We start from the raw sequence: 288,358 nt of genomic DNA on the forward strand, positions 1-288,358 counted from the left end.
CCATTCCTATCTTTCAATTCTCTTCTACTAACAGAGGAGACTTTATGACCCATGTATTTTATAATAGCTAGTACCATTCTCTAATTGTGGGCCAGTCAATATTCAGGAACTGTTCAGAAAATGAAAACTTCTAACAGGTTGACTGCTTGCACAGAACAGTTCATAAGACCAGGACATCCCATGATAACCAAATGAATGCCTGCTTCTGTTTTTTAATCACCCTTTCCCTATGACTGCACAACTGGTTGAGCCATAATTATGCTTTAGTGAACTTTCTGATCAAAAACAACATTTTAAAAGGTTGAGGAATTTTTTCATTTGTTGCACAGTTTCAGTTGCTATGGGCATTTTTTCCCCTTAAAACCATAAAGTAATGCAGACACTAAGAACAAAGTATCCACCAATTGCACAAATATTCCTAAAGCTTAGGAAACATATGCCTCAGGGCCACCAAAAAAACAAACAAAAATCTTTCTATAGCCATTTTCCTCCGATAGACTCCGACCCATGAAAGCTTATGCAGCACAATGTTTAGGTACCACTAGATGCTTTATTTTAACTTTTTATGGCGCTTGTTATGTTAGAATAATAAATTGTGCTTCAGGGGTCTTCTATCAAAAACAAAGTAATGGGAGAAAGGAAAGGGGAGGGATTTCAAAGTATCATGAAATTCAAAAAACTGTAACATAGTTTCTGTTCCAATGCCATGTAATTTTGTGTTTGGTTTTGTTCCTGCTCCTGTAGCTGAAAGCAAGATCTAATTAACCTACAAATGGATGGTAAATATTTAGACAAGTCCTTTGACAATTAAAAAGGAGACTTCTATAAGCTTAAAGCAATGCCGAGGACAAGAGAACAGTGTGTCGTCTATAGTTAGTCCTTTTGGAGTCATTCACAACTAAGGTGTTCAAAAGCCAGCATAATCTGGTGCTTTACAACAAGGGCATGAGAAAATTGTTGGTTTCATTATTCTAATTATACCTCTGAATCCAAGAGCAGAAATGTAATTTCCAAACAGGCATTCACATTTGAGAAATAGGCCAATTTTTAAGCATCTGCACTCCTTTGCTTTCATGCAGACCTTGGTAATACCCTAATTATAGTTAAAAAAAACTGGCACCAAAGGAAAAGTACTGTACTTTTGACATTGGAAAGCCTTTCATAAATTCTAATTCTAGCTCTTCATTGGTCAGCAAACATCAAAACACTTCCTAAACATTTGCTTACTTTAAAGACATTGTTGTGCACCATTTTACTTTGAGCTATTTTCAAATATTTAAATTTAACAAACATATATCAAAGTTATGGGTTATGAGGTATAGCTGCTGCTGTGTGGTCCCTTAGAAAATTGAGAAATACCTAACACCTTTAACTGAGCAGACTTTGATTGATTTGCCGCTTAAAACAATGCACCTTCAAACAATCAGTCGAAAATGAACCAACAAAGCTTGAAGACAGACCATGGGGGCACATAGACACATAGAGGCACTTAGGCAGATGCATGGGAGCACTTCCCCACATCTCCGATGCTTCACAATTGTACATCTCTGATGCTTCACAATTGTACATCTCCCACTGCCCAGCGGCAAGGCATCTGGAGTTGTGCAACTGTGACGGAGAGGATAGTATTTTGGAGTGGCTTTCCTCATCCACTCTTCTTTCCATTTAAATCATAATCCCTCACACTGTCAAACTGCTGTATGATGGCCTGGAGGAGCATAACTGTGATGGTGAGACACACAGAGAAAATTATCCCTATGCACAGTCCTCCCCATTGGAAATGGCACACCTTTCCTCCCACATGCAGTAAGGCGTACAAGACTGTGTGTGAAGGACACATGCAGAAAACCATCTTCTGTTAAAAAGCTGAGTGTCAGGCATGCAGGTGGAATCTAGACATAAACACTTACAGTGTGTCATAACCAAGGTCTCCACAGCAGTTCTAGAACAGAGACATCAACATCATGCCACCACTTTGAACAGTAGGCAATTATGAAGGAAGCCCGACTCTCTGGGAGTCCAGCCAACATTTTAGCCAGATTTCGATTTCAAGTAAAAGAAAACTTGTTGACAAGGTTGCAAAATTGGGGAGACAGGAGGAAGACCACCTCAGCTACACCGTAGTTCTCTCATATATGGTTTTAAGGGAAAAAATATTGGGCATACTGGCTTGTAGAAAATGGACAAAAGAGTAAGTTCAAATTTGAAGTAAAGTTGGAGGCATATTTCCTAGTTCAATACTTTACACATACTTTGATAAACATAGTATCCTTACATGAAGACCCTTCCTTATTTATTTCATTGAGGAAATGAACTGCCCATTTAAGAGCTAAGTTAATACTTCAGAGCTCCAACCTTTATAATTCTTAGACTATATTAATTATGTGCAAAAATCTGAGTAAAACATTTGAAATGGAGGTTTCAGGACACTAATATCTCAAACCTGGAAGGGGCTTATGAATAGGAGAGGCAATATATATGTTCCTACATAGATCAGTACATTGTTGATATAGATTATTTACTTTTCCTTTATCTTCCATTTGCTTCAGTTTTGATCTTTAAACATTTAGGTATTATTTTGTACAGTTAATAAGAAACGAAAGACTACTTGCAACCAGTTCAGTCACATTACTGCAGCCTTTCAGACAGTGAATATTTTGTAGGTCTTTAAATAAAATGTCTTCCAAAACAAATATTTGACTAAGCCTAAGGTAAGAGCAGGTCCAGTTTCACAGTGGAAAGTGAGCAATGCACTATTTTTTCCTATAAGCTTGTCATTATAAAATATGCCAAAAGTAGAGGGGTAGAATACTTGTTTCAGTAAAGCTAAATAGCAATGCAACGGTTAACTGCAGAAGAAAATTACTGTAAGACTTATGATCATGCATGGGAAATATTTCTAACCAGTATAATTGTCACTCGGTTTGTTTTGGTTACCTAGCAAATGTAAACTATTTCTTCAGAAGACACAGAATACCATAAAGGGGCTTAATAACCAAAAGCTAACTTTAACAAATGAGCATTATGGAAGCTGTATATGGCAGCCCAGAATAGTAGCACTGATATCAGAGGCAGTAACTGAGAGCAGAAAGGCATTTTAAAGTTTAGACTTCATAATCCAGTATAAACATGCAATAAACCTAAATGGAACAAGTACGGACATGACTTTAGTTTAGAGTACTCAAATAATAAAGAGTTAAGGAAGACAGTATTACAATACAGTAGTAACAGTGGTAAAGTATATTCCATATGTACACACTTAGTACGTTTGACCTTGTGTTTGTGTCAAAGAAGGGGAGATAAGAACATAAGAAAAGCCATGCTGGATCAGACCATCTAGTCCAGTGCTTCGTACACATGTTGGCAAACCAGCTGCCCTCAGGATCCCTCAATCAGGATGGGTGCTAGACCTCCTCCTGCCCAGCTGGTGTATGCAGGCATACAACTCAGTAACTGGTGTACGCAGGCATCCCACCTCTGGTAAAGCAGGTAGCACATAGAGCGCAAGGCTAATAGCCAGTGCTAGCCGCCTCCCACATGAATGTGCTCCACTTCTTTTTTAAAGCCATCCAGATTACCATTTTGTGTGACAGGACATTCCACAGTTCAATTACATGCTGTGTGAAGAAGTACTTCCTTTTATCTGTCCTAAACCAATCAGCTTCATGAGATGACCCCGTGAAGTATATAAACATGCGTAAGCAGTTTTTAAGAGATTACTGTTGGTAGTGGAACCATACAAGTTTTCAGAATTACAGAGTATTCCTCATGAGGCAAAAAGGAAATGCTTACTCAGACCAAAAGTGCTTACTGAGGTCAGTCACTTAAAATACTTCACAGAATAAAGCAAGCAGCATTTGAGATGCAATCTGCTGCAGATGCACATTAATTAAAGCTTAAAATAGAATGTAACTTATTTAGCCCTTTGAATAATAGTGCCAAGGCACATGCTATAGCAAGTTTCCACTGGAAGTGGTAAAGGCAGGAGTAGAGCTTGTGTAGTGCTTCTAACAGAAAAATGCAGGAAAATGTTGAGCAGAATTTTATTGTGTTGCACATTTACTTTTAGAAGTTTTTAAATATAATGATAGCTTCCTGAGAAAGTCACATTATACATAATGCAACCTTAGGATTTATAAAGCTTGCTTTATGTTCCTAAAACAACTGGTGTCCTCCAGATGTTTTCAACTCCATTGCCCAGCTTTCCTGACCATTGGCCATGCTACCTGAGGCTTATGAGAGCTCAGTCCAAGATATCTGGACAGCACAAATTGAGGAGAGCTATCCAAAAGCAACAAAGTGACATACAAAGGTATTTTTCAATTTCTCAAATATTCTATTGTTTCCATATACTGCCCAAAAAAGAAGAAGAAAACATGTCTTTCAAGGTTTAATTATCTCTGGAAATCTTATATCTCTAGCAAACATGGCCTAGATATAGAAAGTGTTTGCTATTATGATTTACATTATATTTTTTATTCTGAGCTAGTGATGTGAACTTAGTTGCCTATGGAATCAAGGTGATGCTGTTTACATAGACAAAGGATGAATATGAGCCAGAGATATGGAGATTCTCTAGAGTGTAACATGTCCCTCCAACTGCACACCCACATTCAACGAAACACATTTGTGAGGAGCAGCATCCCTTCATTACACTGACTATAGAAAGCCTCATTCAGACCCGTACAGGAAACTTGAACTGCAAAAGCATTGAACACCATGTACTTACATTGATGGGCCTGCATATAGTGGGTAGTAATCCATCAGAGGAAATTCCATTCTATTAAGGTACTACAGAAAGGACTAACAGCCTATTTAACTGTCAGGCGCTCAGTATCACTGTCAGAATACTTTCTCTTAGGGAACTGGGTAATAAAAAATTGCATGCTCATAACCACTTGGCTTTTAAACCCTAGTTCCAAGATCAATGAAGCAAAAGCCTGAAAAGATCAAAATCTGATAAATAGAAGGACTTAAGCTACACATACTTTGTTCTGGAACATCAGATATAAATGTAAAACAACATTTATATTTGGAAACAGTGACGGATATATAAAAAAACTGACCTGTTCTAAGAATATTGTACAATCTTGATCCCCAAATTTCACTGTGCATCCCCTGCTCCTCCCTCCTAGGGCTGCTTTTACAGGTAAGGCTGTAATTTACAGAATTGCAGGTAATTCTTGATGCAGAATTAAGGCTGCAATCTATGCATGGCCTCCTGAAAGTCATACTGAACATGGGAGCATTGAGAATGTACGCTTGGGATTGTGCTGGAGGAGTCAAGATCCTCTTTGGAAAATAAGTACCAATGCACTAAACATGAACATTAGCATAAATATGGATGAATCTAGCCAGAATTATTTAATAAAAATAATTATTCATGACTTATATTTTCAACACTGGTGCTTGTTATTAACAACTATGTCAGATGAATATGCATGAATTGAATAACAACAAAGCCATGTATACACTTATTTAATGGAAATGCCGCACTTCTATCACCATCATTATTTTCAAAGAAATCAGGCTTCTAAAAATCCCAAGGAAAAGGAACCCAAAAACAAACAAGTCAGGTTTTGGTATGGGATAACCATCTTATAAAATACAATAAATATTGCTCATTAAGCCTTTGGTAATTATTACCAAATATTATTTCTTTAATGTTCTTGTCAGCCCCAATGCTTCAGATGCCAAATCTTCCTAATTGCCTTACAGAAAAATGTTAAATCACAATTTCCATCAAAAATATGAGACAATAACCAGACAAGCAGATAATACTTCCAGCTTAAAATAAATGTAAAAATTCCTGGACAAATAATACTGACTTGTGTATCCACCAGACACTATCTAAGATGAACTAATTCAGTGAGCCTCAAAGCATGTCTCTGTTTCATATACTGCTTCATTACTATAAAATGAGGCAATATATGGAAACAAAGGAGTGGTCAAAGCTAAAGTCAGCTCAGATAAACCAGGGATAAAGGACTGTGATAAATATATATGAGCTGAAACCATAACTAACTGTATGCTTTAAACAAGGTTATACACAAGTTATGGCATCTGGCCGTAGGCTAAAGACATGATGCCGTTTCTGTGAAACTTTAACACAATGCCTTCTGTGGCTTACTTTTCAAGATCTCAGCAGCTTGCAAAGTGCAATAAGTGATTGGTAGCACCTGAGTTGTTTAGGAATGTCCAAAGACCATAATACTGCTAATTCCACATGCTGTAAATCCTAAATCAATCATGAAATTGGTTTTAAATGTTTTGAAAACATCATAAATTCAAAGCTTAACGCTGAACATACTTTTCTAAATCAATCCAAATCTAATTCTAAGGTCTGGCACTGACATAGTATTGCCTGATTTCTAGACCATGGCTAAAAGATTAGGGATACAATCCTATGCAAGTTTAGATAGAAAAATGCCTGTAGGAGTTGTATTTTTTCTATATAAACTTGTGTAGCATTGCATCTTAAAAGTTACCTTAGTCTCCCATGCTCAGTTCCACAGTTTCTTCCATGTTTCCCACTTGAATCCCTCCCCACATTTTCTTCATTGTCCATGGTCAGAATTACATCTGAATGGTTAGCTTTAAACAAATTTTAAATTCTCTTCAAACTGATGTAAAGTTAGCTATAGCTCATGTGTTGACCACTGACTATGGTTAGGATTGAAAAGCATAAGGAAAAGGGCAATGCAAACAGAGAAGAAAAATGAACACATAGGCCAAGAAATAAGAACAAGACACATGTAAGAATGGAAGCTACTCTCAATCCTAAAATGGTTAAGAGATCTGGAAATGTTACACCAGCACCAGTTCTGGGTCTACTGTATGTATTTCAGGGTATCAGCCATTGGCAACAAAGAAATTTAATTCCAAATAAGTGGTTTAGCTGAGCAAATGTAAGAGTATTCTGACTAAGCTGACAGGTCAAATATAGTAAGAATACTACTATCCAACATAAAGCATATCTTAAACCTAAAGTGCACACACGTGCAGACACGTCTGTCTTCTTTCTCTCTCTCCTGGTCAGTTTTGGCATTATATATCCTTCTGCCTGATTTCCTTCCCAAGAATATATATTTTAGATCTCTGAGCAAAATCAACAAGATGTTTATGCTCCCACAGGTTCTGTGGCACATGTGGGGATCCTGCTGATTACACTGAGCAAGTGGGATGTATCACTTGCACAAGTAAGATTTAGCACTTGAAGATGACCCCAAATGAGTAGAAGTGTTCATTTCTTGATTAGGACAGGTTGCTGGAGCTCCCTTATGCAAGCTCCACTGACCTCACTGATTCCAGCAACTGGTGCTTTTGCTTATTTCCCTTCGTTCTACAAGAGATGGGTACCAGTTATGGAAAAGAATCTGGCACTTACCATTCTGACCCCTTACTTTTGGAGTGGAAACAGGTTCATTAGTTATTCAGTAAAGCACTGTTTTCTTAAAGGTTGCAGTAGTAAGATCTGATCTGCTGTGATTATTGAGACCTAAGGCATTCTACTCTTTATTCATAATCACCACTAATAATATGGACAAAAAGGGCATGCAGTGAACTGTACCTGGTCCTCGTTACATTCAAAAGGAGAGTCCTTATGTATGGCCATCTGATACTTGGCAAATAAAGAGGCAGACTGGGTGAAAGATGATTTAAACTGTGGATCCTCAAAAGACACTGGCACTAACCTCACCTTCACAGCAAAGGAAAACAAAGGAATTTTATTTGAATTTGTCCAAATGCTCCTGAAGGTAAGGCCAGAGTACTATCTCCTCAAATCCATTTCAAAGCCTCTGCCAAGGAGACACACAAGGAAGCCCAACAACCGCAGAAATATATCAATCTTTGAACCAACGGTGACAATCCAAGTGTTAGGATGGTTCTGTTCAACAGTTTTGTATACTAATTGAAACGATAATGCTCAGTGCCACATATCAGTTTAGTGACTCGATAATCAATGCCAATTACCTTTTCATGTAAAATATGTAAAGGATTTCCAGGTAAGGCAAGAAGGATTTGACCATCTCATGTTCTACAAGAATATGCTTAAGATTTTCAATGTGTGCTTTTAAGGATCCCCGAGGGTTTCTCAATGAGATCAATATTAGAAGACCAGCTTCCCTGAAAGACATCCTGCCCTCTGCTGACAATGTTCTGCTGCAATGTCCAGCTAGATGACAGTGTTAGATATATTCTCAGGTGCTGTCTCAGTTCATGCAAGGAAACAATGTCAATCATTGCCCTGTATTAAATGATCTACCGTCAAAGTCTACCCATAACTAGCCAGGTGGGAAGAGATCTAAATTACCAGACGTTCTCAGGTAGAATTGCTAAGCTTGCTTAACTCTCTTCCAGAGATTTTTTTTCTGGTTCAGAATTATCTATAGCAAATGACATGATATCCCTTAAAATATCGCTATATGATACAAACACACTTTAAGTTGAGATATGGCTTTCACTGGAGAAGTTTTTTGGGAAGGCTAGGGTACGAACCAGAAACATGCTTCCTGACCTGTGCAGTTATCACAACCAAGTTTTTAAGCTTTTAACAGTTGCTGGGCATTTAGTTGTGTTTGTCAGAGAGTTGAATTGGTTTAAGGCTGTTAACTTCAGACTGGTGCCTTCCAGCTGTTTGGGCCTGCAACTCTCAAAAGCCTGTCAGTACACCAATGGCCAAGAATAATGGGAACTGTAATCCAAAACACCTGGATTTGGTAAAGTATGGTTTAATGAAGACCATTTCAGACAAATATTCTTCCTGTATTGTATTTATCTTTGCTTTTTCTCCCTATTTCTAACCAGTGTGCAACATACTCTGTAGATAGGTCTTCCAGCACAAACTCAACACAAGGTTATTGCTTCCACTGTAAGAATTACTTATTGGTATTAATATTTATGAACCAAACAAATCCCATTAGAGTTTCCCATAGTATAAAGATGTACATAGATTCCTGAAGCTAGATGCCTTGTCTAGCTTCCTGTACAGGAACTGAACAGTGTCCTTCATTCGCTTTCCTATTCCACTTTCTGCAATTTCACTAATGTATAAGCCAAACCCATTCTTTTTTTCCTTATCTGCTTACATATTTGTGGCACCCATGAGATCTGCAAAACCTGCTTGTATTTCCAGGATGTCCATACCTTTTTTCAAGTATCTATCATAATTAAGTATTTTGAACCAGTTTTTGATTGTTTCAGAACAGACTAAAGCAACATGCTCTCTGACCTGACCGGCGGTTGGTTTATCAGGTGGGTCCTTGTGAACAACCATCTGGTAACGTTTATACACCTGGTAAGACTCCTGAAAAGTGGCTTTGAACTGGCAACTTGGTGGAGATGATCGCACCAGCCTCACCTTCCAAAGAATTAAAGATATTAATTACTGAAATAATAGTCATTAGATGACCAGAGCTGCAAGGATAAAAACTAGTTTTGTAGTAATATAGATCAATATTGAAACAATAATCCTCTCTTTCATGTTCTGTAGCTTAAAATTATGCAGATAATATAGCCTTCTAATCCAGTACTCTGATTTTTCAGAAATAGAATGCTTATTCCCAGTGTAATTATTCTGATTTGTAAATATTTCAATCCTTTGAAAAACTCTGTAATACTAAATTTGTAGTAATGAGGTTCATCACTGTGAATTCATGTATGATTGTGCATATATATACAAAAGAGACAGACAGATTGTAACACAAATAAAAACGTCAACAAAAAGTTCCAACCCAGGGAAATTTGGATTGTGTGGTAAAACAATCCGTCCTCAAAAAAATGTTGTTACTTCCTATGATACATGAATCTTTGTTCTTGGTAGTTTTTCAACATCTATGCACTATTTTGAGATGACAGAATAAAAATAATGCTGCAGATTCTTAAAATCCAATTGAATAGGTCAGAGTTCTGTCCAGTTCTACTGGCAAACTAATTTCATATTTGAATGTATTAAAACCAGAGAGGGCAATTCTAAGTATATTTAACTCTAGAGTCTCACCAGGCTCAGTGGGACCTGCTCCATGGTAAGTATGCTTAGGAAGTTTGCCCCAGCTATAACATGCCATAATACCCTATATAGGCTATCAACTGGAAAGCAAACTGCATAAGCGAAGGTGCAGCTCATGGTTTTGAGGACATGCTGCTAATGATTTCACCAAATTTTAATAAGTTGACTGTTTATGGATGGATGCTTCAATTTCATTACTGATTGCCTATGCTAAGACTAAGGTAACAGGAAAAAAGAACTATTTATTTTGAGCCAGGCTTTGGCTATAGATCACCTTCCAAGAGACAAGCAAATTGCTTTGGGGACACTCATGGAGCTTATTCCTGATTGTATCCCTGAGCTCCTGCTGTTCTTTCCTGGAACTTGGCACATGACGCATTCTTCTCTGAAACTGTGTTAGGTGCTGCCTTCTCTACTTCACCTACCCTTGCTCCTGTTTTAGTGTGTCTTTGACCCAGGGGAACATTTGACTTAAAGTCCTTCCTCGCTGCCTAGTATTAACATGACTTGTGACTCCCTTGCTGTATTGATTCCAATTGCCATGCCATTCTAATTCTAGCACTTGGCCAGAATAACATATTTGCTTGTTAGAGAGTAGCAAATCTAGGAGAAGACTCTTTCAAACTTTCTCTCTTCTCAACAAATACTGAAGGAGACTGGGGCAGGGGCAGGCAAGGAGCAGGCAGACCAATTCACAGCAGCAATGTCTTTTTCCTACTGGCCAAAGCCTGCTCTCTAGAAAGCTGCTCAAATAAGGAACTGATAATAAGGATGAGTAACTGTTAGTGAATTGCCTTGTAAATAAGTCTTGGCACAATATCCAAGATCAATTAAATGTATAAAAGTTTAAGAAACTTTAGATGCGATAGGCATCTTCCAGATGCACTTTCTTTCTTACTTTTTATAAGTAAGAAAAATATCCTAGAATATTTAGGATCATCTGAAGGAATGCATATGATTAAAAAATGAAGTCTTGTACAGGACTTCACCAAACTGTTAATAGTAATTTGTAGAAAACAGCTAAAATTCTCAACTTACCTAACATTAAGTGCTCAGTTCTATGCACTTTTAGACAGAAAGGGGGCCTACAGCTCCCACTCTACCAAGCTAGTGTTTGCTGGGAGTTGAAGGTCCCCTTTCCCCCAGTCTAAGAATGCACTGTGCCCTAAATTGCTCATTAACATTTTATCATCATCATTTTAGTTCTATAAACATAGAAGCCTATTCATTCAAATGGAACCACAGCACCCCCTTGTGTTTCTGCAAAGAACACCTTCACTTAAGCGTTTTGCTTTGCTTTGCTTTGCTTTTTGCTTTTTTAAACACACATGTGGGCCAGAGTTCTCTAAGGACAAACTGAAGGTACAACAAACGCCAATAATGGATATCATACTATTTTTATCACTACCAATGTCTACCATTTTCCCTGTTTTTATTCTTAAAGTACAACAATTTCCACAGGTAAACAACCTATTGCCCGGAAGGTTAATGGCAATGCAAGAACAGCATGAAGAGAGATAAACAACATAACTCAGTACCTCTAATCTGTGCAGAGCTTCTGGAAGTAAGGTGACAAAAATGAAGTCTTCAATCGATTTGGGTTGATTTGTTTTAGCATTCTGAGTGAGTAAAGTCTGAGCTGCTGCTTGAAGTGCAGGGTTCTGCGTCTGGTTCTTAAGACACCTCTGCAATTTGTGTTCCTTTCGTATTTCCTTGGCTTTACGGCAAGGTGGTTTACTCAGGTCTGCTCCTTTGCCTATAATGGCAATGGACACACACTTAATATGAGAAGCATTTATTGGACAAATAGTCACACTCATGCAGCTTTCTACTTTTAAGAAAGCTGACTAAAAGGAAAGGAAAAAAGCAAAACTAAAATGTTTTTGGATATTCTTCTGAATATATATGAATACGGGGCTTGCATTTACTGCTTAAAATGTTACACAGCATAAATATATTATTTGTGTTTAACAATACAGTATTGTACCTGTAAGTCATTCTGACCAAGTTTGTTGGAAAGGAGAGACGGGCTATAGCACTGTTACATCTTGGATCATAAGATAAATTAGCTTAAATAAGTTATCAGAAGGCAAGTTTCCTCCTCCTTCCCCCTCCAAGTGATCTGTAACCTGCCCATAAGTCTCTTAGGGAGCACTCCTGAACAATGTGGGTTATGGCAGGAAATAATCTTTCTGCAAACCTCCTCAAGCTAACTTGGCTTAGAAGTCAACCCTCTCACTCTCTTAAAAAAATGGGGTACAGGATCTCTGTTAGCTGGAAAATAATTAATGTGCCACAAGACTCTGTTTTTGCTGCATCCAGCTAATATGGCTACCACTGAAAAAGCTAAGAAATGTATTTCTTAACAAGAAATGGTTCTTCCTGTACATTAGTTTTTCCAACCTCTGTAGCCAAAAGCACTCCATCCATCATCCATGGAAGGCTTTGATTTAGTAGAACCACCTGCTGGCAAAAAAGGAAGCAACTTTTGTTTATTCCATCAGCTGCAAGCAGGTCTCTCCTCTCCCCATTTCCTTCTTCAGGGAAATTACATGAAACTTTAGAAGCACAGTTCTTTATTTGCACTCTACAAGTTACAAATTGTACAAATCAAAACAATGCTTTCTTTGAGATGTGAGAGTAGTGTCTGCTCCACATGAAGAGTTGAATCCAAACTGAAACATCCCCTTCTTCCCCCCATTTCAGAAAGATCCTTTCTGGGTGGCTCCTACTGTTGTGAGCTAGATGACAGAAACATCAGACAGTTCTTAACTAGTCTGATTGCTTTACATGCCATCTCTTTTCAAGCAAGGTACTCCCTCCTCAACTCCACTCTATCCTGCTTCTGAAAAGTCTTACTCCACTTCAAGGAATGGCTGGTTCACACACTATCTCTGGGTATCTTCACTGTGTAACCCTGAAACTGAAAGGCATCTGCCCAACTGTTCCCCATCTCCTCCACTGAATCTGAAGTATCCACTGGGGGAAACTGTAACTTAAAAGAGCTCAGCTCCTCCTTACACCTACATGCACCTCCTGATGCCACCTCCCACATTGTCCTAGGTGGGGAGCTCAAGCCTGTTGAGCAGATTTTTGGAGGCATCAAGGGACTTTCCCAGGGAAAAGAGAAATCTGCAACAGTCTCCTCCTCCTCTTTTAACAGCAGGTGCACCCTTTGAGCAAACGTCACACCAGACCAAAATCTGAATCCAAGTCAGTGTTATACTCATAATAAGAAGCACTGAGCTGCACACAAATACAACACATGCTACAACTGTTTCTACCCCCTTTTGCTTGAAACTGAACTAGTCAAATCTGAGATGAAAAGTCTTGTGAAACATACATTTGCAGGCACCTTTAGGGTTTGAAGGCCCTATTAACATGAATACAAGTCACATAATGACATGACTTACCATTCACCTCCCTGCGAGGCAATGTTGTTCCCAGAGAATTATGCAACTAGTACTTTTTAATGCATACCTATGATTGCTGAACTATGGGTGGTGGGGCTAGGTTCAATGCAACAAATCATTGCTAGTTAAGCACAAGTAATCACAGCTCACAGCCCAGCAACAAACCATGGGCTCTCTTCATGAGCAATTCATGGTTAAGGAGCCATGGCTTGTGGGCTCATACAACAAACCATGCGTCAGAAACAACCCACACTCATCCAGTATCTAACTTTGAATATGGGCTGTCATGTTATGCAACCCAGCCACTGTGTAACAATGATGTCAAATATTAATGTCAACCCAGTCTAAAGTCGATTTGTTAGAAAGTTCTTTGGATTGCTGATAGCTTGAAAATTCATAGCCTTGAATTAACCAACCATTAGGAAAAAACTGCACAAGATAAAATAAGAAACTAAGATAAAGTGATCGTTTGCCATTTTCTTATATCAAAAAGGAGCTACCTGGTTTGAGACTTGAATTACCAACTTTAGCTGACTGCAATGCTTTGCCAGGATTAGCACTGGCTTTCTCTTTACATGGTTCATCATGTGCAGAGTCCACTTTATTCACATTCTTCTGTCCTGTTTCTTCTTCACTCTCCACCTTCTCCATATGATCAGCACTGAGTAGTTCTAGTTCAGAATGGCTGACGTCCGGTTCACTTCTTAACAAAAAACTGCAGCCAGCAGCATCTTTGGTGTGGGAATCCATGGGCTCCACTATAAATAATAATAATGTGAAGTGTCAACACAAGAAAAAGCAAAAGTGAAGTACTATGATGGAAAGAAATGTTACATTAACTAGAATCAAAACCATCTCACAACAGCAACAAATAAGCATAGACAGCTTAATAACCATTACTATACTTTCAATATTAAAAAGTAATCTGTAAAATTCACTGATTGGCATGGTAATGTAATGTGGCTCTAAAAAAGTTAATATGCTTTATCAACTGTTCCTTTAAACAAACATTTAATTTAGTCATGACCATTCTGAAGGACTTCTCCTTATCCAGAGCGTCCCAAACTCTACCAATATATTTGTTTAATGTTTCTCCAAGAAACACACACTATGGGCCAGCTGATGAAGTTCCTTAATATGTAGGCTTTTCTGCAGGAAATGGGACAAGACATAGGATTCCATCAGCCGCATACAACGTAGCGCATACAATAATTTGATAGTGGACATATTAGCTAGGTACAGAAATGAACTGATGTCGCCAACAGAAACTGCTAGTTAACTGACCCAATCCTAACTAGTTCACACTCTCTTGGCTACACAGAAGAAGCTAGTATGAGTTTGCATATATGAATCTGCAGTTCCACACATGTAAGCCAATTGCTGGATTTAGGGAATTACTTCCCTAAAATATGCTGTTATTTTGCTAGTAGATTTACCCATCAGCAATTGAATTCATTGGGCCAGTCTGCATATCACAATATCATCTTATCTCCGAAGACATGAGGCAGAACTCAAAATCCTGTTAAAGGATGTTGGGTATGAACTCATATCCAGCATAAACTTATTGATGCATAAGATCAAGGTCCCCCTAGTCCAGCTTTCTTTACCAGAATCTACTAGAAGAGCCATCTGTAGACTATATCCTACTATCTGGTCATTTCAAATAATTAAATATGTACAGTATAAAATGAAGCAAGCAGATTCATACTCCAGACATAAAGAGACAGCACAAAATACATGCAGCAAAAAAAAAACCACTAATCCCCACAAAGCAGAACACAATTTCTTAAACTTGACTAATTTTACCACACCAATATGAACTGTACTATGAACAAAGACTCAAAACTCATTAAGAAATATAGCTACAGCTGAATCATTTATGTTCTCCTGACCCATTGCTTTCTATTTGGATTTTTTTCAAAATAATGCGGAATTCATTAGCAGTTTATTTTAAAGGTGATTTGTTACCATCATTATCTGTTTTGGAAAGTTCCCCTTTTGTTAAGAATTTCAGCATCTTCTTTAAAACCTTCTTATGAGATCTGGAAGGCTGGAAATGTAATGCCTGGCATCTAAGAAAAGAGACAAGAATACTGTAATGGTTTAAAGAGTTGTGTGTCTGTTCCTTCAAATATTGGTAAGTTTCAGAAGAGCAAGGGGGTAAAAGAGGGTGATGAATGAGGGAGGTGATTGGTTGGTGACCAGGAGTGTGAGGGCAGAGCTTGGAAATATGTGAGGAGAAGGAGAAAACAGTCAGTTGTGGTCTGTCAGCAGTTTGCAGACTCCGAAGAGGCAGCCTTCTCATTAGAAACCTACAGAGTGCTGTGAAAAGCATTTAAGATTCTAAAGTGGACTACTTGGAAGACATATAAATGACTAGGGAGAGTCAGAACCTAATACTGCCAAGTATTATAAGGGCACAAGAGATAGAAGCTAACAGAAACCTGAGTACAGAAGGGAAAGATTAAATTGAGATAAATAAAATAAGGACTGGTTTAAGAGCATTCAGGAGAGAAAGGAGGATCTGTGTGTGATGGGTATTTGTGAAGGGACAGAGAGAGATACCTCAGTCAGAAGTTGTTATTATACATTGTTTTATTCACTAAGGAATTAAGTTACTGAATATCTTGAAACCAATATGCTTATTGTAGAAATCAAGTTTTATTTTGTTTATTGTTTATTGTTAACCCAGTGCCATAGGCTGTTTGAATATCAGTGTCCTCAGGACCACATAGTCCAAAAAAGGAGCCTTACAGCATGGGCACAACACTGCGGGAGAGGTTAATTAAGACTTAATTAAATTCCTGGGTGCAGCATTAGATATCAAGGAGTTAAAGACACATCATATCCAAACACAATATAGGAGTGTACTCATGACAAATATGATCAAATTATCTGAGTTAATATAATATATTCAATGATTATTTGATTTGTACTGTATGGTCATCTACTCTAGTTCATACAAACCCATTAAGGGACTAATCTAAAATATGACATGATGAGTAGCTCATGATCTTTTAAGGTATCTGGTATGTCTGGGATTATGACAACTATCTAAATCACAGTTACATAGCTTTTGAACCCAGTGGAACATACATAGTGTCAGAGCTTTCAGTACTGTAAACTGCCTCGATAAATATTTCTGTAATACTCAAAATAGTATCCAATGGGCTGACTGGTTATCCTCCAACAATTTAGTTCCATAAGCATCCCTTCCCACCAATTCCATTACTCAAGCAGGCACTACCACTTGTGCAACAGAGTTTAACACATCCTAGAGACAGACTCCAAACAGGCAAAAATACCTGTTTCTGGTTTCTGTAAGGATGGTGACCCTTCCTTACATGAACTCCAGTCACCTGCCCCATTCCAGAAATTAGCATTTCTGCCAAAAGCTGCCAGAAGTGTTCAGTCTGCATTTGCGGAATGGAATCAGTAGGGTGCAGCAGAATTGGTGAGGATGTATGCTGTGCTGGAGATTTCCCACAGTGCTCCTGACATCATGAGGTAACTCAAGAAACTGTATGTGTAGAATAGCCTTGCATTTAAGAATTCACATGGCAGGCAAAGGTGGCACTGAATTGCATTCTGATAAGCAAGCAAGCTAGTAGAGCATGGACACAGAGCCTTGTCCCTCCCCTATGCCCAAGTTGACCACAACAGGTCTCTGTGCTGAACACAGAAATACACAGTCAATGGCCCTGCTGGACAGGAATTCTGGGAGTTGCAGTCCAAATGCTTCTGAAGGCCACCAGGATGGAGAAGGCTGCTGTAGATCATACTGATTATTTATCTTCACAGTAGTTTGCAAGATAGATTCAGTAACATAGCCAGCTATGAACTTCCTTCTATATTCACAGTACAGAGATTTTTGAGTCTGCCTGCTGCACAAGATCAAAACATGTTTGTATACAGAAGATATAGATGCATGCCACATAGTAAGTTCTTACCTTATTGTATACTGAGGACAGCATGTTTGGTCCATAGTGGGCTTGTAGACATATTTTCCACTCCTTTAAGTTAAAAATATTCTGTTAAAAAGTTTTATAGGTACTTAGAATGCGCTTCAAATATGTAACCTGAAAATTTTTATATGGGTTATTTCCTGCTTGGAATCTAAACTAACCTCAGACCCAAATCTGAACTGCAATGTTAACAGTGGACTAAAGTGCAGAACGGCTCCAAGTTATTATCTCTCAACACAGTCCTCCAAACTGCTACACAAATATGTCATCTCTGTTATTACACACATTCACTCAGCTCAATATGCATACTCAGCATAAACTACACTGCAGCTTGTTGGAAGACACTGCTCTCCAGCCAGGAAACCTTCCAACCAGCAGCATATTATTCATATTACTAATGATTCTGTTATATTTATATCCCCTTCATTTTTCCTCTTACAAGGAACCCAGGATGGCTTACATAGAGCTCTGTTCCACTTTATCCTGACAACAGCCCTGTGACATGAGTTAGGCTGAGAGTGAAAGAATGGCCCAAGTCACTCAGTGAGCTTCGTGGCCATGTGTGGACTAGAACTTAGATCTCCCAGGTCCCTGTTCAACACTCTAACCACTGTGCCACACTGGCTCTGCATTTACTTGCAACTTGCAATGGCAGGGCAACGAAAAAAATGTGTGATGAGGAAAGAGAATTAAGCATTTCATAGTAAATGATAAGAGTACAAAAGAGCTCCTCTCTTTAATGCTATCTTTTGTTTGGGGATGGACAAGCTGATGCCCAATCACAAGCTAGCTGTAGACGTCCTATGATCAGCTCAAGGGGAGCAGTTCCACCCTTGGCCATGGTTTCAGCCCCTAAAGTCTGCTCTGACAGGCACAGACTTTAAACCAGGGAATTCAACCTAGAAATTAACTAGGATTAAGAACACAGAAGAACTGAGAGATCATACACTTCCCCTTCCTGAAATTGGTGATCTCCAGATTTTTCGACCACAGTGCCCAGAATTCCTGACCATTGCCTATGATGGCTGGGGCTGATGGCTGCTGAAGTCTAAAACATCTGGAAGGTACTAGATCGGGGGGAAGCTCCTGTAACAGCAGGTCACTGACCTGTTGTGTATTTTCAAATGAGATGTCAGTTTTCAACATCTATTTGAGGTCTTAGAACCTTTAAGGGCACAATGAAATGCCTGTCTACAGAGAAGAACTGCCAGCATTTCCTAGCTAACATGACAGGATGGGGAATGCTGGTAGTTGTAGGATTTTGTTTCTGTCTAAACAGGACGGCACTCTAAGTTGTCATCTTGCTTCATTTTAGGATTTGGGTTCAAATCTCTCAGTGGCAGAGGCCAAATACGAAAGTCCAGATTCCATCAATCTAGATAACAAGGCTATCAGAAAGATCTCAGAAAGCAGTTACTAGTCAAAAGATGCAGTGCTAAGCTGCATGAACCAATGGCACAATATAAAGAAGCATCTTATAACCTAGAGAAATAAACCTGATTGCAGCCTCTCTACTATCACACCCATTATCTCCTTTGCTGATAATCAGAATTTTAAAAAGAACAAACTAAGAAGCCAAGACTGTAGTACAGAAGGTAGAAGGTATGTCACCAGAGATGTTATTCCTTTCTGTTTCTTCATAATCCCAGAAGTTTAAAAACACATTAAAATGCAGTGGTAAGTTACAGATACTTAAATGTCATAATATATGCTTCATATTTAAATACTGAAGTCAACAATACTAACACCATTTTACCTTCGCCATCCTCTGTCTATAAGATCTTGATAATCTTGAACAGTCAATGTATGAGCCCACATGCCTGGAAGAAATATCCATACAAGATGGTGAAAAACTGTTGCCTCAAGTAATGGGAACAACAATGGTCTTTGTGGAAAGCTGCTATCAGTTCACCTTTTTTTTTTAATTTTTAATTTAAAAAAAAAATTGGCAATATGAGCACTTCAGAAAAAAATGAAAACCTGTTGCTCAGGTTAAAATGTTTTGCGAGCTACATTAAAATCTTGCTGTCACAGCTGGCTTTGTTACATTCATCCAAGGTTTACCTAAAACCCTGCTGAACATCCTAATATGGAAATATAAATAGGGGTCAGGAAGAGGCTGGAAAAGCGAGAGAAAAGTGGGAATCAATCATTATAAGTGGACTTTAATCCACGTACACCATAATATATGCCAATTCCTTGTAAATTAGTCTCTTATTTTAAATCAATGTAATGCTGCAGCAAATTACAGAGTAGTGGCTGAATTACAGGTGGGTCAAACAACACTCCTCGCGCTTCAGTGACAGCTCCGTGGTTGTCTTTAGAAAGCTAGAGAGGACCGACATGGAGGGACAGGAGGTGGGGTCTGTGAAATCCAGTAAGCGCCCTCCTCCCTTAGCTGGCTCATTTGAGCAGTGTTGCAGAGCTGTGCTGCATGATCCACCCCAGTTACCAGCTGCTTTCCCGGGAAGCGACAGCAGGGGAGGAGGACGACTCAGTCAGGATGCGGACTCGGGGGCCTGCTAACCGGGACGACGAGGGCGTGAGGGGCGTCGCAGCTGGTCTTCGGGAACCATAAGGAATGGCTAAAGAGGCAAATCGACGCCGCTTTTCAGGAAGGGGGCGAATTTAGCGTGTACGGGCGCAGAATGCCCCCTCCCTCCGCCGTCCTTTACTGCTACCGAACCCTCTTGCGCCCCATTCGCTGTACGATGAAGGAACAGGTGCCCCCCAATCCGAACCCTCGCCGTCGAGCCCCATCCGGACCCGCACCGTGAGAATGGTTGCCACTATCACTCTTGCAGTAGCCGCAAGTGTAGCCGCCGTCTCCTCCACAGTATTCCACAATACTCAGCGAACTTCCTCCCACCACCGCCATCTTTGCCAACCGGTCGGCCTCAAATAACCTCTCGCCCGCTGCCCTGCCCCAGACTCTTAGTTTAGGTGCTCCACGAAGAAATAGGTCCAGCTGCCGCCATCTTAGCAAAGGGCAAGTCTGGGTGGAGCAACGAAAGGGCTACAGTCTCGGTAGGTTTTCAGAATGACTTCCGGTTGCGGATTCCCATTTCGAATCCTCCATGTGCGGGGCAAAAAGTAATAGGAATCAACGTTTAAAAGGGGGAAGCGTCACGGGTTCTCTTGCCCTACCATTCATTAAACTGTTCGAGCCTTTCATTTCCCAGAGCAAATTACTCGGACAAAGTACTTGCCACTCCTTTCTCTCTTTTTCTGGCAAGACTCCTCTGTCGGGTCTGACAGAGGTGCAGTGACGAGTCAGTGTGGCACCTGTTGAATTTCTACATACTATGTCTTAAAAGCACAGGTGTTGCAAGCCCCCTTTTTGCTGCGATGTTTTGGAAGCAACATGTTAATATATCCAGAAAATAAACATTCATAAGGTTGAGGGTTTACTGTTAGGTCAAGTGAGGCAGCTGCCCCAGGCAGCTGATTTGAGAATGTCAAAATAAAGGAGCAAAAATAATTATCTTGATGTTGCATTTTACAATTAAAGAGAAAAAGAGGCATGTGAGGGATGTTCTCCCTTAGCCAAAATTAGTTAACTATCCTAAGGTATTATGCACCTTCAATTATTAAGTACACACCATACAGCCGAATCCTGTGGGTGTTTATTCATACATAAATCCCATTATGTCAATTTGATCTTACCGCCAGGAAAGCAGCAATAGACTACAGTTCTATTCTTTCTTATTTCGTTTTTGCTAGTGAAAAATGACAAAGGGTTTAGCTAAATATGTAAGATCAATTCAATAGTTTCCTGTGCATTTTGTGACAAGTGTGCATTTCCATTCAGCTGCTTCCTCTAGCTGTTCCATTAAACTTTCTCTGACTTTCTCTCCCATATCTAACTGTTGTATACAAAGGAAACTTTTATTAAGTGGGGAGGCATTACTGAAACTGTACAATCCATCTATCGTCCTGGGAGAAGGTCCTACAGAACTCAATGGGACATATGGAATTGCCTTATAACAAGTCAGATCATTGGTCGATCTAGCCCAGTATCGTCCACACTGACTGGCAGCAGCTCTCCAAGGTACCAGATGCAAATTTTTCTAGGCCTGGGATTTGAATCTGGTACCTTCTGCACTACTGTGAAGACTGTCCTTTTCTAATCTTTTGTTTAAAAATAATATAAAAGCTTGCATTCAGAAGACTGTCAGTAGTCAGTTCCCAAAGTGTTATTTCTTTGCAATTATTTCCAAACAACTGAAGCACTTGACAGATTCATGAAAAGTATAATCCCACACCTCTGTCAGAATCGAGCCCTGCTAAGCTCTGTGTAACTTCATTCTCATGTACAACTTATCTGTGAACAAAGTCCAGTAGAACGGTCCTTCCCAACCTGGTGCCCTTCAGATGTTTGAAGACTACAACTCCCAGCATTCCCTCTACCTGCCATACTAGGTGGGAGTTGATGGGAAGTCGGAACACCTGGTCGGGGAAGCCTGCCGCAGGACTTATCTCCCGGTGGGCTTGAACCGGATTGGACTGTAAGCGTTGCACACTCTTGCATTCTTCTTCACCAAGAGCGCTTCTAGAAACCCGCCCCCCCCTTTTAGAACCGCCGCAATTTTAGCCCAGCAAACAATGAGAGCACAAACATGCAGTTCGCACGATTATTTTACAGCAATACTACGAAAAGAAAGCCCCGGTCTGAGCTTTCCTGGGAATCTTGCCTTTCAGGTAGAAATCCTACCTTACTATTTCGGGTCGCAGCGGAGAAAGACCTTCCTCCACCACATTTCTATTTCGCTACTTTTTTTTTTCACCTTCACAACTTTTTGCCTAAATGGTGACATGATACGCGCCTCTATTTAGAGGCATTTCCGACGGATGACAGCGGCAATAAGAAGAGGGCGGAGCTCGGAAAAACAAACGGGACCTGTGTGTTGCTTCCGCCATTTTTCTTTCGGGCTATTCGAGTTCTCGTAATAGCGAAGCAGCCCTGGAATGGGTGGGCTGGCGACCGGGAGGGATGCCCAGGCAGTGACGGGGGCTCTTTCTGCGCCTCCGGGCACCAGCCTTTCTCCCAGGGATGCGATGGAGCGACACGTGCAGCTACGGCTGTCAAAAGCGGCGGCCACACGATTGCGCTGCCCGTCGTGTTCTCCGCGCTTACCGCTAGACACTTTTCCCCGGGAGGAGCCGCAGTAACCGCACCGGTAACTCGCTCTTGTCCCTTCGTACACCACCGCGGACTTCATGGTGCGTGGCCCGGTACCCTCGCCTTCGCGCTCCCTCCGCTTCCTGCCCGCTCGACGTAAACAGAGCCGCCGGGCTGCACCGCAAACCCGCCCAGGGACACCGCCCCCGCGGCTGAACGGCTCTCCCTTACATGACCTCAAATCACGTTCGTTCCCCACTCGAGGCGTGCGTGCACCCTCCAGGCCTGTGTGCCATATTGTTCTGCAGGACAATGCCTTCGGCTCTCTAGACGTCAGCATAGACGGCCATGTGTCTTAACGTTGCTTTATTATAGTCACAAGCCATTTAAACTCAACGAAATGACAATGTTACAGTAAGCTGAATCGTCCTCTAGATAGGGATTTCCGTGCTTCCCTTGGAAATCTTGCTTATGTACATACATATGTATGTATTCTCCCAAGCAAAAGTGAAAATGACCCTTTAAAAGCAATGAAGGACACCCTCAATTTTAGCATACCTCAGACAGGGCAGTCCTGTGTCCCCTGCCAAGGCACTGGAGTTACTAGTCTTGTGTTCTCTCCGGTTTAGCTCATGCAAAATAAAAGGCTTTAAAAGAAACCTCAAAACACATTCGATTTGGCAAGCCTATTTTCTAGATCTGTGCAGCTCCACTGATGCACTTTCACTGGTTAAATCATGCAATCACCGACACATAACCAAACCTGAGAAAAACCCTCTTTTCTAGACATTACTGTGTGTGTCTTGAAATGTAGCTGACATTGGCCAGGCACCATTCCAGAGAAAGCTGGTTGGCACTTTAGAGATAAAGCTCCAACAAAGGGCAATTCACACCAGCCTACTCCATCCTCCCCTCTCCTTTAGAGCATCTTCTTTGGTATACAAGTGGGAAAGATCACTTCCATAACCTATTGAAAAGTGTTAACTGTGTTACCTGTAACCCTTTAATGATCAATGTATAAAAGGGCCAACTCAGGACTGCTCAGGTGTGCCATCTGGAAATATCTGCTGGTAGCCTATTATTCTCAAGAATACTTTAAAAGAAAACCTTCCCCTGTTGTGTATCTTGGGTATACAGTATGGGTGTTGTGCCTACACAGTACCTGTTGCTGGGAAGATTTAAGAGCTTTAATGGTTTTTGGCAGGAACTTCACACACCCCACCCCCACAGTATAATTGGAGTGTCTGCCCTTTCCCCAGTCAGCTGACTGTCCATTTGCCCCCAAGGTGGAGCTGGCTGTTACCAAACCTGGCTCATAAGGGAGAAAAAGTATAGAAACACAGACAGAGTATACCTAGTCACCGACACTGAGTGGGGCCAGTGGGCGAGTTTTGTGAATGCATGAATGACCACTCAAAGAACAACAGTTACAGGGAAGCAACCTGCCTTATACCAAGGTTTGACCACTCATCCACCTTTTCCACTAATCAAAAGGCAGTAATTCTAGATGCCAGGGATTGAATGTTAAGACCTTCCGCAGAAAAAGCCTATACCCCACCAATGCTTTTTTAAATTAATAACCAAAAGTTCTAGCTAGTTTGCTTATCAGGGTATGAGTTTGACTTTGTCAAAAGCTTTGCTAAAGTCCACAGCATTCCCATAAAAAGATGTAGAGCTCACTTAAGCTCTGGGTTCCAGAATCAATCCCATTCAAATTTTCAATCACGTTGCATCAATAATGTGATCAGACAGATGTAATACAATGTGATGACCAGACAAAGTATTACAAAATATCAGTGGTAAGATCTGTTCTTACTGATGAGTTCACAAGTCTCAGTGATAAAAGCACTTTACAGGCTAAATTACTAGCTCAAGGAACAGGATAGAAGCTCAAGATTGATAGGCAAATAGTCAATTCATTCCAATTGGGTTGAATGGGTTCAAATCTCGAGATCCCAATGAATTCCATTCTTGTGTCATAAAAGAGCTGGCCAAAGAAAAGCAGGTTGCTTACCTGTAACTGATGTTCTTCGAGTGGCCATCTGTGCAGTCACACATATGGGTACTGCGCCTGCGCAGTGCCTTTGGCCGGAAGATTAAAAGCTAACAGTTTTTGGCAGGAAGCTCCGCTCCCCTCCCCCATGGGCTATAAAGAGCGGAGCGTCCGCCATTTGTTCAGTCTTTGACGACCAAACGTGCGCCCCCTTGTGGAAAAGTTCTCAGTATGAGATAGGAAAAAGGGATCGGTACCAAGAAAAAATGGGAAACTTTCGGTACCGATGAATGAGTCCACTCACCGACACCGAGCGGGGCCGGCGGGTGGGTTGTGTGACTGCACAGATGGCCACTCGAAGAACATCAGTTACAGGTAAGCAACCTGCTTTTCTTCGTCGTGGCCTCTGTGCATCACACATATGGGTAGATTAACAAGCTTACCATCAAAGGAGGAGGGAAGGTGTCCTCATTGTAGGACGGAGGAGAGTACAGCTCTACCGAAAGAGCAGTCCCAACGAGCCCGAACATCAAGACGGTAGTGCCTGGCGAAGGTGCAAGGGTTCGCCCAAGTAGCGGCTCGGCAAACGTCATCGATCGGAACTCCAGATGCGAATGCAGAAGACGTAGCGACAGCTCTAGTGGAATGGCCTCGGGGAACTGTAGGCAGTTCGAGCTTAGCTAACTGATAGCACAAAGTAATAGTGTGGACTATCCACTTAGAGAGCCTTTGAGGAGTGACTGGGTCGCCCTGATCTCTAGCCGAATATTTAATGAACAGTTTATTGGATCGCCGAATAGACTCCGTTCGCGATCGATAAAAGGCTAAACAACGCCGAACGTCGAGGGAGTGCAAAGATCTTTCCAAGGGATTCGACGGCGATGGAAAAAAGGCAGGCAGTACAATGTCTTGTCCTGAATGGAAAGGTGTAGAGACTTTGGGCAAGAAAGATGGGTCAAGACGTAAAACGACCTTTTCTCTGTGGAGGTTTAGATAAGGAGGGTCGACGCGGAGGGCACAAAGCTCACTAGCTCTCCGGGCTGACGTAACAGCTACAAGGAACGTCTTCCACGACACTAATCGGAGATCCACAGTCGCCAAAGGTTCAAAGGGGGCCCTCATAAGGGCCTGTAGAACTACAGAAAGGCTCCACATGGGCATAACCGGTCTAATCGATGGATTAAGGTTATACAGTCCTTTCAAAAATCTCTTGAGAATAGGATGAGAAAACAGGGGTGATCCATCGACTAAGCCACGGTAGTAGGCTATTGCGGCCGTATACACTTTAATAGAAGACGGCTTCAGTCCGGAGTGATGCAACTCCAGAAGGAACTGAAGAATTTGTTCAATTGATGAGACAAGTGGGGAGAACGAATGAGACTCGGCGAAGGCAGAAAACTGCTTCCATTAAGCTGTATATGACTTTCTTGTGGACGGCTTTAGAGCAGCATCGATAATATGCTGAATCTCAGGGTGCAAGAGCATTGGATTCGAATTCGACGGGGTTTGTCTCGAACCGGATGGTACAGAGAGATTGTGGCAGTGAGAAGCACCCGCATGGTTTGATTCGAGAATCGGGGCCGAAGCGGTCAAAGTGATCGTTGAAACCGATGAATAGAAGCTGTAGAATTCGAGGCTCTCGAATCCGTCGCTGTCCCCAATGGAAGGTCAATCAACGAATCCGCCACGCTGTCAGATTCAATGAGAGCAAATCCGGGTGACGAAGTGTGCCGTCCATTTGCGTTATAAGATACAGAAGTGTCGGAAGATGAAGAAACTCCCCGCGGGAGATGTCGAGCAGTTTCGCAAACCACGCTTGGCGTGGCCACCAGAGGGCAACTAGTATCCCCGACGCACAGTCGCTCACTATCTTCGCTATGACCCTCATCAAAAGAGGGATCGGAGGGAAAGCATAAAAGTTGATGTTGTCCCAAGGGATCATGAATGCGTCCCCTAGGGATGCTTGTCCGATTCCCGCTCTCGAACAGTAAGTCTCGCACACCCTGTTCTGTTGGGTAGTGAATAGGTCCACATCGGGAAACCCCCAGCGCCTGAACAGGTGGTTGCGCGTGCAAGGATCCAGTTCCCACTCGTGCGAAGTGAAGATGTGTCTACTGAGAAGATCCGCATGTACGTTGTCTGTGCCGGCCAGATGAATGGCCATCAGAGTAATGTGTCTCGGAATGCACCAGTCCCAAATCGTCATAGAAAGCCTGGCTAAGGTCAGTGACTTCGTCCCTCCTTGCTTGTTCAGATAAAAAACGGTCACTATATTGTCCGAAGTTATCTGAACGATCCGATGACAAAGGAGGTCTTCGAAAGAACGAAGGGCTTTGAAGACTGCCAGCAGCTCTAGGAAGTTGATATGATTCGTGGATTCTAGACGAGTCCACGTTCCCTGGGTAGACAGGCCAGAGCAGATCGCCCCCCATCCTAGGAGAGACGCGTCGGTACCGAGAGTTATCGAAGGAGGTTGCGGCCTGAAGGGGACTCCCACCACGAGATTGGTCGGCTTCAGCCACCAGCACAGGGAGTGGAGCACGGAAGACGGGATCCGAATCCGTTTCGACTGTGGGTCTCTTTGTGGATGATACACCTTGTTGAAAAATAATTGTAGTGGGCGAAGCCGAAGACTGGCATGTGGAACTACAGCAACTGTGGAGGCCATATGCCCCAGGACCCTCTGGATGGATCTCGCCGTAACCGTTCCCTCTCGTCGAATTCGATGGATATGGCGAGCGAGAGTCTGCTGTCTGTCCTGAGGGAGGAAGGCTTTCTCCAACATCGAATCCAAGCGAGCTCCAATGAAGGTGAGCGTCTGTGTTGGAAGAAGAGAAGATTTCTCTGTATTAATACGTAGACCCAGACTATCTAGTAAGGCACGGGTTGTATGGATGGTGTCTAGTAGTCCTTCTCTGGATTGCGAGACTAACAGCCAGTCATTGAGGTACGGGTAAATTTGTATGCCCTGAAGGCGTAGGAAGGCACAGACAGGAGCCGCACATTTGGTAAAAATTCTCGGAGCTGAAGCCAGTCCGAAGGGTAAAACTTTGAACTCATAAAGTTGGTTTGCAACAACAAAACGAAGGAAACGCCTGTAATTTGGATGAATTGAAATATGAAAGTAGGCGTCCTTCAGGTCCAGTGAGGCGAACCAATCCCCTTTCCTTAACAACGGCAAAATGTTTTGAAGGGTGGTCGTACGGAACTTTCTCGGTGTAATAAACTTATTCAAGTCCCGTAAATCCAAAATCGGACGTAGACCGCCGTCCCGCTTGGGGACCATAAAGTATCTGGAATAGAATCCGTGGAGTCCGTCAGATGGGAATACTTGACGAATCGCTCCTTTAAGGAGAAGTTAATGTATTTCATCGAGAAGTACCGACGAACATGAAGTAGACCGGATCGGACTCGATGGAGGAACGATGTCAAATTCTATTCGATAGCCTTATTGAACGATGGACAATACCCACAGGTCAGATGTGATGGACTCCCCGGATGAGAGGGGGGTGGGTATTAAAGGAGCGTGAGGAGTGGTTCGCCAGTCCCGTCAGTGCTGCCTCCGATCGTCGAAGCGACGGCGGCCCTGTTGGAAGCGCTGCTGGGGCTGAGGACGGCGACGCTGCTGCTGTTGTTGCTGGCGAGGTTGCGGCAGCTGTTTCTGTTGGTATGGCTGCCTGTAGGATGGCCGATTCCAGGAACACTTACGTCTGCTATGTGACTGGATCTCCATCCTGCGCGCCGTCATTCTTGACTCGTGTAGTTTCTTGAGTTTATGGTCGGTGTGTGAATGGAAGAGTCCCGAGCCGTCAAAAGGCATCTCTTCTATTCGCCGCTTCGTTTCCTCCGGGAAATTACAACTCCGAAGCCATGCGTGTCTCCGGAGGGAAACGGCACCGACCAAGGCCCGGGAGTCAGTGTCCACGTGGTGACGTGCCGTGGACAACTGCTGCACCGCGACCTGCATGGCTTCTTTGATCAGGACCTTCGCAAGGTCACCCTGGTGGTTTGGGAGGGTGGAGGCGACGTTGTGGAGCTGCTGCATAATAAAGTATTGATAGCGCGCCAACATCGCCTCATAGTTAGAAATGCGAAGTCCTAAGCCCGAGGCAGCATAGACCCGCCTGGCCAGGGAATCTATTTTCCGGCCCTCCTTATCCCTCGGCGCCGTATGTCCCCTCGCCTCCCTGCCTTGCGAGGATTCGACGACCGCCAAGTTTGGTTTCGGGTGCTTTAACAGGAAGGGAATGTCTTCTTCCCTGACCCTGTACATAGATTCATATCTCCTGGACGTCGGTTGAGGATGTGAAGGTAGGTCCCAGGGCTGCGTCATCGCCTGCCACAGGGTAGTTATAAGTGGCAGAATGATAGAGGTCGATTGCTGCCCACGGACGACGTCGTAAAACTTATCCGTCGACAGTCCCGGGCGCTGGGCAGCATCGATGTCCAGGGACTGGACAAGCCTCGACATCAGCTCTGCGAAGGAGACGTGTGACTCATCGGGTGACGCAGGATCCTGGGATGTCACCACAACGTCCGGGGAGGTTGAGTCTACGTCAGAGTCATCCGAATCAGCACCATAGTATGGCGGGGCAGAAGATGATGACTCCGCCGGTGATAAGGAGCGGCTGCGGTACCCTCCTCGAATCCACAGGCCGCGGTTGGTCACGGGGCGGAGGTGAGGATCGCGCTCTGGGAGCAGGGTAGTATCCCACAGAGAGCAGGTCTCCTCAAGGTTGGCAGTAGGGATGATGCCAACTCTCCGGGCGTTGCTCTACCGAGCGGCTCCTCTGATTCCCTGGTGGGGACAGGCCAGCTTCTGTCTCCAATGTCACCGCAGGCATCGGTGTCGGTGCCCTCGCTCTGGGAGGGGAGTCCTCAATTTCCCCGTCCGAGAAAGACCCCCGTAGAGTTGGAAGGGGTGCTGGCAGGAGGTCAACCGCACGTCGGGGAGACCCCTGAGGGGTGACCCGCATAGCCTCTTGAAGGATCAGTTCGGGCGGGGTCGGTATCGTAGCCGCCACCGGTACCGAAGGGCCCGTCGGCTCTGAGTCCCAATTTTGGGAACGATCCGTAGACTTAGCCTTCTTTAGAGGCTTAGAGGCCTTTTCCTTTCTGGCCTTCTTATGGCCTGCCGGCTTGTCTTCGGCATGTTTGCGCTTCTCATGCCTCTTTTTTGGTGAGGCAGAGGGGGCCAGTGAAGCAGACGCGCCTTCATCCGAAGGACGTGAGGGTGGAGCCAGAGAAGCGGAGCCCGGTTTTGGAGTAGAGATGAGCGGGTCTGATTGCATCAGAGCCCTATCTCAAAGGAGCCTCCGAAGCCGGTTTTCGCGGTTCTTCCTAGCCTGCTTAGAGAAGGCTAGGCAATGAACACACTTATCCGTCCTATGCCCCTCCCCAAGGCAGAGGAGGCATAGGTCATGCGGATCAGTAGGTGCCATTTTTGACCCGCAGTCAGCACATTTGCGGAAAGCCGCCCGCTGCGCCATCGCAGAAAAGGGAAGAAAAGAAAGATAGTGCAGAGGGTAAGTATATATTTTTGGGGTTTTGTTTTTTTTTTTTTGGATCGAAGAAGAAATGAGAGAAAACTACACAGAACGGGAAGCGAGGTAAGGGGAAAGTAGTTTAAGGGCAATATATAAGGAGAGGACCAAGAATAGCCAAAGCGAAGGTCGAAAGCGGCGCGAGGCACAGCAAACGGCGGTCGCAAAGACTGAACAAATGGCGGACGCTCCGCTCTTTATAGCCCATAGGGGAGGGGAGCGGAGCTTCCCGCCAAAAACCATTAGCTTTCAATCTTCCGGCCAAAGGCACTGCGCAGGCGCAATACCCATATGTGTGATGCACAGAGGCCACGACGAAGAACTTTCAGAACTACTGTCTGTTAGCTTTGAGAAATCATAGAGAAGGACTAATTTCTCTAGAAATGAAACTTTGCTTCTATAATTGAAACTTAACTATTCCCTTGCAAAATATAAATTTGAACTCTGAGACCTTGAAGCAGTTCTCTGCCTATTCAGTCCTTTACAACTGAGTGTAGGCATAAAAAACTGAAATTTGGCAGGTCAGGGGGGGTGGGAGGTTGTTTTTGGAGCAGCAAAGGCAAACTAATCAGATGTTGCCGAGGATCAGAGGCTGAGAAAGTGCTACAGAAAACACATGGACATGTCTGTCAGGCCTCTCCAAATAGGTAGTTCCCAGGAACTGTTGAAAAAACACTGTTCTTAACCCATTAAATCCAGGACTCCAACACAGAGCAGAAATACAAAAGAATGAAACCTTTAATTTCAAATTGGCTTGCTGCTACAGCACATAAACCATATCATATGTCGTATAATACAACAACATCAGCTTGGAAATAAACTCTAAAACATCTCTTATTCAAGTAAATATGCAATAAACAGGACACTTTTATTAATTTCTACTCCACCATTGTCCTGGGCAAACATCAGGAAATGGGTCAACAAGCCTCGTATACAAATTTGAAATCCCTGCATAAAAAAAAGAAAAGATTAAGAATTGCTGTAGACAGCTAAAATAGAACTCACCACAAAAGAAGCTTATTAAGTTTGAAAAGTACAAAAGTGTCTTCACAAACTAATTTTTCAGTTACATACTGTACATTCAGATTGACTCCATCTCATTGTCTGGTTTGGCAGGTGGAATCATGGGTTCTGAAATTCCAAATGTCTCCACAGTCTTCTAGCAGGGGAGAAGAAGAATTGGTTTCTATTATATCCATTAATTTGTTATCTCCATATGCATTAATAAGCATTTTACTAATCCACTTCCTAAATTTTAACAATTCACTGCAATATTTTGCAATGCAAAAAGTGAAAGATACATCTTTATTAATACAATATGAAAAACTGTCCTGTGCAAGTAACTGTTATCAACAAGATCATAATTCTGTCTGGCATTTAAGCATGACATAGTTACATATGCCTAAAATGGGACAGCATGCAGGTCCTTAGGAAAAATGAAGAAAATGGGTATCAGATATTATTCCAACGATACAGGAAGGAAGGAGCAAAGGAAAAAAGTAGGGAGATTGGCTTTATCAACTTTTTGCGCTACAACCCAGCTATTTTATATTCGTGACAGAAACATGGTTACATAACGTAAGTTGCAGGTCTCTTTAGGACAGTAGCATCATCATACCTGCCATTCTTGATAGCTTATTGATATAACTGCTTGTTTCCGCACTTGAGTATCCTGATCATTTTCTCCTTCTTCTGGATGTAAAGGCTCTATCAAAATATCACATTTTAAAACTTTTAAATAGAAAAAGCCAATATTCTAAATGCAACATACATACATGCAAGCTTAGTTTAATTTACAGCAATAACATGTTTCTAACAATTTACCTATTATAGGAAGCTTGTCCTGATCTAACATTATTCTTGCATGTCCATCCTAGAAGAAACACAGCTCAGTTTATCAACAAGGCTGAAAGAACTGCTGTGAGACAGCTACAGCAACAGGTTGTAAGACAGCTACAGCTGTAGGGGGTATAGAAATGATAACGACAATGACAACAACAACAACAACAACAACAACAAAATGTGGCAGGTTCAGACATATACAGGAAATTTTGCATGACAAAATTAGGCTACTCTTTACATGAAAAGCTTTCAATACCAATTTTAAGCCAAACCACAATTATAATGCTCAGAACTTGAGAACTTGGATTCTTTGCTCTACAGTTAAATAAAAAAAAACAGGATAATCCATATTTAAAATACATTTAAGAATTAGGCCATGTTTCCTATAATTTTCAAGTCCTGATTTCAAAATTCATTTGACAATTTAAAGAAAACAGACTGAGATACGGTTCAGACTTAAAAATAAAAACAGGGTTTCAAGATCAGAAATGTAGGCAGCAAATGAGCAAATTATACACCTTTAGGTAGCTGTCACCAAGCCAACTTAAATTTAATTTGGTTAAATTATTAAGTTTACATCAACAACAAATTTAAATCTGTTATAACGTTCTTTTTTGATTTGTGCTAGCAATGTCAGTCTAAAGTCACTGTGTTGAATAAAAAAAATTCTAAAGTATGTGGAAGGGGACAATCCAACTAAGGTCTACTTGTTAATCTTAGATTTACAAACCAGGTCACTGGTGTTTGCACAATTGGAAAAGGCAATGGAGCTCCATTAATACAGCAATTTCTACTGATGTTATATTGGATGTAGGCCTTAGGAAGCATGCCCACTTTCACTTAAGGGAATTGGTAACATCTAACACAGAAAATGCATTCACACAAGTATAGAGTGGATGAAATTTGGCCCATTTTAGTACTTAAGTGGGCAACAGTTATAAAGTGTACTTTATTCAGAGTTATCAGTCACTAAACACAATAATCAAAGTCAATTAACAACTTATGGTCATACAAATTATTTGTTAATTATATGTAGCTAAGTGAGATTTGACTTTCTAGTAGCCATCCAATTTTTTTTAAAGCAAATCCTGTGCTTATTTATAGATCTTCCTTAAAGAAAATTAAGAACAATGGCAATATGCTGGAGTAACAAGATGGTATGAAAATATATTTTGACTTATAACTGACAAACATTAAGGCTTCAAAGTATTTCTCTTTACCTTTACTAAGAATGACACATGAAACATATTTTCCACAGTTCTTGCGAAAGAATCTGGATCAGTTACAAACTCAAGGAAGGATATTGGAGTATGTGCTGCAGAAATAACAAAATGGTGCTACTGTTATGATTTCTCTGCCTCCTTCCTCTTTTGTTCTACTTTCCCTATCATCACATGCCAATGGATATGCCTCTAAAATTCAGGATATTTTTATTTAATCCTTTATTTCCTTTGTATGGTCCATCTTTCATTTAGAGGGCAGAAGGGCGTGAGATCTGCCTAGGAGAAGGAACTGCAAACAGTTCCTGATAAAAATATCCAGATAGATATATGCAATCTGAACCATGCTGCCCATAGACAGGTATTCTAATGGGAGAGGAGTGTATGAGGAAGGAACCAGAGCGACCTACTGGGGGAAAAGGATTTTCCCGCAGAAGTAGCATCTGGAAAATTAAGCAACTTATAAAGAGTGAATGAGAAAGCCTTCTTTAAGCAGTTCCAGAAAAGTTAGAGGGACTGTTGGTAAGGAAAGTATCTACTCCAGATACAGGCCTGCAAATCAAGTGTGAGAGTTCTCTTGGATGACACTGAATATTCTTAATTAACAATGGATCCCAGTGCTGACTAGGGATACTCAAGTAGTGGTAGTGGCCAGGAACGGAACCTACAAGGTTATGCTGGCATAGCAACAGTGACCCAAGCGGGACAGAATAGCCCTTATTGAAAAATCAGTGTGGCATAGTGGTTAGAAAGTTGTACTGGGGACCTCAGAGGTCCAGGCTCTAATTCCCACTCAGCCATGAAGCTCACTTTGGACCAGTCACTCACTCTCAGCCTAACTGACCTCACAGGGTTGTTGTTGCAAGGGTAACATGGAGCTATGTAAGCCATGCTGGGTTCTCCCCAAGAGGGAAAAAGGCCATATATAAATTAATTGCTGTTGTCATTGCCCTCCATCTCTAGGGCAAGGATGATGAATCCCTAGTCCATGGCATGGTGGACAAGGAGGTACATCTAGCCTCAGAGCTTCTCCTCAGATGATGCCCTTTTCATCCAGACCCTATCAATGTCTGAAATACTTATTTTTAATCAACAGTTGATCAACAAGACTTCTCCTGCCCCATCCCCACGCCTGTGATGCATTAGATTTTTTTTTAACAGTCAAAGCAGCAGAGTACTATCATTTTAGGGGAGGACTCACTGCTGAGAAAGGGAAGGGGAATCCTAGCCAATGTTTCAACCCTCTTCAAGAATTCAACCCTCCCCACTGCAATTGTCCCTAAACAGAAGCCCTAAATCATTTAAATAAATAGTCACTCTCTTATGCTCAGATATTTGAGTTTCTATATTTGAATTTAATATTTGAATTGTTCTTTCATGGTGAAAGAAGGAATATTAAAATTTTCCTTTCCTAATTATCAGAGCTAGTCTTAAAAGAGCAAGCAAAAATTTAACTGGACCCACAAGATGTCACAAGTATGCTTACGATCTTCAGCATAATAGGCCTGTAAATATCCCAAGATCCTCTCTACTTCTTTTTCTGTAGCTTCTTGATGAGATTCTTCCATTTTCTTCAACTAAAAAATTCCAACAAATTAACAAGCTCTTAATAATATGAATAATGCCAACATTCTTCCTTCTCCTGTAATATAATGTATAATAGAGTATGCTAAGGAAAGAACAGTTTTGTATTCATCACTAGAATAAGCTTTATTGTGTTAAAATGCAAGAGTTCTATCATGAAACTCAAGTTTACATTTTAAATACAATTTAGAAAACAAACAAACATTTAAAATTCAGTGTGTGAAGACACATGATCTGAATGCGTCACTAATATGAAGAGCAGCTACCAGAGTGCTCTTAAACATGGGACATACCAGTCTGAAGAGAACATTTTCAGTGTTATCTTATGGGTTTTATGATATGTTGTGGAGTATGTACTTTATCTCAATCATCATTTAAAAAGGAGATTGCAGCCAAGAAATTCAAAGAAAAGACTTGAAAGGACAAAGATAAGCAAACTAGAAAGCACAGTGTAAGGATCTGTCATTGGAGACCAAGACTAAGATCATCCACACTATTGTATTCTTTATCACTCTGCATGGGTGTGAAAGCTGACAGTTAAGAAAATTGATGTATTCCAGACATAGGTTGGGGAGAGCTCTGCGACAGACAAGTGCGTCCTAGATTAAATCAAGCCAGAACTTGCCCTAGAAGCAAAAATGAGAAAACTGTTGTATTTTGGACACATCACAAGCATATAAGACTCAAAAGGGAAAACAGTAGCATTAAAGAAAGTCAAAGGCAGAAGAGTAAGACCAAATATGGGATGGATCAATTCCATAAATGAAGCTGCAGGCTGCAGCTTACAGGAGCCGAAAAAGGTTGCCCAAAATAGGACATTCTGGAGGACATTTATTCATATGAATTAGGGTTGACTTCACAGCACATAACAACAAAGTACAACATTGCAAACTCTGTCACATCAATACATGGTATTTTCTACAAGCATATAAAAATGTTGTAAGAAGAGTAAATTATACCCTACTGCAGTAAGATCTGAGTTCTACATGAATCATTCACCTGCATTGTATGACCACTGTGTCCTGAACATGTGTTTATGCTTGCTTTCTATTATGCTACTACACTATGAATTTCAATGGGAAATATTTACAACTTCGAAAGTTCAGCCTCAAGCTTCCTGTATCACATACATACAGACCTGTGCAGGCATTGCTCTTCTTTCATCTGATCCTGCCTTCTTTTGTTGCTTCTCAATTCGTGGTCTCTCAGCAGGAGGATCTGCAGTAAAAGTTCCCAACCTAAACCAATTAAAAATTAACACTTATGAAACATTCTAATTCGTTGCAAGACATCATACGACTTTCAATTAAAAGGAAGGGCATGAAAGATTAACTGTATCTGTAAATGAACTTCCAAAAATGCTACTGGATCCTGAGAAATTATTTTTTCCAGTTTTTATGAGGGTGAAACCTTTGCAATCAAGCTTATAATTCATTTTTGCTTGCTTAGGTTAAAATTGCATCCAGGTGTGTAAAAATGGGCCCAATTCAGCTGTACTCATTTTTGTTCTTCCTCCATGTTTTAGAACACTACTGGATACAACTTCATATAAGGGCTGCATAGCACAGTAGTATATAAACAAAAAGGGTGATAGTAGGGTGCAAACCTAAGTATGAGAATAGGGATCTCTTCCCTTCCATCAGCTCAGCCTGGATGGAATGTCTTTTCCCCATTGTGGAAGGAAACAGGGAGACAATCCACTACTCTAGTTTAGCCTAAATGGGATTCAGCGACTTTGATCCCGCTCAGCTGTTAATTTCACATCTGGACTTGGCATATATTCTTGAAGAAGCATGACAGGAAAGGTAGAACAGAGAAGTTTATAGCTCCTTCCTCTCCCCATCTTGAGAGGGTTAGTGGCTCACTGAAACTTGAAAGAAAAAAAATGCTGTATTCATTTGCCAGTGTTTCCAAGCACCACTCCTAGGGCATCTGAACTTGAAATAAGAGATTCCAGGCAGATTTGCATTATATAAAGATTTCAGTACAGTACATGTAGAACTGTGGACAGTAGCACAAAGAGTACAGCGGATAGTGGGCAAACACCAAGAACTGCTTGCAAGACTGCCTTAAGCACGTAATGAATTTAAAAAAAATTAGACCTGCCTGCAAGACATATTCCACTTCTCAAATCCCAGAGTTAAGACTTCTACAGAATGGCACTAGTGAAACATGTCACACCAGACTAATTTGAAGGAAGCATCGAACTTACATGAAATGAAAAACTGGTGCTCTTCTGAAGTATTTTTTGGCTTCTCCACCAAGTTTATGCCAAGCATTACTTGGTAAAAATCCACCAGCATCCTCTTCCTCTTCACTATCACTTCCTTTCCTTTCCAGGCGGTTTAAGCCCATAAACAATAACTGTGGAGAAAATGTATTATATTATTTTCCACAAACAGCAAAAAAATGAGTCCCCATGAAATAAGAATCTCCATTCTAGGAAAAAAAAGAAATTAACATGGGGAAGTTAGATGTTCCAGTCAAATGAGGAAGACACTCTCTCACTCTTTGCTCTTTTCCCTATCATCAGCTTCTAATTGTCAGTGACTCTAACTGAAAACCTAAAATAAGCCTGAAATGAGCTGTATAGTGATGACAAAGGAGACCTTGTTCACTTTCCAAACCTTACAATACAATACGGTACATACACACTTGGATTACTTTGTTGGGTAACAAGAGACACCAGGAAACAACTCCTATTACAGCAGAAGTAAATGCCAGCATGTTAACACTAGAACAGCAAAGGTTTACAACTGTACTAGATGCCTGCCTGATGTACCAAAGTAATTCTTGTCTCATTGAAATCACTACACCACTTTTGAGGCAGTCACACATGGACTTTCCTGACAGTGAAAGATTTCTACAATCCAATACAAAGGACAGGAAGACTGGACAGAAAAACTGATTGCTTTAAATGTAAACAGTGAACTTGGTCAACCAGGAAATTTCTTGCTTTTGTATTCATACAGACTGGCTATAAATATGTGAGCAATGCATGGGAACCCACTCCCACCACTTTGCGGATTATTTATTTATTTAAAACATTTTTATGCCGCCCCCATCGCAACAAAGCCTCGGGGCGGCTTACAACAAAAACAAAAATATACAAAATTATACAAAAACAAAGTTATACACTAAAAATATTAAAACCCGGTGCAACTCGGCTTAAAAATTTTAAAATCCTACATAATAAATTAACACTTAAGTTTTAAATAAAAAGGTCTTAGCCTGGTGCCGAAAAACAAATAACGACGGCACCAGGCGGACCTCTCTGGGGAGCGCACTCCATAGGTGGGGCGCCACCGCAGAGAAGGCCCTCCTCCGGGTACTCACCCTCCTAATATCATTCACAGAGGGTTCCCAGAGAAGGGCATCTGTTGCTGATCTCAAGAGGCGGGAGGGCATATATAGACGCAAGCGTTCCTTTAGATACCCAGGACCCAAGCTGTTGAGGGCTTTATAGGTCATAACCAACACCTTGAATTGGGCCCGGACTTCAATCGGGAGCCAGTGGAGCTGACGGAGAACTGGGGTTATATGAGAACAACGCCCAGTCCCCATCAGCAGCCTGGCAGCTCTGTTCTGCACCAACTGAAGTATCCAGACCATCTTCAAGGGTAGCCCCACGTAGAGCATGTTGCAGAAATCTAATCGGGAAGTTACCAACACGTGTGTCACTGTCGCCAGGCAGTCGTTCTCCAGGAAGGGACACAGCTGATGGATCAGCCGAAGCTGAAGGAAAGCGCTCCTCGCCACCGCCGTCACCTGAGCTTCTAAAGACGGCTCAGAGTCGAGGAGCACTCTTAAGCTGCGAACCCTGTCCCTCAGAGGGAGTGCATCCCCGTTTAGGACAAGACCCAAGTCCCCCATCCCGAGGCCCAAACCACCCACCAACAGGACCTCCGTCTTGTCTGGATTGAGCTTCAGTTTATTGGCCCTTATCTAGCCCATTACCTCGGCCAGGCACTGGTTCAGCACAGCCACTGCCTCACCTGGGTTGGTGGAAAACGAGAGGTAGAGCTGGGTATCATCAGCGTACTGATGATTCTGCAGCCCACACCTCCTGATGACCTCTCCCAGTGGTTTCATGTAGATGTTGAATAGCAAGGGGGACAAAATGGACCCCTGCGGAACTCCATGGCATAACTGCCATGGCACAGAGCCATAGTCCCCCAGCACCACCTTCTGAAATCAGCCACTGAGATAGGAGCGGAACCACCGCCACGCAGTGCCTCCAACTCCCAATCCCGCCAGCCTATTCAGGATACCATGGTCGATGGTATGGAAAGCCGCTGAGAGGTCCAGGAGAACTAACAGGGACGCACTCCCCCTGTCTCTCTCCCTGCACAGGTCATCGTACAGGGCGACCAAGGCAGATTCAGCGCCGTACCCGGGTCTGAAGCCGGACTGAAATGGGTCCAGATAATCAGTTTCATCCAAGAATGCTTGGAGTTGTCCCGCCACCACCCGCTCCAGCACCTTGCCCAGGAACGGGATGTTGGCCACTGGTCTATAATTGGCGGCTACCTCTGGATCCAGGGATGCCTTCTTTAGGACTGGCCGGACTACTGCCTCTTTTAGAGAGGACAATACCCGACCATCTCTTAAAGAGGCGTTGACCACCTCCAGAATCCAGGTGCCAATCCCGTCCTTGGCTTTCTTAAGTAGCCAGGATGGGCATGGGTCTAGTAAGCAGGTGGTAGGGCGTACTTGTCCAAGCACCTTGTCCACATCATCAGGCCACAACAACTGAAATTCATCCATTAATTGTGGACTCGACGGCGTCGTTGGCATCTCCTCAGTAGAATCTGGTTCAATAGTAGAGTCAAGCTCGTGACGAATCTGAGCGATTTTCTCCCTGAAATGCCTGGCAAAGTTGTCACAGCGGGCCTTCGAGGGTGGCACAAGATCTTTCTTTGGGCCTGGATGTATCAGCCCTTGCACCACCCGAAAGAGCTCCACTGGACGGCATTGTGAGGAGGCAATGGAAGCAGAGAAGAATTTTTTCTTTGCCATCCTCACCACCACAGCATAGGCCCGATAATGGGCTCTTAAGTGTGTTTGGTCAGATTCACCCCGTGATCTCCTCCACCTGTGCTCTAGACGTCTCCCAACCTGCTTCATCGCCCGTAATTCAGGTGTATACCAAGGAGATGAACGGGCTCTGCCAGGTGGGAGAGGACGCTTGGGAGCGATCGTGCCAATAGCCCTGATTACACAACTCAGTAATTGGCTCTAACCTATAAACAGTTTCATTACATTCTACCCGGGAAACTAAATCTGATACTTCAGGCTACAGTTTATGGCCTTAAGTACACTTTTAAATATGCTGCAATGATAAGGATATTTGGCTTCACATTTTAAAACATGATCATGTGATCTATAGTAGAAATAATTATACCAGTAAGCTCTAGGTCACAGGAAATAAAGTGAAAAAACTCCCAAGGAATAGCCTTAATATCATAAAATTCTTATATTACAATAAAGCTAATCACTGCAAACTTACTAAATCTTCAGCAAATGCAGATGAATCAAACACTGTCATATCTGATTGCAATTGGTTTGCTTTTTCCTTTCCTAGATTTGAAGCCAAAACTAGGAACTGGGCATCCAAAGCAGCCTCCCTTGCCCGGGACACTGTTATGAAAGAAGAAAAATATTTGCTACTATCAGAGCAAATTAATGACTCCTCTTTTGATAGGATACAGCATTGGTCATCTCATCAAAATCTGCTGTACAAGTCTAGAATTTTTACTGTAGATTATAAAATGCAATCTACCGTGGTGACGCATTGGTTTATTATACTTCAGACTATTCATTTTATTTTCCTGATGCATGTTCTTGAATTATTGTGCTGGTATTGTGACAGCCTGACAGTACAAAAGAATTTGACTTAATATTACAAGAATCTGTATCTTATGGCATGTGTAGAAGATACCCCTCTGTAAAAGACTAGGATGGCTTTGACTGACACATCTGGATCCTTTCTGAATCCTCAGATGGTAAGGGGACCATTTTTACCTTCCCTGAGTTTACCAGCCAGGTATCCTACTTTGGGGTTGCTATTTTAATAGCACAAAGCACATCTTCTCTAGGAAAAAAAATGCAACTAATCCAAAAAGGGTACAAGATAGAATCTATGAAGTCTCAATTTTTGAGACTATACTTAAACTGGCAGCTCCACACCAAATCCACCAAACCCAAGTAGTTTTGTCTTTGATGTGTAGAATAGGGGAAAACATCACTATCCAGAACAGCAGAGCTGGACACCCATTTGCAAATGCCACTGCAGCAGTAAAAGCAATTATACTGCTACCACCACCATCACACATTTTAAACATCATATATGCTGTAACTAGAAAGCTTTAGTCAGAGGTGAGAGCCATTTACATTCACCATCACGGGTATCTGTGTGATCATCAGCCTGCAAGACTTGGTTCCTTATTTTCTTTCTCATGCATTTCAGCCTGGCCAAGAGGACCCTGACTAACTCCAGCTGCAAAGGTTGCTGTTGAATAAACGAGACCTTAGGGCACAACTGTTATACACTAACGAATTTTCTATAGTTACATTCTGATTAATAATTTAATGGATCATTATTACTTAATACTTTGATATCTGCAAGATATCATGAACTGGTTTTCATGTTGACTTTTGAATATTACTATTATATTATGGCAATATTTACATAAAATGCTTTGGACAGTGAGTATACTAAATGCTTTGGACAAAAGTAATATGTGAAAAAACCACTCTGATATTTGTAAATCAAAAAGAGGTTTCTAAGAGATGGGAGCAGCCATGTCATGAGCCTTGTTAACTGCTGTTCTTAGGTCTGAAGCTCCAGTCCACTTACCCAATATCTGTGAAATCAGTTGATACAGATTCCAGAGACATTCATCCTACTAGCATTTTCAGTAAAAATTTTAATAATATTGTATTTTATATGACTGCTGTGCCTATGTTCCAGTTTAACTATGGCAGAAGTGGACTTGTAATTATATTGTTGTGTTAGTGATTGTAATATGTCTGTTTTTATTATTTCATTGTGATATTTAAGACTTTTATAGCCCACTGTACAGTTTAAAACAATGCATATAATATATCACAGGGTGAGTGGATGGCTACCAGCAATAACAATAAATATTAATATATAATACAAGACTAAAGCCAAATCACACCATGCTAATAAACAAATAGGATTTAAAAAACCAGTATAAAATTCAAGAATATTTTAAACAATTAAATGTCAGGAAAATTAAAAGGGTTTAACCTGATGACAAAATAAGTAAAGGGTTGGCACCAGGCGCACCTTCCTGGAGAGCCGATTCCATAATCAAGGCAGCACAATTAGGAAGGCCCTTTCCCTTCCTTACTTCCTTTAGAGGTGGCTCTTGGAGAAGGCACTCCATAGATTACCTTAGGGTCTGGATAGGTGTATACAGGAAGAAATGCTCCTTTAGATATCCAAGCCCTATACCATTTAGGGCATGAGATGTTTTTACATGTGTGTTTTTATACTTCCTTGATTTGTTAGCGGCCCACAGAGCCTTCTAAGCTATCGGACAGCATAAAAAGGAGGGAGATAGAGATATAAACAGACAGACAGCACAATTATTGCAGTTAGATTATAGAGTTCATAGGAACACTATCAACATGCAGAAAACCACAGCAAAAAGATATTTTTAAAAAAGACTGCATTTCCTAAGTCTCTTCATTAAAGACACAAAAGCCACAAAAAACATTCCCTTCCCCTTTTTTCTGGGCACTTACATGTCTACTTTTTGTTTTCTGAAGAATACAGGTAAAAATCTTTGAAGGAATATGAAAGGAGGTGAAAGTAGCCAATAATTTTCTCATTATACCTATTTCATTATATTCATGTTTGCTGATATGCATAACTTTCTTGTGCTTTTTCCCCCTTTTTTAATTTTCTTGGGTTTTTTTTTAAATTTCAAGCATAGTTTTCAGTTGTAAAAGCTAGAGAACTAGTGTGGTGGTGAGAATGTTGGATGAGAGAACCTAAGAGATCCAGGTTCTAGTCTCCACTGAGTCAAGAAGCTCATTGGGTGACTCTGGGTCAGTCATTCACTCTCTCGTAAAACCTAACCCACCTTAAAGGGTTGTTGTTTGATATTATGGAGCTATAAGCACCACACTGGATACCTCACAAGAGGAAAGAAACAGAATATTTCAATGCAATAATAATAATGGCATGGGTGAGGGAGAACGGCAGCAAAGACAATGGTAAATATTCTAAGGAATTCTTACCTCCAGTAAACAATTTATTAGCATCTTCCAGAGCTTCTGTCAGTTTATCATTTCCAGTACTCAACATCATCTCCCGATTCTCTTAAAGAAAATATATAATGCATATCTTTAAAGCAAAAAATAAAAATTGAAATATACAACCATGGAAAAACAAATGCAAGACAGTTAATAGCCCTAAATTGTGCATCTGGACTACAATTTGCTTAAATCCCTACAAGTTCTAATGATAGCAACACATCCGAAGATACCCATGTAATAGCACCTTCATTTAGAATAGGCAGTGCTACATAAATGCTAGTGTGTTCTTTACTCAAGGGCATTATGTCCTTTAAGTCATTGTGGTAATTACTATTAATGAAGGGACATAACAACTTGACATTGAAACTGTACTAATTTTTTATGTCAAGAGGAAGAACATCTGTTAGAATAAAGTGGAACAGAATTAACTCTATCAGGAAGATGCCACCTTATACAGGTAAAACAGCAGAAGATATGTGAAAGGATCTGTACTATTTTATATTTTTCCAAGAGTATATGAAAATATTACCACAAAATGGTGCTATTTAATTGGTATAATTTTACTCCAGAAAAATAATACAGTACATGCAATTAAATATCTTCTGACAAGAGAGAAAAGAAATGGGGAAAGAGTTCAGATATCAATGAATTTGATTATACATGTATAAACATGAACAAGAAGTAGCCCATAGCCACTGGACAAGTGCAAACCAAAATGATAGGTTGGGTTGAGGGGAGAACAAATAGGGAACACACACTCTGCAACAAGCTTCAGATGACTCAAGGATATTTGGTTGCTTTGCCACAGTCTCAACAACAGAACAGATTTTTGCATCCTTTCTTTGGCAAGAAAGTGACAACTATGCATGATGATGCACAAGGCACTAAAAAATTTATTCCTAATGACAATTACTCTAAAATAATAAAACCAAGTTTTATATATATAACACAAAACAAGGAAAAGACTTGTTAAGGTGTGCTTGAATGGTGTCTAAGGCCTTCCTTCCTCTATTATACCTCAGTAGGCACAAGGCCATTTGCCTCACTTTTACATATGAATAGAAAAACTTTCAGAACTCATCTACAAGGACTAAGGTCTCATAAGCCAGGAGACATGTTAAGAGTTATAGGCCTTTTCTCTGTCTAAACATGCATAAGAATGTGACCTTCGATGGTCAATCAGCTAACTTCAAAATCAGATGGCTGGTGTAGGCAAGTCTGCCCCTTACTAGGTTGCTTTCTTTACCTGACTACCTAACTACTACCTAACCCTAACTATTATTAGCATCGAATTGTTGTGAACCCAGTGATAACTTCTCTATTTAATGAAACAATTTGGCAGCAACTGCCCTTTTACACTGCAATATGCCTTGTTCTTTAGAAGGCTAGATAGTGAAGAAGAAATTCAAATACTTAGGCCACCTAATGAAAAGGACTCACTGGAGAAGAGCCTAATGCTGGGAACAACTGAGGGCAAAAGAAGAAGGGGACGGCAGAGGATGGGGTGGCCGGATGGAGTCATTGAAGCAGTGAGCTTAAGTGACTCCGGGGGATGGTGGAGGACAGGAAGGCCTGGAGGAATGTTGTCCATGGGGTCGCGATGGGTCGGACGCGACTTCGCGACGAGCAACAACAACCCCTTGCGACCAACAATAAACGCGTTCTAACTGCCTGACACTTCTACCCACTGGCCGCCACCGGTTTTTTGACTCTAGGAGAGGGCCGGGCCAAAAGGGGTTGGGAGAAGAACCCGCCCCTCAGAGATGTCCGCACTTCCTGCTCCTTCCATGTTCGGGGGAAGAAGGAACCTACGCAGCACGTTGGAGATCAGCTCCCGGTACTGCTGGCGGAGCAGCCGCCGCGTTGTCTCGTTAGCCTCCTCGGCGTTCTCGCTTGGGCCTGCCTCCTCGTCTCCTTCGCCGCCCCGGCCCCCATCACCATCCCCCGCCCGAGCCCGGCCTTCCTGAGAGGAAGGACGTCGGACCCCCCCGTGGGCTCCGTTGTGAGCGGAGGGCGCGACGAACGGCCGGCTTCGCGCGCCTCGAGAAGGGTTGTTGTCGTCGTCCCCGCTGCCGCTACCAGCCTCGGCCATGGCTCTGCCCCTCAAGGCCGTCCGCCCGTCTCCCAGCCTCTTTCTTCCCGCGCTTCGGAATCGCGAGAAAAGAGGGCGGGGAGCGAGGAGCTACCATGAATGACGCAAGCATCGGTCAGAGAAAACTTCCGGTTAAAAATGAAGGCGCCGTTCGACACATCTTCCTATAAGAACGTCGCTCTATTTTGTAGCTGCTCTATGATGACGACCATATAAAACGCCTTCCGCAAACTTGCACCTTGTAGACACGTTTGGACTGCATCAGCCAGAATTCCTAGTAAATGGCCATGCTGGATGAGAATTCTGGGACTTGCGGTCCGAATGCCTTCAAAGGCCACCAGGTTTGGGAAAGCGGCTTTAGAGGAAATATTTGGAAAACCAATTCAGGTTTTTAAAAAAGGATTACACCGGCATATATCATAGAAATAGAGGGTAGCATTCAGTTTTCTAGCTCTGCGATGTATACGTATATTTCTCATTAGCTTCAATTGTGCATTTTGATTAAAAATGAAATAAAATATTAATTTTAAAATATTACAATAATCCTAACCCTACTCCTACCTACATTTCATACATGACACGATGCATATAAGATTACTTTTCTTAGGCATTTTTTTTATTTTTTATTTAAAACTTATATGCCGTCCCCTCATGCTTCGGCATAATTATGCTTATTCTTTAAGAATCTCAGACCATATATTTCCATACATTTATCTATTTGTAAATCACTCCTAAAGACCACCCGTTTCGTTCTTGGAAGCATCATTAAATCCTCAAAACATTGTATTATAAGGTGGCTGTTTGTTCTTCCAGTATTGTCATATTAGTCTTTTAGGTGTCACAAAAGAGTGAAGAAACCATTCATACTGAATCTATTCATAGAAATAGCGAAAGTATATAAGTAAGCACTTCTACCCTTTCCTATCTCTACGGTCACGAGATTCCTGAGTGTTTTTGGAGACAGCTACAGCATCTTGCCAGGTTCAAAGCCGATCGCGAAGGAGCGCGAACGTCCATCTGGCCAATTGGAGTCTATGGTTCTTTCGCTTTGATGCCCCCCCCTTCATCTACGTCAGCGTTTGGCTCTTGAAATTAATGGGGTTGAGCGTTACATGCCTGTACTTGGGGGGTAAGACTTCTGCCTAGATTTCCTTTGCTCTCAAACAAATACTTAGCACTAGTTTATAGTTATATTTCTACAAGACCTCAAAACCGATGAACGCCCCCCAACTTTTAGCTCTCCCCCCTGAAATAAGGAGGAGCACCGTTGAATGGGTTAAAAGTAAGGCTAGAAAGTGCGCAGCTATTAGCGTCTGCATGTCTGTACTTCAAAGCGAACATCACCACTTCTACTTCAAAGGAGCAAGTATGCAATAAAATAATGCAATAGAAAGATCCGTGAGTGATCCACTAGAAGTAAGAGCGCACCCCTCGCCCAATAGTTGAGAGCGGTGAGCGCCGCTCCACGATCCCAAATACCGTTTGACGAGGACTGCAAAATACTGGAGTCGATTTAATACTGAATAAAAGAGCTCTGTGCATTTTGATTTCTTACTTGGAACAAGACGAAGGCAAAGGGTATACATCCAGCCCGGGGGGTTGAGGAGAGTAAGGCCATTAAAACACGGAGCTACTGGAATTCGAAAGAGACTGGTTTGATTAAGGATGATTTACATAAAATAATCGGACCAGAATGCAATTTGAAGAAAAAAAGTTTTTTTGAAAGATAACAGTTAACCACAGTAGTTAACTCTTTATTCCCCCCCCCCAGACTAAGATATAAACCTTCAGCCACAATATGAATTTAACAAGAAAACCAAATTAAAAACCTGCAAGGATGACTCCTTAATTAAGGATCACTGCAATATGCCCAGCACACATCCCTTCTCTTAGGGAGCATGTTTATTTTATTTAACACACACATTTAAATATAATCATATATGTTGTGTATTATATCTATTTTATTTAACATATGTAAACATTTTACATAAACCACGTTTTGTTTAAAACATCAGTAGCCTAATCCTAAATATTTACCAAGGCTTATTCCATAGTAAGAGAGAGAGAGAGAGAGAGAGTAAAGGATTGCAACCCTAAACTTTTGGGATGGGTGAGAATATCTAAAAATGTATAAAATAGTATTTTTAGTTATATGAAATTATACTTCATGCTTAAAAATAAAAATCACTGCAAATGCTTAATCTGTTCTTCACTGAACTCATTTTACAGGAACTTTCGTAACTGAGTTCTTGCTTTGGTTGCTTCGGCTGATGTGCTACTGTTCATCTCATTCTCACACACCCAGGCCTGAGCCCCAGCTTCAGCTGCTGAGTCATTTGACTTATTCTGCTGTTGTGAGTTGGGGGTCATGTGTCTGCTTTTTTCCCAAGAGGTGTTTATTTTAGAAAAGGGCAGGGAGAGAATGGTGAACTAAGCAGACTAAAAGGGAAGGCTGAGAAGAGTCCAGATAAATCACAGCAATCTGCAAATCCTAGCACCATGGACACAGAAGGACCTGTTCCAAGGCAGGGTGTGTGCCTTGTCTGTCTTCCTGCCACTGCTCCTGTGGGAAATGAGGGAAAGCAGTGCCATTCCACCAGCCTTGCTGCTGCAAACAATTTTGTCTCCCTCTTCCCTCCCCATTCCTTTTTCCTTGTGTGTTGTATCCTTTTAAACTTTAAGCCTACAGGCAGGAATGGTCTTGTTTAATTGATAACATGTAGACCATTTTGCAGAATGCTTTTTGGCTGAGGGATGGCATCAAAATACTTCAGTAATAAGAGCAAGGTAGTTCTTGTGCTGAAGGAGAAGATGAGACGGCCTGAGTCAAACCTCTGTACAGTTCAAGTTATCCCAGGAGTGAAAAGTGTTTGAACAAGATGGGCATCTCCACTGAAGAAGCATCTGAGGGCAGAGCTTTCCAAGGAAAAGGAAATGGAATGGAAGAATGGCAGGGAGGGACATTGAAGAATGTGACTAAGAGAATCAGGAGACATTCTGTAATACTGGAACTGCACAGCTGACACCAAACTCTTCTCATGCCATGGCATGCCCATGTTCTTAAACGTTTATCATTAAACATCTACATTTCAAATACAGCATCCAATATTGTTTTAGAAAAAGTAAGGTAGCGATTTTCCACAAACCTTCTCAGCAACCTCCAATAAAGCCAAGTCAGCTATTTCTTTAAAAATCAGGACACTGAGTGTGATCTGAAAGGTATCCCTGAGACTTGGTGGGATAGGAATAATGATTGGAATTTAAGAAGTGTGCACATACCTTTTGCCAAAGAAATTAATCCAGCTGAAATGGAGAGGGAATAGCATTCTGTGTGATGGATACACACAGGGATGGATTTATTGTTGTAAGCCGCCCCGAGGCTTCGGCGAATGGGGCGGCATAAAAATGTTTTAATAAATAAATTACACACACACAAAACTATATCTGAGAGTAGAAGCCCTCTGGAGAAATGAGAAGCAAGACTATTGTTGTAACATCATGCTACAGAAGGGCCAGCCCCCTGGAAGACCGGAATAATGCATTTCTGAAACAAATGACAACACTTTTACAGAGAAAAGCAGGTAAAAACTCCTCAGATGTGTTGCCATGCAAGATGTGAACTCACTATACAAGTGATAGAGAAATGAGAGGCATCCCAAACACATCATCTACCTTCCTTAAATAAAACTTTTCTGGCTGTATCTTAATAGTACATTTTCTAAGCCATGTCTGCAAAAGCACCCAATTCAAAAAGTGAATACTAACGTTCAAAGTCCTAAAATGGCTTGTGTCCAGGTTATTTGAAGGATCTTCTCACCCCATATGTACCCACCTAGACGCTGAGGTCATTTTGGGGAGTGGGGTCCTTCTCCAGGAGCCCTTACAGAAGGAAGTGAGGTGGGTGGCTATCGGGGAGGGCCTTTTCAGCTGTGGTGCCCCAGTTGCAGAATGAATGCCCCAAGAGGTACTTCTGGAGCCTATTTTGTATTCTTTCTGGCACCAGGTGAAGATCTTTTTATTTTCCCTGCATTTTAACAGTTTAGCTTTTTAACTTTGTTTTTATATATTTCATTTTATTCTGTACCGCTGTTATGCTTCTATGCTGATTCAATTTCAGTTTCTATATCTTCTTGTTGGTTGTGTGTGTGTAACTTTTGCTAACGGTCCAGACAGCCTCAGCTATTGGGTGGTATAAAAATGAAATAAAGGATAAAATAGATCTTAAGGAACATTTAATAACTAGTTCCCATGGAAACATAATCTGTAGCTCCCCATGTATGTAGTCATTTGGCCAGGACCATCTATGCAATCTGTTGAAATACTTCTGACTTGATTAACCCTCTTATATCCAAAAACTTCCAAATCCTATAATAGTATAGTAGCATAAACTATAACATAAAACTGTAATTATTATGGGTACTTAACTCTGAAACTCTACATGTGGCTGTTACATAATGTCTGTTTCTATTCTTCCCCCAAATAAATGATGAAACCACTTAAACCATGGACTTAAGTGTTTGTTACAGCACAGGATCAAACTCCTTGGGTGTTGTAGTAAGTAGCTGCAGGATAAGTCAAAATGTCTTTGCAGCAATTCTGCAAGAATAGGAAAGGTCACAAGTGAGGTATGTAGCTGCCAAAATAGGGTGATTGCTCAGAGACTCATAGAGGTAAATACCCACTGAATGGGGACAAATGCTTGTAAAGTGAGATAAGTAGCTGCAGGATCAAGCTGCATGCCAATCCTGCAATATAGTTAAGTGGTGGCATGATTATAATGAAGGTGAACAGTGCAGGTGAGTAGCTGAAGGACTTGGATAAATGGCCAAATAAACAGAAGAAGCTGCAGAATCAGTGATAATGTTTATGTAACAATGCCAGCTTTATATAAGGTGCTATAGAGGCAGGTTGGTCTATTCCTGGGGTTGCTATGGAAGAAAGCAAGTCTTCTCTTGTCCACTTGTTCTTTCATGTTCTGACTGCTGCTGACTACACTAGAAAGCATCTTCTTGCCTAGCAGCCACTCCTCTGTTTCAGCCCTTTAGCCTTTTAATGAGCCAGCTGTTCCTTTTATCCTCCTACCACCCTATTGTATATCTTCTGTTTGGTGTTTCTTTTCGGTTGCCCTTTTCATTCATGCATCCTGAATTTCTTTATCCCAGTTCTATCTTCTCCCTCTCTGCCCTAAGGTTCCAGCATTCAGACTGTTATCCTGTGCCTCTGCCTCACGTTTCCTTTTTCCCTCATTGTCCCAGAACCATATAAAGAGCTCTTGCCCTGATTCCCTTAGCTTCTGTTTAACCACCTCTAACTGTAGTTGGCTACAGTCATTCAGCAACTGGGGATGCCTGCAGGATTATATGGAACAGTGCCCCTGCCTTTGTTCCTCACAATGTCTAGCAACAACAGTTAGTGAACAGGTTCACATGGCAAGACAACCCATCATTGGCTGCTACCCAGTTATATCATGCAAACGTGGTTTTATTCCCACAGAGAGGCTTGGGGCAATAAGCCACCCTGACAACCCACAGTTCATTCCAGGGGTTCTTATGCACATGGTGGGTTGCCATGTTCTTCAAACCCAGGGAACCAATCCCACCATGGGTACTATACATCGGCTACCAAGCCTGTTTGCAAGAGCAGCAAAACCCCTTGGCATTTTTGCAAGTGCTCCCTTGCAACTCCCAGTGCCAACCAGCCCCAAAGTCTCCACAAAGTCTCCATAGCTTGCAAGCCTTCTATCCTTGTGTTGGCCAAGTCCTTGCTGGTGGCCCTCAAGCAGTGGGCCCTGTGGCATCATTGCATGCATTGAGATACTGAAAGATTCCATATGGCCCAGTCATGATTGGACAGCCAGTGAGGCATAGTGGCAAGAGTGTTGCACTGGGACTCAAGAAATCCAGATTCTAGTGCCCACCCAGCCATGAAGACCCCGGGTGACTTGGCCCAGCTACTGACTCTCAGTGTAACTGACCTCACAGGGTTGGTGTGGATAAAGTAGGGAGGAGAAGAATCACTGGCACCACCTCGGGTTCCTTGGAGAAAAACATTGTGAGGTACACGTTTTTAAAAATGGCTCTCATATTTGAAGGCACATGGGCAGGAAGCTAGCATGACTGCCATATCTGTATCCTTTGGAGCTTTCCTGGTTGTGTGTTTTTCTCAGCACAGGACTGCTCCATTACGGCTTTCCTACCAGCACATAGTTGCTTTCCCACCCCACCATTATATTTGTTTGGTTGTTGAACTATTCGTGCTGGATGGAGGTTCGCAACACAGGTAGCATTAGGGTAGATGCTGCTACCATTGTTCACAGCTGCTTTTCTGAAGATAGTCCCCTCTCCAAAAAGCTGAAAGAAAACAGTGGTTATATTTATTGATTACATTTATTTATATCCTGCCCATTCCCAGTTATAAAACATGGCAGATCACACGCAAAATAAATAAAAATCCTGAGCTCATATGCCACAGGAATGACAGCTCTACAGCAGCCTTCCAAGCCTATTGTTCACATGTTTTGGCCAGGGAATCCTAGGAGTTATAGTCTGGCACATCTGCAGAGCACCAGGCTTGGAAAGGCTGCTTTACCATATTTTCTCTCCGCAGAACTATCGTAACAATCTAAGTGTAATTTCTGTACAGCTTCTTCCCGGTATTTGTTTCTTTACTTTTGGAGTGATGTGTTTGTCCCTGGGAAAGGGGAGGAATGCTTCCACAGAGGTACTCTTAATTGCTGAGAAATTGCTCTTCCTCCAAAACAGATCATCTGAGGTTCAGGGGGCTTATATAATTTATTCAGCTGAATCCAAGACATGTACATTTTCAATACTCACTGTCTAATTGCCAGCTCACTACCTAATGCTATGTAGGGTGGAGGCAGAAACATATTACACATAGGCCTGTTTGGGTCAAACCCAAAAATGAGCAGAGTAAAAATTCTGTAAGTTTGTGATCATGCAGACACCAGGACTTAGGGTGTGAGTGGGGGCAGAGGGGTTGTAACATCTCCCCTGCTGCAGAGATCTGAAGACCTCTAAAGCTTGCATGTTTTTGATGGCTTTATGGATGGCCTAAGAAAAATATTACACCAAAACCAGACTTCGGATATTTTTTTTAATAACTGGCAGGGCTACCTTTGCTTTCCATAGGGCTATAATGGCTTAACAGATAAATACCACATGCCGTAAAAAAACAAACACACACACACACACTGGTTCACAGCACCTGGAAGGGTATGTTTATATGTATTACATTTCCTTTTATGCTATTTCCTCATCCAGTAACAGAATTCCAGTGGAGAAGTGACGTGTTGTAGCTTAGAGCCTGGGGTCAGATTCCTTACACTTCTAACCAGCATAGTGTTCTCAAACCCAAGCCAATTCTCATTAATAGAACACTTTCATGTGATCCAGAGGGAAGGGGATCCCTGCACAGAAAAGGAGTAAAAGGCAGTGAAGGAGATAAAATCAGGGAAGAAAAGGTTTCTTTTTTAAATTGGAGGTAAGTAAATGCTAAAGCAGCCTTTTCGAAATCTTCCTAATAACAGAAAGCTTAAAAGTGCTCTTCTAGCCAGACTTTGCAAAACGTTAATACCAGAAGACTTGAGTGTTTTGATTTCACACACACACACACACACACACACACACACACACACACACTTTACCTTCATCAGCAGAACATGTTAGAGCCTATGTAACTAGCAAATAATAAGACTTCTTTTTTTCTAGCAATTTAGGCTGGAGTTACATGTTTAGGAGAAGGATATTAACTTGAAATAAAAGAAAGCCTTGCAAATGGTGGGTGTAGCTGTAATATTGGTGTTTTTCATGCTTGTTCATTTTAGGCTGCCATAGTTTTCAAAATGCTGTTCATTAACTTTCAAGTGTCAGACAATTGTTGACTGCTTCACTTTATATTCTGTTACAGTTATTTATTTATTAAATTTTAAGTTGCCCAATAGCCAAAGCTTTCTGGATACTTCACAAAATGTTAAAACAATTTAAAAGGTAAAATACAGTATCAAAGTATAAAATGCACTTATAAACCTATTCTGCTAATGGGCTTGCCACATTATCACATGGGGACTACTTGCTCCTTACAATAATTCAAGGCTCATTCTGCACGGATATGCAAGCCCTTTCTCACCTTGAGTACTAGAAAAACTCTGATGGTTTACTGTAGCCTACACAGATACCTGTCTCAAAAATATATAGGGGCAGAATTGAACCCTGTAATCTGTCTCCAGTCCCCTACATGATAATGAAAGGGTTCTTTGTTATTATTACTAATGAAATACTAAATACAGCCATCCTTTGGAGTTTCTTAAAACCAACATGTGTGTGTGTGTGTGTGTGTGTGTGTGTGTGTGTGTGTGTGTGTGTGGAGAGGGAGAGGGAGAGGGAGAGGGAGAGAGAGAGATTTATAATACATTGTAGTGCAGATTTTAATCATTTTAATATACTGAGTTGTATACATTGCTAATCCTTAGAGACCCAGTGGAATGAATAGGAATTATCTTAGATTCACAGTAATATTGTAATATTACTCTGTATATTGTATATTGTTATGGTATGGACTGGGACCATGCACTGTACTTACACAGAAATTCATTATTGTGCTTGACCTAGTGGTGGCTAAAATATTCTGCTCAAGTAAGGGAAGACTTCCTCCTTCCTCCAGACATAAAGACTAAATTACAAAAGTTTGAGAGATTAAACTCTGGTTTATCATAACTCTTATCTTTAGACCATGGGCCTGTATGGGGGGTGCCATCTAAATGTCTTCTGCCCCCTATGTTGTAAAACAAGAAAAGGAAAGATTAGTGTGTGTGTTTTCCTTTAAAGGACCAACAAAGCAAATGAAGTCCCCCCACCCCCCACAAACCTTCAGGCTAACTATGGGCCCCTGATAAGCTTTATTATATTTTTCACTAGTGATGTATTTCTATGCTTGTATTAAAGTGATGTGAAGCTACAAATACACCCACTGGTGTATAGTTTATAATGAAGCCATGGAAGAATATAAACTCTTTCTTTCTGCTTGCTTTTTAAAAATCTGCATACTGTCTGTTGTTTTGAAACAAGTCTATTTGAAATCTTGGCACATTTTCAAGTGTACTGCTCAACAGGTCTGAAACATCATACAAGTACATTCTCAGACTAATTAAATTTTTCATAACGTGCAAGTTAGGACTAGGCAAGCAAATTTTCTTGCTCAGGTTTTAGATCAGGTACAACCAAGATAAAAGCTATTATTTTAGTTTTGGGTTCTCAGCGAGATTTACCAACCACAGTTTAGGATTCGGTAAAGGAAGCCACAGCTTGAGTTTACAAGAGCTAAGCAGGGCTGTCAAGGACAGGACAATGTGGAGAACATTAATGCCTTGGGTTGTCATAAGGTGGGGATTACTGGATGGCTGGTAACAACAACAACAATGACAACTTAGGAACAGGCTACTGCATAGGAAACCAAATGGAAAGATCCATGTTGTCCTTACAGGTTGTTATTCCCATGAATTCCTCTTTCAGGTGTAGCATATTCCTCAGTCAGTGTGTGAGAGCTGAGCTAGAACCTGCTTCTGACTTTATGTGCACAAAGCGATGTCACTTGATTGAATATGTCCAGAATTTTTCAGTGTTTATTTTCTTTGGAACATGTTAGTTTCATTCTTCATCAAAGTTGATTCCAGGATAATTACAATTTTAAAAAGGCAAAGCAACAACATATCACTTCAAATTAAAGATGAATCAGCATAAAAGTGGTCAACCCTTTTCAAAAATATATTAAAAGTCATTTAAAGGTCTGTGTTAATAGGAGGGCTTTGTCTGTTGCTCTTGCCTAAATTCTAGGTCAGGCCTTTCCAAATTGTGCTCTCCAGGTGTGTGGAACAACTCCCATACCATGCCAGTTGGGAATTATGAGTGTTTCTGTCGAATACATCTGGAACGCATCAGGTTGAGGAAGACGGTTTTAGGCACTAAAGCTGTGGAGGGTAACCTCTGTCCCCTAGAAATAATCTGGCCCATACTAGAGGCCAAGACAAGCCTAAAAGTAAGCAAAATTGTTGCCAGACAAACCTCCCTGGAGCTAGGCATTCCATAAACGGGGTATCATAGCCAAAAAGAGCCTTCTCCCATATTGTCACCTTCCTCATTTCAGAGAGGAAGGGAGATAGTTTAATTCTCCTCTGAAATAGATAGGCAATCAGTAGAACTCTTTTCAAATGAGAGAAAAAGAATTTGAATGAGCTGTCTCTTAAGTTTGAGCAGCTGAGTCCTGCTGTAAGGGTAGCTTCCAATCCATCTTCAAAGGCATAGCAAATACTGCAGTAGCCCTGTCTAGAGATCCAGTAGTAATCCAATGGGAGTAATTTTGTTAATTGGTTTCATAGATACTTGTAGGGGCCCCTGAAAGCACTCTTGAAATGATATTGCTGTGCTTTCTTGGATACTTGTGCTTTAAAAAATCTACATTCAAATCTAATCAATAGGCTTCCATAATCCAGATTGTGTTTTCCAAATCCATGCAGTCCTCTGCAAATTGGGCTCCAAATGTCTCATTATCTACAGTTCTCATGTTTTTGTCTTTAACCTGCTGAGAACCTATAGAGGTTGCCAATCATACAGTATTGTCTGTTCCTTATATCTAGCAGTTACATCACATTGAAGAAACTCTACATGTATTTATCCATCTCAACATAAATCCTGCTTGTCTGTCAATTTATCATATTAGTGACTATTATCTTTCTTTTTCTCCATAGTTCAAAATAACATAGAAAGTTGTGCAGGCAGGGGAGAATGGTAGAGGGTATTTCATGTAATAGAAGTAGGAAAATATAGTGACATCAGTTTTTATTAGAGGAAAAGGTTATGGACAAATCCAGAAGCCTAGCCTGTAAAAGTACTCTCTCTGACTTTTCCCACCCAACATTGACATCACAACAAGAACATAAATATAACTTCGCTGGGATAGCAGGACAACACACAATGATTGAGCAGCTCCTTTCAAATCCAGTTTTCCCTGCTGCATAATGTTGTCTTCAGAACAAGCCTACCATTACTAACCCTCTTTGTTTTCCCATCATTCCTGCTGTGTCTTTTTCTATTACAGGAAAATCATTAATGAAGTAATAGAAGAGCTACACAGTGCCTCTCAGCTAGTTGCATCAGGACAGCTTTCCCCAACCAGGTACACTCCAGAGGATTTGGATTGCAACTTCCAATATCCTTGACCATTGTCCATGATGGATGGGCTAATTGGAGTTGAAATCTAAAACCTTTGAAGGACAGCATGTTCGGGTAGGTGGCATTGAGGCCAGAAGGACTAATATATGTAGAATAAACTCCATTTCTGAGCAACTACAGAAGTTTAAGTGGTCCAAAAAGCATGAACACTGAGCTATAATGCTCTCTTGCATACATGTTATAAAGTAGGTATAAATACTGTAGTACCTTCCAGATATTTTGGACCACAGCTCTCATAAACCTGCACCACTCACTGTTATATTCAAATTCCAACACTCGCATATTTTTTTCACAGAACTTTGTTCTTTTTTCTTACCATTAAGAATCCATTATGGAGGAAAGTGTCAGGAGCTGAGTTAATCCCTTAATTCCTTTCTGTCATCAGATAGTCTTTCTGCTTAAGAGCAATTTCTTTCCAATATTCAGCCAGCAAACCATAGCCACCAGAAGATGAATCTCTGTGCATGAACAAAGTGATTTATTAAATCCAAACTAGAAGGTATTTCTGAGAACCGCCCTTCTTGGTGGCACACAGGGCTCCACCTCCTGTGTGTGTCCCTCCTAGATCATTGCATGCCCTCTGACTGGGTAGCCTCTCTCTCCCACCACCATGTCATGGGGAACGGGATGCAACAGGGCTCCTCCTGTTCTTCTCCCTTGTGCCCTCGCTGCACTTCCATCCTCTGTCTGTTCCCAAGATTTGCCTGGACACCTGAGGATGACAGCCTTGAGATAAGCAATTCCTCTTACCTCCACCATCTCCATGTCTGCACTCCTCATTTTGCAGCCCTCACCATCCCCATCTGAAGATTCAGTGCCACCCTGGCCCAGGAAGCGGGACAAGAACAACAGCCTTGTTCATTCCCAACAGAAAGGATAGAAGAGCCACGCAATATCCTTCGGTCAGTAATGCTAGGAGTCCGTCCTCTGGGAGCCCCCTCGGACTTGACGTTGGAAACAGCCTCTGTGGGAAGTGTACTGTTTGTGGCGATGTCTCTTGATGACAACCCCGTCAATGGCCTTGGCTGCCCGGGAACAGCCTTGCACGTGCGTCTGACACTGTGGTTGCCAAATGATGGGCATGCCTGCATTGTTGTGACATGGGATTGAGAGGGGAACTGTAGCCATTCGTGGCGGATGAAGCACACATTGGGAAGAACCAGGGGTAGATAAATATCTGTGGAAGTGAAGAAGTTGGAGCAGATGGTTTGTGTTATCTTATTATACAAGGCAAATATTAGAGAAAAGGGGAAATGTATTGGAAAAAACTGCCTGTGAAACATCCAAGCTCTTTTATTGCTCACTGTTTCCGAGTCTTACCAGACTCTAAGCTGACGACTACATTTAACCACTTTCTTTATGAGAACAATTACTGTGACCCACAAATCTGGAGCCAAGCTACACCATTAAGTTGCAGTTTATGAAATCCGTGGCCAACATTTGTTTTGCATTTTTGTCAGCAGCTGGCGTCATTTGACACAGGGCAAGAATCAGTTGTTTGTTAAAAGGAAAGGTAATCATGCAGATATTTCCAGTGTCAAGGATAGTTTATATTCTCTTCAGGCAGCCTTCAAAATTTGTTGAACCTACTTTACAGTGCCCTTGTTGGAAGAAGAGTTACTGTATATGCAGCAGCTCGGAGCCAGCGATGCTCAGCATTTCTGCTGATGTAACTATAACACCAGCAACTCCACAAAGTGGCTTTTGCTTTTTCAGAAAATTATGGGAGCAATATTAAGTGTCCTACCTATTTTCCTTGATAGCATATACCCTATCCTGATAAATGAGCGCACAACATGTGGTCTGTGGGTCACAGGTGGGACCCAAGCCTTGCTGTGCAGCCCCCTGAGTCCCACTGCCACAAAAGCCTTTCCACTTCCATTGGAGGTGGGTGTCACTGGGGGCAAGGAGAAGCAAATGTTTCTCTCAACGCCTCTGCAACCTCACCTGGGAGGGACTGGGGACTGGATGGGGACTGGGCCCAGCAAGTCCAAGTACTCACTGGGCAGCGAGGGATGCATGGTTAGTGTGCACTGAGGTGTGTATCCATGTGTTTCCTCATAAGTAAGTGCAGCACATGTGCAGCCCCAGTCTTGCATGTAGACCCTAGGAATTCGAGTGTGCACTGGATGTGTACATTCCCCTGTAAAACTACCACATATTTGTTACCTTAAGATCTCAAGACTGAAATGAGAAAACCTGGCATGCCCTTTCCTATTGTCGGCAGAAAGATGGCTGTAGTTTCTGTGTGGGTCATTTCTCCCTCTCTGTGTGCATACAAAGCTTTCTTGTTTATCGCTTGAGAGTCAATCTAGATGCTTGAAAGTGATTGTGTAAAGACTTTGGTATACACTAATATAGGAAGCAGGTGTAAGGTTTATGCAGGTGTAAGATTTTATCTTGGATGTACTGACCTGCTTCTGCCAGGTGTACAAGTGTAGTGTGAACTTGGGAAGACATATGGATTCCAGAGGTAAACTGTGAGAGCATATTTGCCACCTTTCAAGGCCCAATAAATCTTGGGGTGTTTCCCTGTATTAAAAAAAACTTAACCTAAATCCTTTCCACTAGTAGCAACCCTAAACTGAATCTCTGAGCTTTGTTCCAGGCCTACCACATATCAGCCTCTCTTCTGCAAACAGTTAAGTGCTCACTGTCCTATTTGCAAATAGGAGTTGCATGGATATTTTTAGGATCAGAGCCGATGAGTCTGGCCAACCTTTGGCTCTTCCTCAGCTCAAAATAGTAAGATTCAAAGATAGGGCTTCTATATTCTCAAAGTCCAGTTCCTCTACAGAAGACAATTTTCTATTGGGAGAAAATTTTCCTAGCCATCTTGGACATTGATGTGCAGGCAGAAGCACCAATAACTGCTGCCAAGACATTTTAAAAGATCTTTGAGGTTGCATTATTGGCTGTTCCTAATTTAGATACTTTTTTGACCAGGTTATTTCAGGTCACAGATGAGCATCAAGGGGGTAGGGAAACTGGTTGAGTCATGCACAGAATGTAGGAGGGAGAACAAAAATATCTTCTCCATCAACCTTCTGAACGAAATCAGCTCCTCGGATAGAGATACGAGACTGGCAGAATACAGCATCACTGCATAATAAACTTTTATACTCATCCCACTTTTCTGAGCAGCCATACCTTGTAGAGGTGGAACACCACTTGGAAAATGGTTCCTGGAAGCTTGTAACATTTTTGTAGCATCTAGTCTCTTTGCAAATAGGCTAGTCCTAAAGCAGAGTTTAAGCATACCAACAGAGAGTCAGAGTCCATGGTTTCCACATCAGGCAAACCACTGGAAAATGCTAGTAGCCTCTAGAGCCCCAAACACCTTTCTGTTTCATCGCCTCAAGCAGGAGTCTCTCTTCATGTCTCAATTGGAGTATGAGCAGAGTTTACCTTTTACTCCCCTTCACATAGTTCATAGATCTAGACTTCCAGTAAATTTAAGGAAAACAGTGTAACAATTAGCTTCCATGGGAGCATAACACTGGGTCACAGACACTTTCCCTTAATTTTAAGGATCTGGTTGGTCATTGCCTCAAGCAATCTGAATGCAAATCCACAGCAATTCTGCATACTGTGGATGAGTTGGTGAGGAAACTACATTAGCTATAAATGATGAAAGGACAATGGGACCTCTTCAGTGTCTGCAGAACTGGACAGCAGTCAGTGCATTAGATTCAGGAAGAAATCTCAGGCAAGAGGAAGGGCTCTGTTCATAGATGTTCTCCCACTCAATTGTGGTGACTTCCCTTCCCTCACACATGCCACAGTGCACCCCATTCAAGCAGCATCCTGCTTATCTCTGTAGCATTTTCAGGGGCCTGGAGAAACTGTCATGGGAAGGAAGGGTTCACAAAGTCTGCTTCCATCTTTGCTTCCATCTTTCCAAATATGCTTCCAATATTAAGACCAGTCAGTGCATTTCTGAAGATAAACAGTTCAATCCCTTTCATAACTATGAATTCTAATTTATTTCACATAACTTAATCCAATGCGTGTTTTTCACAGTTAAGTCTAACTGTGTTCCAGTGGAGCTTGATCTGGAGTTAGGGGTCATAGGAGAGCAGTCTTTGATCCATTATCTTTTTTACTGTATATGTTCTGAGTTATTATCTGGCTGTTGGTTCTTTCTCTATTTCTCCCTCCCTTCCTCTTCTGGAACAGGGGACTCTTATACTAAGCACAAAAGGCCCACTCATGTTCATATCATCAGGGGAAGAAGAGTCTGTCTCAGCTATTGCCTTGCAAAAATCCAGCCCAGTTTTTCTTTGTCATTCAACCACCTGACAAGGTGCAAGAGGACCCTTCAATTTTCTACAGAGGTCCTTCTCTGTGAGCCACCCCGGAAGGAAGTAAAGAGGGTGGCTATGGAGGGAAGGGGCTTCTCAGCGGTGGCACCCTGTCTATGGAATCAGCTCCCCAGGGAGATAGGCCTGGTGCTGATTTTATACATTATTCGGTGCTAGGTTAAAACTTTTTTTTCTCACCATTTTAATTGTTGACTATTTGGTTTTCTGTTGGCTTTTAAATTGTTTTGGTACATTTGGAATAGTTGTTATTATATATTGTATGGCATTGCTTGTTTGTTTGTTACATAGGCTTACCGAATTTTATTGTCACAGGGATGTTTTATGGCAGGTGACGCTGTTTTAAATCTGACTTTAAATTGATGTTATTTTAATTATATCCACCATTCTGAGAGTGTTGTGCTAATCGAACGAATAATTACTGCCTCTGTTTTCAAGTTTTAGAAAACACAATACCCTTATTACTAAGATGTCTGGATTGTCTTCACAAAATACATAGCTATATATATTTTTTCCCATAGTCTCCAAGCTCTCTCTAAGTATTTGCAATTCCCTGAAATCTAAATGGTGGCAGGGGTCTCCAAGTTCCCTGTATAACTCCACTGTTTATAAGTGTACTGTGGTTTCACTGGGGGCAGATGGGAAAACAAACAGCCATCTTCAAAAGTAAGTTCTCCTAGCTTCTGAAAGCAGATAGCTTGACACAGCTAGCAGTTTGTTCTTATGACTGGAAAATGATAACATAGGGTATTATAAATAGTGCCAGAGTCAGCCTAGGCAACCAAATTAGTTATGTAAGTTTAGCTCTGTCATGAAGAGAAATAGATTAGGTTTTGTGTTCGACTGAAGTATTGAGCTTTTGTGCCATCTGGGAGTGACAGAACCTGGCTTTGTTCATTTCCTTCCCTTCCCAAGAGCCAGACAGAAGGAGCTGGAACTGACCAGCCTTTACTACCTCCTGATCCAATTAGAAGGTGTGATAGTGTGGTTTACCACCTGCTGTGAAGCACTAAGTCACTAATGGTGAAGCTCCTTGGTTATTAAATGACTTCCTTTTCATTCTAGCTGAGGAGTATGACTTCTTACGTTAGCAGCAGTTGTGCCACCACCACCAAGTAAGAGTACAAGGTATTTAAGCTGCACCACTTTTGAAACAATTTCTGAAAATCCTCCATTCCCTTCAGCAACTGCAAAAGGGAAAACATGCAAAACTGTTGGGGGCGGGGGGAGGCCTTTGTGTACAAGCCATTCAAGCCTTGTTTTTCAACCAGGATAGCCAGGACAGGTGTCTGTCTTTGCACAGGCCTCTATTGGCAGGTGTTCTCTGCCTGTCCTTCTTGGCTCTGTCTGAAAATCAAACAACCATAAGGAAAGTCAGGGGCCTTGATACTACTTATCAGCAGTATCTGGACAGCAGAACGAAGAGGCAGGCAGATATTTTTTTACTGCTATGGTGACATGCATTGTATTTCTATTCACCCTGCAGCTTTTATTTCTAAATTTATTGGTATACATATAACTTAGCTTATGTAACTATTATGCAAATTAGCACCTTCTTTTTGTCTTTTTTGTGATGTGTAAATGGCTACTTTGTTCTAAAGTTCTACCAAGCCTTTGCTTGAGGTGTTCTTTGAATAGTCTCTCTACCACATGGAAGATGTTCATCCAAAGCCACTCCCATGGTGCTTGGAAAACATCTGAATGACTCAGCCACATATATATAGGTCCTTCCTATGGCAGAAAGAAGGTCCTTTGATGTTTTCTGGAATTGTTTTTTGCAGAACTGTTCCTATGTGGAGATTGTCCGGCCCAACCACATGGGTCTTCTGTAAACACCTGTAGAAGATTCCAAATCATGTGCAAAGTCCTGCTGATTGTATCTGAAAGGTCCACTTTAAACACTGCATGTCTACATGTACAGCACAATGAAGAAGTGGAGATGAGATGGGAAGTCCTATAATGGCAGACTGGACTGTATTCCATTGGACTACAGATTGGTTAAGTGGGAAAATGACTTTCTTTTCTTATTTTCAGTTTTGCCTGAGAATTTCAGGCAAAATATTCCCTACAAACAGGAAAAAATATTTCAGGACTAGATGGCAATCATTCTCCCTGATATGCTAGGGATTTCCTTATTGCAAGGAGTACTGTTTACATGTGGAATATTTTAAATCCTTTGTATATCATTGGAAGTGGTGCAATCAAGAATTCTACCGCCTAGACAGGTAACTTACTTGGAAACAACCTTTACATAGCTGGAAGAACACAGTCAGGGCAAGAAGACCAGACCATGTAGGAGTGCAACACTACCTTCCAAATATTCTGCAGCATAGAAAGACCTGAATCAGCCTTGCACTTAATAAATTTGTGTAGGATGTTCCCAAGGGCAGTACCACACATTACAGTGTTATGCAACAACACAGAGAACAGACACACATTATTAGACAGTTGTAGATTTGTCTTTCTCCAGTCATTCCTTGAATATCTGCCTGCTTTTAATATAGTCATAGTTATATACATATATTTATTTAATAGCTATACTGCCAAACAGCTGAAGCACTCTTTAACATTTTGCAAATGTTTCCCTTACAATATACCAGTAATACGGGCCTCCATTATTCCCACTTTTTAAGGGCAGAACTGAGTCTGGGTAACTTGCTTAGAACTGTCACCCTTTGTTGTATTTGTTTTGTGCCTTTTGCAGCAGCAACCGTCAATACCGGCTTTCAGTACCATGCAAAAACTTGTTTATTCTGTCAAGCCTTTTAAAATTTAAACTGCTGCATTTTAAAATGGTCTTTTTCCAGGTTTAGTTCCTTTGAACAGTTACTTCTTTTTAATTTTTTTTTAAATTATGGTTGGTGCTTTTAAAGCAAAGGTGCACTTCTGTGCTTGTAAGACACTTTATACATGCCCATAGGAGACCTTGATGTCCTAGCTCCAGCCTTTGAAACTCACCTCAAATTCAGAGCTGGGCTCCAAGATTGGAGCATCTTTTTTCCATCCTCACAGATGATACAAAATGAATTGTGACTCTGGGAATATGAGAGCAATAGAGATGAGCTTCTATTGGTCTTCAAGGGGCAAGGGGATGTCAGGCTCTGACGGCATACAGAGTATCCTGGCAGCACCTTAGCTTTCCCTTGTGCTCAGGGGCAAAATATTTAGATGGTTGCCTAGCTCTTTTGCAGGGTGGGAAGAATGCAGGATGGCACAAACTGAAACAATTCTATGAATGGATGATTAATGTGTTCTACTCCAGGTCTCTTCCCAGTCATCAATCTAGTCTTGTTTTCTAAGTTATACTATGATATTCTACACTTTCCCAATTAATTTCTGTGTATGCTCATGTTGTTGGTAAGAAATATTTGTACATGCAGAAAACATGCCTGTTTAATCATGTTAAGAATAATATTACTTCTGGTTTTTATTTTGGCAATTTTATAGCTTGCCTTTCCACTGTCAACACATCTCAGAAGACATCGAACAGAAACAAGTACTATTCAATAAAATAAATTGATTAAAAACTAGAACAACTGCAGCTGATAAAACCAGTCAAAAAGGAGCAGCTCAGTCATTAAAATCTTGACCAGGCCAGCATAAGATCTGCATAAATAGAAGAGTCTGCATAAATAGAAGATGAAAAATGTGGGTGTAACCACAGAAAAAGCTCTCTGATGTACCTGAATCAACAGTAGTTCAGGTATTGGGTGAGGCTTCTCTGCCACATCTTAGGTAATAGCCAAGGTGGTCCTTTCACTTATGTTGATTCCAAGATACTGAAGGCTTTAAAGGTAACCATGAGCTGTGCTGGGAAAGAAACAAACTGGTATCTACTTCAGGTATTGTAGAAAGGGTTTAATACACTCCCACAAGTGGAGGAATCTCTGCAATGTTCTCAGACATTAAACTTCAGTGGAAGCAAATATTTTTGTGATTAAAAACAAAAAAATCGTGGCATCAGCATTCCATGAACTATTTCTCAATAGAAAAGATTCTAATAAACCCTATCAGTCTATGTTTCACTTTCCCTCTAGTGTGACAACCAAATGCAAGCCATTCATGAAGGCTGAAATCCTAAGTGCACTTATCTCCATGTTGTGCCCAAACTCCCAGCCACACTTCTGTAGGACAACCGGTTAAACCTTGAAACCGCAGCTCTGCCTATGTTGCCTGTTTCTGCACACAGGCTTTATCATCAATTACTTGTACTCATTGATCCTGACAGAGTGCTAATAACAGCAATTAAGTCATGGGAGAAGCAGGTGCCATGCCTCTTGCATCACCACATTTTAAAGAGTTTCTGTCTCTGGGATCCACACCCACAGTGTGAATCACTGGGAAAGTATTCCTAGCAGGGAGGAAACACTATCAATGGCTACTGGTCCTGATGGCTACATGCTGCCTCTAGTATCAGAGGCACTTCACCAACATGCACTAGTTTCTGGGGGATGTGGGCAGGAGGGTGCTGCTGCACTCATGTCCTACTTGCGCCCCCCACCCCTGTGGTTGGCCACAGGGTGAACAGATGGACCCTCGGTCTGCTCCAGCGCTCTTGTTCCTATGGTTATGTAGGCATTAGGCACTGAACAATGTCTGAAGAGCACAGGGAAAACAGGCAAGCGTGGATACGAATGCTGCATTCATTAACACTCGAGTACAGATCCCTGCTTCCCTTGGAAGCACGGAGATGGTGGTCACATTAGTTCTTCTGCCTTTGCGTCTCTAGTGGTAGCCTGGCTTCACATAATTGAAGATTGACTTGATGCATCCCAAGGATGTGCTTTGCCTTCAACCTCACTTGCTGGAAGACAGCGGAGAGATCCCATTCTCTGCCTGGTTACGAACACCCTGGAAAACATGTGTGTTCCTAAATCCCTTGATGCAGCAGCACTGGGACAGTCACAGAGGCTTCTCCTGATTCTGCCGTCTACGCCTCTTACCCACCTACTGTAATGAGCAGGACCCCACCTGCATTTTGCATTGCAGTGTTTCTGATGCCTATTGTGTGTCGGGGTGCTGGAGAAGGAATAAAGATATAACCAAAGTGATGGCTGTTGTTAATGTTGTTTCCTCACAGTGCATCTTCACAATGACTGTTTGTGTACCATCAGCACAAATGGATTTCAGAGATAAGGTGGAGAGAATTTTGCCTTTTCATCTAAACAATGGAATTGACATGCATCTAATCATTCACGTCAATTTCATAGATGTGAGTTTATACCTGCATGATTAACATTTGATGACTGCAACATGAATTAATGACTTCTATGCCTCAGACAGCTACTACAGACCAATCATGAAAGAAGGAATATTCATACTACTAGACAATGACCTAGCAATATTACAATGAAATTATTTAAAACTTTTCTCAAAAGTCTCAGGATGGTTCAACAATACAAAATGTAAAAATAAAACACAGCATCCTAAAGTTTAAAGCTATGGTGGCTTGTTTCTCTGGTGTCTGCTAGATATCATGTCCCCAGTTACCCACCTGGGCATAACTCGTATATCTGAGCTCAGATGGCAAAGTTTACTTGAGAGGGAAACACAATCCCTAAATAATATATAGTAGAGTTACTTAAGCATTGTTTTCCCCACACCCAACAACCCATGGTGGCAGTGGGGTTATTTGAAGGCTGTTTTCTCTTTGAACAAGCCATGCCATCTGAGTTCACATGAGACAATAAACTGCATCCAGGAAGGTAATTACAGAAATGGCACCTGGTATGCAGTATAAACAAGCCATTTTAAACAAGCTTGTTTGTTGGTACAAACTCGCCCATCGTATAAAATACTGCTTCTTCATTGGAGGTAATTCACATATTCAATCTCATATTCCACATTGAATTAAAGGTGCTTAAATAAAGTGAATACATGTGTGAATGAGCTACAATTGATACTTTTGTGTTTCTCAAGGTTAACTAAAACCTTCTCAAACTAATATCAAATAATGTTATTCTAAAATATGTAAGGATTTAATTTCAAGCAAACAATAGCCTAACATTTCATGTGTAATGCTAACAGAAAAAGTTTTATTTGGTTTGTGTTTTCCATTCATGATCCTGCACACTCCGAGTATTATCACCAATATTCCATTGTGCCCATTTTTGTTTTGTATCAATTGTTACAGCTATTTTTAATGTAAGCATTGTCCATTTATGTTTCTGAAGTTTCTAAGAGTTTCCTTAGCTATTGCCTTGTTGAGGGAATATGGGTAACTTCTAAGGTTTACTTACTAAAATGTGAACAATTTATTCTATTGTAGAGGCCAGCAATCAATTGTTTTTCTGAGGAAAAAATGGGTAGATCTTTTGTTCCTTTATGTATTTTATTTATTATGTACTTGCAGTCTGTCACTCACAGAAGCTTGTAGGACTTTTCATTGTGTCACTTGAGAAACAACTTTCTCTTGTTTTTTGAGCCATTCTCACAGCATTTTTTTAAAGAGCAAAGTAAATATGATTTTTCTATATTATGCCTTTAGTCACTATTGACACCTAGTGTATTTCAGAATTCTTCACCACCTTGGACTGTGCAGTGGAACATATGGAAAGGCAAAGAGGAAAACCCCATAAGAAAAACCCTTGTATGAACCCCCCTGCCCCCTGCACAATGAAAGGCTTCTTGTGTTTGGGTGAAGATACAGAGAACCCCTGTAGATTATGAAGCTACTCTGGGGTGAACTTCTCAGCTTGGGGTAGCTTGCTCATCAATCATCTAAGCTGGGAGGATTTTTCAAAATGTCAGATGCAGAGCAGATAGTTCCCTCTATGCATCAATGGTGTTTTAAAAAGTATGATAAAAGTAGTTTATCTGCCATTCTTACTGTGTGTTTTAGAGGATTCATTGGAGGGTTGTGAGGCATAATTGTTGTTATTGTGAAATGGATGAAGGGTGCTAAATGACTGAATTAATGGCTTCAGCACCTCCCTTTAGCAACATTCTAAAATATCAGCCAAGAGTACTGAGATAATTAAAAGTATTTGTAACAAAATAAATTGTGTATGAGTGTGTGTGTGAATGTGCGTGTGCATGTGTGGGTGTGCATGCAGAAATGATCCTTATAAAGTTTATAGGTTGTATCTTGCATAACCCTATAAACAGAAGTCATAGGAAGGTGACAGAATGTTCATTCTGTGATATATACTTGCATATTTTTCTGCCACTCCAAACCTGGAGGATCATTCTCTCTTGGTTAGGTAACTGACTGGTTCTACTTGGTACCTGGGTGGAGTCAAAGTTATTTGTTCAACTGGTTATGTTAAATTTAAGGTAGGTCATTTAAATGATAGCTCAGTTCAGAGGAAAGGAAGGCAGAGAAAGAAAAGCAAGATAGAAACTAGTGAGGTAGTTAAAAGAGTAAACTGCCAAAAGGGGTCCAAAGCAGCCACGTTGTTCTCTGTCCTGGAATGTAAGTCTGTTAAGAATTTATTTCTATTACTATTTCATCAAAGGCATTTTGTTTCATGCAACAACAAGTTCTCCAATTACTTGATTATCTTAGCTTTACATGAGTACTATTTTCCAAAACACAGCCTTGTTTTAAAAGGCTTTAATGAGATAAAATCTGCATGCTTGAAAAGTCAGCTATCTAGAAATAAGAAGGGGAACTAAATGAACAATCACTGACATTTGAAAAAAATTAAAGCAATAACATTAATATGAAAATATCACAAAATGTTCACATTTGGGGGATGTAAGCCTAGTGGGGCTTTCAAAATCATGTAACCATTTCCCAGAGAGGGTTATGCTGTCCAATTTAATGCTGTGGGATTATGTTTTAAGCTTCAATAGTGTCTTAATAGAGAGATTTGTGTATTAATGAGACTTCTACAGGGACAATTTGCCCATATTTGAGCTGAGGAACCCGGGCAGCTTTAGATAGCAAAAGAAAGCATTATAGCATAGTGTAACTGAAGTTGTTTCTGCTCCAGTTTATGTGATTTACAGTGCAAACTGAACAATGCTTCTCAGAAAAAAAAAGTCTCCTTAATTTCAGTGAGATACATTCTCTAGACAGTGCATATATTAGTGTAGCTTTTATGTTTAAGAAGCACAGGACTGCAATAAAAGGCTTTTCCAGGTTGATGTGGCACTATCTCTTTTTGTAATTTTAAAAGAAAAAGGGAAGACTTTGCTCCAGTTCACAGATTTCATGTGCACTTAAACTTGAACATTATTTTATTTTGATGGAGGGGTTTATCCACAGATGCAAATGATTTAAACAGGGCGGGATAGTATGGAAGGCTCTAGGCATGCACTGGACTTCTTGGCTTTGAACAGATTGCTCATTTGGGAGATTCATATTTTACACTATCTAAGCATAGGAAAAAAATATATGCAGTTGTAAGAAAAGAATTGGTTAAAAAAAAGAATTAAACCATAACCTACTAAAGCAAGAACAAGCAATGGACCTGGAAGCTCCTCCCTGCAACCTTATCTCATGGGCCAAATAAAGTGCTTTTATTGTGGTTTGTTTAAGCAGCAAATTCGACATTCAGATTTCATTTGACTTTACTAGCCAGGATATGAAACAAAAATCATGTAAACTAAAACAAAATAATGTTGATGATGATCTGGAACAATAACTTGAAACTGGAAAATCCCTAGCCATGTACTTCAGTCCCATCTTGCTTATGACTGGAGAAGCCAATTGTTGTTCAAGTTCTTGAAAAGAGCCTCCCTTTCTACACACCCCCTTTCATAAACACCCTTTTAGTTCAGGCAGAAACATGGGTATAACAACCCATATTTCCTGTTTTCACAAGCAACTGGCCACGACTGAGTTGCACAACTGTAGCATGTGCAACAAGCCACAGTGGCTTGCTAACCTTGGTGCACTTGCTGGCGGTAATTCTTGCTGGTGTGCCTTGAATGGACTTGGACATCATGGCCTGCCTGAAGAATCCATGGGCTGTCTGGGGCTATTTGAGGGTTCCTGCCCTCCCCAACAAGACATGCTACATAGGTTTGGATGATATGGCAAGCTGTGCCAGCCAGGGTAATTCAGGAAACTTGGCCCACATATGGCAGCTTATTTCTCATTATGACCATGCAAACTGTCTAAATTAATCAAAGTAGCAACCTGAAGATTCTAATTCTACCTGTCCTAGGAGTAAGCTTACTGAATGTAGTTGAACCTCTTCTTGTTATTATTCAGTGACATGTATAGTATTGCACTGTAAGGCTCTACATTGCAGCCTACAGCAAAGGTGAAGTGTTTTTTAGAGTCCTACAGCACATGGATGCTGAATTTCACAGACCTAATATTGTTTGGTTGGAAATCTTTAGCAAATCATTTCACACACACAAATCACTGATTAAACAGGAAGTGTATATATACAAATTAGGCCTTAGTAGTGCATTATTCAGTTATTCCTTTTGTCAAAGACTAAAGTAATTTTGCTAAAACTAAAACTGAGATTAATGCAAAAAGTATAGAAATTAAGACATGTTTTGATGCCTGACTTTGGCCTTCTAGCTTTCCATGAATATTGAATATAATATAAATGCACATTTGAAGAGTAATTCAATTTTGTACATGTAGAATTTCACCAGTATGAGGAAGTATGACTGACCAATGTTTGTGCTGCTATTTCAGGGTTGGGAAACCCCTCGCATGGCATCATTCAAGAGGCCTCTAGACTGAAGTGCATTGTGGAAAAATCCCTTGTTTTGCTATAAATCTCATTTGCCTATAACTTCGTACAATAATTTGAAGGTAAAGTTGTATTGATGATACAGATATGTTTTATTATTTCAGTTAATAAAACTGTCTTTTTTCCTCTCAAGGCAGCTTACATAATGCTCTTCCTCTCCATTTTGTTTTCACAATAACCCTGTGAGTTAGGTTAGACAAGTATAAGTGATTGGCTTGGAGTCACCCACTGACCTTCATGGCTAAGTGGGACCCAGAAGTCAGATCTCTTGAGTCCCAGTCCAACAGTCTGACTGCATCTGACTACTGTCAAGTGCAGGAATGAGGAATGTGTAGCCCTCCAGATATTGATGGACTACATCATACCTTACCACTGCTAAAGCTGGGTAGAGATGCTAGGAGATGCAGTTTGCTTCGGTTGGCCATTTCCCTGCCTGGGTCTAATATTAAGAGCCTGTTGTTATGGTTTAGGACATATCTGTTAGTCCCTTAATGTCCTGGCATTATATATTGCAAAAACTTTCCCTGTACAGATCCTAGGTTGTAGGATGTCCCCCTGCTTCCCCCACCGCCCCACACACACATTCTTGTCTCACACAAAAGCTAAAGTGGTGGTGGAATCCGACTGCAAATGCATGAAAGGGGAACAAATATTTTGATAACAGAATAAGCAAATGTGTGTTCAGGAACAAATTCTGTTCTCCTCAGAAATTGTTTCACACATGTCTTGAGACATATTATCTTGGAGGGGCTGACATTCCTAAATGCACATCTTTCATCATTTCCTAGCAAACCTCTACTTGCCATTGCAACAGACTTTGTTAGCCCCAAATGCTTCCAGCTATTGGAGCTTCCTAGGAATAGTAATTGTGCATGTGATGACAGCTGGGAACCATGCCAGATCAAGGCATTTTGCTACAAATGACTTCTTCTCCCCTGTTTTGGTGAACACCATTGAGACACTCCTTTCTTCTCATGGGCTTAGGCATAGTACTGCTTAATGCGGGTTGCTTCTTCCAGAGCTTTGCACTTTTTGGTAGCCAAAAATTGCAAAAATGTTGCAGAATCGATTTTGCAAGCCTGTTCTACATCTGAGGCCAATTTTTAAAAATTAGCTTTATAGGCAACCAGTGAAAGAGCCTGCAGACTGAGCAAAAGACTGGAGATTGTAGAGAAGGGCTGTAAAAAAGATTTTAAATGGTGAGGGAGTTTCAGAAACTTAGTTCCTTTTGGTTTTCTATCACTGGGATTGTGCTTTCATTTGTTCTTTGGACAACAGATTTTGCTTCACACTAGTAGAAGGGAATAAACCCAGGCCACATTAAGGAGACAGGCTTCATGGGCTGTAGCTACTCACAATGGGGAAAGTACCTTTGACAATTCAGACTACTGTTCAAAAAAGGGGAAAAGCTAAAACAGATTCAGAGATTTCAGAGTGAAAAGTATCAGAAAAAGAAATTAACAAAGAGGTAACATTAGACTGGGGTGGAGTTACATACACATAATCCAGACTGTACTTGGGAGTTGAGTGTACATAGGAGATCTCTGCCCAATCAATTTTGCAGGAGCACTTGGTGCCAACAGAAAGGACAGCTTGACCCTCAGAGGACAATGGTCATTGGAGTGGGATATGAGATTGGCACTCTGTCAGCTTCCCTGAAATCCTAACAACTGTAAAAATAAAACCAGAGAATGGGAGAAATACCAGAAAAAAGAATTAAGAAAGCAGAGGGGTATGGTTCTTGGAGAAGTGATATGATTAGGAGGGCAAAAAAGATGGAATGGCTGGGCATGGCCATTTTTTTCCTTTGCTTAGGACATCCATCCTTCCAGTGGCTTGGGTTGGGTTCTTGGAACTGTGGCACTCTCGAACTTCGTTGCAGCTCTCCTGTTCCAGGCCTGTTTTGGGCCCTGTTCAATGAGGAAATTGAATGCCTGGACCTCCAAGTGGAGTTGAACATGCTGATACCTTTCGAGTTGAACTGCAGCTAAAGTATATTTTCAAAGGAAAATGGGCAGCCAATTTTGACCTTTGGACTGGGTGTGCTTTTGCCAGTTCTCTTGGTCAGGCTCACAGCGGGAGAGAGATATTTTTCTAATCTTTTAAGTCTTTCCCTGTTAGCCTTCTTTCTCAGCACAGCTTTCTTTTATCGGTTAGGAGAGTGGTTGAGTGTCAGAAAAACAGGGAGGTATACAGTAGTACAATCAGAAAAAGCAAGAAAAATCAAGTGTAAGAAGGAGCCAAAGATTCAGCAGAAAGAATTACAGTCCTTTTGTCTATTTCCACAGACTTTTTGTTAGGAGTCAAACTGATCCAAAGGAACCCGTAGGATGAGGATTAACCAGAAAAGCCCTTCAGGTAGTCTAATTTGTCTCAGCCAAAACTTCCAGACCTCAGCCACTGATGGTCTGATTGCTTTAACACAGAAAAACCAACCATTTAAGACACAGATGGGCAGCTGAACACCATTTTGCCCATAGTTCCTGATTATTTGATCTAACAGACCTGTGTGGGATTTTTGGAAGACTCAGATTCCTTTTTATGTTCAATTCCAACAAAACCACAAGCAACAACACTTTTTTAACAGGGTGTACTAATCATCACCTGATCAAACAGAACTGGACTACACAAGTCAAATGAAAGAATATTTTTGGAGGAAAAAACCTCTCTTACCTTATTTGTCCCAGCTTGACTTGGTTGGTTCAACTGAGTCCAGCTCACAGGAACCAGCTAATCCAAAGATGTTATCTTAAAATGACTTAACTCTTATCTAGGAATCTTTATCCTGTTTGTTACACCAGTTGTTATAGCTTAGCCAAACAGGTATGCTGAAAGTTAGAGAACAGCAATGATTTTATTGGAATGGCACTCCAGAAACACACATGTGTGTGTCAGTATGCAAGACAACAGGTTTCAAGACACTGTACCCATTTGACAGTTACCTGAAATGTATACATGTCACAATGCATAAGAGAAAAGCAATTTTCCAAGTTAGGTAAATCACAGAATCAAAAAGTTGGAATTGGCCTAGAAGGTCATTGGGTCCAACCCCTGCTCAGTGCAAGATACTTGTCTCCCCTAAGAATCTTACCAGGTTCGCTCTGCTTAGTTTCCAGGATTAGACCAGCTCAGGCATTTAAGGCTTTACAGAACATACAAGTCACTCTACACTGTAGCAAGGAAGCAAGCAAACTACAACATTTTATAGTAAGAGAGATGTCTAACTTAAGAGTTGAGACTGCAAGCATAAAGCCAGAAGCAAGCTTCCTACCACTGTTCTCTGCTTCTTCTACACTGTTACAAAGTTCATATCCTGACCTAAGGCCCTGCCTTATACTGTTCCTAACACTTCTACCTTGTTGCATGACAAGGCCAGCCCTGTGGGAGAATGAGCAAGCTAGAACTCCAAAGCTGGGATCTGGTGTGGTTCTTCCAATGTTTAATTAGCCTTGTATATATTTGAATTTTTGCAGAGTTCACCTCTAAACTTGGCAATAGTTTTTATTGGGAATGGCTCAGCTGGCCAAAGAGGCAATTTTCTTCCTCAAAACTATTTTCCCTGCAGTGTATACACAGAAGCCTGATGGTGGTTCATCTCTTTCAGCTGGCTTGTTTCATATAAACGGGTGATCTGGAAACCTACATGTCAAAATGGGCAATGAAAACAGCAACCCAGAAAATCAGGTGAGTGTGAGGAAACATTCATGGAAACAGCTGAAAATCTGCAGAGAGTTACATTTTCACAAGTTCTAGCTTTGGATTTGTTGGATTCATGTCAGAAGTTGGCTTGCTTCCAGTGCCCTTCATGTTTTCAGGATCCTCAATGCTGACAAGGGGGAATTTGTTTCTGCAGGAATTGGTCTCTGTCTGCTTTTTCCCAGAGGTTCAGCAAGCAGCCTGATCCAAGGAGGCCAGCTAGAGCTGCACAATCCATTAACCAACTCCTCAGTTAAAAGAGTTACACTGGCTGCTGGTCCGCCTCCAGCCACAGTTCAAAGTGCTGGTAATGTCTTACAAAATCCTTAAATCCTTTGAACTGGGTTACCTGAAGCACTGTCTTCTTGTGTATGAACCTGCTCAGGTGCTGGGATCTTCCACTGGGGCCTGCACATTTGGGGGACAATGTCTGAGTGTGTCATGCTCGGCCCCCACATATCTCCCATCAACAGGGGAAAAACTTTCTATTTTAACTAGCATTTGACCTGTGGAGCTGATTCATACTTGAACTGAGATCTGTGGCCACACAGAGGTGGAGCTGTTTACCTTCATCTTCCCAGCTCTGGGTTTGCCCGCTATTACAATCCACAGTGACATTTTACAACAAATATTATTATCTCTCTCCTTTAGGCAAAAAAAAGGGGGGGGGGAATGACTGCCTGTTAGCAGGGATGGGGGCGGGGACTGCAGCAGCTGCACATACTCCTGCTTCACATGAAGATCTCTGATACAAGTTGGGGTATCAAGCAGTCCAGATTTTACATGTGTTTTATTCTCTTTGTTAGTTACCTGAGATTACAAAGCCAAGATTAAATCCTGCAAAACAATTCCCGTGGTTTAGCATCAGTGCTTGCTCGGACAACTGAAAGCTTCCCTGATGGGAGAGCTGGTCCCCCTCTCTACATGCCACATTCTGCTCAGGGAGGTTCATTTGATTCAGAGGAGGAGGCAGAAGGGCAACATGACTGGGCAGTTTCAAGGTTACCTAGCAAAGTTTCTCAGGCAAATACTGGGAACCAGTCTGCCTTGGAAGAGGAGGAAGCCATCCCAGAGCTGGGGGTGAGCAGATTGGGAAGGAGCTCTTGACACCGTCAGGAGAGGACAGGGGACATGAGCACAGCAGTTCAAAGTGTCTGGTGTCCACACCATCAAGTCCTTGAGCAGCAGGAGCCACCCAGAGGGTGGAATCAGACTCTTTCTGGAAGGGAGGGCAGGAGCAGAAGTTTCAGTTTGGACCCCACACTTTACACTGGCTTCTCCCACATCTTGAGAATGCTACTTTGATTTATACTGTACTGCGACCCATTAAGTGCTAATAAAAAGATTGTGCTTCTACATGCTTGTCTTAAGTCTACTAGAGAAGAAAGGAGAGAGAGAGACCTCTCACAACACCAGAGTCTAATGCAGTTTTTGAGATGTTATAACCAGTTGCATATTTTTTCAACTGTGGGTCTATATTATTATTTACATATTATTTTAAATACAATTATAAACATATGATGTAGAAATACAAGGTAACAATGATACATCAACAAAACATTAACACATGCAAACTGTTTCACATGATAAATCACAGGTTCTATACATATTTTAGGAATGTTGTAGAACACACACCCAGCTCTGTTACAGAAACATAATGATTACTTTTCAATTATTAGCCCTGCTAATAATAGAACCTCACAGTCAATGGATGTGAGCCTATAGACCCTGTATTAATGTATGTAATCATGTTTCCATGCTTGATTAATCATCTGACCAATCCCCTATGTTATTGCATATTAGATGGTTAGTTTTTGAACATAAGCCATCTCCCAGATTTTCAGAAACCATCCATTCACAGTGTAACCTAATTTTATTTTCCTGTATTATGCTAGAACCATTCTTCCCACTGCTGGTAAGAGTAAAACTAGGCCTTTATATAACAGCTGTTTTGTGTGTCATTAAAATTAAAGAGAAGGACTAATAACAGGGTGCTGTGAACTGTTTGAATTGTTACTTGATAAATATAATTGAAAACACCTATTATCATCAATTTATATCTTCCTCACAAGGAGACTAGAGTAGTTTAGGGTTTAAAAATACTGGCAATGCTTTTGGACCTAGAATAATTCAACTGTGTTGTTTTTTTTCTCCTGGCCTTTTCATTTGGATGTTATATTTGTAAGCAGGCCACAGCAAAACCTGACAATTCATAAGTGCTCCATGTCCCATTTCACAAAGGAAACCGATGCTATAAAGTCTGCACAGAAATTGCATTATTTGGAAGCACACTGCACATGCTCTGAAGCTTATAATCAGTCCTGAATGTAATAGCAACCTCATAATACACTAAGCCAGGCTTCCTATAAAGGTGCACATTACAAATGGATGCATTTTGACAGGTGAGCTGAGCTGACTAATTCTGAAATTCAGCAGCATCACTATTTCTAACCCTCCTGTGGTTTTATATTCCTGCTTCTTTTTCTGACCTGAAAAAAATTAAAGTGGAAAAGACAGAATTGTTGCACAATGCCTTTTAGTGGATAGCATGAGGAGTCATCTATCAAGGAAACAGCCTGTGTAAAACAGGTTTCCTCTGCCAAAGGTTGGAGGATACAAAATAAACCTTCAGTGATTTAAGTTGCATTAGAGAAGCATTCTGCATGATTCTTTCCAAAAGAAAAAAGGTGGGATATAAATTCAGTATAATAAGAATTGCAATCTGTAGCTAAGAGAAATTCGTATTTCTCTTAACTAGATTTTTTGCCCCTTTATGTGATGTGTAATTTACATAATGTGTATTTATTTACATAAATAGGTGTGTGCAAGCATGGAAAGCAAAATAAATACCTTGCTACTGTAGTCTGTTGCTTTAGGTGGTTTTATTTCACCCTGTGATTCAAGAATAAACCAGAATTGGGAGAGTGCTTAAAGTACCCAGGGACCAAGAGGAGCAGTTTTGCTTCCCCCCCCCCCCTTGTAAAGCATAATGCTGCCTCCTACTTCTCCTACTTATACATAAATGGACAGCCAAGTTGTTTCTCCAATGCTGTATACATGAATTACATCCCACTAAACTCAAGGCAGCCTTATTGGAGCTGACATGCTTCAGATTTTAATGCACAAGCTTTAGTGTTGCTTTCTGTAGACAATACAGTCTTCAGGCAAAATCAGGTAAAAGAAGGAGAACAACAATGGGATCCTACACAAGTCTACTCAGAATCACCCCTCGCTGTGTTCAGTAGGAATTATGTCTGGGTTAAGTGTGTAGGGGATTGCAACCCCAAACAGCAAACAGGTCAGTCACCGTGCAGATCACCCCCTTTACTACAGGAGCCGTTTCAGGTTTAGCCTCGTCCTGGCTGCTGCAAACAGTGATTATTAGATCCGTGTGTGTTTTCCAGATGATTATGGACACAATTAGTTTGACTTAGCCTGCAGACTTGCACATGTACTGAGTATTTGGCCGAGAAGCGTGCTCTGGGCAGCCTTAGCAGCTCGCATACCTTCATCCCCCTTCGTTGGCTACTTGGCCGTCGAGGCTGAAATCTGATTCCTGACGCCATGGGGATGACCTTTGGTCCACTTCCCAGCATTCACCTGCAGCCGGAATGGATAGGGCCCTCCTAAGCTCCTTATGGAGGAGGAAGTGGCTGCCCTGGAATGAGTGCAGCCCTGATGAGTCTAGCAGGCCGAGAGTTAAGCCTGTGCCAGGCTGCGAGCTGTTCTCGGGGCGCGCACGCACCGCAGCCGCGCAGGGGAGAGGCGGTGGCAAGGAAAGGTAAGAAGAACGGCTTTGCTGCATGCCTTGGCTAAGATTTGTTCAGGCACTCCGTCTCCCTGTAAACAGAGTCATTAGGAATGGAAACTTCGTGTAACTCCTGGAAGCTGACTCTGAGCCAAGCTCAGAGCTCTGGCATGTTGCAGCGAGGGCCTTAAAAGGCTGTGCGTGTGAGTGATGAAAGTACCACAAGAAGAAGATGGGTCACTGGGGTGGGGGAAGGAGCTAGATGCGCTCCGAACAAGCAAGAACGATCGCTCTTGTTCCCGCCCTCCCTTCAGGCTTCTGAAGTACAACTCTTGCGTTCAAACCTCATTATGCTTACGTTTTTCAAGTAATGCTTAATGAAGTGCTCAGTGATTAAATGGGACACCAGACTGCTTGGAATGTTTGCTACCCAGCGCTGCACCAGCATCTTAGCACCGCTGCAAAGTCTTTAGGAACTAGCAGGTCAAACTAGTTTGGAGGAACTGCAAGCATAAAAATCTCCCTGGGATGAAGGAAGACTCAGTTGTGTCGGCATTTGCTGCAGTCCACAAAGCGGCTTTATTGGTATATTTACTTTTACATTTAGGTGATTGGAGAGCACAGCTCTTTTCATGCAGCCTTTTCATCTCAGATGAAAAGAGTTAAACAATACTTTGAGTATTTTGATTGGCTCATTCATGGTTACTTGGCTCTTGCATGCTAAAAGTAATTATTTTCAAACCAAGAGAAGAAAACTGCACACTGTGGTGATTTATTACTTTATTGGATGTTTCAAGATAACATATCATTAGTATGTAAATAGGATTTCCTAGTAACATAAAATTTTATAACTATTAAATCGCACTTATATCCCACCTTTTTCCTCTTGTGAAGAACCCAAGTGCTATTTTTTCCTCACTGCAGCCCTGTGAGGTAGGTTGGGTTGAGAGTCTGTGACCAGCTCAAAGTCACCCAATGAGCTTCCTGCTCACTATGTGGTCAATGTGATGCTTTTAGGAAGCATCTTTGCTTTTAGGTGTTGACATTGCAGACTGACTACTAGCAATTAAAAATAAAGTAGATTAATAGGCTTCATTGTTTCTTAACATCATCAGAACAATGACTGGCATTCTTTAAAACTGGCAGAACAATGACTAGCAGTCTCTTCACTATAATCCATAAATTCACAGCATTGCATGAGTCCTGAATTAAGATCTGAGCAGGGCCATATGAATGTTCTTGGCAGATAGTAAGGGCAAGGCTGGTTGGTGCAGTTCTGCTTCCCAGATTGATTCAACATGTGAACAGCTTCTGCAAAGAAAATTACTCTTCTTACCATTGTATTGGGAATGAAAATTATACTCTTCACAGGAGCTATGAATGCATGCTAATTTTAAGAACTAAGAGAAGCCGTGCTGGATCAGACCAATGGCCCCTCCCATGCAGTACTCCAGTCACATTCTGGCAAACCAGACACGCACAGGATCCCTCAAGCAGGGTGGTTACGAGAGTTCTGCCTGCCCAAGCTCCTCAGCAACTAGAATATGCAGTCATGCCACTTCTGATAAAGGAGAAGGCACATAGCCAACAAAGCTAATGGCCATTGATAGCCTTCTCCTCCATGATGTTGCCCTGCATTGTGGGTGGAAGAACATAAAGAAATTTGGCAATGCACTTGCTAAACACAAAGTCCGTCTCCAACCATTGATCTATCTGTTCCTCACATGTTCCTGAGGCAGCAGGAAAATGTGTCAGTCCTTAAATTAGCAAGGAAGGAGATGAATTTAAGGTGATGTACTAGGTAGAAAAGTTACCTGAGGTCAAACTAAGTTTTGCAATTTAATCTTGAATATATTAAACTTTTAGGACTGTAATCCTATACAAACTTGCTTGAGAGTATCTTCCATTGAACTTGAAGTGAATTATTTTTGAATGGATATCTCTAGGGCTGCAGACTTTTGGAAATCTCTTTCATTTTAGAAATTATATTGCTCCTTCAAAACAGGGAGAAGAGAAAAAACCCTATTTTTTGCAGAGAAACCATGGAGCTTTCAGTCTAGAGCCTTCAGGGAATTGTACAGGAGCCCAGATAACTACACTTTCTGCTTCTAACCTTACTGTGTTTTTTTTACTGCTCTTTCCATCTTTTTCTTTCTTGGAAGAAACAAGACATTTATTGTGCACTTGTGATTCCTTACAGTTGTTTGTGTTCTTTCAATGAAGGTGTGATCCTCCAGTTTTGCTACTATCTTTTTTCAGAGAACGTTGCCTTTTTTAAGAGCAGGGAAAATGAGGTATTTCTGAAAGCAGAAGAACTATATGTGTAGGTATGCTGCTTTGCTTTAGTAAGATGCTACCTACTGGTTAAGTAGTGGAAAAGTAGGAATTTAAAACTTATAAAGTAAATCTTGATTCTCTGTTCTTTGAAACTGGACATATATACAGTACAGTGTCTGGAAAGATGATCTCTTAGCTGATGGTTCTAAGCATCATCTGCCTAGAAGCACCTAAGTTGACATCAGCTAGTGGTGCTCTAGTTGCATGCATTGTCCTCAGTCACTCACATGACCTTTCTTGGAGGCCTGCCATCTTTCTTCTGGTAAGATACTGTTCACTCCAATTATTTCAATTCAGTCCTGAAAAGAAAACATGTGTCTGCAACAATTTCCAGACAGGTAACTATGTTACTCTGTTGCAGCTAAAGCAGTAGTCTTGTGGGACCTTGAAGACTAATTACTTTACGGTGCTTTTATATGTGAACTAACTCAGCTTTTAAGGTGCCACATGACTCTTTGTGTATGTTAGTGTTTAGCATTTGGTAACCCATGGTAACCCTTATTTTCGAGTGTGTAGAAAAAATGGTTTTCATTTAGGCATGCAGATTATTGCCCTTTCACTGTTTAGTTTTTTAAATTTCTCTGTATAAGTTTTCTTTCCCTCCCTCTTCAGAATAGTGATACAGTTGCTGACCAAATGAAAACATTCACTGGGCAGGAAAATGAGATAAGGATACCCTCTAGGGGCCACCTAAGAGTATCATATCTAGCATAAGAGTTGTTTTCTCCTTCCTCTGGGATTTATTTTGCCTAATGATTATTGTGGGTCAGTTGTTACCCCCCAGTCAGAACAAAGTGTGGGGAAATGCAGAAAAGAATGCTGAGAGTTCATTTATGGTTGCACTTTTGCACTTTGTGGTACAACTAAGTATTCAGTATAAAAACAAGGGTGGGTAACCACAGTGGAACCGAGCATATGTGTCAGCTCTTTGATTGAACCCATCCTTTAACCATTCTAGGAAGTTCCATCAGTTCCAGAGACAGTCCAGCTGCCCCCTGATGAGAAAGAAATAAAAAAGAAAAAGCAGAGGAAAAGGAACAGGGGCAGACCTGCTGAGCAAGATGACTTGGATAGTTCACCTTTAGATTCTGCTCCTCCATTACCATTGCCAGGTAATGGCTCCTTCTTAAGTGGAAGCGATACAAGGTAGGTACCGGATATGTCTTTACTTTGGTAATGAACGAATGTATCTTATGATGTAGGCTGTTGCCCAAGGGAACTTCTGCTACGGTAACCCAGTTAACACTGCAAACTGAAAGTCCCATAATACTCTACTAACCATCCTTCTGCATTCCCAACCAATGTAGTAAAAGGCAGATTTAGTTTACCTACCTTCATTATGAAATAAACCCAAAGCAAGGCAAATAATACAGCATTAACCAACTCCCCCGCACAAAAAAAAAAACCAAAAAAAAAAACAAAACCCTAAGAGAAGAGAACAGTTACAGGTCATTTAAATGATGCAAGAGGAAAAATGTAATCAAAATTCTGGGAAAGACCAGGTGCATCCTATAGGTGAGAAGGAATTCCACCATCAGGGTTGTCCCTTATCAAATGGGTGTCCCCATTTGATTTTCGTATCTAGGCTGGTACATTTCATTTCAAAGCATAATCCTCATGAAGTGAGAAGTCTAATGCACTTTAGTTATGGAGGGTATAAAATCAGGAGGTGGTTCTTTTGGATTGACACAGATGAAACTATGACCTTGTATGTGTAGGACCTCAACACTTTTTTTAGTAGTTGCAATGTACTTTCAGAGTTAATTACTTTTCCAGCTGCCCATCTGGTAGTCAAGCACACATATTTTGTAATGTGTGACTTAATTGCTTTCATTTCAGTGTTTGACTTATTTTCCTTTCTGTGAAGCATGGCATTCTTTCAGATGGAAGCATATTGAAGAAAGTGAATATTGTAATGGTAGTGATATTCTGAGGGATATCTCTTGTATGTCAGTTTCTCTGATTTTTAAGACTGCTTTTAGGACATGTATATGTTTCTCTTTTCACAAAACCTTTTCTGTCAGAGGCAACTGGCCATTAGTGCCTTATTGGAAGGAAGGGGAGCTCTACCAGTCACTTGCCCCAAAGAATCTTCTTTTTGCTGGGGTCGATGTAAATGAAGATTCAAGGTCCCAGACCTCAGGCATAAACAGGTATACTATACCAAGTGCAAGTAACAAGTAGCAAAGTAGCAAGTGTGAGCAGCTTGATGAAATGTGTTTGTTTTGCTGTCATGCAAGGCCTTGCATTAATGGTTTGCTTGTGATGTCTGAGAAAGTACATGGCTTTTAAAACACTACTTACATGATTTTAGGCTGTTTGTGGGATTTTTGTCCTTGGATGACAGCATGGTTTTGCAATTTTTTAACTGCTTACATTATTAATGGCTTGTTTTATATTGCTATATTGTCTGTCCTTAACTTGGGTTTAGTGAAAGCAAAAGGCAAATAAAAGACTTCAGCCTTCGTAAGATTCTAGTTCCCATTAAACCAAAAACAGTATACTCAGGTAGTCCATAGGAATATACCTTTTGCTATATATGCTAATCTTGAATTTTGACAAAGTTCCTGTGTTTATACAGATGTGCGCACATTGCAAAATGAGTGAACCTCAGGTTTTGATTTCTGGTCAGGCAGTGGAAGGAAAAAAAACTAATCCTGATGCTAGAATACATATCTTATGGAAAGATAGGGTATATATCATACTTAGATCTCACTTTACGTACACATTGGTGAGTGCCATATGAGTAGGTAAAACCTACTTTCCTTTCCCCTACTTGTTCAGTCCATATATGTTTACACAGTTTCATGGACACTTTTGAGTTGAAGATAATATTCCAACAAAGATGGAATACATATTATGCTTTATTCCAATAAATAAGTATTCATCACTGTAGTGCTATGATACATAAAGTTGGATATTCTCAATTTTGTGCAATTCTGAAAGATATAGGCATATTCTGAGACTCTAGACCCAGAAATACTAGATTTGACAGACATCCTAGTCATTACACATGTTAATTGCATGAAGGGGTCCACATACAGAATGAGGTGGTAGAACCTTACTAGGGGCTTTTGTTACTTTCCTGACACTTTGCTACATCCTTGCTCCACCTACCAACCACTACAGATTGAAGGTCAATATCTGAGAACAGGAAAGTATATATTTGCAGACCTATATAGATGTGGAAACCCTGCTGGTTCTCACATGCCAGTGTTTGATAAGTGGACACTGGGGTCAAGGGCACCAGTGCTTGTGCACCCCTTTATGTGATTAATGGGTGAAATGGGCTGAGCAGGATTATGATCTGTAATCACTGCCTGAGATGTCTGCAAACTGTAGGGTTTGGAAGCTGAAGAGTCTGATATCCAGCCATGGATGTAAATACAGGGATCACTTCTGTGCAAGCAAAAGCATGTGTCCTGTCACAATGCTTAAGTGATCCCCAACGACACACAGCTCTTGCTCATAACCATACGGTTGATCCCCACCAAACATGTAGAGATATCCCTTCTTCAGATACTCTTTTTTGTTGGACTGATAGAGGTTATGTTTTTTTGATAATGATTGATTGTATCAATTTGGTTTTCTGGATTCTTAACTTTCAAGTATGTCCCTATATATGTAAGGTGAGAACTGTGTTTCTAAGACAGATGTGCTTGGTTTTTCCTTCCATGAAGTAGTCTTTTATTTCATTGAAAATATCTGCCGTCACTGCACATTTTCATGGCCAGAAGTGTCAATCACTTCAGCCATGATACAACTGAGAATATTATTACATTTGTTCATTATTGCATTATATGGTGATGCCCTGGTTTTTGTGTAGCCTTTTCCCTTTCTCTGAAGGCATCTGGCTTCTGTACAAAGGTTTTTAATCTGCTTCATCTACTTCAGCTTCATCACAGCCTTAAATTACAGGCAGTGCATGAAGACTTCTTCCTGCTTTTCTGTTACACACTTCTAGATGGCCCTGTGGTATAGCAGAATAGTGCAAATGTACAAGTACAAAAAGCATGTTCACTAATACCATGTTTTCCCTGATTTAAAGAATGCAGAAAATGCTCTTTAAAAACAAAACTGGGGGGTTGTAATGTCATCTAAAGAACCCATAAACCACTATGAGTTTGAAATAATGAGCACACAATAAATGTCCCATGTAGAAAAGTTACTGCCAGTAAGAATTTTATGTTAAACTGAGCTCATGTAATACCTATGGCCTTGCCCTGTTGGCTTTGAGTGCTTCCCACCACTAAAATGTAGCCGCAAGAGCTTTTTTCTGAAAGAGGTTCAGACCCCAGTTTGAGACCAAACAACATGAGCGGAATTGTGTTTTCTCTCCGTCTGCTTTATTTCAAGAGAAGACTTAATGAGGTTTTCCTGCTAGAGATCATTTCCCATTTTTTCAAGACTATATTCGTACTTATGGTAGATAACTAGTTCTTCATTATTTTTATCTTAATTAGTTTACGTGGCTGACTAGTATAGCTGTTGGCATCATCCAACCAATTTTTTTGCCCTGTCTTTTAATTCTGCTAGTTTAATTTGTATGAGTTTGTTAAGCAAGAAAATGCAACTTAAATGTAGAGTAAAAGGGGAGTTGGGCATTATGAAGCATGCTGTATTTAATACATAGAGGTAAACCACTTAGCACATAGAATTCATCCACCCACTGAAAAATCTGCTTTGGTAAGTGAGTCTGCTAATCTAGTGCCACCAAATTGCTGTCAGCACTCTGGCAGACAGGTCATGAACTTGTAAATCCATATTCAAGAAAATGTTGTTGCTCCCAGGGTACTTGGAGCTGTTGTGCCTTCACCAAGGTATAATTAGGAGCAGAAATGCAGAGTTTGAGCCTATTTTTAAAGCCTTGTATCCAATTTGAAATTTATTTGGAAGCAAGACCCACTGATTAGGATCAGAGACTTAGGAGGATTTGCTGTTAACAACATGAACCTATTAGGACATGGGCTTTTGTCACTTTATGTTGTTTCTTGTTCATGTCTTAATTTTATTGTGTCAATTTCCAAAGCAAAATACAAACGGGGGGGGGGGTATCTTTAAAGGTAACATGTACATTTTAAAAACAAAACCTACCCCATTCTGTATTGACATTTTCCCATTATGGGGATTTTTCAACATGGTTTCTTTTTTAAAATATACCTTCCTAAGAAGCAGAATTGCAATCTAGTTGTGGTTTTTGTTACATTTATATCCTGTCTTTCCTCCAAGTTACCCAGGTGGTGGGCATTATTCTCCTCCATTTGTCATCACGAGAATGTTGTAATAACCAGAGCCTGTGACTGGCTCAAACTGAACCACTGAGCTTCATGAATGAGTGAAGACTAGAACCCAAATCTTTTGCATTCTAGTCCTAGCCCAGCACTCCAACCCTATTGGAATATACCCCTCAAATTTACTAGGCTAAGCTTCTCCAACCTATTATTATTATTATTATTATTATTATTATTATTATTATTATTATTATTATAACATTTCTATGCCGCCCCTTGCCGAAGCCTCGGGGCGGCTTACAACACAATAAAATACATTGAAATACAATAGAACGTAATAAATTACCAATAAATACAAAAATACAAAAAATACATTGAGATACAAACATCATAATATAAAATTAAAATTAACAGTATAAAATAAGTAGATATAGAATATAGGAGGAGAAAAGAGAAGGAAGAAGAAGTTGCCCTGGCCAGATCATATATTTTAACAATTAAAATGATGTTGAAATAAAAAGGTCTTTACCTGGCGCCGAAAAACCAGTAATGACGGTGCCAGGCAGACCTCTTTGGGGAGTGAATTCCATAGGCTGGGCGCCACCGCAGAGAAAGCCCTCCTCCGAGTACTTACTCTCCTAATTTCTTTCATGGAGGGTTCCCGGAGAAGGGACTCTCCCGCAGATCTCAAGGGGCGGTCGGGCATATACGGACGTAAGCGCTCGTTCAGGTAGCCAGGACCCAAGCCATTTAGGGCTTTATAGGTCATAACCAACACCTTGAATTGGGCCCGTGCTTCAATGGGAAGCCAGTGAAGCTGACGGAGGACTGGAGTCATGTGAGCATAACGCCCCGTCCCCGTCAGCAACCTGGCAGCTCTATTTTGCACCAATTGAAGTGTTCGGACTGTCTTCAGGGGAAGCCCCACGTAAAGCGCGTTACAGAAGTCTAGGCGGGAAGTCACCAGCGCGTGTGTCACCGTCGCCAGGCAGTCGTACTCCAGGTAGGGGCGCAGCTGATTAATCAGCCGAAGCTGAAGGAAGGCGCTCCTCGCCACCGCTGTCACCTGAGTTTCCAAAGAAAGCTCCGGGTCGAGGAATACTCCTAAGCTGCGGACCTTGTCCCTAAGAGGGAGTGTTGCACCATTCAGGACCAGGTCAAATCCACCCTCTCCGAAGCCCGATCCGCCAACCAACAGGACCGCCGTCTTGTCTGGATTTAGTTTCAGTTTATTGGCCCTCATCCATTCCATTACCTCGGCCAGGCACCGGTTCAGCACAGCCACTGCCTCACCTGGATTAGTGGAAAACGAGAGGTAGAGCTGGGTATCATAAGTGTACTGATGATTCCGCAGCCCACACCTCCTGATGACCTCTCCCAGCGGTTTCATATAGATGTTAAATAGCAGAGGGGATAGAATGGAGCCCTGTGGTACTCCATGGCATAGCTGCCATGGCGCAGAGACATAGTCCCCCAGCACTACCTTCTGGAATCGACCGTTGAGATAGGAGCGGAACCACTGCAAAGCAGTGCCTCCAACCCCCAATCCCGCAAGCCTGTCCAGAAGGATACCATGGTTGATGGTATCGAAAGCCGCCGAGAGGTCCAGGAGAACCAACAGGGATGCACTCCCCCTGTCCTTCTCCCTGCACAGGTCATCGTACAGGGCGACCAAGGCAGATTCAGTACCGTACCCAGGTCTGAAGCCGGACTGAAAAGGATCCAGATAATCAGTTTCATCCAAGAGTGCTTGGAGTTGTCCCGCCACCACTCGCTCCAACACCTTGCCCAGAAACGGGATGTTGGCCGCAGGTCTATAGTTAGTGGCCATCTCTGGATCCAGTGACGCTTTCATCAGGACCAGTCGTATTACTGCCTCCTTTAAAAGGGCAGGCACTCGACCCTCCCTCAGAAGCATTAACCACTTCCAAGATCCAGGTCCCAATCCCGTGCTTGGAGTTATCTATTAACCAAGACGGGCAAGGATCCAATAGGCAAGTGGTGGGACGTACTCGTCCAAGCACCTTGCCCACATCATCGGGCCGCAATAATTGAAATTCCTCCAATAATTTTGGACCAGACGGTAGCATTGGCGTCTCCCCAGAAACCTCTGATTCATTAGTGGAGTCCAGCTCGTGACGAATCTGAGCGATTTTCTCCCTGAAATGCCTGGCAAAGTCGTCACAGTGGGCCTTTGAGGGTGGCATCGGATCTTCCTTAGGACCCGGGCGAACCAGGCCTTGTACCACTCGAAAAAGCTCTGCCGGGCGGCATTGTGAGGAGGCAATGGAACCTAGTGCTCTCCAGATGTCTTAGACTAGTTCTTCTACCATACCCAGGCAACAGGAGCAATGGTATGTTACGAAGGGTGTTGTAATACAGAATAGCTGGATGATACTATGTTGGGAAAAGTGTACTAAGCCATCTGTCCATACATAACTTTGTTTAATTTGTGATAAGTGCCCTAAAAGGGGAGGAGGACTCTTAACTTCTAAAACCACTCATGCCATGGCTACTCTTGTTAGGAACATTTTGCTGCAGCTCGTCATTTGTTCAGTATAAACAAGCAATCACTTCCATTTCACAGGATGCATTGGCACAGCTGGACTGTATTAGGAGAAGAAAGAGGAGGCACTTCTTGTGTTTTTACCTTCCTCTTAGTGCTTAGTCCTGCTTTGGCTGACCCAGACTCCAAGATATGAGGGAATCCAAAGAGTAAAGGTGCCAAATGGCCAAACATCAAAGTTTCAGTTCAGTGAGGAAGAAGGCAGGCAGGAGTGGTCAAAATATGAGCAAAGCACAACAAAGCAGCCAAGTTCAGAAGAAGACTCAGACAGGACTCCAAAGGTCAGTAGCACAGAGCATCATGCCTCAGCTGCACCTTATTAAGTAGAGCTCTCTGGCAAGAGCCCTACTTCTGAGGATTCAGTTTCTCCTGAGGAGTCCCCCATGAAAGCAAGCACTCCTCCTCACAGGAGCCCTACTTGCCTGTCACTTGAGGCAATGATGCTCCTGGAGGGGTGGGGGTGGCAGTGGGTCAGCCTCTGCCTCAGAGGCACAGTCTTCTGCCTGCAGCAGAGATGAACTTGTGGCCATCTCCCCAAGAGCACAGGTTTTCCCTGGGTTCCTTGTTAGAGAAGGACCCCTCCAGCAAGTGTATTACAGGAACAGCAACATTATAACCTACAGGAAGTACAGTAAATGCGATCATCTTTTCCTCCAAGGCCCTAAGTCAGTTCCATAAAAGAATGTAGAGGGCTACGCATAATTACCTTTATGGTGCTGACAGTCTTGCTCTGCAAATAACTCTTTTTGTTGAGTTTCCAAAATGTTACTATATACTCGTAAATATATTCAGAATTAATTGTTGAAAGTATTCAGACAAATTGCTAAAGAAAGACAAAGTCCATTAAAAAAAGATTAATTCTTCTCTATTTGGACTGGGATTCTCTCTGTGTGATGAGAAGGTTACTCATGACAACTGTCACTTGTCACCACTAACTCTGCCCTTTGGATCAGTGTCAGCTATAAATGCTGAAGCATTATCTTATACTTACCAAAGTGTCCTGCTCTGCCATACATCATCAGTTAAAGATTTGGAACTGCTGGCTAAAGTGTGTTTCTGACAAACACAAAGAAGAGAGAGAGGTAAAACAAGACCTATGCTTCCTTGGGAGAAGTAAAGTAGTACATTAAGTAGAGTATAATGAGTAAACCTGGAGAGATGGGAGAACAACTAGTAAATGTAGCAGAACATTCACTAGTGCACTGATGTGTTTGTAGGGCATTTTAGTCCTCTTCTGGTATTCTGTACCTGAACAGGACCAACATCAACAAGAGGGAGTGCCCCAGCCTCACATCACATTCATAAGCCTTGACTTTAGAAGGTGACCATCTGAAGAGGACTGCCTCCTCTTTTCATGACAGCCAGAATACTGGAAAATCTTTGAGTAGCTCTACATGGCCATGCTTTATATATTTGAGAACTTCTTTTCTCCTTGCATTCCATGTGAAATCCTTCCATCTTCCATATGTACCTACTGCACTCTTCCATTTCCTCAAGTACCTAGAAGTTTGGGAGAGGGTGGAAAGGGTCTGAAAGCAAAGATCATCTTGCTGCTTTGTGCTTTGCAGCACTGCGGTTTCACAGCAGCCATGTGAAAAGCACAGTGATATAGCTGAAGGCTGGCTTTGTCAAGGACCATGGATAGTGCCCGTTTCAGCATCTGGTGCTTAGCAGGACATTGACCAGGCAAGGCTTAGCATTTCAGGTAGCTGGAATGGTGCACTTGCACACCTCAAATTCAAGCAGCAACAGCAAGCAACACAAATATTTGTGTTCCTTTCTAGCACAAGGAAAAAGTGATGAATCAGTGATGGCTGCTCCAGTGGGCTGTTTCATGTGGGTTCTCCCTTACTCTCTGGTCTTTCAGTCAGTAGGTGCTGGTAGCTAATGCCTGATGAACCTCTTGAGGCGGGTGTTTCGTTTTGCTTTGTTTCTCAGTGGGACTTGCCAAATATTTTGGGTTTATGTACGTACTGTTGACTGTTTTCCCTGCTGCTACAGCTATTATGCATCAAACCTTGTATACCAGCAAGTTTACAATATGTGAAGGAGGGAATGCATGGTTGCATGCCAGTTTAATATGCTGCACAATTTGTGCCAACTTTGTTCTCATGAGGCACCTCATTTGCCCTTATACACTTTTCTACATAGTTTGATAGAAAGGGCAGCAAGTGTATATATAGTGAAGTGCTCAGTCACTGCGATGGAAGTCCAGGTATCTGATGAAAGAGCAAGGATTCTGTTTGCAGAGAAGAGACTATTGATCCCCATAGGTGGTAGATTTAAAGCCTCTTTGATTGCAAGATGAACCTAGATTAGGCCTGCACGATATTGTGACAGTCCCCTCCCCCACCAGCCACCCTTTTGTAATCTCAGAGGTTTGGAGCTTCATGACCTGAACTAGATCTGAACAGTAACATATCATTTGCATCTGTGAACGGCAATGGTGGAAAGCTGTTGAGGGTAAAGCCAAGATGGAGGGGCTGAAGTTACAGGGAGCAGCGACATACCAACATGATGTGAGAAAGTATGTATTGCTGACCAGGCTGAATCTGTGGCTTGGGGTCCAGCAGAAGTGGCCACAGCTCAGTGGTGGAGCAGCTGCTTTGCATGCAGAAGGTTTCAGGTTCAATCCCCAGTGACTCCAGGTAGGGCTAGGAAAGAACCTGGAAGTGTTGGTAGTCAATACCAACAATCCCTGGGCTAGATGGACCAATGGTCTGACACAGTATAAAGCACCTTCTTCCTCTGAAGTAAGAGTGGAGACAGGCTATTTCATTATAGAACAGTGGAGCATTATAGAAAGGTGGCTCCACTGGGACTAAATAAATCATTGAGCCAACGCAGGAAAAGGTGGAAGCGGCAGTAGGCCCAAGAACTCCAGTACTGGTTGTAGAAAGAAGTTACCATCTCGGTGTTTTGCCTTGGGTGCCAAGAAAAACTACTAGACATATTTACAGAGAATTGAAGTTCTGTTCTAGTAACATGGATTAGGATTGCGACTTTAATTCAGACAACTCAGAAATCTGCAATAAAAAGTGTAACTCGAACCTCATGTCCTTTTAAGCCCAGGAATAATTCGGTCACTCCACAATTTTCCACCTGAAATTCAGTCTTGTGCTGATTAATTTTCCATGCTCCGCATTCCTTTTAGGATTTATTTTATGACTGTTATAGAGCAAAGGAGAGAAGCAGCATGCAACTCAATAAATTATTTAAAAAGATCTGTAAGGAAAGTAAATCCACATATCTAACATGATAGGCAGCAGAAAATGCTGAAGGCGTCTATTTCCATGTAATGATGCTCAGAACGCTTAAATCGCTTCGGTGCCTCTGGTCTCTTGCCTCATGAAAGCAGACAGCTTGCCAGTGCATGTGCCTGCATGGCTTTGAAATCTCTGTGGCCTGAATTTTTACTTTTTGTCTTCCGCTTTATTGCCGATTTGAAATGAATAAACGTTTCCATTGTTGGCAGCCTAAGAAATGAAGGCCTCTGTAGCAATGCTGCTGAAGAACCACCCAGCACAAACCCAGTTTTGGTGTCTCCACATGTGATGGCCCTGGAGAATGCCCTGTGTAACCTGGAAGACCAAGCCACATCTGACACCTTGGAGGGGGCGGCAAGAACACTTCTGCCAGTGCCCCTGGTGGAGTGTGCCAAGGAATATGCTCCAGCGAGTCTTGATGTCAGCCCCGGGGGGTTGCCTATCCTGTTGCCATACCCAATCTCCATGAAAGAGACAGGATCTGCCCCTGTGGCATCTCTGGACAGTGGCATAACTGTTGAGCAACAGTCTGCTACCCTGCTTGTAGCGAAGGATGAGCAAGATAATTCCAGTTCAGACCTGAGGTCATCATCAGGTGCTACTTGCAAGCTCGGAGCTGGACTTGCACAGACCGGTACAGATATATTGCACCCATTACAGCAGAGTGAACAGCTGAGTGATGAGAGGGAGGCATCTGTCATCCCATTACCCGAGAGAGAAGAACAGAAAGATTATTGTATCACTCAAGAGACCAGTCAGGAGACAGAGTGTTTGCAAGTGGATCACGAAGAGCAGGCTGCAGTAAAACTAGGTGGACAGAACACAGATGGTGTAGACAGCCTGGTGATGAAAGAGGAAACCTTAATCCCAAATTATCCCACCACAGGGGGTTCAGATATTGAAAACTGTGGAACAGTTGTTGATGGCCAGAGTCTTGTGGGGTTGAGTGTTGCCATCAGCCAGTGTAGCAATGATGCAGCAGGGAACAAAGGGGATGAATGCCATCCAGTTTTTCCAGAGAAGTTCAGGGAGCAGTCTGTGCCTGTTCCTACCACATCCGATATCACCTTGGATCTTTCAAACCTGACACTGGCAACTGCAATTGAAGGACAAAACAAGGGTTTTCTGTTGGAAAAGGCATGCCCAGATGAAGCTCCAGGTACACAACCAGGAATCCTCTTCACTACCGAAAGAGAAAATCACAGTGTAGCTTTACTCATTAGCTCCGAGCTTGCCAGTGTGCCCTTGTTGTCTGAGGAGAATGAAGAGCAAACACCAAGGACTGTGTCTGAAGGCAGAGCAGAGCAATTTGGCAGCAGGGAAATCACACAAGCTGAACATGTGAGTGGAGGAAGCATCACTGTAGCTGGCTCAGAAAATCTTGTGCATCTTGTGAAGGAAGATTCTGTTGTAGATGAAAGATTGTCACTGGGGGAAAGTGTAGGAGATGCTGCAAGTGAGAGTGAGCTCATTAAACAAGGAAATGTCACACCTGAAGAAAACAAAGACATTTCTTTGGGACAGCATAGAAGTCTTGAGAGGGCAGTTTTAACAAGTCCAACTGTGCACGAAGAAGTAAACTGTTCCCAAGGGACACTGCTAACCTTTGATAGTTGCACAAAGCAGGACAGCCCTGACATTAACTGGGATGATCATAGAAGCTCTCCGGTAGATGCTTCTAAAAATGTTACCAGTGGCAAGGCTTTGGGAAAGGATGCCAGTTCTGAATGGAGTCTGCATACGCTCAAAGCTCATTTACCTGATTTAAGTCTGGGATCAGAGACAGAGAAAACAGCCACAAATGAAAACATGCATACAAGCCCACAGTCTGTCAAAACACTATATTTACAAGGGGGGAAATGCTCACAGAGCTGTGATCTTTTAAATCTCAGTGCAGAAGATGCGCCACTTCACTTTCCAGAGTCTAGCATGGCAGACAAAGTTTGTTTAGCAGATGTACATGGTTCACTGCTGATGCACTCAGAGGACAATGCTGTTATGCAAAATAAGCAGAACAGATCTGGGGATCAAACATTTGCTCAGAGAACTGAAGGGGAGTTGGAAGGCCAAGTTGAGCATGAAATAACATCTGAAGGCAACCAAGCATCCCCAGAAAAAATACCAGTTCCTAAAGCAGAAACAGAGCATCAGGACTTAAAAGAATCAGCAAAAGAATCGGAATGTGTTTCAGTAGAAAAAGCAACACTCCAGGAGAATATATCCCCTTCTGAAAGCAAAAAGCATAGCCAGATAGATTGCCCTGATGCTGACTATGTACCTGTGACTGTTGCTGAACAAAGCGATACTGTGGATGAGAAAGTAAGTAATGAAACCAGACAGGGGGAATACAAAACAGAAATGAAAAGTCAAACAGCTGACACAACTTTGGCTCCAAAACCCAAAAGCAAATTGGACTCCCCGCAGCAAGTACGGCAGGAACAAGTGACTGAAGAAAATGAGCAAGGCATGAAAGAGGATGCTTGTGGCAGCCCGCCACCACAGCCCATGAGCAGGGTGGAGACTGGTTCTCAGCTGCTGGAGTCTGCAGACGTGAAGGATAGCAGTATAAGGGACCCTAAATATGCACTAGAGAGTAATGGTGCATCTTCGGAAGTTCTTCATGGAAAGACCATGGATGTACAACAGATTGTGGACACTTTGATACCATCTCCACAAGCAGAGCTGAAAGATAGTCCAAAGCCTCTTGCTTCAGCTGGCAGTAATCAACAGCACATTTCCAGCACAGAACTCAAAGGCCTGGATGACAATTATCTGACAGCAGTTACAAATCCCGATGAACAAGAGCCTAATGAAAAGCCCCCAGAAACCAAAAATTCACTGGTGGTAAACCAACCCAATGACCATCCGGGGCTTTATGAAAGTGAAAAGAATGTTACTGCAGATGTTCTACATCAACCCCAAACAGTTCTTTGTGGGTTAGAGATGAAACTGAATGATCCCACAACTGGCACGGATGAAAATGCACCCTTATCGAGTATTTCTGAATCTGTGGGAGGTTATATGCAAGATCACAACCTGCAAACCGTAGCACATTCACAGGCAGAAGGAAGTTGTTTCAACAAAGAAAACTTCAGCAAGTCTGCTCAAGAGACTTCTAATTCCCTGAGTTCGGACCATCCTCATGAAGAAATAGGTCTCAGGGAGGCACTGACTAAAGAAGCTGTCATAAATGAACAATCAGAGGGACTAACAGACGGCACAGAACGAAGCAATGGTAGTGTTACAGAGTGCATTCCATTCACACAGAATGCAGTCACTGCCAATGCTGAACAGTCATTGCTAGTGGATTTTAAAGTAACTTGTGCAGATGATTCTAAGAACAACAGGACTGACCTTAACCTGTCAAGTAAAATAGCAGAATTGGCAGAAAAAAGCTCAGACATAGAAATGAAGGAGAGGCCAAGTTTGACAGAAAAACTCAGACTGCAAGATGAACCTGGAAAAATAAGTTGTGAAAGGGCATCTCATTTCATGGCTGCTGAAAACACAGAAGCACAGGAATATCCTCCTGTGTTACCTGAAATCAAAGACATTTCTTCAAGTGGTGTATCATATAAAACAGACAGTATTGAACAGTCCGAGTTAATACCTGCTGGCTCTCAAACACCTCTGGCAGCCCTTTCTGATGATCAGCACTGCAGAATGATCCAGCAACTCATAAGCTCTGTGCACGATGGCAATGTGGGTGAATTACAAAAAGAGCTAGAAGTTACAGCATGCCAGAATCTCTTGGGTGCTGCTGCAGCAGCTGCTACACCTATACAGTTAGACAATACTTCGGCAGAGAAAAGCACAACAGATCAAAAGAGCCCTGATGTACTGCATTTCGACAATATTCCTGCAGATGCCATCCCAGGGAATGAATCTGTAATTCCTAATGAAAGCTTGCTTTCAGAAGAGGGTCTAACTATACGAAACTCTTCTCAGGCTGGACAGCTTGAACGAAATTTGTCACCATTTAATTTCATGAAGCTGCAGACTGAGATCTCAACAATTAAAACGAAAGGAGCAAAAAGTGATGTAAACTTCAAAGCCCAGCAATTTGACAGCTCGGTAGAAAATCTCTTCAGCTTTTCAAGCTTTGAAGAGAAGCTTTTGAACCTTTCATCTTTTGGTAAGCAAGCAGACTGTAATGAGGGCATTGCAACAAATATCACCTGTGCAGATGACAAGCACAGCAAGAGCTCAGATGACACGGGGAATAAGGAAAAGAGCAACTGTGTTTTGGAGGAAAATTTTAGCATCCCCAAGATGGAAACCCCCATGCAGTCTGCAGGGACCACTGAAAAAGATCCGGATGGTTCACATTCCAGGGGCTTCAGTATTGGCTTTTTGGATTTCAGGAAGCATATTAGCAAAATTTTTGAGAAGACAATTCCAAATACACCCATTGCAGAATTACCCAACCTTTCAGTTGAAAACAGTTCGGGTGATGGGGGCAGCCCAATGCCTAAGGAAATACTGGAGTGTAAGCAAGAATTAGAAGAGGCTGAAGAAAAGAATGAAAACGGAGAACCCAAGAGTGTCCAGAAAACAGAAGAACGTACATTGCCTTTAGAAGCTAGGAGCTGTGATGGCGTAACTGATAAAGGAATATTACAGGAGGAAAAATTATTCACAAATGCTCAGGATTCTTGTTTGCCAGGTGCCTTTTCAGAAAAGACCCTTTTTGGTGCATATTGTTTAAGTGAAGAAGCTTTGTCAAGTTTGCCAGAGTTAGATATTAAGGGAGACAATAGGAATGTGAAGACAAGGGAAAGTGAATGCTTCAGTGCCACAAGCAGTGACCATGATGAGAATGATGTGAGCCTGGAAAGAGGAGAGTTGCAACCTGCAAATTTTCTTAGCTCAGAAATAGGGAATCTACCTCCCACTTCTGGCGATGAACTGTCTTTAGTGATTGCTGCCTCTCAAGAAGTTCTGAAGAATGATTTTGACAGAACTGTTGCTGCAGAAGCAGAAGAAGGTAATTTAATTAGTGTGTGTAAAACAGAAGCAGCTTCATCTGAAGAAGAAAGACACCAAATCCAGTGCTGTGTTCCAGGGCCAATAGAAGACAAAGGGAATGGTAAGAATGCTGTTGACCTAGGCAACACATCCGTGCAGCCATCTCTTGAAGATGTTTTTCATGTATACATACCACAAATGGAACAGTCCAGGATATTGCCTGGGGAGAACAAGAGCAAATCCACTTGCAGTGAACTTTTGGATGAAAAAGCACTTCAAGAAAAAGTGTTTATGACACCAGATGCCTTTGGAAGTACAAAATGCTTGCAGACATCAACAGATGTTCAAGAGCAAGAGAAAGGGCAGGACACAGCACTTCATGGGCTAATAGAGGAATTTAAAAATAAGGTACACCCTGATGATTTTTCCGCAGATTGCTGCAAACCAGTATCTAGCAGTGGGAGTGAGGAATGTGTAGAAGAAGCAAATGACACTTTGTTGAACAAAGTGGAAACAGAAGCAAATATTTCTGTTGACATCCTTAGAACAGGTATTACGAGCACGTTATTAACTGATGACTGTGCCTCAGCTTTGCAATCCAGCATGTGCTGTCAAGGGACTGATGCAACTAAGCCCTCAGAAGACATTCAAGGGATGGAGCAAAACGTGTATACAGATGCTGAAGTCACTGCTGCAAATCAGTGTACAGAAGAGAATTTGGCATATGGGAAGTCCATTCAGGATGTCCAGGAGAAAGGATCAAGCCCCTCATTCCCAGAAACTGAGCAAAGCCTTCCTAGTGAACTGCAAACCCTGGCTGCAGAAGGATTACCTGATGAAAGGTACTTATTTAAATATAACTGTAAAAGGTACTTGCCATTCTGTTGATTTAGAGAGGGATGGAGCAGTCCATTTCTTGATTGCATAGTTACCCTTTTCTATCTTGTCCACATAAAACTGTAATTCTTTCTGTAGAATTTGGTCTTAGTTAAGTGAACTATTCATGAGTTGATGGAGGGATCTGTAAAAAGCTGAAGTTTCCACCATCTTTTCTTTTTCTATTTATTTTAGCTCTGATAGTTAAGCTTTCAAATGCTTTCCTCTCCGGAGTAGGAGCTACAGGCTCACACAGTTACAGTATTATGACTTACTTGCCAGTCATAATTCAGAAAATCCCAAATTGCTAAAATTCAGTCACCCCTGCATTACACTGAAGTGTGGGTTTGTTTTTATGTGTCTACTCTTATCTCTCTAAAAAAGTTGACCTGCAGAGTTTCACTTTGCTAATGATTGAAAAAGGAATGTGAATTATTCAGATCCTTCTTCCAAGGCATTCTGAAATGCCCAAATGATTTTCAGGATCAGATAAGACATTATCAGTGTTACCTATGTCATTCGACTAAGTTTATTATTTGTTTTTTCAGTGCAGATGTTCAATTAAATTTTGGATTTTTAATCTGGGCTTCGCTCATGTCCCTTTGGGATCTCCCACAGAGAAAGCACCTGAGTTATTAAGAGCTCTCAGTCATGAAGTTCCCCAAGTTGCTTCCTGCCTTCTTGGCTCTCTCATTCCATCCTCCCAAACTAGGAGGATGGGGAGAGAACTGGGAAAGCAGTTTTACATTTTATCTCCAATCCCAAAGCTATTTTTAACACATCTTATAACTCCACTTGGTAATCAAAATTGACCTTGAGCTAATGACTGATCTTAAAGTGTAGTAATCCCTTTCTTCACTACCACCCCAAAGTTATTGTGTGGGAACTTTTAATCATTATTCTAAATTCCAGGACAAGCTTTGTATGCATGATCTCAGCATGAATGTAGGCATCCTTCTCCAGTAACTAATCATATCCCTGCTTTTTCCATAACTTCAGCAATATTCCTGTGCTCTGTCATTCTCTCCTTGCTGTACCTGAGAAGGACGCTATAGCAGCCAAACGTACCTCTGGTGAGGCAAGAGATGACATCAGAGTAGAAAGGTACAGTGAAAAGTTTTAACTGTTTCAGAGGATGGAACTGCTCTTTTAAAACTTGTTCTTTCCAGGTGCATGAAAAAAGAACTGGAATAATGAAACTTCCATGTTTTTAGCACTAGAGATGCTAGAATAACAATGTGGAAGGAAACAGGCATTCCTCCAACTTGTAATTGGTGCTTCATTTGAGTCAGCATTTGAGTGTTTAGCCAAAGAACCTGTTTTCAGTGTTAGGGCTCACCCTTGGGTCATGCAAATAACAGAGTGTGCTTTTAAACACAGCATTTGTTCCTTCTCATAAGTAAGCACAGCAGCTCTTACAGATTGAGAATAAGGGCCAATGTGTTTCCCGGATGTATTTATTTTTCATTTATAGGCTGCCTTTTTTCTTGCCAGGACTCCAAGGCAGCTTACGTAATTCTCCCCCTGCTCTCCATTTCACCCCTGCAACAACCCTGTGAGGAAGGCCAGGGTGAGAGAGTGTGACTGGCCCAAAGTCACCCAGTGAACTTTGTGGCCAAACAGGGACGGGAACCTGGATTCCTGACTCCCCGTCCAGTACTTACATTTCTCCTTCCTTCCTTCCTTCCTTCCTTCCTTCCTTCCTTCCTTCCTTCCTTCCTTCCTTCTTCTTTCAAACATTTGTATGCTGCCCAATTGTGCACAGTGCCTCTGGGATTAGTTATTAAAATGTTTTTTAAAAAGCCATACTGGCTGTCATGGTGACTCCCCATGGAAGTCACATGCTGTGTATTCCAAGTGGGACACCAGTGTCTTCTATTTTGGGGGCACTGCTTTTTGGTCATTAAAAGCTGGATGCCATGCAGTTTCCTTGGTGAAATGATGGTGATGGGAAATGCCCTCCGGTATGTGTCCAGTGGCTGCTAGAAAGCAGAACAGCCTTCTCAGGAAAAGAAGGGGCAGTTCTTTTAGATAAGCAAGAGCCAGCACACTTGTCAAGAATGCGAGCCCAGCCCAGTACCCAACGTACTCCTGTTCACATCATATGAATGTGAGTGCATTTGGGCAGATATGAGGCAGAAAATGCAGCAACAGCCTTGGTAGCTGTCACATGTAAGGGAGGCTTTGGTTGGTTGGTGTCCATCCGTCCTTCCTCCTGAGCACACTTAATAAGGAGGTGTGGTGTAAGGCAGGAAGCTACATGACTAATTAAAAAACAAACCACCCTTTATGCTCTTTATTTGTTCTTTTGGAGGAGGAGATCTTACTTTCCATGAAGGGAAAAGGACTGATTTTTGACTATTTGGGATTCATTTAAAAATATGCATTCAGAAGCTTTAACGTGCCGCAGAAAAGCAGTGTTCACAGACCCCCTGCATTCCCTCTGCTCTTGCTTCCTTCACTCGTGGCATTATGGGAGGGGTGTTTCCTTTCCAAACTACACTGTGGATTGTATATCTGTCCAGAGGGCTTAGCGAGGGTCCATATGTTGCAAAATGACAGTAGGTGATACACTTTAATACCTGGGGCAAACAGGGTGGTGCCATGAGCAGCTGCTGCTAATTCATAAATCCACAGTTTCATACTTGCATATGCTTGAAGAATATTTTATCACCTGTTTTTCCTGTCTGAGCATTCGTCCCCAGTGGCAACAGCTGCTGCTTTATGCAGAACTTTTTTTTAGCTACATGGATTTATACCTCTTGTGTTCTGCATACACAGGAATATAGCAGAATGTGATGTACAGATTCAAGAACTTGCCACTTCCTAAGACAGGGAACACTGCCTTTGTTCAGACTTGTCTGTTACAGGAATGCATAATTATAGGAGGAAGAAAAGGCAAATCTGTTACCAGTTTGCTTATATTCTGCTTTATATAGCCTAGACTTATGGGTACTAAGCTGAGAAACTGTAGGTGTGCTAGTGTTGCAAAGCTGGTTATAACTAGATCATGGAATTTCCTTCCTCATCATTATGATTGTTTTCCTACAGCTTTTTATTTAGACCTAATGCTTGCTCCTTGCAATGGTGGCAGTGGTGTTCCAACATGGGGACTTTTAATAGTTTTTTTTTAATTTAAATTTAAATTAATAAATTAATTTAAATTTAAATTAATAGTTTTTTTTAATAGTGTGAGCAAAAGTTGTTGTTTTCTGAACTCTGGAAGTACAGGAATTCAGGGACTGCTCAAATACCAAATAGCTCTGTTTGTATAATGTGACAGCCCTCTTTGGGGCATGTGTGGCCAAGGCTTTGAATATTGAATCCCCACCTGTGGGTTGTTGTGCCATACAAAGGCAGTGAGTATGGATTATAGGATGGTTACACAACCATTGTATAACCCATGGTTTGTTTTAGGGTTATGCAAGGGTTGTTTAAACCCTCACATAATTCATGCTTGTGGGGGGCGGGGTCACATGGCAGGACAACCACAGAGAAGGATTGCACATGTCACCTGGTACCTTTGCATGCCATGGCTTGTCCTAGGTTAAAGAAATGTCTCATTTGTTTAATTATTATTTATATCCCACCTTTTTTCATTTTGAGGAATTCAAAGTGGCACAGAATTCTCCTCTCCCTCTCAATCATATCCTTACAACAACAATCCTGTGAAGTGGGTTGGGCTGAAAGTCTGTGGCTGGCCCAAAGTCACCCAGTTGGCTCCATGGTTGCATGGGGACTCAAACCCCGAGTCCCAGTCCCACACTCTTAACCGTTAGACCACACTGGCTCTGGGTTGTCTGAACCCAGTCACTGAGTGTTTGCTGCTATTGTACTGCAAAACCTGGGACTTGTCCAGAAGAAAAGAAACACCTGCAGGATACATAGGTCCCACCAATTTAAGCAAAAAGTCAGATCCAGAGGACACTTTCCTTTTTAATGCTCTAACTATATATGAATTGGAGTTCTGTGAGTTTGTCCTCAATGGTTTTTAGAACCCAAGTCTGTGTCCCAGGAGAAGTCAAGCAGACATGAAAGGCTGCTTAAATTCTTCACCAGTTCGGCTCCAGTTTATACTATCTAAGCTGTTTTTTCACTTGTAGAGATAAAAATACAGGAAAGCAATGGGAACTACATATGTTTTCTTCCAGAAGTGAAAAAGACCAGAGTATGCATACTCCATACTCCAGTTAGATGCAGCCTTTCCAGGGTTGTGCTTAGTTATCACATGTAGCTTGAATCTCACACCTGAGGTGGAAAAAAATAGTCCATTCAAAGACTATATCATTCAATGGAATTTTGCCACTGGTTTATTTATACATGTCTTGTCCTGGCTCTTCATCCCCAAACGATGCACAATGAAACAAGACCAGGATTAGAGCATTCAATATAAAAAGCAAAGACTAAGATCTGAAATGCTTGATGAAATGAAAAGGCATTCACTAGGTGCTCAGAAGAAACCGGATGATGCAAGGCAAATCTCTCTAGGCAGAGAAAGAATTCCAGATTGAGGCACTATAACTTAAAAGCCTTATCCCTGATCGTTACATGCCTCACCTCTCATTATGGGGGGGATTTCAGCAGAGATTGCCAAGGATGATTGTAATAGGATAGGTTTGGGTCATTTTTAATATCTGGATTGTGACATGGGTGCAGGCTTGAATAAGTTATTAAACAGGGATACTACGCATTTCACATTTCTTGGATTTCCGTATTTTACTCTGAAAATAAATGAGGTGCTGCTTGCTCAAGATGAAAAGTGATGAGATACTATGGTGAGCAGTGCAAGATGCCAGGAGTGGTAGATAATGTTCATGTGCATAGCCAAAATCTCCTAGACTATTCCAATTTGCTAGTCAGGGTGAGATCTACTTCATATATTCCTTTATGTCCCTGTAGATGAAGGAACAATGTCTTCCTATGTCATTTAAAGCATGTGAAAAGTGCTCTTAATTATTTTGATTTTCTGTGAGCTCTGTATTTATTTCCCTTATTGGGGGATATATCCACTTATGACATGGGACTTACTCAGAAGTGAGTATAGGATTGTGGATTAAGTATTGAGCAGTTCTCTTTTATACCAGTAGAATGCCACCCTTCTGATCCATACTGGCTGAGGTTGATGATAATTGTAGTCCAACACATTTAGAGGGCACTGCGTTGGAGAAGACTGCGCTATATTGTAATTTCTGCTGGAAACTATTGAGAACTGGTTTGTGTCAAGCTATGTCACTCGGAGGTCTAAACAATAAATCATAGCAGTTGGTTATTGAACGATGGCAGCTGAAGCCTTTGCATTTGCACTAGCCAGGTGGAGTTCTAGTTCAATATTCTGTTCTTCTGTTTTGTCAGTTGTCAAGGTAAGTAAGAAACATGAAACGAAGCCTGACCTTTCTCAAACAATGACTTCATTTTTAGCTTTGTTCTACATAGGTCTGTAAGAAGTGTTTTTAAAAATTGTTGAACAGATTTTGGTGGGAGAGGGTGAAGAATGGAAAACACCGTAGAATGTAGCTAAATGACTTACGCCTTAGTCATCTTGAAATGTTGCACTGGCAAAAAATGAGTGAAAATAGTTGTTTCTTTGAAAAACAGGTTGCCCACCCTCCTTTCAGGTTGTATGCCAGCATACCAGTTTTGAAGATCAAGCTGTATTCTGAGTGCCCATTTCATCTGGAAAACATTGAGATATATAGTTTTCTAGCTTTTGTAAATGTGCCAGGGCAAGCTCAGCCAATCTGATTCCTTTTTGAACATATCTGTGTGAGACTTTTGCCAAATTGACAGTGCTGTCCTAGGTATGTCTGTTGTGCGGTTCAGCATGGCATTACTACCAAGGAAGGCTATTTCCTCCAGTATATTGTCTCCCCACTTAACAAAAAAACCCCCCCACCATTTGTCTGACTTTGTAGTCTTAGGGTAGGCAGCAGGTTGATCAGGGTCTGCTTGATTTGCAGTATTGATTTGCCAATCAGCAATCCTTTCCAGCATTCTGCTGGTACACTTGAGAAGCCCATCAGAAGGTCATGAGTGCAAAGCACCCTCCTGCCCAAATTCTCCCACAAATGGTATAGAAGAGCCAGGGGCACTGCTCAGATCTGTTACTCAAAAACCAGCATAAGCTCGGGATTCCTTAATTATCCATGAATGTCTTTTGCACTAGGCCCCACTTGGATTCTAGTGGAAAAGCAAATAGATCTCTTAAGCCTGAGCGCACACTGCTGTTCTGCCTGCCTTCTCTAGCACCCTACATCATTATGTATAGAAATGCTTTCAAGTTCAGAGCAGTTAATATGCTTATAAGAAGTTCTTGAAATTCATTATAATCATAAGATCATTAGGCACTCCTTCCTCCTAGAATACCATGGCTAAGAATAGCTTCCACAGCACAAGAAGTATATTTAGCAGTAGAGAGTAGAGAATTTTCAAAGAATGGACTAGATCAAGGATAAGAACTGGTGATCTTCTGAATGATGCTGGACTGCCATCCCCTTCGGCCCTAGTCAGTATGGCTAACAGTTAGAGCTGATGGGAATTATAGTCAAACAACATTCCCTGTCTCTGGATTAGATAATTATATAGCATGAACTCAAGTCAAACACCAAAAATATGTATCAAGAGGCTGTCATCCCATACTCTGTTATAAGCATTTAAAGAGACATATCAGGAATTCTATTATTTTGAAATAGTAATATTTTAAGAAAATAAATGCTTAAATGGAATTCAAAAACCACTTGGATGTTGTCAATAAATCCAAGAAAAAGCAGATTGATTACTTAATATTTAGGACTGTTTCCTCCAGTTTTGGCTAACTTCCAAGTTATCTTGGGCCAACTTCTGTTTTCAGCTGGAAACTATGCAAAATGTTGAGATTTCATAGCATCCCAACCTAATCAGTCAAGCTTTGGTGGCTTCAGTGAACATTTCCATTGCATAATATTGCAGGGGTTTATATATCTTAGCAAGATTCTGAGGTTTTGAGCCCTGATAAAAACTGGGACTGAAATAAAAGTTCTTACCCTAAAAAGCAAGACTGCTAATATGTGCACAGCTTTAATTTTCAGTCACCACAAATAACTTCTATGCGTTTTAAATTCATGTGCAGGAAGTGGTTTTAAATATACAGTTCCACTTTAGTGAAAAGGCATATATTGGAAAATTGATAACTATTTATTGAGCTAAAGTGGAATTAAGGTCTTAGTAACTTAGCAGATAGGCAGACTGGATCAGTTTGTAGAATGACAAAAAGCCACTCAGAACAGGACTGCTAGTTGATGAATAAGTCTAACTACTAGAAGGAAGGAATAAGCATTTTATCTGGAACCCAGTAAAAGCTAAAGGGCTAGAAAAAAATCTGGCAGATATTAGTGATAACTGAGACTGGAGTTTTGTCAGTGGTTTTTGATGCAAGATTTATACCACGTCGAAATTCCAAGCTACATATATGGAATAACTTACATAGATACATACATTGCAGGCTGCCTCCTGCTACTGTCATGGCACTAGGCCCAACCATCATGGATAGCTTGATCATGGCTTCTAACCATGTCTAACCAGGCATCCCCTGGTTAATCCCATTCAGGTTAATGCATGTAGCAGTTCACTAAAGCAGATCATAAGCCATTTTAGCCTCATTTCACTCCTAAAACAAAGTTTTAGCTCCATATTCTATTTTACACTAGCACAAACAGACAAACTGTGCACACATGAACTTCCTTTAGTGCAGTGCAGGAAGCATTTACTGCATAAGGAAAACCCATTGGGCTACAGGTGGCTTATGTGAGCAGGATGCAATTTAGGTTACTGCTGGTCAGTTGTTCTTGAATGTATTCCTTGTGTGGCAGGGAATGCACACTATTCAAAGAAATATGGATGTCTAAAAATTAGGTAATGTTCTTGAAATGGTGGCAGGAGTAGATGGTTTTGCACTTTTTATATGCTTATTTTTGTTATAGCAAGCAACTTCAGAGTTTCCACTGCTGCTTTTTATAGGATAATGAAAGACAGGCCCATAGACCAAATTTAAAGTGTGATGGAGACAAAATGGATAAAGGGAAGCAGGAAAGGGCAACAAGTGATGGATATGCGTAAATGCAGTTGGAAACAGTAAGACTGACTTCCTGAAACTGGTTTTGGCTTCTCTCGAGTACCATGTGATTCCTTACGTGCTTCACGGGCCTATAAACAGGTTTGACTGGGGCCCACAGTAGGGCAAACAAATGGATGTGTGTATTACAGGCTCTGGTGGTTTTAACAGTGACTTTTCAAGTACCACAAGATGGTGATACTATTTGTGCACTCCTGTTGAATAAGAAAGCTAAAGCAGAACTGACAGTCATTTACTTCTAGTTCCTACAAAATAAAGCAGGATCTTCCCAGTGCTTGACATTTATTCCAGATTAGGCAGTATGCTGTAGGTAGCAATCAAGTGTCAGAAGCCCTAATGACCAAAAATGATAATACAAAGACTTCTTGGTACACATCTAGACTTTGGATATGTGAGAGCAGAAGTTCCTCAACAACACAAAAAGTTTGGTAAGGAGGAGGAAGGGTGAAGACCTTTTATGGATACGGGGAAAGGCCAGGGAAAAAGAGCCATCATAGACTATAGGCTCAACAGCATTATTTATTGATAATTGAGTGCAGCTTTCCTCAGTGCCCTCCTGATGGGTTGGACTTCCTCAGCCACGGAGAATGGTCAGGAACTTTGCCAAAAGGAATACTGCCTTCTGTTGTCCACAAGGGCCAAAGAGCCAAGGTTAGGGAAAACTAGTCACTTGCATTGTTTGACAAAGCTGTCTTTCTGAAGTGACTACAAAATTGGTTTGTTAGTTATGTAACTTTGCCTTATATAGTTCAGAATTAAAGATAATTGTTTCTATCATACCTCAGATTCAGCTTCACTGGCAGAAGAGTTGGCCCAGTAAACAGTCCCTTTCAAATCCTGGCTAGCTAGTTTGGGGATAGATGTGCAAGGAGGAACCTGGGCCGGGCCAGGCCTGGAGCCCAATCACGCCTCCCCATCTGGCTACTTTAAGATGTCTTGTTGCACCTTTCAGAGTTCCTGCCTTTCTCCATGGCCCTCTCACATGAGAGATGCCTGAGCACCCTGCTGCTCCCACAAGAGACTTGAGTATGGGTGAGTCTGTCACTCTGAACCCCTGTACTGTAGAGGAAGAATGTCTTGAAGTGCTAATGCCTAATCTGGCTGGGGATGGTAGGAGTTATCTAACATCTGGAGGGTGCCTGATTCAGGAAAGAATTGGGTTGCCTCCGCAGAAACAAGCTGGAATAAATGCTTTTGCTGTTTAGGAAAGTGAGAATCATATTTTCTACCAGCTCTTTTCAAGAGCTGTTTCTTTTCTTGTGAATGCCTATTTTCATGTAAGTGATGTATAGCTTTAGCATGGAATCTTTGCTGTGTTTAGATGTGCTGGAAAATACTAAAAAAAAAAAAAACAAACCCCATCAGGGACCAAAACAGCTGTAGCTGGGAAATCTGGGCTATTTTACTTTGTCTCACGTTTGTACACACCTCTCAGACCCTTTGGATAAGGAGCATGGTAGCAGCTACAACGATTGTCTCAATTTATCTTCACAGCAATTATAGGAAGTAGGATTGGCTGAGTCATGATGACTCATGGAAAGCTTTGGTTTGAGCTGGGTGAGGCTTTGAACCCAGAACACGTGTAGCTGTCTGCCCTTCCACCACAGTGAGCTTCAACAGTATATTTTTACTAGCCCTAGAAATGTTCAGGTACTAAAAAAACGCAGGTGCCTTCTACACTGGGGCACAAGAAATAACCTCCATTGCCCTGAACTGACATTAACATCAATAGGACTACATCCAGCCCAGACTTGCTTTCTCTTGGCATTTTCCCCATAGAAATACCAACCATGTTGCAATTGAGTGCCAGACTTCATAATAAAGTTAAATTCTGGAATGGTTCTTTCAGTCCTAAACCCAGTGAAATCAATGGGCTTCCCTTTGGAGTGGACATAGAGGTTAAGACTTTTTTGGTTTTGTTTTGAATGCTTGTTTTAAGAGAACACGCCCAGAGAGCTACCTTGGGCAATTAGCAGTGGCCCCGGCACGATGATGTAGTCTGTGGGCTGTTAAAATGCCAGTGTCTCAGTTGCAAGATTTGCAGGCGAATAGACCTGAAGGCGGGGCCTGGTTGGGCCCCCCGCAGCCTCCGCTCCGCAACCCTCTCTTTCAAGTTGTCCTTGTCTCTTAACAACAACAGCGCCGATCGAATATCACGCCGGGCGGGCGGGAAGTGCTAAAACGAAACGCTCGCGGATAAGGACGATCTGGCTGGAGTTTCCTTAGTTGTCTGAGGCCGGAGGAGGAGCACGTCGGGGAAGGGGGGCTACCATGTGTCACGTCGAGTGGAAAGTGTTTCCAGCGTTCAAACCAGCGAGCAGCCTGGCGTGACTCAAAAACTCCTGGAAAGCAACTCCGCTAGGCGCCGGGGGGGGGCGCGGGGGGTGGGACAGGGAGAGGAATAATACATCCAACGCGCCCACGTGTTGGTTGCTCCTGGCATCCCCGCGCGCGTCGGAGGGTGGAGGCGGGCGAGGGCGCCCGTGGGAACGCCAGCCCGCCGCGCATTCAGTCGCCCCGGGGGCTCGGGGCCGCTCCTGGGGCGCACCGCGAATGCGTGCGCGAGGGCTGGGGGCCGCGGCGCGCCGGCGTTCCCGTGACCGCCTCGGATGCCTTCGGAACATCTGCCTCTCTGCTGGAGCCGCGCTTCTCCTGCGGGAGACTCAAGGGAGGAGCCTCTTGAACTGGGCGCCTCCGGGTGTTTTTTTTAAATAGCCATCGGCCTTTTGTGTGGTTCAACTTTCCAGCAGCTTTCCGTTCAGAGCGGGCAGGCAACGCGAAACGGAGCGCGGGGATTCCTTCCTGGGGTGGCGAAGTCCCCCGACCCTCCGGCGCGGGGGAAAGTTTTGATTCCGCTACTGCGTTCCAGCGAGGAGACTTTGAGCTGTTGCTGCTTCTGGCTCCTGATGGAAAGGCTGGGCTTTTTGATTAGGATCATTTTATTTTAACCAAATGTGTTTCCGAGTGGAATCAGCTTCGCGTTGGAGGGTGATGTGTTCCTGTGTTTTGATTTTGTCTCAGCGCTGAGGAAGATTGGCTAGTGGAGCGATAAGGGTTTCTTTAACTTGGTAAGTGTGATTTGTTTTGCCGTACAGATCTTGCAAGTGGTTGGAATTGGTGGGATGAGGTGGGGTTAGAGCTTTTTAAATAGTCGTGTTCATCTTTTAAAAGTAGCTTGGATTTACTCCCCCCTCCCCACAGTCGCTTTATGCTGCATTCTCAATTGTATTCGCTGAAAAATTACTCTGCGTTCAGGTGCTCTTTAATTCTCTCCGGAAAATAAAATCCTTCCATGCTAGCAGCTGAAGATAGTTGTGCACATTGCTCTGAACTGTGCCTGTCTTTTCCTGACTCACAGGATGTGTTTACCAGTTCCATGGAGACGTAGTGGGAAGGCTGGTTGTGTTACGCAGAGAAACTTGTGTCTTCTGGTTTATAAACTGTAAATTGGAAACGTAAAAAGAAAACAAACAAACCCGCTAGACACAGCACAAGCAAGAGCAAGTGCTTAGACATTCATAAAGATGGTTGTTTATTGCAGTAACAATAGGCAAAAAGGTTAAGCTCAAACTTTTTTTGTAGCGGTCTGGCTCATTTTGAAACTTTTGAAATCAAACCATTCATTAAGAAATTAGGGACACGTTGAACCTTTAAAACTAATTCCAGGTTGTGATCTATGAACCTAAGTCAAAAATGACAGCATTTAAGCTGAATGGATGCAATTCAATTTATTGCATGTTTTCATTATTCATTCTCCTGCATAGTTCAGGAGAATGAATAATGAAACACACCCAGTGTGTGTGTTTGCAGAAGGTCATCTGTTTGTGACCTTCCTGTTTTTTGCTTACCACTTCTTGGACTCCTTAATGCACAGAAACATTTCAAGAGGAAAAGATGGAAAAGTTGCCCAGTGCCTTTTGACTGCCAGCAGTAGAAGCCCCCAGTGTGACTCCACCCCACATCCATAAGCACATTCTCACAGTGGGGGTATGTGTGGCTACTCTGAGGTATGTTCTCACTAAGTTTGCGTTCTGATAAGTGGGTGTAGGATTGTCGCTTTGGGATGCTCTCCTGCAAGTGCTTGAGAGTGCATTCCCCTAAGTTCATCAGAACTCACTTTCAAACATGCATGGGACTGGGCTGCTACTTGGCATTCTGCCATGCTTATTCCAGTGGTGCTTAAGAGGCTTCAGTTCTACTACCTGGAAATAAGTGATTCATGGATTCAGTTGCAGTAACTTCTGTGTAAATGGGCTTGAGTGGTGTTCTCATACATGACATTAAAATCTGCTTCCACGATCAGTGGAAAAGAAAAGTATAATTCCTATTCCTATCTACATTATAGAAATGAAGCCTCTGAGACTGAAAATCAACCACTGCCCCTGTTCTGTTGTTGGGGAGGACCCCCACTTTCCATGTGCCCCACAAGGGTCTGGTTTGTAATGGTCAGGGTTTCTTAAATGTCCTACCCCTGGGCTTCTCCTAAAGAGCCAAAAATGACCAAAGGCCCCTAGCCAACAAATGGTAGTGCTGAGGTGGGGCCAGTCACAAAACGGTGGCAGAGGGAGGCACAGGATGGTTTAATCAGCTGGTCATTTTATATTTCAATCTACTCCTGCTTTGGAAATGGCTAAATTCTTTGCCCCAGATATTTCCTTATAGCAGGGAGTTCCATGATTCAGCTTTCTTAAAGTGAAGCACAGGCATTGGCTCTGCAGGTATCATGGCTCTGCCTTCCAATTTTAGGCAGAATTGGTTGATCCAGAAGCAAAAAGTAAAACCTTTTTGTTTTGTGTTGTTTTCTGCTTCTTTACCACATGCCTCTTAAAACATTCTTATGCCCTGTTATTTCTCCCCTGTTCTCCTTTTTGTACCTAACTTGTAACCTACCCCTTTATTGTGCCAGTTTCTTCCATCTGTTCTTTCCACTGTGTTTCCTTGATTCTCTTCCTTGTATTGTCTCTTTTCTCTTTATTCATGTTTTAATACCATTTTTTCCCAGAACAAGTGTCTGTCTTCTCTTACCAGCTCTTGCTACTGCACCTGGCTGTACCCATGGACTGGGGTGGTCAGTCAAAGAAGCACTGGGCAAACGGCAGCACTGCGATATACCTGCAAGTAGACTAGTAGCCACTGGTGGGTCCTGACCCACAGTTTGAGAAATGTTCTCATGGGAGACCAGATCTGTCCTGGATTTTCACCGAAGCCCAAAGACAATTCTGGTATATGCTTGTGTTGCTCTGTCCTTAAGAATACTCAGATTTCTTGGGAAGAAACAAAGTCATATTGGTACAGGAATCTGCCATAGAGTATTAACATTGTTTTTATTACATTACCTTCTCTCTTTTCTGCATTCCTGCAAGGAACCCAGGGGGCAGCTTAGAAGGTTTTCCTCCTTTTCATTTTCCCTCAGAACAAGATGCGTGTGAGACAGGTTAGGCTAAGAGTCCCTAGAGGCCCTAAAGCATCCAGCAAGCTTCCTGACTATAGCCTGCATCTCCCAAGTCGCAGTAAAACCATATCTACTACACCGACCTTTGGTTGAACTGGCCCAGTGTTTTTGATGCCAACTGACAGTGACTTTCCAGGATTTCAGGCAGGCATCCTTCCAGCCCTGGAGACTGACTCTGAGATGTTCTGTATGCAGCAGGTGTTCTGCCACTGTGTTACTTCCTCAGTGCACTTTGGGGGACTGAACAGTGTTTGGAACAGAATCTCTTATGGGATCAAAATTTAGACTTCTGTATCTACTGTGCCCTGATGACATGACTGACAGTGTCATGGTGGACCTGTCAGAGAAGGCTTGCTCTTCTTTAAAGCCAAATCAGGCAGTGGCCTCAGGTGGCAAATGCTCAAGGTGACAGAAAACTGATGGGGAATATTGGGTGTCACCTGCCCTTATGCCCCCTCAGCTAGCTTGCCTCAGGTGTGGTGGAGGATGCTGTCCCATCCATCAATGTTAAAGAAAGTATTCAGTGCTGAAGAAAGGCTTTTCTACATGAAATGGGGGTGCTTCAGGTAGCAAAATATCCCAGGAGGAGCCTGCTAAAGGCTTCCCTTGGACAATTGTAGACTAGTTACAGCTTTAAGTTGTTGCCTGCACACAATAATTTTAGCCATCGGTTTTTCACTTGCCAGTTGCACAGGAAAACTGGCTTGAGAGGCTGTAAATTACAGTGCATGTGTGCCATTTGATAAACTAAACTCTTAATGATTCACTTGGAGTTTTTCATTGTGCTCCATTGCACTAAGCTGAAGTTGGACGAATAAACTCTGAACTATGTAAGGGGTATGCCAGAATAGGCGCCACAGGGTAGAACACTGTGGTTCTCCCAACTCCCTCATATCATGTACATGTGACTAATTTGATAACTTGGCAGAAATCTTCCTAGTTTGTTAAGATTCCAGAAGGTTGCCTTAATATCTCATTTTCCTCTGCCCATATAATTGTTACCTGATTTCTCTTGCTACTTCAATCACAACTGCATAGGTTACAGTTACTTAGTAGGGCATCTAGTACTTTGTTGTTTCCTTTAAGAATATCTTCAGGTTCTTTAGGGTAATTTTTTAGAGTCATGGTACTTTAGAATCATAGTTATGGGAAATATAGAAAACACCAGACCATATCAGATAGATAAATAGCAGGCTGTTTCCTGCCAAAACATACTTAGGATTGCACCTTAGATCTCCTGTTGGTTTACATGAGACGATGGACCGGATGGTTATTTGTTGAAACAATTTATTAACTACACTGCTATACATTGTTCGAGCTTAGATGTTTGGTTATCATGTGCTGTATAGTGTTTTGGAAAACTGGTGAAATTTCTGTAACAACTTCCTGTTAGCAGGCTGGGTCACCTTAAGGATCCAACGGCAGTTCTAACAGGCCTTGTTAACCACACCTGTGAGTACTACACCTGTGACAGCAATCAAAGTGGGATCCAGGCCTTCTCCATTTTTGTGGCTAGCTTATACTTCCTGGAGGGGAACCTTCTGAATGGTTCCAATAATTAATATTTTGGTTGACCTTCTGTTATAAGTAAGTTGGCAAGTTTTTATATATGGGAAATGGTGCCTTTTTAATTTGTTTAAAATGATAGTTTTTCTTTTCTGAACTTGTTTTCAGAACTCCTACAGTTTCTTGCATTTCTCAGAATTACATGGTTGCATAGAGCCTAAGGCTCTATTTCATTTTAAAGGTACTGAATAGGCATATGCATATGTATTCTATTTGTTTTTTTCAGAGGCTATGAATTTGTGCCTGAATTGGTGAGGGTTTTCCCCCTTAAAAACACACACTGTATAGATGTATCTTTCATCATATATTTGGGATACAGTGTATTGATGTATAATTTTGGGTGAAAATATTGCAATATTCTATATTGTCGATAGGTCTGAAAAGTTTGGCCTGAAATATTTCACACCTGTGAATCACTTTTTTATCATTTGCCTTTATGTACTGAAGGTACACCTGTGGTTGAAACACATTTGAGTATTTCTGGTACTTGAAAAATCCCATGCAACTTAATTTTACTGTCCTCTGTTGCTTAATGACTGTGTTTATACCCTGTATAGATGAAAGAACATCACCCAACCTTTTGTGTATTATTCATCTATACCTCGTTATCTCAATTGTTTGACTGCTTTTTGGTTTGGGATAGAGAGATATTTACTGTTTGGTCTGGCTTGCTTATTGGAAAGGTAAATGCTGTGTTGGAAACAAAATAGAACAGCTTTCATGCTTCCCTGGGTTGTAGGTAGAGCTTTCTTTTTTTGTGCTCCCCAGTTACTTCTCCTTGGCAGAAACATCTGTTTGAAAATTAAACCAATTACCTGGATAGGTGATGGTCTCTTCTTTGCTGGGAATTTTCTGTCTAGAATATTCTAGCTTTGAATTTCCCTGGTTGGGTTCTGTATCCTAAAAATTCTTCAGCTCTGTGATCCTTCAGGGTTACCCAGAGCGTAAGTTGAAAACACTACCAGTTCTGTAACAAAGTCTCAAGTGTTTATAGGAGATAAAATTGCATGGGTCAGTAGCCTCAAGGTGATGGTAAAACCAACATGGATATAGAGTGACTTTTACTGCTAATTTCTTTATTACATACCAGACATTAAAACAATCTTGCTTCAGCATTGTTAGCATAAGGCTTGAAAACATTACAAAGATACTTTGTATTTCAAACTAGGTCCTTGTTCTAAAACTTCTTAGTTATGAGCAATTCCACAGAAATCAAGTGAGCATTTTACATTAAATGATTTCAGAATTGGAGGAAAACAGCATTGTTTATGCTAAATAGCTTTGAAATGTAACCCATGTGGCATGGTCAGACTGGGACCTCAGAGAGAGAGTGGGGTTCTATTCCCCACTGGGCCATGAAGCTCACCGGGTGACTTTGGGCCAGTCACTCACTCTAAGGCAAACCTGTCTCACAAGTGTGAGGATAAAAAGGAGAAGAGAACTGTGTAAACTGCCTTAGGTTCCTTGCAAGAGGAAAAAAGATGGGATATAAAGGTAATGTATTTATAATAATAATGCATGCTGTTCTCCTAGGATTTCAAGAGGCCAGCTGGTTTTGGGAAGGCCCCCACCCCCAGGGCCAGAAAGCAAATTTTGACTGAAATTTTTGGAGGAGCCAGGCTCTCCATGGAAGTCTACTGTTATTCTTTCTGCCTCATATAGATTATTTGCCTACATATATAATCGATATGAAATTAGTGCAAATCGCAGGATGGTTCAGTTATGGATAGTGACCATCTGTTTTTAGCAGTGTTTGGTTGATTGGAATGCCCTCTTTTTATTTTTACAGAATGAGGATGAATGAATAAATGTGATAAGAAAGCTTTCAAATCTTTTTAATGATATTTTGGAAATTTATATGTGGCTGTACTCAACAGCTCCTTCAAATCCAAGGAAACCTGTTTTTTGTTTTATATTAAAAACACTAAGAAATGGGTCTACATAGGTACATTGGAAAAATTAGTGAGGTCTGCTCAATGCCAACTCAGGTTTTCTGGGAACCGGTTTTGTGGGCAGAGTACTGACAAGGTCCACATTTTCTTGTCAGTGTCACCACCTTCTCCACAATGATCGTCACCAGAAGAGGATGGTAGGGCAAACAGAGACATTTGCTCCATTTGCTTGCTTTTGTCATTTTACGTACTTGGAAAGGACAAATAAACAGGTAGAGAAATAGGGCCAGCAATCTGGGCCCCTTCCAGGCCTGTGGTCCTCAGTGGGTATCCAACTATGCCAGCCTTTGGCACCACCATTTCTGCTTACAAAAAGCTGATAGCATGGCACACTAATGATGTACTATACCCCTAGTTGGTTAGATATACTGACAATGTTTAGCAGATCCCTAAATATGTGGAGAGGTTAAATGAGATTGATCAGTTATCTATCTCAATCAATTTCTTTTGACTTGTTCTCTGGTTCAGGCCCTTTTTCATTCTTCTGAAGTGATGCACAGTTAAGCCTTTCATCTTTTTTGACTGTTGCATCAATAATGGGTATTGCTAGGATGTGTTACTAGCAGAATGGACTGCTGTGGAGTAATGCATCGGACCTCTGTCCTGTGGTCACTTGGGAACACAAACTAAAGCAAGGCTTGGCTGAATGGGCAACCTTTTGCTCATAAGCCACTACTATTTTATACAATGATCAGTGGTGGTCATCATTTCGAGTTCTAAATGCTGACTTATGACTCATTCAGAAACACACTGCCTGGCCATAATGTTGAATCTCTTGTCTATGTTTAATGTTGTTGCTTTTTCACTGCCTCCGATGCTAAAAATGTATCATCAGATTATACACATAATGCAGTTTGTGCAAGCTGAACAGAAATTGCAGTACCTGAAACTTAGCACATAAGAAAAGAGTGTATGGTTGTTGATCAAAGCATTAGCCCACCAGTGAATAGATTTGCAGGCAGGGTGCATTGATCTTTTTGGATGCATTTGCTGTGTTCTAGCTGCAGCTGTTGTAAAGCAGCTGGTAGTTTAAAGTGTGGAGCATTTTTTCCTGGCTGTTTTAGTCACAGTAGACACACAATCTTAAGCACGTTTTGGAAGCAGTTCTTCCCTCCAAGTGTTCCTCAAGAATTTATCTGGTAAATAAATCTCATCAAGAGTTTGCTTTGTTCTGAAAATTCTGCTTGCACAGTACATTCTGCATGTGCATGAGAATCTATTGAGCTGTTTGTTAAACATTTTGTAATTATTATTTTCTTCCAATGGAGCTGATCCAAATGTTTCAAACTACCAATTTGATGAATTTTTCAAATATGTTTAGTTTACATTCGACTCATGCAATTTCAGTAGTACCTGCAATTTCAGTAGTACCATAACTTTAAATGCATGGGCATTCTTGCCTCTGTGCTTTTGAGATTTTAATTGACTTCTTAGTATTTCCAATAAACTTGAGTAGGATCTGCAGATTCACATCCTATGCAAAGTAATTGATTTTTCTGGCCAGCCAGGTAACCTCATAGAGTTTGTGAAGATAAACAGCATGGGGGTACCCATGAGCTCCCTGGTGGAAGGACAGAATGCAAATCTGATACACTTCTTCTCATTTATAAACAGTTTAGGAGACAATTCTACACATGTTTAGACTTAAAAAGCCCCTACAACTTCCAGCATTCCTGGCTGGGGAATGTTGGGGGTTGTAGGACTTTTTTCTGCCAATACATGTGTAGGGTTGAGCCCTCAGTTTTCAGTGTTCTTTAAAGCATTATTGTGGTTACTCTCAAAATATTCTGAGGCAGATTAATTTTACTCTAACTGTACAGGTGGTAGTCAGAAACAGTTCACCACCAGCAGCAAACCTGGGGTTCTCTGTGTGGATTGCATGTAGATAAGAAACAATGGTTTGTTAGTGCAGCTAGGTTGATTCACTATAGCAGTGTGTTCATTGGTAGCCCATGGTTCAACAACAGCCCACACTCAACCCATGCTGAACTTTGAGTGTGGGCTATCATATTGTATGTAGCTTTCTCTCTTGCTTTTCTTTTAACCATGACTGTGAGACTGACGGTGGTAGAGATGGATGTTGAATCCTGGACTCGTAAATACAGATCAACTCTCTTGCCAGTCATGTGTTAGCTGTCCTGCCTATTCAGTTAGTGCACTATTTCAATCTTGTATGACATTCTCTTGGTAACTAGCAGTACAAAAATATCAAGCTGATATTTTAAGGCTTTCAGTTATTCCTAAGGTTCCTTACACCTGATCCTTCAAATGTGCTACTGTTCCATCTTGCTTGGTCCATCTGGACCTGCTGCCTTCTCTTCCATCAAACTCTACTAAAGATTGTGCACTGTGGTGATAATTTTTTTTTTAGTCAAAGCAAAATTTCAGATTGCTGCTTAATTTAGGAAAGCTCAGTGCAAGTACCCCAATGTTAGCACAGAATCGTTATTATTATGCTTGTTGGTATATCTGTTGGTATACCTTGACAGAGGTAAACTTTGGTACCAAAACAGCTTAGTGTCAGACTCAAGAACCAGTCTATGGATAGACTGTGAGAGTCAAGTGATATAGGAACCTGTGGAAAGAAACATGTGACTAGTGAAGTAAACTTGAATAAGTATCCTGTATTAGCTATTTTGAAGTCATTTATTTCATGTCTATACCACCCCACAGCTAAGTCCTCTGCGGGGTTTACATGGTCCATAAAAACAGATGATAAAAGTACAATAAAATAAATTCAAATGTTTAAAACAGCTAAAAACAGAAAGTAAATAAACAGACAAAGGGGAATAATGAAAAGAGACTCTGCAAAACATCTGGTGATACCCCTGAAGCCCCTGAGTGGCCAAGTAAGTCATTAAAGCCTCAAAGAAGGATTGTCTTAACCTAGTGCCAAAAATATGACAAATTTGGCACCAGCCTGGCCACAGTGAGCAGATTCTAGATGGGGGGCAACACTGAGAACCCCCTCCCCTTTGCCACCTTCTGCACCTCCCTTGGAGTTGGCATTCAGTGGAAGGCCCTAGAGGTTGAGTGTAGTCTCTGGGGAGATCACAGATGGAAGAAATGCTCCAATAGATATTGTGGTTGTAAGTCATGTAAAGCTTTATAGGTTAAAACCAGCACCTTGAATTGGGACCAGAAGCATACAGGCAGCCAGCACAGATGGGCCAGAACTGGTCTTATGAGTTTGGTCTTATGTGTTGCACTGTGAGTCCCAGTTATTGATCTGGCTCCTGCATTCTGTACCAGCTGCAGCTTAAGAACAGTCTTCAAGGGCAGCCCCATGTTGAGTGCAATGCAATAACTGAGTTAAGAGAGTACTAGATTACTGAAGCCAAGCTACCCTTGTCCAGATAGGACCATGGCTGGACCACCAACCAAGCTGGTAGAAGGTGCTCCAAGCAAATGATAGCACCCAAACCTAAGATGACAAAGAAGGATCAAAGAGCACTCCCAAGCTGTGTACCTGCTCCTTCAGGGGGAGTGCAGTCCCATCTAGAACAGGTTGAACACCCCCAATCCAGTCAAAATATCCATCCACTGACAGCCCCTCAATTTTGTCTGGATTGAGTTTCAGTTTGTTGGTCCTCGTCCATCCATTTTTCTAGCCAGGTGCTGTTAGCACATCCACAGCCTTACCTGCTGATGATGAAAAGGAGGACTAGAGCTGTGTGTTTTCAGCATACTGATAGTAACACACTCCAAAATTCTGGATGACTTCACTCAGTGGTTTCATGTAGATGTTGAATAGCATGGGGAACAGAACATGCCCCGAGGAACTCCATGCTGGAAAATCTATGGGGCTGAACAGTATTCCCCAAGCACCACCTCCAAGGTGACCAAGGCTGTTTCTTTGCCAAAAGCAGGCCTGAACCCCAGTTGAAATTGGTCCAGATATTCAGTCTCATTTAAGTGTGCCTGGAGTTGATTCGCAACCGCCCTCCCTAGAATCTTGCCCAAGAAAGAGACGTTTGCTGCTTGGCTAATGTTATTCAGGTCTTTGGGTCAAGGGAGGACTTTTTCAGAAGTGGCCTCACCACAACCTCTTTAAGGCAGCAAGGGACCCCTCCATCTCACAAGGAGGTCACTTCCCTGGCTCAGCTGGTGGTTCCTTCCTTGCTGGCGTTTATAAGCTAGGAGGGGCAAGGATTCAGTGCAGAGGTGGTTGCAGAAACCTATCAGAGCACCTTTTCCCCATCCTGAACCTATACCAGCTGAAACTCATCCAGTAAAAACAGATCAAGCTGTGCTCTGGATACCTCTACAGCTACCAACACTAATTGTCTAGCAGTACAGTTGCCTGTTTGTGATAGATACCACTTCCCCTGCTTTAAAAAAAAAACAAAAGTTTCAGAAGGATGTCTTAACATTGTCTTTTGATCTCGTTTTAAGCTCTTCCCCTGTTTCTGGTGATCTCATACAATCAGTGCCCGATGCAAAACTTTCTGAAGAGCCACTGACCACCTTTTTCTCAGCTGGGCATGATGCTGCTCTGGGTTCTGCTGCACTGACTGCAACAAGGTACAGTAAGAAATTAATTGTGATTATAAGGGCCATCACTCATCCCTGCTCGACCCATCCTAGTCATTCAGAGTTACAGGCCAGCAGTGGCCTTTTCACTCTGTACTACTGACTGACTGGAAATACCCAACAGTGATCTTTCTGGAAGCAGGGGACGTACTGAGTGTCCTGTTTCAAGTGCCTCTTGCTACTGGGATCTAGAGTAAAAGTAGCCATGAATGTAGGATGCAGTCTTGGGATCTGAGGGCACCATAGTACTTGGCAGTAGACAAGAAGAAGTGCTCTTTGTGTGCTCATGGGAGAACAGAGGCCAACTGGCTCTGTGTTTTTTTTAAAGGACTTTTGATGATTCTCAGCAGACCTTTAAAAATAAAAGAAGTAGATTCAAAACCACGGTATTTGTTGCATTGTGCAATTTAGTAATAAGAACTGATTACCCTTTGCTTTTTGATAGATATTTCTTACAGTTGACTTTTTAAGGAGCCAGACTGAGACCACATTTCTGTTTCTTTCAACTGGCCATGGCTCGGTTGTCTAGTGTTTTTTCCCCTTTTTATTTTATTTTATTTTATTTTATTTTGGCCCCACATTGATTCACAGCAGAGATAAGAGACTGAAAAGGAGCCAAACTGTTCCACAGATTTTTGAATATCCTCTAGAGGCAGTATTAGAAGAAATGCTTACTGTGAAAGAAATAAGAACAGAGAAGTTTCACTAGTGGCAAACATACTTTTCAAAGAACCTTACTACAAAATATTTGGTTAGCTTGTGGCAAAAGAGACTTACTTGCTCTTCAGAAAATCTCATAAAACACTATGCTCTTTCTTGGTCTGATGTAAATAAGGAGTTGGGAATTAAAGATGTACCTTCACTGGGCCAAACACATACACATTTTTTCTTCTGCACCTATCTTGTGTGGCATGCTTTTTCTGCTGGGCACAAGGCTACACTCTTTGCTATGTTTATGCCTGGCTATAGATTAGTACTAATCTTAGTACTTGTTTGCATGACTGGGAGCCTCATGGAAGTGGCTCAGAACTTTATTATGTACTACTTGAGAAATTCTGGGGCTAAAGGTTTCATTTTATTTCTCATCCCAAAATGGAAATATTAGGCAAAATTGGGGAAACACCTTCTGAGATGTTATTATCTTAGAAACACTTAGAAGCTGTATTTTAAAATAGCATTCTAAAAGCCAGTTCACAACTCTGAGAGCTGCTGTTCACAGTCAGTGCTGTTGAGGTGAATGGTATTGCTACTGTGTTTGATGGCACAATTTAACAAGCTGATGCTAGAAAGTACTTCAAATGCTGCAGAAAGCAAGAGGTCTTCAGCTTTGTGGCCCAACTGAGCTATCCAGGAGTTTGCCAAGCATATTGTTCCTGCAGTTTGGTAGCACAAGTGTCCTGCCTTCTTAAAGATGCATGCCATCTGCTCAGGAGTCTCAAGGCCCATAGTATTTTGTCATGTTTCCATGTAGGATGGAGCTGTGATTTTTAATCATATTGGAAAAATAGGTAGCTTCCCCATTGCCTTTGCAAGAGCTTGGGCATGTAGAGAGAATCAGTGCTCAGAAGCTGGCTTCTTTTTGCACCTGTGCAAGTCTCCAGCTTTTAGGTGAGAAAAGAAATTAGCAGGTAGGCAATAAGGGCATCACTGTTTCCATCTACCGAAGATGATCTCCATGTCTCAGTTGTGGATTGTGTCACCTTTTTGCATCATTATCAAAGAATGCTGATCCATTCATTCCTCTTTAGAGTATTGCAAATGAAAATGATATCTTATCTGCATACATATGGGTGAACTGTTTGTGGAGGCAACTCTGGACAAAAGTATTACTTATGCCACCAATCAGCAATAAACTACAGTAGTTTTAAAAAAAACAATCCCAGGTGAGTCTTGGAAGCACAGAGGCAATTTGGGATTGTTCAGTTCCCTGCTTACCATTAATGCATCAATTTCAAGTCTCAGCAATACTTCATTCCCAGATGGGTATTTTAAAAGCACCCTTACCAGATGGTGTGTATCTAAACCGTTACGTAATGCCCTTATTGGCCACTAAATATGTTTCTGCTAGAGTGATAAAGAATGGAACGGGTTGATGACCTGAGAACCATCTGCCTCACTCCAAACTTGAAAAATAAAAAGAATTCATTCAGAAGTATAAACCAACACTTGACTCTTCGTCATACAAGGCAAATTGTGTGAACAGGCAGTGAAAGGAGAAGAATTACAATTCCTTGCATGTTTCCTTAAGTGAAATTCATCTAGTAAAATCATGTGTGAAATGACTTTACATGAGTTAAATCAGAAGAAGCTACTGATTTGAGAGGTCAGGAAAAGGACAAGAAAGGGTATTGAGGTGGGTACTCACATTTGTCTGGGTTGCCTTTGCCTCCTTTTGTTTAATCCTTAAACAAGCTATGAGTTATTTGGGGGTTGTCTAACCCTGAGACAACTCCTCTGACCTGAGTTGGCAAGACAAGGCAATACATGGAAGGATGGGCCCTGCTCAAAGAAGGCATTTTTCAGAGTTAGTGGGTAAATTAACCTAGGGTGGGCTGTTGTAATCTGGCCTGAACCATATAATGTTGAACTACATCAGAAAGTTGTATTTTGCTGGAATGATGATCTTTCTTATTTCTAGTTACATGTTCTTGACATCCACTGTGCTTGTTTATGTGTCCACATTGCTTTGTTTATTTTTGTAGTTATGCAATCATCTAACAGTTCTGTGCTGCTGGTTAAAAACTGTGCTTTATATTTCTGCATTTAAATAATAAAACTGCTACTACAGATTATTTAGCAACTTTTGATTATTTTGTTATCTTAAAATTTGTTCTAAAGACTCATTCTGTCCCCCTATTAGCCAGCTTATTTTGCTGTTGAGCATGGTTGCTTGTCAATAAAAGACGGCCCGTGATTCTGGTAGACAATGTGCCTGTGTGTACATAAGTAAAAATTGGGTCATTTTGTGCTAAATGCCTTCCAGATGGCAGTATGTAATAGGAGCTCAGATCGTGTCCCTCCATCTGTCCAGTGAAGATATTATATCTTTGTTTTTGTCTCTCAAGGGCAACTGTCTTGGGCTTATTACTTCATCCTGCAATCCTAGTGATAACTTGCCGCTCAGCATATTAGCAAGAGTAGGATGAATCTTTTTCATCTTCTAAATGTTGTCAGGAATTAGCTAATGTATTCACACAGATATGTTTCTTTCACCAGAGCAGTCCAATCTGTGCTCCCAAATAAGTAATAAAAAATCTCAAAATCCTATATTCATAAATAAGTTAGTGCAACAAAAATATTGATCTTAAACTGGCAAAGGCACCAGAGCAGTGGCTTAAAACTGAGGTAAGGAGTCCTTTTTTCCTTGCCACGTGGAAGGTCACCTGAGTGATCAAGAATAGTTGTTTGATGTGTGAACAATTCCCTCCTTGTTGCATTTTTCTATGATAACCTGTATAACTTAAACCAGAGGCAGTACTCTGAAGTTCAGTTTCCCAGAACAAGTTAAATCTCCTGAGTTATGGATACTTTGTTCATTGCTAGGCAGCGTAATTTTGCAGTATCCTGGGATCAATGTGGTTGTGACTTTGGGCAATATTTGAATCCAGTGTTTCTGGAAACACTTCTGGACATTTTTCCAGATTATATTATTCTTTCTGCTTTTTTGAGTAAGTGCAGCTTCAGATCTTGCAGGATAGCTGTTCTATAGTTCCATGGTGAGAAGCAGACTTGATATTGATTTCATGTCTTTATGTGACTATCAGGAAATTTGAGTATTCCAATGCTGTAAAAATATACTTAATCTGTTAAAGAAAGGTTCCTCAAATTATGAGATCTTGGTCCAGCTGCAATTTGTAGTCTTGTTGGTGTTGGCACCCCTTTTTCTTGTTTGAAAGGCTAGATCAGCACTCCAACAGCATCATAGTTTTATGAAAAGTGCATATTTACCAGACTAGGGTCTAATGCAAACAAAAAGTTTTGTACCTTAATCCTTGTTAGATAGTGACTGGGTTTGCCTAACACATTAAGCCATAGTAGTTAGCATGGTGTCTGCAGCCAGCACTTTTCCCCTGACAAGCCATGTATCAGGGTAGAGTTTAATAAGCCCACTGTGGCATATTGTGTTGTCTAAACCCAGCCAGCGAAATCATCCATGGTAAAGTTGCGTGAGAGAGCCCCTTGGTGAGGGTGTCAGGAAGGTTTACTACTCTAGCCAAGGGGTCAGTGGATGTTACTTTCCCAGCAGCACTTGGGGACAGCTAAGAAAAGCTTCCTTCCCTACCTGCTAGCATGATGCTTCCAAACTTGGAGAAACCCCATATGAGATGGTGGTCTGTCCCTTTAAATCACAAGCGTCTCACATTTCTCCCCCTGCCCGAGTTTTCCCTCAGGTTCTGCTGCTTCTTCATGGGTTATCTCTGCTTAAGGTAAATTGCACAGCTAAGGGAACAGTTGGGGCTTCCAAGCACCCCAGAAAAACTCTGGGTACCCTGCTTGGAACACTGTGGGAGAATTGTGGGAGTATCTCCCAAACCTCTGTTTTTCATGATCTCGGGTGGTTGAGGTGGTGTTATGCCTCTGTGTTGGGAAAGAGACATGGCTAGAAGAGCTCTCTGTGAGGGACGCGCTTTCTCTTTGCAGTGAGGTTTTGGTTGTTTCTTTGTTTAACATGAAGCATTTCAAAAGCACTTACCTTGTGCCCTCCAAGTGCAAATAGCCTGTTTATGATCTCAGAATGTTACGACAGCTCGTTCTGATACATATATAAACATCATCATCATCATTGGGGGACATCAGTATCAATGTCTGTTAGGTATGTAAGACTTTATTGGTTCAAACCAGTCTGAGAAGTTTACACATCCATCTGTTCCATCAAAATTAATGGGTGCTTAAGCCTGAGTCCAGGCACACCTGTTCCCAAATAAGCTATATATTCCCTATTGTAAGCATGCATAGTATTGTGCTTTAATGGTCCAATGCTATGCATGTCTACTCACAATTAAGTATCATTTAGTTCAGTACCAAATATAGCATTGAGTGGGAGTTTAAACTAGAGGTCAATTTAGTAAAAATGCTTGCGGTGGGAAGGGCAGTTGTGCTGAAACTTGAGTCAAACTCTTGTGGATGAAAAAATACAGAAGTTGAGACCTTGCAAAACCATGGCTGGGCTGTGACTGAGCTGGATTTGTGTCAAGTTTTCATAAAATATTGGGCCTGTGTTCTCTGGAGCAGTGGTGTCCTTGAATAAAGGACAGGCATGTATGACAGGGCATTTCTGTAGACTCAGTATTGATTTGGCATTGTGAAGATGCATGGAAAGGCATTGCTAGTGATGCTAAATATAAGCCCCTATATTGTGTTTTCTCGCATATGAAGGCAGGGCTGCAGTCAGCAAAATTTCACCCCATATAACAAAGCAGATGAGGGATGGTTTTTTTCTGGAGTGTGTATTAGCTGGCCTATTCCCAAAGTCCTAGATGACCTGGGCCTGCCATTTCTTGGGGAGCAGAGATAAATAGTATGAAGAACAGGGACTTAGAAAATTTTGGGAGGGGGCAAGCTCTGACGGACAGACTTTGTGCTCTTCCTGCCCACATGAGGGACTCCCTGTCTACCCTGCAGGACACACACTCCTCCCTCTGTTAATTTCTCTCTCTGTTAGGCAGTACTTTAGAAATATGAAGTAAGACTGGAGTTCTGTAGGAATATCCACTATCTGGACAGCACCAGGTCAAAAGCTTGTGCCTGCTGCTGAATAAACTTTCCTTTATAAGTGTTGTGTGTGTTTGTGTGAATCCAATACCAGGACTTGTTCTCTCGAGGAGTGTGTGAGAAACCCCAGCAAAAGTCCCCAGTTCTTTCAAGGGGATCTGGTAGGCAAGAGATGTATTGCTTCCCAAGATTACCTGGTGTAACCGCTCCTGCTGTCCATTTAAGATCTGCAGATGCTTTCTTGCCTAGGTTCCTTGTGAGGACAGATTCTCTCTCCTTGTCACCCCTTCTTGAAATTGTCTTGAACGCCACTCACTTTCCTGCCTATTTTGGGAGGAAGCAAGAAGAGGGACCAACAGGACAAGGCGTGACACTGCCCACCCATCTAGAATGGCTGGGGCACATGTGACCTCCTCTCCTTAGCTGGCCTGCTCTTTGGGAAGCTATGCCTGAAACCAGCTTTCAGCCCAATCCTGTCCACGCCTGCTAGGACAGACGTCCCACTGACCCCACTAGGCATATTCAAAATGTACGTGAGAGGTGAGATGGCTAAGCACTTAGTGCAGGTTTGTCTTGGTGGCCACTTGGTGCTCTGGAACCCAGAATCAAGCGGTCCTGCCTATGCTCAGGTTTGCAGTTTTCTCTATCCTATTGCAGGCTTGTTTGTTAATTCTCCCCAAGCTGCAACTGTTTTTTAAAGACTTTTTGTTTTCCAACTTTATTTATCTTGGTTTTAGGAGTGGTGAAATGTAACAATCTTGAAGGCAGAGGTCCAGGCATTTCCATAGTAATTGCTGCAGTTGTTGCAACTGTTAGCAGGAGGAAACCTGCAGAGCGGAGCTGGGAGAAGCTGCTGTTTCTCTCTCCAGGCGCCCAGCGACCCTGCCTCTGACGTCAGCAGGGAGGCTTTTGCAGCAGCAGCTCTTGGGGAGGCTGGACTGGGGAGTTCTGTGCAGCCCATGGGAAGTGGGCTGCTCCCTCCTGGTTGAAGATTGCTTTGAATGCATGCCACCTGGTGTTCTGGCAAATAGGCAGCTGTGGAAGAGAAGTTTAGAAGTGGTGCATATCTGCCTCTATTTATGACTGATCCTTTTATACCACCCTTCAATCAAAGTCTGAGGTGATTAGAAAAAGAGTGAAAGAGTAGATAAAATATAAATGCAAAAAAGTAAATGTAAACATGAAAATGAAAATAAATAAAATGTATATACAAAGAAATAGTGTAATAATAGTGTAAATAGTCAAAGTCGCAGAATTGTCAAACCAGCATCAAAACAATCAAAGGATTAAAATTGTATCTAAGGACATACTCCTCTGGCAATGAAGGCATGATAAGGTGGGTGCTGGGTGAAGCACTCTGGCGAATGTCCCGCAACTGGGGAACTGCCATTGAGAATGTCCATACAGGAGTAGGAAGTCCTCTGCTGAAGACAATGCACATATGAGCACAAGCAGTTCTTCAGGTGTTTATTTCAAAGCATTATTCATGTAATAATCAAAGTGTCTTTAGCTGCTTTTCAGGGCTACATTCTGTTTAACTAGCTGGGTGTAATTTGATGATTCATAAATCTAAATCTGAATGGCTGTCCTTGCAAGATCATCTCTGCTTCCTACATATGATGTGTGATGCTATGTTAGGTCATAGTTCTGTTATGACTCTGAAATATAGCAGAGCTGTAGAGCAGGTTCCTCCCAGCTGTTGCTGTCCTGCTGTTGTGGCCTTCAACTCCAATCAGCCTCAGCTAGCATTACTTTATGCTGTGATAATTGCATTTATATTCTGCCTTTCTTCTGAGGAGCCAAAGGCAGCCTGTATGAAGTATGCTAGACCACGAATGAGTGACTGGCTCCAAATCTCCCAGTGTGCTTCACGTCCGAATGAGGAATAGAGCCTGGATCTCCTTATCCCAGTCCAGCATGTTCACCACGGTGCCACACTGGTACAGCTCGAGAATTGTCAGGCTGCAGGAATCCTGAGAGTTGGAGGGCACAGGTTTGGGGAGGCAGCTGCAGAGGAGGCCCAAACATCGAATTAGGCAGTTGCATGCATTTTTCATCCACAAATTTTGTAAACTTCAGCATCCAGTGAAAGGAATTTCTTTACCCGCCCTCTGTTAGAGCATGAGAGCAACTGTTGTGAAGTGGCTAGCATGCCTCTTTGGCCACATGCAGCATTCCTTTTCCTACCCACGCTCCATTCCACACCAGACTTGCCTGTTTAAGGGCATTTAGATGACATTCGCGAGCTGTGCCAGGACTCAAATTTAACATGAGTGTGACCAGCACTTATTCAGTATGCTCCTAAAGTGGACCCTTCGTTCTTTTGAATACAGTCCAGAGATACTTCCCTGTAACAGAGGATAACTATGAGATATGGTACATTTTAGGGCTGTCTGAAGAAATGAGCATTTCTGAAATGTAGTAGTTTGTATTTGTTCGTTAACAGTATAATACTTAAGTTGCAGTTAATGGAGTCTCTGCTTGATACTTTCTGACGATGTTTAGTGAGGCTAAAGTCAGAATTATATATCCTGAGCCTGGTTGTAACCATTGTTTGAGTAGACATGACTGAGATAACCTCTTAAAGTTGCAATCCTCTTGGGAGTACCCTTCAACCCAGGTATTTTGAGTGAATACCTTTGATGGGCCTGCATTGGTGTTCAAAAGATTGGCCAACTCAGGTAATGATAACCAAGGGAACAGCTTCTCAGATGTAAGGGCAGTACTAATCTGTGATCTGACATAGTGACTGCCCTACTTCCTTCTCTGGGCATAGAGGGTCAGTGAGTAGGACTTTAGTTAGGAGACACTGTGGGGGTGAAAGGAAAGAAGAAAAAGAAACGTTGCTTTTATTTTTTATCATCCATTTACCTCAATCCTAACACCGTGTTCTTGTGTGCACATGCACAGGAACCCACCTACCAAGCCAAATAATTGGCATTTTGTTGGGCACCAAAAGTCAGACACAAAAAGGAATGCTCTATATTAAAACTGTTTGAGAATTAATAGGGCGAAAAACAAAAGCATGAAGTGTTTCAATGTCTTACCTCAGTTTGGTCGTATAAAGCCCCTTGTAGTGGTAGCCCTCATCTTAGATAAGAGTGAAAAATAACGGACTGATGTAAGGCTAGTCAGAGAGTTCATAGCAGAAGTTAGATTAAAACAAATCAACAATGACTATCCATTTTTAAAATACTGGTTTTAGAATGTGCAAAGCCACACTTGTTTCCTTTTGGAAAAGATCTTGGTGTTCTTGTTTCACTGCAAGAATGGTTTGTCTCATGCAGTACAGAAGAACTTGATTTTTGCACAAAAAGATTTGTAAAGAGGAGTCAAGAACTTAGTGGATTTTCTGTTTATAACACATCTTTTCTGAATCACTTCCTGCTCAGGTATCATACCAAAGTACAAATATGGAGAAAGATGTTGCACTGTAAACCTTTGAAATGGCTGTTTTTCAAAATCTCCTTTCATTGGAAGGATTTTTGTTTGATTTGCTTTGAAGGGAAATGCTTATAGTGGTAAACAATTTTTTTTAAACTGTAAATGTTGATATACTGGGTTCAGTTTCAAAAGAGTTGTGTTTAGAGTTGAACTAGATAGGAGCAATGACAGCAGCAGCAGATCTGAATGCTTCTGAGCCCAAGTTAGCCCCCAAAATATGTGGGGTTCTGGTTGGAGGAGCAAGGGGGGCATGCAGGTGGAGATTGAAAGTGGCTTAGCTACTTACGTGGGGTAGCTTCTAGTCAGGACTCAGCTGGTAGAAGTAAGCTTGGCTGAGAATACAGTGCTAGGTGGCAGCCCCAGGCTAGGGAAGGGTCTTGTCCATGGCCTTTGCAGTAGCTTCATATTTGTTACTTGGATCCCATGCTGCTGGAGATAGTTTAGCCTTTGGTTTCTGCAGCAAAACTAGGGAAGAATCCCTTGGTACCTAGGGATACTGGAGAAATATGCAATGCAACCAAGTGAGTTCAGATACTTATACTGTAATTATACAGCAAACTGGCTTTCTCAGACATGCAGAATCTGTGGACTTGTAGGACAGTCTTTTACTTTTGGGAACAATTGTGATAGTCATTGTGTTAGCTCATTCCTTCACATGAACTAACATGCCTTGCAGCATTTGGGCAAATGTATGTTAATGCTCATGTGAATTAGCACTAATAAAATGGCCTTCTGATTTTACAAATATCCAGTACTGTCATAGAGTGGAAGATGGAATACAAGACAATGCAAGAAACATTGTGTGGAATTAACAAAATCTGAATATCCCTAGTGGTGCCTTAGTGGCAAACACCCTGATCCAGGGCCACACATGAAAAGAAACCCGGTGCGCCATATGCAATTCCCTATTTCAAGCCTAGAGCCAAAACTGCACTGCGAAATGCAGGGGCCTTCTCTTTGGGAGGAAAGGTTGGGAGGGAAGTTAGATTCAGTTTCCTTCTGTTCATCTTTAGTTGCCAAACAGCTGGTTGGCAGGATTCCAGTTTCTTTTACATGGCTATGTGCATGCAGCCTTCTGGGATGTGCTCTGCATGCTCTGCTGGATCAGATAATTTAAATATCTGACAAAGGACCTTGCCTATAAAACTCTTGCTGGTCTTTTCCTGCCACCTGATTCGCACCTCGTGGATCTAGCTGCATTTCTGGGTGAATACATCAGTGTGTGTGTGTGTGTGTGTGTTCTAGAGTAACAGAAATTGCTGTCTTAATGTTAAATCTGAGAAGCTAACAAGTTATGGTTGCTGACAAAATACCATTTTATACATGAGCTGAAGGGCACCTTAGAGATGGCTGCTGTGAAGTAACCCAATGTAGAGTACAGCTTTGATGCCCTTGTGCCATAAAATGTTCTCTTCATCTTGCTGACAAGTTAATAAACATGTTAATTTGAAATGTGACACAAGAGCCAATATAATTTCTCCCACAGATACAGATGAATTCATGTGTTGTTTTATTCCTTATTAAAACAAAAAGGTGAGGCTATCAGGCTATAATCTAATCTGCAGGAATTCTGATGCAGCATTTCTGTGTGGTTTTCTCTGTTTCCCAGCATTTAATTGTAGAAGTCATATATTTGTCTGAAATAACTATAAAGTTGGTACCTCACAGTCTGCATATGGCTATTTACAGTATATTTCATGTCATTACCATATAAGGTCAGTGGAAAACTTAGCCAAGGGAAAAAACCCAGGAAGTTAATCAGTGGGTAAAATTGTAGGAGAAATAATTGTAAGTTTCTCTGACTATAGTATAGCTGTGTACATAAGCTAAGCATTGGCTTGATTTCAGGAATCAAGCTGGGTGATACATGGGAACAAATTCTCTTGTGATCCCATGTAAGTTTGGGAAAGGTCAACGAGAAAAATAATATCATTGAATTTATTATATTGAGGGTCTTTCCAGATTAACGAAGACAATGTTACAGTTGTTTTTAGCTTTTGGATTATGACGGAAATACCTTTCCTTAAAGATATTTTTCTTTTTCAGAAGTTGTAGGGGTGGTTTAGATATAGTAGGATGCAATTGTGACAAACTGTAGACTGATGCACTTCCCTGTCTGCTGTTATCTTCTTTTGTATGGAAGAGGTTAAACATTTGCTTTTACTTTTAAACTACAGTAATCTGATAGAAACAAACTCTAGTAACCCAGATTAGTTTTAATTCTAGTTAGTGAATAAATGGGACCATAAACGTTGGTTTCATCCTGCCTTCTTTAACTAATAAGGTTTCCCAAAGCTTGGAAACAATGGAGAATCTTGGTTTAAAATAAAAAGTAGAAGTATTTTATTTCTTTTTATATGCCAAAAGGAGGGAAGCAATGAAGGGAGCACTGAGTTTTGCTGCACCTTTTTTATGTAGTATGGGTGTCCATACAGACCATGTAATCACAGTTTGGTATAAGCTTAAATTTTGAGTCCAAACCATGATTTGTGTTCTAGGCATATTGGTGGGCTGTTATATTCATTTCTTCTAGACAAGTAACACTTTGATGTTTCAAAAGTTCTCCACAAAGCCAACTTAAGTTTTACCCCTGAAACCTGTTTTAGGTAAAACATACTTACAGCACACTCTAAAGGTCTAGTATATGAAGAACACCTATGGGAAAGCCACTTCTATATGCTTTGAAAGGATTTTGGCTTTATGGGCACATAGTGTGGAAAGATAAATTAGAAAGAAACCATTTATCCATTCATCTGTGATACCAAATAGAAGTCTTGTCCCTCTACTTTACCCAGTTTGTCTTATTCTTTTGATGCTTCTGCTTTCCCTACTACCAGATAACAGCCTTTTCATATTTATACATACATAACTATGATGAATGTATGGATTGTGCCTAGATGGGTAGAGTCTTCAGCTATCTGGATCTAATTCTGGAACCTGGAAAGGTTTTTAATTTTTTTTTAAACAAGATATCAGCTCTCATAGCTGAGACTTGATTCCCATCCATCTCTCCCCAATTATAAGAAATGATTCTATTTATGCAAAGCAAGAAAGTATGCAGTCTGAATGTGGACAATTTCTAGCATCTAGAATTAGCACCACAGTTGGCTTCTTCTTACCACTTAACACCTTTTCCCAAAGTTGATGCCCAGATGTTTTGGACTTCAGCTGGAATACCTGGAATACTTGGCCAGTGGTCTGGAATACTTGGAGTCATAATCCAAACATTTAGAGGGCACTTATAAATATGCAAACTGATGCTGATCCAGGAATGATTAATGCTAATGCTAATAAAGTGATGAAAGAAGAGAGATGGCATTTATCCAAGCACTGAATGCACAGGGAGTGCCATTCCTGGAAGGGGAGAGAATACAAAAAGTCTGTGTAGAAAGAATGAAATAGCACTGTTCTGAATAGGAACAGGAAAAAATTGCAAACTTGTTGTGGGGTACAGACTGGAACACCCAGATTATTACATGGGTTGATAGCAAAACATGCTCAGGTTTTTGTGCACTGATTATATGTGCCATATGTATTGGTGTGTGGTGGTTTGAATTTTTAAGTATGCACTTAAAAATACTTTAAGTCAGTTCCGGAACATAAATCATGATGCTGACAGAATGATTCCTGCAAAGAATTAAATGGGTTTCTTCCCATTCTTCCCAACCCCCTACAACCGCTCCCTTGCTTCAAATTCCTTGATGATTTGTAATGACAAGCAGGCAAAGTTTGCCCAGAGTGGCTTGTTCCATCAGGGAAACTCCATATTTAGGCGTCAGGGTGCTATAATAATCTTCTTCCCCTTCTGTTTCTTTGTCCTTTTTTGTTGCAGGGAAGTAGTACTGCTTCCCCCTTTGGTATTTGCCTGTGTTTGAACATCATCTCTGTTGCCATGGTACATTCCTATTTGGACTGTTTGTTCTGAAGTGGATGGAATAATGATTATTTTGTATGCACATCTGATGGTGGCTTATGGAACTTTTTCCTTTTCTCATTCACATTCGGCCTTTTGAACAACCACAAATGCCTGCACTGTAATGCTAGCATTATTCAAGTGCTGTTTAGTCTGTTATCAATAGAGGGCACTCCTATACAAAAATACACACATGCAATTTTTATCTTCTGTATTCACTTGCTCCATAATTATACCTTAGAGGTATGTTCATATGATCAAAACTCACAAACTTGAAATATCAAAATGTATGTATAATTCAAAATATCAGAGTAACCTGATACAATATTCACGTCTCAGCATTACAATGGAATCTAAAAACTTCTGAGCCCAGTGCAAGTGTTAGGTAGAAGGAACTGAAGTCCCATAATCAGTTGTTACAGTAGAATCATCATCTACAGTAGAATTGATATCTGAATGTTTCCTCCCACCCAACATGGTACCCTCTGGAGAATGTTGGATTACAAGCCCTGTTACAGTCTCCAGCTATCACAACTCAACACATCTGAAGGACACCAGGTTGGGGAAGGCTGATAGAGTCTGATCTAAATAATCACTTCTTGGATGCTGCCTGTCTTGCTGTTGTGGGTGCAAAATGGCTGTTCACAGCCTGATACAAACAAATAGATAATTATGATGACAGTTTTGTTGATCCAAGTGAAAACTATCTCGAAACCCTGATGTCACCATTTCTCTTGGTACTTGGGCTTCCTATGACATTTCTGTTCAGATCTACAGCTGCTTCATTTCAGCAGTGGGGCAGCATTCAGTCCAGACTTTCCACCAGGTGCCAATGTTAAGCTGCCCTTACTGTGGTAATATATGAAATACAGTTTTACAAAATTTCTATTTTGTGATCATGATGCCATGAATATCTTGCAGCATTTCTCAACTGGGGGATTGCCAAGATACTGACAGCACCATCACAGCTGTTTCTGACCTAAAATCCTTGACTCCAGAACCAGCTACTGAAGCCCAGGAACCTGTTCAAGAAAACAGTAAACTTCCTGTGGAAAGCAAGAGGTACTGTGCATTTTGCCTGGCAAAACAACCCACATTGTGTATATTCTGTTGTGGATATAAGTACATTGTTGATCTGGTGTTGCAAACAGCATTTTAACTTGGAAGTGTTTTGTTTATTTAGTAGATTTTGTATACTGTCAAACTGGAAATGCATTCTGTTTTCATATATAAAACCTAGCAGCAACATAGTATAGTATCAAAACAATTCAATATAAAACATTGAAGATTTGACAGTAAAATGAATATTCAGAACAGGAGATTAAATGTCCACTTAAAGAGAAATATCTCCCTTAACCTGGCATCTAAATGGGCACAATAAGGAGCGCTGAAGGAGCGCTTACATCCTTATATGCCCAGCCGCCCCCTGAGATCGGCGGGAGAGGCCCTTCTCCGGGAGCCCTCCATGGAAGAAGTTAGGAGGGTGGTTACTCGGAGGAGGGCTTTCTCAGCGGTGGCGCCTAAGTTATGGAATGCGCTCCCCAGAGAGGTCCGCCTGGCGCCGTCGTTATTTGTTTTTCGGCGCCAGGCGAAGACCTTTTTATTTAAGCAGTATTTTAAATGTTAATATTATTGAATTTTATTTGGCCAGGGCGGCTTGTTTTATAGTGTATGTTTTATATTATATATTTGTATTTTATTGTATGTATTTTAAAATGTTATTTTATTTTTTTGTTGTAAGCCGCCCCGAGGCTTCGGCGAATGGGGCGGCATAAAAATGTTTTAATAAATAAATAAAATAAATAAATAACAATACAAGGCAGATCTCCCCGGGAAGGGCATTCCACAGATAGGGACCCATAACTAAGAAGGGACTTTTCCTGGTAGCTGCCTTTTGCACCATTGTGGATGGTGGCAACCCGAGAAGAGATCCAAAGAAGGTCTTTTAAGTCAAGCAGGGACATAGAGTAGAAGGCACCACTTCAGATATGCTGGTCCTAAGCCATTTAGGGCTTTAAAGGTCAGCACCAATATTTTGAATCAGCCCAGAAACTGGCTGGCAGTCAGAGCAGTTAAGACAGCACGGGAGTCAAATGTCAAGGTTACAAGTCCCATTAAGCAAACTTGTCGCTCTGTTCTGTGCTACCAGATGTTTCCAGGTAATCTTCAGAGATACCTTCATGCACAATGCATTATAATAATCCAAGCTAGAGGCTACTGGTGGATGACTATTTTAGTTTCTTGCGGGTCAAGAGCCTGTGCAAGGATGGATTCCTCCTCTCTAAAGATTGTATAAACTAGCACGAGTGCAATTCTAAGGCCTAAAGGATCTTAAAACAGAAGATTCTAACCCTGGAAATTTTGGCCTGTCCAAAGTGCTGCTGGGTACATACTGAGTGGGTAAAAAAGAATGGTGGAAATATTTTTTGCCTCTTCCTCCTTCAAAAGGGATAATCCCTCCTGTCCTCCTGATGTTGCTCTTCATGTCATTTAATGGCTGCATGACCTATGATTTTTCAGCCTCTATTAATAGAAAGGTCACATGATGGAACTGAGAATATTGAGCCAGCCATTCCCCAGAGGACATGTTTCCTTCCGCCCCACCAGTTCAAGCTGGCAGCTTATGACAACTGTCCCGTGCGTTACAAAAATCTACAAGAAATGCACACATCCATCATGCCTCAATTAGCAGAAATGGGAATCACACAAGAGATAAGTTGCCATTGCTTCCACTTCACTGAATAGCAGCAGGAGGTTAGATGTCTCAGAGCTGCATTAATGATATCAAATATCGAAACATGCATTAAAGGGAAGCCCTGAAATGCATTGTAGCAGACATAAAACATCAGTGTGCTTGGTGCTATGCTTGATGTTCTTTATTAGCCCGAAGAGTGCAACTGCATCATGGGGGCTCTGCTAGATTGATTGCGGATGTCATTTTCTGAAGGAAATTGATTGTATTCTCCAAGCACTTAGTGGTAATATTCAGTCCTCTATGTGTGTGCAGTTCTGGAGTCTCAGTGGTCAATAGGTCTGACTTTGTTTCTTCTTTGTCCAAAGCATGGGAACAAAAAGGGGAAAAGATTATGATGTTCTCGAGAGCAGTGACAGGATTAAACATTTAATCAGGTTTCTTGTAAGCTGCATAGCCATCTAGGCCTAAGGAGTGCACAATTTTTTTTTAGCCCCAAAGACTCCATATGCTGCTGGCTCAGTGCCTCAGTGCATGCTCATACATATGTGCAGGTGCATGTACAATTCAGTGGAACTGATACAGGATACCGTTCTTTCAGTGGTAGCAAAGTTTGGGAAGTGGCCTATGTATGACATGAACCTACTGGGACACCACCATTAACATCGGAGACACTCCTCCAAAGAAGGGGCTTTCTGGGTGGTGGAATCTGCACTACAAATGGAGATGATGAGATCATGGCTCTGGTTCACACAGTAATTCACCTGCCACCAACATTGTCATCTTCCCAGTATCAGGATAAGACTGCCTCCTTCTCCCAGGAATTTCATGGCATATGATGGGGCATTAGCCAGATTTTTTTTAAAGGTCCAATATCTTATTGCAAATGCTTTTTAGCTGTTTAAATTGTTGTTCAATTTTATGATGTTTGATGGGTTCACGCAAGTAAGACCTCAGCAAACAAGCCACCCAACAGATGTTCAGGCTCCCCATGGGTTTTTCTCTCACTCCCTGCTCCAGAATCCTCCAACTAATATCCCAGCCTCCTTCATGGTAGAATCTGTGTTGTGTCCTGCCCCCAACTCTGATCTCTGCCCCTTTTTGTTCCCCTTTTCTGAGCCTCAAAAACATTCCCTTTCATTTGTTTTAATCCCAGAAAATTGAACAGTTCTTCGTCGTGGCCTCTGTGCATCACACATATGAATGCTGCGCCTGCGCGGTGCCTAGGCCAGAAAGATTGAAAGCTAATGGTTTTTGGCGGGAAAACTCTGCTCCCCTCCCCCTCCATAGTATATATAGAGCGGCGTGTCTGCCATTTTGCTCAGTCTTTTGCGACTGCCGTTCACTGTGCCTCATGCCTGTTCGTCTCTTGCTCTGACTTCAGTATTTGCTATTTTATTCTTATTGTTCTTGTTGCTCTTCGTTACTATTACTCCAAGTTATTATTCCCTTGATATACCTTCTCCTTTTCTTCGTCTTTACTTAAAGCCCAAAAATGTTATCTTATCCCTCTTTACTACCCTGTGTTTCTTTTCTTCCACCCCCTGGGATAAGGAGGGGTGCAAAATTGCTACCTTGGCACACCGGGTCTACACAGCTGCGGGACTTGGCCTTCGTATGTCCAATTATGAAGCTACCTTGGCCAGGTATCAGCTTTTTATTATGCAAAGGCTGAACAACGTCGTTGCCTCCCTGCCAGAACAGCAATGGGATTTGGCTAGGACCTTCATCAAAGAGGGTATGCAGGTGGCCATCCAACAATTGTCCACAGCTCGCCACCACATGGATACGGATTCGAGAGCTCTAGTCGGGGCCATTTTGCTGTGAAGACATGCCTGGTTGAGGAATTGTAACTTCCCCGATGAGATGAAAAGGCGCATAGAAGAAATGCCCTTCGATGGCTCCAGTCTTTTTCACTCACGTATGGACCATAAACTCAAAGCCATCCATGAGTCCCGCATGATGGCAAGACGGATGGAACTGTCAGGACAACAAAAACGTAAGTGGGCTTGGTCCCATCCATCTTACCGGTACCAGCCTCCGCAGAGGCAATACCATCAGCGACAACAACACAGAAGGCAACAACCCCAGCAGCGTTTCCAACAGGGTCGTCGTCGCTTTGAAAATGAAAAACGTCACCGCTGATGGGACAGGCGAACCTCTCCTCCACCTCAATACCTACCTTTCCCTCTCCCTTTTGGGGAATGGCTGCAAGGCCGACTCGCCATTTGGGAGTCCATCACATCTGATCGGTGGGTCTTATCCATCATCCAGCTCGGATACAGAATAGAATTCGATACCGTCCCGCTGTCGAGCCTGATTTGCTTTACACCACGCTCCCTGGTATTAGCAGACAAAGTACATCAACTGCTTCGTAAGGGTGCGATTTGACGACTCTCCAGCTCTGAGGGGCTTCATGGATTCTATTCTAGATATTTTACGGTCCCTAAATGGGATGCTGGTCTTCGTCTGATCTTGGACCTCCGAAATGTCAACAAATTTATCAAACCAAAGAAATTTTGGATGACTACCCTTCAAAATATCCTTCCGCTGCTGAGGAAAGAGGATTGGTTCGCCTTACTGGATCTGAAAGACGCTTGCTTCCACATTTCGATCCATCCATGTCATAGCCGTCTTCTGCTTTACACCATAGGAACTGACATGTATGAATTCAATGTCCTCCCTTTCGGATTAGCTACTGCTCTGAGGGTCTTCATGAAATGTATGGCCCCAGTGTGTGCACACTTACGGCTCCAGGGCATCCAGGTGTATTCTTACCTGGATGACTGGCTGATAGTCTCACAGACCCGCGATGGTCTTTTGTTGGCTGTCAAGGTGACTTGCGCATTATTGGACGATTTAGGACTATGCATTGACCATGAAAAATGGTCCCTTGTTCCTACACAGGTGATAGACTTCATTGGAGCTTGTCTCGATTCCACGGTAGTGAGAGCTTTCCTCCCCCCAGCTCGTCACGACAGCCTTTGCACCTGTATTTCTTGGATTCTACAGGACAAAGTCGTCTCAGCGCTCTCAATTCACAGACTTTTGGGCCATATGGCTGCAACTGTTGCCATTGTCCCACACGCCAGGTTGCGGTTACGTCCTCTTCAACTCTGGTTCAACAAGAACTTCCGTCCGCAACGAGATTCCCCCGACAAACCATTCCGAATGCTCCTGGCGGTTCGGCAGACATTGACTTGGTGGACTATCCATACCAATTTAAATGTGGGTACCCCATTCCAGGCCCCCCCCAACTCTGACTCTGTATACCGATGCTTCGCTGATTGGATGGGGCGCGGTATGTGCGGGACTCCGGTCGCAGGGCACGTGGAACTGACAGAAGTCGTCGAGACACATCAACTACCTCGAACTCCTAGCAATTTTCAAAGCACTTAAATCCTTCGAGGACACTGTCCATCAGCAAGTTGTCCTGATCACATCCAATAGTATAGTCGTGGTGTTTTATATCAACAAGCAGGGCGGAACAAAATCCATTGCCCTAGCTCATCTGTCCATGGACATTTGGGAATGGTGCATCCCGAGGGGTATAACTCTATTAGCGGTCCATCTTGCCGGGACCGACAATGAGGAAGCCGACACTCTGAGCAGGCACATGTCGATGACCTATGGGTGGGAGTTAAATCGCCAGGTCTGCAGCCAACTCTTCCAGCTGTGGGGACATTCGGACATAGATCTGTTTGCTACCCACAAGAACAGGGTATGCAAAAGATTCTGTTCCAGGGCAGGAATAGGACCGGGATCGATGGGAGACACCCTTATAATCCCTTGGATGAACATCAGAATTTATGCATTTCCGCCTATTCCACTACTAACGAAAGTCGTCTCGAAGATCGTACACGACGGTGCCACAGGAATCCTGATAACACCTTGGTGGCCTCGTCAAGCATGGTTTTCCACCCTCCTTTGGATTTCGGACACCTTTCTTCACCTCCCGTCAAGACCAGATCTCATAACAAGGTGGTGCTGTCCATCACCTGGACCTACCCTCATTGAACCTCACAGCGTGGTGAGTTTATTGACTAATGATGTTCGTTCGGTCCCGAGGTCTACTAGTTCAGTCAGTACTTCAACTCATGACCATGTCAGCTTCCTTAATGCCTCGGTACCGACAGATGGACCATTGGGACCGAGCTCTTTAGACCCAGATGTTCAAAGGATTATCGAGTCTACGCTAAGACCATCAACATGAAAGTCTTATGCAGCGAAGTGGCGCCGATTCTTATCTTTCACGGAATCACGTTCCTTTATTCCAGCGGCAGCCTCGGTGGAAAACATTCTTCAGTTTCATTTACAACTACATCGTTCGGGACTTAAACCTTCATCCATTAAAGTCTATGCAGCAGCTGTATCACATTACCATGGTATGCTACAGGGATCGTCAGTGTTTTCACATCCTCTTGTAAGGAGGTTTCTTAAAGGACTGCAAAATTTTCATCCTTCTATTCGACCTGTCATGCCTACATGGAGTCTTTCAGTTGTTCTTCAAGCACTTACAAGACCTCCTTTCAAACCTTTAACGACTGTTGATGTACGTCTTGTGTCATGGAAAACAGCTTTTCTTGTTGCAGTTACATCAGCTCACAGAGCCAGTGAACTTTGTGCTCTTCGAATAGAACCACCTTATCTAAACTTTCATAAGGAAAAGGTGGTTTTGAGAATGGATTCTATCTTCTTGCCTAAAGTGGCCACACCATTCCACCTGAATCAAGAGATCATCTTACTTGCCTTCTTTCCATCACCGTTGAACCTGATCGAAAGATCCTTGCATACTTTAGATGTGCGACACTGCCTGGCCTTTTACAGATCACGCACAGAATCTCTTCGACGTTCCAATAGACTATTTGTGAAGTATTCTGAACAGGACCAAGGATTACCTGTTTCATCTCAGAGACTGTCAAAATGGATAGTTCAAACCATCGTATTGGCGTACCAACTTGCGAAGATTGACTTACCTGTTGTTCTGAGGGGTCACTCTACTAGGGCAGTAGCAGCTTCCTCTGCATTTGCTCTGGGTATCCCAATCCAAGAGGTCCGCAAAGCCACGTCTTGGGCTACTCCGTGCACTTTCGCCAAGCACTACCACCTTGATGTGCATGCCAGAAGAGACTGTTCCTTCGGGAGAGCTGTTCTCTCTGTGGTCCTTCAATGATGACACCATCCCCCACCCATTTTGGTAAGCTTGCTAATCATTCATATGTGTGATGCACAGAGGCCACGATGAAGAAAAGCAGGTTGCTTACCTGTAACTGATGTTCTTCAGGTGGCCATCTGTGCATTCACACAACCCACCCGCCGGCCCCGCTTGGTGTCGGTGAGTGGATTTGATTTTTTCACCAGTACCACCTTTTTCTATCTATGGTACCGATGATACTTGCTCTAATGAATTTGTCTCCCACAAGGAGGCAAACGATCGGTCTTCAAAGACTGAGCAAAATGGCGAACACTCCACTCTATACATACTATGGAGGGGGAGGGGAGCGGAGTTTTCCTGCCAAAAACCGTTAGCTTTCAATCTTTCTGACATAGGCACTGCGCAGGCGCAGCACCCATATGTGTGAATGCACAGATGGCCACTTGAAGAACATCAGTTACAGGGAAGCAACCTGCTTTTGTGTTGATGATTAATATTTGTGTGGGTATGTCTGTGTGCATAGTTGGTCTTTCAGATATAAAGATGTGTACAGTTAAATCTGAAATATATGTAGTCTTGCCTGGTCAAAGTCCTTGTAAGCTGAGCTGTCCCTTGAAAATCACCAGTAAAAATACCAGTAAAGGGGATATTAATTCCCTCCACTTGTGGGAGAAGTTACTGCTCTGGCTGCTGGTGGTCCCTGGCAGAGCTAGAAAAACCCTAAGGAGGCAGCTGAATGGGATACAGTGAATGAGACTTAGTGACACTTCCACAAAAAGCGCTAATTGTGTTAAAGTCACATGCTCTCTCAGTGCCAGTTTGTGAAAATTCTGTTTGCAGTTTGAAAAAGTATGCAAATTTTGCAAATGAAAGGATGCAACAAAAATGTGACTTGGCGAACTTCCATTCATCAGATGGGCAGGAAACCTGGCAAGCTCAAATGAGCCGGATTTTCCTGGTTTGCTGTATCCCTAGCTGTGGGTTTCTCGATTGTCTCCCCTTGTTGCTTTTGTTATCTTTGAAAAGTACCATTACCCCAAACTATAGAGCAGTAGTGACCATGCACCTGACCCCCAGCAGCTGCTCTGTATGCCAACCTGTTTTGAAGCACAGGTGAGGCTGATGTCCTCCACCACTGTGGGGTCTAGATGTGCCTTGATGGGTACCTGTGGAAATGTCTTCCAATAAGTTGCTGGGCTCAGAGCAGAAAGTGCACAGCACAGCAGCAGAGCCAATCACAGAGAGAGGCAGGTAGTATGAAGAAGGTCACTCAGCCTTGGGAAGCAGTGGTTTCCCAGAGTCAAAGCTCGCTGAAATGTAATTGCGATTTTTCGTGGTGATGGAGAGGCTCACAAGAGTTTGTTTGAGCCAAAGCCTAAAAAGCTGTATTCTGAGCAGGGACCATGCATTGTGCAATGCAGCAAAGCAATCACAGGTTTTACTTTTAATATTTTTGGTTTGTTGCCATTCTTATCTTTTGGTAAGCATTCGTTATTTAAGATACCCATTTTATCTTTAAAAATGAAAAAGAAAGCTTTAAATAACAAAGAATCGAACCTTACAGCTTTACTACTCATTATGCAGTGCTTGTTGCTTTTAACAGTATTTGAAGTGCTCAATGTTCGGTGACCTTACCTTAAAGTTGTGTTCCACGGATTTTTCCAGTAGTGTAAATGATACCAAAGTGGAAACTGAAAAAGAAATATACAACAGAAGGAAGATTATTTGTGTAACTAGTAGCAACAACCTGAAAACTCTTTAAAAAGCTTTGCTCTTCCTGCTTGCTGCCTTAGTTCATGGCAGGCACCACATTAAAAAAAACAAAAACTAGCCACTGGGCTCAGCCTTGCATGCCACCCCCTCTGGCCCCCAAAGGGCACTCTGCCCTAGTTGCACCTTAACAGCCTTTGCCAGGTTAGTTGCTATGGAGGAGGAAGAGACTTGTGCTGTAGCAGTTTAAAGAGCACTCTTTTCTAGGCAAATGAGGCAGAGTTTTCAGCCTTTTAAAGCTGATGGCTACACAAATGTGCCTGCCTGAATCTGCATGAATGGGAAACGGACAGAGTTGTTCTCATGGCTTGTTGACACAATGGCTCAAACCTAAGCTATGTAAAGCAAATTGATTACGATAAAGTCACTGCTAGAAGCGGACTCTAGACTAGTTCACTACAATTTTTTCTCATTCTCAGGCCATCTGTGTCATCTAGATTTCAGTGAGATAAAGACCACACCTCTAGTAATATTTTTTTGCACATTTTTTATTAAGATTTTAAACTAAAAACTAAAAAAAATCAATCATCAAATACATCGGACATACTGGGTCAGCCCCCTATAACATATCCTTTAAACATTCTATAATCATATTCAAATCAATTTATAAAAATGTAAAGACATCTTTAAATCTAAGCCAAGTCCCGTTTCTCCAGCCACTTGTAAAAAAGGCCCCAAGTTTGATAGAAGTCAGTATCTTCTTTCTCCTTCAATAATAGAGTCAATCTGTCCATTTCTGCACAGTCCAGAATCTTTTTTAAAATCAGTTCCTCAGTGGGTAGTTCCTCACTCTTCCAATATTGAGCAAGCACAATCCTCGCTGCTGTGATTAAATGTAGCATCAAATACATTTCTTGTTTGCTAATATTTTCCGGTACAATACCTAACAAGAAAATTTCAAGTTTAAAAGCTAAGGGTTTTTGTAGCATTTCCTCAAGCCATTTATGTATTTTAATTCAATACTTTTTCACATATTCACAAGTCCACCACATATGGTAAAAAGTACCTACATCATGTTTACATTTCCAACATCTGTTTGACATATTTGGCAACATTTTAGCTAACCGATTAGGCGACAAATACCATCTATAAAACATTTTATATAAATTTTCTTTGTACGAAGTTGCTAAAGTTACCTTAATATTTCTCTCCCATAGCTTTTGCCACTTTTCTAATTCAATATTATATCCAAAATTTTGTGCCCATGTTATCATAGTTTCCTTAACCTGTTCCCCTTCCATTTTCCTGTCAAGTAGGAACTCATAAATTCTTTTAATCATTTTCTCACCTGTTTTTAACATCACTTGATCAAAGGCTTTATAAAACCCCCATATTTTAGAATCTTTAGCATATCTTGATTGCATCTGCACCTTATACCACCAAGAGACATTGAGTCCTTGTTCTTGTATTTCTTGATCTAGGTTCAGGCCTCCATCCTTATCCAAAATATCATCATATCTTATGATCCCTTCAAAATTCAATACATTTGGATACACAAAAGCTTCCATAGGTGAAAGCCATCTTGGTAACTTATTATACAATTTTGACTTTAACTTTTCCCACACTGACATTAATGATCTTCTAATAGAGTGACTTTAAAAAGTCCCATGAGACTTGACCTTCTCGTACCGCATATAAGCCTGCCAACCCACTTGCAAATCATGTCCTTCAAGGTACAAAATTCTCTTATTTTGCAAGGTTATCCATTCTTTTAGCCGAGTTAAAATAGACGCTGGATAGTACAACATCCAATCCGGTAAACCAAAACCCCCATTCTTTTTGGTTTCCTGAAGCATTTTCAGTTTAATCCTTGCTTTCTTTTTTCTCCAAATAAATCTCAAAATTTGAAAATTCAAATCCTCAAAATGTTTTTTATCAATTTTCACGGGGATCATTTGGAACGAAAGCAAAAGTTTTGGCAGCGTGTTCCTTGTAACCAGTGCAACTCTTCCCACCAGAGACAGTTGCAAATTGGCCCATCCTTCCAGGTCACCTTTAATACCTTTCAATAATGTATCGTAATTGTCTGCTTTCACAGTTGTGCATTTAGCTGTAGGATAGATTCCCAAGTATTTAACCTTTTTGACAATCTGCAAGTCCACTTGTTCTTGGAGTCTTTTTTTCTGATCTTGCGTAAGATTTTTAACTAAAAGTTTTATTTTTTCCTTATTTATTTTCATCCCCGTAACTTCACCATATTCTCCAATCCATTGTAAAAGTTTAGGGATTGTTACAAAAGGTTCCTCTATTATAAAGACCAAATCATCTGCGAATGTTGCAATTTATAACTTTTGTCCCTAATTCTAGTACCTTTAATGTCCTCGTCATCCCTAATATTTCTATTCAAGACCTCTAAAGTTACGGTGAACAGCAGGGGTGACAGCGGGCATCCCTGCCTTGTACCCTTTTGTATCTCTATAGCCCTTGTACGTTCTCCATTAATTAAAATCCTGGCCGATTGTCTTTGATAGATGCTTGATATCGCATTCATAAATTCTCCCCCAAACTCCATTTGGTCCATCTGTTGCATCATGAATTGCCAATTAACATTAGCAAAGGCTTTCTGGGCATCTAAAAACAGTAGAGTCATTGATTTTTCCGCGTGTGTCTCGTAGTATTCTAGGATATCCTCGTTCTTGCTTTTTCTTTTATTTATTTTTGCTGAGTAGGTTATTATCAGTCCCCTGACATAGGCTTTAGCTGTATCCCAGACATTCTGTAAAGAAGTTTCTTCCACTTTGTTTATTTGAAAGAATATTTGCATCTCTTTGCTTATCTCTTCTATAAATTTTTTATCTTTTAGTAATGCTTTATCTAGACTCCATCTGGGCGTCCTTGCAGCTCCTTTCAATGATATAAATACAGGATTATGATCCGCCCAGACATTTGTCTCCATTTCAGCTTCTATCAGATCTGGCCCTAACTCTGGAGTTATCCAAACCATATCAATTCTAGACCATGACCTATGTCTGTTTGAATAAAAAGAACAGTTGGCCGAAGATGGGTTTTTATGCCTCCAATCTGAATTCTTCAAGTTGGAACAAGACTCTGGAAGCATCCTCCTACCCCCTTTTCCCTTACTTTCAATCTTGTAATTGATTCCCTTATTCACAATTGCATTAAAATCGCCCATTACACACACAGACTGATAGTCCACTTGTAAAAGTAACATATGTAGTTTTTGGTTAAAAGTTTCCTGATGGTCATTTGGTGCATATATTGCCACTAAGAGTACCTTTTTAAGTTTAATTGTAATTTCTACCATCAAGATCCTACCATCCTCATCAGCAAGAATATATTTAGGGTCCAATTTTTCTTTAACATACAGTGCTAAACCTCTTTTCTTTTGTGATGTAGGAGATACGAACAATTTTCCCAGATTTAAACATTCCAGAAGTTTAACATATTGTTTCTTAATATGTGTTTCTTGTAGACAAATTATATCTAATTTCCGTTTTTGAAGTTGAGCAAAAATCCTTCTCTTAGATGGTCCATTTAGTCCATTAACATTTAAAGAGAGCAATTCAATTTTCCCTTCCTTTTTAAGAGCCATATTTAATAAAATTATTTACTTATTCTTTGCCTTTACAGTTTTACCTTTTTTCCCACCTTTGAGTCCAGTCTATACTTCTTGTTGTGAATCAGCCTTCAGTATTTCTCCTTCTTCAGAGTGGTACGCTGTTATTTCCATTGCTTCGGCACCTCTTTCTCCTTCTTTAGAGACAACAGGATCCTCCTCTTCTAGCATAACTTTACATTTTTCATAGAACTCTTGTGCTTCAAGAATTGAATCCAATTTATATCTTACAGAGCTCCATGTAAAAAATATTCCTTCTGGTGTTAGCCACTTAAAGATAATCTCTTTCTTGATCAATTTTGTAGTAAGGAATCGATATTTCTTTCTTCACTCCCTAATCCTCCATGGAATTTGTTTCAGGACCGTCACCTCCTGATGATCATCTCTCTTTAACGGCTTCTCCCATACGGCCTTCAAAACATTATCTCTTATAGAGCAAATTTGACATGGACTTCTCTCGGAAGTTTATTTCTTCTGGTATAAGAGGAGTTGACCCTAAAAACAAGATCAATTCCCATACCCATGACTTCATTCTCGATTTCTAAAAGCTCCGCCAACATGACAGTTATGATCTCTCGGAAGTCCTCATTTTTCTCTTCAGGTATATTCTGAAATCTTAGATAATAAGATGCCTTCTCCATCTCTAATGTAGCCGTTGAGTCCCATGTTGACTTATTTGTTTGCTTAATTAAATATATTTCTTTATCTACTGTCTCCAATTTTTCACATACTTCTTGTATTTTTTGTGTATTCTGTTCGCTTTAAGTCGGACATCAGATAATTGAGTTGTCATCTCTCTAATAGAGTTATCCAATTTGTCTAAATTGCTCTTTTTGCTCATTTGATAAGCTTTCCAGCCATATTGACATCGCTTCTTGAGATGCTTGCAAAGTTGTTAAAGCTGCCTGTATCGCCATTAAGCTTTTTGCAACATCTTCTGTCTTAGGCTGATGAATTGGACTCTGGCCCACTGAGGAAGGTGCTGAAGAGGGCTGAGTTTTCCTCATAATGGAAGTTGTTCACCAAAGAAATTTCAATATACCAAAAGAAAGAGGAGGGAAAAAGAGAGAGAGAGAGAGAGAGAGAGAGAGAGAGAGAGAGAGAGAGAGAGAGAGAGAAGCTTGCAATAATTCTGATAGCCACCGGGTGGTGGCAAAAGGCTATTTAAAAGGCAAAAGACTATTTAAAAATGAAAAAATGTCGTCAGACCCAGGAAGATTGGAAGCTGGTCAAAAAAAATGGCCACCGGCAAATTAGGGGCTTTTTCTTTCTTCTTTATGCCAGTTATCAACAGATATAATTTTTCCACAGGTAATATTGCAATAAGAAAGTAAGTAAAAGAAAGTAAAAATGCTCACCAGAAAGTCATCACAGTAGAGAGGAAACACCACGTAACAAAAACTTTCCTGGCTAGTATCCAATTAGCCTTGGCAGAAGTCCAAACAGGCATCCAAATTGTACGCTTCCACTTCTAATCTTCTATCCTTTGATTTAGTTCCATAGCAATTATTTACTTTGCCTTCGCCCTTAAGAGAGATTAGAAGAAAAATCTTTTTCTTCGGCTTCAATTTAGATAAGAGTCTTCACATTTTCTCGTATGTCAGTTGCTGCTTAAAAAACTTGGAGAGGGCTTTCTCTTTCTTCTAAGTCAATTATAAACAAGTACAGCTTTTCCACGGGTAATATTGCGAAAAGAAATAAGAAATAAGAATGCTTACCAGCCGTTCCATGCTTATCTGGCTAAAGTAAGCTAATTAATCCATCAGATGTTGAGAACTGGCAGGGGCTAAGAAAACCCCCTGTATTTCCCAATTGAGAAATGCCTGAGTCTCTTCCAGTAGATATAGGATTGCCGTCCTACACCAACCAGAAGAAAGATGCCAGGCAATCTGTCTTCACCCCAACAGGGTTTAGATAGGTCTCCCATGACTCGCTACCAAGCAATACCGGCATGATAACAGAAGCTCCATTAATCACGTCCGTGTCGTTCCGACGCCATCTTGAAAGTCTCCCTTTAGTAATACTTTTTGAATGAGCAGAACTTTTCTTATGTCAATATTTCCTTGAGCCAAATTATAATGAGATTGTGTGCGTGTGTTTACAAGACAAGGCAAGAATTGTGCTATTTCCCCATGGGATTTTGCTTCAGGGCAAAATTATTAAATGACATTTGCACTCTCTCATAAAAAGCAAATATATTACTGTCTAATGGATATCTGCCAGTATAATCAAAGTAGCCCTACAATGATTCCCCTACTCAAGGAAATATATGAAAATGCATTGTGTCCTGTCAAATAAGCAATACAGATTGATTGCATACAAAACAGATGTTTCACCTTTGAATCTGGGGTTGTCCAGCATGTGAATATGATAACCTTTTGTAAATTAATTGGCATTCTGCAGAGAAGAGCCAAATAACAGCCATTTTCGAACTATAGTGGGAGGGGGTGCTTTACGTGGGGAACACCCTCCCCAAAGAGTTTTGCCTAGGCCATGATAAGAGCTAACCTGGTGGTTTGTTGCATATTGAACCTTCTGGTTTATACAGACTGAAATTCCTTATTTCTGTCTATAAACCTGATCCGCCCCTTGTACATGCTGCACAATAAGCAGAGTAGGAAAGAACTGTTGCAGCCACAGGATTGTGCTTGGCTGAAGAATGAAACCCTCACACTGACCCAAAAGTGACAGACATCTTGTGAGGACAATGCTTTGCTTGGCTTGCCTTTATTGGCCTTTGGGCATCATGATCTGGGAAAAAAGGTAGAAAGAGCCAAACGAGGATGGCTCACTTGTAGCAGCAGTGGAAACCTGTCCAGCATCTTTTTACTGCATCTTTTCACTGCATTAGTATCCTATAGCTTGGGGTCTCTGTCGTGAATTGTAAAGTCATAAAACAAGTGTACTGTGTTTCACCACTCCAGTGTGCGGGAAAGCTAACTGAACATTATAGGCCAGTCACACTGTGGTAAATGCAGACTGTGGTGGCATGTGGGATTGCAAGCTCAAGATTCATTAAAAGTAGTCCCCCGAAATTTGCGGGGGTTATGTTCCTACAGCACCCGTGAATTGTGAAAACCCGCACATTTGGTGCAGGCATTGAGCGCTGGCTGCCAAGGTGGTGCGGACGGGTAGGGCCGGGCCGGGGGGCGGGTGTGTGCATGCAGCGAGGCAGGGGCTCGTGCACACAGAGATCGTTTTCTCCAAGCGAGTCCAAACTCAGAGGAAACAATCTTCTTGCAAGTAAGCTTCCGCACCGCAAGGCGCTGGCTTGGACTCACTCATAGAAAAATCCCGCGAAAGACTGAAGCCACAAACACTGAACTGCGACTTCACGGGTGTATAAATAGTGATATCTGGAATACATTTTTGTATACAGTATGTATACATGTCCATACATGGAATCAAGTATATTGCACTATTCGTGGAAAATAGCTCTATTCACTCAAACAGGAATCTCTGCTATGATAAATTTGGATTGAGAGTTTTCATCAAAATTGTGCTAGACTTCTACTTCTGCTAAAACATAGCAGCTTTTTTCCTTCCATTTGACTGTAAAAGCATAAGAGCCAACCTGGACTATCATGATTTGACCCTTATATTTTATGTTTTTGGGTGCTTGATAGTAGTTTTGTCTTTTCATTGTTCTGCTTAAAAGGCTGGCTGATGGCAGTAGCTACCCTCCCTTTTAAACAGGATGAGATATGCTATGAGCAAATAATCTTTGCGCTGGACAGTTTTGATTCTGTTGCTAAGTTTTCTCCCATGTTAATATGTTTTATGCAAGAACTATACATAGTCAGAGAAAACTGTTCCAGATACTATTCCATAATGTCATCATAATACAGCTGTGTTTGAATTGTTAGCATGAGTGCTGCTTACAAAAAAATATGAGAACAAAAGATAGAAACATAATCCCAATCAAAATGAATAGGGATAGAAAGTTATTGGCAGAGGAATTGTACTAGTTGTCCTTTGTGTAACAGTCAAGCTGAGTTTGAAAATGGAAGATTGTAGAAAATGTTTTGTGCCACCTTTTATATACCTGTTTTAGGGAAGAATACATAGTAATAGAATGGAGTAGTGTTCTGCAGCTTTCTGCTCTAGCAGAGCATATTTCAAAGCTATTGTGTTTGCTTGTGTTTATCTGTAGAATTTGTTCTCTTGGACTGTAAGAGAATACTCTTCTGTTGCATACAGATACAGTCAGATTGGAAAGTAAACTGTCCTCAGTGCCTTTTGAACCTCTGTGACATTGTCACTAAACCAGAGTTCATAATGTAAGGGTGATGCCATGATAATTCAAAAAAGCAAGTGTAACTTAAAGCACTGAAATGTTCACATGCTAGAAATAACACAGTATTCTAGTTCAGATGAATGTTCTAAGCTTCATAATGCTCTAAGTTAATTTATAATTACACTAGAGACAAGACATGATTGTAGTCTGTACAAACATCCCAGGCCTGAAATATATACCTGGAGTAGGGAATCAAATCTGGTCTTCTGGGCTTTGCAGTAGGGCTCACAATAGGCTAGTATTTTTTAACTATATTGTTATCTTCACTCCCTTTGTCTTTCCTTTCAATCCCACCTGCCACATACTAGAATGCAGTGGTTGACAGCTCTTCTTAAACCTTATCTCAGTTTGTGTTCAGTGGAGTCCACATCCAATTTATGCATAGGATTATGCACGCTCTGTAAACGTAATCATGAGATTTTACTTGTAGTTCATTTGTTTTGGATATCTGTGTTTTGTTGTCGAGTGTCTAACCAGTGCTATAAATATAAAAATATAAATATTTTATTTATTTAAATATAAATTATACATATTTATAAATTTATATAAATAAATAAGAGACAGTGTCTTCTTATTAGGGGCATGGCTTTGGGGCTTCTGTTGATGAGCTTCTGCTCTTCAAAATATAACAATAGGCCACTGCATGCAAATGGCACAGTATCATAAAAATATATCTGAAACTCATGATCCAAATCATTACTGAACTTTAAATTTGTATCAGAACTAGTTTCACCTGGGGATTTATTGGGTGCTTGGGAAAATGAGTACTGGCATGATAGCAATCTACCTAGTCTGTTATCAGGAATAGGAATTGAAGCGTTGGAAAGGACTTAGTTATTTGAAAAGACTTTACTTCTGCATGGCATGCATATATTTCTATGTGTGCACCTAGTTTACTTGAAAGTGCCCGCTAATATTTGCCCACAATTAACCCTTCCTCTGCATTACATCCACCTGCAAAACTTTGTGTATAGAGCCAGTGTTGGTTAGTGGTTCTTGGGCTGTGCTTCAGGAAATCTGCGATTTGGCCACAAAGTCCACTTGATGACTTTGGGGCGGTTACTGGCTCTCAACCTAACCTACCTCTCAGGGTTGTTGTGAAGAGGAGAACCTTTGCAAGCTCCCTTGTGTTCTTTGTAAGAGGAAGTAAGTAAAACATTGTGGTGACTGTCAGCTCCTGAAAATTAAGTGGTCCCTGGCTGTTCAACAAAACACTTATTTATACTTTACCATTTCCCTGCCCTGTTTCTTCCTGACATCAGCTCAATTGAAACACAATGCTGAACTATGGTCTGTGTTTCCAAACAATAAGCAATGTTTTTAACAATAAGCTCCTTGTCATTTTTCATTTCATTGTCTCAGTTCTTAGTTTCATAGGTTCTCTCCATTCTCAGTAATGAGGCAACCCCTGGAGATGAAGCAGTAACCATAATTACAGATTGTTAAGACAGACACCATGCCAAACAATGGTTAACATAAACTGTGGTTTTCAAACCCACTTCAGTCTTTTATGTAGCAATTTATGGGCAATGGTTTACTTATCCAGTATCTTGCTAAGCCCTATTTAAGCCTCCTTAACTTTGATTTGACATGATGTCTGGACTTGATACATGGCTTTTCGAAGTACACTTTCAATGCAAAAAAGACTTTCAAATTACATCCATATATCTAACCTTTGATGACTTCTCTCTTTTGTAAATTTGTGGCAGGTTTCTTTTCTTTCTTTCTTTCTTTCTTTCTTTCTTTCTTTCTTTCTTTCTTTCTTTCTTTCTTTCTTTCTTTCTTTTTTTTTTTGGTATAATTATTGTCACTGGAGCTGTAAATAGGCATTGGCATAGTTACATTGGGGGTATCTGAAAATCTGATTAATTTGAAGAGCCTCTGATTGGCCAGATATCAAGATGCACAGTGTGTGATGGTACCTCTGTTTCACAGCCACCAGGCCAAATCTACAAGATGGTAATGCAGAAACATGGGAACAATGAGTCAAGCTCTCTGTGAAATGAAGCTGGTCGCTTAATACACCCAGTTCTCATTGCCTTCTGACAACCCAGCTTGTGCTTTGGATGAATTCACCAGAGAATTCCTTGTTCGCTGTCTTCCCCCACATCCCCAGTCATCTCCCTGTCATCTTACCTTTAAGCAAGATCATAATAATATCTCTGTACCAAGCCGTTTCCCTGTGTACTCACACATTGCCTTGTTTACTTTGGCTCTTCATGACATTCTGTCTACTTTCCTGGTGGAAGATTCCATTTCTGAGAGAGGGATGTGCTCTTTTGTTTGAAAAAGGGAGGAGAGAAGTGAACAGTGTTTTTAAAATCCTGCATATTAATCTTCTCCATTATTTACTGTTCTAAACTGTAGGCTGGGTTTGCTGTCAAAATAAAGAACACATGAAGGATGTTGTATGCAAATCTATTTGCATTTCAAATCAGCTGAGTCAACACAATGTAGTGGTCCTGCCTGTAGGTCCTTAGGGATCCACAGTAGCTGACAATGTGTGTTTAAAGGGAGGGTCTAATTTTTTCTCTCCCCCCCCCCCCCCAAGCCACTTGGAATAGCCAGTAGACCTTTGCAAAGGCACTTGCCGAGCACCTAGCCTCGATGCAGCTGGCTGCTACACACAGCCTGACACAATAGCTGGCACATTAATTTCTTTCAAATCAATTTTCATTCGAGTGCAGGGGAAGATAAAGCGAGGAGTGGTGGGTGGGTGTTGGGAAAGGAACCTAGCAACAGTTCAGAGGAGAGAAGCTGCTGTTAAAGTGCCTTGGCTGTAGCTGCCCCTGATGCAAGCAGCTGTTTTCATCTGCACTGCAGCACTGCAGCCTCTCCGGTCCAATATCTGTGGGCTTCTCGCTAGTGGAATTAACGAGGAAGCTGGCCCTGCTTGCTGCTAGCTCCAACACAAGGGCACGCTGAGAATGGGAGGGTCGCAGTCTCTGCAGCAGGCACAGACAAGTAGCCTGATTCGGGAACCATCAGAGGCAATGTAAGTATGGGGTCCTTTACTCCTTTCCCACTGTTGCTTGTATGGAGAGGATGGATACAGTACAGTGGAAGCTAGAGGGTCAATTTGGAGAGGGTAGCGTACATGGCAAACCTTTGTGTAATCTTCAGTCTGCTCAATGTATGGCATAGTTAAGATTTCATCGTTTTTCAGCACTGCTGAATTTTTCTTTAAAAGACACTGCCATGGCATGTAGGAATGCCGGTTAGAGAAGGCATCTTGATTCCTTTTGTACTGTGCAGAGCAGCAGCTACCATTTGTTTCATATGCATTCTATGGACATAATCAATCAAGCCCATCACTGTGTTCAGTGATTCTATTTTCTGATTCTGTTTAAAATGCGCAGCATGTAGGTTGATTTCAGTGTTTTCCAGGGCTTTCTTCTTGCTAATCCTGCCCCGTGATATTTTTCTCAGTTCATATCTTCCCTTTCTAAATTGAGTACACTCCTGTTTGTCAAAACTCAGCCATTTCTAATTATCCTTCAAGATTTTTTTCTTAATTGTTTCAGTAAGATTAAAATAGACAATCAGTACTGTCAGACTATAGTAGCAGCTTTGTATCACCTATTTAAAAAAACAAATTGAATGGTCATCTATAATTTGGAGTATGTGCTCTCTCTCCCCCTCCCTTCCCCCTCCCTTTCTCCTCTCCAAATCCTTCTATATCTATATACAAAACTCCAGAACAAAACAAATGGCTACCAATAATGCATCCAGTTGATAAATTTAAGAATTTAATGTTTTAATTTTAAAATTAAAAAGGTAAAACTATAGCTCTGTGTGTGTATACAAATTTTAAAATGTGAAATATCTTAGTATAAGTTACCAGATTCAGTCACAGATAAGAGTGTGGTACAATCCACTCACAAGCTGAGCTGGAACCAATCAGGAACAGGCCAACCCTCAGCGAGGGAACATGAATTAACAATCAGCACCTGCGTTCAACAGCCAGTCAAGCTGCAGGGATAACCATCATGGCATGTTTCATCTCAACCTTTACCTTGATATCGAGTTTTACTGAATGAACATTCCTCCTTTAATCTTCCTGCTTTGGAGGCTCAGGTACATCACTTCCATATCAGTTGATTCTCCTTCCCCCTCACACTCTTTGTCTTTAGATAGAGAGTTCATTAGGCCAAGGGTTTTTCTGCCTGCCAGCTGTTTACAAATGTACTACTGAGTGTACTAGAACATGATTTTGGGGGGAATTCCTAGAATGGCCCTGTTTCAGGTGCATAACCCTGGCTTATTTTTATGGTGTTTAGCAATATATTTAGTATATATTCAGATGCATGGTGGGGTACCTACAATCCATATAGATTATATAACCTGGAGTCAAAGAAAAACTTAATCCTATTCTCATCTTGTTTATTGTTCATATTTTGAAGCTCCTCAACATAAGTCTTTCTTTTTCCCTGTGTACTTGGCAAGAATCCTTTCAGAATTGAGAATGAATGACATACAGGACTTGTACAGCTATACCATTATGGCAAGGCTATATAGCATGATTGGCTTATATGTATTTATTCAACAAGGTCAGTGTGACTGGATCGTTAAGCTATAAGTCCAGCTATAGCTTATTTTGTTTTAGGAATGGAATTATAAACCACCCAGAGAACTTTGGCTATTGGGCTGTACAGAAATAAAATCAATAATAAAAGCACCTTGAGAAAAGTTGCTTAATATTAATTTGAGATAATATCACCTATCACCTTTTAATAAGTGCCATTTTTTTTAAATAAGCACTTTTCTCTAGCATAGATCCATTATTGAACAGAGCAATGTATCAGAATGAGCAACATTTTTCTCCATCTTTATCCACAGTTTTAATAATCTTGTGGAAGGCTTATTTAAGAGTGATCAGTTAAAGAAAGCTTTCTTCATAATTAAGGAGACACTGGTAATTATAATATAGAACTCCTTATGTGAGCAGAAGCCCCACTGAATAACAAGTTCAGCAGCCAAGCAGTATAATTTAATGTTAGCACTGAGATTGTAGAGTGCAAAACCTTGTGCCATTTCAGTAAGCCAGTGGTTTGTTGCATATTTGGAAAAAGTGACATGTGCTTGCGATTTTCATGTAGTTTCATGATAAGACTATTAGCTATTTTAATTTTTCTTCCGTTATACTCCTGAGGCTTCGGTAGTATACATGATCCTTCTCCTGCCCAGTTTATCCTCTCAACATCCCTGTGAGGTGGATTAGGCTGGGAGTCAGTGACTCTCTACATGAATCTATGTAGAGAGCTTCATCATTAATGTTGTTATTGTTATTCATAGCTGAGTAGGGGCATGGATGGGTTTCCAGAATCCTAACCTAACACTTTAGCCAATACACCACAGGTGCTTTCCAGTATACCTAATAGGTGCAATATAATAAATAATAAATCTGCCAAGGAATCCTAACTATATTTTGCAATATTAAACAACATACCTATGTGTGAAACTGTGGGCTGTCATTTTCCACCTGAATGTTTGGCTCCCATGTTAGGGGTTTACTTTTCACAGCGTAATATTGCCAGTGAAATGTACTTCATTTTAGATTTTAGTTAATTGTAATAGGCTTGGGTTTTTGGCCACCTCTCAAAAGCTTGTGAACAGCAACAGCAAATGAAATCATATGTACAACCATAAGAAAGGAATTTCTGGCTTCCTCTAGAGAATAAGAGTCCCTCAATATTGGTGACAAAACTATATTAGGAATATAAGAATGGTAGGTATTTTCTGAAGACTGGTGGGAACATGTTCCTCATCAAATGTATGTATTGGGGAAATGTTTCATTTGTTTCCATCACTATGTAAACTAAATGAGATTTTTTTATGTAGAATCTCTGCTTCCTGAAATATTCTTTAAACTTTTCTAGAGGCAGATAAACTTGAGCTTTCTCATGGAAGTGAGATACATTCATTTCCAACTCTGAAATTTGATTCCATCTTCGAATGGAAGTACAAAGAGAGAAGGTGGAGTGCCACCCTGTAGATTCGGCAGCTTTTGATACCACTGGCCATGGTATCCTTCTGGAATAGCTGTCTTAACTGGGACTTGCAGGTACTGTTCTACAGTGGTTTCATTCCTTCTTGGATGGTTGCTTCCAGAAGGTGGTGCTGGCGAATTGTTGCTCTTCCAATTATGTCACAGGTGCTCAATTTTATCTACCATGCTGTTTAATATCTATATGACTTTGCTGCCAGGGGAGGGAGAATTTCCAAGGATATGAATGGGGGTGTCATCTGTATGCTAGTGACGTTTCTTCCCTTGATTAAACCAAGTGATGCAATGGATGCCCTGTATTGGCAACCAAACAGGGTAGTGGACTAGATGATGATCAAGAAATGAAAACTCAATCTAGACGAGATGGAGGTACTGTTGAATAGTGTTCAACCTTCCCTGGAGGGTGTTGTATCAAGCACAGGAGTGTTCCTGGTTTTATCACTACACCTCAAATCCCAGGTGGCCCCAGTGACAAGGAAGCCCTTTTATTAGCTTAAACTGATTTCCAAGCTATGATTGTGTCTGGACAGAGATAGCTTGGCAAGTTATCCATGTGGATCTCCTTTCTACCCCTCCCCCCCCCCCCCCCTGTCTTAGTTCTGATTGCTTTGGTGAAGCTTTGCTTCCCCTCCCTCTCCCTTTTTCTGTGAAGGTCTGTAGTGTGGAAAGGGATGGATTTTGGAAGTTCCAACTTTGCTTATTGCCATGAGAGTGCTTGATTTCTTTGAGTTATGGGGAGTGCCTATGTGGAGAAGGGATGTTCATGTAAAGTATGTATTTTGGATATTGGTGCTTTGAATATTGAACACAGGATTTGTTCTGTGTTCCAAAGACTGCTTTTCTGTTTGACGTAAAGAATGTTACATCCTATTTTAATTATTATCCTTATTATGGCTGTGAAGATTCTTCCCTTTCACTCATGATCACAGAGTCACTTGGTTCTCTGTAAGATGGGAGTTGTTTCTGGGCCTGATGGCTCTGTGATTTCTCCACCCTGACTAGGCAGGTTATGTCCCCCAGTTTTCTCTTTCTGTGTTAATGATATTTGGGGTTTAAAGACTGCTGTGTTTCTCATGGCCCCTTGCCTCCCTCTCTGGGGACCTGCCCTCTGTCTCATCAATCAAACTGGCCAAGGCCTCAACTCTTCAATTGCATTGTATTCCTTTATATATTTGTCTTGTGTTTTATATTTTACTGGGTGGACTAGAAATGCATATGTATAATGTATACATGTATAATTACATAAGATTTTCTAACTTAGTTCAGTTGGGTTGGGTAGACTTTTCTTTTGTCTGTGGCATTACATCAACTGTTGATTGATGAACAGGGTAAGGGTTTTGCCTTCTCTAGGGCCTCTACCATGCTGCTATTCCATAGTTGTCATCAAGTCATGTAGCTGAATTCATAAATGTCCCAGGATGCGAAACATTTCATCTCTCCTTGTAAACCTTTCGACAGTGAAAGGGTAGGTCTTCTTCAATGTGGAAAGTATCTCTTTACATAGCTTTGAATCCTTTTAGCCACCAGTTTTGTCTTGACCAATGGCTCCTTATCTTGACTGAGTGGTGGATGAACATGCCTAACTTTGCCTGGGTTAAAAGCAGGGTGGAGAATCTCCTGGTTCAAAGCAGACCCTTATCTACACTGGCTTCTCTTTCATTTGGGCCTCAAGTGGCCATATGCCTATATCCTACTTCACAAATGCATGGTGCTTTGCCTAAGCACTCCAAGTGCCTCATGTTCTTTTCCATAATGCCTAACAATACTCTCATAAAGTAAGCTGGTATATTCATTTAGTGGGCTGCAAGAGAAGCTAGTTGATGAACTCACAGGGTGGTCTAGCCAAACTTTCTCAAGCACTTAATCACTGTACTATACCAGTTATTAAAGTAGAACTTTTGAAGCTGAAAGCTTTTTTGAAAAAATAGCAAAAATAAGGATTCTGCCACAGTGAAATAATTGTTCTGTTTTAATATGTTGTTTAATAAGCAGTTAGTCATTTTCCTCTGCTTTTACCCAAGTTGTGTGGGGTGAAGTCATAGGGAATAGTCAAAAAAATCTTCCGGTTTGGCACACTATTCATATCTAGAATATGATGCTGCAGGTCTGCACTTAACTTCTTGTGTTAAGTGTTTTGTTTGGTGTTCAGAAATACTCACCCAAATAATCATTACAGTTGCGTCATTTCAAACTGATCATGTAAAAATCAGTTTATCCACATCCATGGATATTTGCTATCGGAGCTTCAGTATGTAGGAACAATATAACCACTGGCACTTTTAGCTATTTATTTTACTGCTTCACTCAATCTTGCAGGCACAGTCAGTGTAACAATGAACCAGATTCTTTTACTTGCTTACATTTCTGTTCCTTTTGTATATATGGTCTAAGCAAGTAATTTGTTGATTCAGAAAGGCCCAGTTTGCTTGTATAACAAAAGTATTGTTGATGTATATGATTGAAGAAAGTGACTATAAGCCGTAGAACTGAAGACAATTTGGTGATGTTTCCATTACCAAAGTCAAAATTCATTATGAGGACTCTGTGTTCCCAAAACAAGACTTTCCCTTTTGTTCACTTTTACTAGTGGATTTCATGGCCTAGCTGGTGATCTAGTCACACTGATGATATTTTGAAGTTTGGAAGAGGAGTCTCAACAAATATGGTTGCTAGAAAACAGGTCTTCTAGGAGTCTTTGTGCTACAGGACTAGATAGGATATCCTGCAATTTAAAATAAGGGACAGCTTGACAACCATCTTTTCCCTTTGTAAACTGCTCTGTGGCTTTAAAAAATTAAGGATTCTAATATTGGAACTATTCCCTACTGTGGAAGGCTTTAAGCTTCTGTAGCAGCATGACAAGAGCTCTGAGTGGCAAATACAGCAAGGTTTAGTTTAAAATTCTAAAGAAGTTAGGATCAAAGAAAACCCTTGCTTGTGGGCTTTCATTTGCTCTGGTAAAAACAGCAGTCATTACTGACTGTGTTAATTATTTTGCTACTTCAGAGTACTGAAGGAGACATTGGTGAATGGATTGCAAAGTGTTTCTATGCAAAAAACAACCCTCAGTTCCTGCCTCCTAATTTCTAGGAATCATTAAGTACATTGCTTTTGGTTTATGATTACATTTTCCACTTTCCATGCAGGTGATGCAAGAAGCCCAATTCATGTGATATTTTTTTAAAGTAAATGTTAACATTTTCCACAGCCAGAGGCTGAAAATTATGCAAGTACAATCTGATCTAGCTAATGGTCTTACTGGGAAGGCACAAGTTCCTTGTTATCCCACAGTAAAAAAGGAATAAGTTCCTGCAATTAGGGAACTCAGGCCTGCCTCCTACCTCCTCTGTTGAAGTGGGACTGTGTGAACAGCAGTGCCACCCATGAGAACGATGCTCCCTGCCTCAGCACTGCAGTGTGGTTTTCACTGCCTTCAGCAGGAGTGGCATTTCTTCCCCTTTCTTCTCCTATCCCCATGGGTTGTTCGTATCTATCTTAGAGAGGATAGATAAGAAGCAGGGTAACTGAGACCTGCAAGCCTGCTATCTCCTGCTTCAGAACAGCTGCACTCCATTCTCACTGCCTTTGGATCATGGGGGCGGTTCAGAGGACCTCCCCAACACGCACTGAAAGATTGCATGATTGAGAGGGTAGAGCCATGTGGAGAGCTGTGCTGCCCAGTGGAGAATGCATGCACTGCAGCAGGAATGCTTCCCTGCCATCCACATGTTCAGGTGGCTTGGGAAAAGCTCCTGCACACATACTGATAGGTGGACCCAGAGCTTCTTCACAAGGGTAGGGAGTGTGGGCATCAACATTTGGAGACATGGCCATTATAGGGGGCACCCATACCTCCCACATGCATTCTTTAAATGGGAAAGCATTGTGTGAACCCCTTCTAAGCAGATATTCAAGAAAAGGGAGCATTTCAAGTGATTTAACATATGAATGTGAATGGGAGTAGAGGACATCTACTTAATGACCCACAGTGCTGCTTGCAATTATCAAATTGTGCCAGGAATATTGTTACCAGAATTGATACTGAGTGAGTGTATTTTTGATTTTAGAGCCTCTTCTGAGTTCCTTTTTTTTTTTTTTTTTTTTTGGAGGGTCTGGGCCAAAAAACATAAATTTGCTGTGCTGAAAGAAATAGTGCAGTTTCATAGTGCTGACAAATGGCCATATTTCCGTTTCTTACCAGGCCCAACCACATTTTACAGGGAGATTCAAAAGGAGGACAAGATCTTATGTTAACTGCTCAGAGAGCTTCAGCTTTGACAGTATAAAAATGAAATAAATAACTGTTCACTTGTTGCTTATCTTTAACTCCTGCTGATCAGTGTATCCTGTTCACTAGTTTCGTCAACGCACATTTCTGCTACAGTGGTAATATTAAATTAGACACTTGGCAAATAATGCTTTTTGAATAAGGCTGAATATTCTCTCTCTCTAAAGGAGAATATTTTCCATACACAGTTCTTATACATGAAGGCTAGCATTCTCCATTTAGCCACAATTTCTTATAACGCAGATTTTTCTCAGAGTCCTTGCCAGTGCTGAATTCCCAGTCACTCATACAAGTGCCTGATGGCTGGCTGAGATAGTCAGTTAATTACTGTTGACAGTAAGTGGGTAAAGAGTAATCTTCTACTTGTAACTAAGATCGGTGCTTGTTTTCGGAAAGACTCTTCTGTATGCCTGCAGAGTGAAATGGAAACAGCAATGGTGGGTTGTGTGTGTGGTGATAGCAAGTGGTGAAATGGCATTGTGTTCATTACGTCACAGACACATGGCTGTCTTACTGGACTGTTGTGGCCTTCAGTGGCACAAGAGCTTGGCGTAAGAACAGAAGAGCCGTACTGGGTCAGGCCAGGGTCTATCGAGTCCAGTGTTCTGTTCACACAGTGGCACACTAGCTGTCCACAGAAAACTCACAAGCAGTACATGAATGCAAGAGCACCCTCCTTCCTGGGTTCCCCAGCAAGTGATGTTCACAGGCAGCGGGGATATTACTGGGATAAAGTAGAATTGGTGTTGTCAGTGGAGGATGGAAGTCTTTCAAAAGAGTGTATGGTAGGCAATACAATTTAGCAATTTGTAATGTGAAAGGTTCAGGCATTTTCAGCTTAAAATTCTCATTTCTTTTGCAGCATACCAGGAACCAGAAGGCTTAAGGTTAAGGTTAGAACTCAAAATAGGAAGTCAGATACTAAAGAGATGTCGGATTCATTGTCATCATTCTTGTATCAGAATGGTGCTGAGAATCAATTGCCGTTGAATGCAAGCCTTGCAAAGATACGGAGAGTGAGTGGTTAAACAGTTGCAAGGGCCCTTCTGCTGAGCACATTCTTACTTTGGACACTGGTATATAATCTAAATATAGCCTGGTTATTTCCTCCCATCTCTTAAGAGAGTTGTGCAGATGTGCTGCATATTTTAGAAAGAGATTATGATTCAGTGGTTCATTGTTGTAGCTCTTGTCATACTGCCATCAAGATGAATGTCTGTTGATGAAATTACTCCTATCTGTTGTTTTTATGACAAAGGCATATTCAAGCAATGGAAAAATGAGAATCTTGTATTGTGAACTGGTCAGTTTTTCTACGTGTAGCTCTTTACTGAATATACTATAAAAATTTAAAGTGGGGTTGAAAACCATATTTTGTATGAGCAAAAATAGTTAACTGTTACATCTGTGCTAAGAAAATTATGGTTACAGCAGTACCACTTCCAAAGTACAATCAGATTTCATCTCTCTTTTTCTCTCTGAGACAAATTAAATATTATAATCACTAAGTGTGCATGGTTCTAATCCAGATCGGTACCATGGCGCTTCAGGAAGGGAGGGTGTCAGACCTTTCCTTCCCACAGAACCATTTCTCTTTGAAATTCCCTCTGAAATTTATTTTCCTTCCTTCCCATTAGGACAGGGTTTCCATTGGAATCAATAGAGACCTTTTGTCTATTTTGTTGAGGAAAGGAAAATTCCTTCCTTCCCTGGAACATTATAGTCCTGATCTGAATTGGGGTCGTGTGTGCTTACACAGAAATAAAATATTTAGCTTGGCCCTATTACTCTGTGCATGTAGGCACACAGAATGAGGTTTTCTATATGAGATCAGATCCAGGTGAAAGGCAGCTTGCTATAGCTAGAGCATTCCAAGACACTAGGCGGTGGTTGTAAACATTTCTTCTACTCTGAATTGATTGTAACATAGAAAGCCCATTGTGTGATGGACAGACCTAAGAACTCATTTTAATATGGAATACTTATATTTGTGTTTTGCATGAGTTTGAAATATTTATGTTCTGCCCTTCATTAACAGATTCCAGGACAGTGTACAAAGTTCATACAAATAACTAACATTATAATTATAAAATTATAATAAATGGGAATTTTACTACATTAGGCATTAAAACCAGCAAATGCTTAGTTAATTGCACATTAACTGGTCCTGAAAAACCATGTAATGTCTAATTGGAGGTGTACATGAACAAAAAAGGACTTCCTAATCAGTAGCTGTCAATGAATGGGCAGGTTGATATACAAGAAGGAGCTCTCCAAGGTAACTTGTTCCCAAGCTTACATATCAATAACATTCCCTCCAACTTGGCCTGGTAACATGCTGGCAGCCAGTACCATTTCTTGAGTAAACATATAGCATGCATGCAGTAGGTGACCCCACTGAGAAATGTAGTTACTGAATCCCGCACTAGTTGAAGCTTCTGAACCAGTCTCCAGGGAAACCCCACACAAAGTGCATTGCAGGAATCCAGTTGTGAGCCATATACCAATATATGGCTCTCCATGGAGATTCCTCTCCTGGAATGGTAAGAGCTGGTTTACTTAACCAGATTGGGTAAAGGCATTTCTTGTGCATATTAAAAGTAGAAAGATGGCAACATTTTTGTTTTACTATAGTGTTCTGTTAAATTTAACAAGACCAAGAATTTCCCTTTGCAAATTGAATCCCAATAGCACCTGAATATTTCTCCTATGGAAAGAAATATCTCTAGAGAGAGAAATATTTCTCCTGAGGTTGACATAGTCATCCTCTTCTCCTCAAGCTGCACCCTTGAGGAGAGGAGCAGCATATGAGCTCAGAGCTTGTGCATACAATACTGAATTATAGCTTACCATTATGTCCTAAAGGGCTCTATGTATCCTGCAAAGTGCTTTAGCTCAACATTTTAAAGTGTGGACTCTGAACTGGATCCCAGCATCCCAAATGCAGTTCATGCTTCTGAAAAATACAAGAATGGCATGCAAGCAGAGAAAAATGAAAATACACAGCTTTGAATGTTTCAGTTTGAGCCTCTCCTAGGATTATTCAAGATGGATTTCTGTGATATTTATTTGTATCTGGCTTATCCACATTTTCTTCTTTGGCATAAATTCTACCCAAGTAAATGCACTTCCTTCTTTTCCAGATTAAATCCAAAAGCAGAACATATTGCAGTATGTTCAACCAATATTGCAGTAATTCAACCAAGATATAATTAAGGCATATGTCACCATGGTCAGATCTGACAAATCTAGGAGCATGGTTAATTGGTGAATCAGCTTCAACAGAGCCAAAGTGCTCCTGACCATTGCCGAAACCTAGGGATCCAGACTTGGAGTGCAACCATAATTTGAACCCACATTTTCAAGGGCAGTGATAGCCTGCCCAAAATAGAGTTGAATCCCAATTACCTGTTTTGCCTTTCTACTAACCAGAAACAGTTCTGACCTTTCTGCACCAAATTTCCTTTGCCCTCATGCAATCTGTGAGGCCAAGCACTGATTCAGAACATGACAGCTTCCAGTGGGTTATGAGGGAACTGCGAGCGAGAATCGGGCATCTTCTGCATATTGGTAGCATCAAACTCCAAAATCTGTGTTCCCTTCATTTTATTTCTATCATGCCCAATAGATTAAGTTCTCTGGCCAGCGTGCAATGGACATTCTCTTCAATGAAAGAAAGAGTTACCTCACAGCACTCCAACCCTGAAAAGACACAGCTGCTATTCTAATATAGGAACATTGAAAGGAGCAAATAACTACTTATTGAATCATAGGGTTTGCAGTGCTGTGTGTATTGAGAATAAACCCCATTGTACTTATTGGTACTCAGTTTTGATTACACATGTAGGGCTGTGCTGTTGACATGGAGTCCTCCTCTGTGTCCCTCATACCATCAACACAGTGTGAATCCAGCGATGGTTCCTTAAAAAGGCAACCACCCAGTTGTGATTAAAGTTCACTTCTCCCTGCTCAGACCCAGTCAGACCCTAATAGTGGAACTGGACCAGGCAGTGGAAAGCAACAACCTTAGGGCATTTGGAGGAGAAATTGGTAGTCACAGATAGGTTTAAGCATTTCTCCAGTCAACCTTCCCCTAAGTTCTCTGAGCTCTTGTGAAAGTGGGATTAGGACCATGAATTTCTAGGGAAAAAAAAATCTAAGTTCCACTTTTTATGTTTTCTGGCATCTATCTAGCATTTCTAGCACTTACTACTTACAGTATGTAGGGGTTAGAGGTGCAGATATTAGGTGGGGATTTTGTTCAGAAAGGAATATTCTATTCTAAGAATATTCTACCAGGTGTATCTTGTCCTATTCCCACAAAGCAGTGGTAGCCAAATAAACTTCCGGCGAAGTTCTGCCAACTGTATGAAACAAAGACACAGGGACCCTGTTGAGGTCCATACCCATCACTTCAGTTACTTCTCAAATTTCAGTCTACCAAATGCAGGCTTTGGAAGAGAAATGTTACATTGTGGTAGATGTAGGTAGAAAAAAATATTTTTCTGAAATATTATGTAGGCTTATCTTTTGTATGTCCTTGAGTTTATCAATATAAACCATGTTGTTTTCAGAAACTCTCATTCATAGAGACCACCTAGGAGGTCTAACGCACACATTTATGTTGAAATAATCCTAGAATGTCTCTCTGGAGACCAGTTCCTGTTTTGCTTCACTGAGCACAAGAAGGCCAGAGGTCTTTCTAGTATAATTGCATTCATCTAGTAAAACAGAGCTTTCCTTCCTATCATAGAAAAATTGGGTCTCTTTCTTTGAGGCCAGTCCTTTTGGAAAAATGGAAAAAAACATGCCCTGCATATATTAGTCTCTAGTACAAGCTACAACATAGTCACCTGACATAGGGGGGTGCCAAAAAAGTATACACATTTTAAGACATGCTATCTATGTATTACTTTTCGAAGTTGAATTGAATTATGGCAGTAAGTATAGTATGACGTTTGCTCAAAAGATAGCGTTGATCAAATGAATGTTAGTGTCACCATGCAACCATTTTTAATACATTTTTTTCTTAAAATGTGTATATATATATATTTGGCACCCTTTGTATATAGCTCTTCCTGCAGGAACAAGCTAGATGCAAGGACTTAAGGAACAAATGGTAAAGACACCTCTTCAGTGCATTCTGCTGTTGCTTATCTTGAGTAAACAAATTGCTTGACTACTTCCATGGCAAAGATAATTCAATGTTGCAGGCAGTTGTAAACCCAGATAAAAAGTACACCCTTCTGTACTAACATACTTCCTAAAAGGAACACATTCTGAAATGGTTTTAAAGAGGATTTCCTTTTGGACTCTGTAGAAAACACACAAACATTATCCAGCAGGTCTAGAAGAAAGGATCGAAAAGACTTCTCATAAACATACCTACATTATAGCATTAAACAATCAAGACATCCCTGCCTCAGAAATGTTCAAAACAGAAATGGAAGACATGCATGAAGTACCATCAGAATGGTGAGCCACTTGAATAGTATTTTGGGGCTTGTATTACTACACTTAATACAAGAATATATAGTGAATTAATGATAAAGCGGGTGCTAATTTTTGTAGAAAAGTATGTACATAATATGATTAGAAATTTGGTGCCATTTCCAGCATTATGTATCCATTCCCATTTTCTTAATAAGTATGTATTGCATACTTCAAATGGATACTTTATTTAAAGCAAAACTTTGTTTACATAGTTCATTGCAGAGTCAATGTACTGTAGACTTGGATGTGGTTTTAGATAGTGTGTTAAACTGACACATCCAAGCAGCAGAAACAGCAGAACTGGATCACATATGAGCTAGAGGTACAAAACGGAAGAATAGTGTAATAAGATGGAAGTGCAGACCAGGAAAAAAGGATCAAACAACAGCTTGGGGGTATTTTCATTTGGACTGTGACACAGTGGCAAAGTGTTAATTCCTGTTACAGCATCCTGTTGCCTGAACCTGACTGTCTTGTCTGTACACACATGGCTGCTATCTTCAAGCAAGCAAGCCAGACATGTTAAGTGAGATCTCCTATCTGACATAGCATTTAGTTTGTCCCTTAGAAAGCAGGTTGGGAAGATGCCTTTGCCAAGTCCAACCTCTCACAGTTTGAGAAAAGGCAAAGGTTCTTCCTCTATTTATAATGGGGGACAATATTGGCTAATAACTATAGAATTACACCTTGTCTCAAAAGCAGGGAGTAAAATATATCTATTTGGTGCTGGAGAAAGAGTTTTTATTCAATTACCTTTAGTCAACCAACCTGTGTCTGATGAGGTTGGTGGTACTGGAGGGTTTTATGTTTTTGCTTTTGTAGCAACTTTATTGGTAAACTGAGAATTGTGATTGTGAATACAAATGAAAGTGTGACAGTTCTGGAAATAAATATAATAGTACAAGGAGGAATGTGTGTGGAGCAGAAATATTTGCATCTTGTATCTATGGTGTCAGATTTTCATCTCAGGACTACTGAAACACACTTGATTATTATTTTGACAGGACAAAAGTAACAAAGAAACAACAGAAGGGAAATCATTGCATTATTTTACATTGCTATGGCAAAGCTCATCTGTACTTGTTTGAAAGGAAGTTTCTGAAGTGTAATGGAAAATCTAAAACTGCAAAGATAAATGGAGTTACAAGAATAAATACACCCAGAAAATGTATTGTACTTTTGAGGGTATTTCACCTGGTATGTCTTGCAAAGATGTTTTCCACAGATGTAGTAATTCTTGGAAATGGCATGCTTACAGAATATAGATGTTTAGTTTAAATTAAGCTTTACAAGGAGAGAAATCCTACAGTGGCGTGTTAAATAGGAGTGCTGATTTAGTGGGTGGAGGGCAACCCCTTGACTGGATTAATCTATAATGAAATTGTGCTTGGATAAGATCAAAAACAGCTGCTTTTTGGCAATTTAAGTAGCGAGAAAGCAAGCCGTAAACCGTCTTGCAGCCTGGATCTGGAAGGAGGTATGTTTTCAGTTATTGATCACAGGGCATGTTGCCTGGTGCCACCTTTTTCTAACTGAACATTAAAGCCATCATTGCCTTTAAACAAGTTACACTGCCTTGTTGCAGCAGTTTTACTCATGATTTGCAAACATTTAATGCCCATTTTACTGATGGGAGCCAAGATTGTCCAAATATCTGATCTTAAAGGCAGTTTCACCCTTAGGTAAAAAGACTCTGTATTGGGCAGATATGAGGTATTCTGATGGGTACAATTTAAAGTACAATGAAAAAATTAACCCAGAAGAATGCTTTGTATTGGCAGTGTTTGTCACTGTATTGAAAGCCAAGGGAAAAAAAGTTGTCCTGTGTAATGTTGACTTTCTTACATGTGAAAAGCTGTAATGATTATGTTTCTAAGGCAGTGGAATTGTACCAGCATTAATAATATTGGGAAAAGGCTTAAATGTTTCCATTGTAATCAGGCATTTTCTTTGTTAGCTGTCCCCCCTCCCCTCCACCCCACTGCTATCCAGACTTTGTGACAGGCCTTTCAATTTTGTCTGCTCACAGTGTAGGCTTCTCATGGTGGTTGATTTAATCATAAAATAGATGAACTTGTCATTGAAAAGTCTTACAAGGGTATGATAGCAGTCCTTTAACTGTTAATAGTAAAGCAATATGTCCCGAAGGGCCTATCCAGCAAATGGATTCCTGGGCCATAACAGGGAGCTGTATATACCTCTCTGTCCTGATGGAGGAGGGCTGCTGAGGCTGTTTCCTATGGGAAGAAAGGGATTGGTTTAACTGGAGGACTTTAAATAGTACCTGATGTATTACTGACCCATCAGTTTGTACAGGTCAGACTAAGTTCAGTCTTTTTCATCACAAAAGGAAGAAGTAATAGGTATTAGTAAGCAGGTCATGGTAAAACATGGGGGAATGCTGCTCTTAAATGTATTTAGCATTACTGCTGAGAAGGTACATAAACATTTATCTGTATCATTTCCATCAAATATTCATACAAGCATACGTCTTTGTATACTTGCTGTTTAAGTATGCATCAGCTTTCTAAGCTGGAAATCCTAAAACAATGAAAATGAAAAATAAATCCTCTAAATAATGCTTAAACAATGTTGGAATGAAATGTTTAAGAGAGCTGCCACCAACAGTGGTGGCTGTGCATTTAATTCTCATCTGCTCAACATAAGCAAATTTCCCTGGACATCCTGACATCATAGTGGTGCACATTTCAGCAGCTGTATCTGTGGTGAAACAGACTTAACATGATTCATATTCTATTCTGGGAACCATTTTTAATTTATATATGGTAACTTTTAAGAGGAATTGAATTTCAACATGATGGATAAGTGGTAGATCCACAAAATTTATTGCATGTATTGTGTGTATCTAGAGTTGTAAGAAAGGCCAGCTTTAATGCAATTTGATTGCTATGGGGAGCACTGTAATATTCTGTCTGTCTTGGCTGACAAAGGTAACCAATAAATAAAGGCTTAAATTATAACTTAATTCTATGATGCAGCTGCTGTGAACAATTTACTGCACCCTAGTGCCAAAAAATAAAAATAAAAATAGATGCAGCAGAATTGTATAATAGATACTGCCCCATAATTAAGTCTCAGAATTCTCTCCCTGTGTGTTCTTTATTGCAAGGGGCTTTGGATTCCAGGATGTAATGAACTTGGATAGCTATAGGCTGTGATGACATGTTTTGGCTAGCTTGGCAGTTTGGCTTCCTTAAGCCTAAAACTTCATTTGGGAATTCAACAAAGTTGGTTTTCCTTGTCTAACTGCACTGGGATTGTGGCATCATTTTCCCAAACCAAATGATATTCAAAATTACTTGTGCAAATGAGTGTTGGGCTTGTGTGTTCTCTGTTCCCTCTTCCTACAAGCCCAAGAGAAGATGTTTAGAAGCATTTGCTTCAAGTTAACTTAACCAGAGTTTGCAATGTGTCCAGACTCAGCGGCCAATATTAATTATAGTTAGCTTCAACAAGTCACATTCATAAATCACGGTTTAGAGTTTAGTTGTTTGAAACTAATCATGATGAATGTTAACCACAGTTTATCATTCTGGCTAACACAGCAAAGTGTGGCTAAACAAAAGTAGAACCAAATGCTTCTGAAATACTCTGTCTGTCACATGGGAGGAAAGAGGAGCATGTCAGCCCAAGAGGCACACAGCTGGCTCACATCGTGGTAAGTTATGGTTTAACATGATGTGCAAAAGCACCCACAGTTTGCCTACCTGGTCTCATATTCTCTAATTGGAAATCCATTGATGTAATAGGGCTTTGATATATCTGCAGGGGTAAGCTGGAGTTTGAGTGGCTCTGTGTTTGGTATGGAGTCTTCTACACTTTCATCCTTTTTTTTTTTTTTTTCAATTCCTTATGCCTGGTTTAGGACAGTATCTAAAAGGGCAGTTATACATGTGGCCCCTTCTGCCAAAGCTATTGTGCAACAAGATCTCTTACCTGCAAAGTGGAGATTTAATGCTTCCTATTGGAAATGTTCAGTTTATTTATTTATTTATTTATTTATTTATTTATTTATTAAAACATTTTTATGCCGCCCCATTCGCCGAAGCCTCGGGGCGGCTTACAACAAAAAATTAAAATAACATTTTAAAATATATACAATAAAATACAAATATATAATATAAAACATACACTATAAAACAAGCCGCCCTGGCCAAATAAAATTCAATAATATTAACATTTAAAATACTGCTTAAATAAAAAGGTCTTCGCCTGGCGCCGAAAAACAAATAACGACGGCGCCAGGCGGACCTCTCTGGGGAGCGCATTCCATAACTTAGGCGCCACCGCAGAGAAAGCCCTCCTCCGAGTAACCACCCTCCTAACTTCTTCCATGGAGGGCTCCCAGAGAAGGGCCTCTCCCGCCGATCTCAGGGGGCGGCTGGGCATATAAGGATGTAAGCGCTCCTTCAGGTAACCAGGACCCAAGCCGTTTAGGGCTTTATAGGTCATAACCAACACCTTGAATTGGGCCCGGACTTCAATGGGAAGCCAGTGAAGCTGACGGAGAACTGGAGTCATGTGAACATAACGTCCAGTCCCCGTCAGCAGCCTGGCAGCTCTATTTTGGACCAATTGAAGTATCCGGACCGTCTTCAAGGGTAGCCCCACGTAGAGCGCGTTGCAGAAGTCCAAACGGGAAGTCACCAACGCATGTGTCACTGTCGCAAGGCAGTCATTCTCCAGATAGGGGCGCAGCTGATGAATTAGCCGAAGCTGGAGGAAAGCGCTCCTCGCCACTGCTGTTACCTGAGCTTCCAGTGAAAGCTCTGGGTCGAGGAGCACTCCCAAGCTGCGGACCTTGTCCCTAAGAGGGAGTGCAACCCCATTCAGGACAAGGTTCAATTCACCCTCTCCGAAGCCCGATCCACCAACCAACAGGACCTCCGTCTTGTCTGGATTGAGCTTCAGTTTATTGGCCCTCATCCAGCCCATTACCTCGGCCAGGCACCGGTTCAGCACAGCCACTGCCTCACCTGGATTGGTGGAAAACGAGAGGTAGAGCTGGGTATCATCAGCGTACTGATGGTTCCGCAGCCCACACCTCCTGATGACCTCTCCCAGCGGTTTCATGTATATGTTGAACAGCAAAGGGGACAAAATGGACCCCTGCGGTACTCCATGGCATAGCTGCCATGGCGCAGAGCCATAGTCCCCCAGCACCACCTTCTGGAACCGGCCATTGAGATAGGAGCGGAACCACTGCAAAGCAGTGCCTCCAACCCCCAATCCCGCAAGCCTATCCAGAAGGATACCATGGTCGATGGTATCGAAAGCCGCTGAGAGGTCCAGCAGAACCAACAGGGACGCACTCCCCCTGTCCTTCTCCCTGCACAGGTCATCATACAGGGCGACCAAGGCAGATTCAGTACCGTACCCGGGTCTGAAGCCGGACTGCAATGGGTCCAGATAATCAGTTTCATCCAAGAGTGCTTGGAGTTGTCCCGCCACCACTCGTTCTAATACCTTGCCCAGAAACGGGATGTTGGCCACTGGTCTATAATTAGTGGCCATCTCTGGATCCAGTGACGCCTTCTTCAGGACCGGTCGGACTACCGCCTCCTTTAAAGGGGCAGGCACCCGACCCTCCCTCAGAGAGGCGTTAACCACTTCCAAGATCCAGGTTCCAATCCCGTGCTTGGAATCATTTATTAACCAAGACGGGCAAGGGTCCAAAAGGCAAGTGGTGGGACGTACTCGCCCAAGCACCTTGTCCACATCATCGGGCCGCAATAACTGAAATTCATCCAATAAATCTGGACCAGACGGCAGCGTTGGTGTCTCCTTTGAAACCTCTGAATCAATAGTGGTGTCCAGCTCGTGACGAATCTGAGTGATTTTCTCCCTGAAATGCCTGGCAAAGTCGTCACAGCGGGTCTTTGAGGGTGGAATCAGGTCTTCCTTTGGACCTGGACGGACCAGGCCTTGCACCACTCGAAAGAGCTCCGCCGGACGGCATTGTGAGGAGGCAATGGAAGCGGAAAAGAATCTCTTTTTTGCCGCCCTCACCGCCACAGCATAGGCCCGATAGTGGGCTCTTAAGTGTGTTCGGTCAGATTCATCTCGTGATTTCCTCCACCTACGCTCTAGTCGTCTCCCAACCTGCTTCATCGCCCTCAATTCAGGAGTATACCAAGGGGAAGAGCGGGCTCTGCCCGGTGGGAGAGGACGCTTAGGAGCGATCGTGTCTACAGCCCTGGTCATCTCCCCATTCCACAGTTCAACCAGAGCCTCGACAGGAGCACCCGTCTTGTCAGCCGGAAACTCCCCCAGGGCCTTCAGGAATCCTTCTGGATCCATCCGGCTCCGGGGGCGGACCCACATAATCGGGTCCGCACCCTTACAGAGGGAGAAGTCGCTCTCGAGCATAAACCTCACCAGGAAGTGATCTGACCATGACAGGGGAGTCAGGCATAAATTACTCACCCTCAGACCACCCTCTTCCTGCCCCGTCGAGAAAACCAGGTCCAGAGTGTGTCCCCGTTCATGGGTGGGGCCGGTGACATGTTGAGACAGCCCCATGGCCGTCATGGAGGCCATGAAGTCCTGAGCCGCCCCGGTCAGACTAGCCTCGGCATGGAGATTGAAGTCCCCCAGGACCAACATCCTGGGGGTCCTCAACACCAGGTCCGAGACAGTCTCCGTCAGCTCAGTTTAGATTGGGATAGGTTGGTGGATCATGACAGACCTGTCCCATTGCATGCATAAGTGTTGCTCCTTGTTTCCAGTTGCTCCGAGAAGCACTAAATCTCATTTTCACTGCTGCATCTTGCTCACAAGACAGAGTTGGTACACATGCATAGAAGTGGCAGGGGCACAGCAACATGTTGGATATGGCCCTTCGTGCCATTAATAGAAAGACTGCAGTGGAAGCAGCATGCACCATTCTCACACAAACAGGTTTTCTTCCCCCAAATATGTGGTGCAATGCCAAGGGCAGAAACACATGACTGTTTACTGCTCATGGAGCCAATACTACTAGGAAACTTACTGGGGCCTTTATTCCTCCCCTTGTTTGCCTAAACCCAATCAGTATGAAAGTCACACAATGGAGAGGGTATTGAATAGGCCTGCTTCACACATTCTCTCTTTTTTCCTTATATCATGAAACTCTTTGGAAAAGGGTTCCCCCACATGCATGTGTGTGTGCATGCTCACATGGATGTAGGGTTGGGATCCTTATGGAATCCCTTCAAGCATTCCCAGGCTTCCTCTTGCACTCAGTCCAGTCTTTCAAAGCAAGTGAAGGGGAGCTGAGCAACCACCTTCTGCATCAGGTGAAACTTGACCTGTTGTGGGAGAGGACACAGCTTGTACAGAATGTATCAACTTCCAGTGAGCACTGGGCATGCTTACTTGCCAGGAACTCAGGGCCACTGCAAAGCAGTGGAATCTGGAGCTGAGCTCAGGGAATTTTGAGAGTCTCACCTCTGAACAAGTTCCTCACACATCCGTAGGGATATTAATAGTTTTCACTGCCATGGTTGGATTTACTGTGACATGAGCTTTGGCTTCGTTATTGTAACTCATTGCTATAATGAGATAGTGGTAGTACTATTACATATCATATATAATATATTAATGTTTATTTCTGCTCCTTAGTTACTGTTTGTGCCTTGATGAATTATGGTCTGTCATAATTTCAATACCCTCAAGCTTGACCCACCCCAATTTTAGTCTGCTCAACACATTTAACATGGAATATCCATTCATGCATGAAATGTTATGGCCCAGTACTAATTTAAGAACCAAATATTAATTTGTATACTCGAGCTATGTATTTCATGACACAGAGCTTCAATATGTTGTTACAAAACATTTAAGAGGCACTGGCCCTACTCAAAGTGGCAAAATGTCTTTTGTGTCACACTGTAAAACCCTTGTTTCATTCATGCAGTTTACAGGTTGGTCTGATTTACTTTTTCTACCCTTGTGCTAATTTTTCTGATTCAATTTTTTTAAGAAAATAAATGTAATTAGAAGAGAGGATCAGGATTTACAGCATCATTTTACAATCAAGTTCATCAGTGAGGATCCTTAATATTTTAAATAACACTTCAAATGCACATTTTCAGTAACTTCACATTTTTAAAATAATAATGACAAGATAGCTAAAATAAAAAGATTGATTAGCATTGTCCTGAGAAGCATACTTTAATGTTTGCAGAACAACTCTTTATTTCCTGTTTGCCTACTTTTCCAGTTTCCCTGCATGTTTTTGTAAGAGCTGCTGTCCTCCTGACTTGAATCAGTGACCTATTTTTATTGATTTCAGTGTCCCAAAGCATCATACAATTAGGTCATCTAGTCTGGCCTTAGTGTTAACGCTGGTTGGTATAAATTTCAACAGATTAGAGACAACAGGCAGTTCTTGCCAATCATTATAGCATGTCAGTGACATGGTATGTTGTGGAGAAACTTAGGATAGGCATATACTATCCTAGTAATTACTTCTGAGGCAAAGAATGAGGGTAACTGTTGCAATTAACTACTTTCCTACTTATACAATACCTATGGGGAGGAAGGCAGAATTCTCAATTGAGGAATTCCGTCGCTCTGAATTGGTAACTTATCCTGTGCTCCATCCAAATTCTCATTCTTGGAATGAATGGTGTTTTGTATTTGCAAAACAAAAAAAGGCAGCCTCAAGATACCTCCTGAAGAATTGTGTTTCTAGCATGGACCCACCACCCCTTTCTAAACATTTCTAGCATGTGAGGTGGTTGTTGCAAGCAGAACTGTACATCAAGAATAGGAACTAGAATTCAGCAACAGCAAAGATCTTCCACCTCATTGATGGCATTCTTATTTAAATGGAAAGATTGCACTTGCATTTTTCCCCACTGAAAAGGTTCTGATGCTTTAAAATCTCATTAAACCATACAGCAAGAAAAGACACATGAAACTATAACCCCCAGCCCTCAGGCTTTCCAGTGTGCAGATTATTCTGATGAAGAAAAGGCACAGATTGCTTCCTCAATAAAAGGACAGACAATGCCTCATTCAGTGCCTTCCCAACAAGAGGAGTTTGGACCACTACATATTTTTGGACCACTACATATTTTTAAAATCACACACATGCATTATTGGATTGTTTACCTCATTGTAAGTGCATATAACCCTGACTTGGATCAGGACCATGTAGCTCTGGGAAGGGTTGATTTAAGCTTTCTTCCTACCATTTTCATCTTGAAATTTACCCCCTTCACTTGTGCCAGTGGGGGTGGAGCGTTGAAAAAGTAACTCTGCATTGATTCCAGTGGAGACTTTCCCTCCCTCTCTCCCTCCCTCCCTCTCCCTCTTGTGTTCTCTTCTACTTGCAGGGTGCAATTTTGGAGTACAAATGGGAAGGGGGAAGTTTTAAATCTCTCTCCAAGCTTATTATGTTCCTGATCCAAATCAGGCCATGTGTTCTTACCCTGACACATAGTTTGGCTTACAACCATGCCATTGTGTTCTCACTCAGAGGATCAATTCCTGACAGAACCTCCATCTCCCAGAGCTTACAGAAGAATGAAGCCCCCTTAACAGCACAGGCAGATCTCTTAGAAAGGGTATTGCTGGCCACATTACAGGTCTTTTCAGCCTGCATAAGGCTTCAGTTGGTTTTAGCTCCCTGCTGGGACAGTGTTCTCCTATTCTAGGAAGAAGATCTGTCAGCGGGATCCAGTTAGTGCTCCTGTGTTTTCCTTGCCTTGATCTGACCTGACAGAGTTCCCTTGTGAGCCTCAAAGAACAGGACACTCATTTCCTCATGGAGAAATAATGCTCAACATTGGTATAGTGCTTCCAAGTGTTCAATGGAAGTCATATGCGTTTTTGTAACAGTAATCCTTTGAGAATAATCCTGTAAAATAAGCCAGTATGTTGTTATCCCCATATCGCAAAGGGGAATTGAAAATGAGCAGCTGAAAGGAAGCGGCTCGCTTAAGGCCCCTGAGTTCAAGTTCTTGGGTGGGCAGTTCTGGCTCATAGCTCAGTCTCTTAGCTGCTATGCTATTCCAGTTAAGTTAGGCTGCATGGATCCCTCCCCCCTCCCATCATCACTGGATTCCTTCCAGAGAGCAGTAGGGATTCAGTTTGGGTTTAATCTTCAAGAGTGAGGGAAATGTCACGTTCAGATTAGAATGTGAATTTCTAGATGAGTCTTCCTCCCTTCTTATAATGATGGAGTTTGGATGGAGTTGGAGCAAGCAAACTGGAGGTCTGCTTCTGATGTCTCCCTGAAGAAAATGTGGGATGTAGGAGGAACAGTGGAACAGATCCACTTTGGCAGATTTTACAAATCTTATGTGGGAAACAGTTACAAAGTAGAAGATTGTGAGGAGCAAAAGAAACAGAAATGTTATGATAGTAAACCCAGCATCCTGAAGTTAACTTGGAAGGAGTCTAGTTTTCAAGTGTGAAAATGGATTGTCTCTCAGAATCCCAGCACTTTATTCATATGCAAATAGGTGTGTGTGTTCACAGCTTTGTAGCTGTCAGTGTGTTCTGACAACCAAAATCTCCTCTGGTTTCCGCTACTGTTCTCAGGATTAACTTTTTCAACGAAAACTTCCATCTCCTCTTCCTGCTGCCACTGCTGAAACATAATAGTGGAAGTAAATAACTATTTTTCTAGGTACTTTATCAGTAGCAGTGAACAAAAAGTGTGGGTATAATTTTAAAATACTGCTAGCAAAAAGCACCGCCATAGTTGTTAAGTCAACTTGGTTAAAGAATGCTACCTCATATACATAAATCCTGGTGTAAAAACTAGAAAAGCCTTTTTATGCATTATATTCTTCTTGGTGGTCTCTGTGCACACACATGGGCTCTGCGTGCATGCATGCAGCTCATTCAGGAAAATTCCAAAACTGATTAATTATTATTTGGTGGTAGTCCAGTCCCTAAGCATGCCCAGTGTGAGGGGAGGGACGCCCCTGAGATCTCAGTCTTCAACCACCATCGTGAGAGCATCAGGGAATTCTTCCTTTGCTACTTACCTTGCAAAAATTGCCTCTTCAATCCTTCTCTAACCATCTTTCAGCTTCGGGTCTTCTACTTGGTTTTTCCTCCTCCTTTTGAAAAAACAAAACAAGAAATACTTTTCCCTGCCATTCCCCCAGTTTCACTGGCCCTTCTACCCTTGCTCATTCAAGAAAATGGCATTCAAGGTTCTGTTCTGTTACTGCATGAATTGCACCAGCGAGCTACCATCCACTGGCGGCCACTTCCTGTGCCCTTTTTGCCTGGGGGAGACCCATGTTGTTGTTTCCTGCTACCACTGCCAGGCATTTATGAAGCAGACGAGGAAACATTGGCCGACTGCCTTAAAGTGAAACTTCAGAGCCAGGCCCAGCACGCAGGCAGTTCCCCTCAACTGACCACTTCAGGAGGGGTATCCTCTGTATCTGTGGCATAAACTTCTGACATTCTCCCAGAGAAAGAAACAAAACCAGGAAAGCTTTAAAAAGCAGCAAAGAAAAATATGTCTCCAAAAAAGCCCTGTCTTGCTAAAGAGTACGATGGTGGCAAACGTGCCCCAAAATGCTGCAACATGCCCCCTGCTGGCCTCCTGTGTACTGAAGACGGTGCCTGAACAAGAGCTGCCATAACATTCCTCTCTGGTTTTGAGACCAGAAGAGGAACCCTCAATCCAACTACTCCCACCATCTCTGAGAACTTAGTTCTTGGAAGGCAAGAGGTGGGACCTCTTTGTCAGGGTGTTCCAGCATACTGATACTGTCTCAGGACCAAGACATGACTCTCCTCCCTCATCCATTGTGATAACATGGACTCGATCCGCATTACACCTTGGTGGCACAGACAATCCTGGTTCTCCCATCTCCTTGACCTCTCCAACGAACCTTTACATGCCTACCTCTGTGACCTGACCTCATCCCTCGGGATTGAGGGGCAGTTCTCCCTCCTGACATACATATACTCTGCTTCCCAGCATGGAGGATCCAGCCATTGCCACCACACTAACTGATGTACCCCCCACCCCAAATTCCACCAAATCCTTGACACTTCTCTCATACTACTCAAAATGGGCAGCCGTCTCTACCTTTGCAGCAGAACACAACTTTGCACCAGACACAGCTTCGGCTGTACAGATACTTTTCTTTCTCAATTCCCAGTAGAGGAAAGGACGCAAAACATCTTCTATCAGAGTCTATACAGCCGCTATCTCTGCTTTTCATATTCTGCGCCAGGACCATTCTGTTTTCTTGCAGCCTTTCATCCAGAGGTTCCTCAGAGGCCTCATTAATCCCACCCCACCAGTTTGTCAACCCACTCCAGCTTGGAGCCTCTCTGTCGTTCTTCACAAAAGCTTTTTCAACCCATGACCTCCACAGACCTCTGCCTCATCTCATGGAAGATGGCCATCACCTCCACTAGATGGGCCATTGACCTAGCCACCCTACTTATTGATCCCCCTTTACCTCACATACCACAAGTTAAGGTGGTGCTCTGCTCTGCCCAGTTTCCTGTCAGAAGTGGTCTCTGCCTTCCATATTAATGAAATTATTGTCCTTCCAGCCTTCTTCCAGTCTCCCTTTAACCCTGTCGAGCTAGCCCTCCCTCCTTTGGATGTTCACAGTGCTTTGGCTGTTTACAAATCCAGAACACAGTCTATCCAACCCTCCCAGAGACTTTTCATTGCCTATGGGGGCACACACCAAGGCTCTTTCATCTCCTGACAGACATGCTAAATGGATAAATAAATATGAATTGATAAATAAATAGTTCATGTGATGTTCCTAGTGAATGACTTCTCTGGCCTTCAACTGTCTGGCCCAATCAGGGCTCATTCCACCAGAGCAATGGTGATGTCCACAGCATTGCTGTCATTCTTCACACAGAGGGACCTGAGTGTCCCTCACTGACCTCTGTAGAGCTACAACTTGTTTGAACCTCATTCGCCATTATCTCCCTGATGCTTGAACTAGAGTAGACTGTGCCTTTTGCAGGGCTGCCCTTTGTTCTCTACTCCATTAAGCAACATCACCCTCCCACAGGCTCGACAGTGTGATATACAGACCAGGAAGAGGAACGGAAGGCTGCCTACCTGTGCTTACCTGCCTACATTCCCATCCACCATCCCCACTAGTATATCTTACCACAGGTGGGGAGATATCTCCCTTACCCTCATGGGAAGGGCGACATACTTCTGATGACCATCTTATTATTTGAACTGAGGTCTCACTGGGATCCCCTCACCTCATGCTGGGTGTGCCTTGGGGCTGGCCTTCCACCGATTAATAACTAATCGGCTTTGGAATCTTCCTGAATGAGCTCCATGTATGCCTGCAGAGCCCATATGTGTGAATGCACAGATGACCACTTGAAGAACGACAGTTACAGGTGGGCAACCTGCCTTTACCGTACAGGTTGATGATGATGTACCCAACCATGAAGAAGTAGCTGTACTCTAAGGCTTTAGTCCTGAAAGGGCATGTGTGCAGTTTGGTTTTCCCCTGGATCTTGTGTCATTCTTTGAGGCCTGTGTATTTACCAGCTATGGGTGGTTCCTCTCCCAGGCAGAAATGGTTTAGCCATGGCTTTGTGCCCTGAGAGCCAGCCAGTTGGATTGTGTAATGTGTTGTTGTGTGCTGAAGCTCCACTTAGATAAAAATGCAACTGCCAGGACTTTAACTGGTAAAGTTTGTTCAAATTGCTACCTTGCCCATTTTAAAAGAGCCGCACTGGCTACCTGTTAGCTTTTCAACCTGATTCAAAGTGCTGGTGTGTGCCTTTTAAGTCCATGAACAGGTTGGGAACCATGCACTTGAAAGAGCATTTTCAAGTGCATGGTTCTAAGTTTAAAACTCCTAAACTTAGAGTCTTCAACATTAGAGGTACTTAGGCTGATGTCAACTGGGTGAGGGCTTCTTGGCCTTGGTGCACCAGCTCTGAAATTGGCTTTCTAAGGAGGTGTGTCTTGTACCAACATCTTTATCTTTAGGCACCACACAAAGGCCTTTTTATTCGCTCAGGCTTTTAAAGAACTTGTTTTGATCTTTTGTCTGTTTTTATTTGCATTCTGCTGTTTTGTTTGGTTGAGGGTTAGTTGTAAACAACTCTAGGATCCATTTTGATTAAAGGCAGAATGAAAATACTTTTAAACAAACATACTTGCAGCTGCTAAAAAGACATTAAATTTTAATGCCAAAAAAAAATCCAAATAATAGCCTCTCAGGCTACACTGGGGCACAGTCCAGCATGAAACTCTTTGGTATATGTCTAATGGAAATGAACTAGCATTCTTGTGCACTGCCTGATTAATTTCACTGGATCTCATACATAAGTCCCTTTTCCAGGTGAGACTGTGCCCCATGAGGATATTTGAAGCAACAGTATCGCCTTGCTTTTTCATAGGATTGCCTCTCTCATAAGCCTGCTTCTAGTCTTCCATATGACAGTTCGCAAACTCCTAGGAAACAAAGTTCTTGAAGTAACATATCTGTATCAGTTCAGTTTTAGGAAGTGTCCTTGGCATAGATCAGAGCAAGATGACTAAACAGCTAGAGATCTGGGCAGCAAATGCTTATGGGTTGCAACCTCTTAGAAAATCAAAGCGTAGAAAAAGTTTGATGGTGAAATAAAGGGAGACAGGAGTAGCCACCCTGGAACCGCATGGCAAGTGTTTGAAATGGGGTACTGGACTGGCTGGCACTCAGTAATATGTGAAACAGCCCTAACAGGAGTGTACTTTGTGGAAAGGGGTGGCTTGTGCTTTTATTTTCAAAACTGCATTTCTTGAAGTCAGCAATGTAGGTGTTTGCAGTTTCAGCAATATGCTTCCCTCCACCCCAACTTTGCTTGAAGTATGGAGAGTAGAAATCCAGTCAAGTCCATAATCAACATAGTTTTCACCCATTATATTTCAAAGGGTTGAAATGACGCAGCAGGAGTTCTTTTGTTTAGTCCCCTGGTTTTTTCTTTTTCTTTTATAGAAGCTCTTTGTTCACATGCATTCAGAGCCTTAATATATATGGAAGTTGGTGGCGGAAGGGGCTGGGCACTGGTTAAAGGGAATAACAACAATAAAAGTTGCAACCTTTGCCTTTGCACACTTAACAAATGTGGGCAGAACCTGGAAACAAAGCATAATGTTTTTAGGAAGCAATAATAGGCAGCTGGGTGTTTCAGTTGCAAGTATTTATGTGTATGTTTTCCAGGCTGAAAGTAGCTTTATTTACAAGCTTTAAATCACACAGAGAAACAAAAAAGAAGTGGGAAAGAGGGGAACAGTATTTTGCTAGAAATCCTTTGGTCTTGCACAGGTGCAGTAATAAGGCAATTAAGTTCTGGAGAGAATAGCAGGTGCCAGGCAGCTGCATGTTATTGGACAATATAGTCAGGAAGACTAAAAGCTTATTGGCATTCTACAGAGATAACAGAACGGAATCCGGTCCATCAAAACACTTGAGTTGTCAGAAGCAACACTGGGGGCTTTTCACGCACAGCCCACACAGACTTTACGGAGAGGAAGCGATTTTAAGTGAATGTTACAGGAATGGCAATCCAGGAATTACTCATCATTGCTTGAAAGAAATGCTCTCTTGTGAATCCAGCCGGTTGCTACTTGTGAGGATCCTCATTTTCCTTTGTGTCTGGCAAACTCAGGAAAGTCCTTCATCTTATCCACTGTGTCTAGACTGCTTCCTCAGGAGGAAATGGCTTTCACCTCATGGCAAATTTTGTCCCCTGTGCAGTGGGCACGTTGGATGTGGACAGCTATGAGAAGCAGTGGAGACTACAGTCTCCTAGCCAAGCGGCAAATCGCCGGAAATAGGCAAGTCAGCTGTGTCATTCAGGGAACTGTCACACCATTACATTTGTTTTATCAAAGACCAGAAAGAAAACTTGCCATTTGACTAGCTGAAATGCTTGCTGAATAATTATCAAAGCAATATTATGCTACATAGTTTGCTTCAATTAGAAGTTTATTAGATATAATTTTGCTGCAATGTTTTTTCCATTTCAGTTCATGCAAAAGAAAGCAAGCTTCCATTTATCTTCAGTTCTAGAATCCTCAAATGATAGTCTGCTTAATATTCTTCTTTGTGGATCGTTGTATTTTCTGTACAACTTCTATATAGATGTTTCAGGTCTATCTCACATTTCACATTGTTGGTTCTACCTTGCACTTTCCTGCTTGTTTGCTATTATCACTTATTTCTTGTTTCTTATTTCTCGAACAAATAACTTTGGGATAATATATGTTGTGGAAAACAACATATCATATATCTATGATTCTGGTAAACTGAATGCTGAAAGTAGATTTTTATCAGAAAGGGGGTTTCAGTGTTTGTGGGGTACACAGTTCAGGAACTTCTGCCTTTGAATACCTTTAACTTAAATTACTGATCAGCATGTATTAATAGTTTTGATGATGATGATAAAATCTATGTATGTAACATCAGGAAAGTGGAAAATGATATCCCTCCCATGCTTCTAAACATTTTTGTGCATTTTGTGTGAATTCCTAATAACAGGACTAGGCCCATTGAACAATAACAGAAGAGATGAATGATAGAGCCTGTGATTTGCTCAGTAATAAAATAGCGCTTGTGGTCTGAAATGTGCAGAGTAAGGTGGAGGACAAGACTGAATCATCTGCTTAAATGCTACTCTTGTCCGAACAACAATGTTGTTTCAAATCCATACTTTTTCGTTTTGTAGGATTATGAAACTTTGGGAATAATTTCCTTATTAGTTCTATTCATGCTCATTTGAAGGAAAATCCCAACATTTCGTTGAATGGTTCCATTGACATTGTTTTAGGCTGTCTATACCACAGCCTTAGATGGAAAGCGCAGGCTTTTTCAATCCATATTTAACTTTCTCTTACATGCATGTTTGCTTTTCTAATGCCTTGAAATCTTTACTGTCATGATTTCTGTGGAGTGAGCCTGTGTACATGATCTTGTGCTGCAGAAATCATGCTGCAAAAGAAGCTGAGTAGTTATACAGTATTCTGAATAAGTTTTCTAGCTGCCTCAGGTAGGAGAGATCTGCATTTTTAAAGTATTTGTGTTTTGGGTTGTTTGCCTCTTTGGTTTTTGAAGATATGCACTTGCTAATGTCATTCTTCCCCCTCCCCCTGTATCTCTTTTGTGCCCAGGAGTTCAGATTCTGAAGAAGCATTTGAGACACCTGAATCTACCACTCCTGTGAAGGCTGCGCCTCCTCTACCACAGCCACCACCTGAGGTTGCAGCATTTGACATAGAGGAACAGGAAGTCAGACCGCAGCTCCCATCAGAGGACACAGGTAACCACCATTAGGACAAATGGGATGTGCTCATTGCAGGAAGAAGGGAAGGGGACACTGAATGTTCATTGTAACTTCTTCTACAGTTCACTGGAACAAAATGGGGCGGGGGGACTGTAGCACTCAAAGAATGTCAGTGGTGGGCTCAACATAGTATAGAGAGCTGGTAGTTTCCAGATGCATTCCAGCACTATTGTTTGTTTGCTCAATTTATATTCCACAGTTAATTAATCCCAAGGACTCTCTAAACAAATTACAAAAAAAAACAATAAAAACAACATAATAAAGCACAGTAACAATAAACAGTAATAGTATAAAATATGCAACTGAGGGATCAGATATAAATAGATTAAAATAGTATATTAAAACTAAAAAACTGTATAAAGCTATATGCCTTAAAATTGAGCAGTGTAAAATCAATCATTAAAATGTCTGGAGAATAGGATTGTTTTTGCCTGGAGCCAAAAGATTGCAAGGATGGTGCCAGATGCTCTCAGAAGGCCGTTCCATAGGTGGGGTGCAACCACTGAGAATGCCCCTCTTCTTTCTCAGAAGGGCTTCCTGAGCCAATCCAGAAAGTGGGTTGGGAAAGTGCATAAGGGACCAGGCAGTCCTTCAGGACTGAAGCAATTGCTGTTTCTCTAACACAAAGGAACCCTTGTGCACAGAAGAACCACAGTGGATCAGACCGAGCATCCCTCTAATCCAGCATTCTGAGCACAAAGTGGACAGTCGGCTACCCGTGGGAAATCCATAGGCGGCCCAAGTGCCATATCAGCCTCTTGCCCGTGGTCCCCAGCAACACAGACAGAAGCATATTGCAATTAGCAATTTAATTGTGCAGTGCAGTTAGTCTGTGCTAGGGCAATGAGGGGGAAGAAGGAAATCTACATCTGCAAGTTATTTTCCTGTGCCTCTCCTGGAGCAAATATGCAGGCCTACTGCTGGTGGACTGCCCCAGTGGGGGCATCCTGGAAGTGGGTGACACGCACGGGGGATGTCCCTTAGCTTGCCCTTTGGGGTGCCATGAGGGCGTGAGTACTTCTTCCTTATTCCCTCATTTGTCCCTTGGATTTTTACCTGTTTATGTGGGTATATGTCTGGGACTGCACCAGGGAAGGAGATTAAGGAACCCGGTGGGAAGATGGTGGGGTGATCCTGTCAAGAGAGAAGGAGTACTAGGAGGAAGACTGGCAGGTAAGGAAAAATGCAGCCCAGACAGCTAACAGCTCTTTCATGTTCCCGTCCTCCTTGTGCCTGCAGGTTGATGGTTGCCATGTCAGCCTGCCCTCAGGCCTCTAGATCCTGCTTTAAATGCCAGATCAGTGCAGAATAAGACCTCCGTATCCACGATTAATAGTGAATGAGGCTGCTGATCTTGCATGAATAGCCAGGACCTGGGTGGAAGAACAGGGAGCACCAGGTTACCTGGTTCAACATCAGCGTAGACTTGAGGGTTGGGCAGTGGAGATTGCCATATTCTATACCTAGAGGCAGTAAAGGTAGCAAAGAAACATCTCACTGCCTCCATTCGGTCTTCCAATTGCAGCCCAGCAGAGCTTTTCATGGTTGTCCAGGGCCTATTACATGCCACCCACAAGGACATCTTAGAACCATCTAAGGCTAGTTCTGCCCTGCTTGCACTGGCTGCCTGTATTCTTCCAGGCCCAATTTTGAGTGCCTGTTTTAACCTTTAAAGCCTTACATGGCTTGGGACCACAATGTCTCTAGGAGCACCTCTCCCAGTCACAATCTACCTGGATGCTGCTCAACTTCTAGGGCCTTTTTCCAAGTGCAGTTCTGAGAGACTCAGAAGGTGCCAACAAGTGGACCCCTTTCTCTGTGGTGGACCCACGAATGGAACAGCCCGCCCCCACCACCCACCCTGCAGCCTGCCTGGCACCAAACTTGTCATCTTTTTGGCACCAGATTAAGACAGCCCTTTTAAAGCTTTGCGTGGCTACCGAGGGGCTTGAGAGGTCATTCCTTACTGAACATTTTAGCTGTTCTAAATTTTTAATATTCCTTTGATTTTATGGTATTTGTATTGTATTTATTATATTGCCATAAACAATAAAATAAAAACTACCCATCAACCACCCAGAGAGCATAGAAATGAAAATATAATAATAATAATAATAATAATAATAATAATAATAATAATTTATATATTTGCAAACTTTTGTATGCCGTCACCCCATGCCTCAGCATCTTGGGACGGCTTACAACGTAGAATTAAAAGAATAAAACAGTAACAAGTACAGTAAAATTATATAAAAACAAAAACAAAAAAGTGACTGTTAACAATAAAATTAATTTTTAAAATAGCCATTAAATAAAAAGGTTTTAATAATCTTGGGAGTTGTTCTCCAAAACACCTGGAGAGAGCAGAGTACCCTAAATGTGAACTGCAAACAGCACTTTTTCAAAATATCTCCGTCCGGTGGCAGCATTCAAAGCCCAGGACTGGTCACAGGGCAACAGTTTGCCAGGTTTTATGCTGAAGATGTCTATATGTTCTTTAGTGTGACAGTGAAGCTCCAGTCTGTGACAAAATGTCGTAAGTAGTAAGACCCCTTTCTGGAGCTGCTTTGAAGTTAAAGGGCAACATTCCTTTCATTTCTGATTTCAGAGGGTGCAATATAAAGAAGCTTTCTGTAGTCACAAAGCTGTATTGTCTACTTTTAAGTCTTCCTGTGATGGTCTTTCCTCTTTTACATAAGCATGTGTAACAAGACTCTTGCAATAGTGTCCTAATAATATCCCTAAAAAAATCTGTTTTCCAAGAACCCTTAAAAGCTGTAGCCAGAATATACACTCACCAAAAATAAACCATGAATTGCTCTAGTTTACTCAAGTCAGTTTGTAGTAAAACTAGGGGACTTGGAGCCTTTTAACAAATAATTGGATAATCTTGGTTGGAAAAAAAAAAATAGGCTGGAGCAGACACATTCTATGTAAGAAGCTGGACTGAATTCATGATAGAAATTTGTGACTTCTTGTGATAGAAGTGAATTTGCTAAAGGCACCTCCATGTTGTGTATGAATTGGGTGCATTGATTCATGCCGATGTCTCCTTGCCTGATTAAGCTGGCATACTGGCACAAAATCACCTTGCTATTAGGCACATTTTCTTGAGAACTTCTTGAGAAAGGGACTTGAGCTGAATAAGATTTGTAGTAGTTAGAAAAGTGAGGCTCAATAACCTAAGCAACAGAATAAATAGTACAAGTAAAATAAAGCTTCTTCCTGAGAATTTAAAAAGAATTCAAATGTTATTTTGTTGAAGTTGTAAAAACATGATATTTGTGCTTAAAATTGCTCAGAGATTGAAAAGTAGACACTGAACAACTTCACATGATGTAAAACACATGATGTAAACCTTGTGATTTACCTACCCTTAGTAGGTGTAGCTTGTAAAGCTGTTAGCACCTGTTGAGGGTGGGTGCTGGGGCGGCTAACAGACCAACGAGAAGTCCTATAGCAGAATATGGCATATTGATGCCACTGCACCCAGGCCCATTATGACATCGCCTTTTTAAAGGGAATCCAGGGAAGTTCCCAGACATTACTAAATGACAACTTGAAGGTCTGTTCTAGGTAAATGGGTGGAAAGCATTACCATAGACAAAATGATCCATTGTACAGAACAGTAGGCCTTGCTGTGAAGAACTCAGTAGGACTTCAACAGGAGGAAATCTAGCCTTCATAGCCCTTAAGAGTGCTTTTAGGGCACAACCTTATGCATGAAAAAGGCCCTTCAATTTCCAACATGCCCCAGCCAGGTGTGGAACCTGTTTTTGTCTAAATATGTATAGAATTGTGCCAGCTGTGTGACGACATGCATGTGGAAAAGAGGTGGTCAAATCAGTATTGCAAACATAGGGTCAAACTCAGCATTCTGCTAATTGTGATAAGCAGAGCTGTGCACAATTGGGCGTACTTGAGTGTAAACATGTGCATCACCTAGAACCCATGGAGACTTTCTTTTCTGGCAACCACATGTGAGGGTTGGGATTTCAGGATGAAAAATGAGAGAGCTCACATCTCCATTTCCATAGCACTCTGGTCCCAATTTAGAACTGGGATGAGCATGCTTACATTGAGGTAATCAAACAAATCACACACAGGTCTGCTATGCATGATATGAGGTAAGTGTAGTTCAGTTTAGATTTTCTTAAAAAAACCTTTTGATTAGGTCCCTCAGCAAAGCCTAGAGTATAAACATTGCATTTGTGGAAAGTGGTAAGTCGTTTTAGAAAGAGGTCAGTGTTTAAAGAAAAGGAAGCAGATGGTAGGAATAAATGGACAGCTCTCACAGTCTGCTGAAATTACTTGTGGTTAGGTACCCAGATCTGAGCATAATGCCATTTCAGGCAGGTTGCAACTAAAGCTGACTACCAAGTATTGCTTTTTCCCAAAATGATCTTTTGGGAAAAAGCAACATAAATATAAACATGTATTCTGTTTATTTGTTATTTGTTATTATTTCTATCTTGTCTCTCCATTTGAAACATAATTCATTTTCTTAAATTTTAAAATTAATTTTCAATCTAAAATGCAACCAAAATAATACTACATTTAAAATATAAACATATAAAATTAAACATACAGTTAAAATAACTCTTGACAATACTTTGTCCCCCACCACCAGGACCAAGGATACATGTTACAGAGAAACTCATTCAAACTTTTTTTCAGGACATTCCCCACTTCCAAAACTACAATTATTCTTTTGATGGCTCAAATCCTTATTCAATAAATACACCCCAAAAATCCTTAAACTTATTTTTATATGCTCTTTTCTCACTTTAATATCACACATTAATTTATCATTAATAGTGATATTCCAAACTTCTCTATACCAATCACACAATTGGTAATCACATTTTACTTTCCAATTCTTAGCTATAATTAATCTGGCTGCAGTTATTAAATTTGTTAATAATTCTGTATTATTCCAGCACCATTGTTTCTTATCAAATATTGAAAGTAATTTAACCTTAGGGCATATTTCTATATTTGGCCATAATATTTTACCACATTCTTTAAAACTTCTTTCCAAAATCTCATTATACGTATATTCACATTCCCACTACATATGGAAATATGTACCTACTCCATAACCACATCTCCAGCATAACATGGAATATTTACTATCTATGCAGTTCAGCTTCATCAGAGTTAGGTACATAATTCCTACAGAAGCTAACAATAACTTGTTAACTATTAAAACTATACTAACAATTAAAACAATCAAAAATATAATGCTAGAACACAAAAATCAAGAAGAATGTCAGAAACAGGGTAATAGCTAATTCAAAGATCAATGTATAAGTCATTTCATAGGCTAACAAACTCCATCTGAATTATCTTGACCAGCCAGCAAATGCTAAAAAGTGAAGGAGTCAAAGTATTGCTCCGAAAACCCTCAGAAAAAGGCCCTCTCACATCACAGCTATTTTGGCTCACACTGGGCTACAGATAAGGGGCTCACCCTCAGAATAGAGTAAGAGGAGATGGTCCTTCAGTTTAAGTAAAATATAAGTAACAGGAAAATCTGAACATCACAGTTACACTGATAAAATCTGCAGTGATTAGTCAAAAAAAAGATTTTGTGTGAAAATATGTATGTATCTGTTGCATTTGCTTATGACCCAATAGCTTGAATCTTTCTGGACAGTTCATAAAATGAAACTAAAAACCATAATATACCTTAACATAGTAAAGCACAATATAAAACCTTCAGTTTAAAACATAGCTCAGTGAAGAGATCAATCCCATATGTTGCTGTTGAGGGAGAAAAGTAAGGAATTTTTGTGCCCTGAAAATTAAACTACTAATATCTTAAGATCTGTGTGCAATTTTATATGAGATCACCCTTGGAATACTAATTCCACAATACGTTTCAGATTTTCCCTTATTCTGCAAAAGAGTGTGCTGACTTTTGAATTCACTAGAATTCTTAGATGGTGCACAAGGCTGTGGTAAAAATTAGTACAAATTAGGAGGAGTAAAAATTAGGCCAGCAGTCTAATCTTAAAAGTAATATGCATTGTTTTGGTTGCTATATCTCAAGAAAAAAATAGAGTAGGAATGGCTACAAAGTAACCAAAATGATCCGAAGAATTTTTTAAAAAATTAAGGCACAGGCAACATGTTGTTTTCATATATCCCTTTACCTCTTTTACTTGCATTAGGGTGGAGAAGATCAAGGGGTTCAGCTGGGTGGGACTTAATCCCAAGTAGGTGAATATAGAAATGTACCTTAAGGCTGCTGTTTGTCAAAATAGAAATTCCATTGAAAAGGGAGCAAGAAGCTCCCATATTTATTTATGTGATCACCACCCTGAAACACTGTAAAGGACGGGATATAAAATTTTGAATGAATGAATAAATAAAATAAGAAGCTGCATCTTCTATTTTTCAAAATGCTATTGCAAGCACAGCCCTTGTAGGGTTTAACCCTTCCCTCCTCTGATGCTGCAATCCCCACCACCATGTGTAGTGCCAAACAGTGATCCATTTGCTTTTGAGGATCACTGTTTTGCAAACACAAAGGCACTGATCTGGATTGGAGCCACCATGCTGGGAATAGGGCAGATTAACACTTACTTGCACGGAATGCTAGAGTAATAAAGGAACAAAATATGTATGTTAATACCTGTTTTGACACTGGGAGAGAGGCCACAAGAGAGAGTTACTTCTGAGAAAGTATCCAGAGGATTGTAACCTGTTGGTTTAACCATATGCATAATTGTAAGCCCTGTTGAATTTAATAGGATGTAGTGCTGAAACTTAAATGAGCTGAAAATTGAGTTTGATTGTGAATTTAAATGAAAGAACTGTGGCCGTATAGAACGGTTAGTGCTTCCTTAACAAGCGCTTTATACATGAAAAATGCACAGCGGCTCAGCTGGCAAGAGTAACTCTAATTAAACAACATGCAACAGGCATGTATCCAAGCACAACCCAGAGAGGCAACCCTGAGAATCCTTGCCTCAAACTACATCATCTTATAACCACATCATCTTATTTTGGTTTAACAGGGAACATTTTCTTTTTGTTCACAATAGTTTGAGCTTAGGCGGCAAGGCTGTGGTCACTTACCTGAGTCCTGTTGAACAGATTGGAACTTATTTTCTGTACTAACTTGTATAGGATTGCATTTAACTATATACCCAAAATACCAGAAAAAAAATGCAATATTCACCACATAAGACTGGCATTTTTATCCATGTCACTACAGTGTTTGTGAGAATCCAAGACCTGTAGGGCCTTTGGCACATATAGCGCTCTCCATCACACATATAAGCACATGCCCAAAGCACAGATTTCTGGCAGTTTTCAATAAAATGGCTTTATTAATATGATAAAGACTTGTTGGAAACATAGTAAACATATGAGTGATGCTACCAATAATTAGGAATGGTAAAGCCAGCTATGGACAATCCTATATAAAACATAGTGTGTTCTTTCTCTTCTTATAGTAGCATTTATAACCTCTGATTAGTCCTTAATGTTAAATTTGTAATCTATTTCCATGCAAATAAAGTAGGCTAGAAGTTTAGTCTGCAATTAGATAGCCATAACTTTCCACTGAATATTGAAGTAGTTGAGAGCAAAGACAAATATATACTCACATTTGGGACTTTTTGTGGGCCACATGCAGGGTAAAATAATTGCTAGGAGAAAGCAAAGGCAAAAAATAAAACCCACCATAGGCAGCAAATCTGTTAGCAGGATGAGTGTTGACAGTTAGTTTACAGCATGACTGCTATCTACAGTCTGATTCTTTGTGTCTTATTTTCTGCTTGATGACAGAACGGAAATGTGACTGTTTTTGCTCAAAGGTGGCAAGGCACAATAAATGAGTATACAGAGATGATGATGACCGTCAAAATTAAGCCATGTAGTATAATGGTCAAGAATGAAGGTAATTCATGCTCTGGTTATAAAGTCCATTGGGTAGTCCCAGACAAATCAGCTCTCTCTCTCCCTATTTCACAGGGTGGATCTGAGGCGAAATGATACACAGTCTCTTTAAGGGCATGGAACATAAAAATTGAATTCATCCAACAAATGTCTGTGCATCTCCAAGGTGCAACATCACATCTGTCTGTCATACAGCAGCTGCCTGTTCCCTGTAGTAATTTCATCATAATAGGTTTATGACATAAGGTTGTTGTTGTTAGTCGCGAAGTCATGTCCGACCCATCGCGATCCGATGGACAACATTCCTCCAGGCCTTCCTGTCCTCCACTATCCCCTGGAGTCCACTTAAGCTCACACCAACTGCTTCAGTGACTCCATCTAGCCACCACATCCTCTGCCGTCCCCGTCTTCTTTGACATGTACTGTTCCCAGCATTAGACTCTTTCTTCTCATTAGGTGGCCAAAGTATTTGAGTTTCATCTTCAGTATCTGGCCTTCTAAAGAGCAGTCAGGGTTGATCTCCTCTAGGGCTGACCAGTTTGATCCCCTTGCAGTCCAAGGGACTCACAGGAGTCTCCACCAGCACCACAATTCAAAGGCCTCAATTCTTCGGCACTCAGCCTTCCTTATGGTCCAACTTTCACAGCCATACATTGCAACTGGGAAAACCATAGCCTTGACTATACACACTTTTGTTGGCAGGGTGATGTCTCTGCTTTTCAGTATGCTGTCTAGATTTGTCATAGCTTTCCTCCCCAGGGGCAAGCAACTTTTAATTTCTTGGTTGCAGTTCCTATCTGCGGTGATCTTGGAGCCCAGGAAGATAAAATCTGTCACTGCCTCCATTTCTTGCACATCTATTTGCCAGGAAGTGAGAGGACCGGATGCCATGATCTTAGTTTTCCTAATGTTGAGTTTCAAGCCAACTTTTGCACTCTCTTCCTTCATCTGCATCAAGAGGCTCTTTAGTTCCTCTTCACTTTCTGCCATGAGAGTGGTATCATCTGCATATCTGAGGTTGTTGATATTTCTCCCAGCAATCTTAGTTCCAACTGGTGATTCATCTAGGCCCACCTTGCTCATGATGTGCTCTGCATATAAGTTAAATAGGCAGGGCGACAGTATACAGCCTTGCCGAACTCCTTTCTCAATTTTGAACCAATCAGTGGTTCCGTGTCCAGTTCTCACTGTTGCTTCTTGATCCGCATATAGATTTCTCAAGAGACAAATAAGATGGTCAGGTACTTCCACCTCTTTAAGAACCTGCCACAATTGGTTGTGATCCACACAATCAAAGGCTTTAGCATAGTCAATGAAGCAAAAGTAGATGTTTTTCTGGAACTCCCTAGCTTTCTCCATGATCCAGCATATGTTTGGCAATTTGATCTCTAGTTCCTCTCCCTCTTCGAAATTCTGCCTGTACTTCTGGTAGTTCTCGGTCCACATACTGCTGGAGCCTAGCTTGTAGGATTTTGAGCATAACTTTGCTAGCATGTGAAATGAGTGCAATGGTGCAGTAGTTTGAACATTGTTTGGCATTGTCCTTCTTTGGGATCGGAATGTAAACTGACCTTTTCCAGTCCTGTGGCCACTGTTGAGTTTTCCAAATTTTCTGGCATATTGAGTGTAGCACTTTTACTGCATCGTCTTTTAAGATTTTGAATAGCTCAGCTGGAATACTGTCGCCTCCACTAGCTTTGTTGTTGCTCAGACTTCCTAAGACCCATTTGACTTCACATTCCAGGATGACTGGCTCGAGGTCAGTGACCACCCCATCGTGGTTATCAGGGATGTTAAGTTATGACATAAGGTAGACCGTTTCAAAATAGCCATTTCCCTTTAATATATTATCCTTTGCAAGAAGCAAATGATTATTCAGTTCTGAATAATCTATAGTGACTCAAGAGAATATGGAGGAATTCTTTATAGTTTTCCAAGAGAATCAGTGTGATATTTTTGCCTTTGCTGTTACACAAAAAGGGAATAGCATGTTGGCTATTTTAGGTAAACAGTAGAAGATAATGTGGAATGCACACCTCTCTGGATATAAAATTATTCATTGCTCCTATCTTCAGCTTGAGAGTAGAGCTACCCTGGCTCATACAATACAGCATGTAACAGAAGGTGAAGTCTGGGAAGAGCAATATACAGTATTTTTTTTAAAAAAATATTATTTATTTATTGCATTTGTATGCTGCCCCATAGCCAGAAGGCTCTCTGGGAGACCCGTAGTGCAATTGTAAACAATAATACAGATAAAAATAGATGACAATAATACCTAAAACCGTAAAATATAAGAGTAAAAATTCAATATAAATACAAGAGGAGGATAAACACAATATAAACAGTAAAACTACAAGCTAATAAAACAATATACCAGCAAGATCAATAATCATAATCTAAAAACAGATATTAAATAAAAAGTCTTAACTTGGCAACAGAAACTAAGTAAAGTGGGTGCCAGTCACACCTTTCCTTGGAAAGGAATTCCAAATGTGAGGTGTGATGACAGAGAAGGCCCTTTTCTTTGCCAATTCCCAATCCAATGGCATCATAATGCTAGTTCTAATATACAGCACCGGTATAAATCAGCAACAGTGCAACATCATCCACACTTGTAAAAGGAAAAAGTAGTTTGCTGCCAAAATTCACCATTGTTGCCTTTTCCTTTTCCAGTAGCAAGTGCCAATGACATTGTGTAGCACTGATTTATGCTAGCACAGTATTATCAGCTTTAGTATGCAATACCCATTGCAAAGGAAAGAATTATATTCAGGATTTTTAAGTTCACAAAGGAATAGGCATTTTATAAGTAAACATAACTGTACTTAATCATTCTCTACAAGTTCTTAGGAGCTATTTTAAGTTGGACTTTCCAGATTGATTACTTTCTCCTTTGCTTTCATAGGATTTTGTTCTGACACCATATCAATAACTGATGTTTCACATAGTGAATCGGTGGAAGGAAGCCCATTTCACCCTCCTTCCCACTCAGTTTCTACTGTTTTTGATGAAGACAAGCCCATCGCTAGCAGTGGGACTTACAACTTAGACTTTGACAATATTGATGTTGTAGATTCCATACAAGTTACAGATTCTAGCTCTCTGGACACAAGAAGTCGTGACTCCAAGTCGCATGTTCGAAGAAAATCCACAGATTCTGTTCCAATTTCCAGATCTACTTTGTCTCGGTCCCTTAGTTTGCAAGCTGGTGATTTTGATGGAACATCTTTTCTTGGGAATAACGAGACAGCAGGTTCATCAACAGATACATTTGGTACTGGTTCAAGCAGTGCTTCTAGCACTCTTAAGCGCACAAAGAAACCTAGGCCAGCTTCCTTAAAGAAAAAACAGGTAGCCAAAAAATCTCTGGAAGTTCCACCAGTGAAAGAGCCAGGACCACCTGACATAAAACAAGATTCTGCTGCCTCAAGTGAAGAAAAAGTGTCTGAAGAGAGGTTGGAACCCCCTGAGTCTGAGTGTACGGGGACTCCCCAAAGTGCTGCTAAAAAACAGGGGGTCCCTCCTCATCCATCAGCAGCCTACCCACTTGACCCAAATAACCTTGAGGAGATTAATACATCTGGTGCTAGAGTTCAGAATTCTCCCCCTGCCAGCAAGAAAGTCCTTCCTGTTACGACGGCACCAGAAGCCGTAGAGGTGGCACCCTCAGACACTGGGGGTCCAGAAGAGCCTCCGGTGAAAGGGTTAGCGGTGAGGTTGGAATTTGATTATTCTGAGGAAAAAGGCAGTGGTGAGGAGCAGCAGGGAAGCCCCTCTCTGCCCAAAAAAGTGGGCAAAAAGCCTGGTGCCAAAATGCCCCTCAGGAGGCCAAAGACAAAAAAGACTGGGGAGAAGCTTGACAATGCTCCTGCCACCCCAACTAAGGCTCCCGCTGATCCAAGTGACATTCCTGTTCCCAAAGGCTCTTATACTTTTGATATTGACAAATGGGACGACCCTGACTTCAACCCTTTTTCTTCCACTTGCAAAATGCAGGATTCTCCTAAATTGCCTTCACAGACAACAATGTACAGTTTTGATCCAGACATGCATGAGGATGCTATTGATCCTTTCAAGCCTTCTTCAAAGGTAGCCAGCTCTCCCACGAAATCTCCAGCCTCCTTTGAGATACCAGCAAATGCCAGCGAAATCAATGGGACTGAAGGAGATGGCCTAAATAAACCTGCAAAAAAGAAGAAGACACCACTCAAGACGTAAGTCAAAGTGCAAAACCTCATGCACTGTATATAGTTTCCTCAAATAATGGTGTTTGCACAGCTTCATATATTTAAGCAGTATTGTTGTTGTATTACAAATAGAATGCAAGATCACGGCAGCGCATTCTTCTCCTGCAATTTGAGAAGCATATGAAAGTTCCACATACCTTAATAGCCTTTCCTTTTTGGCTTTGATAAGCCTAGCAACTCAGCTGCTTTTTATCTTTTGTCATTTATAATGTGAATTTTTGTTTTGCTGATTTTTGTTTTGTTGATGTTCCTCCCACTGCAGAAATCAGTTCAGATCTTCTGTTGTGGTTGCATCAAGTGAGACTGAAAGTGTTTGGCAGAAATCGCTTCTGCCCAAATGAATAAGGAGCACCATAACCAAGAATTTAAAATGAGATATTAGTTACTTAAGAAATTCAACTGAGAAAATGTGTGGCCTTCTATCATAATGATTACTGGCCTTGAGATATTTTTTTAAAATAAAATGTAAATATTTTCTTAGAGATTGCATGTGAAAGTATATTTGATACAGCTGGTCAACTCAGTAAGTTCAGCTGAATAAGAAGAGCTGTTTTCAGGATTAGAGTCTTATTTGCAAAGCTTTAGTCATGAGGATACAAGTTATACAGAGTTTAAAGGAAGAGAGCTATTCACACAAGCAGAGGTGACTTTCTCCAGTGTTGCTCAGTTCATTGCAGCAGCTTGCGTCTTGTGAGGCATGTATCATATAATCAAGAAGCCGCAAATGCTGTGGAATGTTTTGTTTTTCTGGTTTACATCTTTGTTTAAGTAGGACTGCTCTTGAGTGAGTGACTTGGAGGCTTGCTGCCTGGACATTTCACTGAGAACATGGTTGTTGGAAACAGTCTTCTACCTGTATTAATGAAATATGAAACTGTAGGTTGTGTTTTTATTATTACTTTTATATTACAATGTCTTTGGCAAGAAGAGTCTAAGTACACTTGCTTTGTAAGGTCTGCAGGTAGTGTGCTGCTCACTATCAATTTCTGCTATCCCATATTATCCTGCAGGCCTGCAGGATGCACCTGTAAGCCAGGTGTTCTTGGAGGCAAATATTCACACTGCCTTCTTGTGACACCTACTGTTTCAAAATGTGGTGTGCTACACATAGAGCCAGAAGCTTTTGGAGAGTTTCATAGTGAATTGAACAGCTTTACTTCATATCCATACTTGCTTATTATTATTTCATTTCTATACTGCCCTGCAGCTGAAGCTCTCTGGGCAATTTACAACAGTCCATAAGATATAAAATACAAATATTTGTACAATAAAAAAGGTAAAGGTTTCCCCATGACATTAAAGTTCAGTCATGTCTGACTCTTGGTCTGTGATGAGGGTGGTGCTCATCTCCATTTCCTAGCCAAGGGAGCCAGCGTTTGTCCACAGACAGTTTCCGTGGTCATGTGGCCGTCATGACTAAACACCGAAGTGCACAGAGTGCTGTTACCTGCCCATTGAAGTGGTACCTTTTTATCTACTTGCATTTGCGTGCTTTCAAACTGTAAGGTTGGCAGGAGCTGGGACGGATCAATGGGATCTCTCCCCGTGTGCAGATTTGAACTGTCAACCTTTCGATCAACCAGCACAGCAGCTCATCAGTTTAACTCACTGCACCACCACATCCCTTATTGTACAATACACATACTAAAATACAATAATATATATATATTTTTAAAAAATTAAATTACTTGTATAGGGAGTAAGATTAAATTTTGGTTGCCTCGCTAAACCAATCATCAGCTCTTATGATACCCTTAAGTATTCTTTGTCTTTATATCCCATCTTCCTTCCTCTTGCTAGGAGCCTAGGGCTGGTTAACAAGGTCCTCTTTTTATTCTCACAACAACCATTTGAGGGAGGTTAAGCTGAGAGTCTGTGACTAGTTCACAGCCATGTAGTGAACTCCATGGCTTAGTGGGGAGCAGAACCCAGATCCCCTGAGTCTCAGTCTAAAACTCAGTACACCACACTGACATAAATGTGAACTAGAAATTAATCTTGTTTGCATGTAACAATAAGCCTGAATTCCAAAACAAGGCCATAATTGGAAGTTATGCTAAACTTTTGTTTCCTCCTCAGTTTTGATGACTTGACCTCTCCAACATTGGAAATGGCAGAAGTAACCAAAACTAATTATGAAACAAAAGCTAAGGTTGGCTTCCAGGTTAACAGTATGCCACCCGTGAAAAATTAAAACATATTCATTCTGGTTCATCACTACATGCAAATACTGCCATGGTAAAATTAAGAGTACAACCTTAAGAGTGTTGTGAAGAATGGAGCTGATTTGTATCTGATAAAGTCTAAGAAGTCTGTAATTGTCTACTTGTTTGCCAGAAATTTTGTGACATGGAGATATTAAATATAAGCCATTTTACGCATGTAAGCAGGCAAAATTGATGGATATATTTTAGGTCATGTTTTTTACTCTTTCTTCAGTGTTACATTATACCTTCAGACAAACCAAATCTCCTGCCCTAGACATTGGCCACACCACAACTAGTGGTTGGTTTGTCCAGCGGGGAGGGTGTTATTTGTCATTTTTCTTAGGAATATACTCTTTAACTGATTTTACTACGTTTTATTGTGCATCATTCTGATAGTCATAAGGATGAATGGCAGTTTAAAAATATTTTTATACATAAACAGTGTTGGGGTGTCCAACAATTTTGAAAGCAACCTGTTGTTTTCCCTGGAAAACATCAGAAAGCAATCAGAAGCTTTTTTTTTTAATACTTTGCCTGCCCCAAGTTTTACGCCCACATTATTTATTTAGTTGTTTGTTTATTTATTTATTAAAACATTTTATGCCGCCCCATTCGCCGAAGCCTTGGGGCGGCTTACAACATAGATAAAACAATAAGTTAAAATATCCATATAAAATAATCTTAATTAAAACACACATTATAAAATAAGCCGCCCTGGCCAGATAAAATTCAATTGTATTTAGCATTTAAAATGTTGCTTAAATAAAAAGGTCTTAGCCTGGCGCCGAAAAACAACGACGGCGCCAGGCGGACCTCTCTGGGGAGCGCATTCCATAACTTAGGCACCACCGCTGAGAAAGCCCTTCTCCAAGTAGCCACCCTCCTAATTTCTCTCACGGAGGGCTCCCGGAGAAGGGCCTCTCCCGCCGATCTCAGGAGGCGGCTGGGCAAATATGGATGTAAGCGCTCCTTGAGTATAGTTGGATAGCTATTATGTTTCCTTAATAAACATAATAGGAAACATATCATTCCTTGAATCTTCTAGGGTCTTAAAAGATAACCTCAAGGATCTTGGTTAGATACACCCAATACCCACTCTGAGATCTGGCAGAAGGAGGGGCAGGGGATGATGACAGGGAAATCAACCGTAGATGCCTCTATTCAGCAATAGGTCAGAATGACCCAGGTCATTATCTCTGAAGCTACCTCCACCTGGTCCTTCCCCATTCCATCTAAAAGCTTTGTATATGGACCAGCCTGCCAGAGCAACTAAGAGGCTTGGTGCTGCCTTTGCCAAAAATGAGTCAAGTAGAATTTTCTGTTTATGGTAGTCCACTGAGGTGCATTTAATTGAACTGAAGGCTATGATGACATACAGTATTGTGACAGTTTAATATTCCTAGCATTAAACTATGTATGTCAATTAACTGGATTAAGACTGATGACAATATTAAGGGTTTTTAAACCAGTAAGACTTTTCTGTAAAGAGAGCCATTGTGGTGCAGTGGGTTAAAGGGTTTGACTGGGACCCTGGGAGCACTGGATTCTACTCCCCACTCAGCTGTGAAGTTAACTAGGTGACTGTGGGCCCATCACTCAGTCTCAGCCTAACCTACTTCACAGGACTGGTGTTCTGAGAATAAACTGGCTCTGTGTAAGCTGCCTTGGGTTCCTCACAAAAGAAAAAAAGCAGAATATAAATCCAATGTAAATAATAATAATGGTAATTCAATTTCAGTAGGGAATTTTGTTCTACTTAGTCTGACAAGAAAAGACAATGGTGGTGGTTCTCACTATTCAATTGATTTTGGCAAAGCGACTTAAGATTGAAGTCACTGACATCTCTGCATGAACAAATTCAAGCAAACAATGCTTTAATTTTAATTATTAAAAGACAAAAATGGGAATTAACAGATTGCTGTTTGGGAGACATAGCTTTCCAGTTTAAATATTTAGCAGGTTTTGGTACACAAGTTATTCAAGAAACATTTATAGCAACTATATAGCATTGGTGCTGCCCTCGCTATTAAACTAGTGGCCCATTTTAGAACTCTATGTCAGCAAGTTGTTTGATAGCAGGAAAGCCTCTCAAAAGAGCTATGGTTTGATGTGAGGGTTGTCAGCTTCAAAGTCACCCTGCACAAGAGAGATGGCATTTAAACTGACAAGTGCTGAAGGGGATAAAAATATGTTCACACCTTTTGTTATATAAACAGATGGAGGGGAGTACAGAAATTATAATTTTAAAATATCTATGGAGTTGTCAATATCCAAAATCTTCCCAAATTGTGAAAATTGAGAAGGCTTCTTTTATGTACACACACAGTGTGTTTGTACGTGTGTTTGCATGTATAGTTAAGAGCTTTTAGCATACATATATGCATGTAACTTTCAGTTGTGTGTAACTTTCTGTTAATTGACCAAAGGGAAAAGCATATATAGGAGTCTACAATTCTAAATTGAGTACCAGTGATGGAGAGAGGTTTCTGCTTGCTTAACCTTTTCCCCTTAAAATATTTTTTCTGCTCAAAATATTCCCTGCAAGTCAAAAAGGACCGATGTTGCCTTAAGCAAAACAGCTTCACAAAGTGAAGGCTGGACACTTCACCTCTGCTCCTGCCTGTCCCATTTCATGCACTGATTAACAGATGTTAATGGAAACTTATGTGTCTGCATATAAAATATACTTAGGCCTATGAGTCAGCCCCAGTAAGTTACAGTAGTTTGTTTCTTCTACAGCTTTGTTGTTTCTACGGTGCTTTCCTTGAATGGACTTAGCCTACTGTGTGCTAACCTAAGCCACGACAAAACTAATGGCTACTATCACAAAAATGAAAAGTTGTTCCGTGGATGGTATTTAAATATGCAGCAAAAGACTGAAAATAGATAGGAAGGGAGGGAAAATTACTTTTTTAGAACCTCAATTTTTCTGATTCTTCACCCTACTCGCAAATAAAAACCATGGGCAAAAGCCATGAGCAAAGCATTTAACAGTGTGTTTTAGGTTAGTTGATTTCAGTGGGGCATTGGAATGCTGATGAAGTGGACCATAGTCCCCGAAAGTTTATGCCATAATAAATTTATCTTAACTCCTTTCTGGTTTTGCAGTAACAGATTGTGCTACATCAAGAGTGCCATTAACTGCTCTGCTAGTGGAGTTCCAATGCCTTTCCCCATTGTGCAAGGGACCATTTGCAGACCTAAGATCTCCACGTGTTTTCATATTTTGTTGCACAAATGGAACATCAGCTGTATTTTCTGCTCAGGCTAATTCTGAAGTAGGTTTCCACTACCACGTCATTTGTGTTCGTAGAAAGACATCATTGGATAAAACCCTAACATGGTTACCACTGTGGACATTTTTTTCAGGATTGTTTCTGGTGTATTAGAAAGATGTGGACTTCCTAAAGCAGAAGCACCATAAGAGGGTTTTTCATTACTGCAATTAATGGCGTGTCTCCTTTGTGTCAGTCAGTTCCTTCTGTCTGTCTCTCTCTTTTGTCTTATTTGTCTTAGGATGGTTGAAGATGTGATGTCTGTATGTTCTCTGTTGTAAGTAATTTTAACCCTAAAAATACTTGTTTGGTCAGAAATTCTTTGTTCTTTTTGTTCTCTGTTATTTTTGGCAGGAAGTTTCCTCCAGCTCTGCTGGGCATGGTGCTTTGTATATCAGTAAAATTATGTTGATGTCTTATACCAAATTTGTTATATTAAAAGAAACTGCATGTCTGTGGATACGCTTGAACAAAACCATTATTTCTATTAGATACATCCATATATTAATTTTATGTCCCAGTTTACATCTTAGTATTTTATTTGTTCTATAGCAAACAGATTGCCAATAGGGTGACATATCCATTCTTTGCCTCTCAGCCACCCCTGCAGTCAGCCATCTCTCACACTTTGTTTTAGCTACACAGTTTCTGTTACTTTTTAGAAATAGCCTTAGTCTTACAAAGAGGGAGAGTGTGTTTCTTTCTGTATTTGGAAGTATGGAATATTTTTTAATAACCAATGCATAGCTGGGTGAGATTTGGATTTTTTCCTGTTTAAGCTGAAAACAGCTCTATTGTTAGCTCACCTGTAAATTATCTGGGGCATAGCTGATGAGTTGAAAACCGATGGCATCATGTTTCAGTGATGTTCCCTTAGCTCTTACGTCATTTGGATTCTTTTCTCTTCTTGTTGCGCAAACTGTCTTGCAGATATATCTAGAGGACAGTCTTTCTGTGAAAGGCTTACTTCTGCCTAGGTGTGTCATGTTCAAATTCCTTAGTACTTTTGGAATATGTGTGTATAACCTGCTGATGGGAAGTCAGAGCTGCTTTAGGTTGACATTACATATTATTTCAGAAAGTAACTTATATATTTTACTACAATTAGTTGCTTTAAGTGTTGATACTTGTAAAAAAAATGGCTGTAAAAGTACATTTTCACTACATTCAGTGTGGCCCAACAGTTGGCCTTGGAATATAACCTTGAATATAACCATCCATTTCTGCTATCACCAAGTAGTGTGGACTTGCTTGAATCAGAATTTTGTGGTCTCAATTTCCTTGTCTGTTGGGTAAGAATAAAATGGACCTGCCTTACAGAGTTGCTCTGAGAACAAAATTAAAGAATGCAGAAAGCATTCTGAATACAAGTCCTACATAGATGATAGGCATCTTTCAGGATAGGTCTAGGTGTCGGCTTCCTGGTGCAGTATGCTGGGCTATGTGATTACTGAAGTCCCTTGTAGCTTTGTGGTGAAAGATTTACGTAGGTGGATATTCCTGCTGTTTGATCAGATGGTGAGTGATGGACCAGATTGCAGTATTGCTCTGTAGCCAAATCCTAACCACTTAATAATGTCCTTAGTGAAATCTATCTGTTTTTAGGGTTCCTGTTCCCATTGATGCTTTATGGAACAAAATTTGGCTGAAATGGACTAAATTTGACTTATTTTAAGGGTTTTTTTTCTTGGTTGCAAAATAAACAAACTGTTTTTCATTCTCTGGACTGACTGTTGCTTCCTATCTAATACCACCATTTAATTCAATTCTCATACTTAGTGTATTATGTTTGGCCTTTTGCTGCTGCTGCTGCTAAAATTCCGTCCAAAAGTGCATGATGCAAAAGTCATAGCATGCTTTTCTATGGTGCTTGCTTAATGGAACTTCCTGAAGCTGGGATGATTTCCATGGTCACATTTTGTTTACCTGGTTGGTGTTGTGCACCTATAGTCTTCCATGGCCTGCTATTCTCACTGTTTTCACTTTTTTTCCAGTGATACTTTTAGGGTGAAAAAGTCACCAAAAAGATCTCCATTGTCTGATGCACCTTCACAGGTAGGGTTCTGATGTGCTTTTCATTTGAACAGTTGCTCCTTTTTTCTTATATTGGTCCAGAAACTGTTTGTTTGTTACTTTGAAAGGTGGAATGTATATTCCGCCTTTCCTTCAAAGAGCCTAAGGTGACATACATCCTCTTCCTCTTACCTGTAGGGCAGGTTAGGCTGAGAGTCATTGATTAGCCCATAGCCACTGAGACTGGGGACTAGAACCCGGATCTCCTGACTCCTAGTCCTAACCACTGTACAACACTATGTCTCAGTTAAAGATCCCCTCTTATGATTATCAAGGAATTTTCTTTTGTAATTCTTGAACAGTATTAGTAACCAGGAGCTACTAACAAGGTCACTGACAGTAATATTTTATCTCAGGTATTTTGAGTTTATCTTTTGACAACTAAATGTCAGAACATGTTCAAAGCCTTTAATCCAAGCTTATGTTCTTCGAGTATGAGTGTTAAAAACAAAAAATGACAAAGAAATTAAATTATGTCACAATGTAATTGATATTAATACAATTTGATGCAACTTGAACATATTAAAACTTGACATTAAAAACTCTGTGAACTTAACGGTGCAGGAGAGGCATTTTTAAATGGATTACAAATTGGCTTGCTTGGATGAGTAGTCAAGTAACTTTTTCTCTAGAGGCTAGGTAGGTGTTACTCTAGTCAGATAAAACACATTCATTCAGAAAGACAGTTGAGACTGATCTTTCCACGTTTGGTACTATTGTCAATAATCTTATGAGATAGAGAACAGGTGACTTTAAACCATATTTTCTGAGCAAGAAGTAGCATTTGGAAACTACATCAGGTAAACTGAGGTCCAGTTCAGTGAGTGTTTTGGAAGATATGGACCTTGGGATTTCTAGTCTTCCAAAGTTTGTTCAAGGCCTCAATAACAATTAAGTCTAGTCTGGTTTCTTCTATTGAGAAAGGACCTCAATAGTGGGAATGTGGCCGGTTGTAATGCAAACTGCTTCAAAAGGCAGGTACTGTGCCACTTGTGATGCCTTTCAGTGGCAACACCGAATGCCCTGATATTATTTGTTGCACCACACGGAGCAGATTCAGCTGCATTCTGTAATATGCAACTACCATACTGCTTTCTTTAAAGTGTTCTGAGTTTGGAAGCTGCAACAGAGAGAGGTGTGTATGGATACAATACAGTTGGACTAACTAGGAAGCAACTCCTTCAATTCAATTTTTCTTTCCCTTCCCCACCTCTAGCCTTGCTATTGACTAGATACCACTTGACTAGCCAGATTCCAAAGCAGCTCTTTTGTAAACAATCATATCCACCTTGGCAGCCACTTTGTGACAGTTTCTCAAATACCCAAATGTGTCCACAGGTCCAAATAGGTTGGGTACACATGAGCCAAGATAAAGAAGTGCTCCTTCAGAGAGTCTGTGTACAGATGAATTCTAAAATAGTAGGATTTTCCACAAAAACAAACAATGCACCACATTATCTCACCTATTAGTATCAGTGTGTTGATCGTGGAAATTATCTTCCAATAAAGAGCAAGTTCCATTCATTTCCCTTAGGGTAAAAGGAACGTTAAAATGGAGTTAAAAAGAAAGAAGAAAATAGAAGGGATCTAGGAGACAATAGATTCTTTCTTTACAACACAATAGTTATTTCAGATTTATTTTCCTCTCAGGAGTCCACGCCACTGCCTACTGCTGAAACACCCTCTGTTGTATCCACTGTGGTTCATGCAACAGATGAGGAAAAACTGGCATCCTCAGTGGGCAACCAGAAATGGACTTGTATGACAGTGGACCTAGATGCAGATAAACAAGATTATCCTCAGCCATCGGATCTGTCAACTTTTGTAAATGAAACCAAGTTCATATCTCCTACAGAAGGTAATAAGCTGGGTGAGGAGAGTGCAATCAAGGTTTTACCTAGCATGGGAAATGCAAGTAGGTATAGAGAGATGTGGGAACAATTGATTTCCTTTGCTAATCAGCCATAACTTGAAAGGCCCTGTTTAATTTTGTCTCTCGGTATAATACTGGAAATATTATAAAGTATGGTTATATATATTTTATATACAAAAATATAACAATTGAATACACTGTCTCAGTTACTTTAAGCATTTTATATGCCCTACACAACCTTCCAGCAAAGGCTGCTTGGAGGTGATCCAGTAAATAGTTGAAGTCAATAGTGATCAGTTTGTAAATTGTGATGGCTTTAATAAATATTTTATGAAACAGATTTTTGTACATAGTCACTGTTGAACTTACCACATTAGAGCTGCTCTGGATCTTACTGTTATATTAAACTGCGCTGTTCTTAGATTTTTTAGCTTCTGCTTTTACAGTAAGTCCCAGTTGTCAGACAAATATTAAGGACTGTCCTTAGAAGAGTAATACCAGAAGGAGATTTACACCAAGGCCTCTCCCTGATATTCTGCTCTAAGTCCAAGTTTGCTTTATGTTCTTTTTGTTTATGTGGGAGAGCAGTTAACTTGCAAACTTTCACCTGCAGATGTGAATCATATGATCACAATGAATGCATAGTTATTGACTGTAAAAGCATGGGGAATTTCTGTTATCTTTAAGTGGGTGCATACTCAGTTCATTTTCCCAATGAATGTTTAACATATTTGGAATGTGAATGAGAACAAAAGGTAACTTCTAATATTTCTTGTCCTTGCCTTGCTTTTACTGTGGTGATGTATTCAGTGAATGTTTTACAGTTTACTTACCGTATCCTTCTTTTCAGTATCAGTGACTGTTGTTCTTTATAGAAAATCATATGTAGTCTTATAAACTGTACCTTGAACAGTTAAAAAAAACATTCCTGAATGATAATAGATTTTGGATTGGAGGGTTGTCTCCAGTCTTACCCAATGTCACCTGAATTAAGAGACCATACAGGTTGTTTCTAGACAGGGTTTTTCACATTGCACTGTAGACACTGATTCTGTTTCTAAATTCAATTATAGGATAAGATTGGGGGTAGGTGGCCAGGTGAGTGGCTCCTTCTCTGTCTTTTTGTGGTGTAAACCCTTGGCAGTGCTGTAGTATAGTGGATTTCCACAACTACACTACCCATTACCCAGATAAACTCCCATACACTACCCATTATCCAGATAAACTCCCATGATAAGACTTGGAGGATTATTATATCATTTAAAACAGATGCAAACTATCATGAAGAATGGTGAAGACAAAATAAAAGCCTAGTTTTAGAAACACTCATAGGTTAAACCTAAACAAAATATGTTTGTAAGGCCTATAGAAATCAGCTCACTAAATCACTTTGAATTCTTCACAAAAACCATATCTGACCTATTACAGAAAAGGTAGCAAATAGCTATGCTTTCTTTTGGTTTACATTTCTACCCTGCTCACAATAGGGTTCACAATAGTAGACTATACTGTAAGTGTCTGTTTTCATTGTTAATCTACAGAAAAAAGTATTAGAACTGGACTTGGAATGCATTTATCAACAGCTTTAAAACAATGTCTTTCACATATGGCTCATATACCTTTTAGAGGAAGTCCAGTTTTAACTAACTTCTGAACACTTTGAAGGATTAAACCTGGTAACTTCTCTAGAAAGGGAGAGTGCAACATGAAAATGTTTCCTGCTTTTAATTGATAACAATCTGATCCTTAATAGTAAAGTTATCCAGACCTGGCTCTCTTAAATAGAGCCTAAAACTCAGGTTGCACATAAATGTGTGAAATCATGGACTGATTCACCCACTGTATGTTGCAGTACCTATGTATTCCATGGATATTTTGAATATTAGCTCAATCAGCTGCTGCTACATGATGTCCAAACCCAGACCATAGGTTAATCATGGGATAAACAACCTACAGCTAATCTACAATTAATATCTATGTTAAATGTGAATTGTTTAACTAGGCTATGGAATGTATCTAGCACATGTCACAGCAAATTGTGGGTAAATGGAACCTCTTGAAAGAAAAGTAGGATGTAAATGTAATAAATAAAATTAGGATAGCACGAAATTTTTATGAGACACACACAACTTAAAACATTGTAAGAGAAGTGTTAGTATAGAGGTTCTTCTCTAAGGATGCATTGTCAGAAGATTGATTGTTGTAATGATTTAATAGATGATCTAAGCTCAACACAGATGGACACCTAAAGTATCTCTAAATATTTAACTGCCTGGCTGTCATGTCTACTGGGTAACATGTGGTAGTAAGATTACCTATTAATTACTACCAATAATGTTTCCTCGGTTGAGATCATTTAAATATAATCATACCTTCCCCCTGGACTTCTCTTCATGCTGCCAAGGGAAACATCAGAGTAATTAAAGGTTATTTTCTGAGAATCTCATTTGCACTCATTATTACTAAAGGAACAAACACAAGGCGATACCTAAGCATTATATATACTGAACTAACAATTGTCACCCTGAGTTGTTCCTTTGCTAATTCATTGGAATTTTCCTTATCTTGATACTCAAGATAATTAAACATGTGAACCCTCTAGCAGTCTAGAGACAAAAGATCATTCTATTGATGGGGTGTAACATCTGTCTTTGTTCTGAATTGGGAATTCCAAACCTCTATTTGAAAATGACTGGGGTTAAATATTAATAACCTTCAAACACAAAATCTATGAATTGTATATAGTTGTGAGTCTCTATAAGGCAATAGATGAAGCAAATGTAATTGCCAAGGATATGGATGTACCGCCTGTTTCCTATGCATATATGTATGTAGCAAAAACTGAGGCAATTTTTAAAAGGCTGCTGCCATAGAATGTTATTTCTTTTTTAAAAATGGTCTGAGCAAGCAGAACAAATTGTTTTAGAGCAGCTTTAATTTTTACATTTTTATTCTTAAGTTGCTTTTTAAATAGTTAATGTAGAAATGAAATACTATAAGGAGATTCTTGTATATTTGGAGTATCATGTTTTGTTTTGCACTTTAAACTGATTTAAGCCTGAAAAATCTTTTTCAACTATTTGGGTTTTACTATTAATTATGAATTTCTTCAGAAAGGTAAGATTGACATCAGATCTTTAAAGCTTTAATTACCTCTGTGTTGGCATCAAAAATTTAGGAAACATTTCCTCTTTTGTGGTGAAGCTGAGTAAACTGACACATTTTCTTTCTGTTAAAATATCATAATTAACATGCACACATGTACATATACAAATATATATGTATGAAATTATGGAAGAATATGCCTTTTTATTTAACAAAAACATTTTGGTGATAGCATGTGTAAAAGCTTTGAAGGATGTGATTTAGAGCCCGTATGCAAGGGCCATTTGTCCCTTTCTATATGAGCAACATATGGGACATTCTCCTTTGGAGAGAGAACATGGAAGACACAGTACCCTTGGAATGCCAGATATGAACTGGAGCTGTGAGTCAAAAATATATCGGTGCTTTCACTGTAACAGATTTTGCCAGTGGTAATTAATGGATGTTGAGGAGAAATTCTGACCATTTTAAGATACCCAAACTTATCATGGATCAGGGCCAGCCATTTAATTATATGTCTAGTTTAAGTATGTGCCCCATTAAAAGGCAGAGGCATAAAAATGGTCAGTGTGCATCAATAATTGAAAGGTGTTAATTGTACATATTTATTGATTACAGAGTTGGGACATCTCTGTAAGGTGAAACAAGCAATCAGAGAGAGAGAGATTTCTAAGAAAAAATAGTATATCATCTGGGCTTCTCAGATACCTTGTGTTTTTTCATATTTCAAAATAGCAGTTAATGAGAGCCAGTGTGCTGCAGTGGTTCATAGTGCTGAACTGGGATGTGGGAGGTCTGGATTCTAGACTCTACTCAGCCATGGAGAACCTTTTTAACTGCCTTGAGTTCCTAGCAATTCTAGTGTCTGTGTCTTTTATATTGCTCATACTAGAGAAGGAAAACTGTGACTTAAGAAAAATAGAACAGTGGTCAGGGTAATATTTGCACACCTTTTCCATTCACCCTCTGCTTGTTCACTGTGAATCAGGTCCTTGTTCTATTTATTTAAAAATAAATGGGTTTCCTAGACCCAAGTCTACCACAATATTCAGTTCTAGCCTGATTTTAAATTTGCTGCCTGAGATGTAACTTTGCTAAACATTCATAATTTTTGTGATTTCAGCAGCCTTTTCCGTTAGTTTGTTCTTAGCGGTGTACTTTTGTTTTATTTTAAATTCCTATTAATATATTTCCAAGGGCTGCTTCTGGAGATACATACTCAAGTGCAAATACATATACCATCTGTCAGTCCTATTATTTGAATAAGTGATGATTGGAAGGGTCTGTAGCTCAGAGCACATGCTTGGTATGCTGATGGTCCCAAGTTCAATCTTTGGCATCATTGGGTAGGGCTAGGAAAGCATCATGCTTCAAGTTCTGAAGAGGCACCGCCAGCCAGTGTTGAACATACTAGACTTAGAAGGCCCAGGGGCCTGACTCTGTACAAGACAGCTTCATCTCTTCCTTTGTGGAAATGCATCAGACTTGTTATCAAGTAATAACTACCCTAAGATGAGCCTGAACTTTGTATTGCTGCGTCACTTGACCTCCCTCACTTTTCTGCCCACGGTAGATTGAATATATTAAACTTACCAAAAGTGTACATCTGGAGGAGAACAAGAGGAAATTTTTCCAATACAAGCTAGCATCCAGGGCAAATAACAAGTATAAAGCCTCAGAGCTTGTGTATTGTCTTAACCAATACTTTCCCCACCATGCTAACCACATTCTCCTATGTATTACAGAGTTGGAATATGGCAACTCATATGAAATAGAATATATGGAGAAGATAGGCTCTTCCATACCTGTAAGTTTCTACTGGCTGGTATCAGATTGTTCCCTCTGAACACAAATGTGATATACAGTATTAACACAGAAGAACTGATCTAGTCATTTGTTTAAATGTAGAGAAATATTAAATTCAAACTGTCTTTTGTAATTGCTTCAAGATAAAGCTGAATATTGGGAGAGAAATTTAGCATTTCATTAGCGATGTTGAGGAGACTGACAGCTTTCTTCAAGTTGAGGAGGCATTATAATTTTTTTCATTTTCCTTCAACAGCAGGATGATGGTTCTCAGACAAAGCAATCTCTGTACCTTATGTTCGATGCACAGCAAGAGAGTCCGGTCAAGTGTCCTCCAGTCCGATTATCAGATTCTACAACTCCTTGTTCTGGGTACTGCACTGTAATGAAAAAGGAATTATTTGTAAAGACTTGTGTAGTAATCATTAGTAAATTAGAAATACTTGTTTCCATTCTGTTTGTTTCTTACCCTTCCAGTGCCACTGCACAGCATAACAACTCTAGTTACTTAATGCAAGATCATTTATTCATTCAGGTTGCCCCACTTCCCTTCCAGTACTGCATTGACTCTTGTGGTGGTTCACACCCCTTTCCTTTTATTAAAACATATTCAATAAAAGGTCTCCAAATACTTTCAAATTTGTTTTCATTTATCAAACCTTTTTTCCATTTAATATCACAAGTTAACTTATCATTAATAGCTATATTCCAGACTTCTTTACACCAATCCACTATATGATATTCACTTTTCATTTTTCAATTCCAATTAATCTTACTGCTGTTAATAAATTTATCATCAGTTCTTTAGTATTTTGTCCCATCTGTTCTCTAAATAATGACAATAATGCTAATCCAGGATCAACTTCAACATTTAAATTCTATATTTTACCAATTTCTTTAAAGATCCTTTCCCAAAACTCATTTATATATTTACACTCATGGAAGTACTTTCCATGCTAGCATTTCCCCTCCCTATTTGTAGTTTGGGTGAGAAAAGTAACCATAGCATTTTCCTGCCTCAGATAGTTCCCCCTTTGGATGTTGATTGCAAAGTGGGCAACAGACTGCATAGCAGTAGCAATCAGTGTGCGAAGTAATGCTAAAGTGTGTCTTTTTGTGCGCTCTATACATCACGCTTATGGGCTTGTGTGCCTGTATAACGCCTTTAAGAGGAAAGAAATAGCTGAGCATGCTGGATCAGGTAGGAGCCCTTCTTCCAGTTAATGGGAGGTGTGGGGAGGGGTCCCCACCCACTGCCTCTGCTCCTTTTCAGTCATCAGACTAGACTGGAAAGCCCTTTGCTCTCCACTGCTACCACTAAGTACTCACTTTAGCCTTATTTCTCTCTCTCTCTCTCCCCCCCCCCTCACTTTATGCCTCTCAACCACCCTTGCTTCTTACCAACCTGTTTTCACTCTTACAGGATTAAAAAAAAACCCAAAGAGATAAGTTTTGGCCCACTTTTCTATCTCAGATCTCTATTTCCCACTTCCTCATTCCCTTCTCCACTCAGCCCATCTACACAATGCACTGGCAGCTTTCCATAGATCTGTCTCCTGCAAGGCCAAGCTCCCACCAGCTGATAGCCACTTCCTGTGTCTCCTGCCTCAGCAAGGAACACATCTTAGAGACATGTATCCATTGCCAAACATTTAAGAAACAGACTTGTTGCCAGCAAGCTGACTGGCTTAAAGGTAAGCTATGGAAGAAGGCCCTCTATGTGGCCAACACTTCCAAACAGACCCTGGTCTGCCCTTCCACCTCCAAGGTCAATAGCATGGTGAACGCCACAAAACAGTCAAAGAAAATGTCTACCATGCTGCAAACAAAGAAGCACCACATGAGCCCTCATCCATTGGCCTCCCCTGCCACCAGCTCCCTGGCCTCTGCCAGCCACCCAACAACCCTGCCACAACCTGTGGAGCTACCTACTGGCCCAGTGGGAGAGCCAGCAGAGCAATTGCTGGACCATCCTTCAGACACTTGCACCTGCAACTCAACTCCAGCACTTAAATTGCTGCCTCTATCTCATGGTCATGCACACTGGCCATGAAGAGTGACACTGGGCTCAGACACAAGGGGCACCAGGGACCTTCCCACCCACCCCCATTGATTGGGAGTGGGATTTTGAGGGGTACCCAGCTCCCAGTTACCAAGAATAAGCCCCATCGACTCGGACAACCTAGCCAGCACAGCCCGCAATGCCAGGAGGGCCAACACCAGGGAGGCTTCTGTGCCTGGATTCAATTGCAAAAGCCTTCCTGCCAGAGCCTAGAGCAGCAGCCCTATCTGTACTGTGACACATGGGCTTGTGACCCTGCCACCAGCAGTGTGTACCCTACTAGAGGCAGCCCTCAGGCTGTCCACCAGAAAATCCTACCTGGCCAAATGGAATGCCTTCATGGACCTCATATCACACCCACAGGCCCACTCCATGTGTGCCTAGGCCACGTCCAAAGCTCTCCTGGCTGTAGATCCCTTGCGGGATGTCTGCAGAGCCGCCACCTGGCCGTTGTTCATGAGAAACCACCAGCTTGATGTCCATGCCAGGGAAGACTGCACCTTCAGCAAAACTGCACTCGCCTCCATTCTCAAGTGACAACAGCTTCCCTCTGTCCTACATGGGGCAAGCTTGCTAATTGCCCATATGTATGATGTACAGAGACCATGAAGAAGAAAGGCAGATTCCTTACCTGTAATAGTTGTTCTTCAAGTGGTCCTCTGGGCATTTGGGCCCCACAGGCTGTCATCAGCCCAACACCATCCTCCCTCTACCCTTGGATGCTGGGGTCAGACTGGGTCGGTACCTCACCTATCCCTCAGTCTAGGTGCTCTCCATGGGAGGTGAGGGAGTGGGTGGGGGCCCCTCCTCTATACCTCCTGAAACTGGAAGGGGAGCGGCTCCCACCCAATCCGGCATGCCCAGCAATTCGAAGTTTTTCCCAGTCTAGATGTTGCACAGGCACATAAGCCCATATGTGTAAATGCAGGGATGCCCACTCAAATACAACAGTTACAGGTGAGCAACCTGACCTCCTTTAAGATTAGAATGGGAGATAATGAAAAGTATTCTGTAGCCACAATAAAATAATAATTGTGGCTAGTGATTTATGCATTCTCTTCCCTCATTTGAAAGCATACTGTTTTGGCTTACCTCAGGTCAAGCTTGGAAGAAACAGAAACCCAGTTGCCCTCTGGAATGAAGCTACAGCATCCGGCGTCACGATCCCTGGCTGCTAGCCAGGAACCATCCCTGCAGGCTTCGGACAAATCAAAAGCAAAAGAGCTGGTGCCCATGGCCTTAGGGACTGCTTCTAACACCATTGACATAGTAAGCAGCTTTTCAGCATCCTCTGTACTGGGCTGGAGCATAGTAACCTCTAGAATAAACACATTACATTTAAAGCATTTTGATACAAATTTTAAAGTTTTATTCCTTTCTTTTAAAGTTTCTTCAAGAGCTGCTTGCCACAAAGTTCGACTTATTAATAAATGTCTCCTTTTTTCTTGTCAAATCCTGAGCACTTGTGGTTTGATGGATGAAGATAATCTTTAGTACATGTGTAACTGGTACTTCTTTAGGTATTAAGTGTACATTTTAATAGGGATGATGGATGATTTTAATCATGAGCCGTGCTGCCAGTTTGTTATTTCTTCTGTATCCTCCTTGCTCTTTAGACCACATCTGACGACCCCTTTGTCTCTGCTGATGCTCTTCTCAGTAGAATATCTCATCCACCTTCAGTGTGTGATCAGCTTCAGTATCTAGAGCCTGACTTAGCAGAAAAGAATCCCCCAGTATTTGCTCAGAAACTTCAGGTTTGTAATGGAAGTCTATCAATGTTCCTTGCCTCAGTATTTGTAATCACCAATAGAAGGTGAATGTCTGAAAGGGAAGAAACATCTGTAGTCCAGCGCTAACCTTTTCCCAAGTTTACCAAGGATGCAATAAGAATTTAAGACTTGTACTTGGTAAACCAGCCTGTTTCCTGATCATCATCTTAGGGCTGATCCACATCGTCTTAGAGACACCTGCTCCTTTCTTTTTGAAAACAGCGCATGGAACAGGTGTATACATGAAATTCATAATGCTTATATCATGACTCATGCGATCTGTCTACTTCCTTTGTAGTGGTAGATGTATCATGCATACATGTATACTCTGCCATATGTTCTGCATGCAGCACAGGTAGAGTACAGGCAAGATAGTAATTTCTGTGCCTCACTGCATGGTAAGCCAGTGTGTCAAAGACCTGTGATCACAAATTATAGTAGTTGCTTGATTTGAAGAATGCTCATTACACAGAGTGGGAAATTCATATGTGTGTACAGAACATTTCCATTTCATAGAAATGACTATGAAGAAGAAGCTGCAACATGTTTCTGAATGTTCCCAGTAAAACATAGAAAGTGGAAGAGATAAACTGATCAGACCGTACTCTGTTGCTAATGTATCTTTTGAGTTCAGATTGCAGGGACATGAAATTATAACACAAAGATGACAGTTCTAAAAATGCATTCAGTCTTGCTTTTATGTGCATATTTCATAATTAAACTAAAAATAAACCAGGACAGAATGAGGTAATTATTGAATACAACTAATAGTTTTCAATTTAGAATATCTGTAATAGCCAAAATCTTTGATAAGAAAGTACAGGCAATCTTATGACAATTATTCTTCAAGGATGTAATCCTATGCATAGTTACTTGGGAGTAAATCCTATTGAACATAGTAGAACTTACTTCTGACTAAACTTTCATAGGATTATATTACATGAATGGTTGAGAATGTAGATTTTATAGCATAACTTTTTAATAAGTAATTGGACACAGTGCACTTAAATGGTCAGTTTAAAGTGTGTGAGAGTTTGTTTCCAGGGATAAAGGAATAATTTGCCCTTTTCAAGTAGTTAAGTATGCTTGAACTACAAGTGATATAAGTAAAATGTGATATATAGTCAATGTCAAGAGTGTGGTACAAACTACTTCACAAAAATCATGGGCTCACTTCATTATTTTTCTTGAGCAAGATTTACCTAAATGCTTATTAACAATTTTACCCTTTAAAATTCATTCTAATATGTCCTGCTAATGTTATAGGAACAAACTAAATGTAGCATTTAATATATAGTCTGCAGCAACAACTCAGTTTTTTCTTTAAGGAGATAATTCTTAATGAGGTTGCAGTATGGGGAAAGGGGAGATTTATGATTTTCACCCCAGCTACACTGCCTCAAAACTTCCCCTTGCATGTACAACTAGGAACATAAGAAAAAAAATCCATTTTATTTAAGAATCCAGCCACAGAAAGTAGTGATTTTTGGGGTGGTGTGCGGGGCGGGGGAGGTTGTAATGGGAAGAAAAGAGATAAAGACTCTTCCCGGTGTGCTACAATCTTTATAAGAATTCATGCATGCACAACTGTTATAATCAGTTAAGGAATAGCAGAGATGTACCTGCAGAATACATATTAAATGTCATAGATTGGATCCAGGCTTAGTTATGCTTAGAGTAGACACACTGAAATCAATCGAACCAAGTAATAACTATTGTATGTATTTAAATAGGTCTACTCTAAACATGACCAAATGTGGACCCAACCACAAGTGTAATTTGTCTCTCAGTCCTTCAAGGAACTTGAGTCAATATTATGTCTGTGTTGTCCCCCAATGGTAATCATAACAGAGCAATATCTAGCATTCATTTTTTGAATGTAGACCTTCATCTTTACATCACTGTTTGAATGCATTCTTTATGTGCATTGCTCACAATCACCAACCATCCCACTGACAGGAGGAGTTAGAGTTTGCTGCAATGAGGATAGAAGCCCTGAAGCTAGCCAGACAAATTTCCCTGTCTTCTTTCAGCTCCTTAGATACTGAGGTATCTCTTATATGCCTGAAATTTGTGTGTGATTGATCACAGCTTAAGGAATCTAAATGCTGCTTTTCCTTTAACAATACGTTAAAGTTTCTCTGAGTGGTGATGCTTGATATTTTGGCACTTTCTTACTTAGAGATACATCAAGGAGCATGCCAGCGGTCTTTCTCTAATCCCAAATGCTATTGCTTCCACTTACAGATACTTTTCACAAAGCACTACCACAAGGAATCTGGTCACAGATAAAGGGCTGACTGTCACTCTGTTATTCAAATATTGTTTCACTTTTCACAAATTAATTGATTGCTTAATCAGTAAATTATTTTAGTACCTTAGTGCGGATTTTGGAGACTGAAATTTTAATGAGAAGAGTAACTGAATAAATAGAGTGGACCAATATATGTTAATAAGTAATACCCGTAATTTGGCAGGGGTTAACATAACCTGTGAAAGAGTTGACAATTCCAATTTTGTGTACATCCAAAAGTTAGTAATGCACCAGTGAATGTTCACATTTACTTCTATGTGTATTAGCATTCACTTCTATGTGTCGAGAAGTAGAGGGTTATATGCAATTTTCTGTTAACCAGGGCTGGTGACTCTCCAGGTATTGTTACACTATAACTGCTATCATTTTTGCTGGCTGGGGCTAATGGGAATTGGGAATCCAACAACATTTGGAGGGCTATAGGTTCCTCATCTTTGTAAGCACTTAGAAAATATATCTTCAATTGTTAGCATTTGCTTGCAAATACCATAATTCAGCTAATTTGGAGCATTTGCTGTAGAATCCTGTTGTTCCAAAAGTTACATGGAATGCAGCATCTCATTCAAGAGGTTGAGTATAGAGTGACAGGTGCCAAACCAATTTAAAATCTGATTTAAGAATTAGTTGGCTTACATGCAGAATCATCCTGCTGTGGATGGGAGGCATTCTTCTGCTTTTGGAAGGCTTCTCCTGGCAAAACAGGCCATCCTTGCCAATTTGCCCCTTCCCTTGCAGACTCCATGTCCCCGCAATCTGCCTTGGAGGGTTGTGAGACCCTCTAGAGCAATGTGGGAGGTGGTGCTTCAGGCCCCAGAGGGAAGGGGAAAACTGTAAATATTTGCTCACTCTCTTTCTGCTGACTGGTATTTCATGAGTGGAATTCCACTGGATTCCTGCTGATGAAGGAAGGGATGAAGCCCTGGATCCAACCAGTTGCCTAAATCTGAGATGAACAACTTAGTCACAGCCAAGTAGGCTAACAAGTGTGAGCCTGAGGTGGAAACGTGACTTGGTTTATTAAAGTTGAATTGTGTCTCAATTAGCAATACACTCACTAAAGTTCAAATGTGACATGTTAGAAAATGCTTTATAAATGGATATGTTGTTCTTTTAAGAGCAATTTTAAACACATCTTAACGAAGTTCAGTTAACCCGCATCTCAGGCTTCTAAGGATGGGACTAAAATAGTTGAGGGGTGGGGGCTGCCACAGTTCTCAGAGGAAAAGCACTCCCATCGCACGCCTTCTTTATTCTTGAGATCTAAAGCATTTCCTTCCTGGTATGCCTACAGCATGCTGGCTGTTGCCATGTCAGTGTGAGGCTGCCCTGTGATGCATGTGGTCTAAATCAGAGTGAAATACTAGCTCTTAAGTAGTGTGTTTGATGTGTGCAGCTGTTCTAGAGGTCCCTTACAATGGCAATCATATAAAGGTCAGAGCTCATGGGGATTTGCTTGAGGAACGGTGGTCTTTGTTTTAGTTCTCTTCAAACACTGATAACTGCTGAGTGTCACTGGCATGTTGCCAGCATTCTGCCACAAATGGAGTCACTTCCAAATTGGGAAAATCTTGGAACTAGTTTGTTATATTTCAGTAGTCAGATCGGCTAGTTGTGGAACTGATCCCACGGTGGGTTTAGGTATCTTTTGAAAAGCATACATCACAGCACCGTATTTTCACACTGAGCAGCTTTCACTGCTGGTCTGTTTTAACTATTGTGAGCAAGCGATTTCAGTGCTTGTTTTCTTTTTTAATTAATTGTTCAGCCTAATTATGTTGCCTGAAATGCAACTGCTGAATAAATAAGCGTTGTGGTTGCAACCCTCCTTGAGTGATAGCCAGTGACGCATTTTTCATTGATTCTTAATGGGACTGGATTTATTTTAATTTACACCAGTGAGCAAGTTTTTTAATTTTTTCTTCTTTAAGGAAATGTGTGACCTCATATTATTTGAAAAGTCTGGTAAATCTAGATGTTGTATTGAATGTGAATACATTTAGTCTAGCTTGGTCATTGGTAGCAGAAGAACAAGGTAGAGGATCTTAAAAAAACAGGATAGTTTTGAGTGGATGTTACAACAAGAAAATATGTGCCACTTAGTGACTGTGAACTCAGAAAACATTGGGAATTTTGTATTTGTGCTGTGAGAAGGGTGGCTGGCAGTAGAGGAACTGAGATTAGTCAGTTCATTACACTTTGTAAAAAGGATTTCCTCCTATTTCCCTATCCAGCATTCCTTCATAAGTGCATACTTGTTAGTGCTAGAGAAAGAGAAAGACATACCACAGAATTTGGAGAGTACAGCAAGACGAAAGAACAAAGAACTGGGACACAGTTCTGATGTACTGATATACCTAATCCTTTAAAAAAAATCAATAATCCAAATATCAGATATCTGGTAGAATCCCTCCCAGCTACTGGGATTACTGTTTGGACTGATATCCTTATGGATCCATTTGTATCCATATCTTCCTCTTTAAGCAACTGTTGCCAAGGTCAGCTAAACACAAGCAAGGTGAATCTTTTGAAAGGTACAGTGACTTACAACAGCTAAGGAATAAGTGCAGATTAGTTATAATAGGATTTCTTGATGACTTTGCAGCAACTTGAATCCAGTTTGATGCAGGATAGAAACTAGACTGGATTTTTTGAATGTATTTCTTAGTTATTTCATACAGAAGATGAACATTCCTGCACCATTTCCACATTCACTATGATATTAATTCACAATATGTACCATCAAGAGTACACCCCAGGAGCAAGTCTGCTAATTTTCAATGGTAATACTGCTGCTTAATATGGAAGTATCAGGGCAAGTTGGTCATGTGAAAAGGGTTTCCTGAGAAAATAATGGAGGAATTCCCAGCTTCTTTCAATGAATAGCTTTTAGCTATTGCCTTTAGCAGAAACAAAAGTGAACTACAGCTTAGGCAGAAGTTGAATGCCAGCACCTTGTGTTGGGCTCCTGAAGCATGTGGCTCACACAGATGGCCATGTTAGTGACCAGAGCTATGAACCAAAGTTCTGAGCTAATGATTTGCACAGGATTCAGGGCTATGTTTTTGTTCTGGAGAAGGAAGATTAAGTTAAAAGACCTCAATAAGAGAAACCACTTCTTTAATTGGAGTAGAATGCAGAAACACCCTGATGCTGTGTGCTGCTTTGCTGATTTACAGGTAGGGATGGACAGAACAATCCACTTTTGCTCCATTTCACATTTGAATGCTTTCATATAACAACCCCATTTCCACATTAAATAACCTGATTTTTTTTAAAAAATGCACAAAGGGTGCACATCTTATATGCATTTTATGAAATGCATATAAATATGCACTCATAAAACCAAAAGCTTCACAAAGTTCAGGGGAGTGAAAAAATCAGAACTGCTCTCAAGTCTAAACATTAGTTCTAACAGTTCAAATAGGACCACTTTACTTGCAGGCAAACAAAATCTTCAACCATCCCTTCTAACTGGTCGTGTAATGGAGAATGTAGGTGTCTAAGGCATGATGCAGTTGTTACAGCAATAACTGATTATCACCAGATGATGTGAATTTTTTGCTATGTTAACACATCTGCTCATATGTAATTTAAACATATTACTGATTATAAAATCAGTAGTTTATAAGAAAACATCTAGATAATTAAATTTTTGTTTAACAAATTTTGAATGTTAAATCTGTATTCAACATAAAACAAATGGGTGGATGCTTTTCTGATGTATCCATGTTTCAGGGGCGCAGAAATGAAAATAAGGTTTATCTTTCAGTGCCTGTTGCACAATAATGGTTATTCTGTAACCTTTTCAATCAAATTTGTGACAGGAAGAAATTATTCAATGAGTAATGAACGCAGTTCTTATAAAGCAGTTTCTACACAAATGTTTGTTTGTTTGTTTGTTTTTTTGAGGGGGGGTGACCCGTGATTATAATCCTTGCCTACAGAACTTCACTTAGATTACTGCTCTATAATGCTGTAAATGATAATAAGAACAATATCAAAAAGAACTAAAGGATTGTGAACTCTAACAAGAAATTGCCTTACAGGCAGTGGATGATTACATATGAAAATTGATCATATGGCAACTTACTGCAATCAAACACTTAGTTAGCCAATCAGCTTAATTCTTCTGCTAAGTAGTGAAGGTGATTCTCTCACAGTTCCACAGCTGAACAATGAGCTAGAGTAGCAGGTGAATGATAGATCCTCTTCACTGCTCTATAGGGCAATATAGATGTCCACCTCACAAGTGTGGTTACATGTGTACCATGGCAAGTTACCACTTCAGTCATCTGCATCCCGCCAATATTCCTCAGTTATAGTTCTTTCAATGGAGCTTTGCAGAGATGATAAATTTATACCTCTTTCATAATATAAGCTATCCATTCAGGTTTTCTTTGTATTAGACCTATGTGGTTCTAAGCCAGTGGAACTTGTCCTTCAGGATTTACTTCCTTACAAGTTTGATCTCCTTAGTGTAAGTGTGAACATAATGGTGCTATTACTCTTGGCCTTAATTCTCTGTGTAATCAGTGGAAGAAGCCTATCATTGGATGCTCTTGCAGTTGCCCCACATTTTATAAATGGAACAGTAAGAATATTTTCTACCCTGTGCTTGAATAATTTTCAGAAATGTGCATGCCTACTTGCTGGATCATGCCCATTAGTTTTTTTTTTAATTATTATTTTAAAATAATTCCAGTACAATAAAAACAAGGGAGAAAAACCCTTGCCCAAATGCTGTTACTTTTTTTTTTCATCTCCAGCATTATTATACATGGCAGACCAAAAGTGAAGTAGTCTTAATGAAATAACATGATGTATCATATTCTTAGCTATATGTTGAAAAAGGAGGGTGTGTAGACAAATCAGGGAGTACTAGGGATGTTTCTGTAAATGTAGATTGCTTTTTTTAAACAACAAATACATTTTTAAGCAAAAGTTTAGACAATATTCATGGTGTTAAAATCAGGACACCAAGATTAATACTACATTTTGGGGTCCCTATTCCAGAAGCAGTACAACATAAATAATTTACATGACCTTTATTTAAATATGTAAGAAATTTCTCATATTGCCACCCTTCTATTTAATTTCTTGATTTTAATAGGAAAGCATAGGACAAATGGAAGATCCATGCAATCTCACCTTCTTCTGGTAGGAGCACTGAAGCAACCTGGTAGTAAAGATTGCTATCTTTGGACCATCTCAGCCAGTGGTGGTTGATGGTCTTGTGACTGACTGCATTTATTGTGAAACCTGTTCTGCTCTTGACTTATGCAGCATAAGAGGCAGTGTGGTATAATGGTTAAGATTGTGGGACTGGGATTCAGGTGACCTGGGTTCTAGTTCCTGCTTGGCCATGACCCCAGCTGAGTGACTTTGGGCCATTCACAGACACTCAGCTCAACCTACCATACAGGATTGTTGTAAGGATATGATCGACAGGGAGAGGAGAATTATGTGTGCCACCCTGAGTTCTTTGAAAGTAAAAAAGGCAGGATATAAATAATAATTAAACAAGCCATTTCTTTAACCAAGGACAAGCCAGGTACCAGATGGCATGTGTAGTTCTTACTCTGTGGCTGTTCTGTTGTATGACCCCCGCAAACGTGAATTATGTGAGGGTTAGACCATGGGTTATGCAAGGGTTGTGTAACCTCCTATATCTTATGCTCACTGGCTTTGTATGGCACAACAACCCTCTAGTGAGAACTGACTATTCAAAATGGTGGCCATGCATGCTCCACATAAATAATCCTTGGAGGGCTGTCATCTTGTACAAACAGAGCTATTCGGTGTTTGAGCAGGACCAGTGTGGATGGTGGGGGGTGTGGTGGATCTAGCATTATTAACCCATGATACAGTGTTAGGTTATGAGGACAGACCAGTTGAAAAGCGTTAGATGCTCCAAGCTATTGGCCCTTAAGCAGGAGGAATTGACTTGAAGATGTAGTTTGCTCTTTTTAATTTGGAATTAAGGAGAGTTATTTAGTTTGGAACCAACTTTTTGTAATTAATTTTTTTTCCCTAGTGGCTAGTATTCTAATTTTGCTTGTTCCTTTGTTCTTCTGTAACATTCTTCTCATGTACTACAAAGCCGAGTAAGCTGGTCAGCTTTAAGATAATAAATGCTTTTAGTTTGAAAGACTTTGTCTTGGTCTACTTCAAAGGAAAGGGAGAAAAACAGTTAGGACAATGTATTTTCTTGTGGTTCTAACTCTGAGGTGAGCAATTTATGTTCAGTTCCCATCTGACTACACTATTGGTTATGCTGACTTGGACTGATGAGAGTTGTAGGCCAAATCATTTAGATGACCATATGTTCCCCACCTCTTCTTTAATGTACTTCCACATGCAAGAGCATTTCATTCAATTTCCACTGCATCTTCTCTTCCACTGCCTTGCCTTTTTTAACTGATGCTGCTAGTAGTGCATGGTTCAGCAGATGATAGACTGTGTCCTGTGTGAGGCTTGCCCTGCTGCATTTTATTTGCCATGAACATGAAGGGGATGATAGTAAGAGCAGGTGGTATCTTGGATGAGTAGTAGAGAATATAAACAGAACAGGGCTGAAGCACCTGGATGGACAGGTAGGCATAAACTATGGTTTTTCCCTCTAGTGGTATTATGACAAGGCTCTGCCTGACCTTGTCTGGCTGGCAGACAAGCTTAGATGTTGAAGTACTTTTAAACATGATTATTCTCCACTGAGAAATAGTAGAATGCCCAGTAGTGTTTGTATTGCTCTGCATGTGACAACTGGTACTTGTAAACTATTACTAGGACGTTATCAGAAACAAGCACATGTCAAAACACACAAGGAGAGGATTCAGCACGGATGCTGTTGTTGCTGTTTCAGTTCTCCCTCAGTTCCACTTAAGTTACCATCTGTATTCTGCCATCAAAAGTATATGCAGTGCTTTGCATTTGTCATAAATCATAACCCCACATTTCCTCATTGTTTAATTTGTTTCCCCACTCACCATAAAATAGTTAATTGAAATGCTACTGGACACACTATTAATTGTCACTTCCATTTTTCTTTTTTAATGAACAGAGAGACCCTGCAGTCTCAGCTGATGTTTCCATCCCCAAAAGTGCACTGTACTCCTCCCGGATAGGCAGCTCAGAGGGTGAAAATACCTCAGGTTTGCTTTACCACCAGCAAGATTTGGATTCTGCATTGAGAGTAGCCAGAGAAGAGGTAATTCAACACCGAATGAGAAAATCCTCCTTTTCTATGAGTATACTCTGTATGTAATTGCTCTGAGGTTTGCTTGCTAAATTTTAAAACTATGTGCATAAAAATGAATAAGTTTTGATTTTGCAGTTATGGACAGTTACAGATATGGGGTAGGGCAGCAGTAGCTAGTCACCTCTTAAGTAGGTTTGATGAAGAATGGTTGAAGGATCATTCTCTCCCCTGTTAAGCATGAACACTGCCTCACTGCTCTTAATCCTAGTTGAGCAAGTCCTGGCATTCTTCTAATCCAATTTTTTACTCTTTAAGTCTGACAGAAAGACTTAGCATTAGGTTTGTGCTGGAGCTTCAGTTGTGTACCTACTTGGAATCAATACAGTAGAAAAACAGCCCCTTTTGTACAAAAAATGTTAAGCAGAGTGGACTATTTCTCATGTCAAATATTGGTTTGCTGAAAAGCTTGCAGAGCTGAGATATGCAGTAATGGATCTCTGTAAGGCAGTATTTATTTTTATTTATTTATTAAAACATTTCTATGCCGCCCCTTGCCGTAGCCTTGTAGTCCATATGTTGTGATAATGCAACACATGCCTTCATTGATTTAGTTTGTGCTTTGAAGTCTTCAGACAGTTTTTGGCAAGAAACATTAAGGTGAGGCTTGTATGAGTGTTGCACATGGAGTAGAATGGTTATGAACATAGATTTTAACAAATTTCCAAATACTGTCATATGCACTTTTGAAAAATGTCAGTAATCTACAGTAGCATATATGTTGTAGTAGCTAGAATAGAGTCCAAACAAAGGCATAACTGTGGCTCAGCCCTTTCTTCTACACCTGCAACAGGTTCTAATTTCTGTAACATTGCAGTGTATCCCATAAAACTTGGATATGGAGTTAGCATTCTTATTTAGCCTAACTTGTTTTAGAACTGCAGAAGTGGAAGGCCCAATGCATTTTAATTTAATAATTTTGTCCTACCCTAGTATCAGTATTTATGATGCTGATGTGGCAAAAAAGTTGTGTCTATAAAATGATAGAAGCTTCTTATTTTGCCTTTACTAACAGATTGTGGCTAAGGAAAGAGAGATATCGGAATGGAAAGAGAAATATGAAGACAGCAGGAGAGAAGTCCTAGAAATGAGGTGTGTTTGATTTCAATGGCCAATATTGCATTCAATTAGAAATATACTAATAATTTCACATGTACAGACTATGCTTAAGCTAGAGGTAAGTTCATAACAGTCCCAGGAAGACTGCATTTACTATTGTCTTGAAAGTTAGACTTTTGTGATGACCAGGTCATTAGTCAGGGGCAGAGAGAACTTTATCTATTGAGATCGGCATTAACTTAGTTGAAACTTGTCAGGATCTGTATCCCAAAAGTGTGTGGAACCAGAGCCAGAAGAGGGCAGAGTTAAGGAGGTGACTGTTCTGTATGCAACAATAATAACAGGTGAAGTCCAGGTTATGAGGCTGGGCCACCATGAAAGATATAAGAATCTGGATGAATTCCACAATGGTATGATGGGTACTGCAAGAGATGGGCAAGACAGATCTACGGAAGTTCAAGCCAGAATGATTTCAATGGTGGATGAACCAGCTGACACAGTTATACCCAGGCATGTCCTCCCCTGTTCATTGATGTCCCCCAGGCAGCAAGGCAGCTGTAGGTGGCAGAAGACTCACACCGAATCTGACCAAGCATACCAGAGAACTTGTCTGCGGATCTATCAAGGGCAGCATGAGTATGCCCACGTGTTCCACACATTGTTGACTGAGAAATATGATGACCCTACCCTAATAATTATCTAAGTGGGAGTAACTGGGGCCTGAATCTACCTCCACGACTGTTAAGTGAAGCAAGTGGAATGAGATATGAAAACTTACCTGCCAAAAAGAAGTTAAAACTGAAAAAAACAGTTCATTCAATGTTAATCTGTGGCATTTATTGATTAAAAATAAAGGGATTATGAATGACTTCTACCTTGGGACTCTTTGGATCATTTCTGCCAATTGACAATTGTTTCTCTGGCTTCTTTTGGAAATTTTAAAAACTACCTCAGTAATTACCAGTGAAGCTGAACTAGGTCACATAATGTCAGTGGATAAAATAGGATAAAAGTATCCTATCCCATGTAGGTATCTAGCAAACCTCAGAGAGAAGGGGCCTCCTGGGGAGATCTTGATGTGTGGATCTTGATGTTTTATAAAACACATGGCCATCCTTCAAGGAATTGCCTCTCATTGGAGCTTACACCAAATGGTTCCTGGATTTTGCTGTTGAGTTTTTGCATTATTTTGACATTTATAAGATTTTCGTTTAATCTCAGACCACCCTTTGTATAAAGGTCTTATATTCTTTTGTTAATAGGGAAATACTAGGGTTACTTTGTTCTATTATGAGGAAATATTTCTTAAATTTATCATCAGACTTGGATATGACCTTCAGGGATATAGTCTAAAAGACATAGTTTTCTTAAAAAGTCAGGTAGCGCATGCCTGCTACATTGAATATTCATTTGCAAATTGTGACTTATTCAAATGCTTTGGATCAAAGCTAGTCACATTTTATTAGCCTGATTTCATTCTGGAACGACATTGATCAGCTGTTTGCATCACTTTTCATCTGCTTATTCCAGATGGTCTCCTTTTGAGAACAAATTCCAACTAGGATGTGAGGGGGGTTTTTAAAGCAAGTATGAAGCTTTCAAATTGTTATTTTGCTTGACAAGTTTATAGCCCTTTCCTCAAACTAGAACATGGATAGATTTGCTATGATATCAGAAACTATTTTTGGATTTCTCAAAAAAAAAAAAAAAGGCAATAGCTAATCCAATACAAAATTGGATATAGAAGGCGGCAGGTTTTTCCCCTTCCTCCATTTCTAACATTCTGGAGGAGAGCTTTCCAAATACCTTGGAGAGGGAGAAAGAAAAACAAGTGGATCTTAGATCAAACCAGGCCAGAGCTTTCCCTAGAAACAAAAATGACAATTGAGAGTGCCATACTGTGAGCACATCATGAGAAGGCCAAGCTCCCTGGAGAAGTCAATCATGCAAGGGAAAGTCAAAGGTGGAAAAAGAAAAGGGAAACCAAATATGAGATAGATTGACTCCATAAAAGGAGACACAATCTTGAACTTGGAAATGTTGAGCAGGACTGCCATGGATAGGACATTTTGCAGGGATTTCATTCATATGAAAACATATGAAAAGCCATGCTGGATAAGACCAGTGGTTCATCCAGTCCAGCACTCTGCTCACATAGTGGCAGATCAGCTGTGTACAGGGGTCCTCAAGCAAGACAGATACAAGATCTCCACCTGCCCAAGCTCCCCAGCTCCTGGTGTGTGCAGGCAGGCCACTTCTGGTAAAGGAAGTTGTACATAGCAGCAAAGATAATAGCCTCCTCCTTCCTGAATTCATTTAATCTTTTAAATCCATCCAAATTGATGGCCGTTGCCACTTCCCATGGCAGTCTCTCTAATTTATCCACACCGTGCATGATTTTAAACACCTCTGCTGTGTCTTTCCTTACTTGCTTTTTTTCTAAACTAAGCAGTCCCAGTTGCTGTAGCTGTTCCTCATAGGGGTGTTGTTCCAGTCCCTTGATCATTTTAGTTGCCCTTCCCTGCACTTTCTTCAATACAATAATGTCCTTTTTCAGGTAAGGCAACTAGAACTGTACGCAGTATTCTAAGTGCAGTAAGACTAAAAGTTTGTATAAGGTAAATATATCTTGGCAGTTAAATTTTCTATTCCATTCCTAATAATGAAACTCAGCTATATTTGCCTTGTTAAAAATTTGAAACTATTTAATAAGTCTTTGAAATGCCATTACAAAATGTAATTAGTAAATACATGTTTTTTTCTTTTCTTCCCCTTTATAGGAAAATCGTTTCAGAGTATGAGAAGACAATTGCTCAGATGATAGGTAAGTGGTGTTGTACTGAAAGATATATTTCTCTTTTCATACTATAGTAAGAGACATATATTTTAAACAAGTTCCACTTCTGACCTCAGCTGCACTTGTCTTCAGCTTTCACTGTAAAAACAATCAAAATTATGATGGTATCTTAGGGAGAAAGATGCTTCTAAATATTCCTAAAAAAAAACCCCAATGAAACAGATCTGAAGCATTCAGAAAAAAATGTGTCTTTGATTTCTACAAACAACCTAGGTATTTTAGATGGTTTTTCCACCATTTCACAGAACTGCTCTCAGAATGATAGAGCTTGCAGTATCATTACTAATGCCGATGGGTGAGTTCATTACTTCTCCATGGACCAGCTATGAAAATATTCAAATGATAATTTATTAGTCAGCTCCCAACCTACAAATTAATAGACACTGAAATGTTGTCACCTGGCAGCCTGATCCTGGACTGTTTGATCACTCTCCAGGGCACAATACAAATAACTGTGCACACAATACGGCATTTGACTCCTTTGCATAATGGCACTACTTTAGTCTTTGGAATTTCAAAAGTTGTTTGTGATACAATGTACAAAGCAGCTTTTAACAAAGATGGACTGTGACCATTCACTGGCAAGCTGGTTTAATGGACTGAGTGGAATTTACTTCCCAAGAAATCTACACAATTACCACAGCTGAGCTGAACTAGCATTTCATATTCAACCATCTTATGAAATTGCAGATTAAAAGCAAGGGAAAAGAAGGTAACTTAGTCATTGGGAAACTTCACCCTGCAAAAGAATCCAGAACATTTTTTCTGATTTGTCTGCTGCCACCGATGAAAGGGTCATTTCTAAGTGATAGGAAATCAGTATTTTCAAAGATAAAATTGTCACAAGTCAGTGCTGGATATTCAGATACTTACATAAATATTTCATAAATACATATACATCAAATATGGCGATATTCAGAATGTCTAGGCATCATTAGTATTTCAAAGCTAATCACATTACATACTAAGTTTCTTTGGGGGGGTATATTCCAAACTAACTTGGCAAATAGTCACCAGCTTATTGCAAAATAGCAAAACTCTGTCAATCCATGTTGGCTTAACGGAATAAGCCTGCCTACCTCTAGCTTGAAATGCATTAGTGTGTTATAGTATTGGGGGCCTCCTTCTAGCAGAACCTTAAGAAATTCTATTAAGCCAATTGTATTAATCAAGCATGAATTATAGCCTATGAACACTTAGGAGCTATTAATGAATGCCATTGGGATAGGACTGTCAACAGCATGAAATGTAGTAAAATTAAACTTTTACCTTTCTCTCATGTAGAATCCAAAGATTGGCAGTCTCATAAAGAAGTATAAATTCAAATATTTTGAAATATTTATCATGGTATTAAAGGCTATGTAATTTTGGGTCCTTTTTATGTACCCCAAATAGAAAAAACACTGCAAGTGCAAAAGTATTTGCAAAGCCATCTGGCAAGTCCAGTGTTAATCTGGATCTTGTGGACTTACGGGATCATACTAACAATGCAATACTCTGCGTGTGGTGATGATGGATGGATGGATGGATGGATGGATGGGTGGATGGATGTCTTTCTGCCTTTTCTTTGTATCTATTTCTTCTTTGTCAAAGTCATTCAGCACAGCATTATGCATTGTTCTTAGTTTCCACTGTGTGCCGCATATGTGTGTCTGATTCCGATGGCAAGGGTACTGTACAGGAAAGTGACCACTTAATTGCCTAAAGGAGACTAGCTTTTCCCCAGCTGAATAGATAGAAAGAAGCATACCCTGACCATGTATGCTTAGCCTCCTTTCCTTTTTGTATTCCTCAGTTCCCTTCTTGATTTTCCTGTTTCAAATCACCATTTTCATGTAGTGCATCACGAAGAAAGCTTTTTTAGTTTTAGCTGCTAATTATACTTGTTCCTGTAAAGAGCACAGAGCACCTGAGTATGTTCTCAGGTGACCTCCCAAAAAGGCACTGCTTGTGGTCAAAGCCATGTAACTTTAGAAGAAGTGCTTGATCATATAGATTCAGACCATTCTTTAGGTGTTGCATGTTCTTTGATGCTGACAATTGGATTTCTAACAACTGGAACAATCCATTGCTCGTGTGACTTTAGAATGGGGAGTCTAATCTCCACATCTTCAGTCTTGCCTAATATGAAACCTCTGCACCTTGTTTTTCTTGTGAATATCTTGGCAAGAATCTGTTTAACTTTTCCATCAGCACAGCTAAATTTATACAGAGCCCCCCCCCCACATACTTTCTTTTAAACTCAAGTTAAGATAAAATGCCCCACATTGTAATCATAGATTATCATTTCACAGTGCAATCCTGTGCATGCATAGCCAGAAATAATTTTCTCACTGTGTCCCCTGAAACATACCTCTAAACGTATGTACATAAGATTGCACTCATCAACATCCATGCACTTCAGTAAAAGTGTAAATCCCAGAAAGACTTTCTGTTGCTGTTCTTGAGCAGCATCCTGTTGGAGACTGAGGCGCTGGCAGATCTGTCTCACAATAGAAGCAAGCGCATGCATATCCACAAGGTAACATGATTTACATGTCACAATGCACTCATATAAATTGGCATTCTCACATAGTCTTCATGTGACTAGCATCACACACTACTTTAAGTGTGTGCTGGAGGGAAGATGCATGTGCCTGCAGAGAAAAAAGGACTGGCCAACCCTGTCCACACGTATAGGAGAAAACAAAGCTCTGTAGAAATCAGTTCTGCCACCACTTGCCCTCTGTATTAGCTACCTGAGCAGGGCCAGTGTAGGATGATGGAAGGCATCCATATATAGCCCATGGAGGTCAGAGGTACACCAGCACATCGTTGTGGCTTTGATTTTCAGCAAGTGGCTTGTACAGCCTGGGTTGCCCATCCCACAGTGTTGTCAAGATCCATGCTCACAATTCAGAATTGTGCTTTGTTTGGTTCTTTCTGTAAAGGTTTACTTAGGGTGGCATACAAGTTCCGATGGCAGGATGCTATATATGTCAGCTGCAGAATTTCTCATTCCAGTTATTAAGCAAAAGGAAATGTCACATACTTGCATTCCCAGCTAATCTTCACGCACATACCTCCATTCTCTGGTTTAGATACACAGCAGGATTGTCTGGGAGTGTGTGTAAAATATATTGATTACGTGCTACATAAATGATGTTAGATTCTTGCAGGAAATGGATAAGAAAAACAGCTTAGCCATGTAGAATCGTTTCCCACTTATAGTTTGGGGAGCCTTGCAGCTCTTCATAAGTCAGCAACTAAATGTAGTTTACTAATCCCTTTTGAAAGAAGAATAATGAATTGGGTCAAATAGACCTACCAAGGCTCTTAAGAAGCATCTTACTGAGTGCTTAATTCAGTGCTGCAACTCTTGTCAGCGGCTGCAGTGTCAGTGCAGTGTCTGCTACCTTCAAAAGATTTAAGTGGGACTGTGAGGCAGGTGCTTCTTTGGACCATATTTTTGTGTAGCTCTTGGTGTATCACTTGGCATGCATCTTTCAGTTGTCTGTTTCCTTCGTTTGTTTGTTTGTTTGTTATGATGAAATTCCTTCATCTTTCCTCAGTCGCTGCCTCTACTGCATGTTCATCTGCATTGCCAAATAGCATTGGATTCCAGCAATTTTGTTTTTGACACATATTAGATCAGTGTAAGCTGACAGAAAATATGGCAAAGTAAAAGAGAATACCTATTCTGAAAGCCAACTCAGACTTCGTGAGCTTTCTTGGGCCCCTTGTACTGATCATCGGTCAGGGTAAATTCCATACACAGCACTCCCATCTTTCATGTTTCCTACTGCCCCTTGTTTCAACCATTCATTCACATCTTAGTTTATCATCCCTGCATTTGACTGTCAAAACCAAATTCATTCAATCAATATTACTATGCTATTGAGCTCCTCCATTGTGAAATTAAATATTGTGCTCTCTGCTTTACAGATTGTTGCATTTACATTTTTTCTGCTTTCTTGATAAATTCCCTGATTTTTCTATTTTGCTTCCACTTTCGTTGCTTCTTGTTCTTTGCTTGCAAATCCAAAACAAAGGCAAGCCTGGTAAGTAATGCTTTTGCCGACTTTGGCACCTGCATATTGCAACTTTTCTTTTGCTTTTATCTGTGTATTTGCTGTATCCTCAGAGGACTTACAAGATGGTGATAACCAATCCTTTTTGAAAAGATTAACAGCTTTCTGATGGCAGAATTGATTGCCCCTTTTTATCTCAAGAATAAGGTGTAAGCAACAGTATTATTCCATTACCAGCTGAGTTTCAGCAGGTTCCAAAGTATTTGCAGTGGCAATAATGAGTCACAAAAAGTATAGATAGAAACTGCTGCATTATTCAGGGACCATTTCACATGATCTTCTTGGCCACCTTAAGACACATTTTAAGAGAAAGAAGAACTCATGCTATGCTCTGCCATTCGTATCCTATGGGCCGTTTTTCATACTCCACCGTGAGATGTGCCAGTTTCAGCTGTGGGGATGGCTCATTGACTTCATTGTAGGAGAGATGCAGAGGTTCTGGATGTCACTCTAGAAATGTGGAAAAAGATGCACAGGTCACCACTCATGCATCCATTTTCACCTCTTTGGCATGATGTCCAAAGCTGCTCATCACAATTTCTCAGACTTTTGTTTTGTTTGCGGAGCAACACGAGATCAGATATTTGGAATTGCTTATGAAAAAATTAAAGACATAACCATGAAGACTGCAGTGCAGTTGGCAATAATGTGAGGCCATTTAAAAAAATAGAAATTGAAATGTTACATGTTAAGAGGCAGAAAGCACTGATAAAACAAATGAGTTTCAGCAGTGGGTTTTTAAAGAAGATTTATTGCTTCAGTGGTAGGAAAAGTCCATGTATAGTTAAATCAGGGGAAACAATGTTGAAACACCAGCAGATTCCAATGAAATATTGTAATGCTTTTCTTATTACAAAAGAAGATTAGAGACCAATCTTTTCTAAATCCTGATGTATGACTGTTCCTGATCTGAACACACAGGTTGGACTCAATGTGCCTTGGTTCTACTTGATTTGCAAAAGGGGGTTGCAACAGCCCCGCATGAGTGTGAAAGGGACCTTGGAATGGCATCCTGTAAAGGATACTGGTAGAAGAAATTGCTGAAATTTTTAAAATGGAGATTCTATGTACTGGTGGCTTATAAATAACGTGATTAACATGTTTATAGAAAAGATTGTGTTTTTAGGACAGTTGTTCAGTAACTCCCTGCTGACTACCACCACTTGTTTTCTGTTGTTTGCCCCACACACTCCCCTCAGGCCCCATTTTAGAATCACCTTTCTTGAGAATCCTTGAGAGCTTGGAATAGATCATCCCGGATGTCTACTCCTGTAATCTTCTTCTGGCACATTTAACAAAGGCCTCCTTACAAAGATTTAGGAGCAGAAATCTCTCTCTCCCGCTCTCTGCCTTCCCCTAGATTTGATAGTGTAAATACTGTGATTATTTGGGATATTTAAAAGTTTGAATTGCTGTTAGCTGCTTTTTTTTTAAAGTACGCAATGAGATAAAAATTGTGGTAATTTAAATAAATAGTATGTTCAGAAAAAAAACTTTTAAGCATAGAGTAGATGAATATGACATGCTTCTGGTGGCTTAATAGTGTTATGGGAAGTGATTCTATGTTAATTACTCAATCACTTCCATATCTCATGTGGAAAATAAATGGATTCCTGCAGAACTAAACTCCAGGTAATATTAATTCTTTGATATTCCATTTCCATTTCTTTTCAGTAAAAATTAGCAGCAAAGCTGTTTCAGGATCCACTTCAATTTTACATTCAATATCTTACTAACCTTCTTAATAATCCTTATCCAGAATTTGTTGATGTTGTCACATTCCCTGAAATACGCTTCCAAGTCTGCATTCCTGTTCCCTTTCACATTTGAGAGCAAGTCCTGTTCAGTTTAGTGGGGACTTACTTCCAGGTAAACCTGCTTAGGACTGAGTTGTAAAAAATTCCACATTTAATATATTACACACAGGAGTTGAATCTCTAGGCGTAGTTTCTTAGAGTGGGATCAGAGGGAACATTGAGAAGAGGATAAGTTATTTCCTCATATTTTTTTTTAGTTTTCCTATAATGCCTAAAGTGATGACTCTATCATTCTTCCCACAGGGAGAGGTGCACATTCTAGCTCTGTATCTAGACAATGCACTTTTTAGGGGTATGTGTGCAAGTTGAAGCTTTGGACATTCATTTATGGGCCTGGCACGTATAGGTGATGTTTGATGAGAAACCTCAGAGGGGAACAGGCACGTGTTTTGGATGGAAACTGGCTGAGTACGCCCTCTGTAAGAAGTAAACTAACAGTACCAGCAAGCCATGTGTCACTTTGTGGTCTTATTCCCGGGAAAGAATTAGAAAAGAGATGACATTTAGCATCTCTGATTTTAAATTGTGTTTAAAGTATTAATAGCAATATCATTCTTTGATTCAACATACAGTGGTACCTTGGCTCACGAACACCTCAGTTCATGACCAAATCTGGTCATGAACAGAAATTTAGGAAAACTTTTTCCTCAGGTTGTGAACTCCACATCAGGTGACAATCGCAGGCACACTTGGGGGGGCGGGGGGGAGATGGCCGCGATCACGGTCATGCTTCTGCAGGGAGGACAGGCGCAATCACGGTCCCCTCCTGAGCACAGCCGCAATTGCGCCCGTCTCCCCCACACGAGCGTACCTGCGATCATGCCCATCTCCCCCACACGAGTGTGCCCATGATCGTGCCCGTCTCCCTGGCATGGGTGTGCCCATGATCGCGCCCATCTCACCCCCCACGTGCCCACGATCATGCCCATCTTCCCTGTGATTAAAAAAAAATATTTACAGAACAGATTAACCTTATTTATATTGAACCTTATGGGGAAATTTGACTTGGCTCATGACCAATTTGGGTTGTGACCAGACTCGTGGATTATGTTCATGAGCCAAGGTACCACTGTATAGTTTGGATTACCTCACATTACATCCTAGTGGTGTACATATACTGGTTTTACAGGTGCCCATGCCAGTGTTAAGAACACAACTGGTTTTCTATCACTTCCCAGACAAGCAAACCTGTGAGGAAGAGGAAGGCAAGGGCATATGTTTGTACTTTGTCAGGGGGCCTGAATGATTTGTTTGTTGCGGGTATTGATATGTCACCTTTCAGGATGAACTTTCTTCCAAGCAGCTTACAAGTAACATCAATATAATGAAGTCACCTTGACAAATCAACACCCAGTGGGTCCTTCTCACAGAGGAAGTGGCCCTGTGGGGGATCTTCTTGGCAGTAACTTAATTTACCTCCCCCTCTTCCCTGGGATCCTTCCCACAGGTCTGTTGATGGTAGATGGCCTTGTGGCAGGTGGAGGAAGGGTGTCCAGTGGAACAGACCATGAAATAGGCCACTTTCTCATCACCCAAAAAGAGGACACCCATTTGCATCACACTTGATAATTCTTTCTAAATATGCACATACTAATTTATCTGTACAGCTGCATATTTAGAAATAATTACCATTTAAACAGAAATGTTTACTGCTATGCACCTTAGCACAGCAGTAAACACACTGTTATCCACGTGCTGACTGCTGATGGACAACTTCAAGGCCCCACTCTTTCTCTTTCTGATTTAGACTACTTTTGTACTGGACAGCTCTAATAAATAGAAACTAGGACAGCAGGATAGCTGTCCACCTTCTTCTGAAGTCTCTTCTGCAGCCCCATGCAATCCTTTCTACCAGACTTTTGATTGTAGATGGTCCTGTTGGGAGCTTTGACCCTTTACAAGAGAATGAATGAGTTACCACAACACTTGCAAAAGACTGGTTAGCACTATTATCACATTTGTGCCGTCTTTTGCGGTGAAAGAAAGAAGGTAAGAGAGTGATAAACCCGTGACCATGGCTCCACAATGCCACTTGGGCATCTCTGAAATGGCTATCACTAGTGATGGCAAGGGCTAGATTGCAAACAGTGGCAGGAGATATTGCTAGCATTGCAAGGTGCTCAGCTAGCTGATCCGTGAAACCCACAATGGAATTTCTGCATGGGTTCAACATGACACAAGTACCCATGGTGTATCTAGCAACCCTTAGCACAAGCCATGGGTTGTCCAGCTGGCATGCTGCTGAAAAATATTCCACCTTGCAGGAAGTTCTTTGAGTTTGGACAGCACAACTCACCATGGCTAATTATACTCAATGAATTTGGACAGCACAACTCAGCTTGGCTAATTACCCTCAATGTATTGTTACGTCAAGCAGGCCAGGTTAATGATTCTAATATTTCAGGCTGTTCAGTTTAGAAAAAAGGCAAGTAATGCAGGACATTATAGAGGTATATAGAATTATGCATGACATAGTGAAAGTAGATAGGAAGACTTTCTCCTCTCTTATAATAGTAGAGTTCAGTTATCCAATGGGATACTTGGACAGATGAACAGAAGGAATTCTTCAGACAGTGCATAATTAAACTAGGGAATTTGCCATGACAAGATGTTGTGATGGCATGAAAAGGGGATTAGATTGATTCACGGAGGATAAGGCAATCAGTTGCACCTATTCATGATGACTACATGCTGCCTCCAGTCTTAAGAACAGAACACTGCTGAAGACCAGTCCCTGGGGAACAGCAATGGAAATAGGCATTTACCCTTATGCCCAGTTTTGACTTCCCATGGTTATTTGGTTGGCTATTGTAGGAAACACACTGGCAAAGGTTGCTGGCTAGGTAGGTCCTTAGCTTCATCCCACAGAGGTTTCCTGATGTTCTTCTGATTGATTTGTACAGAATTGTTCTGTTCTTTCTTTGGTTGGTTGGTTTCATTTTGAGGAGTTATTTTTTAAAATGGAAGAATAAATTTACTGCATTTACCACTTTCATAAACTTAGATGATCTAAGTTTGCCTGATCCAGTGCATGTTTTCTGACTCATGTTGACAGAGTGAGATCATTTTTCATCATAAGGAATCCTAATTTTGTAACATTTTTAACTGCATTGCATTTAATGAATCAGTTGCCTGGCAATGACTTAAGTACAGGCAGAAGGGAGGGTTATTCCCATGCAGAAGCTTTTTCTTTCATGTTTAGCATTGAGGTATATGCTAAAATTATGCAAAATTAATAAATAGAACACTGGCTAAAAAGAACTGATATGCAGTGTTATGTCCCATCTATCATGCTTTTGCAGGATCTCTCCTAACGTTCAGTATCCTAAGTAAGGGACACGACAAGGTATTAATTAAATAAATTCAGTGTCCTTACCAGAGTCCTTTCTATAATTGTCTCCCACAGAGGATGAGCAGAGAGAAAAATCAATGTCCCATCATACAGTCCAGCAGCTGCTTATAGAAAAAGAGCAAGCACTAGCGGACCTGAACTCTGTGGAAAAATCACTAGCGGATCTCTTTAGAAGATACGAAAAAATGAAAGAAGTTCTTGAAGGGTTTAGGAAGGTAAGATATGTTGAAGAAGCATTCGTTGCTTTTGGCTTAATTCAGAGTTCCAAGTGCACCAAGGTGTGCATGCAGAATTCTTGTCCCAGGGCTCTATATTCATATTAGTTTGACACAACTCCATTTTATGTGCATATCTGATTCTTATATTCAAATAAGGGGAAACACACTAGAGGCTGAGGGAATGTCTGGTGTGCATTGACCAAAGTCTCACTTTTTCTTATGAGACACTTGGAGTTATAACCACGTATGGACCATTTGTCAGGCTTGTAGTCTGAAGCATGGCTTGACCTGGTTACTGGAGTTACCAGGTCAAGCCCAGCTCGAGGGATGTACAAGTGGGATAATCCCATGCACACCCCTCAGCTCCAGTCAAAGGAGATAAATAACCTCCTTGCACCAGTGGGCCAGAGCAGGTTGGGACTCCCAAATCGCCCAATGGTCCTATGATCCCAAAACGGCACCCTATGCTAGGGTTTGATAATAGGAGCTGAGTTAGGCTCCCCTCCTGGTTGAGCAAGTAGCATACCCGATCCCCAACAGGAGTTGGATCAGAAAACACTTTAGGCTATTCTTCCTGAAACAAAAGAAATTTTCCTGGAAGATATCTTCTGTGTGATTCAAAACAAGTCAACTAGAGAGTTTTTATCCATTCAGTGAGTTTTCAAAGTAATCTCAGAAGTGTGTGTGGGTGTACATGCTAACTTTCTGAAATAATTTCTGGAGAAAGTAGCTTTTGTTAAGGGGCAGGGAGGAGAGAGGAGTGAATGCCTAGTCTGAACTGCAACTTGCATACATTGTGTTAGCTATAGATTGAACTCCAGTTGAACTGTCTGTTTCCTCCACCTTCAGGAAAGTGGTATGCCATTCGAAACAGCAGACTGAATTTGATCAGGAAATGTAAAATTGCTGTAAGTGCACCAATGGGGCTCTTCTATTAATTCTTATTCTCTCCCTTAAGAATGAAGAAGTATTAAAGAAGTGTGCACAAGAATATTTATCAAGAGTGAAAAAGGAAGAACAGAGATACCATGCTCTTAAAATTCATGCAGAGGAAAAACTGGACAGGTATTTTACCAGGGGCTGGGAGAAATCCTGGAGCTGAAGTTAAGGCTGATTTCAGTCTTCACTCCTTGGTCTTTGTTGCCATCTGAAATCCCTCAGGGCTGTTAAGAAGCATGCTGTATGTATGACTCTGCCCCTTAACCTACTTTCCACACATTTGTCCATTTTGCATGATTGTGTCAGTCCAAGAGTTGCCTGCACCACTGAATGTGCAGGAATCCTACTCAGCCCTTCTTGCTCCCCTTCTCCATCCAAGGGCTCACTAGGCATTGCCAGCAAATGGGAAAATGTGGCCTTCCGGATGTTCTTGGATTGCTGCTCCCATTCGGCACTAGGCAGCATAGCCAATGATGAGGGTTGCTGGGAATTGCACTGCAGTAACATCTGGAGAGCCACAGGCTTGGAACAACATCCACAAAACCTGCTTAAAAAAAAAAATCTTGTGAAGGCACACCTCTAAATCCAGTATCAAATTCAGTATTCACAGGGTATGATTGTGGAAAGCATATTTTTCATGATTGTTGATCTTGTGGGTGAAATATCATTTTCTCCTAGCAGCTTATAGCTCTCAGGCCCAACTTTCCAAGACATGTAACAAGCTAGCAAATTGCCCCATTATAGCACTCCACTACCCACTTTAGTGCTATCTGCAGGCACCCAACAATATCTCTTCAGCGCTTGCCCTAACAGCCATCTGTTTCTATAGAGCCAACGCTGAAATTGCACAAGTCCGTGGCAAGGCTCAGCAAGAACAAGCAGCTTACCAAGCCAGTCTTCGTAAAGAGCAGCTGAAAGTGGATGCATTGGAAAGAACACTGGAACAAAAGGTATCTTTTTGTAAGCCGTTCTGAGGCTTGTGCAAAGGACGGGGTAGACATGTTTTAAATAAACTCATGGTGAATTGGTCTATGAATCCCCTTGCAGAGGGAATATTGTGTTGCTACTGGATCATTGGACACCCCACAGTTGAGCTTACCACGAAGTTTTCTGTGCATTGTTGCATGTGCCATCGATGCTTGCATCACATGATGCAACAAGACTGATTTGATCACCATTTCAGTAAATCTGGAAGAGTTACTCTCTCTGGGATTCAAATGAAAAGTGGTGTCCATGTGACATACTGTATACCATCTGGAGGTTGACAGTAGCGCCACACAGCTACTATAAGAATTGGATTCCATAGACAGGGTTGAATCCAGACTTAGCCACACTAAGACTGGATCCATTATAACACAACCTTTAAGTCCATTGATTTCAAGTCTCTTAACTAAGTTGGGATCCAACCAGTATTATATAATATATAATAATATAGTATTATTCTCAAACTAGTTAATCTACACGGATCTCATTTTCTAGTCTCAGAGCTTAGCAAAGTTAATCTTTGGAAATTTGTGGAGCGCTCATCTTGTATAAAATCCAGTAAAGTTGCAGGCTGGGTTCACACATTGTGCTAAAGTTTTCAACATTCCTGTATCTAATTGTCTCTCTGGACTGACTCAAATCTTTAAGAAAAGATTAAAGCATGCAGTGATATCCGTAATTATGACAGGCGCTGAGTGATGCTGCACCTTCAGATCAACATACATCCCTTGAGGAGGTGAAGAGGTTTCACTGCTACCTCTGATTGCTTCTGTGCGCCTTCTTTGGGGTCTCTGTGCATCACGTGTATGGGCCCTGTACATGTGTGGAGCCTGTTTCAAGAAGCTTCTAAAGCTAAGATTTATTTGGAAGAACTGCTCCCTGGTCCTGCCCAGCCGCGAGGGAAGGCGTTGTGCCCCGTGCCCCCAACTGGTGCAACAATTCAAACTGTAGCTCTTTTTTCATTACTTGTTGTGTTGGGACAGGAAAATGAGGTATACTCAAAATGAACCTCTAGGTTTGCACTAATGAATATTTTCTGTGTCCTTTCATGTGTCCTTTTTTAGAATAAAGAAATAGAAGAACTGACAAAGATTTGTGATGAACTGATTGCCAAAATGGGGAAAAGCTAACTTTTAACCAAAATCTTGGATTTCAACCTTGAGTGCAATATGACCATTGGCACACTGGTGTCCACACATAGGTGTGAACAGGATCTATTTTCACTTTTTTGTATGCACTACTGTCTTTTTTCTTTCTTGATAATGTTAATTTGATTGTATGCAGTACTAAGAAGACTATCAGAATTCCTTGCTATTGTTTGCAATTTTTTTCCTAGTATAATTCATAGCAAGTTGATATCAAAAGTTCCTGTATCAGGGAGATTTGTCAAGTTCTTTAATAAATTACAGTTGCTCATCCTAGCCTTCCCTTTGTACATGAGTTCCCATGTTGGATGTCTTTTTTGGTTTTAATATAAATGTGTATTACTTGCATGGGGACTCTTGCCTTAAGGAGTGTAAATTTGATCTGCATTTGCTGATTTGTAAAATAAAATTAAAACTTGAAAAATCCATGTGCCTGCCTCTCCAATTATTTATTGTAAATAAAAGATCCCTTCCTACCTGGAAAAACTACTGCTTCAGTTTAGTGCATGATTCAGGATCTCTGTTGGAGTGGTACTACCCATTTAAGGTCAGATATGTATCGTCAAAGCCCTTCATAACTTCAAGAGAGAGATTTTGTTCCACAAAGCAGCAGCAGAAATTTTTGGCCATGAAGCAACCTGTGTATAGCTATCCCTGCATCTTCTGTGCTCACTGACATCACTACTAGAGATGGCCTTGTCTTACCAGTTATTTGCCTTTTAGAGTTCTGTAGGGGCATTTTCACAAGCAACTTCAAAATTGTGTCATTTATAATTTAGGTATCACCACTACTCCATTTCACTCTAATCCAGTGAATGTCAGTGTGGTGTAGTAGTTAAGCGTGTGGATTCTAATCCCTATCCAGCCATGGAGCCAGCTGTGTGACTTTGGGCCAGTCACAGGCTCTTAGCCCAAACTACCTTGCAGGGTTGTGGGGATAAGGTCAAGAGCAGCAGGAAGTAAGCCACTCTTGAGTTCTTTGAAAAGAAAAAGGGTGGGATTATAAATCAAATAATCCCCTGATGCCACGTGTGAGGCTGCTGTTGCTGTAAAGTCACCATACTCTTCTGCAGCTTCTGTGGGTAATTATTTGGGTGTGAGCTTCATAAATGTGTAGGCTTTGGAACCCGAGCATTTCATGTTCAAGTCCAAAGCATTTGCTACTGCACAAGAGCTCCCTTTCTCAAAGCACTGCTAGAGAACAAGTAGATGACTGGTTTTGATAATTGGGAAAGACTGCTCCAGTCCTCATAATCCATGTAGTTAAATCGTTAATGCCCCACACAGTTTATAGGAAGTGTGAGCCCTCCAGGTTTTATTGGATTGCAACCCCCATCAGCCCTAGTCCACACAACCAATGGTAAAATGATGGAGTTTGCAGTCCAACATCACCTATTCAGCTTACATGGACCACATCCCCTGTCCATAATGGACAGAGGACTTCGTTGCTTTGTAGTGCTTCCACCTACCCTTTTGCACTCAACAGGATGCCTCAAAGGGCATCCTGTGTAATAGTCTTCCTCTTTAATCACTGTGTTCTTGTTGTAAATGTGTGCTATGTCTAGCTTGGATATTTTAAGCAGTTTTAAATAATGTGTTTTGAATGTCTTGGTTTTAACCAAATTTTTATTTTAAAAGTTGGTTGCTGTGGTAGCAATAGAAAATTATTAGGCTGCCCATTCCTACTAATTTTAGAAAGCAAAGAGGTAAACTTAAAACTTAAATTCTTCATGAGAGAAATAATACAGAAAGTAGACACTGAACTCTTATTTGAAAGAAAACAGTCGCGTACTCACTGACTGTTAAAATTTGGAGTAGTTTTCTTCACCATGGAGGTCTTTGACAAGGGCAAAATAGATAAACTAGCAACAACTAATTTATCTGACTGAATGAATGTGGAAATAAGGTTTGAGGACTTAGAACCTTGTAGGATTAAGGCCTCTCTTAATCTGAAATATTTAGAGGCTGTTTACAGTCCCATAAATTGCCATTTGGTGCCAAATAGTTTCTATTCATTGATGTTTTATATCTTAAAAATAATCACATTTTTATCTAGATTATTATTAGAAGTATTTCTTGAGAATTCTGTAGAATTGGAGAGGTACATCTGGCTCAAAGGATAGCCAGAAAAAAACTAGATAAGTAGCATTCTACACATCTCCTTAGCCTCCACATCATCCTCTATAGAGGATTAGCTATGCTGAATAAGCATTAGGCTTTAATGACAAACAGTTGCTTTGTCTAATGATACATTTCTTGGCTCTCCATGATGAAGCCATTCACCTGCTTGGTCTTCAGCCTTCTTTTCACCATCCAAAGTAAGTTTGCTCATGAATTGTCTCTGTTTTGGCCTACCTAGAATATTTGGCATTTAATTGTTCCAGTTTTCCGTTATTCTGTTGGTTTGTTGGGGATCCACCAGAATTGGTTTTAGCACAGTTTAAGATTATTTGTAGTAATGGTCAGTTTTTAAATGTACATTCCACTGGTGCCTCCTGGTACATCTTTGGGATTCATATAGCTTTACCTGGATTTCTTATATTAAGTTTTAGGTGCATGTTAACTTTGTTTTAGAGAAATGTTCCTGTTGCTTATCTGTAGCCAAAATCAACCACCATTTTCATGCCAGACCCATCTGACAGAAATTTGAAACCTGCACACTTTTCAAATTTGTCTCCAAGGATGGTGAATATTTTTTTCCTTATGGATCCTCAGAAATCAGATCTACAAATGGGGTAGGGGGGAAGATGCTCAGCTTCCTGTTGAAATTTAGAAATTTACAGCATTAGGAAGAAGTTTTTTCTTTTCTTCCTGGCTGGCAACATTCTAATGAAGAAAAGAAAAACTGCATTTTTCTACAGGCCTTGCTTTTATTAGGAACCAAAATTGAAATGATTTTTCAAGGTTGTTACCAGTGGTCTTACATGTAGAATAAATATAAACAAAGCTGCAATGTTTGTGGACTGCATCTGTTTTCTCACATAGGTATTCTTTCATGTGACCAAAATCCAATAAAAGTACTCTTTATTAGATTTTCCATGATCCTTTGGCAAAATTTGCATGCAACGTAAATAATTTGACCTTTTGCGATCAGAGTTGATTTTTAGTTGCTCTTTGCAAATAAGTTCTTCAACTATTTTTAATTGGTGACAGGCGACGCACTGCAATGCTATACATGTGTAGGTACAAACAATGAAGAGTGTAACAGACAAGGATCGGAGCAATGTCCTGGGCACTCAGATGCCTGCGCAATCATAACAGGACAGTCAAGTAAGTGTTTATAGAATGACAGTAGGTCCCAAGAATTGAGCTGGTTGATTTCAAACAACAGAGGGCTCTGAAAATATTGTTACTAAGACAGTGACAAGGAAAGAGAACCAATTGCAGGTACAACTCACATTGAGACAGAACTCCTGCAGCCCTCACCATGTCCCAGCCCGCTTGGGGCATTTTATTGTGGGACTTTGTTCTCTCTAAAGATACAAAGGTCTTAAAGTGTTGCCAGAGAAAACCATTCCACATTTTATCTTTAGCCATGTCAACAGAATGCATTTCCATTCTGAAATGAAATATACGTCATATATACAGTATATATACAGTCATATAGTCACTGAGTTTTGATTGTTCACAAATACAAATTTAAGTACGTATTCTCCATTTGTGGGGGCCATTTTAATGCAGGAGCCTTAGTTTTCTGGGCATCTTGGATGGTTTTCTTTCCCTGTTTTCAAAAAACCACTACTGGACTTGCAACAAATTGTGGGTAAATGTCATGTCCTAACCCTAACCCCAAACATCCACTTTGAAGTTAGAGTGCTTTTGCTACTACAAGCACCCAGAGGACAAATGTGCAAGAGTATATAACATCTAAATGGAGTTTATGGGAAAGTAGATTTGTACTAGGCATGAGGATGTGCTTTGGTGGTTTGTTTACAATAAAGAAAATACAAGAGCAAGAGGACAGTGTCTGTATAGAACAAAGTCGAATATGCGGTTTCTTAGAATGGGCATTGCCTTTGCCAAGCATAAGTTGTTTGAGGAAGCATGCCTAGATGTCCCAAGCTAGTAAGATAAGTGGGCAGATAAGCATAGATGGTGTAATATGTTTTGCATTGCCTCTGTATCTATTCTAGGTGGCATCATGAAGTCCTGTTCCTATAAGTCATTCTGTGAACGAGCACGGAGGGAAGGCTCACGCGCACCCGGAGTGAGCGTTCACTGCTGCTATTCAAATAACTGCAATGCCAAAGGCCTGGCTGCAAGAAACAGTCTCTCTACCGGTTACTTCTCTCTCCTTTTCTCTGCAGTCCTGTGGCACCTGCTTTTTAACCTGGAGTGACATTTTATCTGGCAAAAAGGATCTAAAGGGATCTGTTAAGCCCAAGCTTCAAGGCTATCTTTGAATGGGGGTGGGGGGAATGAAACACTCCTACAAAAATAGCACTTTCTGTCAGACTGGTGCTCTCCAGATGTTTTGGGCTTCTTTCTCCCATCAGCCTCATCCAGCATGGCTGATGTTCAGGAATGCTGGGTGCTGACGTTCAAAACATTTGGAAGCTATCAGATTAGAGAAGACTGCATTATATCCTCAAAATTGTGGAAGCTGGGGATGTTGGTGTAAGGGACTGGAAGAGTAAACATACTCATTGAAATTGATTTAGCTTATTCTATGTAAAGAATGCTATGGAGGGGTTTGGATGACCACCAAATAACACTGTACTGTTGATCCTTCAAAACCTGCAGTGATGATTCCCAGCAATGTTCACTGGAAGAAACCCTGGCTTAAGTGTAGAGAGTTAATCCCTGTTCAAACACAAAAACTCGTGCGTTGAATGAGGGCTGCATCAGCCTTGATGTTTCTTTCTTGGCTTATGCCCATCCTCTTATCTGTCTCTGTTGGCAAATAGCTCTCCCTACCCCTTATATCTGTCCAAACAGCAAATACAGTAGCCATGAGGAAGCCTGGATGGCTGCAGACAACCTAGTGGTCCAGGACCCTGCATAATCAGAGTCCCAGAATGCATGGTTGCCTTTGTGCATAAAGCTGTGCCCACAAGGGCTTCCTCCCTACAGCTCCTCACCGTGGATGTTGTAGGCCCAATGCTTTTTTTTGTAAAAAAAAAAAAAAAAAGTGCCGGAACTCATGTTGCCGCCAGCAGTAAGCACACACACCAATCCCAATCCGAGCAGCCAGGAGAGCTTCCAGAGAAGCTATCTCTCACTATCAGATAGCAGATAGCAGACACAATAGCAGCCTGCAGGCACTATGTTAATGATGTTTGCTGCTGATCTGCTCCGCCAAAATCACTTCGTAAAATCCATTGGAAAAAAGGTGGCGGATCGCCTTTCTGGTGCGTTCTATGACAAAAAAAAGCCCTGTGTAGGCCTGACATGAAGAGTGTCTGGGTAAGCCTAGTTGCCAAGGCCTCACATGACTCAAGCCCTAAGCATATTTTATGCATGGCATTTTATTCTGTGGCTACCCCAGCAAACTATACTAAACAATGCATAGCTGTCAACTGTACCTCAGTCACATGGCATGAAAACACTTGTAAGGCACGTCTGTGAAAATTTTAGTGATATCACTTGAAATTTGATTATGTGACATTGCAGCCCCAAGTTAGGCCATTATGGTGTCCCTGCAAACCAATGCGCCCCTGCACTTTCCTTGTAGCTATGTCCACCGAGACACATTTCTTCTCACAGATATTGGGCGGTGTTATTTTTTGTTCTTTTATTGGCTGCTGGGATTGCTTCAAAGCAAAATGAGAGCCTCTAGGTCATGGGTCCTCAACCTATGTTCCTGGGGCCAGATCTGGCTTGTCATGCCCATCTGGACGTTTGCTCACTCGGAGAAAACGATCTCAAAGCAAGCAAGTTGCTGCTTCATGCGCCCGCTTTGTGGCGTGTGCCCGCCCTACCTTGCCTCATCTCCCCTCACTGTGCGCCCCACACACGCCTCAGCATGCGCACCCCCACACGCCGGCCCCACCCCCACGCCGGCCCGCGCACACCAGCAGCACCACCTTTCTGGCCTGCGCCCAGCACCTGCACCTTTCAACTGGCCCCCTGGTGGAAAAGTTTGAGGAACCCTGCTCTAGGTGCTGCCCTCTTAATCCCATGAAAGCCTCTGGGCAGCATACTAGTCCTTTGTGACTAGCAATGCCCAGCCAGGGCAGCCATTTTATGACTAGAAGAGTTTCTCAAATTTCCAGATGTGCCCGCATAGCCTGAAGATTGCCTTCCCCTGATATAGCCCATCCCTTCCTGAACTGGTGCCCTCCAAATATGCTTGACTACAACTCCTTTATTCCCCAGTTAGCATGGCCATGGAGGATGCCAAACTGGGAGGCCAAGATAGGCTACCAGTATATAGCAGACAAAGAACGTTGCTAACAGGAGCTCTCTAATTTCTTGCTGGAAAGGAAAGAAAGAATGCAGTGATCCAAAAGAGACATCAGAGTTCAAGGATTGTCATATACCTTGGAACAATGCCTTGTAGCTTTGGTATTATTCTGCGTTCTTCACAGAACACTCCTCTGAATGTTGGCAATTCAATACTTTAGAATGACTTTGTGGCATTGGATGGATGTTAGTAAAAACTTCACTGAGAAAGAAGTACCATCTTTTCCCAGGATGGATCCCTAGGCTTGAAACGGCAAAGCAAGTTTCACCAGTGACCCAGTTTCTGATCAGCGGGCTTCTGAGGTGTCCATCCTATGGTCACTTACCTGGGTATAAAGTTTATTAAACTCACTGGCACATATTTCTATACAGACATGTTTAGGATCACTAATGACCCTCTTAAATTTATCTACGAGTAGCTTAGTTTGGGTAAGAGAATTAGTCCCAGTCTCCTAGTCAAATACAATTCAGTTAGGTATTCTGTTCATTCCATTTTCCTATGAAATAAGAATGTTAGCAAGTGGAGACAAGAACTGATGTGCAGCTTATATATGCATTTGTATACACGACAAAATTATCCCATTAATTTCACCCTCATCTTCCAAATAGTTTAAATTTGTGCAGAAGCCAGTTATTGATCCTCTCTATAATGTCTTGCATTATTTTAAATTTGCACAGTAAAGACTGTGATGATTTCATCAAAGTCAAACCAAAGTCAAACCAGAGGGCCACTTCATAATACTTTAACTGACATTACTATTCAGTTCAGAAGAGTGCAACTAATTTTTTCTGCAGAAAATACGTCAGAAATTCAGAAATTCAATAGGTGCTTTTTTCAGCACCTATTGCACAGGATAAAATTTCAGCACCTATTCATAGGATAAAATGCACTTAAAAACAGAAAGCATGAAGTGACCTTTGAAGTCAAGAATCAAATTCAAAAGTCAAATGCATTTCAGTAAATATCAATCAGCTTCAGTTCTACTTTTTTCGAACACTTAACTGAAATCAGTGACCCAAGTGTATGCATTTTTGTGTGCTGGATTCTATTAAGACATTTCCTCAGTCAGAGGGCTACTGAAATACATTGATATGCAGAACTATTTACCATAAACCTAGTGCAAAAGAGAGTGTGAGGGAACCATCAACCTGAGCCAACCATTCCACTATAGAACTAATGAGAACATTTATATTTGACTGTATTGGCAACAGAATTGGGCTTTAAGCCATTTTGAGAGTTCTGCTTGCAGCACAATTTCAGAATTAGAAGATTTCAGAAAACTGGAATTTCAGAATATCAGAATCCATTGACATCAGTGAGTCAAATTCTTGTGCAAGTATGACTAGGCTTGCAGCCTTCCTTACACTTCAACAGCTATTTTCTTTTTATTACCTATAGGTGCTATTGCCATATCAGGAAACAGCAGGTGCACAGTTCTTTGCAACTTATCAGCTTGATGCCATTAGCACTGGCTCAATCTGGCCTTTCTAACAATGGAATTCAGTAGACATGTGGAGCTCTAGTTTCATCAGCTAATCATTTTTGAAGGTCCATGAGTCTAAAAGATGAAGGATAGTGAAAACTGAATAAAATTGCTTAGCATGCCAGATACATAATGATGACGAAGTCCACCTGACTAAATTACTGCTCTTGCATGATGTTGGTTAAACTACTATGCCCGTATATAGAGAAAATCCAGTCTATCAGGAATATCTGTGAGTCCTTGACAGTACTGATAAAAAAATTACTCACTGGAGTTTGATCCTTGCACACAGTGGCATAATAGGTTCTCTTCTTTTCCTTTTATATTTCACCTGTGCACAGGATCAGAGCTCTGACTGAGTACTCTGGGTATATGTTTATCCTATAGTTACTTATCATTTATGCTGCTATTTGTTGGCTCCTCTGACCAGGTATTATATTGTACTATGCTTTTAGCATATGTGTGTGTGTGTGTGTATAGATATATATTACTTAAGTTGGAAATAAATGTACTCAGTATATGGTAATACCACAGCACTGTTTCTGAAGTAGAAATACTAATAATTTTATGGATGCAATCTAGAGCAAAGATGGGCTGGCTTCCTTGGAGAGGGGGTCCAAATTTTCACTGGTCAAACAAAGGAAGGTGCCATGGGCAGACATAGCCAGGTACCTGTCATGGGCCAACACACAAGCACAACTATGCCCAAAATAAGAATCCTGCTGGAACTGCTCCTCTTCTTCACCCTTACAGTCTACTTACCCTGGCCCAAGCAAAGGTGCTGGAGAGGGAGAGAGAGACAGAGAAGCACTAGATGGCGCCACTGGATGGCTAGAAAAGGGCTGCAGGGCTGCTAATAGCTCCAGGGTAGGCAAGCTCCAGTAAAAGTCAGAAGCAGTCCAAACTCTTATAGGCTGGACTTAGCTAGACAGCACGTCTGGGCTGTGGGGTGTTTTCTTATATTAACTTGTTTAGAAAGGCATGCAGAATGTTTCTGACAAGCAGTGTTAGCAGTTTGTGCTCTCTAGGATATTCTGCTCAAGAACCTGAGGAAAAATGCCACTGGCTCTGGGATTCAAGTCCTAAGGTGTCCATCTCTCCATTTTTTCTGGACAAGGCTGGACTGCAGAGGCTTTCATGGAAACTACCACCTAATTTGGAACAGGGGCCAGTATTAAGATTCAGATACGATGAGCCTCTATCAGATCCATGTATGAATTACTAAGCGAGGCTGTGTGAATCTGTCTATACCTGAGAGCTGGACCAGATTGTGAGCATATTTGGCCAAGGTGAGATTAAAGACTTTGGCCCAAGGTAAAAGACATTTTGGTGCTCTCTGTGCATTGCACAGATGGGCTTGTGGTAGCAGCAGTGTTGCTTGGGTCAGCAAGCATTATTTTAAATTCCTGAAGTAAACATTAGTCTTTGCTAAAATTAGTATTCGCTTATGTACAGACATTTCCCTTTAATAAACAACCTTGTTTAATCATCTCACTTCAAGCTGTTAGACATCATCAATTGTCTCCAATTTATGGTGACCCTATGAAGGAGTGACTCCAGATTGTCCTGTCCTTGACAGCCCTGCTCAGCTCTTGTAGACACAAAGCTGTGGCTTCCTCTATGGAATTAATCCCTCTCAGACTTGGTCTTCCTTCAGCTTTCCCTAGCATTAGCTTTGCTTCATCTCACATCTAACCCTGTTATAGATATGTACTACTAGAAGTTATTAAAGTATTCCATGGATACATGGAACAATCCAGGAGAGGGTGGAGGCATGGCACAGGTGATCTTCATCTCCCCATCTTCCTGCCCTGCAGATTTTGCCAGATGAGCTTTTTAGTAAGGGCACTTTTAAAAGGGAAGGAAGGAAGTAGCTCAGGATATCTATCATCCTGATCTCTGTGGTCACCTCCCCTTTCCTCTTCCTCTGAGGTAGCTTTTCTGGCCTCAGAGAACAGCCAGCTTGGTTCTTTCTGCTCCACCTGTGAAAGGAGAGGGGCAGCTCTCTGAACAACCCTATGGTCCCCTGACCAGGGATGCTTCCCCAAGCACCATAGGATTGCTGTCTAAGAGAAAACATTGGCAACTGAAAAGACTCAGCTTGTGAAGCATGGAGATACAGAGGCAGAAAGTTCCTTATCCCCTGAAATCAAAGCATTTGCTCAAAAAAGGCACCCAATAGGTGAGATTGCAAGGAGCAGTTTTCCAAAGGTTCTGGTGCTGCTGAGATGAAAGTTCCCCTCTGTAAGCTGTGCAGAGAGGGATGGCTGCAATCACATGAGCCTGGCCACCATGGTTTGTGGGTGGAGAGGAGCCAAAAAGTTGTGAAAGGATCTCTCCCACGCTCCTGGCAGAAATGCAGTTTAGAATTAAATTCATTCAGGCAGCCCTTAAATGGATCCTCCCTGACCTCCCAGGATGAAATGGCTCTGCTGGTTAAGTGAAGCAGAAGGGGCTAGAGAGAGGCTCTTCCTCTTGTGTACATCCCATCTGCCACTCCTGCTGCCTCTGCTGCTGCCCTCCTCCCCCTTGGCTGAGCGGGGAAGTCTGGGAGCACCATGACCAAATGAGGGGAGAATTCAGCTGCAGCCACTGGGCACCCTCTCCAGGGCCCTTCCCATGCAACTCATTAAGAAGGGTCAGGGTCAGGTCTTGTAGGCCTTCTGACCCAGAAAGGCTGTGCTTTTAAAGGGTCTGCTTTTGTTTTTTAAACATGTGTCCCAAATTTTGGAGGGGTGAGCCCTCCAGGAAGGGCCCCAACTTCTTTATTATAGGGGATGGGTGCATGCCAAAGCACTCGCCAACATGAAATGGAGTCTGCCAACCAGGGCTTCCTTGGTGATGCACAGCTTAGTGCAGCAGGAGTGAGCTGGACAGAAGAATTAGGAGCACAAAGTTTTGTCTTTTAAAAAAGTTCCTGGGGGCAGAGAAGTTGAGGGGAGGGTGCTGGACAGCCCGGCCAATGACTGGCACAACTGCTACATGTAGGACACCACCACCCAGGAAACCCTTCTCCGCGGGATGCCCCAGCTGGCTTCACAGCAGCATAGCCCTTCCCGTGCTCTCCAGAGACATTCCACAGCAGCCTTTGTGTCATCACAGAGCATCTGGAGACTCCCTCTATTCCAGCACTGGGAAGGCAGGTGTGGTGGTGCTGCATGGACACAGGAGCAGTGCAAAGACATCTTCAGTTTTTCTGAGTTGACAATGTCAGGCCACTGGCTTGTCTTTTCACAGAAGGCTGGATGCTGATGGTGAGTTCAAAGGACTTGGTTTGCGTCCGAATCCAGGCAGGAGTTCAAGCAGTCCATCTACAGCCTTATCCAATGCAGTTGCCATCAATATCCTGACCTGCATATTGGCACTCAGTTCTTTGTCTTCTTGTATCCAACTCCAAATCCCCAAATTATTTCACTCCTAATCTTCATAGAGATGCTGTTTGGTTTCAAATACATGCAAAGAAACAAACATGGCTGGGGAATATGAGGTACTCTGTAGAAAAATGCCAAGTGCACCTATTAAGTTTAGATACATTTCCTCAGTCCATGTGCTTATTTAATCATTGGCAAATTAATTCCCACTTTTCAATAAAACAGTCCTTGATTTGCTCTGTAATGGACCTTCAACTACAATGGATCTTTGCAACCAGCTGTAATAGTTTTTCCCTTTAAGATAATTCACATGTTCAGGACAATTAGGCAAGATGTGATAAACTATTAAGTTATGTATATGTGACCCTGCCAAAAGGCATCCTCAGTGCCACACTTTGTTTCAGAGAAACCTGAATTTGTCAGCTCCAAGTCAAATGCTTAGCCTTGCCTGGGTACCAAGTTATATTCCTTTGATTCAAACAACGAGTAAAAATGGTTGGCTCCACGGGGTTGAATATAAGGGGCTTTGGTCATTCAAAATGGTAAAAATAGATGCCTTGTTCTAGATTAGGGCTTGTGCATGCTAAGGGTACCTCCCCAAAACACAAATTTTCTGGATCAAGAACTGCAAATTTAAACTGGAAGAGCATTGGAAATGCAGATCTAAAGTGCAGGTCTTTTGCTCCAAATTCTAGTGCAACCAGTGTGGTGAAATTTTGTACAATAAGAACAGGAACAGAGCACTATATAACAAGAATAATTTCCTCCATTCAGAATAAAAATGGTATCCTTGGATGAATCTTCAAGGCAAGAATAAATAGCTAAAGACTTGTTTAACTTTCCAATTTACTAAAGGTCATATGCACACACACACACACAAATACCGTATTCTGCCTAGCAGCTCTACATGACTTTAGATCAGCCCCTTTCTCTTGTGCCCTTGAGATGTTCAATTCCCATCAGCCCCAGCCAGCATGGCCAATAGTCAGAAATTCTGGGAGCTGTACAGACTTCCATTTTAAACTTCTTGAGAGAGCTCTTTACAACAAGGGAACTTGTGGCCTTCTGAATGTTTTGGTCTGCAATTCCTGTCAGTCCCAGCTAGCACAGCCAATGATGGTCAGGATCTGTATGTCAGACTTCTGGAAGGCCACTAGTTGCCCGCTGCTGGCTGAGAACATGGAGTGCTGGACTCACAAGAGCTGCAATCCTAGTAAATTTATTTTTGTACAGGCTCCACTGAAATCAATGCAATGCATAGTGGTAGTTAATTCAAGCTCCATTCATTTCAATGTGATTTATATGTAACTGGTTTTAGTTTAAAAAGTTGCCCTTAAAACTTCTAGGATTTATCCATACACTGATATTTTTTATCAATGAATGTCTTTGTCCTTTCTCTATAAAGACCCCATGTTAATTTTGTTTCTTTTGGCTTTAGTCTTCAACATGCCATGCTAGTAACTGGCAGTCTTCCGATACACAATTGCTTTTGAACAGCATTTCTTGGCACATACATCCTCTAATTTTGATCCAGAAGTGAAGTTTCCATAGAGGTGCAATTGTGATGTCATAGTCAAAATAAGATGACTTAACAGTGACCTCAGTGTATGCAGACATCACTACTTATTTTTGCTGCAGAGGCCTAAAGTCACTGTTCTTTTTCTAGGACACAAGTGGAGGAGAGATGGGAAGATGCTTGTGAGCCTTCCTTCAGCATCTCTAACCTAATCCTCTCCAACTACATATTAGCTATAAGCTGGTGCACTACTTCTGAACGCCTTACTCTATGGCTTGCTACAAGCATCTCTGCACAAAAAAGCAGAGTTCCCTAGACACACTTCAGTTAACATCTTTTGTTCCAAAAACGTCTACATTTGAGAATAAACAGCACCTGTAAGTATGGGCTAATGCTTTCAGACATGTCTTTGGAATGGTCAAGTGGATGGAATAGGGCAAGGATGACCAACTTGTGGTCCTCCAATGATGTTAGACTGCAACTTGCATATTCTCTAGCCAACACAGCCAATGGTGAGGGATGATGGGAACTGGAGTCCAACAACATCTGGAGAGCCACAAGTTGCCCACTTTTCCTATAGGGAAAGATTGTCCTGCTAATAAATGTAACTCTGTGTTTCCTTCAGTGTTTTGTTGGTCTGTAGATGTTGCCAGTATTCCATGAGAGATGGAGGACATTTGTAAACAAAGTATAGTGGCAGCGAGTTCTCCATGTATGTAACATGGTACTGCTGTTCTGCTGGGCTCCGATTGCCCCTTACATGGATGCCTTTTGCATGCATTTATTATAAGACGCTACTAAGATAAACTGTGAGGTGGCTAAGAACAGGATGCAAAATTTTAGTTTATTTGTGTTTCTTTATGCACATGAAAGAAGAGAATTGGATTCCTCCTTGGGCAAAAAGAAGAAATTTGTGAAATTAAAAATGGTTTGCTTCCTGTTTTGATAATGATGAAGGTGATGATGATCAGTTTTTATATACTGCCGCACTCACATAGGCTCCGCATGGCTTATAAGAATTTAAATCCAACAAATCTATCAAATCAATATATTGCGCAACTGGTAGATGCTCTTGGGACAGTTTACTCTAGTAAAAAACAAAACAGTTACAGAATAACAACTGTAGCAATAAACACAACAATGGAAATCTTTAAATCTTAAAGTATAGGAATATTAAATAAGAGGACACCAGTCAAATTACTAATCAGATTGTTGGACTAAATGCTAAATGTCTGTTGGAAAAAGTTCTCTAGTTTTGCCTTAGTGCTCTTATCGGATATATGTAACATTGGTGGCATCTTGTTAAACTCCAGTTGTCTGCTGTCGGCTCCCTTTGTATCTCTGGGAGGACTTTCACCAAATGAGAAGCAGATAGCTAAGGTAAGTGTAAGGTAAGCTTTAGTTGACTATGGCATCAAAACCAGAATGAAACTGCTGAATTGTCTCATGGAATATTGGTTCCCACTTGAACCTAACTCGGCTCCGCAAGCCTATTCATGCTTTCCTAGGAGTAAGTCTCATTGACTGTAATAGGATTTAGTTCAGAGCAGGGATGCATAGGATTGCACTTTAGCTTATGGGAATTGGAGACTGAGTTGCATTTTTGCTATAGCTTCACAAAATCTGTACATCTCAGCCCACAATTAAATGGAAGAGTGGCAGATTGCTAGAGATCTGTAGTTCGTATTAAAACTTAATTGCCGCTTGCCTTTTGCCACCTTACCTCCCTGTTGCTCAAGCTGCTGGTCATTCAAAGATCTCCACTCCCACTGGCAGCTTGGATGGCTATTTGCACATCACCAAAAAAAGAGGAAACAGATCCCTCAAAGGAAATAGCATCAACATGCATAGCATCATATTGGCATATGCAAATCCCTAGGTATGCGTGCACATTTAGAAACAATATTTGTTATTGAAATAAAAGACGTTTTGCCACAGTGGGAAAGGTTGACTAGCTGCTCTGCAGGCCTGGTTGGTCTGTTGACCAGATGCTACTTGTGGGTAGGCACCCTCAGGGCCTCCGCTCTCCTGTTTGTAGTGTTTTTTGACTCACTCATGACTGTTTTGGTGTTCTTCAGATGATGGTCCTCCAGCTTTGCTTCTGTTTCTTCAGAATGGGGAAAATGAAATATTATTTCTGAAACCTCTGTTTCTCCCTGTGCATTTGTGCAGTTCTGCTACTGCACAGCTCTACCTAGAAGTTACTATAGCAGAAAAGGAGGAAAAGAAAAGCTCTTTTGTAGAGCTTAGATCGCAGTTCTGTGACAAAACTGGGAGCAGACACATTTATTAACAGCCTCATGTTTAATACTCCCTGAAACCTGGATTCTCTCCACCTGTCCTTGATAGAGTTGATATTTTCAGTATAAGCATCATAAACTTCCTGGGAGAAAATTATTTACGTGTTTGCTTTAAGGTTCTAGCACCTCTGAAGCCACGCTTCTTCCGCAAGCAAGCTGGGCTTACCAATCGCTGGCAATTTCCATTCAGCCCAGACTGTGATCTACTAGGGATTGCACAAGCTGCTAAGGCCAACCGAATTGGTTTCAATGAGACCCTAATGAGAATAATGTCAGGTATGGTGGTAATTGAAGGACTGAGTACTTTTTAAATGAAATGCCTCTTTTGAAGCTTCTGTTGGGTGACTGTGTAAGACTTTGGGCTTTATGGTAGGGCTCAATTTACTTGTACCACTGGCCACAAAATGGTGATCCAGAAAAGATAGTCCTCCAGTATACCATTCTCTTGAACTCTGGTTCTATCAAACTATAATACTGATTTTTGGAATGGGCTGATTGGAGCTACCAGCAATTCAAAACTATTCTCCTATTCTCTTCTGCATCTGGAAAATAACATTAAGTCTAGTTTGATGTCCTGTCCTGTCCCACAGCCAAAGCACTTTGGGTGGTTTACAGCGCTACACAAAAACAATAAAAATACTATAAAATCTAATCAAAGGAAAATTAATAATAGTTTTAAAAACATACACTAAAGAATGACCCTGTGAAAGAAAAACACTTGGGATAGGTATTCCTCCCAAGGCCCTGGGCAACCAAGAATTATCTTGGAGATAGCATCAGCATAAGGGGTTGCCTTAACCTTAAAGATGCCCCCACAATTTCTCTCTGACCTACAATTCCTTTTTTTTTTTAACTTGGAACCACAGTATCTGGCAAAATGCCTCTCCTGGCATATTATGTATGCATCTCCATACATATTAGGATATGCATCCAAGGGCCTTCTCCAAGTGCCTTCTCTGAGGGAAATCTAAAGAATGGCAGCCAGGGGGAGGGCCTTCTTAGTGGCAGCCCCCGTTATGCAACATTCCTTGGTGAGATCCATCTGGCACCAATGCTGACAACTTTCTGACACCAGGTTAAGGCTTTCCAAGCATTCGACAGCATATAACATTTTTACGAGGTCCTGAAATTTTTATTATTGATTGGGCAACCTTGTTTTATATTTCTCTGCATGCAAATACTTTCATGTCACTTTCTAGATTTAGGGGTTTTGCCTTGCAAACTGCCCAGAGAGTAGTGAACAAATGAATGCACACATATGTATGTAACGTACCAGATACGGTGGTGAACATGCACCGCAGCTCTTGTGGCAGCATCCAGGACTGATCCATTCAGACCGCAGCCCATGGTCCAGTATAATTTCAGACTTTTGACAGATTATTACAGCCACATTATTTCAAGAGTAAATGCAAGTGGAATGGTGAGGATGGAGGACCGACTTACTATTATATATAACATACAGGTCATGTTACAAATAAGTAAGATCTAGCCTGGACATGATCAAAGGTTCAAGTGAATATAAAGATGGTACCAGCACAACTGAATGAATTAACTCAGTACTGTCTGGAGAAACCAGAATATGCAACCTATAGTTATTACTGATCCTATCAAACACTGTCAGAAGGGGAAAGGATTATATGGGGGAAAATGCTATAAAGCTAAAGCTGCAATCTCTGCCTTCTTTCTTAAGCCCCTCTGAACTCAACTGGGATAAATATTTAGGAAGTCTGAAAGCCAGTGCATGAAAATAAATTCATGCCCTTTTTCAGCCTGCTCCCAGAAGCTATTATTTTCTTCATTTAAAGCTGTCATATATATTTCTCTGGAATTTTCCCTGCTCAGTCACAATAGTTCTATTTAGTTGAAGAAATGAATTCATGAGCACAGCCTGTGCAAGGCGCATTCTTGCCTGAACCGAAGTGCAAGGTAACCCTTACAAAAGTACCAGTGGCTGTGCTGTTCTAGTCTGCTTTTAGCTACAGATCAGATTTTTCTCTAAGTAAAGCTGAAAATGTCAAATAATCCTATTTGTGGAACTTTTGTAACAGATTTTGCAACTCTGAACATATACTCAGTTTGCTTTCATTTATTAACAATAGACATCAATTGGTATTTATTTATCACAGAGGAAAATACTAAATGAGCTTGTCTGTATGTGTGTTTGTGAGTATGTTTAACCCTCCAGCAGACACACCCATGTCCCTGAAGGAAGAACAAGAGGCCTGGAAGGCAAATGCAGAATTTCGAAAAGACTCTTATGTACACACTTTTTCAGCTATACAGCCAAAACAGAAATCTGGACCCAGGTAACAGACAGATGTCCACATACATGAACATTCTTCATATCACTTCCAAAGGGAAATATACCTTACAGTAGTTGACTATATAGTCACGCAGTACAAAAACATCTCAGGATTATTGGTAGGGGTAAGACAAGAATTCCAAGAGCCGAATAGTCTGGACACTTGATTTTTGATAGTACCAGCCTTATGTAACCATATGCCATATGAAATTTTCTTCCCACTTGGTTAGACTACTTGTCCTTTTGGCCCAGCACTTCTATCCTGACTGACACCAGCAATTTTACACCTCTTTTAGGCCTTAACAATTACTAGAGAGAGATGGCAGGGACTGAAACTGGGACTCTTGGCATAGAAAGAAGGACATACATTTCTTCAAATGTGCAGCATATTCATTTCTGTACAATGTGTATTTCCTAGGATCTGCAGTTTAATTTCCCATAGGTACTCACCTTGTCTGCTACACAGACAGCAGAGTATTTTTCAGTTGCGTCTTGTTGTCCCATTTATTCAGCTCCACAGTAAACAGTGACTTAGTTGTAGGGAACAGGAGAAGGTATAGGATTGCATCGCACTGTGCTTTTGAATCATGCGGCTTTAAGCCCAGTCACCTGGTCCAGCCATGACATCTCTCTTCAGATTCAAGGATACATAAGAAAAACAAAACCACCAGATACACAGTTTATTGAATACAGTGATGTGATATGGTGGAAGATTACAAACAAGCCAAAGAAAGTTTACAACCTCCTTATGCTGTGTTGGTTCCCTAAATAGGCCAGGGGATATTCTTGTGGGCCTCCAAAGCTGCTTGGGTAAGTGGCACATCAGTTCCGCTCCTCAAGCCAAGAACAGAATATCTTGCCATGGATTTTATAAATGTTCCTTCAATACACAAAGGCTCTGACCCACCTTCCTGGGAGATAAGGTGGGCTGAAGTTGCTTCAGTATAGCAAACAGTTTTGTTCTCATAACAGCAGCAGCCCTTATCTACAGAATGACTGGGGAAAGCAGCTCCAAAGGAATTATGCCTGAAGCTCTTCCTAACAAGCTGAAGGCTATAAGGCTTTGGCATGGCTTCAAGAAACTATCCTAGCTTTTGGACACTGAAAAAGTTCTCTATACTATCTGTTGAACATTAGTAACCTCACTATTCTTCTGGGAGAGCCCATCTAATACCCAGGTTAACATGATTTCTAATATTTGTGCTATTTCTAAAGATTTTGAAATGAAATGAGTTGCAGTTGCACTGAAAGGTATTCAGAAAGTTGGGCTACTGTATGAAATTCATGATGGATATCAAAGTGTTCTTGAAAAACAAAACAAAGATCTGGAGTTTCTAATTTGTTCACATAAATAGCAAGTATAACTGGGGAATCCAGATGCCCAGCACTTTTCAATTTACAGTCCCAATCAGGTGAGGGACAGGAAGGAAGCAAAAAGCTTATGCTATATTATTTCACTCAGATTAAACTAGAACAAGTTGTATTGCCAGCACTTTGTAATCACAGATGTAGCCATTTTATATGTACAGACAGAGAACAATTCTAGATATACTTAAATGTTGGTTCCTTCCCCCTCTTTCTTCATTGAGGATTTTCTCCCACCATGGAATCCCACATGAGATGCTTTTTTCTTACACGCAGAAGATTACCGAAGGCATGGATCCAGGTGGGTAGGGCTACTTGAGATGCACAGGCTGCTATGAGCTGCCTCTCACCTCTACAGAAACAACTCGAACTTATACATGCCTTTTCTCTCTCTCCAGATGTCATATTGGACTGCTTGGGCTTCCAATGGGAGCTTCATCGCATGTACTTCTTTAAATCCCAGGTCCTCTCACAGCTTCTTGCTAAGGCTGTATGGGACAGTGACTTAGACATTGCAGAAAGGAAAGCTAAAGGCAAAAAAGGTATTACAAGACATTCCAAAATCCATGTTTGTGTATTTATATATGCACTGAAAACATATATGTTACATGTGTTAATCCAGCATCACATATTTTATCTAGTGGATACACAAAATGGGTTACAACCAAATATTAATAGTAATGTTTTGCACCCACTGCCACTGGTGGTATGACCCACTGCTGTGGCAAGATAAAAGTTCACAGCCATAGTTTGCTCAAATTTGTGGTATAGGGCAAAAATTAGTCCTTGAAACTTGGGTCAGCAATTGATTGGGAAAGAAGTTGGGGAATGACATATCTTTTGGTGGTTGCTATTTCCACGCCTTCAGGCCCAGAATGACCTCGGTACAAATTCATGCCAGAGCATTTGGCAAAAGCATGAAGGAAGCTGCAAAAAATTGACAGCCCCTTCCTGACAGGCCATCAGGGGATTTTTTAATTTTTGTGGTGGGGGGGGCAATAAGGGGATTTTATTTATTCCCCATCTCTATTAAAACTGCCAGCAGGCTTCCATATATGCTACATTGTTTATAGTTTGTCTAACGTCATACACCCTCAAACAAACTTAGTTTGTTCCCAATACTTTTGGCAGGAATCAGATGTTATAAACAGCGTCTGCTAGCTGGCTCGAAAGATAAAGAACAGAGCATATGGAATGAAAGAATGCCTAAAGTGACCATTGCCTTGGAGATCAGTGATCCAGATGTCACTCGATTTGGTGAGATCTCTTGTTAGGGTACCCACACTGTCTTTTTCTATTGAACATGGCTGGGGTACCATGTGGCATTTCAGAGGTTGTTGGATTGCCATTCCCATCCCTGACAATTACCTTTGCTTGCCTGGGCTGATGCGTATTTGATTCAGCAACACCTGGAGAGCCACAGGCTCCCTGGATAGCTATAAGACCCAGATATTAAGAAATGTCTAAGTGCATGAAACCATTCTGGGGGAGTTCCTCCACTCTGAGTAGGGTTTTCTGTGGGAGGCGTTTGCCATACACTCGCCATTCCCTACTCACAGCTGTTTATGTGTTCTTAAGATGACACGGTGACCCTCCAGCTTCACTTCTGTGTCCCTCCAGCTCTTTCCATGAGTTCAGAACAGCCTCTGCAGGGTCTGTTTCCTTTGGAGGAACAAGGCCAGCTCTGTCATTAGACTGAGCCAGGCAACTGCATCAGGAGACATCTTCTGGGGCCTGTCACAGAAAGGTCCTGGTGGTTCCTCCTAAGCCCATGAGCATTCTTTTCTGTTGGAGGACCAGGCAACTTGCGCCACATGACCTGTACTGAAGCCTCAGGAGTGCTGGTGGATGTTATCCCATTACTAGCACTGAAATAACATTCAGCTGGCAGCCCAGTGAGCTTTTGCAGGTGGAATTGGGGAGGGGCGCCAATTGGCCCTGTAGGGGGAACGTGTAAAACATGTAAAAAAATGTTTTTGCATGACTCTGCTATTCTGTAGCATGATCTGCTTTTTTATGATGGGAATGTAGTGACATGAAGCAGCAAGCATACCAGCAATGCTAGTTCCATAGTATAGCACTATGCTGTAATGTCAAGGTAATGATACTATCCTTCTGCTGTGGGAAAATTGTGATCAGGGGAAGGGGGAATCATCATCCAACAGGGCAAACCTTACAGAGAATTCATTTTCAAGGCTTGTACGGTTTTATTTATTCATGCATTTATTTGCATATGTTGTTGATGTGAAGCTTTTGCTATTGCACTGAAGAACCTATACAGTTCTGAACTAGAAGTGAATGAAGATGATGTTCTGGGGATTCTGGCTACTGCAGAGGTGTTGCAGTTTCCTAGCCTTTTCCAGAAGTAAGTAGACATCATACCATTTGGCTTCAGAAGTAGGGACTGGGCAGTGGAATGGTGAAAGATCCTGGCCTTTCTTCCTTTATATGACTTAGCTGTGCAGAATATCAGCTTTTGTCACCCAAAATATTGTGCATCTCAAAGTGGTGCTTGGAAACACACATAGGTACGCATCAATATAAGCGGCACACGTTTATTGATTGTAGTCATCTAGAAAAGCTATGCTGGCTAGCAATACTGGGAGCTGTGTGTGTGGGGCGGGGGTGCTTAAACTTGTACAATATTGCTCCCTAAACACCAGTTAGAATTTAGACTACAGGCAAATGCGTAGAGCCAGACGGCTGACCATTATTAGTAGTCCTGGTGATGTAATGATTATTGGCACCTTCCTGGAGTCCAGCTTCTAGGTCAACTGTATTATTGCTTATTCGCAAAAAGTTCTGTATTTCTTGGCACAACTCCTCTGAATGAGACATTACTACACTGTGAGAATGGTAAAAATATTCCCTCTGTCACCCATCAGAAGCCCCAGTTGACACCCTTAGGCTGCCAAGAGACATGGAATGAATCATCCGGTTTGTTATTTTACTGGAATACTCTCTTGTATTTTTAAAACTACCTTTAAACAAAACAAAACAAAACAAAACAAAACAAAACAAAACAAGCTCTGACCAGGGTTGACACACTAGTTTTTCTTGTCCAAGTCAATTTTATCTCAGAAGCTGTAGAAGTAAACATATTTTTAAAGGAACAGGCATACTTCCCTTTCATATCATTATAGAAGTATGTACATAATTTGAGCATAATAGATTTGCAGGTTCTAGTTCTGCCAGATTTTACAGTTATACAAACAGCATTTCATGGCTGTTCACACTTTTATATGTTTTCATTTTTATTTGCTTTCCCCAGTATAAAGGTACACAATGGTTTACTGTAGAAAAGAGTTGCTTTACTTGTCTGTTTTAGAATTTGAAATACATTCCTGTTTTCTCTCTTCAGAGACTGGGCAAGGCAAACTTATACAATTGGAAGGGTGTGATATGGATTTAAAATCAGACAGGACTGTGTGTATTTCTTTTCCATGGTGATATGTAACAGCCAGAGGTAATGGTGCTAGGTGCAGAAATCAATATCCAGAGAGAGCTCGTAATGTTTCTCTCTCTTTAAGGAAAGTTGCCACATGTAATGAGACGTCACCATAGATTAATTTTCCTACAGATCTTCTCATTGAGGCACTTGGGTGCCTTTTTGAAAAATCAAGCCAATGCAGCACATGGCAGCTGGTCCTTACACATGAACCTACCCAGATTTGTGGGGTTGTAGCAAAGCCACCTGCAACTCTAAAATAAGCTATGGGCCCACTCTGGTTGGGCTCCTGTATAGCAAGAAGCTGCAACTTGAATTCCCAAAATGGCCAACAGCACCACAAAAGACCCTCTGTGGGGAAACTTATCCATGAAAGTTTCTTGTTATCTGCAAACTAGATCTCTTAAGTCTGTAAGGAAGGACTTCAAATTGTGCACCTGATGTACCTGAGGACAATTTAAGGCCAAATTAGATGAGATGGGAGGGGATCTCTCACTGGATCCTCTTTAAAAAACAGTTAAAAGCAAGCTTAGGGGAAGATGGAACTTGCCTGATACTTGCCTTGGAGGGAAATTCCCACACGCACACATTTCTGGGCAAGTAGGCACCAAGTGAGCTTTTAATTAGAAAAGGACATGGAGGAATGGCTTACTTCTGCCTCCTGCCATGTTTCTGCTCTGTACTCCTCTCCCACTATTCAGTTTTTTTAAAAAATGCAGAGAAAAGAGCTTGAGTCCAGATTTCCCACTGGGTCGGCTTTGATCCAAAATAGTCATTATGTAAATCAAGTCATGGGTTTCAACTCCAAAATGCAAGCTTGCTGTTAACAGGTCCTTTTCTCTCGGTGAACATCGAGCAGAGATGATGAGGGGTTAAATTTTCCCTCAGGTCTACTTTGGCCTACAGAGGCGCTTAGAGTAGGCCTTCCTCTCATATGCAAAGTCCCTTGCTTGAAGTGATTTACAAACCCTGCAATCAAATACAAATAGTGTGAGGGATTTAAAAGGCCAATTCCTTGTAATGTTCCTCTGGCAGTGATTCTGGGGAGGAACTGCTGTGGATTCAGCTGTCCTGTATGTGGAGGTGGGGGGAACAGAGCTCAGGTGTCCCAGCTGCTGCAGTGCCGTTGGCTCTGGAGACAGCTTGGCCCAGGCAGTTGGTTGGTGCTGCTTGTGCTTCCCTTTTGATGCCTCTCTACCACCCACTCTCCACACAAAGTCTCATGTACAGCTTGCCTTATTTCCTCCAGGTGTGTGCAGGTCATGAGAAGCAGCATTTGCCCAGCCAATGTCTGTAGCTATTATTCTGCAGGCTGCAAGGTGAGTTGCAAACTCAGTGGATGTTTAAAGATCCCTGTTACTTGTGAGTAGTCAATGTGCTTATATTGTTTTTGGAACCTGTTTCATCAGCGGGCATTTTCAGTGTTTGTGTCCAGTGAAGGTTGTTAGACCTCTGTGCAGCTGGGATGTTTCTCTGAAGTGAGCCAGCATCTCCATTTCCTCGATCTTCCCTCTTTGCCGGCCTGATTGCCCTTTAAGGAGTATTCAGTCCACTTGCTCCATGTATTCCGTTATTTGCTTTTCGGGGCCAGGCCAAGACCTTTTTATTTAAACGTTATTTTAATTGTTAATTTTATTTATTGATTTTAACACTTTTGCCAGGATGTCTCCAATATTTTATGTAATTGTATCGTTTATATTTATTTATGGTTTGGAAGCTGCCCCGAGGCTTATGCAAATGGGGCGGCATATAAGTTCTCCAAATAAATAAATATTCAGTGAAGGGGTGTGTGTGTGTGTGGGAGAGGATTGCACCCTCTAGGAATGCTCACTGAGCATGCTCAGCTAGACCCCTGGTGACTGCCTGATCAGCGTTCATGTGAAAGGGGCCTTCGCACATGCATGCAGTCTGGGGCATGGCCAGCAGGCATGCTGGCCTCAGAGGATTTGCAGGAAATGTTCCCACTGTGCATTCATTGGACTCATGAGCAGTGGTTGTTATCTGAACACTCCTTTCATGGTTCAAGAAGCTAGTTCATGGCAGTAGTTCTTAACGAAATGGCTCTTTCCCCAGGGTTGAAGATGGCAGTCTCCTGCATAATGGTGACAGCAGAGCTGCTCTTCCTACTAACTAACAAAGCTTTATTTTCTTGTGACTTGCAGCTAAATGTGTGGCTTTGTTGCAGTGGCAGTGGTGTCGTGGAGCCTGGGCTTGCAGCACCAATGCTCTTTGATTGGCAGGGACACTGACCTCATCTGCCACTCCTTGCACAGTTTCCTCTAAACTTAGCAGCAGTCTTCACAGAAGATTAATTTCTCAGCAACACTAGATTGTTCTTTGTTGCAATGTAGAGTATTTGCAGTGGCTTGGTCTTGAATTGGACAATCAACTCTTATTAGCATTACAAAGGACCAGTCTTAGCAGATGAACCCTAAAAATGGGTTATTGATACTGATCTGAATAACTGCCTGTAACGTTGGACTCTTCTTGGGGGCATGGCTGTAGGGACTGCTGTGAGGATGAGTTCTGCAGTTCAAAACTGATCACTACTCCACTGTACCATACAGAGGAGATCCTGGGTTTGTTGCTACCATCTGTAGCCTCGGCTCCCATATGAGTGTATCTGTAAGACACATGCATTGCTTGCATCCACATTTTGCATCTATGGGGTACAATTGAACTTTAACTGTATTTTAATGAAAGATCAGTGCATTTTGCTATAAGATTTGTGAAATTCCAGTTTCTGCCACAAGATGACCCCAATGTTCAGAGTTTGATATTGTATCCCCCCCCCCCCCCCGAAAACAGTACAAGCAGCCCTCCTTGATCACCGACTGCGAAAGATGGATAGAAGTGAACCTTGTTGCACAGCTTGGCTCTCAGATTCACCTGCGGAAGCTGCCACTAGAATTACTGCAGAAAGTGCTCAAATCCTCAAGGTTAGATTCATGTGCATTGACATTTTATCAATAAGGATAGGAAGCATTTGTAACACCCCCCCCCCCCACATCCTGTGTATACCTTTGGTGAATATCTGTCTTAAATAGGTAATACTAGTTGTTCAGTAGAAGGTTGTAAACACCCTGCCTCTCACTAATAATCTTTTGCTGTTTCAAGGAAACCCACAGTTAAATATGGGAAGTGTTGTCCCGTACTAAGCAAACTGAAAGGAAGGAGAAAACCGGGATTTGATGTACTGTTAGAAAATTGAGATTTGGGGTTGAGGCATTGAAGCAATGGTGAAAGTGTGCAGAAGGGGAAAGGTACAGAATAGCTGCAATACATGGAGTTCCGTGTTGGAAAAAAAAATCCTTCAAGGTTATTATAGAAAGCCACTTTTTCACCCAACCTAAGAATCCAAAAAAATTAATTGTGCTTTTTTTTTTCTTTTCATGCTTCTAGATAGGGTCTGAAGGAAGAATGTACATTGTCTCTATGGCAAGATAAGTTTCAAATGCATATTTTCTTACCATAAAGTAGGGAGTAGAGTAACTGCTAGTCAGTTATCCATTGGTGCCAACAATTACCTATTTCCTATGCAATGAAAATGGCCAAGTACTTAAAAGCATAATTGTGCAAACACATACCTTTGTACCACCACTGCCTGAAGTTCCAGAGAAAGCATAGGATCAAGGAACGCTCCCAAGCTATGGAACTTCATGGGAAGTACAACCCTTTCCAGAAGAGATGGAATTGTAATCCCTGAGCTAGGCTTTCTCCCGGCCAACAATCCCTTTGTCTTATCTGGGTTTAGCCTCCACTTCTTCACCCTCATCCAGCCCATCATCAAACCCAGGCAAGGTTCAAGGGCTTCAATTGTTTCTTTAGTGTTAGGTGAAAAACAGCAATAGAGCTGGATCTCCTATGCATATTGGGGTCGCCTCACTCCAAATTTCAAATGGCCTCTACTAGCAGCCTTATGTACATATTAAACAAGATGGGGAAAATGTACACCCTTGTGGGACACCAGAGCTAATGCAAGAATTGAGGGGGGGGGGTTAAGCATAAAGTTCCTAGCCCAGGGAAAACTGACAAAAATTACTTACCTGTATTAGCATTCCATGTAGCAAGGTCTGCTTTGGAGACCACACTGGAAGCTTCCTTGTGTAAATGCTTTGTGCTTGGCCATCATCACAGTTAATATCTGCCATTAGCCTTAATCTTACTGACATCAGTGTAATGAAGCTAGTTGCAATTAACTTTCCCGTCTGGTTTCCGTGGGACTTACATAAGCACACTCAATTTTTCTGGACAAGGCCATACTTTTATCACACAGGACAGGAGACAAGCAGTTATATGGAGCACTCAGTCCACCCAGCCTCTGCACTATGACAGCTCTGATCCTCTTATAGCTGCACCAGTTGCCACTCATGTCTTGGAGTTGTTTCTCATCATCAAGAGTTAAAACCTATAAAAGAGAGCTGGAATTGTCATTGATACTGTACTGTTATTTATTGCATTAATAGATGCATATCCCATCCATCAAATTAAAAAAAGAAGATGGTAGCTTATACATGTTTCAAGCTAAAATAATACAATAAATGCAAACACTACAAAAAGAAAAATAAAACATTTTATTTATTTAAAACTTTTGTATGCCATCACCACATGCTTCGGCATCTCGGGACGGTTTACAATATTTATATGCCGCCTACTCTACCTACAGCATCTCTAGGCGGCTCACACTGCTAAAATGCAACAATCTAAAGGAAAAATCCTGGGAAAACATCCCTCTCTTCCCAATGAGAGTATAAGCATGTAGGAGTCAGTCAAGCCTCCCAGGGAAAAGCATTCACAGGCAGAGTGCTACCATCAAAAGGGCTCTCCTTCTGGTCACCAGCCAGCTGGAGCAGCCAGTGAAGGACAATCAATCAGGGCCAGCCCTTCTATGAAGCAAGATGAGGCCTATGCATCAAGGCAGGGCAGGTGGAACAATAAATTGCATCCCTCCAGCCTCAGAAGTAGCCCCAGGTGGGCCCACTGCCACAGCCCTGCCACCTTCAGCAGGTGTTCTGGACAGTCCATTTGCTGCATGTGAGGGAGTGGCCAGAGAGGCTTTCTGGAGCTGCTGCTGCTTTTGTCACATGGAGGCATGAAGAGCTGAATAACTGGGGGAAGGAGATTAGGGGGTGTCATAAGAGTTCCATGTCCATTCCTTCTCGCTGTATGTGATGAGGCAAACAAAGGCAGATGTTAGCAGCAAAGGTAAGGCGGTTGGATGTGGCAGAAGCAATGGTAAGGTGCGTGTGATACAGTAGAGCTGGCAAGAAAGCATATACTGGGCTCTTCCATGATGATCTTAGTCCCTTCCCTGTAGATCAGCACTGCAACAATTTGTGTTTGTGCTCACCACAGCTGAAATGTCATGGATGAACCATGGTTGAGCCACCACTATGCAAGTTTGAATCCAACCATTCTTCACATTTATGCTGGTTGGCTCTCTCATTTCTTAGTTCCAGGCCACCGTCTTTAGATGAGGAATGTGGAGTGTGTGGTCCTCCAGGTGCTGTTGGATTCTAATTCCCATCCAGCCCAGTCAGCCTAGCTCATGGTTGCATGGCCAGAACATCTGGAGGGCCACATGTTCCCCATCCCTGCTATGCACCAAAGGAAGATGCCGTGTTTTTAAATAAGAATTCACATCAAGCCAGTTTTTTAGATCTATAACGTGTAGCTGAGGCTGGAATTGTGCTTTCAGAACTCATTCAAGTGTTCTAAAGTCTCATGGACCACCCAGATAGCTTTGAGTATTAGGCAATATAGACATGAAATTATTAGAAGTAGTAATACATAAAATGAACACATAAAATGAACACATTTTTTATTATTACATTACATTTCTGTACCATCCATAACCAAAGTTCTCTGGGCAGTTCACAACATTTTAAGTCACCCATCCAGTCACCCATTCAGCCTGGTCTAACCCTGATTAGTTTCCAAGATTAAGGAGGCTCTTCAGGCTCTATCTTCAGGCTATATGGAAGCTATAAATCTTTTACTGGGGATAGGCTGTAGTTCAAAGTTAGAGCACATGATTTGCATGCAGGAAGCCCCAGGCTGGATCCTTGCTGACATCCATTATAAATATGATATTGATACAGGGATAGCACAGCTCAAGACCTTGGTTGGGCACTGAAGTGGCCCTGAGAAAGTTTTGTGTCCTAGTTGAGCTAGTTTAGACACAGAAAACCTGATTTAGAGGCCAGATTCTTACTCTCGTCACCTGTCATATGTAAAGAAACTTGTTTCACTCAAGTTAAGTAAGACTTTCCCTGTAATTAGCTTGTTGTCTCAACAAGTTCACTAGGGTACTGGTTTTTATCAGGGAGTAATTGCACTGGCTAGAACAGAGTGCAGTAGTTGTCAGGTCAATATTAACTTTCATTTGAGAAAAACAATTTGTGCACTGGCAAAATCCAAAAAGAAATCAACTGCTAAATCCTATGCCCAACATCAATCAACGTATTCTTTGTCTCCTAAACACTTTTTCTCTGGACCAAGGTCACATCTGAAAAGTCACACTTGCAAAAATAAAAATAATATTATGCATATGGAGCTTATTATGTGTTTTAAAGAAAAATAGCTGTCTCCAAAGCTTAGGTTCAGGAGCTTTCCAGCTGGACCTTTTCAATTCATGTCTTGGGTATGAAATAGTTAATGTTTTTATGCATCTAGATGAAATAAGTGGAGGAGGTCTGTTCCAACACAAAACTCTTGCTTTGCATTTCACTTTTAAACATTTAATTTGAAATAATGCATTTGTATTATTGTTACAAGTATCCAGGGTAGGGGGAATTAGTTTTAATGATCATGTAGAAGAGGAAGAATATAGTGCATACATTTATCTAATATTTTTCCTTAAATCTCCGTAAATCTCAAAGCACTTCATATACATGGGGCTGATTCACACAAACATCCCACTGTGCTGCATGTGTTCACCTATTTTGAATATTCCAACTGCAGCCATAGTTGTCATGTTGCCATGTGAACCCAGGCAGCAGGAGTTGTGCAAGGTTTAAACAACCCTTACATAACCCTAGGCCAAGGGCCATGTGAGGGCTGTATATCAACTGTATTTGTAGATAAAAGAAACCAAAGCTTGAATATTCAAAACCAGTGGTAGGCAGTGACTATGTGAACTAGATTATTTTCTTGATGTAAGAGATGCTGAGCTGATACTCAGATGGCTGATATTACAGGCTATGATATTTTGGTGGAGCAAATGCTTCCTTTCCAACTCTTAGCCACCATGCTATATCAGCTACATCAGTGTACATCCATTTTAAATATTGATTCGACTCACTAGACCTTCGGGTTGAAATGATATTTTAAAATAAGATCTTATTAATACCATTAGTACCATGCAAACCTATCCATGTATACCCAGAAATAAATCCCTTTGACTTCAGTAGAACTTAATCTCACCAAGTACATTTGTATTTGCAGCCGGAATCATGCAGTTCTAAGTTATTGTTGGCTGCTCAAAAATGGACTGATTATATAGACCCAAGGCAATAGATTTATCTCACTTATTAAGAAAAATCCTAATAATTGCTTTCTTAGATGGGAACTTACGAAGTTTCTTCACACCATCTCAGACTGAAGATGAAACTTGATGTGACCCTAACAATGCAATCTGAATCATATTTAAAAACATAGAAACAGAATAAGTCAGAAGGGACCTCCCAGGCTAGTCTGACTGCTGGCTCCAGCCGGCTCTGCTCATGTAATCCCCAACATGTGGTTACAGCACTGAATCCGATTGTGGAAACATCATATGGAACAACCATATAGAAGAAATAAAATAATGGCAGACATTTTCAAAGAGGAACTCTTTGAGGAAGAGCCTGCAATATTTGAAAGTGAAGTGAAAGCTGCTCTAAAAGCACTTGGAAGGAACAAAGCACCTGGAGTAGACAGGATACCAGTAGAACTATTCTGAGCTGCAGAGAGTGAATTGGCCCTAATTCTAAGAAGAATATGTCAACAATAAGAAAACAAAACAATGGGTTACAGATCAGAGGTATTCAATATACATTCCAAACCCCAAGAAAGGGGATGCAACAACTACAGAACCATTGTGCTAATTTCCCAAGCAAGCAAAGTGATGCTCAGGGTGTTGCAATGAAGAATTTTAACCTACCCAAAGCATGAAATGTCTTTTTCAAGCTGCATTACAAAAATGAAGAGGCACTTGTGATTGTATTGCAAATATATGTCGGCTGCTGGAGCACACCAAATAATTACAGAAGGTGATCAGTCTGTGCTTTATAGACTACAGCAAGGCCTTTGACTGTGTGTACCATGAGAAGCTGTGGGTGGTTCTGAAAGAAATGGCTGTGCTTCAGCACTTGTTTGTCTGGTATCATGGATAAAAAGCTGCTATTAGGGCACAATATGGCGAAACAGGCTGATTTTGTATAGACAAAGGTCTCAGACAAGGATGTGTTTTATTCCTCTATCTGTTCAATCTGTCCATGGAACATATCCCGAGGAAAGTTGGATAAAGTTCAGAGGAAGTAGTGCAAATTGTCAGAAGATAATAAAATATTTAATATATGCAGATAATATGATGTTACTGGCAGAAAACAATGATGAATTGAAATGATGCCTGTGAAAGTGAAAGAAGAAAAGGCAAAAGCAGGGCTGCAACTGAACATTAAGAAAACAAAAATCATAGCTACAGAATTACACAATGTTCATTCCAACAATGAAGAAATTGAAATTGTGAAAAATTTTGCATACCCTGGCTCAATCATCTCTTAAAGAAGAGTGCAGCCAAGAAATCTGAAGAAGACTGAGACTTGGAAGGACAGCAATGAAGGAACTAAAAAGATGATTATGTGTAAAGACATCTCACTGGCGATCAAGACCAAGATAATTCACACTGTTGTATTCCTGTACAGCTTTCATACTCCTGCCCTTACCTTTGTTTGGGTGTGAATGCTGGACAATGAAGAAAGCTAACAGGAAGAAAATTGATGGATTCCCAACAGGGTGCTGAAAGATAGCTTTGTATATACCTGGACTGATAGCAAGACAAACATGTTGGTCCTAGATCAAATGAAGCCACAACTTGCCTTGAAGTAAAAATGACAAAACTGAAGTTGTATTCCAGGCACCATGAAAAAGTGAGATTCACCTGCGAAGCTGATAATGCTAGAGAAGCAAGGCAGAAGAAGGAGTCCAACTATATGATGGATTGACTCCATAAAGGAAGCCACAGCTTTGAGTTTACGAGAGCTGAGCAGGGCTGTCAAGGACAGAACATTTTGGAGAACATTCATTCATAGGGTCAGCATAAATTGGGCATGACTTGATGGCACATAGCAACAAGTCCCATTGAATGCAATGGTCCTTACTCCAAGCTAACCATATATAGAACAGCAGACTAAATTCATCATTAGGAACTTGTAAATATTATAAAAACTTTATAGCAGGTGTGCAGCTTTGTGTGTGCGCAGAGGAATGGAGTTTCTCATATCAACTGCATATGAAGAAGGAAGGTGAATCATGACCATGGTGGATCTTGGTATTAACTTGGTGTGAGGGAGAGGGCTCCTATTTGTCCCAGTGGGACTTTAATGGGGTTATTATAATCATCAGTATTATTTTCATTTCTGTACCACCTCACAGCAAAAGCTCTCTGGGGAGTTTACAACAGTCCATTGAATACAATGAATATGAACTTAGAAATACATTAAAAGTTTAAAAGAGCTAAACCCGAACAATAACAAAGAAAGACTTGGCAAAACACTCAGGATGGGCAATCCCCTCAAACCTCTGGGTATCCAGATAAGCTTTTAAAGGCCTCAGCACAGAGGGCTGTCTTGATGTGGTGCCAAAATTATGACAAACTTGGCACCTGTTAGGCTGCAGTTGGGATGTTATTCCATAAGTGGGGGGCATCACAAAGAAAACCCTCGTTGTTACCTTCCATGCTTCCCTCAGAGTCAGCACATGGAGGAAGGCCCAGACATTGAGAGTAGTGTTCAAGTAGTTTGTGACTGGGAGAAGCACTCCAACAGGTATTGCAGTCCTAAGATGTGTTAAGGCTTTATAGGTTAAAACCAGCACTTTGCATTGGTAGCCAGTGCAAGCCAGCCAGAACTGGCCTTATTTGTTCAGACCTGCAGATCCCATTTATTAATCTGCCTTCATCATTCTGCACCAGCTGCAGCTTCTGAACTGTCTTCAAGGGCATGGCAATAACCTAATTTAGAGATTACCAAAGCATAGATTACTGAAGCCAGGCTACCCCAGTCCAGATAGGGGCATTGCTGAGCCACCAGCTAAACTGGTAGAAGGCACTCCAAGCCACTGAGGTCACCTAAGCCTCACATGACAAGGATGGATCAAGGAGTGTCCCCAAGCTATGCACCTACTCCTACAGGGGCAGCACAATCCCAGCTAGAACAGGTTGGACACCTTCCACCTGGTCAGAGGAACCACCCACCAACAGCATTTCAGGCTTGTCTGAATTGAGCTTTAGCTCTCATCTAGTCCACTGACCCAGCAAGATGCTGGTTTAGCACAGCAACAGCCTCACCTGCTGATGAAAAAAGAGAAATAGAGTTAGTTTGCCATCAGAATACTGATGACAATGCACTCCAAAACTCTGGGTGAGCCCACTAATGGGATAATTTCTTCTGGAGCTAATAGCAGTGCAGGAATGTGATTTTTGTCAAGATTAGGGTGGGGGCAGCAGGGTTAAATCTTCTCATCCGTGCATGCAGTATTCCAAATGAAAATTGCAGTACACACCCATGCTTCTGCTATTAATTTTTTAAAGAAAAGGATGAGCATTTTAATTATCACATATTTAACATCCCATCTAATTCAATCTTAAATGTGTGGCTAGTTCATTCTGTCTGCTGTGACTGGAATCTGTTTTCCAGTAGTCTCTCAAGTTACTTTCTATCTGATTTTACTGCATATACGATCTCTGATCTGTGTGGTGTCTGTCCAGTGGCCCATTGCAAAGCTGCTGCTTCACTAGAGCTTAGATTGCAGTTGACATGTTTTATGCCTTGCATTTGTATCCTGCCTTTTGTTTGAGCAACTCAGGGCAGGAAAATTATTTTGGATCTCAAAATAATTGCACAGTGGCGGGTGCAGAAAAGTGCCAAGTTGGAGGCCAGGGAAGAGAAGAAATGTGCCCCTTCTCCTGAAGGGCAACCAGGTCAGAGGTCTGTGATTCTCACTATACCAAAAATGAGGGTCGATGCAGAAAAGGAACTGTAGGAGAGAAATAAATTATCATTCTTGTTCCATCACCCATTTTAGGTCTTTCCCGCTAAACCACTTGATGGCTCCCAGGGGTGGCTATAGATCTAAGCTCCTTGTTTTGAAGAGGTATTTATTTATTACATTGGGACAGAATGTCTGCTTCTTTCAAATATCCCTTTCCTATTGAGTTTTAAAGACTGTATTTACTTCTAGAATGTTCCTGAAAGCTATACACATTTTCCACGCTTCTAATCCTTAAACAGACTCTTGTCTTATCTGAGCAGTTCATTAACTTTGCCCTTCTCGGAAAGCAATTAGCTTCCTCCCCCAAGTTTTAAGAGCTGTCCTTTTAAAATTTCCTTGCCATCATGTGACTCTTACAAAAGTGGTTGTTTTATTATGTAAGATTAGTTTGAACACCACACACTCCCTCCCCCTAATCTGCAGAGGCTATTATACAGCATAGGTAAAATGAGAGCCACGAAGATAGCTTTTCTGCAGCTCAGCTCAGCTCAGCTAGTGGCTAATGAGCTAGTACTTTATGTAGCCTGTTTGAAAGGTACAGGAAAAAAATGAAATATGGTAAGAGAGGTATTCCCAGGAGCGTGGATGCACCACACTGGGAGTTTGCAAGTGAGACTGCAATTAATTGATAGAAGAAAATGGCAAATCAAAGGGCCTGGAGAAACCAGTGATGATGTAGGGATGCCCTGCCTGCTTGTGTTTCAGAACATATGTGACTCTGAAAGAGCAAATTTCCATAGGTCAAACTCATTTTCACCATCACTTTTAGAGTGTATGATGCTTTTTCACACAGTGGGCCTAAAGCAGCTCGCAACACAAGAACAGTGATACAAAACAAGAATCACATCAACATGTTATTTGCCATAATCATAATTACATCAACAGCTGAAACAATCATTTCACCAATACTAAAACAACATTTGGAATTCATCGCATGATAGGCAATAACTTTTTAGATACAGTATCAGTTATGTAAGCTTAAGACAAACACACACATCAGTGCATTTGCAAGCACAATAACAACTCCCTACGAAGTGCCAAATTTAAGAAACAGCAACTTGATTCTTATAGCCTGCAGCCTCTGATCCCTCCCATGTCCCACCCTCATTCTGGAGTGATTCATCTTAAGGCTCCAGGAAAGACAAGGGGGCAATATTTAGTCTCTGCCTCTGTGTTCTGAACTTTCTGCTGCTTCTGAAGAGCCTGCAATGACTACAGAAACAGACCCAGCCACTCTGGAGAGCAAACTCACTGAATCTTCACATTGGCCTGGCCATTATTTGTTAGGAGGGCTGGAAATGAACTAGAAGCTTGTGGGTTTCCTCTTCTCTGCCTCCCCGCTTCTCATGCAAAATGCTTTCCTTTTAATTTCCTGCTTCATGCTAATCATGTTGTGGGCTTGACAATGGTTGTCTGAAAGGCTTCAATGGTCCCATGCAGTCTGGTGCCTTTAATTGCAAGGGGATTGGGTTCCCTTCCACCTATTTAATCCTGGATTGGTAATATTTATGTAAATAGAGCTATCAGTGTGGGTGAATTGAAGCAATAGCTCTTAAGACCCAGGATGGTTTATAATCTGTAACACTCCAGTAATGTTTCAAGGGGAGTTGAAACCATTGGTGATGGTTGGGAATGACTCATCTTTCTTTCCCTTCCACCTGGCCTAGACAAAGGTGGCAGAAAGAGAGGTTTGTGTGTGTGGCAGGGTTGGTCTGTGTTGGAAGTGGATTTGAAAAGGAGGCATAGAGCTGATTTTGCTTTCTTCAGGCCCAGACATCTAATGAGGAGCAGGAATCCGTTGGAATGCTAGTGCCGTGAACCATTATCTCATGCTTGACCTGTGCCTGTGTGTAGATGACTCTTCTGTCATTCTGTTAGGAATGCAATTACCTCCCCAGTGTCTAAGGAAACTGAATTCTGTGTAAACATGGATACAGGGCACATGTTGTACCAAAAGAGCACTGTGACATCTCTGGTTTGTGGTTGCTCCTCAACTTGGAATGATGTTTCCAATTCTAAATTGAATGGCACAGCAAACTATGGTTGACACTAAACAGGGAAAGGGAAGGTGAGTGTGAAAAGTGGAAGAAAGTCTGAAAGCATATAGCCACTGGGGGTGAATGCTGTGAGCAATTAAATTGACTTACATGCATGCAATTGATGCCAAAAACACACACATGTTCACTTTTAAAATGAAGTCACCTGTGTGTCTATTTGCTCTTTATTGATAATATTCCTATAGTGATTGTAAAAAACACAAGAGAAAGCATTCATCGTACCCTTAATATTGTCCTGGTCTCTTACAATTTAAATTGGAATGTCACCAAGGCTTCCTTGGTTCTTGCCCCTTCCCTCTACTGAAATCTGAAATAGCACTCCTATTCATCTTAATTATGTGAACTCAATGTGACATAATTTTGTCTTTAAAAAAAGACAAAACCAACAGATAATAACTGGCGGGTGCAATGTAATGAAGTATCTGTGGCTGCCACTGAATTTGCCATTTTGTAAACTTTAGTCTACACAATTTGCTGATTGTTTTGTCAAATGTTCTGTATAGAGCTACTTTCAAAATATGCCAGAAGAGAAGGTAGTCAGTGGACTGTAAATAAATATAAGTTGGCCACATGTCCTACTTTATGGAATTCAGTCCTCTGTAAAGTCTATTTCAAGAGCTGTCCTGCTCAAATCCATCTGAAAGATAAAGAGCCATGTAAGGGAGAGCAGGAGCTGTGAAATTGCCCATCCACAGGGAACAGCTGAGCAGCAGACTGAACAGGCACATGGGACACCTGGTCACAGTTCTCCTTATTATGGTGAGATGTCACGTATTTATATTTAAATTATAATATGCATTTCCTCTTTTTTGTCGATGTACAGGTGGCTATTCTAAATAAACTTGAAGTGGTTGAATCAAATTCAAAACATGAACACAAATATCAAAAGAAATTGCTTAAACTTGACTGTAGCTCCTATATTTAGAAAGCACAATTGTTTGACTAAATATTATTGTACTGGTGTCATATAAACTGGGAGTTCATAAAACATTCTTTCCCTGCAGGTTATTTACTTTCAATGAATTCCATCTCTTGCGAACTGCATTATGTTGGGTCTTCCTGCAGCAAAACCCCAAAATTCAGATAATTCCTTCTTATGATACTGTCCTCACCTATTTCAGTAGGTAAGTAAATGTAGACTATTATGTCCTATTTGTATCCTACCCTTCCTTCACAAAGCTGAAGGAAGCTACCCTTCCTTCACAAAGCTGCAGATGGATTATATCATTACATTCCCATAATAACTGTTATGCTCCGTTGATTTCAACTAATGTTACACTTTAATAGCACTGGAAGAGCCATTCTGGATCAGACCAAAGGCTTGTTTTTCAAGCATTCTGTTTGCATGTTGACCAAAGAGTTGTCAATAGGCAAGACATGAGTGTTATAGCATCCTCCCGTTCATGTTCCCAGCAATTGATATACTCACATGTCATATACTTGATGGGGTATGATCTTTCTCATTGAAATGTTGTGAGCCGCCCCGAGGCTTTGTTGCGATGGGGGCAGCATAAAAATGTTTAAAAAACAAAACAAAACCAGTGGAACATAGTGAAATTAGGGGTAGCCCACTAGGGCGAGGCCACCTGTCCATTGGTGGTTGCTGAAATAAAGGTAAAGGGCCCTAATGATCTCAATTCCACCTGATCTACCTGAATTAGCTAGTTTTTTGTCCACATGTGTTTCACCTCCTGTTGCCTCCAAAGTTGAATCTTTCTATTTTTTTTTTCTTTTCTGTTTTTCCCCCTAAAAGCTCATGCTTTCTTCTCCCCTTGTCTATACATTCCTTGACTAAGAAATAGGGCTTCATTCTTCATTGTTATTCTTGTTCCCCAGCTTCCACAGAAACGGCGTGATAAAGGTTTGAGGATAAAGGTTTTATTAAAAATCAATGTAGCCTAAAAGTGAGCATCAGAGCTGGGTACTAAAATGGTTTGAGGATACTTATATGGCATGTCTCTTCCAACCTCATTTTTCCAGCTTCATGCTAATTCAGTGGTGGTTGAAGAAGATGACAAGATAGATGAAGAAATAAAATTCTGGCTAGTATCTTTTTTACTTTCACATTTTAGATCAGTGTGAGTTCAAATGGATTTCAAGCCTTGCATGTGAAAATGCCTTGGGTCATCTCAGTTCCTTTTCTTTTAAACAGATCTTCTTTAACATTGCCCTTGTATTTGTTTTTGTTGCTACTATCCCCATGAGACATTCTTTCCTATGACTCATGTACCACTATAAAGAAATGACTGTTCGCCTCAAAGTAGAGCTCCCATGCCTGGACTCACCCCCCCCACTTTTTTTTTTTCACCAAGTGATAGGAAATGAGCTGAAGTGGTGAGTGAATCATTATGTACTCATTTTGACCTGAGAAGCACTTGGTATATGAGATGCCAGAGGAAAATGAGAAATTTACGTTGTACACATATACAAGATGAGCATGATGCAAAAAATCATAGCTTCACAGCTCAGTTTTAAAACAATAGACATCATATTGCAACATCCTGTATGGTTAAGCATTCTGCTTTTCCAAAATGAATTTTGCATTCTAAGTGATATAAACTTTCTAAGCTGCATCTTCCCCTTTACCCTCCCTCCAGATATCAATCCAGTCTGCTCCCAAATGATCCCATTTGGGTTTGTTGCATTTTAAATTGTTTTGTCATTTACTCATGTGTCTTCTTTTAGCATAGTATTATCTTATGTAACTTGATGCTGATTGAGACATCTGGAGAACGAAAAGCAACATATTGCATTTGTTTGTTAAGCTGTATGAGGCATGTACACATGTGCCATACACATTTCTTAGAATTTGCATTCCACTGCTGCTTATCCAGTTTTCTGTGAAGCCCCAATTATGTCGACCAAACTTAAGCATGATTAATAAGAACCAGGTCAATAAGAGACGTGGATTCAAACATAGATGATTCTAGCTCCTCAGTAATTTGTATTGATTTCAGTGAAACATGTTCCACATGATAGCCAAAGTCAAACACAGAAGCTCATCGATTTCTATGGCTTCAAGTGAGATGGTCATATATTTTTTGGATTGTTGCCAATCACTAGGCTTAGAGTATATGAACAGATAAAAAATGGATGATGTGTTTGCAAAAGCCGTTTCTTTAAAAAGGAAACAAGATGAATTTAGTAAGTCAAATTGATCACATATCCATTAAAATGAGTACCAAGATTAGCACAGTGCATTTTATATGTTATAGTTTAACACAGTCAATTGCAGGTGCAATGTTCTAAGCACAATTTTATGTTCATACAATCATAAATTCTGGCAAGGACAACTGTAAATCAAGTCAAGAGGATTCTCTTGCATTGATCTTTGCCTTTCTAGAGAGCATCAACAAAAAGGCAGAAACACAAAGCTTAGTGGTGTGTAGCAGCCACATGGCATGTTAGGTAACAGTGTGTTAGTTTATAAGATATTTACAGTATTTGAAGCAGCTGCTAGAGATCTTCTGTGCTGCCAGCTGCTACCAATGCCTCGTTCCTGGCTAGTATCCCAAGAACAACACAACTAGATGAATTCCAGAAGCCCAGAGAAATGTTATGTTTCTCAAACAGAAGCTGCTTCTGCTTGATATCAACTCTTATTTTAAAACATATTTTAACAGCTGCAGGGTAGATGGGGGGCTGCGGGGGGTTGTGGTTTATAGGAAGCCCATCTCTCTCTCTTCGGTCTGGAGTTCTGGGCCAGCAGGACAGACAGACTGGGGATTCTGCTGGTGTACTGTCCGCACTGTAACCTGACAGTCTCTCTATGTAAACTGATTGAGGCAGTTGCATGTTGAGGTCCCCCAAGCTGCTGGTGTGTGGGGGATCTCAGTATTCACACCAACTACACCCTACCCAGGGTGAGTCAGGATTTCATGGACTCCATGACAATCATGGGACTGTCCAAATTTATCATTAGCCCAACACAATAGCAGGCACACTCTAGGTGTGCGTGTGCACGCGCTTCCCCTGCCCCACAGTCAGGCACGGAGAAAATGATTTGAAGGTGGGAGATGTCGAATCAGTCCCTTTGTAATGACCATATCACTGCGCACTGAGATATAGACTTCAATAGTTAGTTTTCCATTCTGCTGAGTTGGGAGACCTGTTAAAATGGTTTGCCACTAAAGGCTGAAGGATCCTGATGGTTTCCATCAGACTCTTGGGAGTTTTCCAACAGATATGGTTGGCAGTCCTTTTGACTCCCTAGTCAATCTCTGAAATATAGAGATGACCCAGGGAGTTGACACAATCCCTCCCTGGATGCCTTCTCCATAGTAGAGCTTGTATTGGCTAGTGATATATCCTGGAACTGAGAGCAATGAAACAAAACAAGAGACAGCTTGAGTGCAGATGGAGGAAGACTCCTCATGGATACAGTCAAATCCTGGTATGTTACAATCAGGTATACATAGGGGTAGTGAGGGCAGTAAAGAAATAACCTCTCACTACCTCCATTCAATCTTCTCTTTGCTCCCCCATGAAGCTCTTTAGGATAATCCAAAGCTTCTTAGGGTCATGCTGGCCCCAAGGTCATTATACACCTAATTGAGGCCCACTGCAATGTATTTTCTAGGCACTCTCAGGATAAAAGCTCTTGCATCCTTTGGGACTTAGACTCTAATGTTATAGAAGATGAATCTAGAGAGACAGCCAGAGCGCAGCCAAGTTTTCTCAGATGAGTTCCTTTTGGCAGAGTTTGTGGATGTTACCAAGGTGTTTAGACAGGTTCATGCAGTGACATCTGTACTCAGTTCTTGGCTTATGAAAACTAACAGAAAGGGAATAGTCTGGAAGGTGATCAGTGCCTAGAAACAGGTGATGGTGAGGCCACTCCTGATGAAATCTTCTTCAGACTCTGTGAGATCTTAAAAATGCTAGCTTGCTGGCAAATGTTCCCTTCCTGGCAAGGTTATTGAGTGCATGATAACCAACCAGCTCCAGGCTCTCTTGGAGCTGACCGATTATCTGGACTATTTTCAGTCAGAATTCAGGCCAAGTTTTAGCAAGGATACAGTTTTGGTTGCCATGTATGATGGCCTATGTTAAAAGTGAGAAAGGGAATGTGACCCTGTTGATCCTCCTGAATTTCTTGGCAGCCTTTGATACCAAACAAGCAGACTAAGGAGAGTTTCAAAAACAATTTGCAACATGGCATGGAAAACATAAGAGGCCTACTGAATCAGGGCAATTCTCCATCACGTTCAGAATCCTGTTTCCAACACTGACCAGCCAGATGACTTTGTGATGCCAATAAGCAGAACATTCATCCATCCATTCACTCATTTAAAACATTTATATGCTGTCCTTTACGACAATGTCTCAGGACGGCTTACAACATTAAAACAACAATAAAACAGCAGTATATAAACAATAAATAGGAATAATAAATAGTAAGAAAAAATACAATCAAATAAAATTAAAAAGTGACTGCTAGCTTCTGAAATCACTAATTCTAAAACATTTGAATAAAAAGGTTTTCACCTGGTGCTGAAAAGAATATAAACTTGGCACCAGGTGAACCTCTCCAGAGAGCGCATTCCACAGTCTAGACGCCACCGCAGAGAAGGGCCTACTCCGAGTAGATGCCCTCTTTACCTCCTTCATGGTGGTAAACATGGTGAAGGCAATAGCGTTCTCCATTGTACATCCCCAGCAGCTATACTGCCTAGGAAGTTCCCATTTAGCTATTATGCTAATAACATTGGGATGCCTACCCTCCATCAGTTTGGCTAACTCTGTAGAAATGCTAACTAAGGCAGTGGCCACATACTTGGTGATACTACATACTTGGTGATAACATTCATAGGTTAACTATGCAATTTGGAAAGCAGTATTCAATTTTGCCTGTGATTCTTTGAAGCTGATCAATTTCATTGGGTGATGGCAACCTCAATTCCTAATATTATCAGAAATGAAGAAGAAGCTGTCTGCTCTCCTATATCATCATTTTACAAACTGTTTTTGAAAGAAATCAAGTATTATGAATATTGCAGGCGCATTCTCACTACTGAGCTGCTTAAGATCTCACTTCATGAGATATTGTCTCTCTACTGACCATATTTCAGGCAGCTCCAGAAAATCTTTTTGCCCTGAGTGACTTTGCTCAGAATCAGTGACGCCCTCGCCACTAGCTGATGGCCCACTTATGACAGACCTGATATACTGGGAGGGAGATAAGATGAGGAACCTGGTCCCCAAGAATGCAGTGTTCCCAGAGAATCCAGGAATCTCTGTCACATCTTGCAGTTAGTTGTACTAGTTGCACTGAATGCATTTTGATGATGATATGCAATTGACTCCACACTGGACAACCATGTTACTGACCATCTTATCCTTTCCAGATAGCATTCTGTTTTAGGATATGGGATTAATACACAAATATGTTTGTATCCTTCTGGGGAGAGAGAGGGGTGCCCCTGAGTGCATCTGGATTTCCAAGGGCTCCTAGAAAATTTTGACCTAGCATGGCTCATGCTCTTCCTGGCATCTAGGGAATCTTTGGGTCATTATTTTGCTGCTGCTATTGCATTCTTGCAGCACTGTTCAAATGGGTTTTTCCAAGTGATGCAACTCAGATGCAGTTTTTCTAAGTATTCTGATCTTTCAGAGGCATATTTGCTCAACACTTAACACATAGAATGACTCCCATTCATAGTGCCTTGGATGCCACTTTATCTGCAGTTTCATTGGCATATGTGTCCTGGTATGAGAGGATTTCAGTTGCTAAGGATGTGGACCAGATGCTTGGGGTGGGGTGCAACCTTCCATATTTCTGTTTGGACCTTGCCCTTCTTGCCTTAAGATGTCTACCAAGAAGGGTCTGACTGGCTCACTCCAGAAGAGAATTAATATTTCCTTACAAGAGGGATAGACCTGGCTGGCTTGAAAGAGGTGGTTACGATGCCACACCTAAAGAAAGCCTTCTTGAAGTCACAGGATTCCAACTATAAACTGGTTCTAATTGTACTGTTTTGCAGTAGCACATGCTTTTGATGATACTGATTATTTAGAACCATAAATTTCAGTGTTTGGATTGGTGTTGGCACTGAAACAATCTTGGTCACCCACACAGCACCATTCCCAATGAAATGCTTTCCAGATGCATTTGGCTAGTACTCCCATCAACCCCAGCCAGGAGGGTCAGTAGTCAAAACATCCAGAGAGCCCTGCCTTGGATAGGCTGCAGATGAATGAGCTATACTTGGAGGGTGACAGGCAAAGTATGACCTGGTTAGCTCTTGCTAGCTGTAAGAACATAAAAAGAGCCATTCTAAATCAGACCAAAAGCCTTTCTACTCCATCACTCTGTTCTCACTGTAGCCAACCAGATGTATACAGGAAACCCAGAAGCATGACCACAATAGCACCTTCTAGCTTGCATTCACCAGCAACTCTACTTTCTCTCTCTCTCTGAAATATTCCTTTTACTTTTTTTACAATGAACTTCTGCTTTAAGAGATTCCTCTGGAGCCCTTCACAATCTAATTTTGTTTTACCCACCCTGAAAAATTTGGCAGCATTTCTAGGCTTGGCCACCTTGCTGTTCAAATTGTTTCTCCCACATGGAACTTGCCCAGCTACTGAGTACCTCATCAGAGCCAGGGTCATCTTAACAGCATTATGGGCCCCGGGCAAAGCAATGTACTGGGGCCCCTACAACAACTACAACTACTGTTAATTTTGGAAGTTTTCCAATTTTCCAAGGATTAACATACACAGTATGGGGCCCACAGGCAAGTGCCCATCAGGCCCATGCGTTAAGACGGCCCTGATCAGAGCCCCATTCTTCTAGTCTTCTTGAAGGGGAGGCAGATGATAACTTGTGATAGGGCCTGTTCAGTTGTGGCACCCAGAGTCTGGCACATCTCTTAGAAGCCCTTCTGGGCAATGAAGAGGTTTGGATGGGAAAGGGGGAGGAGGGAAAACTCTTTTCTGTTGACAGAAGGAAAGTTGGGAGCTGCATACTTATGCCCTGATAGCTATTTACCTAAAGAGTGACACAAAAATTCCTCAAATAGTATAAAGAGAAAATAAAAGTTTCAAGTGCAATGCTCTAGCATTCCCTGAAGTTCTGAGTGTTTGATTTGGTGATGGCAGCAACATTTCTCTGACAAATATTTCTCAATGACCTTTTAAAGGCATGGAGAGAATATATTTCTTGCTTTTCTGAGAGCTTTGGGTTGACTTGCATCTATAAAAATATGTATTCAAAGTATCTGAATGCAGAGAGAACAACGTTGCAAATGAACTCTGAAAAAGTAGCTAGAAGCAAGGGCAGAGTGGTGGAAAGCTGGATGGAGAATAATTTCATTCAGAGCATCCTTTATGAATGACTGCTATTTTAGAGACTGGGCTGATTCTGCATAGCCATTGTTCTTACCCATGGAAAAAATAGTGAAACATATTAAGGCCCATGTGCATATTAAGAATTGTACAAAGGAATGGACAAGAATTTGGGCAGGGTGCAAACAGCTGTAGAACTAGTTCCAGGAACACCTGAGAGGGCTTTAGGCTGCAATCCCACACCCAGTAACTTTGGAGTAAGCCTTAGCAAACAAAACGTGACTTTCTTCTGAGCAGACGTGTAGAGAGTTGCATTGTTAGGCTCATATTTAAGCTTCATGTCAATTTGCTTCTGAAGCAGAGGGAGTTAAGGAAGCAATCTGTGACTGGGGATGGGGAATAAGCTTGTCCTAAGACAACCTCAAGAGTATCACAAAGCTAGCACTTACCATTTGTGTGACCCTAAGCAGCTTTTACAATTGCAGCTCAAGCTTTTAGCTTCAAGATCTGCCCTTCCCCCTGCCCCCATTTTGACATGGTATGTACCTAAATGTGCTTTGTGCATTCCCCATAAAAAAGCAAAGATCACCATAGTGAGCCACAAGAAACAAAAATTCACAATCTACAGTTGTATAATACCAAGCCAAATGTCATCCTGGCATGTGTGCACTTCATCTCTTGAAGAGATCTGGAGAACCTGAGGGCATGCATGCAGTCATTTGTGACATTTTGAATGGTCGTCATAAAACAATTACCCAATTCTGTATTCCTCTGTGAAAGACAAAAAGCATTAAGACAAATATACAATGGATGCTACCTTTAGAAGGTAGATCCCTTGCCATGATTAATGCTAGACACTTTTAAAAACAAGACAGTCTAGACTTGTCTGTGTGAAGCAACACAAAATAAAGCAGAAAAGTTAAGGAACTTTCCATTTCTTAAGAAACAAAGTAGAATCTCCAGTTCCTACTAATGATGTTGGCCTGCTTCCCTGCTGTGTCATTGGGAAAATGTGGATTTGTTTATTGAATGCTACCTAAGTATTCTGCTTAGTATTCAGTGAACCCTTGATGGTTTTGTTTAGTCTAGCAGCTCTGTGATTCTGGTTTCTTTGCCAAGAATTGCTCTCAAAGTGCTGATTTCTTATTAATCATTATATATCCCAAATGGCTGGTTAGGTATTACCTGCTCTTAATAACCCAGTCAGCCTTTGGATCAGCCTTTGAGATACCTTGTACAAAGGCTTTCATAGTTTTATTGGTACATTATTTAGTACATTCCACAATATATATCACTCACTGATCCAATTTAGAGACTCTGGGAAAAATAGCTATTGTAGAATTATTTTCTTAAAGGATGGCTGCAGTTGGACACAACAATAAACTATAATTTCTCATTACATGGATGAACATTGGTAACATGAGCTTGTGGACTTCACTTTCCCCTCCACTTCCCCTAGTGTGACAATAAAATAAGATTGGAATTGTTAGCTTCTATTTTTAAGTACCTTCAGTTTAGTATTAGGTCCAAACCTAAATAGTGGTTTTGGTTTTAATTAAGTTTTCCTGAAACAAACTTCAGACCTTGAAATATGAAACAAACTCATTTCATTAAACCATTGTCAGAGTTAAACCCAGTATAGGGTTCAGAATATAATGCAAATGGAGGTTAACTGAAAACAGAAATGAAAGCTTCTTGCCTTCTGTTTGCAGTCACACTGAAGATAGGAGATGGGCACATACACTTAAAACTTTGTCCATGTGGCATAGGAATAAGCCTTAGCTTAACATTATATCTGAATGAAGGTAGAGTGTATGTGTGTTTAATAGTTTACATTCTCAGCTCTCCTTTCCACTTTTGCCTATGATTAAGTCGCTGTTTGATAACCCTCCACCCTTTGAATCACACTTAATGAGGGAAGGCTGTTAGAGATAATTGCATATTTTGGCATTCATATATTTCTGTGGTATTTGCATTCTTTGGGAATTTGTAAAATTCGAAGCAGGACTGATGGCTTGATTCCACTTTCATACACCACCCCTTCAACCAATAATTAAGCAAGCTTGCATATATATAAAATTGCAATAAAATATGGATATCAAAACACTACAGGAACAGTGTGAATCCACTTAGTGCAGGGATTCCCAATTGTTTTGAATCTCTGGGCAATTTAGGAGTTTGAAACACTGCTGTGGACATCACCTCAAAATGTCTACTCAGCAGATTGCTGCTTTGGCATCTGTGGATCTTGGCTGTATCTTATTCAGCAAAAATGTCTGCTTTGTGTCTATTGGATATTACAACATCTCTTTAATTCAGCTAACTGTTGGCAGAGCAATTAAGCTTAGGCTTCTTTCAAACTTGTTTTGACAATGTCAAAATGCTTCTTTTTGGGAGGAAGTTATAACAGAGATAAATTTTGTACTGGCGTAACCTTACATATTCACGGATGACTGTTTTCTACTATTTACCTGTTGCATCAAAATTGATGATTAGAAAGGGAAATAAAAACTTTACATTTTTCTGATAGCTAAAAAGTTAAGATTACAAAGTGGAAAGACAAACACTCATCTCCTTTAATACAATGAAATGAGTTTCATAGGAGGCTTGGAAAAAATGAACAGGTGGCACATAGACACCAACTTCAAATGGTTTGAAAATGCTATCTGCTCGCCTCATGGTCAGGCTAACATCCCATTGAGGGTGTCATGCTCAAAATCTAGATTTCAATGCTATGTTTGCTGTATAATCTTATAGCTCTTGATTAAAAAGTAAGTTCCGCCTAATTAAGTGGAACTTATATTCAAGTAGGCGGGTATAGGACTGTGGCTTTACAGAACAACTGAAAAGTGAGAGGGGGCGCTCCATGGTGGAGGAGAAGCTCTAACAACTCAGGCAAAGTGTTTTTCTTTTCCTTCTCCCATTACCACCAATGGAAGGAAATTTATTGTGTTTGTGTACTTGTGCTGTGTAATTTTTGGCTCTATTTGGCAGCATGTCAGGGAAATGGGGGATTTTATCCTGTAGATCCACACTCAGACACTCCCAAACTACCTCATTTTTGGCTTCATGCCCAGTAAAGCATGGTTGGTAGGGCAACCCCAAAGCCATTGTCTAAGAAGGACCTTTGCAGCTGGATCCTGCTCAGTGTGAGCAGAGAAAGAGAACTGCAATACCCAAAGGAAACTCTTCCAGGGAGCAAAGGATTGTTCCCTTAGAGTCCAAGTGATCCATAATGGCTTCTATGTTAGGTTTAAGGTCTGAGATTTCATGACCATGAAATGAGGTTTGTATTAAAATAAATTCCAGGTTTCTGAAGAGAAAACAATTAAAACATCAGCTCTCAGGTTCCATGGCTTGGCCTGATGTCACTGAGTTATCCATCAGATAATTCAATATGAGGCAAATTCCGTGAGTGGGTTAACCTTGACCATTACATAGCCATTGCTCTCTCTCATGCTTTGAATCACAAATGTGGATGAAAAAGTCTGGGTGGAAAATGCATGTAGAATCTTGCAAATGTCTTGCATGTGCACAGATGTGACTTTCACTGGACTTTTCTCACTGCTTCTCATTACATGTATAAAAATGTCTCTCAGCCATCTGCATGAACTTGTGGCGTTCTTCATTGCAAGTGCTTTCTATTTACCAAATGAATGATATTTGTGGCAGCACCAAGTCTGAATAGGAAATAATTCTGGGGTTAAATTAAGTTTTCTGCTCCATTGTTTTATTTTTAGCTTACCCAAGATATGTGCTTTCCTGGAACGGGAAATAGGACAGCGATACATAGCTATTTTTCAGTGCCTACGTTTACATGGTATCACTTCAAGTAAGTTTACTTTTTCTTTCAAACCTAGAACATATGATTAAGAGGAATTTTCAAATGAAGCTGTAGTCTCAACTTTCGTGATTGCAAAAACCATATCTGTATGCAATCACACATGAACTGAACAAGACAGAAACGGATATAAACCATCTACATGCATGGCATTTGGCAAAGGTCCCTGCCCCAAGGGGCTTGTTTTTTTAAGGGCAAACACAGACAACAACAGCAAAAGAGGAGAAAATGAAGGAGAGGATTTAACAATTATTTCAGTTACCCATATTTCAGCTTAGACAGCAAAATGTGGTGCTTGGGAACATAGGACTGATACAAAAATTCCTTCCAAGGTCTTAGTTGAAGTTCTGACCTTGATGGGCTTTTCTGATTTGCAGCCTCTCCCCTTGTGGTCCTTTCCACCTTCCCGAGAGATTTCTTCCCACCCTGACTGGGACAGCATAGGAAAGATCAGTGCTGGCCTCCGAGGGCCCAGGGGCAAGACATCCCCAACTCAATTTCCCAACTCAATGAGTTGAGCATCCCGTTGCCATTGTCACCATCTGCTGAGGCTCCTCGCCTTCTTTTTCATCATGGTTACCACTTGCTTGCTGGAAGAGCAAGTAGCCAGTGAAGAACTGCTGCTGGTCCTTCTTGCCACCCCTGCACTGGACCAGAGTAAGAGGGAGGTGAACAGGTGGGCTGCAGTAGTGAGGGGGAGCAACAACTCCAGGGGTCCCAACTTGTTAGTGAGACCGTGCTAAGATGCCCTTGGAAATGCCCAGCCATGCATACCTGTCATGTCATCCCTGCTTCTGATATTGGAGGCTCCACTGAGAAAACTTAGGGTGGCTTTTTAGATTTCAATAAGAAACATGAAATAAATGCACATGAAGTATCATGCATGCACATGCATATTGACTTTTGTGTATGTGCAAAGCAAGACTAGTAGTCCATACATGCAAAGAAGTCTCCAAAATTTTCGATGCATAATTTCTTCATGTGTTTCCTCCAGTTTTTTTGGAAAATATTTTCCCCTTTTAACAAGATACATTGTTTTGGGGTCCTGTAACCCACTAATGCATTAAAATATATCCTTTTCCCCCAAAAAGAAGATGGGATTCCAAATTTTGGGCAATTCCACCTCTGTAACTCAGATCTGTTTCTTGCCTAGAACAAAACACACAGGTTCTTAGGTAGGAAGAAGGCCGAAGTAAGGAGAAACAAGCCTGCCTTTACATCACCAAGCCAGAGATTAAGTTTAGGCGGCACATTGCAATGGTAACGTGGTCAATTGAAGGTAACGTGGGCAGGTGTGGAAAGGCATGGAACCTGAAGAATAGCTCAGAACATGCAGGTTGTTCAGACTGTTGGAATGGCTCTAATATTTGCTGATTATGATAACACAAGGAAACAGGAACAGAAGCTTATTACCACAAGCTCTTTAGAAGAAACCATTTAAAAAACATTATATTAACTCACTTTGTTGCTACATTTGCAATTGGAACAAAAGCTGCTTTCAGAAGCAGATCCTGTGTTACATTTCCTTCTCACAGCCCAAAAAGACTCAATGACATCACAGAAAGTCACCTTTGGTCTTTAAATGGAGATCCACACTTTGCCACAAGCAAATAATCTCAAATCTTTTGCTGTAGTAACATGGGAAAGAGTCAAATTAATTTTCTCCGTCCTTGTGGTGTGAATATATCAGAAGCAGGTTAATGTAAAACTTGGCTGGATTTTGTTAAACCTGCTCCTTGATAGACTGCTTGGCCTCACATGAAGGACAGCAGAAGTGCAAACAGTGCAAAATTCTGACTTGTTGCAAGTGTGAGTTTGAGCAGTGTTGACAAAAGAACGCCTTTGCCTGACAATGTTTAATTTGAGAGAATTATGAATAGAAACAGGAAGGCGCACTGGGTCAGAAGTATGAAGGAAGGGCAGCTGGGAGTACTGATCTGACTCAGTGAGTGGTACCAGAGATAAGCAATGGGGTGAGAGATGGATTTCTAATATATGCATCAGAATAAGACGGCACACTGGACTGTACCACTTCAAAGTATAGGTGAAGGATTTTTTTTACAAATATTCTTCCACATAAAAAAACTCCCTTCAAGTACAAAACTAGCATTGTGGGCATCTGTGT

The 288,358-nt window shown here is 41.1% G+C and overlaps 4 protein-coding genes across 23 annotated transcripts in view; 2 read left to right on the forward strand and 2 right to left on the reverse strand.

The window, feature by feature from the left end:
• ATE1 (arginyltransferase 1) overlaps positions 1-22,733 on the reverse strand; it is a 78,489-nt gene extending 55,756 nt beyond the window's left edge. For 2 of the 9 annotated variants that reach the window (XM_044440268.1, XM_044440231.1), the window contains exons 1-7: positions 20,160-20,401; positions 19,144-19,207; positions 17,373-17,435; positions 15,391-15,494; positions 13,923-14,180; positions 11,548-11,765; positions 9,233-9,361 (exon numbers count right to left, since the gene is read on the reverse strand). In XM_044440268.1, coding sequence (XP_044296203.1) covers positions 9,233-9,361; positions 11,548-11,765; positions 13,923-14,180; positions 15,391-15,494; positions 17,373-17,435; positions 19,144-19,207; positions 20,160-20,265 — 942 coding nt within the window. In that variant the 5' untranslated portion in view covers positions 20,266-20,401. Of the gene's footprint in view, positions 1-7,570; positions 7,700-9,232; positions 9,362-11,547; positions 11,766-13,922; positions 14,181-15,390; positions 15,495-17,372; positions 17,436-19,143; positions 19,208-20,159; positions 20,402-22,101; positions 22,481-22,524 lie in introns of those variants that run through there. The other 7 variants (XM_044440216.1, XM_044440207.1, XM_044440196.1 and 4 more) reach the window with 7 other exon arrangements.
• An 8,032-nt stretch (positions 22,734-30,765) lies between these two features.
• Positions 30,766-56,773, reverse strand: NSMCE4A (NSE4 homolog A, SMC5-SMC6 complex component). Of its 4 annotated transcripts, XM_044440375.1 has the most exons (11): positions 44,796-45,162; positions 42,966-43,046; positions 40,201-40,331; positions 36,904-37,055; positions 35,830-35,929; positions 34,594-34,684; positions 33,108-33,202; positions 31,870-31,918; positions 31,664-31,752; positions 31,120-31,204; positions 30,766-30,993 (listed from the first exon to the last, which is right to left on the reverse strand). In XM_044440375.1, exons 1-10 carry the CDS (start codon positions 45,073-45,075, stop codon positions 31,127-31,129), a joined length of 1,146 nt encoding a protein of 381 aa, XP_044296310.1. In that variant the 5' UTR covers positions 45,076-45,162; the 3' UTR covers positions 30,766-30,993; positions 31,120-31,126. The 4 variants fall into 4 exon arrangements, with proteins under 4 accessions (XP_044296310.1, XP_044296319.1, XP_044296328.1 ...); XM_044440384.1 differs by lacking the exon at positions 44,796-45,162 and adding an exon at positions 56,635-56,773 and having other exon boundaries at positions 30,766-31,204; XM_044440393.1 differs by lacking the exon at positions 44,796-45,162 and adding an exon at positions 56,635-56,769 and having other exon boundaries at positions 30,766-31,204; positions 42,966-43,071.
• TACC2 (transforming acidic coiled-coil containing protein 2) lies at positions 49,174-239,028 on the forward strand. 9 transcript variants are annotated; one of them, XM_044440298.1, is made up of 26 exons: positions 49,174-52,575; positions 57,106-57,220; positions 70,245-70,364; positions 73,907-73,986; positions 81,042-81,229; positions 82,108-82,236; positions 91,356-96,956; positions 97,990-98,094; positions 118,463-118,591; positions 132,591-132,731; positions 182,086-182,234; positions 193,078-194,386; positions 201,896-201,956; positions 203,625-203,832; positions 208,698-208,759; positions 209,015-209,130; positions 211,918-212,089; positions 212,437-212,577; positions 214,552-214,641; positions 221,967-222,113; positions 223,177-223,253; positions 226,001-226,044; positions 235,371-235,531; positions 236,493-236,599; positions 237,303-237,423; positions 238,522-239,028. In XM_044440298.1, the coding sequence occupies exons 4-26, from the start codon at positions 73,954-73,956 to the stop codon at positions 238,585-238,587; spliced, it is 9,357 nt and encodes a 3,118-aa protein (XP_044296233.1). In that variant the 5' UTR covers positions 49,174-52,575; positions 57,106-57,220; positions 70,245-70,364; positions 73,907-73,953; the 3' UTR covers positions 238,588-239,028. The 9 variants fall into 9 exon arrangements, with proteins under 9 accessions (XP_044296233.1, XP_044296214.1, XP_044296223.1 ...); XM_044440279.1 differs by lacking the exon at positions 57,106-57,220; XM_044440288.1 differs by lacking the exon at positions 49,174-52,575 and having other exon boundaries at positions 57,096-57,220.
• Positions 239,029-251,648: 12,620 nt separating this feature from the next.
• Positions 251,649-288,358, forward strand: part of BTBD16 (BTB domain containing 16) — a 45,400-nt gene continuing 8,690 nt past the window's right edge. The window contains exons 1-12 of the mRNA XM_044450560.1: positions 251,649-251,755; positions 252,692-252,758; positions 253,795-253,954; positions 255,864-255,984; positions 257,570-257,646; positions 257,744-257,887; positions 258,477-258,602; positions 259,596-259,710; positions 262,043-262,112; positions 263,602-263,732; positions 275,108-275,227; positions 286,133-286,224. Of these exons, the coding sequence (XP_044306495.1) occupies positions 251,649-251,755; positions 252,692-252,758; positions 253,795-253,954; positions 255,864-255,984; positions 257,570-257,646; positions 257,744-257,887; positions 258,477-258,602; positions 259,596-259,710; positions 262,043-262,112; positions 263,602-263,732; positions 275,108-275,227; positions 286,133-286,224 (1,330 nt within the window). The remainder of the gene's footprint in view (positions 251,756-252,691; positions 252,759-253,794; positions 253,955-255,863; positions 255,985-257,569; positions 257,647-257,743; positions 257,888-258,476; positions 258,603-259,595; positions 259,711-262,042; positions 262,113-263,601; positions 263,733-275,107; positions 275,228-286,132; positions 286,225-288,358) is intronic.

The sequence above is a fragment of the Varanus komodoensis genome, unplaced genomic scaffold, assembly GCF_004798865.1.
Source record: "Varanus komodoensis strain SLA01 unplaced genomic scaffold, ASM479886v1 scaffold1, whole genome shotgun sequence".
NCBI lineage: Eukaryota > Metazoa > Chordata > Lepidosauria > Squamata > Varanidae > Varanus > Varanus komodoensis.

Bases quoted from the DNA above. Each gene is read 5' to 3' on its own strand.
- NSMCE4A (XM_044440375.1), bottom strand. From the start codon at position 45,075: ATGGCCGAGGCTGGTAGCGGCAGCGGGGACGACGACAACAACCCTTCT. The intron at 34,685-35,829 runs GTCTGTATGTAT...GGAATTTTTTAG, and splicing joins GAAGAGCAATGCCTGCACAG to TTGAAGAAAATGGAAGAATC. The intron at 31,753-31,869 runs GTAAATTGTTAG...ATATTTTGATAG, and splicing joins GGACAAGCTTCCTATAATAG to AGCCTTTACATCCAGAAGAA.
- TACC2 (XM_044440298.1), top strand. From the start codon at position 73,954: ATGGGCAATGAAAACAGCAACCCAGAAAATCAG. The intron at 81,230-82,107 runs GTAGGTACCGGA...CTTTTCTGTCAG, and splicing joins TTAAGTGGAAGCGATACAAG to AGGCAACTGGCCATTAGTGC. The intron at 96,957-97,989 runs GTACTTATTTAA...CCATAACTTCAG, and splicing joins GAAGGATTACCTGATGAAAG to CAATATTCCTGTGCTCTGTC.